We start from the raw sequence: 243,793 nt of genomic DNA on the forward strand, positions 1-243,793 counted from the left end.
AAAAAGAACGTGATACCTTAACAAAATGAAATTCCGGTTTTATCGAAATGCTCGGGTATACTGAATGACAGGTCGTCAAACATGAGAATCGAATTCTGTGATCTGAATATAACAGCCTCTATTACTGCTCGATTAATACACAAAACTCTTTTAAAACAGGTACGTCCCTTCATCGGCAATATGCCGTTAATCGGACAACACTATCCTTATTGCAATTTCCTGAGAACTAGGCAATAATTAAGTATCAGATGGTAGACTTACTTATCTGATAACTTTTTGTCTCCAGATATAAGGTACTCTCGTCCTTGACTCCGGAGAGAAAATAGTACGCGTAAGACAATTTGTAATTGGATGTCAAATGACATGACTAGCTGCATTTGGCATGAGACTGCGATTTCACATGAATCAACGTCATTGTTCTGAACAAAAAAAAAAAAAAAACATAAATTGTTTTGTGAATCAATTTATATTCTGAAATGAGAATTTAATTTTTCATTGATATATACGATGATATGCATCAAAAAGGGATGAAAGAACCTTTGCAGAAAGGATACAATATGTAATTATTAAGCACATTGTTACGTAGCTGATTTTTTTTTTTTTCATTCCTGTTTTATATCATCCAATTTTTTTTCCTGATTTGATAAAGCTTATTTTCATCATTTAAATAGTATCCTTTCATAATATTTCAGATTTAATAATATATGATTTAATGCTTGATAAATTTTAAAAAACGATATTTTCTTAAATTTATCTGCATTTTTTCAATCAGTATTCATCAAAATTCTTACTCTTTGCTTTGCAGTTAAAATTGATGTATTGATTTTGTTCTTCGAATAAATTTGTTTCTAAATAAAAGCATAAAAAATTGTCGAAATTTTATATGAAACTAATGAATTTAACTGGCAAATAATTGACTTGATTTTTAAACATATTTGTAAAATGATCTGAATATTTTGCATTTTGTTTAAAAGTTGTGTAAAAAACTGACAAAAAAAAAAGCCGCATCAATCAGTTTAATCGAATTGAATTTTCTATGTAAATCTGCTTCATGATATTTTGATTCTTTGCAGTTTTTACATTTTTCAATATATAGAACTTAAGGAAGGATTATTAATAAACCAATGCAGGACGAATTGTTTTTTTATGCATGCCATAATAACTTTATTCCCTTTTTATATCAAGATATGTGAGATATATTGTGTAAACAAGAATATAATAAATTTTGAACCACTTTAGAACCCTAAAATCAAGAATGCTTGTGGCATGCTATATCAGCAACCTAATTTTTACATTGAACAATCCTACAAGTAGGCGACTTTGGTCCCCATAAAGATAAAAGCAAAGGTGCCGCCATATTTCATATTTGCATTATTATGCTGCCTTTTTATAGCTAGATTAATGTATTTCTGCTTTGGCTCTTGCTAAAGTGCATATTCAAAGCAGCAGTGATTATCATGCAGTGAAAAGGCTATATCAGTATTTCAGTCAAAGGACCATTGAAATTTGCATTACCTTGTTTTGCATAATAGTATGCAATGTTTATTCTGTCGTGACCACGTGGCACTAAAGCTATTCTCCTCAAAGTCGGAAACGGGGGAAAAAAAACTGTTCTTCCTTTACTCTTGGATGTCGTCGTAAAAAACATAAATTACTACAAGCGTGATTAGTTCTTCGTAGTCCGTGGCAACCGAAAATGAAACGACCCGCTCTAACGATGAGAATACATTTAGATTTCCACGACTTTGAAGATTTGCTTTCTTGACTTTTATTTTATTTGTCCTTTCCCGGACCTAATCGATTGGAGCACTTCTGCTTTGGATCTTTTTAGTGCTGAAGTTTATCACCAGACGGCGTTATTTACGTTCCTTAAATGGCCTATAGTGCCGAAGGATTGAGGACTACTGAAGAATTCGATTTCGTCGTTCGCCTGACAGTTGCTGGCATACTTTTCACTTTCAGTGAGAAATTAATAATCAGCTAAGTGCGCTTTTTCAATTTTTTACTGAAATAAGGTATTGAGCGATAAGTGCACCAAAAAGAATGCTTTCGTTGGCGTTAATAGAGACATGGTATAGATTGGAAATTTACTTCAAGAATAGAATGCAAGTATGCAAGTCATAAATTGTATGAGATTTTTGAAGTCACAGTTAGCTTAGAATTAAAGAGGGGAAAAACAAAAATAAAATTCCTTTATTTCAAAAGGGAATTTAAGCTATAAGTCCGGGCTGATTATGCATTATTTTAATGGCTTTTATTTTTTATTATATTAACAAATCAAAGATTTAAAAAAAAGCAACAAAAAAAATTTTGTTGATTTGCATGGCATTCAGGAATTATTTTAATTCTTTGTCAAAATGACATGTAAATACAATTTAACAAGCTATATAAATTTCGAATTATAAATACATTTCAAACTACGAAAATTTTCTTCTGATAATTAAAAAATGGATTTATTATTTTATGAAATTTTTTCGGATAAAAATTCAAATAATTAAATGTTTCTCATTGGTCTTTACGGGTAGAAACCGAAGGCACATAGTTCAATACATTTCAAATGTAATGGAGAAAAATGTTTTTTTTTTTTTTCCCCTTCGCATTTGAAAATGAAAACTTAGAATAGTCATTTTGAAGAAAAAGTTCAGAAAGAATGATATAACGAAAAACAATGTTTTATTCTCAAAGTTAGGAGAAATTTGCCTGTTCGAACATTAAAAATCTCTTTAGTTGAAGTTTTTAAATAAATGTTTAGTATCCAACAAAAAAGTCTCAGTTTAATTATATATTTTGTGAACAAATAGTATTGAATAATTTGTTTCATTAAACTTGTTAACACTGAAATGCAAAGATTTATTATTTAGGCATATATAAAAAATTAATGATAAAATATTGGTGGATTTCTATGCTTTTAAATTCTTGAGAGTATTTGTCGAAGAGATAATTTTGTCATGCAGTACTTGCTTCTCATATTATGTACTATAATTATTATTAGACCTCAAAAGTAAAAAAAAAAAAAAAAAAAAAAAAAAACTCTAACTATTTTCTTTTAACCAATATGGCAGTTGTTTAATTTTCAATACAACGCTTTTGAAGCAGCGTTATATTTGTGACGTATAGCTACGAAATTCCTATCACAACGTTAGTTTCAAAAGAAAAAGAAAAACCCTTGTTGAAATACATTTCGATCAAAAATCATCAATCTAGTAACTGACAAAAAAAAAAAAAAACGATTATAAAATATCATTTTTTACCATCGACATCCAATACAAACATATTATGTTTTAGCTGGTTGAGGATGAACACTGCAAAATTAGCTTAATATAAAACTTAAAAAAATTATTTATATATCTGCTAAAATTTTAGGGGGGATTGATCTTGTATATTTAAAACAATAGATTGATTTTATTGTGTCTTGTTCAATTTGTGAATGAACAAAGGGTGATCTTAATAGTCGGTGCAAAATGGTGCATAATTAGTGCATATTTTTAATATTTCGTAATTAAATGAATAACCACTCTAATAAATTACGAAAGATTACAATATCATAAAACTAATTAATAGAATTCTCAGAATAATTTCAAAATTAGTGAAAAAATTCATCTAATTCATGGCACAAAAGGCTAATCTTTAAAAAAGTACAGTTTTTGATTTCAGTGTGAAGCTTTGTTTAAGTAAAACTGAAAAAAATTACTATTGGAAAAAATATTATTATTTTGATAAAAGAGTAACAAATACACTATATTATTCTTTCCTAGGGCCAAAATGGTAGGGTTTGAAGAAGAGTAATTCAAATTTAAAAAGGAAGGCATCTGGTATTTTACATTTACGAAAACCATATACAGTTTATACCATAAGGGGAAAAAATGATCGAACATCATATGCATGCTTAATAGAGATAAAGAAGTCGTTTTCGTAACTCCCTTTCTCTACTTTCAGTTGAATAAATTCATGGGATGAAAATTAAATCTTTGAGTTAGAACTGGGGTCTGGAATGACTGACTGATTGTTATTGCGGGAATGTTGATAATGTTGCTTTATTCAAATGATGATATTCTCTTTCACTCGGAGGAGGTAAAATTGAGCGTTTTTGTGCGATTTCAAAACCTACACACATTTATACATCAGTATAACTTAAAATCGATTCCTATAATAACAACGGCTAAAATTGACCATCCTCATTTTTGTCGGAGTAAAATACCTATACAGGTACTCACCCAATACTTTTATCTTGTTCTAACGTTAAAAAATTGCAAATGTACGAGATTCTTATTGGAATTTGTATTGTTCTCGTGCAATAAATACATTGCAATTTTGAAAAGCATGCGAGATGAAAATAATTATAGCTTTTTTCTGATAATTACCAGACAGATGTAATTTACAGTTTAATGAAACACTATTAGTGTCTATTTTGAAAAGACTAAATATTTTTATAGATTTTCAAGTACGTATGATAAAAATAATTGTAGTCCCCCCCCTGATAAATACAGGGAGGATAGGGAAAATTTACTATTTAATGAAATACTATTATTGTCCAATTTGGTGAGTCAAAATATTTTTGGAGACACTTTCAGGCATTTATGAAATCTGTTTCTGAATACTGGAAAATAAATCAGTTATTTGAAATTATGCAAGAACTTACGAAAATTCCTTAATTACAAATATGAATTATATGTCCTTGTGGAAAGTCTGCGTAACTATATAAATATAATATAAGTAACATTGTCATCTCAAAATTTCAAACGAATGTATTTCTCATTATATGGTTTATTATATTTATAAATTCCTGTTGTAATAAATGAAAATCGAATATATACTCAAATTAATATATCATTAATTGATTCATTCATTTGAACTGAAAATGCCAAAGAAATATTACTTGTCATGATCTTCTAAATTAAATAACTCTTGATTGTCAGATAACATTTTATGCAATTGCATTGTTTTTAAATTGCCATATATCTAAGTAAATTCTGTTACAAATCATCTTCTTTTTCCTGATTAAAATGATGAAATAACAACGATTGAAATAAAAATGAAATTTCAAAAGTGTAGCATTATTTTTGGTAGGGCTAAGAAGTAAAATATATTCAGATATTAGTGTTCTATGTTTGAAATGGAAAATTTCTCTCATTTTATGTAAGGATAATCATGATTTGTCATTTCACCCAAATGAATAAAAGATATTCGGTCTATTTTTTTAAAGTATAAAGTGAAAAATATAAGGCGGACAAAGGCTTAAGACGTTTGCGTGTTGTACTGTGATATTTTCTCCCCCTCATAACAGCCACCTCCAAAAATTTCTCGTTTGCAAAGAAACTGAAGTTAAAAATGATTTCTCGGCCTTATAATTTTAAAGAGGGATCAATTTAAAGATTTTACTTTCCACTGAGAATTTATTTTAATTGCTCTTTAGGATAACCCACTGAGGATACATCTGTAATTTCTCCACTTAATTATCATCCATATTGTAACGATTATTTAATAATTATTATGAAAAAAAATGAATGACCAGAAAATAAGGTTAAAAGAGTGGCAGCATCTTTGTAAAAATTTTAAAGCTCACACATGGATAATTAGAGCTTTATTTTTATGTATTCTTTTATAATTTCCAAGCTTTTTTCGTAGAAAATTGTATTAATAATATATGCTCCAATTTAATTAAAATTGTTTATATTTCCATATTTTAAAAAGAGAGAAATCGTTGCATGTCTAAGTATTCTTCGTTTCTTTTGTATTTGCATTATTATTCTGAATCCGAAACTCGCTTAGTGCTATGAAGTAATTTCTGCTTAAATTACCTTTATATATTATAATTAATTCTGAGTTAATCTTTAATAGAGGTCGAAATTAGCTCTATTAATTTCTCAGCTTTCTTTCGCTATTACATGAGCTAAATAAAATAAATAGTATTAATAAAAGAAATATTATAATAATATTAATATGCTTTCAGAATTATAACTACAGATAATTTTTTTCCCTTCTTCTTTGAATCATCTGTAGTCGGGACACATTTCAATGAAAGGAAACGATAGATCTTTGCTTCCAGTAATAAGACAAAGAAAAACTCCCGTTTCCTTCGGTAGAGGGCGGTAGCAGTCCAAATATTTCCGCGGAAGATTTTGCAAGGCGTTATCTCATGGCTGTACATTCCATACTCTTTTAGCAACCCATCAAAGAGATTAATATCGCTCCATAATTCAGTAAGTCTCAGAAAAAAAAAGATTTTCTTTTTATTTGTTTTGAATATAAGGTTGTTTTATCCGTTCTCGCAGATACGGAAAATGGAAATCCATTTAAAAGAATAATATTTATAGAAGATGATATCTAGAAACGAATGTATGATTGTTGTTACACATGCTTTGAAATGCGCCATAATGAAATATTTCTTACAAATTTCTTTATTCAAAAATTTCTGATGGATGTAATGATAAACTTACTTTTTTGAGAATTGAATAATAATTTGTGATAAATGTCACCCACATTAAAACAGTTATGAAAGAAAATATATGTCCAAAAAGTAAGGCAATAAGAGTAAGAGTATCTAAAATAAATTTTATTTCATAGTATAAAATATAATATGCACATCTTATAACATTGTTTTAGAAAGGAAATAATAATACAAATACAAGTGTGTTGTTTTAAGTAAAATATTTTTTCGAAAGCAATTGATTTTTTTCAAAAAACAATTAAAGTAAATTTTTGTTATTAGTATAGACAGAAATCTTACTCTTAAAATAAAGAATTGTGTTTCCAGAAAAATCGGCTGGAAACACAATTTTTTATGTGCTAAAATGAAAATTTGACTAAAAATTCCAGCTACTTTTGTAAGGGGAAAAAATATATTAACAATAGTTGTTTTATTAATTCAATACCTGAAAAAATATTTCAGCATATGTAGTATAGTATTAAGTAGAAGGGCTTGAAATAAAACTGTTTTGAAGTCAATCGTATTTTCAATGAATTATTTGAGATTTAAAAAATTTATTTTTTTGAGAAGAAAATAGTTTTATATTAAAGTGAGCATTGAGGATTGGGACTTGAAAATTGAATAACCATTTACGTACGTTCTTTTGAAAAGTTATCTATGTTAAATGTGCTGTAAATAGAGGTATTTGACAAAGTATAATTCAAATAGCTGAAAGTGTTCTAATGAACGTTTTTGATCATTCCTAGATCCATGCATCAGAATTCCTAAAATATGCTATATGCTTCCGTATGCTTGGAGCTGCATAGTCAAATTTGGCTTTTGCGTTACCTACCTACATACACTAAAATATGATATTTCATTCTTATGCCATAATTATATTGCCATGGGTTAATAAGAGTTTAAATATTTTTTGTACGGAATATGTTTACATATGCACTTTTTTGAGGTTATATACTGGATATTGTATAATATAATGCCATCTACATCTAAGTATATTTTAGATATAAATAGTTTTGTTAATTGTAAAACAAGGTGTGTGTGTGTGTGTGTGTGTCTGTGTGTGAATCGCAAACACTTCTTTTTTACGACTCATTAATAAAAAATATAAAATCTTAAAAGAAGTTTATAAAGAAGAAAATTTTAAAAAATATATCGTGAATACAATCGGTAGATATTACAGAAATTAAATTTTAATAGCATAGAATAATTAGAAGTCAGACTGAAAAATGGAAAAATAGTTTATCGTTATATATTTGCTGCTGAGTTATAAAACATTTAAATTTAGATTTTTGAGAAAGTTACTGGCAAAAAAAAAAAAAAAAAAAAATGCAAGTTTTCAGTTTTTCTTAGGGACAATATTTACTACAAATGCAGATTAATTAAAGCGACGAAAAATGTTATGAAATAAAATTAAAGGTTTCAACTAGGATAAGAATTTTTTAGGGAATGTCATGGATAGGTAAGGTTTCCTTTCTTTTTGCTTGCAAAACATTTTTTTATAAATATAGCAATTATCAAAGCAAATATAATTTTCTCAAGCATCTAAAATATTTGCTTATAATCACATATGAATAAATTTACCATCTATTATTAATTATAATTTTTATTGTAATCAATGATTGCATATCTGCATATGTTCACGAAGCATTAGGGATGTCAAAGTCTTAAAAATCATCATTTACTAATGATTCAGTGTTATTCTCAAACATCAAGAAAAGGTATTTATGTATAACACTATATTGCATGGTCAAATTCTCCAAAGGAATGCCAATGAGTTTCTGAAAATATCCTCATTTCTAATTATTAGTGATATCTCTTACTTGCTTACTTTCAATGCAACTGATTGAAAGTAAGTAAATGGTGGAATTATTTTGCATGTGGGAAATGAAAAAGGAATGAAATATTCCGCCGCCTCCTGTGATATCGCTACTGAAACTTATTTAAGTGGCTATTGTTTCCCTGTGAGAGCGTTTTAAGAGCACTTTGACAACCGATTGTCCACCTAAACTTGACAACTCAGATGGGGGTATGGCACATGACTGTCGTGTTTTATAGTGTCGCCAGCGCCGCGTTCAATCACGCAACACCAATTTAAAAGATTCTTATCTGCGTCGGGTGACAGTGGTTTCATATTAAGCTGGAATTAGCACGGATTTTTAAAGAAGTGCTGATTATTCAATGGAACGAGGGTGGACTACAAATGAAATAAAAGTAATCTATTCGTGAAATGCTTAAAAGCATCTAATAGCTGATGTATAGATTGCATTTATTCTCTGTTTAATGTATATATCATTTAAACATTTCCTGTCACTTATAAAAATTGATTTAAACAGAAATAACTGAATAAAACTAAATAAAAAAAATTCTTTACTAATAAAATATAAATGCATTCAATCGGTGTTATTAGACATTCAGTATTAAAAATGCACGTCTTATTTTGTGAACAATTGCTGTTATAGGCTATGTATTCATGGAATATTTAAAAGGAACTAAAGGAACATGGAATATTTAAATGGAACTAATTTAAAAGGAACTACATACTTTTTATATAGAGCACTTTCATATTTGAACTGTGAAATGCAGAAGATATTATAAATTTAAGCAATCTTAATTTAAAATCATTCATAAAAATATCGAATGTCAGAATTAGTGAAATGGAAAACCATGCAGAAGCATTGTTTCTTTTCTTTATTTCTACGTCACTTTTACTCTGTTTCTTGAAGTGAACGTTTTTCCAAAATATATATATATATATATATATATATATATATATATATATATTAAAAAATATTAATATATAAAAAATATAAATATATATAATTTTTTTTAAGAAATATCTTACCTTCGCTATGAAAGAATCTTATTTGTATAATCGTATTGTTTGTGAGCTCATGAAATATTTTCTTGCTTTTCCGCCTTCCCTTTATGATTAAAAAAGGAGCTCAAAATCTTTAGAAAAAAAATCGCTTGGTTAATTTGTTTTGCCACAATTTACTAATCCATTATTTTTCTAAATTATCTCAAAACATTTTTTTTGTCTTATTTCTGTGATTGAAAAACATGATATTTAAATACATATAATAACATAAATTGATCTTCAATAAGTTATAACAGTCTCAAAACAAGTAAATAAATAAAACAAACAGCAATATTTGGTAATCAACCTTTATTCAGCAAATAAAAACATACAAAATATTTTTTAAAAATCTCATTAAAAAGAATTGGAAGCACATGAAACAGGTTTTAGGAAATAAAAACCTTATAACTATGCTTATTTAGATTTCTAGGAAACATAGTTCGTAATAAAAATGACAATACATTTCCCATTGTAAAATTACAAAAGCCAGTGAAAAATAAATATATTACTTTGTTTAAGTAGAAGACATATACAGCATCATAATGTCATGTTTAACAGCTCGAAATTCGTTTAGTACATAAATCAGACAATGAATAAAAAATGTTGTTAAAAATAATAGGAAAACATTAAAAAAATTAATAATAATGCAGCATTGTAGATGAATAATAAACTATTTCTAGAACAGCTTGTAAATTTCTAGAGCCAAAACATTTTTCTTTTTCACGAAGCAGTATTTTTTACTTCCTCATAGAATTTAAACACACAGAAACTGAATTTAATTCGAGTTGCAGTTCTGAGGGGGAAAAAAATGCTCCCCTCTTTCCACATTTGCTGTTATATTTTCAATAGCAATTTCTATAATACATAAAATTCACAATATTTCTTTATTAAATCTTCAAAACTTATAAAAAATAAATTGTATTTAAAGGAAAACAATTCAAGGACGTACTATTACTTTTGATTAAATTTTTAAACTTAAATCAAACCCCCTTAAATAATTATCTTTTCATCCTTAGTTCACTGACGCGCAATCATTTTTTCAGCTGGCTGGCACTGCACATTATTTTTCACATTCGTACAAATATTATCCTAAGCAGACCACCTCTTTGGTTTTTAAGTGCTTAAAATTGATTGAAAAATAAATAGTAGCACTACGTGGGAAGCAATCAAGGGCTCACAGTTGATTCAGTACGCACGCATGGGTGAACTTAAACCAACTTTAATTCCACAGTCAAACTTCAATGAAACCCACACGAATCCCGCGTAATTATCTTTCCGTGCATGGTTTGCTCGTACGTGTTCATTTCTTAGCCTGCATTCATTTTTCCTCATTTAAAATAATTCCAAATTTGAAGAGGCCATTTGTCGAATTTCTTGGTGGGATCGGATTGCATCGGCTGCAGAGGTCCATAAGACATTATTAGCTGCCTTTAATAAGCCTCGAAGGCAGCATAATTATGGGCCCGAGATCATTACCGCTTGGCAAGCATAGCCTCTTTCATTTGATGGACGTGCTGCTCTATCCGGGACTACTGGTCCCCGGGGGACCGTTGCCTAGGATTAAGTGCCGAAAGGGTGTGCAACGGACAGTCTGTTTACATGTATATTACAAGACATGGCTTGAAATAGCACATAGAGGGATATCGAAATTCCGTGTAGTTGGGTTGTTTACGTTGACTATCCATACGTAGGGTTCCATGTTAAAGGCGACACTAATGTCAACTGGAAAGGAAGCGGGACTTTATGAGCCCCAATAGATGCTTCGGCTTTCTAAGTTTATTGAAAACGAATGCAATGTTGGTTGAAAATGCATTTTTTATGAAAAAGTAGTATGACCACAAAATTTATGGAATCTTATGAAAAATGAGTGAATCTTTCATCAGGTCATTGAATCAATAAGTAATAATTTGGGCTTGAGGTGTTAGTGGAAATTTCGATAAAGCAGTAATGTTTATGTTGAAATAAATGTTGGCATAAAGACGTTTCTAAAATGCAAAATAAATGCATATATTTATAATATACGCGCATATAAATATGAATTATAATTTAACACTGAAAAGGCATCATACTCTTAAAGGTATTTAGAATTTATTAAAAGATGTGGTATAAGTAAGTTATGAATTATTTTGGCTTTCTGTATATAAATATTTGTAACAGGTATTCGAAAAGTATTTTCCTAAGTTGTTCCTTTCTTTGCATTCTTTTATTCACGAATATATTTCAATTCATACTATGAGAGAAATTTTACAAAAATAATTTTAAGAGTCTGAAATATATATAGATACATATGTCTTAAACAAAATAAAATAAAATAAATACTGCTATAATTTTCAATTTTATTGATTGATACAAGTTTAGATTATATTTACAAATAAAAAAAAAGAATAATAATAAAGAAATCAATAAATATTCATTTTTTAAAATGTTTTTTGAAGAAAATTCTTAAAATAAAGTTCTTATCCATATGTATAAGAAGTTTGCATAGATACAGAGAATATTTAGATGCAAAAAATACTAAAACTTTCAAAACTTCCAAAAAAGATTTTTTTTTTTTTTCAAATGATACAATTTTTGAGACATGAAAAAAAAAATTACAGAAAAGCTGATAAAATGTTTTTAATATTGGGAATACCGGAGTAAGTAAAAATGGAAAAGTTTCAGGAAAAGTTTCTACTCCTTTTATTCACACTTCTGAACATCATGATTATTTCTAACACTTTACATTGAATTTAATACATTTGAATTATAATAATTCACAACGTTTTAAGTACAATGCCCTTTTATAATATAATATTTAAAGAAAAATGTACTTAACAATATTTAGTTAATTAGTGCATTGTCTTATGGAACAAAAATGTATTCAACTTTTATCCGGTTTGTCATCTTGTCCTTAAATGAAAATTATCTTCTTAATATTGGCGCAAGATGTCATTTTTGCGGAATCTTTTTAAAATAGCAAAATAATATTGGCTAAATTAAAGTAAAAATGTACTCTATTATGTGCAATATAATATTGCATTTTAATATTTGCTCTCATATACGCAACTCATTTTCTTACCAAAAATTCATCGAATAAAATGAATATTTAGGCATTTCTTTAAAAATCAAATGCCTAAAATACAGAATAAAAAAATACATTGTATATTATTAAATGTAAAAGGTCCTTTTACTTAGGATCTTTAACCAGATCCTCCGAAGTGGACAGACATAAAACCATATCTAATCCATGTAAGGGATTGGAACCGTTTTCACTCCTGCCATAGTTTAATAAATATCTGTGTGTCGTCGTTCCTGTTATTTATGCCCGTTATTGTTCGATCGTAGCTTTTGATCTCCCAGGATTGATCTGAAAAACGTCCCCTCCCTCGCCATTGCAAATCTAATCTCATTTAATACGCTTGCTATCTACTTGTTCGTAATGTTCGAATTTTGTTTTGGCGATCAATCAGGCAGCAAGCGCGGGGTTCTTTATGGGACCAGTAGAGCGCTATCCAAACTTTGTTGCCGGCATTATGATTTATCTTAGGCTGTAGAAATGGCTCGAGCAACATATCAAGTACCGGTCCCATCTCAGCTGGACGTTTCTCTCATAACGTACAGCCATCATACTTTGTTCGTGACATGGAGTGACTGGCTGCTTTATACTGGATACCAATCACTTGGACGATAAAGGCTTCACATAGAACACTTGAGGGTTGCCGATTTTCAAAATCTCTTTGCCAGGCGCCAAAAGCATAGGACTCAAGAGAGGATGTTGAAAATTCAGTACAATAGTACCATGAATGGTAAATCAAAAAACAGTTTCTTGAAGTTATTCTTACAACAATGAAATAATGATTGTAGTGGTTGAATTTCTTAATTTTTAATCTAATGCAGATTAATACATTTCAGACTGAAAGCTCTTACATTATAAAAGATACAAATATGAGATGGAAAAATATTTTAATAGAAATAGGAAATTCAATTTTTAATTTTTAAAACGTAGTTTAGATAAAGTATTGAGATCGTCAAAACATTCGAAATTTGCAATTTTGACTGATCTCCTCGTTTTAGTTCCCTGAGTTCGAAAAACAAATTTAGTGATAACTCAAAAATGCTTTAAGCTAGATAGATAAAATGTGGTAAATGGGTTTCAGACCAAATTTGCAGAGTTCTGTCAAATTTTGAATGAAATCCATTCAGAGAAAGTCTGATTATTTGGATGCTCGAATGCAAATGAACTCGATAACTAATAAACCTAAAAAAGTTATATAACTAAATTTGGTACACATGTGTAACAACTAAAATGGACATGTGTACCAAATTTTGAATCAAATCTGTTAAAGGGTTGACAATCTGTTCGCTTGCACTTTCGCATACATGTAAACGCAATTATTTAAATTAATGAAATTTGACATGTGATCTTGTGATTACAACTGTAGTGCTGTGTCAATCGTCCAGAAAAAAAGGTGTCCAACATATTCTCACAATAGATTAGGTAAAAATGCTGGATTCATGCCAAAGATTTATATTTCGTGATTAAAGTTTGCCAATTCTATGTAGGGCATCCATGGCCTTACAATAGGTCCATAATTTTATGCAGTGGAGGCTGATAAGACCCTTATTGGAGAGTATGAGAGAGTTTCAGTGAAATCATATCCATTAATTTATTACGCATTTTTAGGAGAATGGAGATGTCTTTAAAAAGCTAAAGAATCCGCAGGTGGATTAAAAAATTATTATTTATTTTAAATTATCTGCCGACTGAATTTACGAAATAAAACATTTCAAATTTTTCTTTGTCATTTCTTACCTAAGTTTAAAAGAACAATAAAAGCCACTATGGTTGGGCGATCGTAGGTTTTCAAGTTTCAAAACCGTTACTATAAAAATTCTGCCCATAGGTGGGCCTAGTGCGCGTTGAATCTAATATCGATCGTCTGAATCTAAACGTCCTTCCTCTGATGTGGTGTAAAATTTTAAAATGGGAATATTACTTCAGATGCCGTATACATTATCTGATCACATTTAAAGATCACACAATTCATCCCGCTTTGTTTCAAAATGGAATGCTAATATAACTAAAGTAATCAATAAGCATGGTATATTAAATTGTTTATTAGTAATTTATTACAACAAGGGAGTGAATGATTATGATATATAAAAAAATTTAACATTGAAAATATTAAAATATATAAATTAAAATTTAATTAATTTATTTTTATATAAATCTGCATTTTCTACAGATTTTTTTAACAAAATCAGTTTGAATTTATTATCTAAAACCAGAGGTAAAACTGACAATCGAATTTTTGATACAGTGTATAGAATGTGCAAAATTATTATTTACATAAATTTCATTTACAGAATGCAAATCATTAGCACAACTGTGAGTTATGAGCAATTACAAATTCAGATTTAAAAGAAAGTGATAATACTTAACTATACCTGGGTATTAAAATATAATGTAAAATGATTCCTACTTTCTGTTAATTTTCTCCTGTTTTGTTGCACACATAATAAATTTGAATTTATTAAATTTACTGTTATTTCTTTAATTTAAAATTTCCTGGTATATAATTAACAGCAGAGTATTTATTCAGCAGTTAATATTATTATTACAGCAGAGTATTTGATATATATATTTTTTTAGTTATTAGTGAAATATTTACTAAGTGAAATATTATATATGCTGAAGGAAGCATAATCTTTAAAAAAATTTTAGCAAATGTAGAAAACCAAAAACTATGGTTTTATTAACAAATGTTGTGTAAAAAAATTTTTAAGGTGTTCGTAATATTATGAAATGTTAACTTTTAATATATCTAGAAAAAAAGAAAAAACACAGACATTTTAAAAGTTAACATTTCATAATGTTATGAATACCTGAAAAAAATTTTTAGACAACATTTGTTAATAATAACAGTAAAAAAAAATGACTTTGTTTATAAGAAAAATACAGCAGTATTATTAGGACATAATATATTTTAAAGTTGTATCAAAATATTTAACAAAACACGAGACATACCTGCACAGTTCAATTATTCGTATTTATAATGAAGTTGCAATGCTAAAAAATGCCCGAAAGCGACTGAATAATTTTTCAAAAATTATTATTATTCAATTTTTATGGTTTATTTAAGAACTGGAGCAATAATGATGATTGTCAGTATAAATATCTGAATGATTGACGGCTTCAAGATTAACGATTAAACGGCTTGTTAAATTAATTAATCAATCATAAAGGAGATTGGTCAGAATAGATTTTAGATACATTAAGCAGCACTAATTAGCTATTCAGTATATAATTAATCCAATTCTATAAAATATTGCACTTTTTGGTATATCGTTATTGTAGCGTTCAGCCTATATTTCCTTAATCTGCATTTGATCAAAATCTCTATTTTATCATAATGTATTTAAAGCTGAGGCAACTTTCCAATTCTTTAATACCGTATTATTACAAGGAAATCTTATATAGTACAGTCACTGAAATATATGGCGAAATTCATCATATATTGAATAATTCAATAGTATGTGCTGCCTTATGTAATACAAAGATGTGTCTTTCAAATTCCATTAAGGTTATTTCTTATTTTTGTAATATGCATGACAAAAACATTTATCAAAATATTCTTCCTAGACTAAGTTGCTGAATAATTTTTTTCTTACTTCATTTCATATAAAATGATGTACTCGACAAAAATTTTCGAGAGCTTTAACAAACTTATGATTATAACTAAAATCATCAAAAATATTAATAATAATATCAATTATAAGTTCCAAAATACTTTTTCTCTTCGATTTTAACTTTTTATAACTGGATATTATCATCAAAGATGAGAGATTCACTTTGAATATCGCCAAACTGCGATGCGTAAGCCACGCTGGCAACCCAACAAAGGGAGGTTTGTTGAGACGAGGCCATAATTTAGCGAGCAGCCGGCATTTTCTTTGAAAAATGATTGCTCCGATGACACTGAACTCGGCCATTTAGCCAGCTTATTGTGGCTATTGTTGTGATACGCGAGCTCGAAGCATAATGTTTTTTCAAGCAACAATGAATCTAAATCAGACAAGATTCCTATTCAAATACATTCGTTTCATTAAACCCTTAAAGCGATTGTATGTCCTATATAAGACAGTATAAAAATTCAGATAAACTTTATGAATGAAAGCTATAAAAAATATATAATTAATTAAATAACGAAAATCAATAAGTTTGATTTTATGAAATGCATGTTATAGAAATAAGAAGTCAAAAATTACTCCTATCACAATAAAATGAAAAATTGTATAACAGTGCTTGAATATACTTGAATCCTAACTTTCCATATCAGATTTAGGAGAAGCGATCTCTCCTGTTGGTCTACAGTTTTGTTACTTATTAATAAATTATGGAATTTTTAAACAGTTATTATATAAAAATATATTTTAAGTGTTTTAAAAACATTTACTTATTCTTTTATTAATAAATGACATTTCATTTATGAATGGAAATATATATACATTTTTATTTAAAAAATCAGTTTTTCCGGTTTTTTAAAATTCATGTCGTTGCATTTTAAATATCCAGCATCACTGATTTCACAAATGAAGTGGAATCTAACTTTTACTTTCGAAATTTCAGTCTGAATATTTTTAATTAAACCTCTTACTTTTCAGAATATATCTTAGGTTGCAGCAACTTTTTTTAAATTAAAAAAAAAAAAAAAAAACGGATAAAAAAAACGTCGTTCTAGAATTTACCATTCTGCAGTCGCTGTGGTATAATTTCATTTCATGATTACTTCAAGTAGAGTAAAACTTCGAGAATTCGGGGGAGATGAGAAAAGAAAAATGATCGTCTAACTTTTTAATTTTCTCATTCTCCCCAAAACTACCCATTTCCCAGTCGAAAGTAATTCTAAGAAACATTCTTTCCATCTGAATTTCCAATTTTTATGACTACTTAATCCGATCTTCTTGGAAATAAGAAAAGAAAAAAAAAATTAAGAATAAGTAAAGCCTATCCGAAAAAGAAAAAAACAACAAAAAACACGAGTTTTCGAATGGAATAAATCCTTAGTTTTCGAAATTAGGGGGGAAAAAAAAAAGTATCTTTTTTTTTATATAGAATTTTAAAAATAGAAATAAAAGGATCGGGTTGAAAGTTTAGTTGGGGAAAAGAAAAAGAGAGAGAGAGAGAGAGAGAATGAAAGAACAGGAGGCCCGAGGCGTAAAAAATGAATATCAAAATCTCTCCACCACAAATGGGGGAGCACAATTAGACGGTAGGCGAAGTCCAGCTTTTATAATTACGCAGACAACACTCGACTGGATTACCCTGAGGGTAAGAATAGAGAGAAGGCAAGGCAAGCATCCCATTTAGAAGTGGGGGCACGTACTAGAAGCTAGGGCCCTGCGCCCATTCGCCAGCAACCCAATGGACACATAAATACTTAGAAGCGGCCCCATCTCCATTGCTTGGAGTGCGAAGAAGCAGTTAAGAGTCTCATCTAACGGTGTGGGCGCCATTTGCAAATCGACTTGCAAATTACATTTCCAGAGTGTCCGTGGGATTGGGGGGAGGAGAAGGAAAAGGGATATAAATTCTCCGGCTGAATCTCTAGATGCCTTCTTTCCCTCCCCACTCAAAAATGCAGAAAGGGGAGGGAGATATTAGAAGTGAAATTCCTCTCCAAATTCTTTTTCACAATATTCGAGGGGAGATGCTGAGTTGCATTAAGTCTTTTACCATACCAACCGAGAGCGGGAGAATTATTTCTTTTGTGGCCGATCTCATTTCACTCAGTAATGGCATTTCTAACGTCCCTATGGGGATGCAGAGGGATATACTAGTTTCCGTCGCATTTAATATTTTTCAATACGCAGAAACTGGACAGTTAAAATATTCTGGAATGGTCTCTCATTTTAGACATAACTACCAACTGCAGCATACATTATAAAAAAAATTTTTAATACAAAATTCTATTTAGAAAATATTGTGGATTAAATTTATCTGTGTTAGTGATCTAAATTAATGATTAATTGAAAGTTCTGTTATTCTTTATTTAACTAATTTCTCAATTACTGAATTATTAATAGGTGTTAAATCGACATTTTTTTGAAAACTTTATACGCTTCATTTCATTGGAATCAAAATTAAATAAAAATAAATTTGAAATAAAAAATTATTAAATTTGCTACGTTTTTAATGAATTCTTTAAAGTAAGCAAGATCACTACGCTATTAAATAGGTGCTCATATTTTTCTCTATATTTTCTAGAATCCGAACTTCCTTTATCAATTTTTTGCAAGCAATGATAAAATTGACATATTTGCTTGCTTCAGTCATGCTTGCATATGTCGATATATGCAGGAGTCAGTTTTCAATTTTTCAAGTTCTTTTTCATTGTTTCATTTCTTTATCGTATCGGGCTCTGATACTTAAACATAAAAATTCAGAACGAATATTCATTTCTATTAAATATACTTACTTTAAACTACCTAAATCGTTTTCTTTTATGTGTGTTTGTTTCATTTTGAGATATTTCATATGTCCTCTTAATAATGTAAAATTCCCTTTTTTTAATTGCACCTAAGATAAAATTTTAAAAAGAATTTGGATTTTGTTCCCCAAGCAATAAGAAATTCTTACATTTGTGTTTTTATTAAAGTTGAATTATTCAATTCCTTTAGAATTTAAAAGCAGCAATTATTATTTATTTCGATCCAACTTCCAGAGTCATTCATTTTGTAAAACAGGGCAGGACCATCTCACTTGATATTAGTGCAATAAGAGATTAAATATATTGAATTATCATAAATAGTTATATATGAAAATTTATGAGTTTTAAAGTAAAAATTGTCATTCTTGAATTTTAAAATGTGAGGTTGGAGGAAAAAAAGAAAAATTCGTTTCAATTTTATTTATTTAATTCTTAATATGATGCACAGTTACAGAAAAAAAAATCATGCAATCAGTAATCAGAATGCACTGAAATACATATTAGATTGAAAAAATATGTAATAAACTTTAGAAAAAATAAAGAGTCTAGAACTTTTCAGTTCAATTTTGAATTTATTAAATTACGAATAACTAAACATAGTCGGTGAGAAATAATTTTTTTTGAAACCAAATGGTTTGAAGTGCTTTCATTATAATTTATATAAAACTCTCAATTGCAATGTCTATCTACCTCCGAATGAGCTTTTAGTCAGTGAACTTAATTTTGAAAAATTACTTTTGTTAAAAAAAAACATTTTTGATAATGTAATTTATTTATTTATTTTTTGATGGTGTTAATATTCCTGAAATCAATGTTGAAGATTAAGAATAGCCGTCGCAATTTTAATTATTTCCAAATCTCAAATATTTAATATAATTATTTAACTTTCCACAAATCCGCGGCTACAGATTTAAACATAAAATGGCTATAATTCAGAGTTATAAGATATAAAGATTTTTATTAAGGGAAATATGCGAGAAAATTGTTATAAAAGTGGAGATTAAATGTATATATATGTTTTAATTATTGGAAACAATATTTTAATACATCCCTAGATATTTCCATTTCCTTTTTATAAAACCCCTAAGAACTGTAACATCTAGAATGCTAGAACTAAGAGAACAGTATGTTTAAGTTGCTTATTAATGAAATGTCAAAACCACTAATGATTTACCATTTTTCTATCTACATTTACCATTTTCTATTATAACAACATCACATCTTGCAGCAGTTTAAAAAATATTCTGACTATACAGCTTAATTTACCGCTTTCCCCTGATGAAATATTTCTTTTAAATTAGCCACAAAGTATCAAAAATCATTTAATACCTAATTTTTAAGGATTTTTTTATTGGTGATTATTGATTATGATCAGTAGCATTTTTCGTACTACTTCTAATTATGATAAAACCATTTTTTATTAACTGTAATAGTTAAAAATGCTCCAATTTACAAAAAATAAGTCATTAATCTTATGTTCCTAGTTCCAGACTAGTTTCAATTTTTATTTCTTCCTTGAAAGCATTTGAAATTATCAATCGGAAAAAAAAAACCTTTTTTTATACAATTAAAGCAATGCATTTCTGATGTTTTGTTTCGTACTCATTTGTAAAAAAATGCTTTCAATGATCGGATAGAACTGAGAAATAAAGCACTGACTGTTCTTTCAAGTCGAAGCATTTTTTTCATGTACTTTATCTGTTATTAAACGCTCCTTTACATAGAATGTTATTTACTTAGAGATAAATAAGAAATCAGAAATTTATAACATTCTTCTTCTGACACGATTGAAAGAGATATCAAATCAACAATTTTTAAGGAATTAAATATAATTATACAGAGCTTATAAATGAAATCAAGTGGAAGTCAATTCACATTATGTATATAGCAGTCAATATTAACTTCTATTTTATGATTATTTCCCATTTAATTTTAACTTCATTTACAATAAAATTAATCCCATTTCGTGCCATTTTGAAACTTATTTTTTTAATTTTGTCTTACTATTGTTTATGTTTAATTTTCCACATACATTTTCCTATATGAAATTTATATTTAACGTCCTGTTGCATCTAGATTTACCTTTCTGTGATAATAAGATTTATTTATCTTTTACAAAATTTATTCTTATAATTAAAATAAAATTATAGCTTAAAGCCTAGTTTAATCACAGCTCATCATAATAAAATTAAATCACAGCTTACAAGATTTATTTCTCATAATTAAATGGATTATTTATCTCAGTTCATACATTTGTGTTGTGCATTTCAGTTTGTATCCATTAAAATTGTTACAGAATGCAAAAGAATAGCTAAGATAAGATTAGAAGATAAAATTGAGAGCGCAAAAACGTATTTTATGAAATAAAAATGAATTAAATTCAAATTAATAAATAAGTGATATATTTTCTGCATTGATTATTTTCATTGGTAACATCAGAAATCCAAAATACCATCAATGTATTTTCGTTATTTAACGAAAAAATTTCTAAATGTTCTGGTTTTTTTTAAAATTTTTTTTATCAATAACTAAAAACGTTTTTGTTCGATAAGTTTCAATTCTCTTCAATTTTTTTCAATTCTCGGCATTCTTTTAATATCTTATGGATAAGATTTCTTTCGTTATCATATTATCAACCAGACAACATATCTCTTATTGTTCTGAACACAGAGAAAGAAACAATGGGATTAATAATGCAAACAAAAACTTTTTTTATTTGCTTTTCTATTTCTTTTAACGATTAAAAAAATCCCTTTAACTACGATCCAAATACGTATACTTAAAAATGTAACTGACATATTATAACATATATCTCGTGTGCATCGTATCTCATTTTCATTCCAAGACAAGACAACGTTTAATTTAAAATTGTATACGGAGAATTTTACAATATTTTTTTCAATAAGTAATTGATGTTTTTTATAACTAACATAAAGTTTACGTAACTGAAACAGCACTTAAACCTTTTGCAATAATTTAAATTTAAAACGATTTATTTACTTCTATTAAGATATCTTTCATTGAATAATAATTTAAATATTCATAGCTGCTTACAAACGAATTTCATGCAATTAAAAATTCAAATTGTACCAAAAACGGAGATAAGAGTAGTAGATTTTAGCAAGAATTTCAGATCTATTTCTATGTATAAAATATAATTTCAAGTAAGTTTATTTTATAGTATTGATTTCATATTCATACCAATTATTTCGTAATAATTGCACATTTTATGAAATTTCTAATTTAATATGGATGACATTGTGTTTAATTTTTATGTAGTTCATTATTAAAACTTCGATTTAACATAACAGAATGTGTATTCTCATAATTTGAAAGGACTTCATGTGCCCACTGAACAAAACAATTATTTTAAATAACAGAGATTTTTTAATTGAATATCATGCAGGTATAAAAAGTCAAACATTTTAACTGGCATTATAAATAAAACAGCTATTACTGTTACAAATATCTTCTCTAATGAAAGAATTTAAGTCATCAAAAACAGCTACTGCCATAACAGTTTCAGACCTTTCTCACAGATGGCGCAACGCGAGTATTCTAATAAGATGTTTGTAGAAAGAAACAGAGTGCAAAAAAATAAAACGAACGGAGGAGAGACTTCGGGGTCTTTCTTCTGTAAAGAGGATTGGTGACATAAATCAATCAGTTTTTCCTTTAGATGTCTCTGAAAGAAAATGTCTACCAAGACCCCCTGTTTCCCTTGTTATTTTGGGGGTCTTAGGATCAGATCACAGATGTGGGGTTCCCTGATTCGCTACATCACTCATACTTTCCCTGCACTACTTCCGGTGCCATCCTGTCGCTAGAAAGGGCTGTAAGGGGCTGTATAACATCCGTTTCAGCTTTTATGATGATAACAGCAGTTGTATTTCGATTTTAAATTGTCTTTATGCGCATAGAATCACCCCTGAATACCGAATTTCCAAGTTATTTTCTATCTTTATAGGTTTCAAATGCCATCAAAATACCCATATTTGTGATAAATTATTGCAAGTTAAAAACAAAATATTCTTGAAATATTTGTAGATTCAATAATGCGGGTGGGTAGGATCTCGTATTCGAAGAAATTTGAGCTGGCAAATTTCTGTTGTTACTATTGTTTCACTTCTTAATGAAGTTCTTAATCCAATTTTTTTAATTAAGTGAAATAATGAAATTTTCAATTCTAGGATGACAAAGTTGTTTTTCGTAATTAAAACTAAACACTTTCCGCTGTATTTTTTTTCCTACTCGATTCCGTCAAAAAATATTTATGCACGTCCATGCATTTTCCAATTATTTGTCATTGCTTTTAAACTACACGTTATATGTAGACGACGTGCATGTTAATGCTATAAACGAAGTGGAAAAAAAAAATTTTTTTTTTCAGAACGCCTAGAGAAATGTGAATTTTCAAGTCTAAGGTGGAAGTTCCATGTCCAGGCATAATTATTGTTAAAATTATACAAACTGAGCAATCCTTTTCGTAAGCATTTCAGCATTTATTCGCTACGGAAAAACCATATTAGTAAAATCTTTGATGATTTTGATCGAAAAATTCATCAAATGGCAGTACTAAATTAAAGCGTTATGAATGATTTATTAATACTTAATTTGCATCTTAGGTTTTTCTTTATATAAGTTAATGATACTGTTTCTTCTTAGAACCAAATGCGTATTAATATGTCTTGAAATATTTTTAGATGTGGAAAAATTAATATTTTTAAACCCCGGTTTCTTAAACTTCTCATTTACCATATTTTTTTTTTTTTTTTTTTTGAACAAACGCAAAACACAGATTTATCATAGCTGAAATTAAATTTGTTTATTTAAATTATATTCAATTGATATTGAATTGAAATGTAGACCTAAATACTAAGTGTAAGAACAATGTTATAACAGCCTCTCTTAATTGATTCCAGGAATATTTTAAATTTGAATGAGTATCGAAGAACAGTGCAGAACTAGTACTGTTCTTCGTCTCACTGTTTCAATTAAAAATAAGTAATAGAAAATTTTATTTAATCTTTTTCAATCAAGATGGTTTTCATCACTGTTTTTCCTTACAGATTATGAATTTGAAAGGAGAAGGATTTGTAAATGTTTTCAAACCCCCATTTAAGGTCATGAACAATTTCTATTTTAAATAAAAGCACAAAAAATTAAAAATAAATCATTTTCGTGTCATAATTATTTTAATACATACAAAATGCAATGAGATTTTCTAACGATCTTGCATTTTTATTTTAAGTATTAAGGATAGGATAATTATGCATTTATTTTTAGATTCGTAAATTCAGTGCTTGAATACAGATATTCACTAGTTTATATTTTTTTTAAAGAAAAAAAATCTGAAAATGGAAAAATGTACTTATGATATTTTTTATCTAAAATCCTTATTTGGTTATTTATTTTTTGCTTAACTGATGGTTTTACATTACTTGCAGTATATTGAAGAGTTTGCAATGTTTCTAAATTTATATGTTTACCAACAGAAAAGAAATACCGGTACAGTAAATGCCTTCCCATTTCATTCGTTTTGTCTCCAAAATTCAGCCCATTCTGATAATTAGTTCTTTCAATCTCCAACAAGTTATTGAGAAGTGCCTATTTTTGCTCACGTACCGAGGCAACAACGTCGAAAAAATGATTTCTGAGATAACCGAGGCAAACATTTCTGCATCATACGAAAACGCATCCACATTTGCTCAAGTTTCCGGATGTTTCCTATCATCGTACGTGGAGCCATTTTCCACTCTGCTCATTTCTGCAGCCGACTGTGGAAATGGGAAAATGCAAAGAATCATTCCGAAAGCGCGCCACCACTATTTTTATTGGATCAAAAATCGAGTCGCAATAGCTGAAAGAAAAAAAAAAGAATGAAAAATGCCACTCAGTGTTTTGAAGCATGGATTCGTTTCGAAACGACTGATATGCCAAAAGTGGATGGCCAGTACGGTGAGCGGAAAAAGACTTGGAGGCTCTTGCTCAATTTTTATGCACGGAACACATATTCAATATATTCCAGAAATGGAAGATACATTATTAATATAGCGTAGTTGTGTATTAGAATTGAGGATACGCTTTTCTCTTTGAGTACGATTCATTCAAATGTGAAATTTCAAAAATTCACGTTTGAAGGTATTAAATATTGAATTTCCAGGGAAGGGAGAAAAAAAAAATGAGCTCCCGTATCAAAAAGCACATCTAATCTGTCTCTGTCTCTCACTTTTTCTTTCCTCCCTTTTTTAGGTAGAAAAAAAAATTATATGAAAATAAATTTGAAGCAAGTGGTGATTAAATAAGGAAAAATATACTACAATTTATTTCAGAGCCGAAACTAGTAAAAATTTTCAATATTCAACTTCTACTTGAAAAAAAAACAAAAAAAAAAAAAAAAACTGATTGTTCCGCAGCATATAGTAGGAAATGTTTTTTTAAAGCATTAATTTCATGACATTTTCTATGTATATTGGCAAATTATTGCATTTTCTTCAAACAAACAAACACACAAAAAAAAAGAGTTTCATTAAAGACAGTAAAGAATATTCATTAACTCAAAATCATTAGAATTTCTTAAAAAATCGGATTACTTTAGTTCAACGCCTGTTGTTTACAATTTCTTAAGGAGTTAATAAAAACCTCGAATAGAATATTTCTTCATATTTATCCTCGAATATCAAATTATTCTATCCTGTCGAAAATGCTTTTAGAATCCGAACGGTCTTTATAATTACTTTGTTAACTAAAACATTTAATAAAAACATTCTTTTTGACATAAAAATTTGCATGTAGGTCTCGTTTAATCTCATCTCTTTTTTAAAAAAATTAAGATTATTTACTTTAAAAACTATTTTAGAAATTAGATTATTTTATTTTCATTTCTCTTTTATGGTTACAGACGATTATTCTTCTACAGAAGCAACTGTTTTTATCGAATCTATATTAATTTATGCAATGCTCATAAAAGAATTACTCGTACAAAGAAATGCTCAACATTATGGCAGTAGAGAACGAAATTTTCTTGTCTTTCAAAACAAATTATATTCGGATCTTGAAAATTAATGATTTAATGCTAAAAATTCCGTTATAGAAAGAAATTAATTTTAGCTAGGCTATTTGTTTGTTATGTACATTATATGAGTGAACATAATAGACATAATAGATATAGTGAAACGTAAAATTAACTGAAATCTAACAGCTCTAGAAATTCAAATATTCAATTTTCGAATTCCAAAATAAATATAATATTTTCATTTCAACAAATGTCAAGAAATAAAATAATCATTGTGAGCTTTCTTAACTTGTAAATAAGATAATTATGAAAAAAGTAAGTGAAAATAAATGATAATAATAAGTTCATCTAAGTATTAAAAAATATTCAAAAATATTCAAAAACTAAAATTATTCAAATTCGTGCAAAAAAGAATTCGAAGGTTCAATATTTAAATGAAGCATTATAATAAAAGTGATTTTTCAGACAAAATTTAATTATTATGTAATATTATGTTTACATACCAAATCGAAAAAATACTGAAAAAAATCACACGCACACACATATATATTGGAGCACAATATTACAGCAGATTTATTTATCCGGGTTTTTTTAGTGCCATTTTTTTTTTTAATATCCCATTTACCGAACACCACATATAAAAAAAATTTAAGAATTCAGAAAAAATTCGAGAAATTGAATTAAACAAAATTCAAAGGAATCAGATTGCTCATTTTCTATTATAACATCTATTTATTTATTTCATTTTTCTTCAACATCAGGAATAAATTAATTTTTACATGCATGAATTTATTTTATTAATTTTTATTTATTCAATTTCTTAAACCAAAATCCAATAAAGAGCTTTAATATCGACTTGTTTTAATATTACTCTTTACTATTATTATTAATAATAACAAATCTTATCCGGAAGTGATGAAAAATGACAAAGGAATTAAATTCTACAAGCAAAGAAAAAAAAATCATCTTGAAATATTGCTCATATAAAAATGATTGAACCAATGCAAATATGTACATTTTTATATTCCTGAAATTTTGTTGATGATATAAAATTTAAACAGCCATCGCAACATATTCCAGCGTAAGAAAAATAATCTTGTTAAAAGTCAGCAAGTTTTCCGAAGTCATTCTAAATATCTTCATTTTTATCAGTTTTAATCGATGGGACCAGGTGCCTCTTAAATAGTCTCCATGAAATTTATCTGAAAAGTTTCAAGTTGATAAAATAAGAGTAGATTGTTAAGAGATAAAAAGAATAAATCAATCCTAAACGACTACGGAATCTATAATTAAACAGTTCCAGAGATTAAGTTGCCCATTGAATGAAGCCATTCTGAATCAACTTGGAGAGGATATTTATTCTATTTGGCTTTATTTTTACTTTCATTCTCTCTATTTTCATTCAACTCCAGTTCTCCCGCAGATCTGCGAAGTTATGCATACATCAAACATTTAATACACGTGGCTCCCTCTGTCGCCTATTCCACCACTTACGATTGCAAAAATATGCGCATAAATTTGCATTCGATCTTTTTTATTATTTCCTTCTCCTCCTCGATTTGAATAATTAGTTGAGTGTATAATTTTCTCTAGAGCTTTGATTAAATAAAATAATAGCGCAGAAAACTACTTTTCAAATGAAAGGAAACTGTCCATGAAGTTCATTAAAAGTTTATTTAGATTTATATTGTTCGAACGAGGCAATTTTCTTTTAAGCTTTTTTTTTATATATATTTTTGTTCATTGCATGTGTCTCAGACTACGAAGTTCCCATACATCTTTTAATTAACATTCTTATGAATTGTTTTGCTTTTAGCCATTATATTTTTTTCCTATTCTTTTTAACAAGAAAATATTCACAAAAGAAATCTCGGAATAGAATTTTTTTTCGGCTTTCTAATAGTTTATTAATTTTGTACATAATTTAATGACTATTAGTATTTTGCAAATACATTATGTCTTACTATGGAAAATTGATAAAAGGAAAACTTTATTACGTCCCCCCCCCATACACACGCACACACACACTCAAAAAGGATATTTATGCAATGATTAATTAATCTGTCTTTTAAAGGCCCTGGAAGCATTAGATTTATTTAAAATGACAACTCATGATGATCAAAACTGCCGATTGAGCGATCAAATTCTAATAGGAAATAGTATAAAGAAATAACTTGATAATAAACTAGAATATATTTTGTGTCACTTTTATAAATAAATAAAATCTAATTAATGCTAATGCACTTACTTGCACTGGACCTTTAAACAATGTTTTACATCATAAAAAAAAACAGTAAAAAATATATGTACCCTTTTATTTTACATTCATTTTGAACGTTCACTTAAATTTTCTTTATATAATACATAATATTACTGTACCACAAAAATGATATGTACCATTAGTGTTTACCTTCAGTGTACCTTCAGATGTTTATTTTCTGTCCTATATTAATGGTTAATCCTTAATACGGTCATTTATCTTCACTATATCCCATTTCACCGAAGATTATTTTACCGCTTACATTGAAATAACGAAAGACGATAGTAAATTTAGGCTACATTAAACTAGCTTCCACTATTTATACATGAAGAAAAATCTATACATTTCTTTCAGGATACATTTGTGTTTTGAAAAAGAATGAATAATTTAACTTTCCGGAATTCTCTTTTCCAACGTTATCAACACAGTAAGTATATTTCATTGCCTTTTCTTTCAAAATACAAAATTAATTCCAACCAGAATATTTTGAGATCAATCCAGAAAAATGTAATCATTCAATCTTAAATCTTTTTTTACAGGAATCTTGATTATATAATTCTTGATTTTCTATCTTCAGAGTAATTCAGCTATGAGTATAATCATAGCTGAATTACTATAATTATAATCATAGCTGAATTACTATAATTATAATCATAGCTGAATCAGCTTTTTGATGACATTGATCTAAATAAAATATTATGTTCTACTTTTTATCCTATTAACAGAGGATTCAAATTTATTATACATAAAGAAAATAAAAATCATCTTTTTATACGTATTTTGAAACGAAATTAGGCTATGTGGAATACGATTTTTGAATTTTACGACTCGCACTATAATGGTTATTTTAAGTGGTTTATTTTAATAAATATATGTGTATACATTTTGATAGGTATGTTTTTCTATTTATTTTAACAAAAGGATTTCATTTTTCTGATCATGACACTTAATTCCTGAATTTATTTTTGATCTATGTCCATTTACTTAAATAACTTTATCAACTTTCAAGGAAATTATTTCTATAATTCAATTTTTTTAATTAGTCTTTATGTCTGTTGACAACAAATAATTTGTTATTGAAAAAATAAGCGTGCGTGCTATTTAGAATAAACAAGAGTCTTTTCTATTTTATAACCACTGAATTATACAGGCACACTTAATCAATATTTCATATATATCCCAATTTGTTCATATTTTTAATTTTAGCTTGAACCAGCACAAATGAAGAGATTTCATTTTCTGTTAAATCTAATAAAAGAATTGCATCTTCCGTATATTTTATCGTATAAATAATTGTTTTACATATCATAACACATACACACACACACGTGGCATTAAATACACACACACACACACACACACAGAGAGAGAGAGAGTTAGATATAGTTAGATAACATTAACATTTTAAGAAAATAATTTTTAATAAATTTTTTTTTTCATTTATTGAACTATTCAGTCTTAAGATTTGTAATTTACTTTAACATTTTTTCTCTATTCTTATTTAAACTGCTGACCTTATTGCCATTGTAGATCGAATAAAGAATAAGTCAGAGTGAGGTTTCGTGGCATTAAATAAAATGTTGCATATAAAATTTGTTATTTATTTCCAGATAGACTAATTTAAAAAAGTGAGCATTGGCAACTTAAAAAAGGAGAAAAATTCTGCGAAATAAAATGCTGCATGCATGTTGATCACTCAAAATACTTTGGATTTACAGAAAACAAATTTCTGTAATTTTAATATCTATAACTGATATAGTAACACACATTTAAATTTTATTTCCATTTTAATTCAACATAGCTTGTTTGAATCTTTTGTCAAGAAATTAAAACTAAGCAAATCTAAAATTATATTTCCATGTAAGACTAATATGGTACTACAAGAATAAATTAATTAAGTGCACTACAACTAATTCCACCTAACAAAACAAAACAAATACATTTGAATTTCATTTTAAAATGCTTTTCAAATTTCTATTATGATACAAAATTACGCAAAAAAATTATCTGTATTAACCAGAAGATTACTTTCGAATAGGTACGTTTGCATAAACTGGAAAAATTTTACGTCTCATATAAATATCAACTTATTGCAAGAAGCACGCCAGTTGAATACGACCCGATAATCTTGTAATTTATCCAAAGCGTTTTCCTATGATCATTAAACCAAAAGATAAGAACCGGAACGCCGATATAAAGAGTCATATAACTACTAACGCGCCCGAAGTACAAGTAGGCGCTGAAAGCTTCAGTCCGGGTATAAAAGCCTATGTTGGTATTGTTAAAAGACTAACAAAAACACTTTTATTTGCAATTTACGGACATGAGACTGACGGTTATAGCGACACCAGCATAACCAGTCGATTCCTTTTTGTTTTTATTTTATTCGTTTAGTAAACGCGAAATCACGGTCCGGGTCATAAAATTGTCCAGCCCCAGGCAGACTAAAGCACGCTCGCAACAAATTTGCTGGATTGAATACTTAAATGATAGGGTTACTTTGTCCCACTTGCTGTAGTTCGCCAAACATTAAGCGAATAATTGAAACCGTTAATTTAAATTAATTGATTTCGGACTTCCGAAGATTTTTGATTCTTATTTACCAACTGAAAATTCGGAAAACATTCGCTGCATTAAGTTTTCTTTAAATACTTAAAAACTGCCATTTCTTTTCCATCGAGAAATTTTTCGAGTCCTTATTTTCAATTAAATATAATTTTTTTCCCCATCTGAAAGCGAAGCAAGAAAGAGAAGTTTTAATTAATGTTATGCTTGGGAGAAATTAAGTTACCACAATTTATTTGACTCATTTTAATAGTAGATTTTAACTTAAATGACTTTCCTTGTTGCTTTTTAAAATGAAAGTATTTGTTGAAGTCCAGGGCAATCAAAAATTTTCCAACGGCAAAAATTATTTATTAAGTGACTGCATGTGTTAATTTTAGACTCTTTATTTACTTATAGTTGGAATATTTCTGCAGTTAATTTTTTATTATTTTGAAAACTGCTCTTCTTTTTATGCAATAAATTCATTGCTTCTTAAAAAGACATCATAATTAAAGATGCATGATCGGTATAATGATTAGCATTCTAAATGACAAGCGAAACAAAGGAATCGTTTTCAACCTGCGATTTTCAATTTTTCTCCCCCCCCCCCCTTTTTTTTCTCAGTAATTCGCCTACAAACAATTAGTTTCTTAATTTTTAAGGTAATTTTCTCAAATTAGCATGAAGAAATTTAATTAGCATTTTCATAGCATTGTGGAAACATGTAATGTGAGAGGATTGACTTTTCTGTGATCATTCTTTTAAAATATTTCTTTAATCTTCAGTTAGTATTTTTATTCTAACCAATTTTTATCGGCATAATGTCACATATTGCTATGTCATAACCATATATTATTACTTTTAAATGCCGTATTCTGCTGTAAAAGCTTCCAAAAAAAGTTTAAATTAGATGCGGATTTAGTAAAAATATTTAAATAAAGCTCATGTGCCAAACATGTTTATTTGGAATACATATTGATAAATAAAATATGAACGATTAAATCCTATTTAAGAACTAGAAAACTTTTTATAAATCCTCAGCAATAAAAGAATGGACGATTATCTATTCATTTCCCTTTGCCAATAATGATACTAATCTATAAAAAGATAAAAAAAATCAATAACAAAGAATATTAGAAACAGAAGTTAAATATCAAAACTATGATATTTAATCAATTACTGAAGAATTAATGATATAAAAAAATAAATGGCGCGAAAGAATTTTGTAACGTTTATTGCAATGGATAGGTCGCCAAAAGATCGCTTACAGCCAATTCTTTCATTCTCCTCAGCTATCTGCCGGTAACCTAGAAGCAAATTTAGAGGTTCTTTTCCTATTGGCCCCACTAAGAAAGCCTTTTCCCAAGACCTATCTCAACATCTTTTTTTTTTCCCCCTTCGCCAAACACTTATTTTTAAAATCTAACCCAGGATAAAATTTATGGTTATCCGAATTTCGGACAGCTGCTGTAGATCAAAGATGGCTCCTGATAAATAATGTATGACCTCAAGTAGCTTTTTCAGCTTTTGGCATATTCAGCATACTGCAGGTTGAAATGTCATGAATGTGTAATTTATCAAGCTTCGCGCTAGTTTCCCTTGGTTAAAGGTTGGTCCTCTTGGATTCACATAAATTACTGTTCTGCTAGCTGAAGAAATTTCTAACTGTGCAATAATTTCGGATCAATTCGAGAAGAAATGAATTCTAATATTATTTTTGAGCTACATCATTGCTTCTTACTGATAGAACTTCATTCTTTAAGTAGTACATCCGTGTTATGTATTCAGTGGTCGTACTGCAAGCTGAAATACTTATGCTGTTGGTAGAGTTGCGATGATGTTGAAATCAGCAGTGCAGTTTTTGTTCCGACTTGTTTTCGAAAATTTAAAAGGAAGAAAGAAACTGAAAGGAGAAATAGAAAAGTGATTTAATTTTTTTAAATTTCTATTAAAATTTAATTTTGCTGTATATGACCGCTTTCTTTTTAAAGCCTAGAATCAATTTCCCAAAACTAAAGGATGAAATAGAACGTGAGGAAATTAAATACGCAAAATTTTTTAAGGTATGATAAAGAAGCGAGGTAATGCTACATTTATTAAATTAAATGTTAGTACTAAAGAAATTACATTAAAGCCGACCGATTCATGAAAAGTACTTCTTTATCGAAATGAATAATTATTTTTGTGCCATTGAGGGTTAAATCTCATCAGAAATTGCTAATCATAATTTGCTAGCAATAAGTAATGAATATACAGATAAAATTAAATACATAGATATTTAGAAATTTCCTCATATGTAACATAGGAATATTATTTGACCGTCAGACTGACTGAATCTTTATTGTAGCTGCAATTCTATTAAATGTTTGGGATTGAAAGTAGGCAACTTATATTGCAACGACGTGAATGTAGTTTGCGGTAATTTCTTCATAGAAAACACTCGTGGTTACAGTTAGTGAAGAAATGTTTTCATTTACATATCCCGAATTAAATATTTTACCAAAAGATTTATTTATACAATATATAATACATCACTTATTAAAATAAATAGGAAAATATGTTGTTAGGTTATTTAAAAAGAAACTTGGCTCGGCTGCAATCTGATACAAATTTATTAAAATTTTAAGCCTTTTTTTTTTTTTTTTTTTTGATAAGATTGGGTAACTAATGATGGCTTTATTTGGAGTGTTTAAATCAATAGGATTATTATATAGAAATAGAGGAATAGCCCAATAGCATTTGTAATTGGCATTCATCATCATGATATCGCAATCACTTAAGTTGGCAATTCAACAAATCGAAGCGAAAAAATATTAAAAAACAAATTTATAGTTTAAAAAAAATCGGAAATAAAGGGCATGCGCTTTTATATTATATCTGAAGAAGGAATTACAGAGCGCATAAAAGTCACCTTTGGTTTCATATATTGAGTCCTTGCTGTTGTGCGTCTGAGAATTAAAAAAAAAAAAAAAAATCTTTTGTTTTAACTATATTTAAAGAAACTGGTGCTCCAGTTTGAAAAATAAATTTATTTAATTTTAATTACTGTACAATTTTAAGATGTTAATTTTTTCAATACTTTAAAGTGTATTTATTAAAAAATTACTTATATTATTATGAAACAAATTAAATAAAAAATACACTACTTTTTATTAAAATTATTTTCCATCATTGTACAGTATGAAAAAATTTGGTTGTCTTTTAATCATATGTTGTTTTTTTAAGCGATATGCAAAGGGTTAACCACTTAATTGTTTTATTTTCTTTACTATCTATTAAGATGACACCTTCTATTTTTTGAATATTTTCTTATTTTGATTCAAATGAAAATCCATTGAATACTTGGATTATCTATGTATTCGAAGTAATTTTAATATTGCATTATAATCGTTATGAATTGTTTGTTTTTTGCTTACAGCTATCAAAATTCGATAAATCGATGCAAGTATGGCATACGGTCAAAAAAGTTAAACGGTTAACGTTATCCCAATTATTGAATTCTTAAAAAAAATTTTAATTAAAATGTATAAAAACTGCTTTACGATATGAAATTGTTTTGTTTTGCGCAAAAATATGAGCTTTGGAAGTCTTAAATACAACTAAAACATTTCATACCATAAATTTCATTTTCTTTAGTAGTTTACCAAAGCCCCATCAGTAAAATTATTCTGTTACAATCTATACCTGGACTCTGTACGAAAGGCGCCATCATTTCTTATTTTCTACTACCTGGCATTTTGCGACTAAATATCTCTCTTAAAATATTATTACTCGACCACATATGGCCTTTCTCAAATGAATGGCAGCAATACTTTCAGATTCCGGACGTCAAAAGTGAATATAAAACTGATAATAAAAGCCGTATCCAACTAATTTTGCCGTAAACGATCAAATTAATCAATAGCTTATGATCGCCTGGAATGAAAATAATGTCTATGATATAAAAAGAAAAATTCATTTAAGCATTATTTATTCAACCATGTATGGTACTACAGGGTTTGGATAAAATAGGTTCCTTCTTATTATAGTTATATCAGCACATGTTTCTTTGTTTAACTGAGATACTTCACAAATTATATACTTTCTATATCTTAAAGTGATTAGTCTTTCCTATAAGATGCACATTAAATTATTTTTGTTTTGGGATCATCAGAAATACAAAAAAAAAAAAAAGTTTTTAAAGTAATATCTGAATAGTATTGGATTTCTTTCCCTAAATAAAAAAAGATTTTTCAAAAATTAGCTGAATTCTCCTTGTTTTCAAATGATTTTTTAATTTTAGTTTAATCTAAGTATATTTATTTTCATCCCGAAGCGATGTTAGAGTTATTTTTCAAACGAAGTATTTTGTTATGGGAGTTATTTCTTATATATCAGACGATGCTACATTCACATTCAATGAGTGCAGTTACTTCAAATTTACTTTTTAAATCATTTAAATCATCATAAATATCATTTTACAACTTGATTCAAGTAAATAAGTAACAAAAACAGTGTGCAAATTTGTCTATGCATTTATGTTTTTATGTTAAACAATTTCAAGCAAGATAATATTTTAAACGAAATAAAAGTTTGAACTGCTTTCTTACAAGAACTCTCCAAAAGCTTTTGAGTGTATGGTATTTCTGATAATTTTTCAGAGACTTTGCAGAACACTACAAGATTTCTTTAAATTCATTTTTGAGAAATATTGCACATAGAAATTTTTTTAACTTTTAGACTATAACAAATAATTCGATTGAAACGCACCGCCCGAACATAAGAACTTTTTAAATTTATTGAAACAGTAGCAGTAAATAAAAATGGAGGAGGGGGATATGACTCTTTTTGTATTTAAACTGAAAAGTATGAAAAACAATGCCTAGGACAAATATGTATTCAAGAGTATGTATGCTTTGTTTATTTATCTCATAGGAGACAAACTTTCATTGTAAAATTAAAATAATCGTTTTGTATATAGGTATCTGTTTTCATTGATAAATATTTTTATAAATACAAATTAAATAATTTATATAAAGTTTTTTCAGTTTTATTAATACCAAACAGAATTCAACATATTCTTCATATCGTATCACAAATACATGAATTCATCACTGTAAATATATACATTTCAAAAAAGTATGCATATAAACACGAGAATTTATTGGCACAAAAAAGTTAAAAATTTAAAAATCAATATGATTTATTCAGTGCAATCTCACAGGTGTCGTCCTCGTCATCCGACCGCGGTTCAAAATTACGAGGTCCGTCCCAAAATACCCCTAGTGTTGCTTTACAACGGGACGTTAATATAACTAAACTAAAACTCAGTGCAATCTGATTTAATGTTAGAGAATTTGAAAGAAATCAAATAGAACTAAGAGTTTTATGACAAGCAAGTAATATACAATATATATATATATATATATATATATATATATATATATATATATATATATATATATATATATATATATATATATAACCTAAATGTTAAGCCATATGCATAGTATAAAACGAATAGCAAAAAAAAAAAGAGAAATAACAGCCCATTGAATAGGTGTTCGACTGCAAAATAGCAGCTTTAATTATCATCTTAAGTTTAAAAATGTCAAAATATTTTTATGAAGTGTATTCTAGGCTTTATTTTTTCTTTCATAGCCCACAGCCTTTTGAAACATTTCTAGTAAATAATGCCTCCCTAAACTTTTAATTTACTCCGCGGAGCTACTGACCGTTACATACTTGTCCGTTAATTTATGCGTTTTCTCGACAGCTGCAACAGTTAGGAAAATAACGCTATCGAAAAAGTCTATCTTGTGGAAATTACGAGCTCTTTCGGACACTATCTAAAGCGATAAGTGGCACCGAGCGAGAGAGGAGACTTTTCTTTAGTTATGAATCGCTGTAATGCAGTCCCCCCCACTGATTCCGCGTGATTCGCATGTAGATGAAGACACTCCCAAAAACTCACGATTACATGGAGTAATGGAAGACTAACATTGCGTCACTTTAAAGCTAAGTCTCATGTTTTATGCGCATTTTCTTTTTAAGTGGTTAATATTCAGATTAATTAAAGCCATTGAAAACTGAGAAGCCAGTTTATTCTTTATGAATATAATATGAGATACGTCGTATCATCTCGAAGTATGCTTACACAAGCTCTTCGTTGACTAGGAATAGATAAAGTCGTCTTTTGAAGTTGTTGAATATTCATAATTCATTCCAAGAGTTTTCGATAAAAAAAAACCCATATGTATTAATATATGGATATGATATATATGTCGTAGGCAAAATCAAAAATATGGCGTTTTACAGTCATTTCGGAATAAGGAGTGGGCTGACTTGCCATGTTCATTGCAGAATGAGGCACTCCTTTTCGCTCGACTGTCAATTAACCAAATAAAAATTTTAAAGGCACTCTTCTTTAGTATCATGAACTTAGACTCCTGATAATTTAGTATTATCAATCGCTTTAGCGACTTGGGACTAGCTTATTATTGGAATTCATAAAATTTATTCAATGACTTAAGCTTTTTGTTCTTCATGCTGAATTTGTTATTGTCCTTTTCATTACTTTTCAACCATAATTCAATTATGTGGTTTTAAAAACCGGATTGAGATATTTACTATACATTTCCTATGTTAATTATAAAATGGAAAAACCAATTCTAAGAAATAGAAAGGAGAGCAAGTTATTTTCTTATTGCTCTCGTTTGAGATTTTCTGTGAACGTTTCCAATAAGAAGAGTGGAATATTTTGTTGTGCAGCGGCGTCTTTCGGCTTTAAATGTATCGTCTAAATGACGCCTTTGGACAAGTGCTAGTTCGCAATAACCGTCCAATCCAAAACGAAGAGGAAGAGAAAAAATGTAATTATAGAGACGGCCAAGAAAACCTTTTCCCTATTTACTCACATCATACACTTTAACAAACTAAGTTTGGGTCACGTTCGGCTCGGTTACATTTACCGGATTAAAGAACACAATAGAGTAAATAGATATCGACTCTTTGGGTTCTGGAAATGGCAAAGACTGGGGCTCAGATGCAATTGAATGCTATCAGGATGGAACTCTAGAACACTTTCCACGTTCCTCTCGTAAAAACCGTACAATGGAGGAGGAGAGAGTAAAAGGAGGAGAAAAAAAAATCAATCGATTTCGCAAAGAAAGTGCCGGAATATTTCGCCGTCTTGGCTTCTGCAGGATTATGCAAATACTTGGCATATTTTTTCCAATTATGTCTCGAAACTTTATCCAATCATTTGAATGACTGCCAGCGTGATAAGCCCAGTGAATACGTAATAAGGGACGATTCCCCAGTTTTTTAAGGCTTAAAATGTGTTACATCTCACTTTTTCTGCTTCAATCGACTCCTTTTTTCGAAAAAAGGGTAACTTTTTTATATTTTGGAAATAGATAATGAAAAATTTTTTATTTTCGATGTATGAAATGAGATGAACCACAAGTAATTTATATTGGCCCAGTAAAATATGCAATATTGAATTTTCCAAAATACGAAAAGGTCGGAAATATATTCAATCTCTTGGCTATTAAACGTGTTACTTTTTCATTGTTTTCGCTCCATACGAATATAAAGAGTCTATAAATTATGCACACATGCACACACTGCATAATTACTGAAACAGATTATTTTATTCTAAAACAAAAAGCTTTCTAACGTCACTTAGAATTAAGATTGAGAAAATAAGGTTATTTTGACACATAATAAAAGGAAGTTTATTTTTAAATGTAGTTATATATGACCGTTAAATGAAGATAAGAAAATATTCAAAAAAGTTCGTTAAAGAATATCATAGCTATTTGCTTTTTAGTGCAAAAATTTACATTATTTAATTAAATGAGCATACGTAACTAAAACTAGAATTATTAAAGATAAAGGTTCGTCTTTGAAAATGAAAAGTGTTTTAAGTAGTCTCTAATGCTTCTGAGCATGAATAAAATTAGGAAGCAAACACTTGTGCGCTTCGAAAATTTATTTTGATCACATACAAGTTTAATAATATGGCTCACAAATTTTTGTTGTCAATTTTTCCTTCATTTTCGGAGTTAAAAATCATTGTTTTAAATTGGTAAATGTTTAATATCTCACAATGAACTTAAAGCGAATTTAGCATTCTTTCTTGGAATAATTGTTGAAGTAACACGGAGAACGAGTGATAGTGATCTTTCTTATATTTTGAAAATTTTACTGACTTAAGTATGCGCGATCGATTAATGACAATAATTCATGCGTGTTTAAACTATGCTCGAAAAAAAAATTTCACTCTCATTTTAAAGGTCAACATTAGGTTAATATAAATGCTGCAGAACAGGCTATTTAAATACAATATAGTTTATAACGATTTCGTTAACTCTTTGGATTAAGCCTTTTCTTTTCTCTTACTACTTAATAATCTTTTAAAAAAAATTTGAATCAGAAAATCTATAACGTAATCGCAGCTGTTGTTTGTATTTATGTTTCTCCTGATTATCAAACAAAACGTGTAGGAAAAAAAATGGCTTGTTTTTTGCTGCGCAAGCAATTCTAAGTTGATGGCTTGAACTCAACGATTCTCAATCTCCAGCTATTACTATGACCGAATAAGAACCGAATCATGACCGAACTTAATAAACGCAGTTAAATGCAAGCTCTCAAATAAGAAAAACTGTGCATTTCCTTTTATTTATTTAGTTCAAATTAATTTCTGAAAGTGTATTGCAACACAGAAATGCGTATAATAAATTGTTACAAAAATGTTATCAAAATAATTTTATTATTATCTTGAATATTTTTTATTATTTGCAATCACGATGAAAATTTCTGCTGTTTGTTTTCAAATTGCTGAATATTATTATTACAGGAAGTTATGCTACGCTTAAAAGCTTTAAATAACCTCCTATTTATTGAGCCTTTGCCTTGAGAAGAAAATTAAAACGAACATTAGTAGATAATTTTGACTATCAATTTGTATACGTTTCTGAAGGAATTATTTTACTAGCAAAAAATTGCTTTCCTAAAAAATGTCTTGTTTTCTCAGTTAAATTCAGCCCCTCATCTAACAACAATAAGCCAATTCATACATACATGAAAATATCAAATGTGCCTTTTCAATGTGATTTTGAACAACTGTATATTTTACCGGAAGGAAATTGACATGACTTTGAAACCTTGCATAAGACAACGTGCTGGTACATCTTTAATAAGACTAGCAATGATGTATCATCTGATAGGGGTAACACATGCATTGATTCCATTACACGACTTCTTTATTGCTGCATGAAAGTGTATTTTTTGCTGTCTTACTTAAATAACTCTTATAATTCTGATTATACATTTTAATCATTGAATTTTATTGTTATTAATATTAGGATACTTGTGTTTTTGAATTCTTCTTTGAAATTGTCGATATTCATGCTTCACTGCTCTCATAGCTTACAACAGTACTTAGAGCAACACCGGACACAGCTTAAAGCATCGAGTAAAAAGAAAGTGTTCAACTTCATATAAAAAAAATGTAATTTTGCTAGAATAATACCAGCATATTATGATAATAACCTTTTTATTCATTTAAATTTATGTAATTAAAATTTTATTATAACTTTGTTTAACAACTGTTAAAAAATTGATATTTTAAATTGTTATTTATTTTCATTAAATAAAATATGAGCCCAGATGTTTATTTATTTAATTCATTAAACAAAAGAATAGGGGGTATCTAATATTGTTTTATGCCTTATGTTTCAGCGGGAAAACGGAAGAAATACGAAAATTTATTTCCAACTTTGATGGCGGAAGTTAATCGAAAGAGTGCAAGAACCCTTTAAAAAACATGAAAAGGTCAACCAATAAAATGAAAAGAAAAACGTTTCTATGTATGGGCCAGGCAGCCATCCCAGCGTAATGTGTATTCTAGCCCCCGAGTGAAAACAGAAGAATAAAATAAGCAAGAAAAGCTAAGGAATGGGAAATTCTGCGTAGCTCTTAAGACCAACTTCAATATCGAGTCGACAGCTTTCGTGTGCCATAAGTGTGCTATGTCAACAGCGTCTAGTAGCCTATAAAGAAACATCGTGCCTGGTTCCCCTCCTTCAAAACTCCTCCGGAAAACCTGAAGACCTTAATTTAGAAGTCTCCCCATACTTGCCTCGATGGCCACTGAGAAAGGACTTGTACTTTTAAACGAATTTAAAGCACCCGATCTTAATTAACTTGAGACATCGAAATGTTTGAGGAACGGCATCTTTAATGAGATCGGGGTCGATTAATCTCCGTTGCTATGGCAATAGCGGGGGGGTCGACAATCGATCCAATGAAAGAGAACAATGATGGGGAAGAGGGAGGAGAATAAAAACAAAAGAAAAGAAATACACAGTTAGAAGCTGGATAAAAAGAACTTCAACAAAAGTGGTTCCAATGCTGCAAAGTCCAGGTTGGGATTTTTTCCCCCCTTTTTCTTTTCTTCTCTAGCTCTCCCTTTCTTTTCTTTTGTGATGTTTCTTTTCTTTTCTTTTTTGGGCTTGGAAGGAATTATGGGAATTGGCTGTGTGCACGTGCTGCAAGTGCCCGCTTGTATCACCCTTTGGTGCGCCTTTGGGGAGCAATGAGAAAGTTTTATGGCTGGAAGGAAATGCGGGTTTTCGATGTTTGGGACCAGGCGATAGGGCCCAGCACAATGTAGCAGCTGGGGCTAATCTTTCACTTCCAATGCTGACATTCCGTTCGTCCCACAGCTGTACAGCTTTTCTTTCGTCCTCTCTACAAGGGATGCCGTACAAAATGGAGCGCTCCAAATCGTGTTCCCGTCCCCCTCACGCCTAATTAAAATCAAAGAATATTTCATTTCACGATCCATGGCCTTTTAGGAAGACTACTCTATAAAAAATGGGAAGGGTGGGGATGGGGAGTTTTTAAATTCTAAATATAAAAAAAGCTAGCAACCGATAAATTTATTTTTGTTTTAACACTATAACAATAATAATAAAAAAAGGGGGCTATTCGGTATTTCAAGCAGTAATTTTATGCGCTTTTGCTAGATTTATTTTTTAGGAGTTGGTGATGAAATATAATAATTATGAAATATTTTCCTATGAAATATTTTCATTACAGAAATTAGTGCATTTCTAATCAACTTAGTGCATCAGTTCTTTTATATATGTTTTGAAATCGTTCGCGTTTTCAAAAATCTGAGTGAATAAATTAAATGCCTGATTAGAAGAGCTAGAGCTCATATTTGATATTATTTTAATCAATTCAGATGTTTGGAAAAAAATTATAATATATATATATTGATTGATACCAATTATCCGGTTCATTGAAATGGTATATTTACTTTTCTATAATTGAAACCACCTTTTATTTTTTCAGAGTAAGTACAAGGTCAAATTAATGACCTTTATACAGGAAGCAAATGAAATTGTACATTAAATGTTTAACTCAAATAAATTTTCTCCCTATACCTGACCATAAAGCAATAAATCTCTTTTGTATTTGTACTTTTTTTCTCTTTTGTACTGCCAAAATTTTCGATAAATTACAGGTAATAAATAATTATATGTTTTGCATAAAATGTCAAAATCAGTTTCCTAAAAGAATGGCTCATTAATTAAGCTTTTCGAACTGTATAAAATCAAATTGCTATTATTATTTTTATATCAATGAATAAAAAAATATAATCTATCAATATAAAAAAATCATTTTACATTTAAAAAATTTGGTGGTATCCTAAGAGGAAATGAATTAGTTTTTCATGATAATAATAAATTATTCGAAATTATTTCTGAAAATATTTGAAATAATGATGCAGAATTTTCAGTGGCAACCAGTTCTTTTAAAGTCAGTTAATTAAATCAACAAATTTTAGATAAAAAATATGATCATTTCTATCCGCGCATACTGATTGCAGAATGGATCACGATGTGAAAATTAATTACAGCCGTTAAATAATAAATTAAAATGATTAACATGTTATTCTTCTTTCAACGATTATTTATGAAACCAGGGAATAATGAAATATACGGAATTTAGTGTTAAAAAATGTAATTTAAACGGCATGATAAACATTCTTGTGATTCGCATTCGTCTTGAAATTTGCAAAAGCTCACGTACTTTCTATACTTCCCCTCCCTGAATGTGAATTCAACTCCATTGAGATGGAGCCTCCTCCTAGTAATCCAACACTGCACGTTAAAGCCAGCCGACATGAATCCACAACTGTTACGGCCCTTAACTTGAAATATTACCGCATAACTTGTCACTTGCGTAAAACGTAGAGATGGCTTTAATTATCTCTCTTGAAGGTGATTTGGTGTCGTCCGTGCTATGCTGCGACAGCAGCTTATCTTTTTTCTTCTTTCTACGCTGCTTTCGCTACTATTGACTTTAGTCATACATTTTTCATCCAGAAAACTTCTTGCTGGTCATGATTTTTAATAATTCACACAATGAAAGGCCCTGTTTACTTTATAATTTGGAGATGATTAACTCTAAACGTGCCCATTACAAAGCACATGCTCAGAGTTAATGTAAGGATATTTGCTTAAAAATAGGCCTTTCAAATGATCAACAGAGGATATTTTGAAGAAATGTGCAGGCACGAACATCCATTTTGTAAGAAAAATTTTACTTCATGGGTAGGAAATAGGGTTCTTAAAGGTATTTTTCCTGCCAAGTTTATGGAATATTTTTATCACATAATCGACCATCTTAGTAATATTTAAAAGGATATTCTATCTTGGAAGTGTAATAGCAACACAATCCTTTTGATGTGATTAGAAAATAAAATAAAAAAAACCCGCACACAATTTGAGATTTAAAGTTGCTCTGAACTTTTTTATATATTATAGATTTCAAAATTTCATTGATTAGGCTACTAGAAATCATATTCAGATTTATTTTTTTTAAGTCCTCCTTCTTTTTATAAATTTCAGCGGTCCTCTCTCAATAAAATTTTTTCAGTCGGGCAATAATTGGGGTTGAAGGGGGTTTGCATTCAAAAATTTTGCTTAATAAAGATTAACATACACAAAATTTTAAATTACAAAGTACACTGCATTAAAAAGCTTTAAAGAAAAATCACAGCTTTTTTATTAATTTCCCCTTATTTGAAATTCAAAACAAATTAAAGAGTGCAGAAAATTTTTTCCAGATTTTCAAAACAATGAAAGTTTTTGGTGAAATTAAAATTGTTTTTTTTTTCTTTCAGTTAAATTTTTTTAAAGGCAGTAGGGCAGAACTTCTGAAAAAACTTTAAAGCAAAAATTTTTTACTTGATAATTTATTTTTAATTAAAATTTAATTAATTTATTAAATTTTTTTCTTTGGCAATAAAGAATAAACTTCAGATTTAAATTATTTATCAACAGTTTCTTTATCACTAATTATTATTTATTACGTTGTACCATTTTTCAACTAATACAATATTTCGAGCTAGATTTCAAAATTTCCGAGCAAAAATCCACAACAAAAAATAGATTAGATTCGCAACACATGGAGAATGCCAATTAAATTTTGAAATCAGCCGACCTTCTTGGAGAGGAAAAAAGTATGTCATGCCACAATACACCTTAATAAAAAGTGGAATTATTAATTAAATGACATACGCAATCAGTTTGACAAATGACTTTGAGATTACAAGAATTTGCTCCAATAAAGATCACTCAACGATAATTTCTTATATGAAATATAAAAAATTATTGTTGGGCGATCTTGATTTGAATTACATCATTTGCTATTCTTTTCAAATTATTTATTTAGTTATCAGTAGCAAAGAAACAGAGTAAGAGGAATTATTAAAAGCCAGTTATAAATGCCAGTAGCTTATAAAAAGTTTTTTAATATTTTAAATATATATAATATCACTCATTAAATTATTATTACTTAAGTTAATAATTAATATTTTTAAGTTTACATTTAATTAATACTTTTTATCGTATAAGCCCATCAGCCGATCATCTTGGAAAGGAAAATAGTATGCCTTATCAAAACGCACCTTAATAAAAAGGGGAAGTAAGAATTAAACGACACACTTAATGTATTCGAAACATGATTTTGACATCATAAGAATTTGTTCCAATCAAGATCATTCAATAATAATTTCTTACATGAAAAGTAAAATTTATTGTTAAGCAATCTTAATGTGAATTACACCATTTGCTATTCCTTTCAAATTATTTATTCGTTTATCAGTAGCAAAAAAACAGAATAACAGGAATTATTAATAACCAGCTGTAAATGCAAGTAAGTTTTAAAAAGTGTAGTTTTTAAATATTTATAATATCACTCATTAAATTATTAATACTTAATAATAAGTTTCATTCATACTTTTAAGTTTACGTTTAATGAATATTTTTTAGCATATAACCTCATTATGTGAAAAAAAACTCGAAATTATAAATATGCTACAGAATATAATGCATACATGCATCATGTGGCATTTTTTTTTTTTTTTTTTTTTTCATTTCTACCCTCCATTATTTACTTTTGCACGTTCATTGGATTATATCTTCAAATAAAATACTCAAGCTGCTAGGTTTCACTAAGTAGCACATGAAACAAAAATAATGCTATCGTATTGAATAATTCTTCATCACTACACTAAGTATAAATATCCCACTCACCTTAGTTCTCTGCTCATTTTTATCTTTGTTCGGTACGTGAAAATTTTTACCTCGCTACCAAATGGTAATAAATAACGGGAGAGTGTCTCGAAACGGGTCGTAACAGGGAAAGAGGCTTTAGTTGCCGGGGAAATGCCCCGCTGAGCCGCCCTGCTATTTATTATCGCATTTATTCATATTTATTCGATCAATCCTGACATTTCTTTTGGACAGTGTGGCGGTTGCAGGGGGACGGTTCATTTTGCACCAATTATGTACAATCACAAATGAATGCGTTTCTGTTTGTCAGCATCCAGTAGGAGGGGGGGGGGCAAGAACGTTAAATAAGTTCGTTCGCTAGTTACATTTTTGTGTTTCAGAGATCCATAATTCCTTTTAATGATAAAACTGAATCCCATTCGAGATTAAATACTTTCATATTTACCAAATGTTAACGCTTTTAATCGTTGCGAACGTTTATAGTGTATTTTATCTATACTTTAATGTTTTTATTAATATGGGCGAAAAAATATTTTATGGCGACCAGATTGGAATAGGATTTGCAGATGAAATTTCAAAATATCTTTACTCCTATTTTCTTAATAGTTTTTTTTTCCCTGAACATGAGAAAAATAATTTTAAAAAAAATTGAAGTATGGAGTTTAAACTTGAATAACTGTTAATAAAGAAAAAAGAAAAAATGCTTTTCAAGTTATCTTTAAAAAATACACTTCTGATAATGTTTCTACTCCGAAAATAAAATAACAAATTGAATAATCATAAAATGTAAGTTCATGTTCATAAAACATTGCTAAACTTATTATATGCTAAGAGAAAGAACTTAGGACTTAGAAGCAGCCGTTTACAAGTAGAAAAACGTACAAACAATTAAAATAAACAAATTATCTCAAAATCCTGATAATTTTTTTGCTATACTATCGAAATAAAATAAATCATAACCGATGAATTTTTATTGGTTAATTTATTTTTGATAAGCGTTTTGCGGCAAGAGACAGTGCATATTCATTTTCATGATAAATTTATCGCCCTTGATTTAAAATAATTTTAAGCCCAATTATCAATTTTAAAAATGCCCTTTTCATTCAAAAATTCTTTATAATGATATATAAAATACTCTACAGTGTCGTATTAGCGTTATGGGTTTTATATTTGAAAATACCAAATCAAAAGTATACCAGAGAATGCCAATAGGCAGCGGGAGAAATATGAGAAACAATAATATTTCTAAGGCAATGAGCATTATTACGGTTATGATGCGCAAGACTCATGACCAAAGAATTTAATTAAATTAATGTTGTTTTCATTAAAAGAGCTTGTAGATTACAGAATCGAGAAACTCATATTCTAATTACCAGCAAAAGATAACAGAGAAAATTAGCATGTTACTAGCTCCATCTTCGGTTTTAATATAAAAGATGAATACATTCTGATTTTTAATTACTCTGCAACTCTGAAAGGAAATATCTTTCGAACCGTTGCAGATAGTGGTAGAAGGGTTTTTTTTTTTAAATTATTATTGAAAAGAGCGTGGAAAAAGAATTTAATGGATAATACCTGCAAAATTATAACCTTTCGAAGAAACAAAATAGTGCACCAATGTCCAGTCAAAAAGTTGACAAATACATATTCAGGCATTTCTTTTCTTTTTTTTTAAGTTCAAAAATAAATTAGTTTTGGCTTTTGTGAGGCTAGTAAGGTTTTTCGGCTTTTTCTTGTAAAATAAGTCTTTCAAGTTAAAGTTAAAAATGACAAGGATTATTTTCTGGTGTAAACGGTGGTCAATGCAATGCACCAAAATAATGATTTTAATAATGAAAGAAGATAATCGTGTTCCATATTCACCGTTAATGGTTTAGATCGGTTTTGAAATGCTGGGGAGCATTTTCATTGACCTAGTTTTACATTTTCACAATATAAATACTAATTTTAACTATAATGATACGATCCTCGATTGAATATGACAATTGAAAGGTACTTGAAAAATAGAGCAAAACTAACCTTAAATAATTTCTTTTTCTACCCTCTCTGATTGTATATTTCCGTAGCGACATCTAGAGGGATTTAGAGAAGTTATTTCTGTTAAAAATTATAGGTTAAGAAACTCTCACCTTTGCATATTTTACGAGTGATAGATGATACCATGATATTGCATCATTCATTAAAACAGTAATAATGTTAACCATTATTATCCTTTTTTTAAATTTCTCTTAGTAAAGAAATTAAATATTACAGAACCATTTGTAGTTTCTCTTAGTAAAGAAATTAAATAATACAGAACCATTTTTAATTTCTCTTAATAAAGAATCATCAATTTCTTTTAATAGAGATTTTTTTAAATAATTTATATACTACACTACGATAAAATAGATATTCAGTAAAAAATCTTCTTATCGTAATATTTGAAAGTTACAAGTTAAATGAATACAATATAATATTAACTGTAAATTGGTATGTGGAAAAAAAAGATTTGTTATATCAATCACTTTTCATGGAAAAGAATATTATTACCAAAAGGAGGATATCAATATTGCAAAAAGTGTCTATGCATCTGCTATATAAAACATACTTCGTGCTCTATTTAAATAGATATTACCTTTTTTTGTTTTTGTTTATGATTGAACTGATAGACAGCGTGGTTAGAAAAAAAAGGAGAGAAAATTTAATCGAATCAAAACGATTTATTCACTTTTCGAGTTCATTCAGTTTAAAACCAAAATAAAATAATATCGCAGTTTTCACTTAAAGCAAATGTTTAAAAAGTTATATGACGTTTCAATAAATGAAATGATTCACTCCTTCGCTTATTAAAATCTTAAATTAATGTAAAATAAAGCTATGTTTTCCAAAATACGAGTCATACGAATCAAAGAAAATAATAAACATCAATTTTAAGCGGAGCTTATGCAAGTATTATTTAAGATACTAATTCCTCTTGAAACATCACTCAGCAAACTGAGAATAAATTTATAACAAAAGAAACCACCTTTCCATATGAAGAGAAAAATCACGAGATGATTATGAATCACAATATTTAATTAAGAAAAAAATTATATTGAAGAAATTCAAACCTGCTCTGAGAAATTGTGGACATATTGCATGTTTTAATCTGCCATGTACATTTTTTTAACGATTCTTTGTGAAAGCTAAAAGTGCTTGCCATTTATCTTCAGTGAATTTTTTTAAAGGTATATTCCTCCTACTAAAAAAAGCTAACTTAGAAGTTGAAAAAATATCTCAACAATGAGCAGATTAAAATATTTTTTTAATAGAATGTTTTCAAATATGAAATTGCATGATATTAGAAGATAGGATTAGTAATTATATTTCAAAAAAATGTGATGTACATTCTTCTGTGTTGTACAGTTCCTGAACAATTTGTTTCGGATTTAATTTCAAAATAATAAAAAGAAAGATAAATAAAGTGAATTTGAACCAATATACGAAAATGATTGAAGTGAAATTGAAATGAATACTTAGATCACAATAAAATCTCAGATGAATATCTAGATCAATTATCATTCCCTAATATATTGTTAAGGTTAAAAATTAAAGCTTATTGCAAATTTGAATTGAATAGAACAACTGAAAAAAGAAACCAAATGAATATGCATTTCATTTCAGATCGAATCGCGGCTACACTAAAGTGAATTGCTGAAACATTTTTTTATTGATTGTTAGAATAATTTTCACGTATTTTTAACGGAAACTTGAGTTGTAGTTGTATAACAATTAAATTCCATTCAAAGAATTTAAATGGAATTTTTTTGTAATTATTGTTTAGTAATTCAAAAATAGTTTAGCAAAAGAGGTATTCACATGCTTGAACTGACACTGCTGGTAAATAACTGATCTGAACACTGAGAAAGAAAAGAAAATCATTATTAAAAAAATACACATATCATCAAAAATTGAATAATATTGAGGTATCCTGAATGAAATCTTAACAAGCAATTCAAATCATTTGGGACTAACCGCAAATTTCTGAAAGTAATTGGGTCAAAAGTAATTTAAGAGCAACAATTCTGCGTTCTCTTCTGCGAAAGTTTCATTCGAATCATTTTACTTTCTTAAGTATGAATGAGATGAATTCCAAAACTAAGAACTTGGATTTTTCAGATCAGTTCAACTTCTCAGATTTAACAGAATATTGGTACCATGAGACGGTTTCGAAATTCTAGATTCCATTTCATTGCAGTGCTAGGAAGCCAAATGTGGATTCCAAGAATTCTGATTCCGAGAACTCTGCGAATCGTGAAGGGCTCGAATAAAGGAAAAAAAGGCAAAAAAGAGAAGAAAGGGAAAAGAAAGTAAAGCCCTGCTTCTTATGGCCCAACCTGGCAACGTTATAGCCACTTTCATTCGATAAATTCCGAAAGAGTCCGCCCTTAGCACCTTAAAGAGTCATTTCACTCTTGGGAGTCTCGGTATAAGCTGCTCCCGCATGAGTAACTTTGGGTCATCTTTTTTCGTTCGAAGTTACAAGAATCCATCGTTTTCACGCCTTGACCACTGTCTTAGTCACATCTTAATTCCTGCTCATAAAGACAGCAAATTAAAGTCATTGCCACCATGTCCGATATTGCAAGTGATAATTCAATGATTTCGAAAATTCACCCTTATCCGACCCTTCGCGATAGCGCAATGTTCCAAGTGGAATGGTTAGAGTCGTGTCTTCTTAAATTCCAGTGAAATTGAATGGTTTCACATTGTTTTATCTCCTCCCCCTAACATGGCCCTTTTTGAGAAGGGGAGTGAGAGGAAATATATTCAGAGATGTAATTTCTAGCCTTCCCAATAAAACGAATTGGTGTTTGTGGGGCACGAGGGAGATGAAATGGGATTATTATCTTATGAGAGGGGGGTGGGGTGGATGGCGATGGTAGATAACAAATTAAAGAGCCTGAAGTATTTTATTTCTCTACACAGTGACAAAAATTCGAGTTAGTTTATTTTTGTCAAGAACATTTAAGCGTAAGAGATTTGTTAAAGAGAGATTAAAATATCATTATATTTATTTAGAAAGTAATTAATTTTAAAATTAATTATTAATTCATTAATTTTAAAAATTCCTTTACTCATTTATAATTGATAAGTTATTTTTTAACCTTAATATCTGGACACGAGCAACTTATTTATTTTTCGTTTATTTTTGTTCTTATGTAATACAAAAGAATTTTTTTTTAAACATCATCATGCTGTTGAATTACTGAATATAATGAAAATGAAGACGAATGTTGAAGAAATAAATATTTTCTTATGAGATTTGTTGAAAATAGAGAGCATCACATATAATTTAAGAGTCGAAAAGCTGATTTGTTGAAATGAAATAAATGGAGCAGAACTATTGCAAAATTTCTAAAATAATATTATTAAATTTTATTGCTCTATAATTTTGGATTTGTTGTTATGAAATTTTTAAATCGTCATTATTGTAAAAAATTAATGAGATCAAATATGTATTAGTAAAAAAAAATGTGTTTAAATATTGTAATCTTGATGGCTACGCCTAAGTTCAAAGAATAAATTATAGACTACAAAATTATCAAAATAAATAAATAAACTAAGAATTCTAAATAAATATCTGGTGAATTTTTTCTGTAAATATATTATATAAAATTTTTAAAAAAAGCGTCCTATTCCGCTTATCTATTCTCTTATTTTTAATTACCGAATTTTGAACTCATTTCTTTCTGAGAAAGAAAAATTTGATATAAAAATGTCAACAATTCACTGGAAGGTTAAAATATTAATCACATATTTTTATGTAGAGGAAGTAAACAATATTATTACTTTATTATGGGAGAGTAGTTAAAGTTTTCTGTAATATCAATAACTGACAATATAACTGTACAAAACAAAATGTGTTAAATCAATAAAAAGAAGGCGAAAAAAAAAAAAGAAAAAAAGAACGATTTAAAAAAAAGAGCATTAAAAACTCATATATAATTATTATTCTTTGTATTCTTGAAAATATTTATTATTTTCTGCGTGACTGATCTGAGAAAATGGGAAGTTACTACAAATATCCAGATTTTTTTTTTAAATTAGTCTACAAAAATTATATATTAATGTAGTTTTTACTTGAAATTTTAGTGCAGTATTTACACTCCAGTGGTTCAGAAAATAAAACAACGCGATATTGCCATAAACCATGTAGGAGAGTTCAACCTTAAAATTGTTTTAAACGAACAGCTTCACCCAAGCAATAAAAATAATCTGAAATAAGTTTATTTGATTCTTCAGTTAAAAGGTCGTTGTTGTTTCTTCAATGGAAATTGTTCAATTGTTTGGAACGCCATTAAAGATAGGTAATGCTTTTTAAGTTTTCTTTTCTGGTTTTAAAACCTGGACCATACAAAAATTCATGAGCAAGATTCTGAGATTTCAGAATAATCTTAAAAGTCTTAATTTTGATTTGAAATAAAGGGAAGGAAAATTAGTTAAATCTTAATTGTGTTAAAATAGCGTTTAGCATTCTCCATTTGTATCGTATTATTCAATAAGTTCGTTTTTAATTAGCTAATACAAATTAGTTTTAATTCTAATAGTCATTTTTTATCGCATGCCTTTTATTATTTGGAAACTGAATCGTTTTTTTCTATTTCAGATCTGAAAGTAAGTAAAATTCTCCAAGACTATACGGAAAGATGTTGGACAAACACGAATAAATTTCTATGCAGGTATTTGCAGTTGAACAAGATATATAGTGTCAAACAAAATAACACAGTTGTAATAAAATTATCCCAATGGATTGCCATTTTTGAAGCAAATAAGTTCTTTTCTATTTCATTTTGACGAATTATGAATGAACTTATAAGTATCTTTTTCCTCCAATTAGTGTCCTAATAAAAAGCTTAATTCGTTTGTTTTGAATATATTTCAGAGAAAGCATAGAGGATTTTCAATTATTTTATTTATTTATATTCCACTAGACTTTTCCCATTAATGACTTCAAAATTTTAAATCTCATAAAACTATAACTGTGTTCAAACATGATTTTTTTTTTTTTGTTTCCTTTAAAACAATACTTAAAAAGCAAGGGAAAAAAATGATTATTAATTCACATGTTCATTTTTTTCATACCTTTTTTCCTTGAAGTATCAATTGATTGAAAGATTTTAGAATTCAGACAAAATTCATATTTTTAGTTTCAGGTTTTAGAAATGAATTTGCAACATATCCTACAGTAAATACTTAATTTTTTAAAAAATAAATTAAAAACTACGGTATAATATAATGAGATTATGCTATTCTTTTAGACTAACATGATTTGAAGCGCATTTCTTAAAATTACAAAGAAAACAGAAAGGATTCATGTATCATATGCTTACTTATTTGAAATAAAATGTATTTATATAAATTGGGTGGTTAGTATTTATTATTGTAAAAATTATATATTATTTCTCTTAAATTATAAAAGTGTGTGTCGTTCCTTAAAAATTCGATTAAAAGGAAATAATAAAAAGAGGAGAAAAGAATAATTATCGAATCTCATGTTCCCAAGGAAACACACATGATTTTATAAATGCACAAGTTAATAAATAAATAAATTACTATCATTCTGGACAATTGAAATAAAAATTCAAAATATATGAGACCACAGTAAGTTAATTGTAACAACAGTGGATTATTGTCGATAAAAATGACATAAATGTTAAATTTTATTTTCATGCTACTTAGCAAGTTTTATAAATGCACAAGTTAAAAAATAAATAAGTTTTATGCAAATTCGAATACGGAAACTTTTGAACGACACGCAGGGACCATTCACAATTTTAATGCTTTAGAAGGAACTTAATAAATATTTCTATATATATCTACATAGAATTTAACAAATATAATAATCTGCTTAAAATTCGAAAGTCATTTATAAATAAACTTCCAAAGAAAATATAAAATTCTATAGATTGGTACATATTATCAGTTTAGTGCCTCAAAAATAAAATACTTGCTAAATAGTATATCGAAAATAATCATCCCGTTGAAATATGAATATATTGCATCAAAAACTAAATATAGACATAAGTACAGTTAAATATTTTTAAAAAAACTATTTTTATTTTAAAAACTATTTAAAAATAAAAACAAAGAAACATATAGTTAAGAGTTAAAATTTTATAAATAAATCGAGGACATAATTGTTACTATAAATCACAAAACAGAAATTTATTACATTAGAAGTAGGATTTTCAATAGAGAACCATGATTTTATTTATGAAATTTCTTATAATTACTTACTAGAAAACTTTGATTATTTGTAAATAAGGTATTATTTATATGTATACATATATTAAAATTATATAAGACTATTACTGTTGCGAGAAATAAATAATGAATAATTATAAATTAAAATACGCTCCAGAATAAGTTTTTTTCTTTTGTATGTAATAAAACTCTCCCAAACATCAAGCATCAAACAATCGATATGTTAAAAATTATTTGCATATTTATGGGAGTTTGTATTGTAAAATAAATATGTGGAATATTTATTCGAATTTTAAAGTAGTTATTAATGAATAAGCTACTTTAATAATATTAATATTGCAAGAATATGTAAATATGAGTATCAATAGAGATAGCCTCTATTAAAAAGCAATAAATAAATAAAAATTATGACTTTTTTTCCTCTAATTTACTTTTCGAATTTTTTACAAAAGGAAGCAAAATTAAATTAAGAATAAATGCAATGTATTTTGTTGCATTGCTATTCATGCTGAAGAAGAAATACTCAATGTCTGCAGAATAATAAACAGAAGCTTTAACTATTAGTATAACTATATTGACATTCTTGCATATATACTTTTATAAAGTCGAAATAACTACTTGAATGCATAGCCAGTCAACTCAAGAGATAGAATGTTAGGACAGAATAGATAATTTTAAAAAAAATGGCGGAAGTCTGTATCTCAAGATATTAGTTATAATGGCACATTTATTGTGAATTCAGTAAAATGCACTAAAATATTCGTATTAATATACCGATACATACAGGTTAGCGTTATCTCTGGGATGTATAGTTGACGATGTAAAAGATGTAAACTATTAAAAGTAAAAGATACTTATTACACTCAAAATTGGATGAGATCATCGATATATAATGCTACCAAAGTAGACCCCTATCATTTATTGATTTTTAGCTATCTAGTCAAAAAGACACACGATTGGTCAATATTACAAATATAGTGAGTCAGGATAACTACGCTTAAAAAAGAATCGTTGGAGAAATAGTTCAGATGGAAGCAAAACATTGCGGAATATAGATATGTACAACAAAATTGAAAAATAGATATGCACAACAAAATTGAAAAGTAGATATGTACAACAAAATTGAAAAATAGATATGTAAAATAAAATTGAAAAATAGATATGTACAACAAAACAAATTGAAAAAAAAAAATACTTAATCATAAAATGAACTGTAAAATAATTAAAAGGAATAAAGATAAAACATAAGTACTAAATAATAATTTTTAAATGGTAATATGTTAAATGACACAGAGTGAAAGAAGAGCAAAATGCTCATGTTCGACAAATACTTTAAATGACATAGAAACGAAAGTCAAATATAAAGGCTTCGTAAGAAATTGAGAGGCAAAAAGTAGTAAACGTAAGCTTTTGAGTTTCCTTTAAATAAATCAAATGATAAACTTTATAAGACAATTATAATACTTTAGTACAAACACTTCCTGCAGTCAATACTACGGTTTATACAACAGACTTCTTTCACATTGCTTAGAAACAAAAGAGTAAATTTAGAAAATATTGACAAGAAATGGACATTATTAGTATTATTGCATTTATTAAATTAAAAGATAAAAATTTATTTAATTAAAATTTGGGATTCTGATTTTTTTAAAAATAAAGGATACACGAGAAGAGACGAGAAACTTCTGAGAAATGTTTTCAATTTAGGAAAAAATAACCGCTATTTTTGCAATTAACACTTTTAGAGTAAATAGTGCCAGCTTAATTATTTATAAATAATCATAGTAACAAATCGGTTACGGTCAGATCGAATAAGAAAAAAATGTTAATAGAATTTTATACTCTTCCAGAAAATTAGGATGCTCTGAATTATTGCATTAATAATACTGAAACCATTAATGGCTGTACTGAAAATTGTAACTAAATACTCAAACCAACCACATATTTACATCACTGTTATCATATAATAACATACAGCTGGCGACAAAAGAAAAAAACTTATAATATTTATATTCTAACTTAGTAAATATTCCATCATTATTTCATATTTGATTTATTAAATAACAATTTATAAATTTCCATATTGTCATTAACAAATATTCTATCAAAAATGTTGAAGTTAAGTAAAATAATTTAATAATCCTAAAAAGGGATGTTGCTTATTCCTTTTAAAAGTGCAGGCAATGGAAGATACATTTATTTAAAAACGCTTTTGAGTAGCGTGAAATAATCACTCATGTAGTTAGCAACAATATACTAACAAATAGAATAATATAAACTGTAAAAGTATTTGTAATTCATCTATGTTTGACATGTATTTTTCAATAATCTATTGGTTTCAATTCATAAATAAAAAAGAATAAGTGAACATACATATTTCATAATCACATATTTAAAAAAAAAATTTTGGGGATAACATATATAAACATCTCTTGCGGAAAAAATGGAAACAAATAACTGAATAATATCCAGAAAATTTAGATAATTATTACTTACCTAAACAAATTATGATGCTGATATGGAGGAATATAAAATATAAACCATCTTTAACTATTTTAATCTTGCATTATGGTTTGCACTTTGAAAATATTCCAATACAAATACCTTGGAAGCGAGTTTACGCTTCGAAAACAGGATGGTGACTTGGAAATGAGTAACAAGTATTTTAATTAATACAACAAGTAAATCTCATGACACTTCGATGACCTCCAAAATATTTGGGGGGAAAGGGGAAGAAAAAGAATCATGATGTGTTTGTCCACAGACCCCCTATCATTGGCCACAGTTTGTGGCAGTGGAAGGCGTGGAAAGTAGACCCCTTCAATGGGGGGCGACTGCTTTTCCAATTCTATTAGTTATCCTGTTTACCCTTGACATCACACTTGTGACGTCAGCTTTGGTGATATATTTGTCTGTCAAAATAATGCTTAGCAACTATAACATTAGAATCATCGTTAATGGTATCCTAAAACGGCAATAAAATTTATTGAGTTGCAAGGTTTAAAATGCCATTTTCTTACAAGAAATGAAATAAATTTTATTTCAGAATGGTTCTTCCCTATACAATTGCACATTTTTTGTGAATTCTGTGGGTTTTAACAAAAGTTCTAAGCAAAGAAAGAATATAACTTTAATTTTTCTTTTTTTCGAAAAAATATTTTTAAGTAACAAAAAGTTTATTAGAAATGAGAATTTAGTTAACAATTATGATTGGAACAGCTTTTTCCTTTTGTGGATAAACATTATACTGCTTTTAACATTCTGAAATCAATCTTCCTACGATTAACATTAAATTAACTTTCTTAAAAATTATTAATGTCCATAATTTTGTGAAAAAATCTCTAAGGATGAGTTACCATACACGAAAAATCGTTCCGCTATAGAATGTGAAAGTGTTTTCGAAAGAGAGAAAAGTTTTTATTTCATTTCTGAGTAACCAGATTCTTTGGATGTCTTTTATTTAGTGAAGGAAGAAAAACTACTTTTTTATGATGAAATATTAAGCAAATGAGCGTTTTTTTCCCTTTCTATTTTCTTTAAACTTCTGCAAAATTTTTATCTTAATCTGACACCATTTTCGCTTGGAATGTTAGCTCATCACAAATTTTAATAAAAATATTCTCATTCTACTTTGTAAGCGAAATTCCAAGGAAAAAAATGTTTCCGGGTGCTTTACATTACATTACATTCAGAATTTAACATTGGGAAACTTGATTATCACTTTTAATTTTATTTCAAAATCATCGTTGGCTTATAATTTTCGCTTTAGAAAATTGTCGTTTCCGTTCTTTTTGTTTTCAGTGTAAATTAATGCTTATTCTACTCGTTTCTTGTCTTTAACTCATAATCATTTTACGATAAAATGTAAATAGTTATGGCCATTCAGTTTCTATTAAAAAAGATGAACCAGTTTCGTCAAATCTGGATATTTCACAATTAAACTTCAAGCAACTTTTAAAAAATTACGTCTAAACTTTTGTTTATGTATTTTTTTAAGATGGGGGGGGGACTCAAAATGATAGATTTGTATAACATCGAATAACAACATGACGTGGAATTTTAAATACATATTTTGCTTTAAAGAATGTATATGTTACTGGAATGTACGAAACTCCGGCATTCTATCGAATGCCTCAGCATTTTTAGGCAGTTTCTGAAATATGAGAATTGTTTGAAAATATTACATATTTTCTTTAGGTATTATATGCAATAAGTAGGTATTTTATAAAATGACGAATGCTATTTAGACAAACTGTGAAAAGAAGATCACGAGAAGGGTTTTATTAAAAGACAATATTACAAATAATATTTAGAAAATGTAATAAAAGAATATAATTAAAAAACTATCATTCAAAATACGTAACAGAAAATTGAAGTTATACAAAACGAAGTCTAGGCCTTTTTTTTAAAGAAAACAAAATAAAAATTGTACCTACTATTCGTAAAGAAAATAATTTATTTTATTTCTTATAAAAAGAAATCTGCGATGTATTTAATACTTTGTTGGTTTGTCATTTGACATCGTATAGAGTGCCTAGAAATGTGTAAAATATTAATTGTTTATCTAAAAATGCCCAAACATTCTCTAAAATACCGCATTTCAGTCTTATAGTAACATCTATACGGAAGATTGAAATGAGTTTAAATTAATTATAACAATATTTCCCCTTTTAACAAATTATTATGAAATTCCTTGAAAGCATTACAATGAAACGTCAAGTTTCTTGTGTAATTCGCGCCTATGTATTTCTAATAATTTTCTTATTTTAACAAGTTAAACAAACTTATTATGCATAGAGCATATCGAAAGTAAAGAAAATGAAACGCATTCTCATCTTTTCATCATATTTTTTTCATATGTTTGCAGTGCATGAAAACGATTATAGCATTTCGTTCAAAAAATTACTCAGCGGTTAGTTAGTTTCAATAGTATTTGTTTATAATTTATTAAATAATATTTGTGCATTTGTACACAAAAAGAATCAACGACGAATGAAAGAAACATTTCTTCCGAATTTGTAATTATTAACGATTCTACTAAAGCACAAGCATAAAATATTGACTTCATTGAATGATAAAATAAATAAATAAAATTAAAAAAAACTCGACATTTATTTAAAAATTAAGTAAAAAAAAAGTATGTCTAATATTTCAAAAACTCTTTTCCTTGAAGAAAGGTGGTTCTATAAGAAAGAGAAAAATCCGTTATCTATATACTTGCTAGAATCAAATAACGAATCAATCAGAGCATTAATGTAAATCAAGATATATTTTAATTCTTAATCCAAATCTATTTTTTAGCTCAATTTAGCCTAATTAGGTCAATCTACATTTTATTTTGGGAAAAAAAAAAAAGAAACCTGTTTCAGTACGGACATTGTTAATTTAACCATGATCAGTCGACAAGAGCGACATCTGAGCCGACAGTTTCTTCAACAAAATTGCACACCATACCAACGATATGACATTTAACTCTTGCCTGTTGCTTTAACTCAAATAAGATTCAAATACACAGCGAGTCTTTTTGGTGGAATCAAGTATCAAATCTGTAATCCTTCGGCCCAGAAGTCGAGCCCTTACTGACAGTATTCTTAAAAGTGTTTAAATATTTTTAAATAAATAATGAGATGTAAAACTTGCAAAATTTAAGTAATAACAAAGTGAGAGTCTTTTTTTAAGCAAAGGCATGGATAAAAGGTCTAGTTTTTTGTCATATGCTTTTCTTCTTCTTTTTTTTTCATAGTTTGTATGCTAAAAACAAATTACATTTTTTTTAGAAATGAGAAAAATTACGGGGAGGAAAGGTTATATTATCATGACCAGAAATTCTTTTATTTTGCGTTTTATTTATTTTTTGATCAACATAAAGTTGAATTTTCATCATAAAAAAAAAATTCAAACGGAAAAGAAATTATTTCTACTCTAACAAATAAAGAAAAAAAAAACAAATCAAAAGATTGGTAACTAGAACAAATCAAGATACAGAAAATTTCTACGAATCAAAATGAAAGGAAAAACTGGTGGGTGGGACCGAAAAAGGAAGTAATACAGAACGCTTGAATGTGCATTTTAGATTACGAACTAAAAAAAGAAAAAAAAAAAAAAGATCGAGAAGAGAGAGAGAAATGTATGTATGCTTCAAGCGACAAACTACAACAAAACAAAAAAATAAGTAAATAAATAAACTCGACAAGTTATTAAAAAAAAGTTCCCATGCGCTATGAAAAGCATTGAAAATGTTGCTCAAAAAAGAGGCAAAGTCGATATAACAACAGCTCGAAAGTTTCGGCAGAAAAGCAAGAAAGAGAGAAAAAAAGCACCTTACGCGACTGTTATATGCCCTAACCAGGCGCAAAAATAACCTTTTACTACAAGAAATGAGCAGGCTCGAGACTTTGCGATAAGGAAAGCGAAATCCTAGTTATCACGAATGTTTGGGCCCTGCGAGAAAATGGAATGAAATATCTCGTATCAGATTCCTTAGTGGAGAGCTGGTTGCTTAGATACTTCCAGTGCATTGTGAAGTGAGCCGGACCGTCCGGCACAGTCCATATTTTTTCCAGTGCTGTCAGGGCGTAAGAACGATGGACAAAAAAACATCAAAAGCGTCGATGGAGAGAAAGTCGGAGCAATACCGGAAGAAGTGACGAAGAAGCAGCCGATGCATATTCTTTTTATTCATGAGTTGATTTTTTTATCAACTCTGAAATATTTTCAGAAAAGACAAATTCGCCGAATGCGCCCGTATCCGTGTTTTTCAATAAGCGTCATAAGTCATTTAAAATGGAAAATTAAAGCAAATTTACTTAAGAGAAAACAGAATAAAGTTCAACGTTCATGCCGGAATAAATCGTTCTTTGGAATGTAAAATGATGGCCAATTCTGTTAGTCATTGTTTAAAAAAATAGATGTAAATCTAAATTATCACTGTTTTGCTTGATTTTAGGTTCATAGCGTTTCAATATAGTAGATATTAAAAAATCCTTTTCTCTTCTGTTTACTAATTGGATAAGCATATTAAGTAATTGCAATTCAAAACGCAATAACAAAATAAAAAATTATTTGGAAAATTGCCAGATAATCCTTTCATTAATTAATTGCCATTTTGAAACATACCAAATAAAATAATATTAGATATAAGAACACTTCGAGATTAATGTTCTTAATAAATTTGCTTTATGAACATAGATGCATGCACTTTAAAATATGTCTAATAAAATAAATTTTTGGATGAATATTTTCAGCCAGAGAAATAAAAATTATTTTTAATTGATCAAGATAAGTCTAATTTTTTTTTCATTTACTTAAATTTCACTTTATACATGTTTTTTTTATAGTTTTGCATTAAAGTATTTTGATTTTGCGTATATATCACAGAAGAGCAAATTATGGAAAAAATTAAATTTTAACAAACTTTAAATAAATCCCGTAGCTACTAAAATTAATTTCATAAGATTAAAAGCAAATTCACAAGACATAACTGTTTAAGATCTTTTATTGTTATAGAAATAAGCATATATTTATGTATCATTTTAAGGTTATATCTAAGACTCATGACTTAAGATTAATCTTGAAATCGAGTAAAAACATGTAGTAAAATTTACGTCGAAGTTTTGGTTGATAAATATCAATCTCTCTTCCTTAATCAAATTAAAAGACAAGGCAGGCGTTGCAAAACCATGCACCTTATTTGTTGGAGATTCAAGACAAGGTAGATAATGAAAATAAAAATTCAAGCCATCGCAATACTTTTGGGGCACTAATTACCGTAATGGATTGTGACGAATGAATGTCACTTGTATCGTATGATCACAAAAGTGCAGCGATACCATCAAATGGTAGGAAATGGAGTCCCGAATGCACCGACTCATGTTGGAAGCGACAGATATGTTGAGATTTGGTGAATTTATTGAAGGTATAGAAAAAAGCCATCTCCACAATTCAAGGGAAACCGTACAGCTCTCAAAAGACTGGAGAAATTATTGCCCATTTGAACTTCCCTCGATCAGGCTGAAGGAATGGAAGCGGCCTTAGTTATCTTTCTTCTCTTAGTTTTCGTATTATTTTTTTCTATGTCTCTTTTTGTCTCAGTTTCTGCGGCGACATCGTATTTCAATTCTGGTCAGGATTTCGATTTCAAAGTTTCTTTCTTATCGGATCGAAACAAAACAAGAGAAAAAAAAAATGGAACCGAAGAAAGCCTCCATCTATCCAGGGTTGCCAGAACCAATGGTCATTTTATCGCCAATCATACAGTAAAATATCGAAGACATCAGATTTACTGGATGAGGCCGATTTCTTTGTGAAGAACTAGTGGGGTAGCTAGATTTCGGTTTCTTGGAATTACAGAAAAATAGGTCTTAAATCCTACAGAATCGTTGCTGGCTGAGCAGAGGAAATGGAATCTCATTTTACAAATGAGATTTCATGGACTTTGGGAAATGACAGAGGAACATAAGAAGTAATAAAGCAGATGCATTGGTTGGTTGAGATTTGTTGGAGGAAAAAAAAGAGCTAAGAATAAAAACTAAAATTAATTCTTTAATAATAAGTTAATATAATCTCTTCCTTAATTTAAAAATTAACCCAATACATTGCATAATTACGTATACAATTTTGCCATTTATGTACATTTATACATATTTCAATTTAGAGAAAAAGTTGAACTTAATACAAATGATCTATAAAACGTTTTTTCTTGAAAAAATAAACTAAAACTAGAAAATAAAGGAGAATCGTTTTGTCCCAAAATATAAAAGAAGAAAAAAATTACTTCTAACCCACTCTCCTAGGTAATTTTGTACCTCTAATTTCTTAAAGGTTTGAGTTAAGAGAATTAAAATGAGTGTAAGACAATACAACTGATGAGATCTTTTCAATGGCGTTTACAATCTTAGGCTAAAGAGCAGACTCACTTAGGAGTTGAAAATAACATTTTAATAACTAACTCCTAAAAGATTTCAGCTAAAAAACTTTTATATTTAAAAAGTTTCATATTATGATGAAACAATAATTCGTCTAATTTAAATTATTTTTCAATTTTCAATAGTAAGGGAGTTATGGGGAAATGAAAATTTCATTCTTTCATTGTTTCTATTATCTTTGAGCTAGATGCCACCTTTCCAATCTCGGACGGCACAACTTCCATGTTCTTTTCAACATATCCCTCATAAGTGCAATTCCAACCAAAATTATTTTAGTTATCCAGACTTTTTGAAAAAGGGGAAGTTTTAATATCCAGGAACAAACTAATGTGCAAATATTTGCCCAAAGCTAGATGCTAAATGAGAATTAATGTAATAAATAGCATTGTTATAAAGAATCTACTGAAATTTCATTCAAACTATAAATATATGTTCAACTACTACAAACACGAAAATAATATTTTTATCATTTTACAGGAAAATCAGCATTGCCTCGGTAATCTCCTTTTCATTTCATAAAATGTTTTCTATTGTTTTATATAATATACTCTCCGAGTGAAAATCTTTTACTGTCAGCCTTCAATTGAAGTACAAAATCTTCAATTTATTTTCCTTCTTTAGATTCTTAGTTGGGGGAATAATTCAGTTATAATTACTGTATCATCTATGCAGATGTATTGTCTTTTCCACATTCCGAGTATATGTCATCAGTAACAGACATAAATAAAGTAACTTTTAACCTTTAACGTCGTGATTATTCCCGAATGGTCAGTTCGATTTTAACAGGAATTTCCGTATGCTTCCAGCAAGCGATTTAAATTTTGTGATGAAATAAAACGGATACTTTAATGGATAAAATGGATACTGCAATTTAACTCGAATTACAGAGTAATTTTATTATTTGTGAGAGAGTTTAACAATAAAATTACCACAAGTGACAAGTTAACGACGTAATTAAATCTTTAAATTATTTATGAACAAGGGAAGGAAAATGAAGAGGAAAATCGAATAATTTAGTTACTAAACAAAATATGTTGAAACAATACAGCATATATTTTACACTTATTGAGATATATATCCAATTTTCCTTGAAAGAATGTGTTTTATTGAAAATTAAGATAAGGAAAATTGATTTCTCGAGATAATTTTGATAATAGGAATTATGAAACAATCCTATATATAAATCAGCAACGTCAAGTTGATGTGATAATGCAGTTTTTAAAAAAACATCTTTCATTTATCCTTTTAGCGTTTACGTAAGGATGCATTGTTAATGCGCCCAACAATTTATAATGAACTTCCTACGTCTTTATCTTCCTATTTTAACCTTTTTGCGTGTCAGAATCATATGATTTTGTTAAATTTTTCTGCGAAAAAATCAATTTCAAAAGTTTTTAACTTTGTCATATTCTAAATCTTGAATCTAATCTGTGTTTTCGCCTTTTAATTCATTATCATGATTTAATTTTTTAGCCAAGTATTACAGAAAATAAAATTTCCCTTTGATTATGTAAAGAGTTTATTGCGATGGCAACGAACAGTGATATAGAATTCCATTTGTTGCAAGAATCGTGCACAATCTCGATGTTTCATTATTTCTTATTTATTTATTCTGATAACAATGGTGGCTATTTTAAAAGAATATAACAACTCATCATTATTTATTATTTCCCATTTATTTATTTCAATGGTAGTGGGAGAAGAGGCAGAATTTCGCTTGATTACGAAAATGTCGTGATCAAAATTAAGACTAATTTAAATGGATGTTTTATTATATTACAGAGCAAAAAACTTTAACTAATTGACGCTATGAAAGACTTAATCTAAATGTACGTTTATAAAGCCTAGGAGAAGCAAAAAGTTGTAACAATAAAAAAATTTGTTTCGAATATTCACATTTTTTTAAACCGCAACATAACACATTGGTTCTAATTCATAAGTTAAACATGTGACATTTTCGTTTAAAGCGAATTTAGATTACACTAAGTACTATCAGAAGTTTGACTGTGTTTCAGTATATAGGGGGTAGGTTGTTTTCAATTGAACTTTCTGGAAAAACTGTCCCTCATTTGCTTTTTGCAAATGAGAGACAGTGGGAAAAAAAAAAAAAAAAAAGGAAAAAACCCTTCTGCAGCGAGCATTTCTAGTAACAAAGATAATCATTTTTAACTACATTATGAAGGTATTAATAACAACTAATGCAGATTATTTTAGTGTTATACTTTAAAAAAAAAAGAATTTACTTCTGCTCTAATTTTAAAGATTTAACTCTAAAAGAATTGAAATTCTTTTACAAATAGGAGTGTGTTTTAGATTCTTTGCTTAAAAAACTTGTCAAATTGATTAAATAAGCATATCAATAATGGGCTGAAAACAAGTAGTTTTTAATGAGATTTTAATAAGATGTTCTTCGAAATACCTTTTCATGAAATCTAAAAATAAATGTGATAAGTAGCCAAAGGTAGCAACCCAGAAGCGAGGAGCTGCTATTGCATCAACGTAGCAGCAAAAAAAGATACTGAAAACGGGCAACCTGATCAATTATTCTGAATCCTATTTGTTCGAATGTCTAGTAGAAACAGATATACAATTCATGACGTTGATCTATAGCATGCAAGAGGATTTCCATTGCTTGCATTCAGTTCCAAAGAAGTAAGAACAAAGAAAACCTATCAACATTTCATATTTTATTCAGGGTATTGTGGTATGATTTTAATGAAGCTATAGTAGGTTAATAAACGCAAATAAAAATTCTTTACTATAGTTTGAATGATTCCGAAATCGCCAAATTTTTTAGTAGATGATATTTAGGAAATAATACTCTCTTCGATTTCTTTCAAATTAATTTACCGTATCTTCAAAACAAAAAGAAAAAGTAGAATTGATTTTGAATGTTTCATCAAACGAATGGAAAAGTTTAGAATTATTTATAGAAACAGCTTCAATTAAAATGATTAACCATTTTAATCATCGATTTTAAATGCAGCATACGGAGACAGATAAATATATTTAAAATGCTTGTTTTAATATGATTATTTTACAATGAAATATGTTATTGAAAGTTAAGTTTAACAATTATTTGTTATAAAGTTATAAAGTCACCGTGAAAAAAGTTTAATTTGATTTTGAAACTATATAGGGTGTTCATCAATTATTGTCGGGGTTTCCGTACCTCATAACTTTCGAATAAAAAATATTACGCAAAAACCGATTACGTATTCGTAAATTACAACTCAAAGAATTTTATTAATGATATTAAAGTGTAAAGCTTACACAATTTGCACTTTGTAGGCATTCAGCTGAAGGCGATTATGTATTCTTAAATTACAGCTCAAAGAATTATGAATACGTAAATTACAACTCAAAGAATTATGTATTCGTAAAGTACAACTCAAAGAATCGCCTTCAGCTGAATGCCTACAAAATGCAAATTGTTCAAGCTTTACACTTTAATATCATTGATAAAATTCTTTGAATTGTACATTACGAATACGTAATCGGTTTTTGCGTAATATTTTTTATTCGAAAGTTATGAGGTACGGAAACTCCAACAATAATTAATGAACACCCTGTATTTTTCTTCCCCTACTCCCCGAAATCAAATGAGACATAAAATAAAGAATTTTTTTTTTAACTTTTTACAAAGTATTCAAAACAAGTGAATCATTAAGAAAGTGGCGCGTAATTGTGTTCAGCAATCTTAGAAATACTAAAGTAAAGAGAATATTAACAGAATAAATAAAATGAAGAATTTAAAAATTATCAGAAATTAATGAAATCGTCTACTTTTAAAAAAACTTCCATAAATATTGAATAAGTTATTATTAATGAATTTGCGTTGGTATAGACAACATGTGGTAGGTAAAATTTAAACGCTATATTAAAACCTTAAACACAAATATATCAATCAGTTTAAAATTTATAAAATATTTACGTAATTTTGAATATAAAATCCCCTATGTTTACAATTTCTTAGTTTTTTCAGTTTTGCTTAATTAACCCTTACTGGCTTCATTTATCTACCCAGTATAGTGTACGTCATTATCTTTTCTAGCAATAATCAGCATTTCAGTGTAGCGTAGCGATTTTCAGCTTCATAAAATTATTGAGACAACTAAAGAGGCGTACTTGCATAAAATAGCACCCAGGGCAAATGTCCAAACAACGGCCTATCCCAATTTTTTAAATTACTACAACCCACATATCATCTCTCCCTCTCCAAAAAAAAAAAAAAAAAAAAAAAAATTAGGAGTTGAAGTTAAGCCTAAATTCTACATACTGTAAATTCTACATACTTAAATTTTCATAACCCACCAACTGATGGATTCATCCTAATAACTAAATAGATTAATTAGACTATTTATAAAAATTAAATAATACATATAGAAGTAATAAAGCTAATAGAAAATATAAATGGAAAATATAGCTAAAATGTGTAAACACATTTAAAATCCTATTTCACAACATTCGAAATGCACATTATATGGGATCATTTTAGAGAGGAGCTTTACAAGAATATATTCTGTCTGCCCGTTGAAGCCTCAGGCCAAACTCATGGAATTAATATTTCGAAACTAAACACAAATATATACTTTCAAGTGTGGAAATTTGTACCTTAAAGCAATTTTTCGCCACTTAAAGTAGTTTTAATTCATCAAAAATGAAGTGAAATTTCGATAGTCCCACTGATAAGTTTTGAAATATTATCTCAAACAAACGCATTTACCAACTATATCTCGTTAATATTTCAAAAACAATGACAACAACATAAAATTTAAACACTCATCTTTTTCAATGATATTTTTCCCTCAATTTCAATAAATTGTTAAAAAATTTGCGCAACAGTAGTTTGATTTTTTGAACTCTAAAACACACCTATTTTCTGGCTTTATCAAATCTTTTTTTCTATAGGAAAATATTGTTATATCTTAGATAACATTTTAAATCAAATATTTTATTTTACTCTTAAGCAATAAAAAATAACAAGATATTTCATATCTCACAGCATCTTAAATTCACAGCATTCACTCGATATCAAATTTTTTTCCCACATAATTTTTCTTGCAATTTTTAAATAATTTTTTTAAAAATTTTAATTGCATTTTTCCAACAGTATATTTCATTGTTGAAGTGAAACTCACACCTTTCGCATTATTGCTACAAATATTTCATCCATTCCTACTCATTTTTTTTCCTTGTTGTGATCAAGATATGAAGATTCTTCATATTTTTCCAGGCTGAGCAGGTTTCAATATAAGGCATGCTTTTAATACATTTTATATACTTTGTTGTACTTGAAATTAAGGTTTAAGATCAATATCCAGCAATGGTGAAAATTTTTTAAATGCTTCCATTTTAAAATAGTGCTACTTTTTCCTGCAATATAATCGGAAAAGATGTAGATAGGGAAATAGTAAGCAGAATGAAAAGAATTGTGAAAGCTTTCGAAATAACGTAAGTTTCATGTCTATAATAATTTGAAGTTTTAAAATATTTTGCTGAAGAAACAATTGAAATTTTTAGAAACCTTAAATCCCAGCAAACCAAATGGTCGCCAAAGACGGCTGTTAATTTATAAATCCCTGATAAAAGTTTAATGATTCATTCTTTAAAAAGTTCTTATGCCATGAAACATATTTTTAGGAGCTTACAAAGAGAAATGTCTGATTTTAAAGCTAGAAATTGAAAATTAAATAAAGAAATATTTATCGCAAACTGAAATTGAGTTCATCTTTCTTATAAAACATTAATGATAACTTTGATTTTAATTTAAAAAATGTTTGTATGTGGAACTGAAAAATATTAAAATCCAATTCAAGAGTATAATTTTCAAAACAATGCAAATTTTTATCAAATTAAAATTAGAAAATTATGATCAAAGTCAAAGATATAAAATTACAATTAAAACTTATAATTGGTATAAATTTCTTTTTATTTTTATGTTAAGTTGAAGATTTGACATGGGCAACTTTCAAAAAAGCTTTTGTAATGCGCTGTTTTGAACGAAAAAAAAAATTAATTTGGTAGCATTTTTTTTTATCGAATTAAACTGAAGAAAATAACTCAGTTATCGATGACCTAGTCACTGAAAATATTTTTAAAAGATAGATTAAAATCTTTACATTTATAAGAAATTAACAGAAAAACATTTTTTTTTAATTTCGAAAATCTTATTTTGAAATCAAATTAAGACAGTGAATGAATATACTGCTTGTAAGAAAATAAATAAAATTAAGAATTCGGCACTTTAATAATTTAATATATTTTAAACTCTTATGCAATGTATACCTGTTCTGGAGTTTAATGAAATTATTTAACTGTGGGGGAATTGTTTGACTAATTATTAAATGTCAAATATTGGGCAGCATTCAAATGGTCATTTGCTGTAAGAATTTCCCAAATTGAACCAATTTGTTAAATAGAGCTTGCCTCCAACGAAGAATTGATTTACAAACGCGACACTGATATTTTGGTGAAAACAATCAAACTTTCTTTCTTGGTCATTTTGATTCGAATTTATAATAGAATAAATTCATTCCAGACTCAAAAAGAAACAAAAATATTCAATTAATAGCTCTTTACTCTGTCCATCACACGAAAGCGTTTCTTTAATTTGCTTAAAATTTCTATACAAAAAAATTTTATTATTAAGGAAATGTACTCTCGGTTCTTCCAGTTCCATTTAGTTTACAGTAATGATAAGCAATTCATTAGTTCTTTCAAAACAATTTTTTTTTTTTTTTTTGCTGATTGAAAAGAAATATGACCTTCGGAGTTTATTTGTATCAAATCCAATAATTTCACGTTAAGTCTAGGTTATCAATTACCACTTCTATGATTCGCTTCCGCTTTGAAGGTATATTTGTCTTTACTTATTAATAAAAAAAATATTTTCAAGCATTCATGACTCGCTTTTCTAAATTAGAAACAATGCTTGTGTTAAGAATTTACAGATTTGAATTTGTAATTTAATCGAGATAACTGACATATATAAAAATATTTAAATGAGAGAAAGATATTTATTTTAGCTTTCAAGAATTTCTTTTAGTTCTGTGTAATAAAAGCAAAAAAAGGTGCTTTTTATTTATTTCAGCTAATTTATTCCATAATGTAGCCCCCCCCCGGTAATGGCGCCCAGGGCACATGCCCTGCTTGCTTCATTCTACTTACGCCACTGTAAAGCTATCATGAAATATTCTTTGTACAATTTAATTATTCATATTCTTTGGTTAAACGATCAAATCTTATTTAAAACTATAATTACTACTTACAACTTTTTTAGGGGTATCGCGGTAAACTGATGTTAATTCCTCAATTTCAAAGAAAAAAAATCGAAAAATCAAGGTCTTTGAAAAGCTCATTCAACCAGAGGTTCCGCGTGTATGTACACCAAGCTCGTGGGCGCCCAAAGTCTACATATAAGTCAAAGTTTAGCAAAGTCATGGTCTTATGATGAGACAGCACGTAAATTAAAGATATCATTTTCGTCATCTGAGCACGGTTCAGATTTACACGGTATGTCGCAGAACAACCCAATTTAGATTCTTAGAAACTAAACAGCAGAAAGAGAAAAAAAGTTAATTTTTTATTTACTTTTTTTTTTTTTTTTTTTTTTTTGTAAACCACAAGGAAGGAACAAATACCATAATTCATACCATATAAATACCATTATAAACACATGATACAACTATTACAAATTTTTATTATAAATTCTCAATTGTAACTTGAGCTACGACATTCTCAGCTTTTGTTATGCATTTATATATATTTTTTATACCTTTAAGTTATTAATTTTTGATATTCGAATAGATATTCGAATAGATATTCGATAGATATTCGAATAGATATTCGAATTCTGGTGTGAGATCTTCTAAGTGAATAATTGTGCCTATTTCTGAAATATCAGTTTAAAAATAAGGAAAAAATTTTTTTCTTCATAGTTGTTTGGTCAGTAATAAAAAAAAATTGCTCTTTTTCATTATTCCTGAAAGTTTTTCATTAAAAAAAAATTCTAGAAAATTACGATGCGGACATTTTTTTTTTTTTTTTTTACTCAATAAATATTTTCTCGTTTTTGAAATCAGATTTCACACATTTTCCGCAGTTATAGATTTCTTAAAAAATGTGCTCATCACTGAAGTAAAAATAAATAAATAAAATAATAAAATAAAGCATCCAACATAAAAAAATACTAACTGAATTAATGACTGTGTTAATAATTCTAGATATATTTATTTCTAAATAAAAGAATCATTTGGTTAAAAGCAATATAAATTGTAATTTTCAAATGTAGTTTTTTTTACGGTTATAATGAAAAGTGTATTTTCTTATTCTTAAGTTCAATTAGTCATATTCTTGATTTTATAATCAGCCTGTTAATTGGATTTTTACAAAGTCAGAAATTATTAATGAATACGAGTTAGAAATTCGTCATGATGATTTAAGTCACATTTTTGTGACAAGGACAGTATTCCATTCTGCAAACTTTTACACCGCACTCAAAATAATTGTGGATTTCGTTCCTAAATGAGTCTAAAAAAAGGAATTTAAAAATAGTTCTATTCAAATTTTATCTTTCTGTTGGAACTCTTGTTTCTCAAAAAAAAAAAAAAAAAAAAGAATAAAGAAGGGTAGCAAATAATACTACGCTATTCAAAATTCATATTTGATACCATACATGGCAGGAACTTTTACATATCACCCATTTTCTTTTCATGTATCGAATAATTTCGAAATATGTATGAAAAAAACTATGTATGAAGTCGATCAGTTCTACAAAGAATAAACTTTCGGGTCTGTTGAACAAAACACTAAAAATTTCACTGGCACAAACACACACACAAATTCTAAATGTCTTCAACGGAATAAGGAAAACGTATGGTAATCAAAATAAAAACAGTGCTTTAAAAATCCTATTGCTCAATAAGTATAAGAATTAAAAATAAAATCGATCGTATTTCAACACGTTGGACCTTCGGCAACTTTATGAGACAAATCATAAAAAGAACCTAATTTAAATTGAAACAAATTTATTTTTTAAATGACCTTATATTAATATTTTGTTTTATTTTTACTTTAATCTTGTTACATTTTATTGCGCATACATGCTTATTATTTATTTGAGAATCTAGTATGGGCGCTCCATAGTTTTACTTTTTGTACTAAGCTTTAATAAAGATTTAATGAATGTGATACTAAATTAATTTAGTCTAGATGATAGTTAAAGTTTCACCAAGAAAATTATATCGGAGGTGTTTAAAATATTATTAAACTTATATTAAAATATTGTGGATAGTTAAAAAGATTTTACATATTCGATGGAATAATTTAATATTAAAGATGTTGGAAGATGTCTTCTACAAAACAATAGAATTGCACTAGACTATACTCCAATATACTAAATTACACTAGACTTTCGATTTTTAATGCAGGACAAATTAGGATTAGCGAAAGATTGTATAGAATACTTAGCAGGTAAAATAGTCGCATATTATCATTAACTTTATATTCGAATAATTACCACGCAAAAAAGATAAGTGTTTTATATAGCACATGAATTAAAACAAATATTTTGAATAGAATGGAACAGGAATGTTGAAAAAGAAAAGAATTACTAAAAGAAGCCAGTCCTTGTCTAATAGATATTAAACTTAGAAAAACAAATTTTTTTAAACAAATTTACGCATCACAGAATAAAACGAGTCAGAAAAGTAGTGAATTTATAAAATTCGCTTATTCTTACACAAATAAATGAATTTTACAACTACGCTCCAAGCGCAATATCTCAAACATTTATTAAGTGCTATTGAATTACAAATATTAAGAGGAAATTTCCTAAAATATAAAGAGCTCCTGATTTCATTCATACTAAATGGACCACCGCAATAAAATGTCTGAAATTTCAATTTAATATTAAGGAAGCAAATTAATTAAACATGATTTTAAAACGATAAACCCATTATATTAAACTCGAGATAAGAAATGAGTTGAAATTATTTAACAAATTTTTAAACGAATTTGTTAATCAATGTAATCAGTCCATTTTATTATTTTTTTTGTTTACAATTTTTTTCAATGATGTTAAGCTTTATTTGCGTTTGTATAGTATCAGTTTCTAACGTTATTAATTAGCAACCCGCATTTATTTTAATTATTTGCAACATTTATTTAATTATTGAAGAAATTAGCTGAAACATGGGAGCAAAATTTGTAAAGACTTTCCAGTTTTTTTCGTGATTTCAGCATTTATACACTCAAACTATTTTAAAGTAATTAATCATAATTGAAAATGCTTTTCTTAAAATAAACTTATAAGGTGAAAGGCTCTAAATGGTAAAGGATGGAGACTAATGGATTGTAAATGGTAAAAGGGCGCAATTAATTGGTGTATCAGTCTGAATTTCTTCCGAATTTCATTCGATATCTTTTATAACAGGCTTTTCTTTATTTTAAACTAAATTTCCTCTTGCTAAACTTTTCTCCTCTTTCGACTTGCTTGCTGAAAAATACTTGCATACATTTTTAATGATAATTTTTTTAAACTATATTTTTTGTGCTTTTTTGTGATAGTTTTTTTTTTTTTTTTGAAAAGGAACAATTTTTTAATAAGTGAAACAACACATTCCTTTATTATGGATTACTTTCGTTCAGTTTATACTCACATTAATCGTTATAACACATAAGAATCAAATGATTAAGATATACACGTGATGACTGTGATAATTTAAAAAATAAAAAATAACCAATTTAATATATAACTGATACAAAGAACATTTTTGAGTCTTGGTATTAATTATTAATATTATTATTTTAAAGAATAAATATAATTTCTGAAATACTTTTAAAAAAAACTGAATACAAAGTTTTTTAAATATTAAGAAAATGAACGATTTTGTTTTAAACAATTTTTTATGAGAAAAGAAACAAATTATTTACAACAAAAAAATAATAATTTAGAATTACTTTTATTCTGTCAGAAAACAGTAACATTTTTCGTTAAATTTTATGGATATCGTATCATTTAGTAAGATTATTATAGTATTAAAATAGAAACATAATCTAAAATATTGTATAATTTCAATTTAAATCTCCTGGATGAATTCAAATCAATTCTAAGGTATCTTCAAAACACTATACGCACAGTATTTACCATCCTAAAATAATAAAAATGTTAAAATGTTAAAACTTGGCAGTAAATTCTTGGTTATATAACTGATGGGTTTCAACTTCGAAATCCGACTCAGCAAAAGATCCACTATTTATATGAGCCTAGTACATGTTAAATCTAACATAGAAAACTTCAACATGCTGGAGTGGCTTGGTATTATGAAGATAGGAGTGAGGATCAAGTGTCATCGTAGTCACCGAGTTTGTTCAAAATTGCGAAGTACGTTCAAAAGTAGCAGCCAGTTACTTTAAAACGAGCATAAATATAAACAAACCAAAATTTTTTTGAAGTGATGTTGTCTTTAAGACATAAAAGAAGGATGCTACGGTTATTAAGCAATAAAATTTCATAACTGTAAGTTCGCTTATATTATAACGAATGGCTCTATCTATTTATAAAATTTTAAATTTTATTTTTCGAAAAATTCAATTTAAACCCAATTTTTTAAATTTGATCTTTTTAAAAAATTTCATTTTTCAAACACGATTATTAAAATACTCTTAAAAATATAAATTTAGCATACATTTAGGTTATTCGCTACTTAGTAAATGAACCAAGATGCAATTATGAACTAGTGTAAAGTCATTTACCTTTTAAGCTTTGAAAAAAAGATCAAAATTTCTCAAAAATCTAAAATTTTTAACCAAAATTCCTATCGCTTCAAAAATCTTAACTTTTGTTTCACTACCCATTCAATACATCAAGATTATAATTACCGAAGTATATAACATTCCGGTCATGTTTCTTGAGGGTGTTTGAAAAAATTCAAAATTTGGGACAAGAAATTCCAAGTTTTCCCAAATATTTAAAAAACAATTACATTATTAAAAAGTTTTGTGCGATATATTAAATTTTTTTATAAATATTATTTGAAAATAGAAAAAAAAGGCTTCAAATATTATTATTTAAATTACGACCTGCGAACGTAGTCGAGTACTTAATATCGCAAATCAAACTATTATCTATAGATATATCAATAGATATAATATATCTTATATAACCTGCAGATATATAATAAGCGGAAACACGTGAAAGAAAAATCATTTAAGGCAAATAAAGAAAAAAATTACTGCAGTTAAAATTCAAATTATACCATTATTTTTCGATGCATTTTCCAAATACAACATGCTTATTTGCGTCGCTTCCAATTTTTCCTTCCTTAAACTAATTTTGAACAATTTAATAAAATTTAATGTTAATTTCACTCTTACTCCTGAAACTTCCAATATGGAAGTTTTCAAATTAATTAATTGTAATTAAAAAATTAAATTTCATAATCAGTTTTCGAAATTATTCTTCTAGTGTACTTTTCACATTCACACTTGTAGATGAATAAATAAATATTTTTTTTTAATGGAAGGTTAAATAATTGTTTCTAAAAATGAACGCAATTTTCTTGTCTATGACATCCTTCTCTTCGCAGATGAATTTCTGGTTCAGCAATTTGTACTATCTTGCATAACAATTCAAGTTCACAGAAGCTAAAAGATAAACAAGCCATTACCGAAATTTAATGCGTCCCGCGAGCATTCATCAGTTTCGTTTCATTGCATGAAGACAGAAAAAAAAATGTTAATTATAGAGAAAGAATTGCGTGAGAGACAAGACATTGAAACGATCATCTTATCACATATCACTGTGTCCATTTCCGGCTTTGGACAAATCTCGTATTCGCATTGTGATGACGCAAATACAGGCATATAATAATCATCAAAGCATTGTTATATGACTTTGTTATCTTTCTAAGCGAAACTTAATACTACTTTAATCTGATGAGCAGTTCACTAGTTCATATAATCATAATTGTATTTACATCAATGAAACGTTTCAGAAAGATAATTACGTTTTCTTCTGCATTAAAAAAATAGAATATGGTAAATAAAATGAATCTTTTAAAGCTGAGCACACATGTTCAGATAGAACTAGGAAATTCATTCAAGTAGCCAGAAAAGAACCAAACAGTTCTAATATGGGAAAAAAACACACACACACACTTATTTTTAAAATACGAAGAATGCTATAAAAGGTTATCAAAATAGGAGATTTTTATGAAAAATGACTAGCTATTACAGTATGTTAACATTCAGGTTCGAATTCAAGCATTTCAATTACTTGAAAATCAATTTTTTTTTATTTTTAATATTTCAAAATAAATTTTAAAATAAATATTAAATTTTCGTATGTCAGAAGGGGGAAAAGTTCCTTTTCCAATAATCAAACACTTTGGTATGAATATTTTTATGAACTAAATTATGAACTAAAATTTAAATCTTCTTTTTTAACATACAATATTATTATTAGAACAGAATATTTATTTACATGCAAATACCACAGAGGTAAAGTAGCTCGAAGCTGTCATAAATTAGTTTCCACCAATAGCAAAGACTTAATTTTCCCGGAGAGGAGGGCGGTTACATAAATGAATGCTTTTCTGGCATAATGTTAGTGTGCCTCATTTCTGAAGCATTATATATGCTTGACATATTCTATGAGAATAATTGCACTTTTAGGAATTCAAATGTTTTATTGCTTAAAGAGAAAATAATGACAGAGCTTTCCATTTCTTTTCTTCGGTTTGTTGTTCTTTTTGATTTTGTGACTATATGCGGCAAAGGAAGTCATGCATCTGTGCTAATGGAATAAAATATTTACGTAACGTAAACGTAAAAAAATATTTACGTTTATTTTACTTTTTACTTTTCTTAAATTAACTAAATAATTTTTTCAAAATAACTGAAATATCAAATTAATAGCTTTCACTCTCAATGAACTTATAGCTAAAAATATTTCAAAAAACTTCTCCCCCACTTCTAAATAATAACAAAAGCGAGTTCATAATTCACTGGTTATTGCAAATTCATCTGCCATTGGACACGATGTATTTCTCATAAAATGAAAAAAATTTCACTTCCATTTATATATTTAATTAGGCTAGATTCTACAACCTGAGTAGTTAAATCATAATAATAGTGTGCATATATTTCCTTAGATACCATTTGGTAAAAAACATAAAATTGTTTTAATTAAGTTTAAAAGCTTACTTAATTAAAATTTAATAAAACCGAATTTTTTTGTCTTGGAAACTAATAAAACCTTCACCGGATCTCAATATTTTTAGATATTTTGTTACTTTTTAATTATGTTGTTACTTATGGATTAAAAAAAGCTAATATTTAGTAACAATATTCGAACTTTATAAACCGCTTTATAATGTCTTCTAAATCAATTAAAAAATTAGTAATAAAAATGGTTAGAAAACAGATAAATTTCTCTCAGTATGAATGTCAAAATTATTTAATGATATATATATAATTGACAACTGACTGTTACAATGTAGTTGGGATTTATAAAAAAACATGCATGTAAGACAGTTTTGCAACCTATGTCCCATTATACAACCTAATTAGTTTTATACAGTAAAGAAACCATATAGCTTTTTATCAGAGAGTTTTTGATTGAAATTCTGGAATAATAAATGTTTAAGTAAGGCAATCTTGAAAGCATTGCATCCTCTAGTCACAACGAATTAAAAAAAAATTATGTCGACCGACAATATTTATCGCAGCTATCATTATGTTGCGTTCTTACTAATTATATTAATTCAACTGACAGACAGAAAAACAGTCTGCTGATAACAAGTTCCTATCCAAAAGGAGCATTTAGTCTAAGGAAATTTTCTGCAAAACATTGGCTTTTGGCTACTTTCCAAGTTGAAAATAAATCTTCCCAACATGAAAAACCATTTCCATGCTAAGCACTTTCTACTATTGAGAATGCTTTTATTCATCAGTTCATAATTCTCTTTTTCGTTGACAATTAATAATCTTGTATTAGTTCTTCATCATCAAGAAAATTGTAGCCGCAAAGTGACATAAGAGAATATCATCTAATAAAGTAAAACATTTAGCATGAAAGTTCTGCGAAAAATGTCTTCTAAAAAGTTTATAAAAATTATAAAGGTCAAAATAATATAAGAAAAAATATGAAAGTTTATATGGTATACGGAATGAGAATCACATGATACAATGAAATGCTCAGTAAAAAATAAATAAATTAACAATTGACACCAAAGGCAAAAATACTAGCTAGTTCGCCTTTCTTAATAAAATTATTCTGTTAAACGAGAAATTCTAATTCTATTTCTGTATAAAATTGTTCAAAATGAATTTAGTATGCAGTCAATTTTTGTATAAAGTAGTCAAAAATCTGACTTAACGAAAGAGTTTTCACTTTATTTCAGTTATATAGGCTATTATCTAAAAGAAAATGTTTTATATAAGGTTTGTTTCGAAAAGACAAATTTTATTTCATTATCATACTATTTCAAAAATACTACAAATTATTTTAAATCAAAAATATATATTTACAGAAATTTGTTAACGACAGAATTTACTTGGTTTATTCTTTGGATTTTTATCAAATAAAATTTTGTTTTGGGATTAGATAATAAGTCACGATGGAAGAAATCACGATTGGAGATAAGAAACTATTTCGCTGCTCATTTTTGTCACGATAAGAATATATTAGCATATACTAGTTACAAAACAAATTGACAAAAAGGAAATGAAAATCGGATATTCAAAACGTTTCTTACATCAACTACTGTGTTAATATAAATTGATATTGATCAAAATTATCTTGACAATCCAAACCTTATTAAATTCACTAAACAAAAATGTTACTATATCTCTTGAAGAGCTTCCATCGGCACTCCTCAGTCTTCAGTATGCATCAGAATTTTCCCAAAAGTAACCTTTGCTAGATTTAATAGAATGCCAGATTTTATAACTGCACAAACTTCATCACAGTAGATTTTCTTATCTTTAATCCACGCGAACAAGTATGAAAGTGAAAGAATTATCGAATTGGAGATAAGTGTTCTCATCTCATACACTCACTGAATAAATCACAACCTCATAACTCTCCAGGAACTGTGAAAGAAAGCATTAAGTGCTGGAAAAATGCCAAAGTTTTTCCAAGCACGCGCATCTAAAAATAGCGAAAATTGCCAACGCAAAATTGTTACAGCAGGACATCCACCTTATTTTTAAAAGCACTGGTTTCTTTCAGTTCAAAGTAGTAACAAGCTTTTTAGAAAGGACGCATTTAACTCAATACTAAATGTCAAATGCTTTCGTAGATTCGGGCTAACATTTGCTGTGAAATAAATAAAAATACATAAAAAAACACCGTCTATATTTTAAACCACATTTCTCTATTTCATTCCGGAGCTAGTTGTATTACAAAATATTAAAACAAGGGAATTTCATTATATGATCCCGAAGAGTTTCTCTTTGTCTGCGTTAAGGAACATGGATTAAAAAAGAAAGAAAAAATTGAAATTTATTTTAATTTTGAATTTTTACTGGAAAATTTGATAATTTGCATTTTAAAATTTGCTATATAAAAGTATGTCAAAGCATTCTTTTTAAGCAAAAAAGGTCTTTTGTAGAAAATTTTAAAGAAAAAAATTATAGTTAAAAATAATTGAAGAGTTTCTTACTATTTTTGACTACAGCTTGAAATGGTGATCAAAATGAAAAATACTCAATAAGATACATACTATTTATTGAATACTTTAAAAAAAATTATGTGTTTGCATATTACTTATCACGCTCGGGTGTTTCCAAATTTGTAAGCTTTTGTTGACGTATTCTGCGATAATTTTCACCATTATTTTGGAATAAAACATTGCAGAAATCTGTGCATTTATGCTATACAGATGTGCTCGTGCAAAATTTGTGATTTCACCAATTATTGGAATTTTTTTTTTAAGTTCTTTAAAATAAATGGATTTTAGCAGCGAAGGAAGCCCCAGTTTAATTGTAGTGCTAAAACATTCCAGTTTATTGGTTCATCCTATTCCATATGTTTCCTAAACTCACATTATGTAATATTTAAAGCACGCATGTCTGTTTCATCCTTAGAAAAAGAATAGGTACAAGTGGTTTAATTTCAACACTGAAGTTAATTTAAAATAAATTTTTTAAGTAGTTTAAGCATTGTTTCCTGAAGAAAATAGGTTACCAGTATTATACCAATTTAAAGTATTACATAAGTTTTAAATAAGAAATTATCCACAATTGCGATTTTAAATCCAGCAAGCATTGGAAGAAAAAGAAAATCTTTTACATCTTTACCGTACAGATTAAAAATCGAAACTCTATCGATTTCAAAAACTAAATTTTATATTATTAAATTAGTTTTTTCCCTTAAATAAGCATTTTGAATCGATCTTATTTTAACTTTTAAATATATGCATCCGAAAAAAGCTCGTAATAGCATTATACGAAAATTGTAACAGCAAAAATCTTTTTAAGAGAGTGGTGAAGTTTACAAAGTCAAGTTTATTAATAAAGGTAAGTCGTTCTTAATTAGTTATATTCTCATTATGCACAACGATCAAGAGTGCTTCCTATTCTGCAAGAAATCATATTTTATTATACAATTAACTTTCTCTTCAATCGAGTTCAATTTAAATAAAATATTTCGGATATAAAGCAAGCCTATAAAAATTCTAAGAAAAAGCAAAGTTTTCTCCAACAAATTTTTTGAAAAACGATATCAGTTTTTTTCGCAAACTGATATCGTTTTTCAAAAAAAAAAAAAAAAACGATAAATCGGAAAAATTTGCAACAAGGAAAATTTTCGAAACACATCTAAAAAAATAAATAAATAAATATGAATATTTAAACAAAACTATTATATCTAAAAAATGTTACATTAATCAAAAGTCATTTCATTAATAGTTAAATAATGCTTCATTTACGGTATTTTTCTATTTTTTAGTAAGTACATTTATGATCGGAGGAGGAAAGAGGGAAAAAAAAGCATAAAAAAACTTCAATATTTGAAAGCAGAAAAATATTTTGATTACAATTTTAAAAAGCATGTTTGAAATTCGCAACTTATGAACAGAAATCTCTTTCAGAATAGACACTTGAAATATCCAGAATTTTTTAAATTCTATAACAATGAAGTTAAATGTGTTTTGCTGAGAAATTTGTTTTCGGATTTGTTAATAATTAAATTTTTCTTTCAAATTTCCGAATTATAGAGATTCTTTCACCAATTGCTTGTGGACTCTAGTTTGAAATGAAATATGGGTTAATAGTAGTGAAATATTAAATAATATGAAAAGGAAAGAGACTTAGTATCATATTCGATTTCCTTTGATATATATATTTGCATTCAGAACTTAAGTATGGAAAAAATGATAACTGAACTGTCAGCTTCAAATTTTACGATGTTAGTGAAGTGGTTATTCGCTAATTATTTAAAGTTAAATAAATATTTTTCTTAATTAGAATCACTGATACACATGCTAGCTTAATTGAGAATCGTTACCATGCAGCGTTCAGGCATGGTAAATATAAAAGAATATAAAAAAACAATTAAAAAAAAGGATTGCAAGTAACATTTACGTTACAAGTTATTTACCAAACTAGGTCCGTTAAAAAGCATACCAAAAAATGTATTAGTTATACACCATATGAAAAATATGGTGTATAACTGTAGAAACGCATTTTTGTTAACTCTTTAAAATATATATGCGGTTGCATAAAATGTTGGACTTTGTAAACTGCCATGCAATCATACAAGGTAACATTAAAATATAACAAATAGTAAGGTAGATGTAGGAATTTTATTTAAAAATGCAACCAAAAAGGTAACAGTAACTGACAAAAAGAAGTATTAAAATAATTTTAATGCTTTAAAATTTTCAGCCATCTTTCTTCAGTTCAAAAACGTATAGAATGATTTAACAATTATTTATTAAATTCTTATTTTATAACATTACAAAGGCTCTTCTAGTATAATTAGGAAGAAAATGTAATCGTTGAATTATCATAAAAATTTTGTTAACTGAATCAGTAGTCAAAGAAATTCTAATTCTATAAAATTATTTTTTTTTTCTTTCTATGAAATTAAAAAATAAATGTTACTATGTTACTACAAAATAAGAACAAAAAAAAGTTTAGTTGTTTATGATATCCCACGATAAGAAATATAAAATTAAAAAAAAAAAACTTTTCCGGTAAAGTTAGTGATGATTTTATCGGAGCTTTCGATCAAAACACATGCGGAAAGGGTGCGCCTAGACCCCCGCTTAAAGTAAGACAGCGTTTCGGGTATCTCCTTCCGCAGTTTTCAAAATTGGAAAAATTATGCAGGAATATTTGTTTAATTAAACAGAGAGTTTAGCTAGATAGCCAGCATATATGCAGAAACTGAAAGAATCATTCATAAGAATGTTATAGGATTCGATAATGATACGCAATAATAATAAACGTCTTATGATAACGCATGCTATTACTGAAAATGTTATCCTTGTCCTGTCTTTTGTTTTGCATCATCGGTCGTTATTTTTGTGATAGTTAACTACAATATTACTCATTTTGTTCATTCTAACTAGCAGAATATTGTTACTGCAACTCCGTAGACATTACGCATGTTTCAGTTTTTTACAGCACTATTTTAATGCTGTCGTAGTGTCAGTTTCACCATCATTTTACGAATTTATTATTTCTGCAATAACAATGCTTCATTTTTTAGTGTATTATAGAAAAGAGGGCTACATTCTATATGTTTTTCGGTCATAATTTATTCTTGCGCTAATTCTAAGCTCTTACTTCTTTTAGTTAGATTTATGCTTACTGTTGTGTTTAGGTGAATGTCAGACGACTTGCTTATTTAAAACAGAAAAACGCGATTAGTTTGGTATTTCATAAAATATTACACTCATGATGCATTGGAAGAGAAAATATGAATTGATAGCGGAATTATCTTAAACATATTTTTTTTGAAGCAAGCAAAGATAGAAATATACATATGAATTTATGATTAGCGTATTAAATTTTGTACAGTTTCTTATAGCCAGCAGAGTTTTAATTGTCATAACAATCGTGGATAACACAACTAAAACAACGGCTTATTGTGCATTTAAGCAAATGATGCCTATTAGATAGAATAAAAGAATATAATGTAGTTTTTTTTTATCAAATGAAATCATTTAAATATGAGTATTTAAATGGAGGAAGCTTAATTTTTGTATGTTTATTTTCATTTTAATTTATTCTTATATTTGCAGAAGTCACAAATTTCTTCTCCGGTTTAAAAAATGGGAAAAAAAAGTATTCTAGCATATAATCTATTTCCATTTCTATGAAATAAGCTTTAGTATGTATATTTTCCATTTTGACACATACAACTCAATTACATATATCGCAAGCTTTTATTTACGTTTATGCACTATTAAAAAACTGGCATCTCAGAATGTTTACTTTGAACTCTTATCTTTCTCACTTTGATACTTGCATCAATGCATTAAAAGATGTAGCACTAAAAAAACGTAGGTCGTAAAAGCTACCTGTATACCGATATCAACGCATTAAAAGGTTTAGCATTCAAAGAGTTCAGGTCATAAAAGTTAGCACTGGTTGAACTAAAGAAATATCTCATTTTCTTCTTCTTTTCTTTATAGGGAGAAAAACGTTATTTCTAAAATTCTTTTTATATTGTTAAATGGCTAATATAAATGCTTTGTTACATCCGCTACTGCAAGAAAATGCTGGAATTTCAGAATTTATTTTAAATTAATTCTCAGATACCTTCATTCCAAATACCGATTTACAGGCAAAATTAAAAAAAAAGAAAAAGATACAAAATTTGGAAAAAACGCCCCCCCCCCGCTCCCAAAAAAAAAACAGTTTTATACGCATGAAATTATTGCTTGTAAACAAATTTTCTGAGAAAACGACCGAATGTAGGCAAGGATGATACATCAGCGAAAAATGTACCAGGTACCAAGGAAAGTAAATTAATCGCCACTTAAAGAAATTCATTATTAAATGTATATCTTGGGAAACCGAGAAATTTTGAGCAAGTATTGAAGTTTGGAAATTTAAATAATTATCATATGCCGTTAAACCGAGTTACTTCTGAATCTCTCAAAAAGTACAGAAGCAAGATTATGCTCAAGGTTATATAAGGCACTTATTATTTAGAAAATGAGTAAATCCTAAGGAAGTAAACAAGAATAATTTGCTAACGAAAAAATACCGAACCGTGTACCACGAAAGGAAAGTAAATAATTCATCATTACATAATATTTACAATCAAATGCAGGCTTGCTGTTATGAGAATTAATGGATTTTGTAAGTGAAATTCGGACATTCTTATAAGTTAAGTTCTCAATAAATACTGCAGACTAAACGCACAGAATTCTGGATTATAACTATAACATTTCCGTTTTTTAATGCGTCTCAAATTAACCAGAAAAAGAGTCAAAACCAAAAGAAAGTGGATTAAGATCTTTTAAAATGTCTGATGTAAATGATTATTTGGACACATTTTTACTTTCATCTCACTAGAAAATGTCTTTAAATATACATTTTAGGGTTGCATTTTAAAATAATGTTTCTCTGTCACTAGTTCTTAAAAGCAATAGTTGCACCTGATGATAAGAAATAATAAAACACAATACAGGTCGGTAGCTCTATTTAAGCTATTGCTAAAACCCGATCACATGCTTTGGAATGTACTTCACCCAATGGCTGGTAAATACTACCAAAAGTGTTTCACAGTTTGAAAAGTATGCTATGAATACAGTTCTCAAGTTAATTTCCGAGTCATGCCGAAGTGTGGATTTAAGCTTTAGAAAGAAGAAAACCGACGAAATTGTCTGTGTGCAAAGTAAACAGCCTGAAATAACAGATGGGAAAATGAAATGAATTCATATTAGATCACCTGTTACCTCTTAGCAAATGTTTCAAATATGTTTGTTCAGGAAGAAAAGGTTGTCTCCTTAACTTGTTTTTTATGTCTCCGAAAAAAAAGACGAAAAAAATTCGAACGATCTTTGAATTGATACATTCAACTAATTGGAATTCATGAATGTGTGTACCAAAAAATGTTTGTATGAAAAAGCTGTTAAGATTTTATTGTAAATCCATCTCAATGTATACTCAATTTCTTGATCTTTTCATTTTTAGTTTCCCAAGCTGACAATAATTTAATAGTGGACATTAACATTTGACACTTTTGATACTATTTGGTATTCAGGAGCATATTCAGACGCATTGCTTTTATAATTGAAAATAATTTACATTGGTAGGTTTTGAAAAGTTTCTTGCAAAGGTTGTGAAAATAATCTACAATCCTTTATGGCAAAAATTGGAAGCAAACATTCAAGATGTTTGATGGAAATTTTTAATTTTATTCTTAAGAAATAATAAGAATATGAATATATTTGACTGGTAAGAAAATAGAAAAGAGCAAAAACTAATAAGCAAATTGTGTTTATCACTCACGAAAGATTTCAATAAAACAGGCATTCTTGGATAATCTTCCACTTGAAAATCTTTTAGATTGTTCATCAGTGTTGCGATAAAATTCATAATGGCACTATATCTGTTTCGAAATAAGATCACAACAATAGAAATGAGTTCATATAATGTTTCTACTGTTTAAAACATTGAAAATCTAATGAACGGAGCACAGTGCAGATTTTTCTCTTTTTATTAAATCATAATTTTTTATTTCTAACTATATTCTAAGAGTTTTGAATTAATATTCAGAGCATAATATTCGTATTATTACTAAAGAATAATTGGTAACGCTTTGACAGCACAAAATAATTCTTTTACCGGGTAGTCGGTCTCATCTAGAAGCAGGGACAACAAATACTTGCTAAACATACAAAAATAAATGAATGCATTTTGGCAGACTCTTTAGAATGAAGTAAAATTACAAAAATCATAGCATTTTTACTAGCAATTGGTCATAAAACATGTCTGCAAAAGCAATTAAAAGGCATTTACAAGAAAAATCCATCAAAACCTGCCTCTAAAAGAATTATTTCGACCTTCAATTTCGGTGGTAAAACGGAAGATGTATTACAAAACAACAAAATAACTAATGAATGCAACAAATAGAAGTCCAATGAACGTGTAAGTTATGTTGAAAGTTTTTTACTGTTGTGGAAAGGCGGCGACACTGTTCAGGCCCTTTGCCGGAAGTGGACTTCCCTTGTGACACCCATGTTAACAATTCAAGATGGCTGCTGGTATGCGACCGCCCACTTTAATATCCATCTCATTACCTATATGTGCATCCCCCTGTCAATCAAAACTTATACCGAAGAATGTTTCACAAAATCTAGACTTCTGCCGTCAATCAGAACTGCTTTTGTTTTTTAAATTAAGATAAACCAATGAATTATCCGATAATTTAAAAAATGTATTCGTTTAATTATTGGAAAAATTTTATTTTCTAACTGTTAATAAGTAATTTTCAATCCGTCAGACCCTACTTTTTATTTGTGTATGAACTACTTTCATTGGTCCAAACCAACAAGATGGCGGACAGCATTGCTCACTCTGAGCAAACCTGGACCAATCAGAGTGAAGATACAAGCATTTTATGACTGTAATCAACAACTTTATGTCTTGATAACACTAGAGAAAGTAAGTTTTTATTTGATGAGATGTTGGACTAAGTCTTGGCTTATTTTCTTTAAAGCTAGAATAGGACAAGCCTCCTGGTATTCTACCTCAGAGTCTACAGAAAAGGCAAAGAAAGAGAACCACATCATAAGATCTAAGACAGTTTTTATCCAAACAGACCGGAAGAATATCTGTAAATTGCATTAATTTTTTAAAAATGGAAGCTAGAATGTTCGGCAGTTTGTCTGTACCAAATTTCTTATACCAGGTATGTATACATTCCGCATTTTTAACTTGATAAAGTTGTGTCTGTTTGGGACTCACTAAGCCTAAACTCTTTCATAATCTTTTACTCTTTGAATGTAATAAAAATATTTAGTTTTCGATTAAACCTTTTTGTATTTATGCTCAAATATTTCAGCTTTCAAATGTGAAAATGTTTTTACAATGATTTTTTAAAATTTCTGATGAAAATATTGCTTCAGCAATGAATTTAAATTTTTCGTGGCTTGTTTAACGCAAGATCGCAAGAAGTTATTTTAAAATATGCAGTTGATAAAAAGATTTATCTCTCAAGAGAAAGTACCAAGTACTTCAAACCATAAAACGAGAGTTTATTAATCTTAATAACATCGTAATTAATGTTATCGAATCATAAAAACTGAATTAGTATTTGGAGTTAATTATTTGGAAATAATCATGCAAATGGTATGGGCTAAAAGAAAAAGAAATTCCGATGTTTTTATATATATTCCAAGTATTTTCCCCTCAAAAATTTATTCGCGCGAGAAAAAATTAACAAATAAGTTATTGGTGTAAATTTCAGAAACGTTACGAATTTTCCATTCATCGACATCTGAAAAACTTTTTCACTAGCTTATGTAAAAATTAAGAAGATAAAATATGATTTGAAATCTACTTTTAACTATCGATTTATAACTACAAAATCTAGATTTAAATCTGATAGAAGTCATTGAAAGAAACTAAAAAACTTGCTCGTCTTTAAATTACTGTACTTATTTCGCATTCTCCAGCCTATCCTTTTTTTTTTTTTTTTGCTTTATTTTATGAAAAAAAAAATTTTAACGGATATTTTGGTTTAAACTTACATTGTTGAAATAATAATAAACAAAAGCAAATACAGTGTAATTTTTTCAATACAAATCGGTATTGAAATTAGGAAGGTTTTTCAGTTTTTAATCTTTTGTGAATTTCTTAGCATTCTGAGCAAAATTTAAATGCAGCTTATTAAAGCATTTGCTTTCATATTAATAACAGAATTCATCATTACATAATAATTATTTTATCCCTCTTTTCAAAGGGCAATTTTAGTTGTTTTTAAGAATATATTCCTGTAAAAACCATTAATAAAATGAATAATTTCACAGCAAGAGCATGTTGAACGATGTCTACAGCAGTTAATATGTTGCGCATATTTTTTATTTTTGATACAATAATTTTAACTGATCCAAATTCGTAGTAATTATTAGGATTTTTTTTTTTAGCCGAATTCTTAACTTATCAACAAAAATTCATAATACAGTTCTACAGATATAGGAGAAAAATATGTTCGTTTCATGATTTGTAAATAAGAATGATATATATTTTAAATTTCATGAAATTTATCTAAAAATCTAATATTGAAAGCTTCTCAAATGATAATACCATTACTATTAAAATTAGTTCATTAGCTTCTTATGTAAACAGTTATGTTATTCAAAAGATTTAACATTGTTATATTTGAATTTTTGATCATAAAATGCAATATATACATGACAACAATGCAATATTTTAAATTTCAAAAAAGAGTAACTATGTGAATACTTCCAAAATTAGATATTCTTGAAAATATGAATAAAATATTTTAGTGTCATCTTAAGTCGGAATGAGAAATTTTTATAAAACGAAATGTTTGTAATCTTAAAAAGAAAATTAGGAAATATGGTATTTATTGATACAAACAAAGCAGATGAGTAGCAGTAAACAAAATATTTTTCGAAAATATTTCATACAAGCAATTTCTTTCCTTTCATTTTTTTCAAATTGAAATATAATCTGTAAATTTCGAAATCGTATATATGGGTAAGTTAATCGGGATTAGTTAATACTAAATATATCGAAGAGTTTAATTTGCAATAAAAATGAAATAGTTTAGTTAGTAGTTGCTCATTAAACTGATTGAATAATACTATTTTCAGATGGCTAAATAAAATAAATCGTAATTATACGAAAATTCAGAGGAAATTTTCAATGAAATACATGAAAATCCTGATGATTCACAAATGTAAAATGAATTTTAAAGAGCTTGGAACTTTTATGTTTGCTGTGCTTGTTATACATTCTTGTAATGACATCGCTACAAAATTTCTTTTACATAACTATGTTGCTAAGTCTTTTAAAAATTACCTTCCATCAGTATAGAAGAAATAACCTTCAAATGCAGCTTATTTTTCAACAATACTTCATTTCACATGACTTTGATGAACTTCTCGTTCTTTGAATTCTTTGATGACTATTCATCGTTCTGTAGAATTCCACTAAAATAAAAATAAAAAAAAAATTATAAAAAAAATTGTATTGAAAAGTCAAAAGTATTTTTTAACAAAGAATCAAAACATCCAATTAATTTTTTGCTTTCGTCTGCGATACTAATTAGCTAGAATAAACCATTCTTACACTTTTTTCTCGGTAGTCAAAAATACGAAACTTAAAAAAATGTGAAGAAAACACATTCAACCCATTTTGGGAACAAATGTTCAGTTTCCCCGAAAGTGCCAAATTTTTTTAATAAGATTTTTTGCACTTGATTAATACAGTTAGATAAAAAAATTAGAATTAATTAAAAAAATATATATTTCATAAATGAAATGTCACTAGGTCACATTAATGTAATCGAATCTCAGATCTGAAGATCTGCATCTTCTGTTACACAAGCAATAACTTTATGATGAAGATAAGGAATTGTTATTTATATACTTAATTCACTATGTACAGACTATATTTTTGATATTAATTTCTTCTTTCTTAATTTTCTTATCAGAGATCTTTAAAACGGTAACCGGACTAGATTATAGTTCAAAGTGTTTACCTATAATTCTTCAATCGCGTATTAATAAAGTAAATGAAAATTCAAGTTTTGTTCGTTTTATTTTAGTTTTCACATTTTCCTGTCTTAAATGGCAGATGCAGATGTAACAAATGTCAGTTAAAAGATGTTCGCGAGCTCTGCCTTCATCCTGCAAAGATTGCAAACTGAAAACCTTGTCGATTTGCTAAATAATTTCATACTCAAACACGGAGGTAAAATGCAGACCTATAGACATAACAAATCGTCAAGTTTTAAAATGTTTACTTTTTCTTTGTAAACGTTTATTTAACCTTGGAAAATTTCAGTGGGTTTTAACAAACATAGAAAGGAATAATTCTTTCTTGACTTTGCTGCTACTAATCATGATACATAATATTATCAGACTGATTGTTTGTATTTTTGGCCATTTATTCAGCTTCTAATGTTTTATAAACAATTTGAGTTCCAGCCGATACACTTCTCAAAATAATGTGATATAAACTCAGAATAAGAATCATCAATGAAAGAAGGAACTATAGATATAATTCGTTTTTAAGTTAATGGAAAAATAAATTTTATAAAACCCCCAAACTAATGAAAAAGGAATTAAGATTGAAGGAAGTTAAATTCTAATACATTTTATGGTGTTACGCTTTGTAATAAGTCAGTTACTAAAGATATCTGAATTTACAGTTTGGTCAGGAGAGCCCAATTTGTTGTGGTATATGTTTATCTCTGTGTATTATGGTGAATTATGGGCTAAAAAAAATGCTGATTTGTTAGTTTAACATACCAAGAAAATGAGTTTTCGGCTTGTGATTTCCATTAGTGCTATTTTCAGATTGAAAACCACTCAAGCATTAATTTGGGAAAATTGTTTTTATCATGAAATCTGAAGTGCCAATGTTTCTAAGGGACATTTGAGTAATAATACTTATTTCACTCAGTTGAGTTCATTTACATTATTATTTTGCGAAGATTTTTTTTTTTATCCAATGAACTATTTACCTACAGTTTATTTACCTTCAACTATTGTTCCAGTCCAAAAGGCAATGAATGAGACACAGTAAATCCATCCCAATGTTACTGCATGACTATACGTTACTTCCATAAAATGAGATTTTCAAAAAATATTGCAACCTGAAACCAAACAAAATTCTACATTTTTGCTTTCAATTACTGTAAGATCTTAAGTATCTTTATATGTTTATTGTGGGCATAATTTAATCAGCAAAACTTCCGATCAAGACGAATTCCTTGTAGAAATCTGGTTTGCCGGACGTTCTTATTGTAATAGTTTCTCTATTTACCGGTGATGGAAAGCTTTCAGCTGAAGTCAACGGATAAAATATAAGATGATAAAATATAAGATGAATTATGATACATTCAGTTGCTTATGTCAGAATGAAATGAATAAAAAAAAGCATAAAAATTACAGTCAGTCCGGGTACTCACGAATATTTTACATACCTTGTGAATCTTATTAAAGCAGCATTCAATTTGAACTAAAGTTTACATCTGAAAGTGCTTATACAACTGGAAGTTTAAAACTCAAAAACCATTATTAGTTAAGACATAAAGGCAACGAAAATTCAATGAGTGAAGAAAAAGCATCGGAATAAATGAATGATAGCACTCCAATTATGAAACTGTGACTTAACAAAATTAAATGTACATTTTAATAGAAAAATTTCGCTTATTGCAAATAGATATTTAAGTCGTTGGCGATATGGATCTCACGGGTCACTCCTATGCGCTGCCAACTCGCCGGTGATTTTCGGCGGTAGTGCTTTTCTGAGGAAACCGCAGACATCATTATTATCAAATAATAGGATGCAACTTTGCATCCAGACATAATATATATTTAACTGTAATATATATTATATCAACATATATTAAATCTAATAAAACATATTTTGCACCGTATGGATCACACTAGTATCTAACGTGTTAATTATCAATTTTTGATGACACGAAAAGAATATCTCATCTGATATTTTTTAGATAGTTGCAGAAATCTTCTTCTATATACTTCTTCTATTCTTGCTTCATAAAATAAGATTCATTTCCTTTTATTATCCTTTTTAATTTTCTGTTTTCTATTGAACTCAAATCATTCTTGCCAGTATAGGAATTTAAGTAAATCTTTTTACTTGACTGCAGAATAAGAAAAATCAAGAGATAAAATTATATAGATATTCAAAATAAAGGAGGTCTCATACGTGTTTGGTAAATTAAATCATATTATTAGGTAATGAATCAAACAATGTAATCTAAAGCAGCATAAACAATTTTGTAATAGTATAATCTGATCATCACTAAACATGTTTATTAGTTTTCGGCCTTTCAGTAATGTAATGATATCAGATATGATATACTGGTAGTAATATAAAAAAGAAAATTAATATATTTAAATAGTATACGATATTTTCTTGAATATTGCTGCATCTACAAATCATGTACTTTTTAAAAGAAACTTGAGCTTCCATTGTCCATAAGTATTAGCTTAAACAATTTAAAATGTGTTCATCAGCAATCAAATGTAACTCGATGTTTGACCGCTTAACTGTTTTGCCCGAGTGCCTTACGATTTTCCGAATTTTGATAGTTGTAAGCAAAATTCATAACGATTATAATTCAATTATAAAATTACTTCGAATACATAGATAAGTCAAGTATTCATTGGATTTCCATTTGAATATAAATAAGAAAATATTCCCAAAATAGAAGGTAACATCTTATTAGATAGTAAAGAAAATAAAACAGTTAAGGGGTTCAATTAAATTTCATTATTGAGTAATCATAAAAAAATGATACTACTTTATATTTTAGATCGTAATTAAATCAAATTTCTCGAATATTTAGCTTATATTTGGAGTTAATGACAGTTCATGTACAGTAGAATCCTATTTTCTTTACTAAAGTACTATTAAATGAAAGCAATTCCCTGATAAAAATGTAATAATAAAAGTACAATACTTAAAATTCAGTAATACATCATACATTATTTCATAGTATTATTCCAATATTACCTTCCAGCCTCTCATCCTATATAGAAGTAAAGTGGCAGTAAGTTATGCTGCATCTAAAAATTCTTTTCTCTGAAATATCAAAAGCATTAAAAACTGGAAATAAAAAGATACATCTGAGAGCTGTGTAATATTTAGTATAAGAAAATTCTAAGTATTTAAAAAATTATTACATAATTTTTCAAGGATATGGAATTTTTTTTTCTTAGTCCTCTTAATATATGTTGAAATCTTGAATATCAAAAGCATTAAAAACTGGAAATAAAAAGATACATCTGAGAGCTGTGTAATATTTAGTATAAGAAAATTCTAAGTATTTAAAAAATTATTACATAATTTTTCCAGGATATGGAATTTTTTTTTCTTAGTCCTCTTAATATACGTTGAAATCTTGAATATCAAAAGCATTAAAAACTGGAAATAAAAAGATACATCTGAGAGCTGTGTAATATTTAGTATAAGAAAATTCTAAGTATTTAAAAAATTATTACATAATTTTTCCAGGATATGGAATTTTTTTTTCTTAGTCCTCTTAATATACGTTGAAATCTTGAATATCAAAAGCATTAAAAACTGGAAATAAAAAGATACATCTGAGAGCTGTGTAATATTTAGTATAAGAAAATTCTAAGTATTTAAAAAATTATTACATAATTTTTCAAGGATATGGAATTTTTTTTTTCTTAGTCCTCTTAATATATGTTGAAATCTTGAATATCAAAAGCATTAAAAACTGGAAATAAAAAGATACATCTGAGAGCTGTGTAATATTTAGTATAAGAAAATTCTAAGTATTTAAAAAATTATTACATAATTTTTCAAGGATATGGAATTTTTTTTCTTAGTCCTCTTAATATACGTTGAAATCTTGAATATCAAAAGCATTAAAAACTGGAAATAAAAAGATACATCTGAGAGCTGTGTAATATTTAGTATAAGAAAATTCTAAGTATTTAAAAAATTATTACATAATTTTTCAAGGATATGGAATTTTTTTTCTTAGTCCTCTTAATATACGTTGAAATCTTGAATATCAAAAGCATTAAAAACTGGAAATAAAAAGATACATCTGAGAGCTGTGTAATATTTAGTATAAGAAAATTCTAAGTATTTAAAAAATTATTACATAATTTTTCAAGGATATGGAATTTTTTTTTTCTTAGTCCTCTTAATATATGTTGAAATCTTGAAGTTACTTCAGCTGAAAAACTTAGAAAAGAAATATATATTTAAGTGAGCAAATTTAAAATGATTTTTAACTTGGGAAAGAATTTCCGAATCAATTGATTACGCATTTAATTAACAAAAAAGTCCTTACTAATGTTTTTATATAAAATTCTTCAGCAATTTAAATTGAGAATGTCATTTGTGAATACTTGTACTGATGCTGGTAATATGTGTAAATAGATAGAATAATAAAAGGAAATATTACACATGACATTATATGATGTGTTTCTATCAAATGTCTTAATTTCACAACTTTTGTAGCGTATCCGTAAGTCAGAATTTTTTTTTCGCTTTAAATATAATTCTATACTTTATAAACAAAATATAACAATAAATTCAAAATTAACAGTTGAAGAATTTACAATTAAATAATTATTTTTGAAAATGGTTTAAACATGAATAAAATCCTTTGTCACTTTCCAGATATTTATTTCTTTGTTTATAAATATGGTTTGTTTAAATAAAACGTGTAAGTATTGATATATTTAGATATGGAATTTAACTCTAAATTAAAAACTGCTAAATTATTTCAAGTTCTCTTTTTACTGTTTTTCCAAAGGCTAATTTAATTCACTTTTTTTTTCTTCTGTAAATAGGTTATTATACTTACTTATTACAAAAAAAAAAAAAAAAAAAAAAAAACCTTCATATTAAATTATTACAAATCTAAATTAGTTATTTTAATTTAAGACACCCATTTTTTTATTCATTTAAGTAATTTTACAATTATATTTAGCCACAATTATACGGTTGTTTTCTATTCCGTGATTCGTTTTCTACATAAAAAAACTCACGTCATTATAGTAATATTTACTATATATATATATATAAATATATATGCATGAGAAAATAAGGTTACAAAGAAAGCATTGTTTGATAAATAATGAATAAAAAGCAGCTGATATCACTGCTAGTAATAAAAGTGAATTTATATGTAAAAGTGAATGAGTATGTAAGCTTTACAAGGCAGACCTAAGAAACATTGAACAAGAAATAGAAAATTTGGCTCAAATTTATAAGGTGGGATTGTGTAACATGGAGCGATTTATTCGAAATTTTAATTAGAATTATCATTATTTACAAATGAAGCGAAATTTTGGCGTTTTTTCACAAAAACCTCTCAAACTGGTTCCGCGCTGTGATAAATTTCACAAAATTTTAAAATTAAAAAATATATATCCTTGAAATCATACCAATCTAACTGTCACAAAATTTTCCCTTATTTCAAAAATTTCATTTAACAAAATATTTTTGATTTCAGCACATACAGAGTGCAGCAATTCTTATTATTCTTTACTTATGTATCGAAAATAAACTTGATTTCATTCTTTCACCATATTGCTAAATATACATTATTTTTACGATTGTTGAAGCTATAATCACGAGGTTTGTCCTTTTTTTTTTCTTTCTTCACTTTCCTGCAGTTTTATATTGTACAAATTTAAAATTTGATTTTCAACTTCAGTTCAAAAAGATCGAAGAAAGGCTGAAATTAAAATTATTTGATTATATTATTTTAATTTCAGTTGGTAAGCTTTGTTCAGCAAGATTTTTTTTCCCCGCTAACTTCAAATTCATGCTTTTTTGGTACAATTGAATACATACAGTTGAATTTTATTTTGGTATCTAATTAAACTTCTTTGTTTTATCTTAACGTCAAGGTTATTATAATAAATATTTCCAATTCTTTTAGACATCATAACTAAGAAACTGGGAAAAAAATTTATATATAGATATATTCACACAACTATAATTTATGCAATTTATATGCAGTTTCAGGTAATTTGTAGTTTATCTAAATTGCTGATTTTCTTCTTTCCTTTTGCTATTAATTTCGCCATCCTCAGATTTTTAACTCAAAATATTTAAAAGTCATGCTGATTCATGTTATGGGTGAGCAATTTTTGTATAAATTTCAGATTTCTTTTAATTGATACTTTTCGATCTTTCTAAGTAAAAGAGAAATTTTTAATAGCCATAAATTCACTTATTATTACTTAGACAGTAACTGCAATATTCCGGAGAACCAATTAGTTAATTGACAATGGCGGTTAGGTATCTCGGCTTTAATTTTAAAGCACCTCGGAGAGACACTATTTTAATTGAATTAAAAACTAAGTAAAATTTAATTATTCACATTTTGAAATTTTTATTATTTACATTTAATTTTAAATGAAAATTTAGTAAATAATGCCATTTTCCGCTATAAATTTCAAAAGTTTTATACTTTATATAATATTTTCGAAAATGATTTTTTTTTATCATTTTAAAATTCAAAATATTACTCTTTTTCTTACCTCAAGTTAGAGAACATTTTTTTCTCTATTTTTAATATACTTCTAATTAAATTTTAAAATACAGTTTACAACAGTTTTAATTGCTGTAATAAAATGCATATCATTTTCAATTTTTGCCACAAATATTTTAGCCTGGAATTTTTCTCCATTTGCTGTAAGCCAAGGTATAAAGATGCGGCTTATTTTTTTTTTTTATTTATTTATTTTTTTTTTTTTTTTTTTTTTGCATTCTGAATAATTTTTTAAATAGTTTTTCATTTTTTGGAGGGGGTTGAGGGATTATTGGGTTAGTAGCATTTAAAGGCTAAGTTCAGACGTAAACAATAATTTTTTGCTGTTTCCATTTTTAAATACTATTGCTCTTCATTATAATATAATTGAATACATAAAAATATATCCCCGTTCTTTAAGCTTAAGTATCGCTTTCGTATTGTATTGCATTAAATCAAAAGAAATCTTTTAAGGGATTTATTACATTAATTACAACACATATCCTGTTATATACATAAAACTACGATGATTAATGATTCTATTTACCAACCTTACATTTTTAATATAAATATATTTGGAATATGGAAATAAGATCATGGATTAAATGAAGTATAATAATTTCAGATTGAAGCTAAAGTATTAGGTGAAATAACAAAGACTCAGATCCACAAAGCACAACGGACAGAACTAGTGTAAATTTTCTGAAAAAGTACGAATGTAAATGACGACAAAAATTTCAACTGCTTTAATTGGGGAACAATTTAGAGTATCTAAGTATAAATAAATGATTTGAAATTATTTCCAGCAAGAAATTCAGCAAGTCGCCCAAGTCGGTAAATATCTTGAGAAAGAACTTTATTGTTTATGTATTTACTTAGTTATCTCGCTTATATTAACGAATAATGAACAAAAGCACGAGTTATCAAAATTTTCGTTCTTTATCCCATTTGGTTAGGGATCCACAATATAAAAAGTCAGTATTTACAACAGAAAGAGGCAGGATAATTTCTTCTCTGTCGTACTATAATATTTTTTCATTGTTCCAGGTCGTGCAGACGCCCCGCCACGAGATTCTACTTCTAGTGATTTACCATATTGTACAATAGAAACGCTGTCTCGGGAAAATTGTATATTATAAGAATCATATATTACTTATGATAAGAATCCTTTTATTTTATTTTTGAGCGATATGATCTTGTTTTCTAAATTTAAACTATTTGTGATAAGTTTGGTAGTCTACATTTTTCTCCCTTCATATCGTCACTTCAGACGGACGCATATCACGATTCGTATTTTTCGTGGTATAAAGCGTAGTCAACCGCACAAATGATTGCTTTTTCCATTTTTAGAAAAGAAATAATATTTTACTATTGTTAGTTTATTTACGTAAGCCAGAGAAGCTTGTTAAAATTAGTAATGAAGTTACAACAATTAGTTATTTTGTAATTTGTGTTTCGCATGTTTAAAAAGATTAAACTACAAATAGCAATATCATTTGATTATAGAAAATTTATTTTTCACTTATTTCAATTTATGGTGCCAGACTCGCCTATTATTTTAAAAATTATTATCGAGAGACGGTTAATACGTTTTAATAGATAAAACTTATTTGGTCAATACATTTACTGTTATAAACAAGATTCAAGTGCTGATTCAGTACTACATTTTCATTTTTAAATGTAAATCTTATTAAACAGCTAAAATTGTAAAAAAAAAAAAAAAAAAAAAAAAAAAAAAAAAAATCTGTCTCACCTTATTCTAGCACAGAATATTAAATTACAGCAATTGTAAGTGTTTAATTGCAGCAATTGTTTTCAGAAGTGTTTGGTCACTTCTGTTAAATTTTTTTAAAGTGATGTCACTAGCTATTGAACAATCTATTTACCTTATAATAATATAAAGTTTTTATGACAGAGCGTATGCCCTTTTATAATACTGAAATATAAGGCGCAAAAATACTACTTAAGTAAAAGATACATTTTGTACTGATTTATTTAAAACTTCACAACAAATAATATCATTGTATTTTTCTTCCAGGTTCTCAGATTCTCCATTGAGTGTCTGGTTTGGAAAAATTATCCTTTACAAAAATATTTGAAATTTTTCAAATATATTTCGCAGCTAAAGTGTCGGTAACTATGAATGATTTTTTTCTTTTTTTACTTCTACTAGCGCTTAATTTCCATAATTAGTACTGCTACAGAATATTCTGCGTAATTGTGGTTATTGGAAATTGTTTATTTTCGATGTATATGTATCAATTAAAATTAAAAGTTAAGCATAAATAATATTAAATTCTCTTCACTGTATCAGATGGAATTTTTACTATTTGAATCTCTCGTTACAGAATCTTTTCAGATTTTTTAGACAAATTAAAATGTTATAGAATATCTTATACATATTGCATATTTTAAGTATGGAGAAAATACTGAAAAACTAATGTTTAAAAAAATAATTCAAAAACTGCTGAATAACAGCGTCTGAGTAAGTTAAGAAACAATAGCACGGAATTTTTGCGCAAATTTAAAAATATGCAGTATTTTTTTTTTTTTTTTTTACATGAAATGCTCTTTTAAACGAAAGAAAATCTCACTTTGAAGCAAACAATAAAAATATTCAAATTCCAAAATGAAATTTTTATTCAGTCAGTTTGAGTCCACAGCAAAAAAAAAAAAAACATCTACCATTCTACCAAAAAAAATTCTACCAATATTTATTTCTGTTTAAAGCACAAAGCAAAAAATTCTAAAAAGTATGATTCTATAAATAATGTTTATGAAACTAGCGAATGCCTGAATAACTTAATTTGGGAATTACAATTACCATCTACTTGCAAGAAACGTGAAATAGTTACTTACATTTAAACAGCAAGAAATTTTCAAAAGTTTTAAACTTTTCTGTAAATTTAGGTGAATTGCGGAAATTAAATTTCATCCTATCATTAAAAGTGAAATAAGTATGATTATATTATATATAAGTTACTATTATATATAAGTTAAACTTATATATAATAGTAATGCACAGCTATTTACTGAAAAGAAAAATTCTTCGTATTCATTGCCAAATAGAAAAATTTAATCGGATATTTTTTATCAATGTGAGGGAGGATATAGAATAAGTTAGTAATTGTTTGGCTGCTTAAAAAATTTATCTTTTAGTTTAATACAATGTTAGTATTTTAATGTAAAATGTTTTGCAATTTTTTGAAAAAAGAGGCTAAAAATAAAAATTGGTTAGCAAATTCACTTCCAAACGATTGTTTGTTTCCAAATTTATTTAAAAAATACAAGCTGATTAATTATTAAAACCACAACGCTATTCACTTTTACAGGTTGAATTGAACAAGTTAACAGTAAAATCACTGGTTTCTTTAAAAATTAGTCAACTAATAATTTTAAAGTTAACGGGAGTAAACTAATTGAAATACGTCGGAACAAAATTAACCGTGTATTACTTCCACATTAATTTCATATAAATTTATGCAAGTTTCAAAATTACGATTACCTTTTTAAATTGTAACAAACTGGCGACGAATATATAATTACTTTAAATCATATGTTAGATTTCTAATACAAATTTAAAATAAACACTCGGATTATTATTTATAATTTTATTAAGAGAAACACTTCTAAGAAAAAATACATTTAAAATTAATTAACCCTTAACTATTTTCTCTACTTTCTAGTTAGATGCTGTTTCGGAAATGAGCTGTATTGCTGATTCAATTAAAAATCCACGGAATGCTTAAGATATTTATATATAATGTGTAATTTTTTCATCAAATTATAGCATCGTTGAAGGATTTGATTTTTGCTGATAAGTTTGAGAAGCCACAATTATGAAGCAGGAGCACAATAGTTAGGCGTAAAATAACTTTTAATTTAGAATCTTTACAGCAAAAAAAAATCACAAAATGGCTCTTTCATATTTAAAAGTTTCCAAATTTAATTTTTGCGATGTTGTATTGAGATATAAGTTCTGCTAGAAATTCTATGATCTCTGCGAAATATTGCCTGCCACAATATCGTTAGTGTAAAAGAAGAAAAAAAAAGGGGGGGGGGGAGAGCAAGAGAAGTCTGCACACAAATGAAGTCTCTGAATTACAGAAACATTCAAGAAACTAAAAAAAATGGCTTGAAAGAGACTCTAAAAGAAGCATACTAAACAACTATATTTTTATTTTTATTCTATTAATATGCATTTCAAACATAAACCTTATACGTAAAATCGTTTATTAGTCTTTTGGATCTCTAAGCTAAATGTGTGCTTGGTTTCTGTGACAGCCATTTAATTAATGTGTTGAAAAATTATTAAATATGTATATAGACGCTTCGTATGACTTTTTAATTTTGTTTCTGTTATTAGGTATTGTACAATCCCGATTATCTGCGGATTAACGGGCTGCAACCGCGGATAAACGAATTCACCAAAATGATCAATAACAAAAATTGACATGAAAATGTTTTTGAATAATTCTTATCTTCGATAGAAGCCTACATGTATATTATGGTTTAATAAACGGTATATTCCAGTATTTACAAATTATTGGTTAACTTTTTTTTATAAAAATATCAGTCATTTCTTTTGGATTTTTTTTCTAACACTTCTTTTTATTTTTTATTTACGATTAAGGCATTTTTAACAGCAATTTGGGATTAAGAACCTTGAATAATCTACAAGAGTAAATTCAGATGTTTACTCTACGACTTTCAAAAAAAGGTTGAAGCATTTCATCATCCAACGCCTTACGATCAAGATAGAACTCTTGAAGTTATCATTACGTTTTACAAAAAAAAGGCTTTGATGTCAAAAAAAAAAAATTATTGAACGTAAGGCATTTATGGATAGTTTAATAATTCTTTAAAATCACGAAAATCTTACTACATTCTCAAATAACGAAATTTGAAATGCGTAATTGCATGCCTGCCTATCCTCTGAGGCAATATGTATAAAATCATAAGCACAACATACAATTGGCAGATGGCGTTGGAAACTAATAAAAATATTTTTCACTGTGAAAGAAAGCTCTCATGGAGGTTAAGATCTCATTTCGAAACTCATAAGCTAAGGAATGACTCCTTTCTTTCGCTTGAGTTAGTTTTCGAAGCTTAAGCGCGAGCTTTTGTTGCAAGAGCATTGCCGTAATATGTAGAGATTTTTCATTGATAAAAGAATTTCACAAAAAAAGTATTATGAAAGAAATATTCATAAAAAATAAAAATTTCAATTAAATTCGCAAAATGAAATTTCAATAAGTGCGCAAGAATTTTGCAGAAATAGCTCAGATAAAGGGAAAGAATTAACTTATTTTAATCTAAATTCAGTAAAAAAAACTAATAAATCTAACCTGAATAACATTCCACAGAAATTAATAAGTTACTAATTCATCTTTTTTTTCTTTCTACTTTTGTCTATTTTATTAAATTTGGCATCTTAAATTCTTTTCTTTTTCTCGATACTCCAATTCTTATAAACGATTCTACACTCCAAAATTAAATGTGTGCAAAATGGAAATTATGTATTGATAAATAAATGCAATTCAAAAGAATTACATGGCAACTGTTTTCATGAGTTATTTAATTTAAAAATACTTTTATTTTTGTTTAAAAATATAAAGAAATAGGGGAAACGAAAGTTCTGTGAAACCATGCAGGATTCTACAATTTAAGAAACTCCAAATGAAACGAGTATGTATTTCACATATAATCCGCACTTAAAATGATAACTGAAGTACATATGATTAAATTTAACGTGCTCGGTAACATGTATAAATTATAAAACGAAAAAAAAAGGATTTACAATTCAGCTTGTTAATAAGAATTGTTGTCTTCACGATAAAATTGCATTATTTTAATTTAATAGATAAGAAATGCATTTTCCAGGTTAGAACTTCTTAAATCATATAAAAAGAATTTTTGGGAGTTTTTATTTTTCTAATACCTCTGTTTGTTATTAAATATTTAAAACTAATTTTTTAAAATCATTATTAATTCTTACAGATAAAAAATTCTCAAATGGTTATTCGCAGCTAGCAAAAAATTGCTTGCATTTATAATTAACTTTGCTTTTTAACTCTAACCGACACTTTTTAATGGCCAATCCTTTAAAAACGAATTCTCTAGAAAAAGTGGGGTAAAGGGATGGGAGTGGTCATTTTCTTCATCCTTATTGGATCAAAATAGTTTGTGGTCCGTATATAGCATAATGTATGATAATGTAAGGAATGATACTCTTTTCGTATTCCTTGATCCAGTATCACAACCAATCACATGCTCTATAGTGTTCACTATAATGCTGTTTATGTGACCCAGGGGTTACAGAGAAACGCCCCATTTTTTAAAACTTGGTACATCACTTGAAAGCTTGACTGGATAGACTTGTGCCATAGACCTGAGAATCAAAGGAAACAATGTTTGATCTGATATCCAGAAATCCATTCTTCGGATAATAGGCAAGATTTTTTTAATAATATTTCATTAAGATCAATTTTTAAAAAGTGTAATATTATCCTAAAAATTAATTTTTTGAATTCTTTACCAGCTAATATTTGTTGAAAAGAAACTTAATTTTCTATTCCATGTTGTCAGTAGAAAATGTACACGAAAACTCACTGCCGAGATTTTGTTATTTATTTATTTATTTATTTATTTATTATTATTATTATTCGCATTGATGACTCATAATACTTAAATGATCAAGGCCAGTCATCCTAAAAATTGCAAAAATCATGCATTTGTTTAAACTGTTCTGCTTTGTTGCTTGATATGAATCATTTTAGCAACATTTTTAGTCGCATTTGCATCTGAATTACTTTATCATTTATATTCTGCCAAAGTTTAAAAATTTAAAACACGAGATCATTTTATGTATATTAATCGCTTTTTGACAGTGTTTCATATTATTTAATCAATGTATTTTATTTTATTTTATTGCAGTAGGGACTCATTAATGTATTCATGTAGAAACTAATCAATATTATTTTTTTCTCTGAAGTTGATCTAAACAATTGCAGATCGAAAGTATTTTGTTTATTTTTATATAACTGTTAAAATGTTTTAAAGAATATGAATGAACAATGATAGTATCTAAATTTTACTACTTGCGTAATTTTATTTAATATTGAAGGGTTGTTTTTTTTTTAATTTATGATATCCTAGCGATTCGATCGATTGTTTTAAGTTAAACTTTTCCCATCAGCAGTCAAAATTTACAGTGAATTACAGTATATTTATATGAAATGAATTACTTAAAGTCTTGTAGTTTTTAACTTTTGTTCCAAGAAAATCTAAATATGAAATTTTTATAAATAATTTATTATATAAATAATTTTTACATTAATATTGGAAAAGAATGGGTAAATTTTAAATAGTGGAATGGAATAGTAATTTATTATAATATTTTTTTTGTCTATGTAAAAAAACGATTAGTTTATATTATAGAATGTGTCGGGGACGATATATTTATTTGATTAGAGTTATTTTTTGAAAGAAATAATTATCTGTCTTTCATGTAACATTTATCCAAATTCGTAACATTTTTTTGTTAATATCAATAACTTTAATCTGCTAGTTGTTGGACGAAATGACACATTTTTGAAATTCAGTAGCATAGTAAAACAATTTTATTGACGATTAGCCTACTTTTTAAAATGAATTGTGCATTATTTTGCTCTAAAGGCATTATTATTTCATCAACTGGCCTATTAGCAACGGCAAAAAAAAAAAAAAAAAAAAATTGATGCATCTCTATTCTAAGGCATCTTGACATTTTTTAGTCAGCCTTTAGCAAATACTGCTATCTGTACAATGAATTTTAAATCATTCAAAAAGAGGAAAAGGTTTATATTATGCTATTCTTGAATGATTTTTTGAAATTATAATAAGTCTCATCAAATTCTTCACAAAAGTTTAGAAAACAAATTTTAGCATGTAAGCAAAACAGTAGAAAATTGGATAAGTGTTTTAGTCATTGTGCTCAATCATTAATCAAACATTCTTTTATTTTTTGACATAAAGATAATTAGCTCCAAAACTTAAAATGATTTAGCTTAACGACATTAACATTTTTAACGGCATGTTTATTTTACCACATGATTATTATGATCTAATTTTTAATAACAGAAAATTATTTAGTTTGATATTAATCTTTTGCATAATTTCAACAGCAAAAGAATGTGTTCCTTAAGAGAAAACATTTCATTTCATGCAAATTTATTGGAAGACTATTTAATTAGTCTCATAGTATTGTTGATTGTTTTAAGTGAAATATGTACTGAATATATTGACTACCGTTAAACGAAAGATGCAATTCTACTTCGATTATATTATTAAACACTATCATATAGCAATTTTTTTTACATTATACATTCATTGATGCAGCTGAGTGGGGTTCTGGCAGGAATAACAGGATGCCATAAATAACGGCAAAGGTTTTTAGTATGTCTATATATCTGGGAAACATAATTAAAAATGTATTCATCAGTTAATACTTTCTTTTTCAATTATGTCTAAAAAATAATCGGAAAAATCTTTTATAGATGTAAATAACATAAAACTAAAATGTATTCAGTTATATAAAAAATTTTAAGTATACTTCAGTAATTCTCACTTTTTCATAGTCTTAATTTGTTCAATTTGCTTAGACTAACCTCATATTTTGAAGCTTCTCGAGAGTTATTTTAGAGCGAAATTTGTCATAATGAAAGTAAAGATGACGAAGATACTAGAATTTCAGCTGGTCTCTCACTGCCACTATAACATAAGTCACAGTTACTGCCTGTAAGGAATGTTAATTGACCCTTAAGTGCATAGCGACGTAGATCTGCATCGTGTACTTAAAACCTCTTATCTCTTTATGTAGCAACCTTTGTATAGTATTTTTTTTTATTTTAATTTTACCAAAACTTTTTTATTGCTTCCGAACGCAACTAGAATCATTGCCAATTTATTTCCTTATCTGTGACAATTTTCATTGTTGGCGCGCTATTTGAATGCAATTTCGTTTTTGCGGGTGTTCCGAATTACAATTATTTTATATAAAAGTAATACAAGAAATTTTTTTGATAGATACAAGGTAAGAGTAACGAATAACGTATATATTTTTGCATATATTGATAAATGTATACAAGAAAAATATAGCTTTTTTGTGATGTAAATTTGCATAGATATGCAAAATCGGTTCTACATAAGTTCACTAAATATAGAAAGTCATCTCATCCTTTGCCGTCTGTAGATGTACGAAAAGATGACGTTTGTCACTGGCCTAATCAACAGATTGAGGTTTAAAATCCCACTATGTACACAGTAGTCATGCAGCAAATGCAATATCCCTTTATGTTTAGGTGCTGAAAATAATTGTTTCTGAATTTCCATGTTTTGTAATGTAATAAGAGGTACTTTTTGTACTTTAAAGATTGTATTATTATAGTCAGCAGATTTGTAGAACTCAAGGTGTGATTGATCAAATACATCAATGTTTTTTTTAATACAAAAAAAATCTTATTATTATTATTATTTGTATTTTTCCCATTAACACCCATTTCCCAGCTGATTTCAAATTTTATTTATTAAAAATAAAAATTCATGCATTTAAGGGTTAAATTAAAAAATTTTCAACCATCGTTGTCACTTTGCACGTATGAAGTTATATTTTAATGTAGGCAATGACATTACAGTTGATAAATGTTTTAGAGGTTTATCAGCCCTATGTGCTTTCTCTTTGTTTAAAGTGCTAATTATCTACTCACCTGTATGCACATTGAAACGTTAGTTGCAACTCGACATTTCTTTATTTTCTTGCAGGGTGTAGGAAAAAGCTCTTAGTGACAAACTAAACTAAAATAAAATTAATGAAAGAAATAAGAATAAAAAATTATAAATGAAATGACGAAAGTAAGGAGCGAAAAATAGAATAAATAATTGATATTTGATAACTTGATTAAGAAATTTCGAGTCCCCTTTTATGAAAAAAAATGCTTTGTCTGTTATTTTAAACTTGTCAAAGAATTTTATACTCTTCGACAACTAAAAATAGTCTTTAAAAATGTATAAGAAAAATGTGGAAAAAAAAGTGCCTTGTCTGAAGAAATTCATTGCTTCATGCAAATTTCACAAATCGAATAAATTTTTTTAAACTTTAGTGGTATTATTTATTTACAAGATATTAAAATAAAAATCATTCATTCGCTCTAATGTCACTGTTGAAAATAAAAGTTTATTTGAAACAAGATTAAGTGCTGAGGACATGGAAAGTTAAATTATGATATCTGTAGCAATAAATAATTCCCTTTTTACTTCATGTGTCTGAACCTCGTTTCCATTAAAAGGGACATATTTTGCTTTCTTCTATATGAACTCCTTCTTTTCATCTAGAAAAGGAGACAAAAAACAACCTCCGAACGTCCTTGGGAGAAATCAATGTATATTCGCTGCAAAGCCCCCAAAAGTTCTCATGCGCCGTTATATACCAAAGGGGCCGTTTAATTTTTTCCCCAGTTCTCTGGCTGCCGATTTATGTGCAAAGAAATCTATCCCCTTTTATTTCTACGGAGGGGAAAATATTGTAGGATCTGTTGGAAAGCGGTCGTAACTTACAGCAACGTAAAACATTTAAGGTATTTTTTCTTCTTAACGTTTCTCCATGCCACTTCCCGGTATGAAAATGCAAAAAGGGGGAAATATACAAATTGGAAAATCGCTTCTTTTCCCCCACTATATTTTGTTATTTTTTAATTCCCAGTTGAATCAAAAGAAATTTTTGTACTCGTTTGGAAACATTTTTGAAAGTTTATGATTGGTTTCAATTTAGCTACTTTCTGAAAGAAACAAAACTCGTTGTTTATTAAATAACTTTTCATTTATTGTTAATAACATTGACTATTATAAAGTTCATAAATTATTGTTCAAAAATAACCCCGAAGCAAAAATTTTGAAATCAGCTCTAACTAAATTTTATTTTGGATCTAAAAATTATCTACTTTCAATTACTCATTTCGTTCTGAATAAAAAAGTTTAGCATAATCTAAAAAATGTACGAAACATGGAAACTATTTGTCTATCATTTTATATAATTTGTTTTCTTTCACGTTCTTGTTTTCGATGTCAGAAAATAACTTTCAAATCTTGATAGTTATCATTTTACAGCATTAATGTCAAAAATTTTTCTTCTTTCAAAATATTTTAAGAGGAATAAGAAGAATATATAATATTAAAATTCTTGAATGTTCCAGTAACAGGAAACTTAAGTTCATAAAATTTCATCTGTTCATTTATTTATAACAGAACTATTTTGCTTCCTAGTCGTTCTTGTTTTGCGAAGAAATTCAATCAAAGATTCAGCTTACTATCTCGCCATCGTGTTACACTGGAACAAAATCTAGACATTTTCTTTCATATATATAAAATAGATAATGCTTGAAAAATAAATCATATTCACATTTTTTCTTCTTTTCTTGACTTATACTATAAGATATGTAAGTAAATCGGCCGCAAATCAGTAGGAATATTTAAATTCCTTTAAAAGCTATTTAAATTATTTTTAATAGTTATAACTTGTTCCATAAGGTAGATCTCCTAAGCTAATATCTTGCAGCGTTACTAAACGTTGTTTAAAACAATTGAATTAACAGATGATACGCTTTCGCGTACATTTCTAAAGAAGTTAACAATCTGAGTATTATTATCTGCATGATCTGAGTATAGACTCAAATCATGTCTGACTTAATTGTCATAGCATTATTTGGAACTTTATTACGATTACCAAAAAGCCATTACGATTAAAAAATATCCATGTGATCTATAACATTTGATAGAGTATTTTGAAAGAGCAGGGAAAAAAAGAGGAGGGGGGAGTAATTTCGGCATTAAACAAGCAATTTCCTGATGTGTAGAAATTTTCAAAAAACCGAAATACTTTGTCTATGCATTTGCTTTATGAATTTTTGAAGTCAATGTACATTGCTATAGTAATCATTAATAAGCAACATTATACACGATTAAATTTAACAAATGTTTAATATTTAATATTAAACATTTTGAAATTGTATTTTGCTTTGAGCAGATATACTTACGATTAATCATTTCATTAACATAAAGAAAAGTTTATAAAGTGGGTGTTTACTTTTGAATTTTAATTTACTGTTACTTTTTAAGTAATCCTTTATATCCGATCTCATTCTTGAAGCTAATTTTCTATTTTCGACAGTTTTGTCGTTTTGTACTGTAATATCTAGATGCATACTCATGCTCCTTGTAAATGCGAACCAATAATGATTTCCGAAAGGAAATTTTAAACTAAAAAAAAAAAACTAAGTTTCGATATAGCTTTCAGAATCAACGACTGTTAAGTTATTTCCACTTATTTTTCAGAACATTGTATAAAGTTTTTAGCATTTCTGAAGAAATAATGGAGATGTTCTTAATTTAAAGAAGCATATTCATGTTAATATTTCTAACTCGGTTATGAGGAAATTTCGAAATACTTCCAAAAAATGCAAATTCGAAAAGAAAAAAAAAAAAATGTGTTATATTGTTTCTAAAAATCCAGTCAACATATATATTTCCCTTTATCACTGAAAAGTTTTTTTATTTTTTAGGTATAAAGAATATTATGAATCATTAAATTACAGATGAAACTATATACCGGAAATACGGCGATTTGACTAAAAGAATTTCTTCACTCTACAATTGAATACGGCTCCCTGATTTTGGCATCCATGAAAGGTGATTTCTGGTAGAAATAGAACAAGTTGTTGGTATTTATGAATGATCTGGTTTATTTCTTTTAATATTTTTTATCAATCCTACTCTAATTTTTAATTAACAACTATATTTCTTTTACTATGTTTAAAAAATTTTTTTACTGTTTTCTTTGTTTCGCTTTATTGTGTTTATTTTTCAAAGCTCTTTTTCATTTTGGAACAACAGGACTTTTTTTATTAAATGCTGATGAATTTTTGATGAAATGATGTATTAAGGGGAAGAGAATTTTGTTCATATGTATTATCAATGTTTGTAGGAAAATTTAGTAATTCGAAAATAAGGAAAGAAATTAATTTCATTAATTAATTTAATAATAAAATATTTTTTTAAATTGAAAAAAAATATTTTATATTAAAAAGAGTATGTAAATAGTTTTTGCTCTCTAATTTTGAAATTATATAGCCAAATCTTTTCAAATAAATTTTTTCCCTTTATTTTAGTGTGAAGTCTGTCATATTAAAAAATGATTCATGTTTCTATTTTAAAAAAATAGATAAAAAGCACTTTATCGTTGCAAAAATGCTGAGTGCGTTCAAAATATTCTGCTGACTTCCTTTTATCCCTCAAATCTTTCTTTTATTCAATCGAAAATTATTAAAATGTAACCAAGAGCGCGTGATCCTAACGGAAAAGTTGAATGTAGTTTAAGAGAAGGAAAATAAGGCTCAAAGAAATACCACCATAAAAATTTTCCAAGAGCCCATACTGCAGCAATATCGATTCCCTTCACTGCTGACGTCACTGCCCTTGCGCCCATTGGCCGAGCTTCTCCTCCTGCATCTAAGAATCTTTCATCTCCATCCTCTCGGAGACACAATCTGCAATGGCCGCACACCTTTCTTCAGAATTTCATCTTTAGAGCTGCAAGATTATTCTCATATCATCAGTAAAGCCTTTTGAAAATAAAAGGAAAAAAAAAAGTAGCCTTCATAGTTTACGATTTTGTTGAATAGGAAAGAAAATAATGAACAAAAGGAAAGAAACAAGAAAAAAATTAATAAAGAAGTATTCAATACATAGGTGGGGGTGTATATGGAAACATTTCTGAAACTAATTGGAGATTTGTATTACTTATAATGTATTTTGAATTATATCCACCAAAAAAATGTTTCAGTGTGATTAAATATTTTTATTAAGTCTTCTCGTAAAAACGTTTTAACCTGTTAATTGTTTTGACCTCTTCGGAAAATGCCTAGCTAAATTGTCTTTTAATTATAAATATAATATTTGAACATTTAATATATAAATATAGTAATTGTCATTGAATAAACTCTCACAACGCAAAAGGTACTTTTTCTATGACGAGTATACTCGTCAAAAACAGGTAACTGGTTAATTCCATGGTTCAAGTATAATTGTAATATTATTTAATAAATATGGTCAAACAATTATGTTTGATAAATGTAAAGAAGGGTATTCTTAAAAAAAAATCATTAAGTTTCTATTACTTTTGACTTGAAATTTACAGCAGCATTTCTCTACTTAGTTACAAGGGAATTTTTGTAATTTGAACAAATTTGCTGTTTGAAACAGTTTTGAAATGTGACGAATTTGTTATTCATTACTTTATTAACGTTCAGTGTTTCATCGAAGCCTCATTAGAATTATTTCGTTAATGTTTGTTTCAAAACTGTTTTGTATATATTTTGGTATATTTTTGTTATTTACAAGAATGTGTGCTTTCAAGTGTATTTCATAAAAACGAATTCATTTTATGGATGAATAAGACTTTTCCTAAACATAGATTTTGTTCCGTTCAATTTATTTTAACAGAATATTCAATTCGGATTTAAAATTTCTACCATAAATGATTGCATCATCAAAATTATTCAAATATAGCGGTGTTCTTATAATTAATTCTTAAGTTCTTTTTAACTAACAAATTCTTTTAAATAATAAAAGTGCACTTATTCATAAGAAAGTAAGAAATTATAATCGGTGACTGTCTTATTTTTTGGACAGTCGCAGTGAAAGAATATCATTGATTTGTGAAAATAATAATCTAAGAAATAATATTGTACGGCTCATGAGATGTAGACTTAATTCTGCGTATTAATTTTTTGTTATTTCTGCAGGTGCAGTACTTATATAATAAATGCAACCTCTGTTAAGAAAAACCGGATTGCGAATAGTGATACCTTCACTGATATTAATATTTTTTTTTCTTAAATGTGAAACGTTTTTTTAATTTTCAAAATTAGCTATTCAAAGCTAAAATTTTAAACTATTTTTATTCGTTATCTGCTTGATATAAATATTAATGTAGTTACATTCGACATTTCAAATTTTCGAAACTGTCGCTATCTTTGAAGGTTAGAATTAATTATTATCATGATCACTTTATGAATTTGCAATTTTTTCCACTTGCGTGCTCTCAGTCAGTCAAGTGATTAAAATACTTGGTGACTTACGTTGTATAAATTCAGCGTTTTTAAATGAAATAATTCTTATATAAAACTAAAAAGGACATTTCTTTCCTTTCTTACTCTACTAAAATTAATTAATTAATGCAAGATCATTCAAAATTTGCAATGCTTTCGTATTTAACAATTTCCACTCATCATGCTTTAAATAATGACATAAATAATGCGAAACGATGTGGTTTATCGTTATTTTGCGCTCATTAGGCGCATAAATTCAAGGCGGGAATAATTACTGCAATCTAAAACGCAAAATTAGAACCTGCCGACAACAATAGGAAACATGTCGGGTAATTAGGGTTTGGTAACCCTAAAGAGTTGTGATTTACTGTTAATTACGTCTCCAACTCATGTTATAGATTGTAAGTCCTTTCTGAACGCAATGAATACCTGCCTTCTAAATTATTAAAAGCGTTGCGGCCGGTATCTGCAGTTTATCGAGCAATAACATGCATTGTCACGCCTTTGCGCCAAAATGTGACGTCATTGCAGGAAATCGATACCGTTTCGGGTTACTGCTCAAGAAACTGCCCATTTCCAGCCAAGGGGCATGTCGATACTCGCCAAACTCCTTCCAAATTGATCTCATTTCTGAACACCATGGATGAAATCTTTTAAAAAAATTTATTTCGATCATTCATTTTTATCTTTTAACTAACTCTCTTTTCTTAAAATACTAAATTTAGAACAAGAATTAGCTTGGATTACAAACTAATTTTAAAGGATTTTGAATAGAGCTATGAACACCGTAAATATGTAATTAATATTATTTTCACTCCTTTGTACAGAGGGAATGGATTTCTTATTTTCATCTTCACATTTAATATTTAAATGCTTTTTGGCGTTGGCTCATTATTTGAGAGGTAACGTTAGAACGGTAATTACTAATCCGTTTATGAAATTATATATCTATATATATTTAGCGACTATGCGATTTTTTCACGATTTCATCTTTTATAGTTTTGATCTATAGAATACCGGATTCTATAGATTACAATTCGTTAAGAAATTTATTTTTAAGTTCTTTCTGTTATTAATATTTTTAAACTGCCCAAAGAAAATCCTTGAATATTTACGCAAGATTTTCTGTACAATGAATGACATTTTACATCACTTTTTTTATGTAGGAAACACAACTTAAAAAAACTATTGCAAAGACGGTCATATTTATCAATGGATAATCATTGCTTAGACAGATAATCAATCATATACGAAAATTAAGTTTACGGCTTCCATAAATCAGATTTTCCAATCGCCAAAAAAATGTATAAATAGCCAAAGATGGAGTTCAGAAATGATAGTCACAATCTTGTACTGCACTATATCCTTATTATCGATCAACTGTACTCTTTTTTCTTTTATTTTTGTTTTATGTGCACTTTTACTGATAAGACCGGCTTCCTTCCTTTTCACCTATTGCCTTTTATGCCGCCATGTTTCTCTCCTTTTTATCTCTTTCAACTCTTATCTAAGAAAGAGACAATGTTACACAGCCCAGTAGCTTGTGCAGTAATACTTCTCCAGAAACGCTCATAATAACTACATTTAGACCACTTTTTCATTTTGTGTTTTCTTTTATCAATTCCTACTTTTTTCTTTTCTTTGCTTTCTGCGCTGTAAAACTTACTCTTTCGGAAAGAGTGATATTTTTTATACAAGAGGAGAAAAGTTCGAACTATGGCAATTTATTTTTTAAGAATGGAGATACTATTTATTCATTCATTTAAAATTAACTAAGCGAGAATAACATATATTCAATTTTAATGGTGGGTTAAGTTCTGATACCGAAAGATGTTCCGATATTTTTTTTAATAAAAATATTCGTTATTAATTTTTTTTCAGATTATTTTCTTGACCTTTATTTTTAAAAATTGTGCTTTTACGTAAAAAATAATATCATATTTCTTTTTCTAGCTTCATACATGAGAAAATAATACCCAACTAGGAAAGAATTCAAGACATCAGTTTACATGTTTCAATGGTATGTAAGGGGAAAAAATCTGATAATGAACATTATCTTGCTTATTCCAAAAGCAATCTATTCAATGCTCGGTATTCTTTCTTGATTATTTTTCTTTTAGATGTAAAACATCTTTTTTTTTATCACTTTTATTATATTTTTGCTCACATAAAATTAAACTGTGTTGTAATTATTTTATAAAAGTGTCCAATACATATAAGCATATTATTTTTGAATTAACAAAATATAAAGGAATTTTTTAATCGAATTAAAACTTAATTATTTTAAAAATGAGGTTTAATATTTTTCTCTTAAAAGCAATATAAAATTAATGTATAGGAATTGGAAATTCATTATTCCTTCTATGTAATCTCTTCTGGATTTTTAATGGGTATTTCATAATTATCTTTCTCCCATCTTTCTTCTAATTTTATGTTTAAGAAATATATATATGATCGAAGTACACGTTATCCGATTTTTTTTTTTTTTCGAATTATAATTTCTTAATTCATCCCTTCTTCTCAAATGGCATAAATTTCCATGAGATATTATGTTTATTATATCATATCTATTGTCTTCCCGGCTACTTTTATTCCTTTAGATACCTTTCAATTCTCTAATACTGAAATTTATTGTAATAGCATTATCTGCTAACAGTAATTTTCGTAAAACTCAAACCTTGACACTTTCTTCAATTTCAATATTCGCAGTATTTATTATTTAGCTGCTAATACATGCTATGGAATCAGAAATAATATGAGCATCAAATATAAGAGAAGATTCAAAGTAATCTTCATATCATTTTTATGTATATTTGCTTAGCTTAAAAAAAGGATGATAAAAAGATTACATTCCAATTTTTCTATGAATGTAATAAATTATTTCTATTTTCATTATGTTTCCAATGTTCTTACTGGTTTTATTGATAATTAGACTCGGATTATTATTTTAATAGAAAGCAAAAAGGACTACTTTCTAATTTCAAGTGTAAGTTTTTAGTTATAACACAAAGGAACAAGATCCATGATATTTTATTCGTGTTCTTGATAGTTGCTACGGATTTGTAGTAGATTTGTGTGCTTTTAAGCTCTAATAAGCGTAAAATATTGTAAATTTCTTGTAAGAGGTGCTTGAATGAAAAAATTATTTAAATTATAAATGCTAAATAAACTTCTTATTTTTTACCAAGCATTCATTATTTATACATAAAATGCATTACTTCCCTCCTTAGCACGTCATTTCTATATTTTATATCTAATCCACTTCCTTATTTCTTGTGGTGTGAATAATTTCTTCTAAAAGATTCGATATGAGTTCAGAATTCTCAATGAATACGAAATGGTTTCCTCCTTTTCGTATTCTGGAATTTATATGATATTCATACCATTGCTTTTTTTAAAATAAGTAAAATGATTTTCCCACCATTACTTTCGCGCTTGGAAACAGCATGAAAGTTTAAATTTCGTATATTCACCAATTTTCATTTATAAGCATTTATTCCAGTTTATTGAGTATTTTAGTTTAAAGTATTTTAGTTTAAAGACATTCAATCCAGTTTACATACATAATTTAAAAAGCAAGCGTTTCATAAACATTTCATCCAACTCATATAGACATATTTATTATCAGTATATTTTATATGTTATGTATTTGCTTAAATTTAATGTTAGTAATATGCTCATTTTGAAAATAAATAAAACAGGTTATGTATTGTTGTTTAACAAGCAATAATGCCTATATCAATTATCCAAATATTACTATAGAAATTAAAAATTGAATTTTTCTTTACGAATAACGACTTCTTTCACATCTGATATGAAAAAAGTCAGAAATATTCGTTATTGGCTGGAAAAAAATAATCGGTTTCTTCTTCCTTTTATGGAATTTCGAAAAGTGTGATAAAAGTTGTTATAAATTAAGCAAAGATGTTTAACATCATGTTAAAAATTATTAAGTAATTAAGAAAAGAAAAGCGCATTTTCTCTTCATATTTATTTTTCTTAATGCTGCATTATGACTGTTATATTTCTATGAACTTGCCTTTTTCAGCATTTATATCCAGTGAGTATATCTGTCTTCAAATATAAAAGGAAACAGTTTATATATTTTTATACTTATTTTTGTCTTTAAAAAAAACACAGTAGTTCACAGTTACAGCTCCCATAACACAGTTAGCAGTTCAATATATAGCATATTGTAATAATTTTAATTACCTATATATTAATATATTTTTTAATTAAACTAGAAACTAAAGAAAACAAATTAACTGTATGAAACCTATCAGCATTGCCAAAGAATGTAATTTTGAGATTATTTTATTTGGTTAAATATTAGTGCCGCTTAAGTTTTCAGATCAGAAAAATTTCACAGCTAATGAGAAATATGGATTTATAACGTAAAATGTATAGATCACCTTTATTATCTATTTTATGTTTTTATCGTTTCCCTGATGTGTATGATAATGGTGATGATGCTCTCTCGGCTCATCGCTGATGATGGATTTGGGCTCTATATGAGGGATTGGCTCTTGTGCTCCTTATAATGAGGGCTATTATACATGACCACAAACCCGAAATATACTTTTCGTGGTAATTCTTTTACTCATTTCATCCGATATGCTAAGGCAGAGCTGAGGTAATTTTGTATAGGTATGACCTTTTTTTTTTAATTCTACAGATTAGAAGTAATAATAATAACAAGTAAGCAGTAATAATAATAATAAATAAGGAAAAATTTTACATGCTACACTACAAAAGAGTTCAGAACTCTGTCCTTCATTTTAACAGAGATAAATTTTAATATTCTTATGTTCAAACGGATTTTTAAAAAAAATTCTTTTCACTATTCGTTTGTATTGATTTGTTTAATGTATAAATCACGTCTGAACGGTTTCTCTAAATGTGTGGTGCAATAGTGCAAACGAATTTCTCTTTGCATGTAGACCATGATATCTTATTTATCTCTCTTTGTATTTCATCACCAATTGAGTAATTTGACAAAAAGGATGTCCAGCAGTAGCGTTGGAATTTAAGGCAGTCGCACATTCAAAGTCGATTTCAAAACTGTCGCTTGTGTTATATTTGTTTATATTATCTTATATTTTATCTTTCTTCCCTTTCCAAAAAATGCACCTTTTCCTTGTTTAATGATGAATATCAATATCCAAAATTGTTACAAATGCATGTTTTATTGCTTGAATCAATGTTGGGATGGATAAAAAAAAAATTCAGTGTTTATGCATTTTGTGAAACGCTGCATATTTAAATTTAAAAAATGACTTGGCATCATTACTAATTTCTTTTTATTATCCCTTTCTTTTAGGTTTCAAGCATTGAAAAATATTAGAAAAATATGCAGAAAATGGAATTGATGGTTATGCATTTTAGAAATGTCGTTAACAGAAAGGGATCTGGAAAAAGTGGCTTTAGAAATATTAAAGAATCTGTTACCTAGCTGGTAAGTTTCACTTATTAATAACTTATTATCAAAATAATACATGTTTATATAAAATATTTTAATCCATTTCATGGGAAATTACATGACATTTGCATACAGTATCACGTCTTATAAATTTTGTTATCTCATTGCCACATCAATTCTTAACTCATCTTATGCTTGGAGGTCAAGAGCCTTGAGTTCCAGAACTCCATGACACTCCCTTCAAATCGTCAATTATACATAAAATACCTTCTTATAATGGGTATCATACAATGATGTAAATTCTGTGTCTCTGAAAATTTATTCTCTGCAAGTTTTACATTCAATGGCATTTTCTTGCTTTTTTAAAATAAATCAAGTGACCCTATAATTGTCTTCAAATTTAGCTTTTTCAATTTTTGGCCTGTTACTTTTAAGAATTCGAATAATTTTCATTCCTTTCATTAAATATTCAAAAGCTTTAACATAATCATCATATGTAGAAAATGGGGAAGAGTTTTTTGTAGAGCATTTGTAAAGAAACCAACACCTAGATGAGAAAAATAGGCACCTAGATTTTTAAGATAAACAATGGGAACTGTGCTGAAATAAAAAAAAATGTAGTTTATGAGCATAAGGACGTTTATTTTTTTAAGTGTTTAGTGCTCATTTTTTATTGTTCGTAATGAATTCGGCAATTCAAATATTATTCGTATTATATTCGTTTAGTAGTATGTTCTTGTATCATTTTAACAAAAATAAGCTTTTCAGAAAATGAAAAGTGTCTGCATGTTTCAATTTCCTGTTAGAGAGGAAAAACTTGTATCAATGAGAAAAAGTATATCATTACCTTTAAATTCGTAAGGCAATCGGAACGATTTTCACCGATGCATAAAGTACAATTTTTATCCCCATTTTCTTTGCTCTTTCACTGAAAATATAAAATTACATCCAGTTAAAAAAAATAAGCAATAAATTGCCATAAACTCAAAGTAAAATTTAATAATAGTTTTTATAGTTTCACTAATTGTATGTTTGAATGCATAACTTGCTAACTAAATACATATTTTATCATAGTAAATTATTTTGTTTTTAAAAATAAAACACAGTTTCATAGAAATGAATACACAGAAATCCTTATTAAAAACCAAGTGCATCAGTTTTGAATTAAAAAAAAATAAGAGCTTTCATGAAAAAGTGTTTGAAAACAGTATTTAAGAATCATGCAACTTGATCAAACAAGAAAAAATAAAGCACAGTTCCTAACTTCATGTCTACTACATTGTTTAAATGAAGAGTTCAAAATGTTTCTTAAAACCTGCCTGGTGTCCAAAAGAAATATTTATTTACCTAAATGTTACAACTACACATACTTCCAAATTCAGTGTTTCATTAAATAAGGTGGGAAATTGTGTGAAAACGCTCTTGCTTCTGTTGTGATTAAATATAACAAAGCTTTAAAAAATAAATATTTATATGGTCCCCATCGTGTAAAATTATCATTTAGTAAAATGTTTACCTTACATTATATTATGTGAATACATATTTTTAAGATTTGACTGAGTTATGTATTTTAAATTTAGAGGAGTTTATCACATATTTAATTGGAAACACTTATTTTAGAAATGTAGATTTATTCAATACATAGAAACAGTCACATGCAAAATTTGTCTAAGTATACATTGTTCTATCATCATAATTTGAAAGAAATTTGTTAATCACATACAATATTGTTCGTTTTCATTTTACTACTGTTGCAGTTTCGACAGAAGGGAAGAGGAACTTCAGAAATTGAAAATCTAGGACATCTCAGAAAAGTAGTGCAATTTCGAACAAGAAAATAAAATTATTTGCTTGCAATTGAGTGTATGATATTAAGCTTTCCTAAAACAATGACGTATTTCAGCAACGAGAAAAATTTTAAAATTCTGATGATTTAAGCTATATATAATCATAATGTGGCTACACGTATGTGCAAGTATTGTTAGAAAAATGCAACTTAATATAGGTATCCAAAATGTTCATTTAGAACAGGTTTTGTAAACCTTTCACTTATTGTATTATTCGACCATTTCTTAAAATGTAATTAGAATTAATAATAGCAATAATATTTTTATATGTATATTATCCCTGAAAGATTCGTTCAAACACCAGTCACAGGTATGAAAAGGGTCTAAATCAGTAATTTTTCTTTTTAATATCGTTGGAAATTTTGTAGATAGAAACATGAATCTTTACGCTTTCATAGAAGAATTTATAATAAAAATTCTACTAATTGACACTTTTAGACTATGGGGGACGTATAAAAACGTACTTTTTTTAAAAAAATTGTTTACTATCAGTCTTTAGAGAAATCAAAATGCTTTCATACATTTCGCTACCTTATTTAAGGAAATTTTGAAATTGGATATTCTTCTAGGTGTAATATTTAAGGAAATAAAACTTTGCTGGACATCCTGTATATAGACAATCATAAAGCCTTTAGTTTCATGAAAATAATGTAATATATAAGTCATCCATTTCATCATCATTTTCATTTTGAATTAATTGAAGTAAATTTCTTTTAAAATTATATAACTTGGAAGTAAAAGTATTTGTAGCTGGTTACATAAATCTGAAAATTATTTCTGAATCTGACAATCTGAAAATTATTTTTTCTATTATTCTATTACAATTATTCTACAATCTGAAAATTATTTTGCAACTTAAGATCTTGTACGATTCAAAATTTGTACAAATATCTCGTACATTTGTTTCATCAATCTAATAAAGTTGAAAACTTTATGATATGATTCAGATTGCTATTTTAAGAAATTTTGAATTTATATAGCTTGAAATATCTTTCTTATTACCTTTGAACATATAGTTAGTTGAACATCCGCGAAACTCACAAATCCTGAATCATCAATTGAACGAGAGCACTGAACTTGATAGGAGAAAGCATTCTGTAAAAAACAGAAAAAAAAAAATAAATCTTTATTTTACAAATGTAGATGAAAATATACAAGACATTTATAATAAGAATTAAACATCCATAATTTTACACCAGATTCAAAAAAAGAGGCATTTTCAAATTAAAAAAAAATAGAATTTCTCTATTACATTTCCGTTTATTTAAATGGAGCATGATTGATTATTTAGGCTGAAATGCTTCCTTTAGAGAATTAATTAAAAAAAAATATTCATAAAATGTCAAAAATTAGTGCATGATCTGAAATTTAGGCTGAAGTTAGAGGACAACTTCATCTACCTATTTGCAGTATCTACTTCTTGCATTTACGCAAAAAATAATACACATTCATGTAATTTCAGGAATTAAACGTGAAACAAATGAAATTGGAAAAAGAAATCTATGAGAATCCTTACAAGAAGAGTTTTTCATTTCACTGTTTTATTTGCGCACAATAGAAAACGAAATGAATTAGAGCCAGTAATGTTTTATTAAATGTAAAAAATGATTTCGACACGAACCTCTTCATATAAGAATCATTAAAGTAAGAGTTTATGATACCTGTATGAGCATCTCTCTTTTTCTTTTCAAATACTGTTGTGAGCTGAATTAATCGCTTTGAAAATGAGAATAACGTTAATATTTTAGCAGAAACCAGGTAGTAATAAAAAGCATTCCAACACATTTTTGGTGTTATATAAATTACCATTTTAAAAACCTTTGGTATCTATCAAAAGTAATTATTTCTGTATTTCTTATGATATTTCTGTATTGGTATAACTACCTTTAATCAATTTATTAAATTTTTTGAAGCCGTTTTAAATCACATTTCAAGAAGAGGAATATATTCCTCTCCTTTCCTTTAAAAACTTGTATTTTTCAGAAAAAATAAGCATAAACATAAAATTTTTATCATTACGCAAAGAAATATAAATTTGATGCTAATAAAAAAGGCCTTTAAACGCAACATTTAGGAGAAGCACTACTTTTATATAAAAATACAATTTTACATGATAAAAATATTAAATATAATAAGCAAACATAAAATACAAGTCTCTTAAAATTAAAGTGGAGTTTTATTTATTAAAATTCTGCAAAAACATTTTCACAGTTTGCACAACATTTATATCTTCTGTAGGAACTGCCACGAAACGGAAAATGTTGAGAAAAAAATATCCAGTCAAATACAGGAGCAGTTTCTCAGACATAACAGATATACGGTTTCCTGTTTACATTATACGCCGCACTCTGTCACAGATGCTGAAAACAAGCATTTCTTACCTACTGACAAATTTCTCATAAATAGATTCTCTCCCTTGGTAGCCTCAGTGAGTCAGCTAGAAAACAAACATCATTTCTTTCTGTTTTTCATTCTAGTCAATAAAATTGTGTTTCCAATCCTCCCCCTCCCTTCAAATTGTAAAAGAATCAGTAAATAAATTTTTAAATAAAAGTCATAGTTTTCTGAGATTTAAATCAGGCAATTTCTTGATGTGTAAAAGACAATTGTTTTAAATTATACTTTCTCGCAATTCTAGTATTGAAAGCATTAAGAAATCTAAAATGGAAATTTTTATATAATGCGTATTTAACATAGTTAGTAGAATAATTTTTTTTTAAATTGATAAAATTAACGTGAAAAAGTGTAAAAGAAAGAACATTTTTGGAAATTGTAACCTGAATGACAAGTTTTACTATTATTTAACATGAAACTTCTGTTATCATTGAATAGTATTTAACATATTAAGTGTACGACGAATTCTTAATACAAAGTTTTGACTTTTTTCATACATGTAGAATATTCTTTCAGTCACATTGAGTTAAGAAGTACGATCTCATACTATTAAAGAAGAAATATTTAACAGCATGTAAGAATTAAATTGCTATACAATACGCTTATCCATCTGTTAGTAGTTTTATATAAGCAGTTCCTTTTCAAATGTGTGCTAAAAAAATGTAGCTTTTATCGCAATTCTAATATTATGCATGCATACATTAATGCATCTTCAACCATATTTTGTCTAATTCTTATATAATCAGCTGTCAGTCGTCATCGGCGACCTTGCTTTCAGAATAGAAGTATTTTCATACACACTGTTTCATAATTAATGAATAATTAATCTTATTTAATGAGTTGAGGATTTTCTAAATCTGCGTACCTACAGAAAAGCTAGCTTAGGAGCATGAAATATATTATTCCGTTTCACCAACGCTATGCAGTAAACTATTTGATTAATAATGATTTATTACTATAGTAATAAATTATTTGATTTCCCGCTTGTAAGTTTGCAATGTAGTCTAGAAAAGCTTAATACATTTCCAGTGTAAGTGATCGGAGAAGCTTCAAAAGTGTATATGTTACCGTATATAATGCAGTTATTTCATAGAATACCTAGTTATTCCATGAAATAACTGATCGTGTCCGTTAAAGTGTGTAATATGTTTTTAATGTGATACTTTAACTAGTTATTCTATGAAATAACTAGGTATTCTATAAATTAACTAATGAGAGAGAGTTAAAGTGTAAAATAAACAATTTATCTAAAATGAAATTAAACTAATGATAGACAACTAAAATGAAAAAGAAGCAATTTATCTAATTTATGCAGAGTATAAATGGTATTTATGGAAACGTATCATAAAATCATTTGTTACAACAAGGATTACTAAAATGACACTTGGAATTACAAATAGCATTATTTCTAAAACAAAAACATTTTTTATTTCTAAAACAAACAAACAAAAACATAAATGCAGTAGGGGTGGAAGGTAAATGTATTTGTCGTGCGAGATATATGATATAGATTATTTTACACTTTAACGGGCTGCAGATCATTATTCTATGAAATAACTAGTTAAACCATGAAATACAAGAGAGTTTTACACTTTAACGGACACGATCAGTTATTTCATGGAATAACTAGGTATTCTATAAAATAACGGATTTCATACTTTAACGGTAACATATACATATCATTCCATTTGCCATTCAAATCTTTGATTAATTTATTTATGCAATAAAATATTTTTTATCTAGAGTTATAAATTTATATGTTCTTTTTAACATCATTTAACTCAAGTAAAATTAAACTTCTAAAATTAGTAGCAAAATAGTTTTTTTTTTTAATATTTATCTCAGTTTCTAAAATGAATCCAGTGCTGTGGATGAGTACTTTTCTGTGGCGGAGTACTTGTTGGGTTGGAGAGGAACGACAAGAAATATGGATATCTTCGGGGTATAAAGGAGACAATATGTTAGTGCTAAATATGATGAGCAGAAGAAAGAATAATTCCATTGAAGGCATTTGATCTTGATAAATCACTGATGACGACTGAGGGCCAAATAATCATATACTCCAAACACCACTTACCCTTTCTACGCCACTGTTACAGTTTGCTTAGCTAAAATTACAAAAATAAAATATTCTTTGAAAATTAGAGAGGATGTACTGCTTAGAAATAAATGAAAGTCCTTCAGTTTTATATCGAATCTATAACATCAGAGAAAGCTTAAACTGAAAATATTGTTATATAAATATCTAAAAATGGTTGAAGTTTTAAGATCAACGAAAGTATCTGTTGTTTATTTTTGACACTCAGGTAATCTGATGATCGGAAAATTTAAGAAGATTACTTAATCTAAAATCACTGAAACTCATTTCAAGCTATATATTTTTATTCAGAAAGATTTTCTTCGTTTTCTTTTTTACTGTGCAAATGTAAAATAAAAAGGACAATTACTTAGTAAGAATATACATACAGAGAGTCACAAAAAACAATGGAACAAGTCTTATTTCCTTAAGTATTGTCCGCGAACGTATATTTCTAATCATAAAGTTTCATTAAATAAGGTAGGCATATCTATTAATATACTTTGAGCTCTGCAAAGTTAAAAGTCTACAAATAATTTTTATATAGCCCTCACAGTGTATCTATGTAGTAAAATACTTTTAATTTATGTACACACCAAATTTCGCACTTTCACCAACACAATTTGCAAAGATATTAAAAAGCAACTTTCTTGACTTAGATCACTCTTCATACTTCTGACTGGTGTGCGAACAAGTCTTTCGCTGTGCATTTTTGAGATAGTACAAGAATTACAATAGGATATTAAAAGGTCGGAATCAGCAAGTAAAACTGCCTTTATTAACATTTGTTATATTTTAAATAACAATGATGGTCACATGCAGCTGCATTACGATTACATTCAGTCTAAATCATCAGAATTTCTAAATGTTTCTTGTTGCTGAAACTACATGTTTTAGTTACTAGTTGTATTTTTGAAGAAATCACGTCCAGAATTGAGATCAAAGATTTTTTTTTTATTTCTTGTTTGGAATTGCATTACATCTTTGAGACACTCTAAATATTGAATTTCTTATGTTTCTTTGCTTTAAAAGATTGAGGCTGTAATTGTTAACCAGTCTACAGTGAAAAACTGGATGGGTGTGATTAGCAAATTTCTTACAATTTATGATGATTGAATAATATACTACTAGACAAATATTAGCTTATTTCAGTTGTTATGCATTAAAAAATCTGTAAAAAAAAATTCATGTTTCTAAAATAAATGCCATTAAATTTACTCATTTAAATTTTTGATAAGCTCCTCTAAATTTAGAAACGAACGGATGTCTGCTAATTTTGTTGATAGAAGTGAAAAACTTTGAGCGTGATAGATGAATATGAAATAAATATATTGATCATTGACATTTTTACATTATAGGGACCGTATAAAAATGTAATTTTTAAACTTTTTGTTACCAATTTCCTCAGAGGCCAAAAAAAGATTTTTTAATTCAATTGTTGCATATTTCCAAATGCAATATTTAGGTAAATAAAAGCTTGTTATACTTTTTTGGGATTCACACACACACTGCGCCAGATGAAAAAAAAATTACGTTTGTTATTTTCTATGTTGATAGCTTTAATAAATTTTTATTTTATAATGGTATAGTGATAGATTTTGCATAAGGATGTTACAAGAAATGACCAACAAAACACATATAGAAAAAAGTACTTTTTATTTCAAATTTTTCATTATTTTTGTACATATAAATAAATAACTACATGTTGTACTGCTTACTTTTTACCTATTATAAGAAACATTGCTCTACATGAATTAAAAAAATTTTACAATCCCAATTTTCGGGTTAAAAATACGAAAAAAAAAAACTTATATGATGGAAAAATATTAAAATTGCAAACATGTTAATGCAATATCTTAATTAAGGGTAGTTAAATTTTTCATTAATAAAATGAATAATGGTTTCATTTTAACAATACAAATTCTTGTTTCATTTTATTTTACATAATAAGATAATAAATAATGCAGTTTTTGTTCAAACATTGTATATTATTTTGAAATATTTCAGATTAGGTGAATTTCACATAACGCATAGATATGCTGATTGTCTCTTCCACTACTCTTCTTACATCAACTTTATTTGAGAGTGGACTAATATTTTTTCATGAACAGAAATACAATAATAAGGTGAACAAAAACATGAAAATTTATTAACTTTCTGGTTAAATTCACAACTATCCGTTTGATTCTAATATTGATGCTTACCTAACATGATAGTGAACAAGAACTGATGAAGTCAGTAGCATGTTGTTTCCCGATCCTCCATTTTATAAATTAATTCTCGTAAGCGATCATAGATGGCGCTTCCCGGCGTAATCGGATTTTATCGGGTGTCAAGCTTTTTTTAAGAACCTTTATTTTATGCGGTAAATATAATTTCTTCTACTAAAGTTTAGACAAATAACTAATATGAAGATACAGGAAAAAGAATTTTGAAGCTTTAAGACTACTCAAATGTTATTTAAACAGCAAATTTCAGAGTGCTTTTCTATATTCTTCAATCGATACCTAATTAATGGTCTTAATCGTATTTTTAATCTAGGAAATTTAAATCTCAAGCTTCCGAAATATGTAATGCATTTGTTATGAAAATTACAATAAATTACATAAACTTAATACTGAACATAATTCACTGAAGTAAATACAAAAATTTCCTCAAATTAATCAATTTTTAAAACATAACTTTATTTATCACTAAATTTTTAAATTTTAAAAGATATTTTTAAAAATTTAATTATAAATTAAATGTTTATAAATTCACAAAACTCGATGATATAAAGATTTTGATGAATAAAACAGGAATATTTAAAAATTGCCTTCTTGAAAGTTTTCACCAATTTGTTTCAGTGTTATCATACATTTTCTATATAATTATTAATTAAAAAATATAATTATTGTTAAAGAAAATAATAATTTAGTTCATTTGTTCGTTTGTCTCTTTGAATGTAAAAAAACAAAGGATATAAAAAATTAAATTTTAATTAAGGAATTAACATGATGAATAAATTTTTCGTTAGGGAACAATTTTTTAGCAATATAATTTGTCTTGCCTAAAATGTAAACTTTTTTTCCAAAAAAACAATGTATTTTTCTAATATTTTTTTGCTTAATCAGTTTAGAACAGTATTTTTTTGTCTATAAACGGATATTTTCTTTTAAAGGGAAGTTTATGAGGATATCTTAATCAAACAATTCTTACTTGAAATTAATTTCCTGAAATTTTGATAGGTGTCTTTAGTACTTACGGTTGTTTTAATGAAATGATTATAAAAGAATTTTTAATAGAAATTTTGAAATTTGTTTCCGAATATTAAGGGAAAATAACATTTCAATTTTTCCTGTAAAAATTATTGAAATATTTATAGTTTTCATATTTTTAAAAATGAGCAATAAAACAATCTTTGAAATAGGGTATTCTCAATATTTCATTAAGTAGGTGATATATTGCTTTGCATAAACCTTTTTTTACTTGCAGTAAAATAATTTTCCAACTCATTTTTTTAAGCCTTGCTTGAATGATAAAGTTTGAAAGTTTAATATTTTTGGAGAGAAAAATGAAAATGTTTTTCATTATGTGCTAAATATTTTTATTTTTGAATTCTGGTAAATTTGTTAAATACCATGAATATTGGAAAAAACTTTAGAGAAAAATGTCGATAATTGAAAAATTAAAAACACGTTTAAAAAATGGTAGAAAATTAGTTCATTTTGTTTCTTATAATTCACTGGAAGTTTATGAAATATTTTAATAAATAAAAGGTGGATCTAATGATATTTTTGGTAAAATTTTTTCTTCAATTTTAATCTTTTATTGTTTTACAGTCACATATTAATTAATTATTTCCTTCTATTATTAAAAAGAAATTTATTAATGTAATAGTGTTATACTATGATGGTATTATTCTTTTCGAAAAATTTTCGTATTTTCGCTAGCGAAATCATGAAATATGCAACAGTTTCATCTTGTAGAGGAAGATAAATCTGTCAGAGAGGATCTTGGGAAGAGGAAGACACCCCCATCCATTTCAGTTAATGTCCCTAAACAAAATACTCTTTGTAATATTATTGTTATATATACATACAATTTCCACATTCTAGAGCGGGCATAAAAACTGGAAAACAACCCAAACGAAGCAAAAATTCCCTGCACTGGGGAAAGCGAAACGTGTTCCCCCGAAAAACTGAAGTGTTTGCCTCTTTTCAAGAAAAGCTTGCTATACTTCTTCATTAGCCGTTTCCTTTGCAGGCTCGTAGGGGAAGGATATCAATTTTCTTCACAGCCCATAGACGCCGCAGTGAAATTTTAATTAGAGTAAAGCTTTTGAGGGAAAGAAGGCGACTGAAACTACAACCATAAGGAAAACCATGAAACGGCAACTGACTTAGGAAAACGTCTTCAGGAAACGGCCATCTAAGCACTCGTTATCTGAAAAGAATGCGGACTCCGAACGAGAATGTTATGGTCAGGCAAATTAGGCTTAATGGGCCCAACGAAATTAAGTAGCGGCAAATATTTTGGCTGAATATAATTAGCAAACCTCTTCTTTGCTCTCAGCCACAAAACTTGATGTTTCAAGCTCGAAATGGCGGCTGTAATCAGATCGTCCAATTGGTGCTCAACTTTTATTAGGTCTAGTTTTCGCTTCTCTTATTTTTTTTCCAAAAGTAAGGCGCTGGAGCTCGTAATGTTCTACTTCATATCAAAGGATGATCTTTTAACGATCAAGAACATTAGATTTTTGTGGAGTTTAAATGTTGTAAATGCTGATTTTTAAATAATACTTTTGGATTATAAAGTCCAATTCCAAGCCAGTTTTTATTGGAATGTGTGAATGAGAAAATAAAGGGTGTAAATGAATACTTAGTGCTGCTTTCCAAGGCGGTTGTTTACTTGCGATTACTTTATGAAACTATTATCTTATAATCACAATTTATTATATAATGTGTTGATACTAAAAATGGAATATTTTTGAAATTTAATATATTTTTATAATTTTAGATTAGCTTTTTAGTATCTTCTGACATACACGCCCGTAGAATTAAAAAAAGGAAAAATAGAAAAATGAAATCTGAAATAACATTAATAAATCAGGGTTTCCTAATAAGAGATCTCGCAATTTTATTTTTATTCTTTCCTTTATTTTTATTCTATTTACTTTTTATTATTCTCTTCCATTTAATTAATTAATTAATTTATTTATTCAATACTTTCCAATTGCATTTCTCTGGAAGTTGCCTATAGATATTAGTTATTTATTTTCATTTCTACAATTACTATTTTGAATTGATTATTACAAATTTCTTCTGATTTTGTGTGAATATAAATATTGAATTTAAAATTTAAAGACATATCTTTTATGTTCTTTTCCTGCTTGGTTAATTTTAAAAAAATGATATTGCTGTACTTTTATAAAAACAACATTAGTCCAACAACTATTTATCATACGAAAGATAAAAACTGCATATTATGAAATACTAAACTAATAATTTTAAAAATAGATACAACTTTATGGTGTGCTTTATTTATTTCTAAAATAACCAATCGCATGTTTTTTTTCCTTCTAATTATATACTTTCTTCTTGATAACATCTATTTCAGTATAGATTCAGCTGTTATTAGATAAAAGTAAAAATCTGTTATAGTTATCGCTGTGACATCGTGATACAAACAGATTTCTTCTGATGGTATCGGTATATAAATAACAAAAATATTTTTTATACCAGCCTATACTTGAAAAAGGGGAAGAAAAAAGTAGTAAAAGCTGGAATAAAATCTAATTGTAACATCAGGTGTAATAAGCCATGCTATTCAAATTGTAATGCTTGTTATTTCAACATTGCCCAAAACGATATTTCAAAAATTTATTTGAAAACGATACTTTAAAAATTTATTATAATAATGCATTTATTTTCCTTTATTGCATATTCAGAGGTATTGTATTAAATCATTGCGCACTTTCCTAACAAAAACGAAACTCTTAAACTGGTTGCAACATTTTTTAATCTTATTTACAGGAAAATTCTGTCTAAGTAAATATATTTGGTTAGGAATAAATGAAAAATTTAATTTTTTAGAAAAATAGCATTTAGAGCTGCTTTCAAGAGAAGTAATTCTTTTACCAGATAGAAACTGTATTGCATGCATAAAAATTACTGATAAAACAGAATTTCAGTTGTCATGTATATTAATTAATGATAAGCCAAAAGTTTAAAGCATTATTTTCAAATAATCCTATTTAAATGTCCTTATATGATGTTTTTTTATTAATAATATGTAAGTAGGTGATTTTATTTCCAGCATATAAAAAGAATTTGGCTTGGTTGGAAGCATGCATTTATTTATTTATTTTGGAATCTATTTTGAACCAGCCTGTAAATGAAAATTGCTTAAGAATTGCAATGATAGTTTTATAACTTTAACACCATAAAAGTACTAAAGCATAAAGAAATATTGTTGTTGTATTATGATACAAGAATACTACAGTTCAAACATGTATTTCAGTCTGTTTAGACGCAACTGTGTAAATTGAATCATAATCTTAATAGATCCTCTTAATTAAGCCATATCTCAGGTAATTATATATTTAAATAATAATACTTCCTTTTTGGTTATAAAGCAAGTGAATGATTTAAATAAGTTAATGAACCATATACATTAATAAAAAAGAAATAGAAGTTTACTTGCATAAGTTTATTTCGAATATTTTAATTAACTAATTCTATTCTAAGTGAATCTCTAACTTAGCTGATTGGAATGCTTTATCTGTCATAATCATGCTCTGTAAGTGTTCTTGCTATCTTGCAGATTCATATGCGTGTCTCTTCTGAATTTGACCCATGTTATAATAGTTAAATTCCATTTGGAACTGCTTTATCACTGCATCTTTTCTGCTTCAACCCAAGTAATATTTTGTATGTATCTGAACAAAGTAAAAGGACGTGACATTTTATAATGATTGGATCACTACAGAATGAACGTCTGTTGATAAGAAAACTCATTAAAAAAAACTAAAACTTCAGATGCAGATTGCTCTTGCTTTGAAACTAAGGGTGGGGATATTATGACGAAAAAGAAAAATTCTCTCGAGGTCTCCAAAGCAAAAAGCCGCATTCTATCAACGAAACTGATGAAAAACATTGATATATATGACAACAATCAACTTATTTATTATCTATACGAAAATAAACGAGCTCGTTTAAAGATTATCTGTTCAAAAGGAACTGGGCGAGGGAGAAAGGTAACAGTGGGAGCCTTGTAAGAGTAGATCTTCCTTTGCCACGAAATGTATGTGTTGATAAAAAAAAAAAAAAAAAAAAAACAGCTTCTGTAACAGTTGCTTCTTGTCCCCTGCTTAATGCAAAAACCGGTTTCAGAGACAACTCATTTAGTATAGTAGTGACAGCAGAATTTACCCTGACCCCTTTGTATAAACTAAAATTTGATCATGCAACGTTCTGTAACATACACATACAAGACCCATGGGATATTCTGATCATGAGACTCATCTCTGGAACACATTTTCATAACATTTGGTTACCTATCGCAGGTCTCTCAAAAGATCATAAGCCAAACATTTTCTTAACATTTGGTTCCCTATCATAGGTTTCATAAATGATAAGCAAAAACTTTTCTTAACATTTGTTTACTTATCACGGGTATCTTCATTGGTGATGAGCCAAAAGATGTCGAGTTAAGCAACTCACAACCTCTATTCAAATAGTGGAGAGTATAGTTAAAAATAAAAACTATGCCATACTACAGTTTACTTCAGTACAATGATTAATAATTTATAGATGAAAACAGTCAACACTGTTTATGAACAGATGTAGTTACATTACTTGTTATTTCGTTTAAATTTAAATTACGCTAAATCTAATGTGTGACAAAAATATGCAAAAAAAATTTCTAATTTATGTTGTCAGCGAATTTTAATCTAGCATTATAATTTAGCAATAATCCAGGACCTTAATTATCTAATGTTGGTCAAATAAAATAAAATAATGGTATTTATCTTGGTAAATAAGGTTGCCTTGTTATTTATTATAATATTACTAACCGTCATTAAAATACGGTTATTGCTTTTTATCTGGTTGGATAATAATTTTAGACAGAAGTTATATAAACGTCTCCTTTTTTTTAAAGAAATGTTAAAACTAGTTTTAAAAAATCAAAACATTCAGAACAATAATTCTGAAAGTGCTGCATTATGGATCGTAATATGGACATAGTTAAAAATTACTAAATTCGTCTTAATTTTTTTTTTTTTTTTTTTTTGTCTTCAAAACTGTCATTTATCTTGCTAAACTAAGCTAAAATTATGTTACGGGGGGTGAGGGTGGAGGAAAAAGAACATCTAATGAAAAAGACAAAATAAAAATTAAAAAAAACAAACATGCAATCTAATAATAAAATAAAAATATTCCCTACAAAAGTCGGCAAAAACGTATATCTAATACAAGTACTGTTTCGTTGTCATTTAAAATGTTCGAATTCATGGAAATGTGTACGACTAAAATTCAATTCAAATCGTAGGAAGAGAGGACACAATTAAAACTAGTATGGAAAACTTAAATCCCTAACTAATATGGAAACTTAGATCCTAAGCAAAACTTCGATCGCTTGTTTAAGGATCTATTTAGTCAGTCGAGAGTGTGGAGTCATCCCCTTTCTACAGTAACGTGGTTAGAAACTGTTACATCCAATAAAAAGTGCTGAGGTGGGGGGGGGGGGATTTTACGCGTTTCTGTTAAGCTGAGACTGCATACTGAGCTAGTTATACAAAACAGCTGGTGTTCCGTGATCTTACATGTAAGCATATGTGACCAAAGAAAATTGGTGAAGTATGGTTTGAATTGAGTCAAATAAATTTGCCAATATGTGACATCCAGCTGAGCTCAGAAAATTTTACTTTTTTTAGAGCAATATGCATCAGAATGGCAATTTTAAACTGATAAATTCTATAATGTTATTTTTTTGAAATACAAGAAAAATTTGAATCTGTCTCTTTGTTTGGAAAATAAAAGAGAAAATAATTAGTGTAATTAGTAAAGAAAATTGTCTCTTTGACAGGAAATTAAGATAGAAAATTATTGATGTAACTAATAAAAAAAATTTAGTAGTCATCCGAAGGCATCAGTTAACAACAACAACAACAAAATCTGAATTTTTGTGATGTCTTAAAAAGTACTGGAATTATTGTTAAAATTAACATCCTTTCGCAAGAGGCAAATAACATCGCATTTGTCAATTATGATAGTTGTGTTGTAATAATACAGTCGTATTATTTTTATTATATGTACTTTAAGATTATCATTAAATGATGTGCTAAAAAAAGTAATTTATGAAAGTTACTTATTCTGGCATTCATAAGTGTAGAAAATATTTTTTAAGATTCTTTCTCTTTATGTTTATTACATTAAAATTGCTTACAATGAAAAGTAATTATGTGTATTTTAAACCAAGTTGGAATTTAAATTATAGCATATAAGATGAATTATTAAACGATATTAAAAACTCAAGAAAATATCACAGTCACAAAATATAACTAAAGAAAATATCAAAAATTTTATATAAGGAAGAAATTATCATTAGAATTCATAATTTGTGAAGAAGAACATGTTACACAACATTCATAGAATTAGGAACTGTATGCTATAATTTTTTTCATAACAGTTATATTTTCGTGCTTTCAGTAAATAGCTGAATACAATTCATTAATCAAAAAAAGTTATATATATATTGAAATGTTATTCATTACACACACACACATACATGTTGTGAAAACTACTGAATACAAGAACCAATAAATGTAGATAGAAATTATACAAATTTCAGGATTTATTTACTGCAGTTTATTTAATCAAGTTTAAATTTTTAAAAATAAGGATTGTATTTTAAAATTTTTAACAAATGTTAGGACTTTCAATTACCATTAGGACATTAATGTTAGGACTTTCAATTACCATTAGGACATTAATGTTAGGACTTTCAATTATTTATATACTAGAATCTTTGAAATATAAAAACAGTTCTAGTTATCAATGATTACCGAAAATGGATATCAGATATGTTAAAGGATATCAAGCTGAATTTAGAGTGAAGAAAAACCTAAACAATGTAGCATTTCTTATTGATCATTCAGTTTCTGATTTCAAATGCTGTAGAAGTTAGTTATCATGTGTAGTTAAATGTTTCATATCCTCTTCTGAATATCGTGGTCTGTATATCGTTTAGTTCTATGTATCATATTTCATTTCTTTTCATTTGTTTGAGTTTATTTCAGACTTTTCCTAATTTATTTGTTCCATTTTACTTGATCAGCTTTAAATAAGTGAAAAATTACATTTGATTTCTAAATATGCATTTATACAATTTATATATATTTATAGTATATATCCATGCATTTTTTTATACAAATTTTCTGTCTTAAGTTGATTTTCAAAGAAATATTTATGAGTTGAAATCCATTAAAATTCAATATGTAACATACACACTGCTGAATTGCATATCTAATATGTATATATATACATGCTAAAAGTTTTGCTATATTTATTACACATTACCATATATTATTACTTTAATGAGAATATCAATCCATTAGAAAAAGCTTTGCTGCCAAACATTTTTTGATTTGTTTTCTGAATGGAGATATTTACACCTTATAATTTAGCACTTGTTATTTGTCACTCATTTTTTGATTTCAGGCAGTTTTGCTGACATGTGTGTCCTGTGTGGTTAAATTTTTGATAGTTAGTTGTTTGTATGCTCTAATTATATTATGAATTATATCTGTTTTGAATTATCTAATTATAGTATGAATAATTATATTTATTTTTGCAATACATATTTATACAATTTATAGGCATTTATACATATTTACCCATTCATTTTTAAAACCAATTTTTTATTATCAGTTCTTTTAAAAAACTGTGCGAATTAAATCCATTACAACTTTATATACAATATAAATATTTTTGAAATTGCATAACCACAATATATACATAGGTAACATATTTTCCTATATTTATTACACATTACCATCTATTACCGTTTTAAAAAGAGTACTCTGAACATTAAATATTCATTAGAAAAAAAACTATGCTTATTTGTTTTCTGAATGGAGATATTTACACTTTGTAATTTAGAACTTCTTATTGATAACTCATTTTTTGATTTCAAGCAGTTTTGCTGACATATGTGTCTTATGTAGTTAAATTTTTGATAGTTAGTTCTTTGTATTTCGTTTTCTTTTCATTGGGTTGAGACCATTTCTACATTTTCCTAATTTATTTAATATATGGTACATGACTGATTAACTTTAAATAGTGAATAATTATGTTTATTTTTACAATATACATTTATACAATTTAAATGCATTTATATTTATATATATATATATCCCCATTCATTTTTGTACCAATTTTTTGTTATCAATTCTTTTAAAAAGATTTATGAATTAAATCCATTGCAACTTTATTTATAATATAAATATTACTGAAATTGCATTACCACAATATATAAACATGCTAAAAATTTCCTATATTTATTACACATTACTATCTATTACTAATTTAAAGAGAACATCAATATACATTAAATATCCTTTAGAAAAAAAAAACTATATTATCAAACTTTTTTTACTTTCTGGAAGGAGGGACTTAGAATATTTTATGCAGCAAACATCATTATCGAAATTCACTACAAATAGGCCAAAATGAAACCATTATTGCTAAATTTTCTTTTCAAGAAATTGAATCTCTTCATGGAGAATTTCACTGTTTGAAAATAATCGATGAAGAATCTTTCTTCCTGGCCTTGTGAATTCGAGCTCTCGCTTATCACGAAAGCTTGTTCCCGCCTACTTTTATTCTCTAAGCCTATTACGTTGAGTTTGCTTCGCATTGGTCTGCCTTTCCCCCTACTGGTTCCAGCTCTCTATAATTGAAGGAAAGGAAGAGGATGTCAAAATGGCCGCCGTTCGGTGTTTGTTAGATGGAATTTACAAAATTCGGCTATTTTACTTCAATGGAAATACTTAGGAACATGGTTTTGACATTTAAAAGAGTGTTCTGCAGTTATCTCTATGAATAAAAACGATAGTCCAAAAGATGATGAATTTAACTACATGGATGTGAAGTTACAGACAACTAAATTGATTTTTATCGATCTGTTCAATACAAATAATAAAAATCACTAATTTTTTGTTTTTTATAAATGACATGAGACTCACTGTAGCTCTTTCTAAAATTTTGTAAAAAGTAGTTTACTTTTGTTTGAGATAGTAATGAATTTTGGAATGATAATTTTTGCATGGATGTAGAATTGCTTGATTTGCAATAAACAGTTGCTTAATTCTAAATACTACTTAAACAACTGTTAATATAGATTTTTTTTGTAGTGCAAAACTGTGAATGAACTCTTTAAAGGTTTTGGTAAGGATACGTAATAAAAATTAAGAAACATTAAAAAACTATTATTATATTCATGAGAAACACGTTCTTACTTTCTCTTATTGCAATAACAGTCGATTCTAATAAATGGAGCACTGAGTTACTACTGTGATCTGTAACACTTATAATATATTTTTCAGTGTTATATGGAATCCCAGATTCACAGTATTCTCTCAGAAAAACCCTTTTTTTTCTAATCTTTTAGTTTCTGTGTAATTATTACAACTTTGAAAATTAGCTTAACTGAGATATAGAGTTCACCATTAGATTTAATCCATTAGATTAATCCATTAGTTCACCATTAGATTTATCTGTTACTTCATTTATTGCTGTCTGAAATGATCCTTCTGTTTTAAAAGAATACGAAATTTGAATATAAGTTCATATATCTAATTTATGTAAAGCCATCATTTACTGTATCTCCTCATGCTTTTAAAACAATATGGCATATCAATACATGAATCTCACTTTTTGCTTTTAAACAAACGGAAGTTTCTAATTATTGTCATTTTTAAACAAGGATCATCTAAGATTTAAAAAACGGTACAAAATTTTACATTCTAAGATCATCTTTTTGCATTGTTTTCCGGTCGTTTTTTTGTTTTTTTTACATTTTAAAAATTATAATTTGTTGTTAAAATTAATGCTTTTTTAATATTCGATTTTAATGTATCTCAAAGCCTATTGACAGATTCGTATTAAGAACTAAAACTATAAGTATGACATTTAACTAGAAGAAATCCTTTAAGCAAATGTTATGTGTTTAATTGTATCTTATATCTGGCTTCCTGATTATAATTTGAATTCTCTAAGAGGAAAAGATCGAAAATTAGCTTCCTGGAGATAAACTTAAGAGCTTATGCATATTTATGATCACAATTTTGAACCATTTTTGGAGAAAAATTCTTTGGGATAACAATGAACCAAATTCTTGTCATAGAAAGAGGGCAGGTTTTCAGATATTTGGAACCGTGGAGTTTCTGATAATAATAAAATGGAATGAAAACTATTTATGCAAGGATACTAAAATTAAGTATGAACTTGCATGTTGTTATAATGATAAAAGATTATTAAATTTATAATAAGTCATAATGCATCATAACAAAAATCCTTATATTCAGAATAAATAAATACGGTAATTTGTGTTTTGTAATAAACAGTTAAAATTATTCCTTTAGAGAAAATATTCTACACAGGCGTATGCGTAATGTCAACCGCAACAATTTTAAAAATCAATGTTGACAAAATGAAAACTTTTTTATTCGTATAGACTCAGCTCTCTTTCTCTATCTCTCCCTTACCTCACAGCATTCACAGTAATAATTTTTATCATAAAAATGCATTGGTTTTAACTAAAATATCTCACTGCAGTGCCTTCTCTATGGATAAATTAATTTGAGAGGAACTTTCCATTTGTACCTCTTTTAAAGATTTATTTAGCCCGTAAATATATGAAAGTAGCCGGCGTCCTGGCATAGGGGTAGCGCGTTTTCCCCGTGATCTGGGCGTCCTGGGTTCGAGTCCCGGTTTGGGCATGGTTGTTCTTCTATCTGTGAGATGTGTGAATGTGCCCTCCTGTAAAAAGGGGCTGTGCAAGCGAATGAGTGATGCGTGAGTAGCTAAGTCGTACTCTTGGCCCTAGTTGGCGCTACTAAAAAAGCAAGAGACGCTCCCCCACCGGTTTAAAATCGATGTCTTTGTAACAGCGGGCTTGTCCATGGCAAGTGCCATAAGAAACAACTACATATATGAAAATGCTTTGGAATAGTTATATACAATAATATTACGTATAATAAACACACACAAAATGTATTAATTTATGATATAAGTACTGAACTGGAGCGGTTAAATACGTTTCAAAACCAAATTTGCTATAAAGAACAGTGCTTGAAAACAATTTTTATTTAACAACAAAATGAATTTCCCTGTATTTCGTAAATTTCCCTATAATTAAGCAACATATATTTCCAACTGAATGAATATGATTTTTTCATTTAGTAAAAGAGAAATCGTCGACATTTAAGAAAGCTAAAGAAATTGCGCTGATATTAGACTTTCCTTTTAGGATGATTCGGTTTTTGTTTTGTCCATACATCATTTAAGTGATAAAATGTAAATTCTTACCGAAATAGGTATATGATGAACTTCCTAGCACATTAAAACTAACTCACTGACTTTTGCTGAAATCGCTATTAACATTTCAAGGAAAGAAAGATATTTTTCATGAAATTATTTCTTTCAATGAAAGAAATCAGATAGTAGAAATGGTATTTAGATATTGTTGAATAAGTTGCAAGCGTAAGAGAATATTAAAAATATAAAAATCAAATCAAATCAACCTTTTTGATCTTGATTTGAAGCACGGAGAACATTAATTGCTAACTAACAGAAATATACTGTTCGTTTCATGAAATTTTGCTAGTTTAGGACTCAGTGACAACCATCAGTTCTAATATTTATTTTGAATTTTTTCAAAATTTATTTTGAAAATACCTATGGAAATGATAGAAATTATTATTCTTAAATACTTAGAATAACACCTTTAAATCATACAAACAAAATAAATGTTCAAAATTGTAATGATGAGGATTGCGAATGAATGTTTATGAAATTGTGAGGATAAATCAAGAGAATAAGTAAATTAGCTTACATTCCAGAACCTGAGAATGTTGATTTACTTATCATGGTCAGAGGATATTCTTTATTTTGTTTTCTGAGGTGAATTTCTATAAAAAGTGACTATTAATGAGAAATCATTTTAAAAATTATGATTTTAAAAATTTTCAACGTCAAAAAAATTTTTTGCTGTCTTAAAAAATGTAAGCAGAAAAAAAGAAGAAAAAGAAAGAAACTGGAAATTAATCCTTAACTCAAAAATACAAGGAAAAAATCAAATCTTCCCCAGGGAATTATTTTTATTATTATATCGGAGTCAAAAGCAGAAAAGTCATTTTAAAACATATGTAAATTCTTTGTTCAGAAATATGCCGAGTTTCTATTAGTTTAAATTCCTACATTAATCTATCTATTCAATCTATTCAATCTTTTCTCAGCTTATTTCGTGCTAATTTTTTGTTACCCATAAATAATGTATTTATTAAGTTATTTATGGGCAATGAAGCATAGTAAAATTTTCAAAGTTAAACATGATAATATTCATTGTTTATAATTTTAAAAAAGGCCATTATTGCCCAAATCGCAAAAGGATGCGCAAAACTCCTTTGTAAAATGGAAAAATTTAAACTAAATGTTTATATTCTTGAATATGTGATATTTAAGCTTTGAGAAAGCGAGTTTCAGCATTTCAACTTTTTATTGATACATGATTGCAGGTAATTCCAAAGCAAAATTTTGTCTTGCCCGCATTTACATCATCCTTTTTCAAGTATAGCCAAATCAAAGAAAGCAAGAAATGAAGTCGCCTTGGCATTTATTTGCTAGTGCATTTATATATACATGTGTTTTAGAAATATAAATAATTTAACAAAATATGAATGAACATAAACAAGAATTAAAAGAGTGCGTTTAATATATAACACAGCGAAAAAGAAGACAAATTTGAAATTCAATTTATTTTTCCATGGGAGGGCACAGTGGGGACGAAAAACGGAACATGTCTGTTCGTAACAGAACATAATAGCAAATTGTGAGAAATTTTTCCGTTAGGGCTTTTACTATGAGATTCTTTGACACAACTTGGTTTAGGATAGGGAATCTTAAATATCTTTAAAATAGTACCATGTGCGTTAGGTATTTTTATCACTTTGCTAGAAACATGTGAATTGCAATAGTCATCAACTTTTTTAGAGCGCGTGTAAGAAATAATTATATAAAAAAGTTGATCTTGGATCAGGAAAATTTTAGAATAAAGTAATATGGCTTTCTTTTAAAAAATCGGAAATTAATTAATATTTAAATATGTTAAGAGATATAATTGTGTGTGTGTGTGTTAGAATTCATTTTACCGTCGCATGATTTTGAAATAAGTAAGAATATTTTTATTTCAACTGAAGCACTTTAATTTATGAGCCGTTAAGTTTCTTTCAAAAGGTATTTCTTATAATTTTTACTTTTTGAGTTCAAACTTCCATACTGCCAACATCGAGAACCCATGAAGATTTCTGGATAAACTATTTTTTTCAGGAATTTTTCAGTTTCGAAATTATAAAATGTTAATGCGTTTCTAATTTATTCTTACTTCTCCATCATCTGTATTACTTTGTGTGCAAGGTTTCAACATTGGATCTTTCTGAAACATTTCTTAAGGATTTGAAAATCATCTTTCATTCATTAAATAAATGCATTATGAAGACAATAATAAACTAAATTTTGGAGTTTAACAAAAATATTTTTAAAACATGTAACATTTATGCAGAAGGTTCAAGTTAGAGATATGCAAAAGTGGTAATGAGAAAACGACAGTTAATTAGTAGCAAATTATAATTGCATTAAAGAGTGCAATTCCTCAAGTTTCTTTGCAGATTGATGAATACGAGAGTAAATAGTGAGATCTACTCGTTTAATCCAAAAATTGATAAGTCTAATGCAATTTGGTTCTACTGAAGTTCCTTCATGTTCGATCGGGCTCCACTTCCTGATCTTACAATCTGCTGCTGCTCTATCCCTATCGCTTTTTCTGCTTAGAGTTTCATTAAAATGAATATGTAACCACATAAAGAAAGCATTATTTGAATCTGTGCAAGCAATTAATCGATAACACCAATAAGAACTGTCCTTTAGAAACGAGCATGAATATAACCAAATACCTTTGAATCAAAATGCTTTTACCTAAACTGTAATTAGATAAATAAATCTAACCAAATACTTTTGAATCAAATGCTTTTACCTAAATGGTAATTGGATAAACATTCAAAAAAATCCTGTCAACAAAGTAATAGATGAAGTAAATTTTAACTATTTGATGAAATAGAAGGTTATGATATCTATAATTGTATCTACTAATTTTCATATTTTTCGCATTTTTGTTTCAATACTTTAAATTCTTTTTACCAAAAGAAAAAGAGAGCTTTTATGAAAAGTGAAACATCCAAAGCTCTTGTTTGCTTTTGCGGAACATAAGCGAAATTAATTAATTTGGCTTTAATCTTCATTCATGTATGATCTACTGAAAGTAATCCTCAACATCCAAACAAATCAAATACCGACTTCATTACCTTTCACTGTTTTTAAGAAATAGAGAATAATCGAAAAATCCCCCCCCCTTTTATTATTCCATCATAAAAACTAAAATTTATAGATTACATTTCCTGAATCTTTTGAAAGTTTACTTTTTTTCTGTTGTTTTATGGAATGCTTCGCTGCGAAAACACATGACGATAAATTTTCACATGATAGTCATATGCGTCAGCATTTTTCTATAAAATAAGTTTGATAATAAACAGAATTTCACATTCATACTTCAAAAAGAACATTTTATTGCGATTCAGAATGTATATATTATATCAAAATAATAGGATGAAGGAACGTTATGATGTAAAATTTTGCATTAATAAAAACAATCGATTTTGACTGTTATTTATGTAACACGTATAATTAAAACACATCCATAGCCTCTTTCACTTCTTACTTTAATGAAATAATACTAAATGATAGGATTTAATTTAATTAAATAAACTGTACAAAAATATTTGCATTCTTGTCGCATGTTTTTGACTCTTCGAGACTCACATATTTAAGTGCAATACATGTAGATTAATAAGGAATGAGAGTAATTAAAAAAAAAGAATAGTAAATATTTAATCTTTTTATAAAGATACATTTACTTTCTTAAATAGTGATATAAGCTGCAGCTTATTTTTTAAAAATCATTACGCTTTTCACAATATAGAATTTAAATGAAATGCTATTTTGTGTTAAAATCTATATCGGATTGTTGGTCTTTTGTAAATGCATGTTCTTAATGACACTTTCGAAAAAATATAAATGCAGTACTTTTAATTGGATTGAACAATCACTTTGTAAGTAACAAGTAACTTACTAAGTTCATGATCATCCTACTTCTTTGAAAATTCAGGGAATGCTTTCTGGTTTGGTGTTTGCACAAAAACTGAACTCAATAAAATCAATATTTGAAGACAAATGTTTACGGGTGTGCACATTATAAATATAAACAGAATAGACAATTAAATAGCAAGAAATTTCAATTGTCATGAGGATAAAGTTTCTTAAATTCCAAATAAAAGTATGCTATGCATTTTTTTTTTTAAAGCTAAACTTTTTTCAGAAACTGATTAAAAATTTAACGTACCCAGAAAGATAATGAAAACTTTTTAAATTCTCCTTTCTAGAATTTAAAAATTCCAGGCAAGTTAACTTACCTACATTTTTTCCTCTATGCCACTGAAAAAGATTTTGTATCTTAAAAACCTTGGACCCAAGATACGAATTCTTTACTTTCTATCTAACCTAGCTTAGCTAATGAACTGAAACTAATCAGCTAGCGATAAAACCTATCGGAACTAATATTTCATATGAAAATTACTTTGAAGAACCGCCAAACTTGTGTGATTACGTGTCAAGAATGCTCATTATTTCCCGACTGATGCTGTCAAATTTATTTCTAGGACTGCATTGACTGCTTTGTTTGAAAGCCATATATCTTCACTGCATGATCGTAACACGTATCCAGTTTCCCTGTGTATTTGTTTCCCTGTTTCCATCCCACTTCCCTCCCCTATCCAGTTCCCCCACAGAAGCGCAAAGCACTCTTGAACATTTCCTTAGCAATAACAGTGATTTTTATTGCAGAGGGAATGCTTCTAAGCCCTGATTAGTGTCTCCTTTTTTCGCGAATAATGGCATTTGCTGTATCACGGAGCGCACCAATGGCATTTCAAGAAACGGAATTCTACAGACGTTAATGGTTCCGAGATAAGCGACTACAGATTCCAGCTTCTAGCTATGTCTGGGGATTGTCAGAAACTTTGCTTGGCTGATGCTCGTTTTCATCGGCGGCCAATGCTGTATTTGAGAGGAGATCTTATTTTTATCTTTTTGACAATATTCTTCCCTTCAAAGCTAACTAACTTTCTTTGAAAAGCATTCCAAAACTCTAATGGCTTACTTAAGTGCATAGATTTCGAAAGATTTTTCTCAGTACAGCTTTTCGATATTTAGAAATAACTTTCTGGCTTTCCTTCAATCTTAATTACTTGTTTCTTTCTTTAGCATCTCAGCCTGCATCCAAGATGCGCTGTAACAGTTTCTACTTCAGAGATATACCCAGAAAATCTTTCATTTCATTTCTAAACATTGTATTACTTTTTTTTTTCACTACATGAAACTTCCATCACTAAACCTATGATTTTTTTTAAAAAAAAATTGATGATGGAAAAATTTTTATTTTCAATTTAAAAAGCCTTTATCAATACAAGCTATATCTGTGATGTGGATTTTACATGAAGATTAACTTTTCAAACGTTATGTTGTTAGAAGAATTCGATGTTTGCTTCTACAGGAAGTTATTAGGATTCCGAGAAATTCAAACAATCTATATGAATCACCTGCTTTTATATGAAAGAAATCGCATGCTATTTTTACAACGAGCCTTATTTTTCTCTACATGATAATTTAGAACAAGTGAGGGAAAAAATAAAATTCGGAAAAATTTGATTTGAGAGTTAGTGTCAAAAGGAAATCAGAAAAATCATCGTTAAAAAAATGAATTTTTCATTTTTTTTCTTCAAAAAATGAATTTGTATAAATTGCTTATAACTGCAGCTCATTCAAAGTTACCAAAATTCCTTAATGAAAATAAAAATGTGACTAAATTAATTCAGAAATTACACAAGTAAATCGTACTGATACTTTGCTATTAAATAAATTAATCGAAGAGCTTTCCTATTTTAACAAAATGAAATAACCGATTTTTATGAATCACTAATGTCACTCACCCTAACCATGTAATCAAACACTGAAATTTTTCTAACAAATTTGTAATAAACATAGTCACTCCAAAGTGCAAAATGTAGTATATCCAACTTTATGATTTTCTAAATTTGCAATGTGAGAGACAGTGTGCAACAACAAACGAAAAGTTATCATCATCTCGTAAAAGTTCCTTTTGTTACCTTTCATTCTTAATTTTTCAAATGAAATGCATTTAAAACTTATATTTTTTTTTATCATAAAGCATCAAACATTCCTTTTTAAGAACAAAAATTAAATAATAAGGATCTTAATTAACTACAGATTAAATCTTGTTACGGATACTTGTTAAGTATTCATTGAATTCAAATGAAACGTTGAACTATCAATTAGCATATTCGTTCATTTCGTACATTAAAAGCAAATTAAGATTTACAGTAGACCGCGTAACTGTATGCGTAGCAAATTTTTAATTTTTTTAAAAATACAAAGAGCAATTTTATTTAGGTTTTAATTTTATTTAATAATTTGCGTTTTACAATTCTAAGTCATATAATGTCTTTGGAAGTTGACCCTAAATTACTGCACGGTCAAATTAGATGCAAGATAAGAATTTAAACTTCGAAAAAATTAAAGCATGCCAGAAATATAAGAAAAGAATAAGGAATGTTAAGAGACTAAAATATATCCTGTTTATTGTGCAAATTGTCATTTCAATCGTATGTAATTTTTTCGATGGATTTCTTAACATTTATAAATTTATAAAGTTGATATAAGAAATTTTTTTCTTAAAAAACATATCTTCTAGTATAAAGGTGTATTTTTCACCATTCTTCTGATGCAGCAGAAGTTCTAATTCTACTCGATTTTGCATCAATGTTTGTGTCTGTTTATTTGTATTGAATTTAATTTTTCTTGCATGGAATTCTGTAGGTAGAAAGATGGAAAGCGTTAGATGACAGTGCTTTGAGCATATTATAATTAACTTTTTTTCTACATTAAATAGATATTGAGTGTTTAACTTAATTCTTAGTACTTGTTGCAGCATATGGGAGAAAGACGTAAAAGTCCTTTTAATAGAAAAAGGAATGCTTATACTTTATTATCTGTAGAATATGGTAGCCTTACTGTAAAGGATTGAGAATGGGAAAATTGAATGGATCCAACTACAGAGAAACCCATTTAAGAATAATTTCACCCTTGGTGGCTATTAAGTTATAATAGCTAGCAGGAGTTCAGGTTGACAGTGCAGAAAAAGATACTCTACATATTATTATGTATAGTTAAACAATCACGAATATAATTAATATATTTAAAAGTAAAAAATATAAATGCCATGATGTATTTAAATGTCGCTGTGTAAACAAAAAGGTTCATTTACAGATAAAAAAGAAAAAAAATTAATTGATCTAAAAAGTGATTTTGATTGAAATGAAGCAAAATTTGTTTGATTTGGTACAGTTCTATAGAGCATATAAACTATAGATAACTATAGAGCATAATATACCATTTGTGATTGCATTTCCTATGGACCTTAACTTTGTATGTACTGTTAATTTGAATTATTCCTGATTATAACTCATAGATGAAAAAGATATTGGACTCTTCACTGGAAAATTTTATCCTTTCTTCAGGAGCAATGTGCTTGAAATTTCTGTTTAGTATGGACTGAAGAATTATTGCCACGGAAAAGATAAACATTAATCAGTGAAATGCATAAGCTTAGAATGACTACAGAAAAGCTTTAAGATATAAAGCAGGACTGTAATATAATAGAGAATGCTTTAATTTTTTTCTGATTGAGATGGCATGTGTTTTAACCGTTATGATCTTTTTTCATTCCAAGAAAGTAAATATAAAGATAAATAGGTTACAATTTATATCAGGTAATTTTGTTGGTGTTATTGGTTGTAAAAACTTCTGTTTTGGGGTTAAGAAACAGTCTAGAATAATATTGTTGCTATCACTCGGCATCATTTTTAATCACTTTCATCACAATACAAGCACTTTAATATTAATCCCTTTTAATGGAAAAGTGACAATTCAAATGTCTTTAGGAGTTAGATGAGTGAATATCTAGTTTAATTTACTTAGGGACAAATTAAAAAAAAATTATATCAAAATGTTAAATGACAAGCAGTTAATGAAAGTAGCAAATTTTATGCATTTATGGGCTCTGATATATAACTCGAGAGTGCAAATAAATAGATTTAGCTGATAATAAAACAATTTAAAATGAATAGATCCATCGCTTTTGTTAATCTGGCAATCTGGTATCTGCCGCATATCAGACAGTCTACGGTGTATTCAGTTAAAAAATTCATTAATACGTAGTTCTGTTTAAAATATGACATTTTCACTTTAAAATTCTAGGTATGCATGTCGTCAGTTTAATATTTTTCAAAAAACAAATAATTGCTGCCATAAATATCGTCTTTCGTAAAGCCGTAAATGAATAGCCATAGTTTTATTTTTGTATGAGCTTAATAAATTCTTGGTTTCTTAATAGCCGTTGGTATATGCATTTATTGGTTATTCTGCTGAATTATGTTTTGTATTTAAACCACCAACAGTAGAATATAAAAGCACCAGAGTCAAAAACAGTAGGAAAGTTAACTAAATAAAATATATTTCATTTAGCAATACAGGTCTAAGAAAAACAGTTTTTTCTTCCTAAAAACATAAATACAAATAAAGATGTGATATAGATTTATATTTCTTTGTAAATTCTTTTTTTTAGATGCTCTTAAGACGTTTGTTGATTAATTGATTTTGAAATAAAATGGCCGAAGATATGGATTTTTATAAAGAAATATGGCTCTTCTTCATAGAAATATCACTCTATTAAAATGAAGACGAACTATGTTTTTGAACAGTATAGCCTTTTTTACAATCTCAAGATTAGATTTTTTTTATCTGTACATTCGTTTTGACGAAAAATTTTTATGCATGAAGAGATAGATGATGGAATGAAAAATTTCCTGATTTTAATCAAAATTGAAATTATGAAATAGATATATTACAAAAAAATTAATTATATCATGTTCATGTAATAGAGGATAATACGCCAATTTGTTACTTCAGCATGAACTATAAACTGTCTCTAGTATTATTATCTCTGATGGGAATCAGCATTGTTTCTGGATAAACAAAGTTGATAAAAATAATAAATTATAACTGCTTTATTGAATATCTTTCTTCTTTCAATTTACAAGTTCTTGTTTTGTGGTAAATTATTTCAACAGTGTTTTGTATTTATTTGAAACAAATGTATCAATTGTTTAGTTCATAATATTAAAATAATTTTATAATAACGGTGAAATGGATGTATTAATAAAACTGATTTAAAAAATGTGTCGCATTTTTGGAAATAGAGTAAATGCTTATTGTTGGAAGTTCGTTTCTTATAATTTCTTACAGACAATAAATGATTTAGGAAACGAAAGAATGGATGTTACATTTGAACATGTTTAGGAGGGTTACTAATATAGATTTCATACTTCTTCAATTTCAGGTAGTACTTTCCACTTTTATTGTGTGATTTACAGAAAGAAGGCCTAGTCACAAAAACTTAATAAGAAGATCAATATTGATTATTAGTTTATAGATCTCTTATAGCATCAATTGATTTACCGGTATTTTTTTAAACAAAAAAACTAGTCAGAAAATGAATTGTTATTTTTAAAATTGATCTGAATGCGTAGCATTTTAAATTAAATCTTAATGAGTTAATGCAAACCGAAAAGAAGTGATTTATATTATAAACTGTATTATTTCTGACAGGATTTGAAAGACTATTAATGCTTAGCACAGCACAGGAGGGAAAGAAAAAAAAAAAAAAAAAAAACGCCGGTCTTTTTTTGTCACATGAGGGTTTTTTTTTAAATCCTTCTAGTGCAAGTTATGTCTTTTTTTTTTCTTTATCAATTCATTTTATGAATCACTTGATTTTTAATCTTTTCCCGCGCACCACTACTCTTAAATGAAAACTCTCCACAACAATATTAGTAATTTAGTCGAGTTTCTCTTACATTACATAAGAATATAATGATCTCCATCCTTTTTTAATAATTTTCAAACGATAACATTGTTTGATATTAAATATAAGTTAAGTTTGAAGACATTTTTGTTCCTACAGTTTCCCATGAAATTTTAATCTCGCTGAGACTGCTATATAGAATTTATTAAAGTAAGTATATTGTGTTGAATTTAAGTTGATTTGAGTTCAGTTCAATTCTTATTGTATTGAAGTTTGCATTTTAGAAATATTTAGTTTTATGAAACATGGCTTTCACATTCTTTTTATCGCCTCTGCCTTCATAAAATAATTGTAAGATACTTTTGTTAGAATATATCTATTTCGTATTTTTAAAGGTTGTGCATTTAAAAAGATGGAAGATAGCGTAAAAATGGAATTCTTTTCGCCCTCTTTTATTCATATTCATTAGCTGAAAATCCATTAACAAAATATTTTATCTAAAGTGACGCCCTTCGATAGCCCAGTGATATACTTTCCTTACTTCTTCACTATGTTTCTGGCTTACGTTTCATCAAGATATTTCGTTATAAATTACCTTTTCATGCTTGGACTTTGGAATCGGGATCTCCTATTTTAGTGGAACATTTGAATTAATATATAAAACACAAAAGTTTTTCGTATCAGGTAGCGATGGATTTGAGTACTTTGCATTCCTAGCGGAATGCATGCACATTATGAGGCTCTTCTTTCAATAATTGATATGTTTAGTTTTACAATTCAAGATATTTTTACTTTAATATGGGAACGATTTATTATAGATCAATATATTTTTATAATTTTGCGAAATAACATTATAACAAATATAACGTTAAAATTTCAATCTTACAGGACTTGTCAAGTGAAATAAAACATAAGCAAGAAGTGAAAATTAATTTCCAATGTATTTTTAAAAAGTAGCTATTTAAATTTATTTGGTAATGTTTTAGATAATCCAATCTAAACATGGAATTCCGGTGTTAATACTTTAAAATTCATAGATGATGTATTTTTTACAAATTTATTTACCTGGCAACATGGTGGTCGGAAAAATCACAAATTCCTGCGTGTTTCAGAGGGGTGAGGGAATGCAAGAATATGAAGGAAAAGACATGTCTTTTACATGAAATACTTTATTTGACGATATTTTATATTATGTGCTTACGTTCGTATTGCAGAATACCTCATATATTGGTTTCGAAGCAAATTTTTTTCGGAAAAAGAAACCTTGATGTGGTATACATTTTTTCAGATATCTTTCCATATGCATTATTGTTGCAATATTATCAATGCCGTCAAATGCTTTATACACAAGGTGTTCAGAATTAATGAAATGTAGCTTACTCACTGTACTGAGTTGGAATTTTAATCGGTTAGAGTGATTTTGTCTCGACTTCGGGCTTCCTATCCTAAAAATTTGTATCTTGAGTTTTGAATCGCCCTGAATATTAATAGGGATAATATTTGACTATTTACAAGGTGATTATATTAGCAATTTGAATCTCTTACTCAGAAATTAACTGGCAGTATTTGTTAAATTTCTGATAAACTTAAGTTTATATTTTTAGTATTATTTACCTTATGTTAAAACGATTCTAGTTTCGTTATATATTCAATTTCCTTTTCCCTGTATACGTTTCATTACTAACAATTCTCTAGAAATAAAATCATTAAACAATATTTTTCTGAATATAACTTTCGTAAAACCCTATATTTTCTGAAATATATTTTTCACAAGATGAAAAGTGCAGAGGTTGTCTTATGTGCATTTCTCCTCTACAGAGTGTTTCCTGTACAGTGATACAGAGTTGTCTTATATTCATTTTCTTGGAAAGAAATTCATTCGAGTGTCTTGCATGACGTAATCATCTTATATTTAATACAAATGCATTTTAAATCTGCCAAATCACTCTTTTTAACCTTTTGATGAGTTGTTAATTTTCATGAGGCGTTTGAAGGAAGAGCAAACTAAATGCGCATTACATTCAGCAGATTTGAGATTACATTCAGCATTTACCTATCTGATTTCTTCAAATATATACGAGATTGCATTTAGAGACATTGTTTACAACAATGATTTTTAATCCAAGAATTACCAAGATTTCGAATAAGATAATGTATACCACCCAATGAAGATTATTAAAAAAATAGGATAAAGTATTTTATGAGGTATCCAATTAATAATTCTTAATTTATTCGCTTCATGGCGCAGTAAGCAAGGATTGGTTCAGTTTTAATTGTTACGTCAGTTTGTTGCTAGGACAGTACCTGTCAAGACACCGTTATTGTGTAACTAGTTTCGAGTTTCTGTAACATTGTGTTTGTGTGATAAGCATGTCTAGTTTCAAACGATATAAAGAGCGTGTACTGTACGAACTCCCCTTTATGTTCAATTAAAAGAGAAGCGCGAGTACAAGCCATCATATCTTTATTCCACCTACCGTACTTGCCAGACTTGGTCTCTCCGGACTTTCATTTGTTTAATTCGATGTACTTTTCGATCGAACTATTTCCCAGCAACACTTGAACAATTACTTTCTGTATATTTCATTGCTATCTTTTTCATTGCCTGAAAGCTAAAATAAGTGAGAAAGTCATACTAATATGAATATAAAATTTTCCAAAGGAGAGTGCTGAACTAAATGTTTTTTTGTTGAAATGGTAATAAGCGATAATAATCAACGGTAATAAGAGGATGACAAATTTATTTAGTAACAAAGAGATAATTAAAAAATTCGAGTGCCTCAAACTTGAGTCATTTGGAGATTCATAAAAAACATTACTGGAAATTTGAATGCTTATGGTTCAATGCAAATACCTACTTAGTAAAGCATTTAAGGTACAAAAATAAAAACATCAGCAAGTTCTCTTTCAACGCCTTACTATATTGCATATCAATTCCCTTCCAAGTTAGCTTTAGTTACCCATAGTCATCTCGTATACATAAATAATTACAATGGTTACGTTATAAAAAAAGTGTTTTTTTAATTCTATTTTACGTATTTATATAATACGAAAAACACACTTATATGCTTGGCATTTGAATTAATATAATAAAATATATTTAAAGATTCTGTATTTTTTTGATATTTTAAAAATCATTTATTTACTTTATATAAAAATTTGTAAGTTAGAAAGCGCCAAAATGCGTAGTCTAATCGCATAAGAACTTAGGTAACTTCTACCAATAGTAAAGCTTAGTATTTTTTTATTTTTTTTTACTGATTGCTCCTGTATGAATGTTTTCTAATAGTTTAAATACTTGGATTAAATACTTGTAATATTAATTAAATATTTGTTTATGTATTATTACAAAATGAATAATAACCCTTGGATCAATAAAGTCTTGTCCTATAGCTTAATGGATAAGACGCTAATAAACAAAAAAGAAAAAGGCCCTACTAATCTTTGACCAAAACTGATGAGTTATGGAGCTTTGATTTTTGTTATTATTGAACAATCAACGGCCGCTTTGAAGCAATGCATTGGTTGGTGGATCTTCCTAAAGGCTATTATTATTGAAATGAATGTCGTTGAATTAATTGTTTAAAATTCAAGGCTTCGTAACTCGATCAGTTTTAGTCATAGAAATGCGGTACCTTTTTTTAAAAAAATAATGCATCAGGATTCTTTTGCAAAATGTGTATAAAACCCGAGAAATTATATAAAAATGTAGACTTTGCAATTTTTTCAGAAATGCGTTTATTGATTCAAACAATATTAAATTAAAATTCTTTGCATCATTTTGAGTTTTTCCTACTGGAAATATATGCCCATCTTTAACTTTTCAAAAATTAGTTATTTGTTCAAGAGCACAGTACACATCTTGTATACTTGAGGCTGCTGAATAATTTGCCGACGATAGTATGAATGCACAAGTGGAAAATGTTTCTGATGCTCAGCAACAGGAGATGGAAAATATCCTCTTGGCCGCTACGTACGGAGGTCTTGTCCTCAAAATCCCTTTAAAACCGGAGTGGGGGGATTTTGCTCAAAATTAATTTTCAAGGGCCAAAGTTAACATATTCGCACACACACACAAAAGAAAATAATATTCCTGAATAAAAAGAAATTTCATCTAATTCAATTATTTGATAAATACTAATGAAATGTTTTGTTGCCCAAACTGTTTCTTTGCTATGTATTTTACATTCGAAATTTTGATCGAAGCACTTCATTTCTAAGCTAACAATCATCAGAGTTTTATAAGACCCTATTTGGGGTCGCGACCCACAATTTCAGAATCTCTATTGTTGGTAGCAAGCTGTAGTGTGTTGTTACCCCAATCCATCAGAAACGGCTTAGTGGCTCTCACTTAACGGTGTGACGAAAAGGCGCTCATCATAAAACCGATAAGAGATGCTTGAACTTTTAAGGCCAGTGGCGCCGTAAACCGATAACGAAACTGTGGACTACAATCTTTTTTGGTGAAAGAAAAGTTGTTTAAACTGCATTTAAAAATGTCAGCCTAAAACTTTATGAAGATTTATTGCTATGCGAACATATCTGAAGTTTATTTGAAGTATAAATTATTATTCAGAGGCGGTATTTTATATTTAGCATATTCATATGTTTATACTTATCACGCAAGCCTTTTGATTATAAATAAGGATTTAGCGCCACTCCTAACTTGGAATGTTTTTTTTCCCACCCAATTGAGCCAGTGAAGCAAACTAAAAAGTAAGTGAATTTGTTTTTATGTCTGTTCTGTGACCTATTAAATATGCACTTAATTGCAACATAAGTGTTTCAAACCCTTTCCATATTTTTTCTTATCTTATTTATGTAATCGACATTTTTTATGAATAATTTTTTCCAGATGACCTATTAAAACTCGCAATAAATTATTACGATTTAAATGCTCAGTTTTCCGCCTATCTTTTCAAACCCCTATATCGCGCAATCAGACATTCCCTTAAAAAGGAACTTAATAATTCTTAGTTTTTTAGAATTTTAAAAAAATTAATTTACTTAATTTTGCTTTATTTAATATTGATAATTTTTTATTAATTTTATTTGACATAGATGTACTATCGCATATACGAAGGCAACGCATTGTAATCGCCCCCCCAAAAAAAAAAAAAAAATTGGAGCTTGAGATTTTGACAAAACTTCAAAACTTTTAACAAAGTGTCAGATCTCCCTGAGTCCGAAAAGCACATTTTTGGAATTACGTTTGTCTCTCTATCGGTGAACATTATAGCTCAAAAATGTTCTGAGCTAGACACATGAAATTTGGTAATAAGAACTTTACATTAAATTTGTAAGTTTCGATCAAATTTTGAACAAAATCCTTTTCCAAGAAGTCCCGGCTGTTCTAATACAAGTGAACTTAATAACTACAAACCTTAAAGATCCAGATAGATGGAATTTGTTATATAGATTTAGCATGTGCAGCATAGATCCCTATCAAATTTTAAACGAAATCTGACCAATCGTAGACCGTCTTAGCCCTAATATGGCATTACTAAATTTGGCACATATATTCGATGGAGGGTGAAAATGCGCATCTTGGAGGGAATTTTTTCGAAATTTTAATTAATTAAACATGAAGCTAAATGTTGGTGTTTTTCCACGGGAACTTCTCAAAATATTATCGTACAAATATAAATTTTGCAATATTTCGAAACTTCAAAAAATTGTCTTTAAGCATCAATTTAATACTCGTAGAAAATTTCTTGAATTTTTGCAATTTTTAAAAAAATAATTTTTGCCTAATGTCTAACCATAAATTACTTTGCTGCCAGGAAATTTAAATTGTTTACATTGTTTCATTAATGTATTTAATCGCATGATTTTTTTCTATTGTAAAAGGTAAAAAAATATTCTGCTTATTTTCTGCGCAATTTGCAAGATGAATTTAAAGAATGATGTTACAATAACGCGAAATTTAGAAGATAGATAATCCGCACATTTATGTTCTTCATAGCATTGAAACGTCATGGGACTTATCTTCATTAGAAAGGTTCATATGCTCAATAAACAGAACATATGAAAAGCAATCAAATAACACATTTTTCGATCCTGGTAATTTGATGATATCATGGACGTGAAGTTATATCTAAATGATTTAACTGGAATTAGTTATAACCAAAATACTCGATGAACCAGCTGATCGGCTAATGCGACTAGTAGTCAGTAAACAAAAAAGAATTCACAAATTTGTGTTTATTAAAAAAAAAAGGTTTTCAAAAGATATGTTAAATATTTCACATTACTGAAATATACTAGGATGATGACAAAAAATTATCTCTTTATGCTTTCAGGTTCTTTAGTAGTTGCTAATATGATTATGGTTTTTGACAATTTTAAGAAACTTCATCAGTATCTGACACATTATCAGACAGAAAGTACTAATGTGTAATAAATATATATAAAAGCTTTTATCAGTGATGCAATATTAAGGAAGATAGGACCCATTATCATAATTTTAGTTAGCTACTATTAACAAACACTGGTCTATTTTTTTTTTTTGTTACTTTCTTGTAAGGATCATAAAAACAGAATATCTTTATGGCGAAATATATTTAACTTAGTTTTCTTCTACATAATGCTTATGTAGAAATATATTTAACTTAGTTTATAATGTTATTGTAGAGCATTAAGATCTAAAGCAAATTTGAGCAAGAATTAAGCAATAAAGTAGGAAAAAGACCACTGTTTTGAGGTTGTAAGCTAATGCATCGACAATCACTACAAACATACTTAGTCCTGTTTACAATATTTGTTCTGACAATAGTTAACTTACAGTTGCTTCTTTTCCTATGCTCATAAATATTTTTATAATGATTACATTCCCATCACATTAATAACATGAAGCAAAAAGTTACTTGGTGTCATACATTTCCGAAATTTCGAAAAATGCTTTCGAAATCTCTTAAAAAATAAAACCATCTCGTAATTAATTATCTATAAGAAATAACTTATGTGCTATTCGTGCATTATCACGATTTTATTTAGATAACAGTTATTCATCGAACGCAGTTCTCATTTGCTAATGAGAGTGTTTTAAAATTCATCGCATTAACAGTGCATTGCTAAGGAAGTTCTTTGAAATTTCCAAACAAAGAGTCCGAGTATCTTTTTTACATAGGATCTCTATATATTTGAGTGCCAAGAAGGACTTTCCAAAATACATTAAATTAATTTTAGTAGTTAAAATATTATTTTCCTGTGTCTTATTATCGCAGTTAAACAGGAGCACTTCCCGGCATTCAGGTTAAAATGGAAATCTAAATAGGAGGCAATAATATACCGATTTTTTTTTTTGACGAAGTTAAACGTCATTCATGAAACTTTGTTTAATATTGTTTATATGATTAATTACTATTCTATAAGATTCTCATTACGCTATTCTGAACTTCTCACGGTTTCTAAAATCGGAAAATCAATTTTCAGAACTAGTTTATCATTATCTGACATCATGTTTTTAAATTGGTTTCCAACGGGGAAAAAAATAATAAAAAAACAGAGTTTATTATAACCAATGAGAATGAAATGGCATTCTTAATCGTGTGACAAAAACAAATGTGTTTTTCATTATTATGTAACATGATAAGCATTGATAAAGCCAACTTCTCCTTGAAGGATCTAATACGTATACCTTTTCTCAGAGCTGCAATCGTTTCCACTGACAGGTTGAGGAATTTCTGGTATTATCAAGCATTTCACAGAAAAATTAGCAGATTATTATACATATATATAATCAAATTATTAGCTTGATTAATTAATTATTAGCATACTGCTTTACTGAATACATGATTGAAAGCGAAGCCTCATGTCATATACACATTAGCAACACAAAACAGGAGAAATAGTCATAATGTCGTGGATATTTGTTGCAGTGGCGTAGCAAGGGTATCTGGCTCCAGGAGAAAATATGATTTTTTCGCTCCCAATCATAATCAGTGGTTTGGCAAGTATAGCTGGTAGGCACAGCGTGGCTTTATTTTTTCGCCCCTTCATAATATTTCGTTTTGAAAGCTTTATCCTTGCAGGCAGTACCCCTGAGACTAATGATTGCGGCAACTTTCCTCTATTTTCTTCCTGGTCACTGCAGTAATTGCTGAAACTAGGAATTGCAATCTAGAATCCATGCTGCATAGTAACGGCAATTTAGTTTAGTTATATTTAAGCGTTGAAACAGCACGAGGAATATTTTGGAACAGACCTCGTATTTTTGAACCGTGGCCAGGTAAGGAATTTCGACTTAGTACCCATCCTTCCTCCTAGTTTCCACTCCGCACCAGTGAGGGGATATTTAGCCACCTATGGGTTTTATGTACATGAGACCCGTTTATACTTTGAAATTTAATTTTATGTAATATAATTTCAAGGGGGAAAAAGAAATATGTTATGTTGTAGATTATATTTTTATAATTGTTTTCTTTGATGGAGGCTATTAGCAATCAGACGAATTAAAAGAGATTTTTATTTTGGTGAGAGAGGGTTAAAGAAGTTCAGTTACTGTAAAATCCAAAAGATAGCGTTTCGCCGCCCCCCCCCCCAGAAAATCTAAATCCTTCCTGATGCTATTATCTGTTTTTATAAATGTTTCCCTATTTATTTATTTATTTGCTAAATTGCTCTAAAAATTATAATCTTTTTAAAACAGTTAGCGTTATTTTATTTCTTTAATTAAATGCGTACTTCAGATAATGGCTAACTTAAATTTTCAAAAAAGGTGTTTCTTTACATGGCATTTTTTTCATTGTTGTCTTAAAGCTGACAACGGCTGTGTGTTCTTCGTAAAATATAGGCGCTTTGTGTTTCGATCTAGTTAGACAGCGAATAACAGTAGCCAGAAATGATTTTTGAAAGGCTTCCTCAGTTCAACAGAAGTTTAAGAGGCCATCAACTTCCCGATAAGTGAGCGTGTCCCGATGCTTACATCACAGCTACCGTGATGAAGGATGTGGAGAGACACTGTTTTATAGTGATCTAAAATGAGCTAAGTCGTTTGTTTTACTTCAGACTAGTGTCTTAAATTAGTCTGATAGCTTGTTGCAGGTATGTGAGTGGAAGTATTTAGATTTAAAAAAAAGAAGTGTTTCTAAATCGAAAATTAAGACTCTTATACGTATTCAGCAATAAAATAGTTGGATTACTCCCAGTTCTTTTTGGAATGCCTTTGTTAGAAAGATTCTTTCTACACTAAACGTATGTATTAAGTTTTATTTTATATATGAGACAGTTTTTCGTCATGAAAATGTTTAGGATATATTAAATCTCGAGAAAAGATACTTAATGTCATTGCTGAATCTTTTTTCTTTTCCGTTTCTTTAAACGCAAAAGTAATTTTGATATTTAGTACACTAAATATAATATTTCAAAATAATAGTATACCAGATTGATAGTTCTTATAAGATGAAGACTGATTAATTCCCCCTTTTTTCTGTCGCTATTAGAGATATGCAAATGAATTATTTATATTAGAAATAATTATTTGTTTATGCATGTTGGTCTGATTCCAAATTTGGTTTTTAAAAGAATTTTTTTAAAATTTGCTTTTATCGATATGTATGCTGTGAGATGTTATATAAAATTCCTATATAAAGTATTTTATTTTTTGTTTTTACTTTCTCGACCCTTTTATGCCCCCCCCCCTCACGAAAAAAAAGAAAGAAAGAAAATCAATCAAGTATAATTCAGAAGTTTGAAAAGTAGATTAAATCAAACTTTTTTAATGAAGTTATTAATAACAGCAATTTTCTATATTATTTTTATTACATATAAAGAAAAATATGAAAAAATGGCACTTCAGCTCATAATTACTTAAGTACTGCGATTGCACGGCTTGAATGATGTTGAAATTATGTATTTAATATTTTCTACTTTCTGTATAAAATATTAAATGTACGAAAATCCACTCGTTAAGAAAAACTTGTGAATTAAAGAAAATTATTTATTTACCCTCTTTCGTTCTGGTTCCGAAATAGTTTTTTTCCAGCGTTTGCTTGCTTTGAAAGCTTCTTGGTCTAAGATTTTTATTTCCATAAATGACACGAGAAAATAAAAGATGAAAAATTGTAGTTTGTGTAGACATGCAAGTGATTTGTGGAATGCTAAAAAAATATTGAATTGATACTTAAAATCTTATATTTTAGGCTTCAAAATTAATAGAATTAACTAATCAATATCATTTGTTTATCGTCTCAAGCTCTGGTTTCGAAATAGTTTTTTCCCCAGTGTTTGTTTGCTTGAAAGCTTCTTGATTTAAGATTTTTATTTTCATAAATGACACGAGAAAGTAAAGGATGAAAGTTTGTAGTTAGTGTAGACATACAAGTGATTTGTGGAAGGCTAAAAAAAAATGTTGAAAAGATACTTAAAATCTTATATTTTAGCCTTGAAAATTAAAAGAATTAACTAACCAATATTACTTGTTTGATTCTGTTTCCGAAATACCTTCTTTTCCCGGTGTTTGTTTGTTTGAAAGCTTCGTGATTTAAGATTTTTATTTTCATAAATGACACGAGAAAGTAAAGGATGAAAGTTTGTAGTTAGTGTAGACATGCAAGTGATTTGTAGAAAGCAAAAAAATTGTTGAACAGATACTTAAGATGTTAAATTTTAGTCTTGAAAATTAGAAGAATTAACTAATCAATATTATTTGTTTATCCTCTCAGATTCTGGTTCCGAAATAGTTTTTTTCCCAGTGTTTGTTTGCTTGAAAGCTTCTTGATTTAAGATTTTTATTTTCATAAATGACACGAGAAAGTAAAGGATGAAAGTTTGCAGTTAGTGTAGACATACAAGTGATTTGTGGAATGCTAAAAAAACACCCTGCCTGTCATTCTGCGACAACCGATGTTACGGCCTTCGCATCTGTCGTGTCCTCTCACATCGAAAAGAAAGCATTCCGAGAATAGAGAAAGGGGAGGGAGAAATGGGAGACAGATAAGACGTGGGAAAAGTAAAGGGTAAAAAATTATTACAATATTTTATGTCAGACTTCCAATGGGTCAGATCGTGAAAGATTTAAAACTTTTCAAAGCACCGCACTTCGAATACATTCATGCTGAGAATTAGATCTCTGAGGATAATGGGAAATGAAGCTTTTACACTAGTGTTGCTTTTTGTAAGGTTTTTTTTTTTTTTTTTTTTTTTCGTTCTTGTTTTCTAGATATTTCCAAAAAAGCCGAGTCAATACCATGTATTATATATAAGACTTGTTATCACAAGCATTACCACGAAAAAATGACGATAAAATCCACTTATTTATGCCATCTTATTTTGCCGGTTTAATTCTTTCTTACCAGAAACAGTTCACGTACAGGTTCAGTTTTCATTTTGTCCGTTTTGTGTACTAAAAAGAATAATTAGAAGTTAACAGTACTTTGGATTAATATTCAGTGCAAAAGCCCATCATGTAAATTTTACAGTGAAAATATGATTATTTTTATCTTTGGCATGCCTTTGAAGTTTTTATTCAAAGAAGCATGGGTGTAATATTTCAAATTAACTTAGACATAAATAGGCTATTCAAATAAGTTGTAAAGATTTTAAAGCGTATCTGTCTTCATTACTTAAGCGGCAGGAACCATCAAAACAGAAATTTTCCGTTAATTTATCAGTTTCAAGATTTTTTTTAGTATCAGTACTTCAGCATAATTTAGTCAAAGTTGGTATACAACTTTAAGTTTATTATATTACTATTTATTGATTAATATCAATATTGCAGCAGTATGTATCACAGTTACAAGTATTGACTTTCCATTTGTCCACCTTTGAGTGGAAATATGCAAACATGCATCGTAAAATATGCATCTTAAATGAAGTGGATGTTTCATGCATCTTTTTAACAAAAGAATTAAAAAAATTATTTAAAGAATAGTGATAAAATATTAGTATTCCAATACAGGGTAGGCTTTTTTTAGTCATCCCAGATAATTATGAATAAAATGCCTAAATCGTCCCATTTCTTTTTTTTTCTTTCAAAACAAAACTTTAAACTCATTTTAAAACAAAAAAAGTAATTTTTTTGTACTTAGTAATTTGTAACTTACTTTCCGACTTCCGATTACTTTTGTAATTAGCTTCTGAAGAATTTTATTTCTCTGTTTTAACTAACAGTACAGTATATAATCATCATAGTTTAAAGAATAATTCGACATATGAAAGTACATTTGTCAGTTGACGTTGTCTTTAGAGAAAGTGATTTTGAGCCTAGGTTTAGGTAGGACAGTCATGATTTTTAATAATTGAATCTGGAACCCCTGCCCCCCCCCCAAAAAAAAACTTTCAGCAGTTGATGTTGAAAAAGTCTTCTAGTATAATTTTTTAACGCCTTTTCCACGTTATGATCCCTTAACTTATGACAAACTGTTTCAACTGTCTTATAAACAGAAAAATTGAATAAGTTATGTTGCATTGATTAAAGCAAATGAAAAGAAAGTTAGGAAAAAATTCACTCTCTTAATTTTTTAAATTAAATCTTTCAAATTAATATTTTTTTGTTATTTCTATTGTGTCTTCACGATTTCCCAACTGATGTTTGAACGCAATGTTTAAGATGCATCCTTCTATTATAAAAGAAGATGAAAGCTTCCTAGTCTTTTTATCCACAGACAAGTCCAACTTTCATACCAAATTGTTTTGTTGATTCATGACTTCGAAAATCAAAAGAATTCATAAATATTTGGAATCTTATTTTAGGAATCTAACCCAAAGACCAGTCATGCAGTATTTGTTGTACAATAAATCTTCATTGATGGACTCTCCAGTGAGTCTTGATCTCCAAAGATATGAAAGCAATGGTAGAGTCTCTTGTCTAACGGGTCCATTGAAAAAAAAAAAAAAATTCCCTCCATATGAGCCTTTAGTTATGAAATGTTCGTAACTAAATATGATATAAATCCAAAGCTGCACCGACAGAATGAGTAGATTGACCCCTATCAAAGATGCAAGCTGAAGGAAGGAAGGGGGGCAAATATGATAATGAAAAAAGTTCAGTACGATTTGGTATGATCTGCTATAAAAATAAAAAAATAAAAAAATTCGAGGATAAGACTTCGCTGACTGGTTAAAAATCAATAATTATTTTTTGAAAATATGTAGAATTATTAACTCAAGAATAGATTGGCAGAATAAATGTATTATTGCTTTGATACATTCAGTTTATTGTTTGCAGGGTTTTATGTTAATTTAATGAATAAAAGTATTTTCTTCCCAAGGATGTATAATTTTTATTAAATCTGCGTACAAATCTACAACTTATTACGTATGGAAAAAATTATAGGAAGATAGTTTCCGAGGAAGAACATATAGGGGGTGGAAAAAAAAAAAAAAAATAGCACATAGGGCAGGAGGTGCAAATTTGGCAGTTTTGCCAGGATCACCTCGGAAAGATGTTGTATGCTGTCATTTAATGCTTGTTGTTTAAGATATAAATAGTTGACAAAATTGTTACTTATTGTGCAGAAAAATACTTATTGGTCAATAAGAACGGAGAAAAGTAGGTGAAGACGCTTGGGGAACAACATTAGTCAAGTGATAGAATCATGAAGGAATGGACTGCGAAGACAAAATAATAATGCATTTATTAAAAGTCAGACATGGCGGAGGGTGCGAGAAAATTTTTTTTCTCCCGGACTCATTTTCCCTTCAAATTATCTACTATTGCCAAAATCATGGCTTGGGAGCATTATCTATTCCATAAACAGCATTATCTGTTCCATAGATAATGCTTCCAGTAGCTAATTTTCTTGACAAATTTATAGATTTGTTGCTCTTTACCAATCCATGGATCTGTATATAGGTATTGTTGAATCAGTTGAATAAAACAGAAGAAAAAGAATGTTTATCAATTCATTTTAATAAAATGTCAAGTCCCTTAAATCTGTTAAAATTTTTCCTTGTTTTGCTGCTTTCTCTTGAAATTTTAATGTAGTTAAAAATACTAAAATTCAGATTTATTAAATTTAATATAGCTTATTAAAAAAAATTCCAATGATTAAGAAAGTATGGAGTTATTACTAATATTTGTGAATTATTAAATTTATCTTTCAAATTACATTCTTTACAAGATATGTTTAAATTCTGTTAATTATTGAAGATTTTTTTTATTGTTTATACAAGAAGTGAGAAAATAATTATTTATAATTATTAATTGTTGATAATTATGATACTAATTAACTACTTAATTAGTAAAAATGAAACTGATTAATTATGAAATTAATTTAATTTGAAAAAAACTTTATTGATTATTTAGTTTATATGTCAAAATGCATTTTCTGGAATATCTAAACAATGAAGGCATTTTTCATGCATGTACTTTCTTTTAATTTTTACATTTTAAATTGGTTTTCTTAGTATTAACATAAAAAGTTTTCAGAAATAATCGATAAAAAGTTGATTCAAGACTGTTACATCATGATTGATGAAAAATGAAAAATCATCTCCATGATGAAAAATAAATTAAAAATTTATTATGAGTGCATTAGCTACGAAATATACTTTTTTAGTAAATATTCAAAACTAAAATTGCAATTATTTTGAGATGTAGACAGAAATATTCTGTGTAAATGAAATTGTATTCACATTTAGAATGTATTTTAATTTTTATCAAATGAATGCTTGTGATTTTTTGCTCCTTATATTATTAGCCGTGGCACTCTTCCTTTTTAATACCTTGATAAGAGCGTATTATTATTTTCTAATTTTTAGTCATTATTTCTTACTTTTCATTACGTCTTAAGAAAAGGTGTAAAACCCTGGGGCGTGGCCTTATCGTCAAATTGTTCAATAGCTACTTTGGGGCTATAACGCCGAATGTAAACTTCTATACTAAAACGGTTAGTTTTCTTTAAATTTGCATCCATATTCAAAAGAGTTATATCAAATATTTTAATGTAGAAATTATCTGCTTTAATAATTTTGGGATTTTCCAAATAATTATCCAAATTCAAACGCAGTTTATACAATTAATATTTTACTAAAATAGTAATATTTAATAAGTTAGTAAAGCAAATTTCTTATATTAATTAATTATTTTGTCAAAAATATCATACCAAAAACAGAGATACAAAAGCTGAAGATTCTGGTAGAAATACTCTTTGAAGATTCAAACTCATTGGAGAAAATTTATTATAAATATTATTAAAATTGCAATTTACTTAGGGAACTTTAGATAGAAAACTTTATTGTAATGGATATATAAGAATTCTTTTCTAATGATTACATCCTGTCTTAATTTTTAAGATTTTATTTTTATTATTTTTAGTCTATATTTCATAATTTATGAAAGCAGATATTGTGGAATCTGAAAATTAGTATTTCTCAAATTAATTTCTAGACTGCCGCAACTCTGTGACATTAGATTTAATTAAAAATTAACTGATAATTAAAAGTCTATAAAGTTATTTAAATATTCTATTGTGAGTGAGAAATCAATTACAGAATTCCATTCTGCAAGCGAGAAACAAGCGAAATAAATAAAAACTTTTAAAAATTGACTTAGTCTAGGGAAAAGAAACCCATGTGTAATGTAAAATTAAAATTCTTTCACTTCTCTTGCATCTTTCTCTATCAAATAATTTTAATTGCATGGGAAAAGAATTCTTTTATTCAAGATAATGCTATTAATTCTTTTTTAATGAGCATGGTACATAATAAAGAAAAGGAGACAAATTTGGATTGCCATTTGCTTTCGACAAAAAGTTTTTGATTAGAAATGTGGATTTAAAAAAAAATTGGTGTGAAGTTTCTTAGTGATTTGTTAATTAAACGTGCACTAACTATTTTCATTGTAATGCTGGAAAAAATAAAGTATTTAAAAAAAAAAAAAATTCTTTTAGAACGAAACTTGTATATCTATCTAAATGAATACTTGAAAAGTGTCAATAGAATTGAGGAGAAAAATGGAAAAATATGTAAAAAATTCTATATTAATGCATTATTAAAACTAATATGATACAATATTTTTATTTGAAGGAACATTTATGATGAAAAAAAATCAGACTTTAATAGACCTCTATATCAGATTTTTTTATATAAAATGCTGCTTAACTTTTTTTACAAAAATTGCCCAAATTCATTAATGTAACCAACGTATTCTTCTCATAATAAACATTGGGTCCACTTTTATGCTCTGGTATCTTCAAAAAGGTGAGCAAAATGTTTTATCGGAGACGGGGGGTTTTGTTTCAGGGATTCTAAATGTGTCAGATTCATCTTCAACACGGTTTAAACTATAAGTATACTAGGTTGATTCTTCTTGAAACTGTTTTTTCCTCGATTGTTTTCCAGTGTTTATGTTAGAGTTCAAGAAATTGTTTCAGAGTGACTGATAAGTAATTTTATTCTTTATTTACCACCTTTCTAGTACATCATATACCTAGCCTACTGAAATTTTGTTTTGAAAGATTATAAATAAGAATCCTGAATTCGAAATTTTGAATGATTATGGCCAAAACATGAAACTCGAAAAAGATTATTTTTTGATGTTAAATTAGTCTGATACTTCGTATCGGGTAAACAATACTGGTACGCACTAAGAATATCAGATACTCGGTATCAGTTCTTGAATTAAATTGATACTGATTGACTCCTCCTCGGCCAGGCTATGAGCATGCGTGATTATTATTATTATTATTGCTGTATATATTTTATTCCCAGCCATTACTGTCCTTTATCCCAAATAACGGGACATATACCACTGCAGAATCTTCCCCTTCTGTTATACTAAGTATATCAGCAAATCCTTTTCTTTCCTCCTCTCACCCTCATTGTCAAAAGAGAGGCATCCAGCACAGTCATCAATATCTCTTCTGAAGAAGAGAAATCTCAATTTAGAATTATATTGGTATCAGTATCAGTTACTAATCCCGGCATAGGTGCGAGGACCAATACCTATAAAGTATCCGGTTTCATTTCAACGGGAAAAAGAATCAGTTACCGGCTGTAACAAGTACAATAGAATATCAGTATCAACCTGCACTTGATCATGTAAAACCAGGCATCAATTCAATTCCGCCTTAAAATGTGCTCTATTATCTACACTTAAATATCACAAACAGCGGAACAATAGTTAAATGTGAAAATAATTGAGAGATGATGGCTAAATATTTTTCTCTCCAAAAAAAATAAATAAATAAAGTGTCAGACACTGCCGCACAGACAACGTTAAGGTAATGGTTGCTTAAAAGGGATACTAAAAGGTTTCCACTAAAATAAACCAAGTTATTCCATATTTATATATCTATTCCATTTTTGTCATCATGCCTGCAAAAATGAAGGCATAGATTGTGTTTATAAGCACTGAAATGCAATTTCTATCAGTTGTTTTTACAATATGCCCCCTGACTCCAAAAATTTTTTTTAACATTCTTTGGAACCAAAAAAAAAAAGAAAAAAAGTCGCGCAGTCTCATTGACTCTTGAATACAGACCGTAGAATCAGTGTATTTGTTATATCCTGTAAGGAAGAAAATATCAAAATATTGGCTAACAGGTGCTTAGCTTCCAAATGATAAATCAGTTTATCAGTCGAAAGCTAAATCAAGTAGAAAATATGGCGAACGAATTAAGATTATTCAGTTCGCTAACATGAATTATTATGCGTGTTATGTGAAGCAGAATGCAGTTTTAATATTTAGGAAGACTTTTGGAAGATAAATGCATTAACAATTTTCAGATAAATGTTTCATCTGCAGTGATAGCTTAAAATATATTTGAATGCTTATCTTAACGGTTAATTTGTATTCCATCATCATCTCAAATTCCTTCTATGTAAACAGTGGAAGCTGTATTCTCGTGCCTGGAGAAAATAAAGCGCAAATGAAAAGCAAAAAATTATATGCATTAGTTCTAAACCTCCGGAGAAAGCTGGAGGAGGGAGAAGACGGGAAAAAATACATTCCTAACGGCAGCAAAAAGCTCCGTGTCATCTTCTTCTAGATTTACAACGGGCATTATACTTCCATAAAATGCACTCCGTGAAACAGGTAAAAATAAACACAGTCTAAGCGAGTAACGCCACATTTAAAAGGCAGCGTTTCAGAAACCCACTGACTTGCTCATTACACTTTATATGTAGGACCACAAATGCTTCCTTTTTACAATCTGTATCCCGCAGTTTTAAGCTGCCTTTAATTGACGAAATAGCGCATTAGGAAGGCTTAATGCTTATTGATATGAAGCTCCTGAGTGACTCGGTGACACAGGGCAGTTTTGCTGACAGCATCGAAAGGGTTCTCAAATTGATATAACGGCGGTTTCGGGGCTGCATACCGTAAAAATGGTTCGGCCTTTATTGTTTAGGGTTCATTCAAAAAAAGAGGGGTAAGCACTGACAGGGGTTGTCTCTCTATTGAGAAACGTATAAAGTGGATCTTTTTATGTAATCGAGTACATTTCTAGCTCTTCATAAACCAAGGAATTTTCATCTATCGTAGAAAAGTATATGGGATTTATAATTTAATCATTAAATTTTTTTTTTTAAGAGAAGAGTGCATTTCATGAGTTTTACAGATCAAAGAATTAAAGTTCATATATTTAAACAATTCAATTATAACAGATAAGCCAATCTGGCTTAAGCTACAAAAATATATAGCGCGCGTTTCTAATTAAAGATTTTATTAATATAATTTAATTAAAATTAATGTTAATTTTAATAAAAGATTACATTTTTTTATTAAAATTTATCGGAATTTCTTGTGATATTGGATTTATCACTTAATCTTTAAAAAAATTTTAAAGAGAAGAGTACATTTCGTGCATTTTACAGATCAAAGAATTAAAGTTAATAAATTTAAACAATTCAATTCTAACAGATAAGCTAATTTGTCTTAAGTTACAAAAAATTTTTAAAACGCGTTTTTAATGAAACTTTTTATTTATATAATTTCATTAAAATTAAGATTAATTTCTAATAAAAGATTGTATTTTTTCAGGGAATCTTAGAGGAGTTTCTTGTGGAAGAAAATATGTGCGTTTTAATGTTGATTTCTAACTTGAATGATTTATAATTGTATTACTACAGTTAATTATTTTTCCGCTTTATATAATTAAACATTTTTGTGGATCATGTAAAATAATAAAGATTCACTAATAATGGGTAATATTAATGAAATATCATTCTTATGCAAAAGACAGTACCAAACGTCGATCAAAAAAAAAAATCAGTATAGCGTTTCTATATGTTACGTAATTCATATAAAATCTTTTATTTCTGTAATTATTTATTCGCAAAGAGCGGATAGTTTTATTATCGATTTGTTCAATAATTTTTTGTTTTATTCTTTTTAAGTAACAATTAATAAGAATAAATTACTCTTTTGAGGTTGTAGTCTTATGAAGCAGATTTTAAAATTTTCAGATATGTTCTATTATTTTATTTTTATTATGAATTTCAAATGAATTGTTCTTTATTTTCTAACAGATTTATTATAAATAAACCAACCATCTGGAATATTTGCCTCAAGTCGTCACATCTGGTTCTCTACAACGCATGATTTTTTTAAATCGCTCTTAAAATTAAATGCATGTAAAATGCCTGCATTCAAGATGCTTCGAAAATTTGCCGAAGATTTCAAAGAATACATTTTTATGCAAACAAAAGAATTTCATAATTTTATGCTAAGAAATTTTACGCGTAATTAATAAAAAAATTTAGAATATAAAGAATTGCTCAATGGCTCTCGAATATCTCCAAAAGAATTTTTATGACAAATTTATTTTATAGAATTTTTATGACAATGTCATTAAAAAAAACAACCTGTTTAAATATTTGCAATAATATCAATCCTATGAAAGACAAATTTTTGATTCTAAAAATATTTGCAAGAAGTGATATTTTTCTTAAAAACTTTAAGCAAAAATCTTTAAATTTCTGTAAATCGTCAATCTGATAGCTGAAATCAATGTTGATCAGAAATAGTTAAGCATTTTTAACCTTAATTACGGAAATTTAACATTAAAGAAATTAAACAGTTACATTTCAATAATAATTTGTTCCTAAAATTAAGAATTTACTTCTACTCGCATGACATGACAGTGTTAAAAAATGACACTGTTAAAAAGTGACATCTTTCTGAAATTTTATCTCTTAAATTATTTTTGAAAAGAGGCAGAATTCTTAAATATTGTCTTGGGAAAGTTTCAAAAAAAATTTAGATCAATATTCTCTTTCTTTTAATTCCCAAACAATTTTTTTCCATACAACTTTTGATAGCTCATAACTTTCTATTTACGTTGTTTAAGCATCAGTTGTGTAATAAAATATTGCTGAAGCTTTCTTAATTTCGTAAGTAATTTGTTTAAAAAAATTTCTTACTTTCTTTTGAAATAGTTTAGTGCTCCTATAATCAAAAATTTTTTTCACTAACCTTTCAGAAATGTTCATTAGTTCAATAATAATTTTACATGAGAATGCATTAAAGAAAAACAACGAAAAGATTTGAAATGTATCATTATCATGAAAATATATTTCTCTTGAATGTAAAATTCATTTCGTGATCCCATTTCATGTAGAACGGGAATTGAATCATTGTCGAAAGTCGTAAATTTGTGTCTGTTCCCCTAACGTGTCTTACTCTCGCTGCTCCATCTCACTTGAGATCACTCTTTTGCAGAATAACGGTTTTGAAAGTGGGTGTTCTGTTTATTTAACTTGTTTGGAGTATCCTAGAAGCATAAGAGAAATTCACTGTCTTCTTCCTCCTCTTTAAAGACAGATTTTAACAGCGAACTACATTTACTAGCAGCAAACTTGGCGGATGTATACGTTATGAGATGTGCTTCGGTCAGGCAGGAGGTGAAGGCGATTCTGGGGAGAGTCAATTGTTTTAAATCTGATGGCGCCATCTCATATTACGCCGATTCTTTTTTACCTTTTTTCATCCTTAATGTTGGTTAAGTTTCCAATTTGTAGAAATTTCGAACGTTATATCAGACTTCGCTTTGGTTATATTACATCTGATTATAGTACGCTAATTTTTTTTATTCATACTATACATTTTATTATTTTGGTGCGAAAATATCTTTTCTATTAAAATTTACGACTTCGTTATACATATTTTAAGGAAAATTATATGTTCTGATTTTAGATAAAATTTATTTTGTTTTGAAACTCTATTTACATATTAGAACTTATATAATCCCTAACAACACAATTAACTTTGGTGGTATTAGATATATATTTTCGAAAGTTTCAATTTTCGTTTGCAAAATCAGACTTGATCACGACATATAAACTTGAAAAATTGAAGAGTTTCTTAAGAATGTTTTATTTGCTATTAACGTTGAATATCGCTTGAAGAATTTAAAAGATTTTCAGAATGAAAATTTTTAGAGTAAAAATTTAACGCAGTTCTTCATGAAAATTCTTGGTTGATAATCAAATTTTCTGCATTTACAATTAATGTACCAATTTGTTGATTTTTTATTAAAAGTTGAACAGCTTAGGAAAAGTAGATTTTTTAAAAAACAAGTTACTTCCGTTGATTATTTGATTTAGTAATAAAAAAAGAACATTGCAGATCAGCCGAATTAAAAAAAAAAAAAACATACTAAATGAATTTTAATGCAGTTCTGCATGCGAATTCTTGGGTGATAATATTTTATGCACTTGCAATTAATGCAGCTGTTTGTCGATTTTATAATTAAAAATCGAATAGTTTAGAAAAAGTAGATTTAAAAAAAAGGTCTTACTTCCGCTGATGATTTAACTTAGTACTAAAGAGAAAATATTCCGAAATAGCTGAATTATTTCTTTCAAAAAGAGATTAAAAGAATTTTTAAGCACTTCTGCATGAGAATTCCTGGGTGGTAATGAAATTTTCTGCATTTATAATTAATACAGCAGTTTGTTGATTTTTCATTAAAAGTTGAACAGCTTAGAAAAAGTAGATTTTAGAAAAATGAGTTACTTCCTCTGATAATTTAACTTAGTAGTACAAAAATAACATCCCGGAACAACTAAATTATTTCTTTCAAAAAGAGACAAAAAGAATTTAAGGATTATTTAAAAAACATGATGAATTCAAAATATCCTCTTTAAGATTTAACACTTCGAATATGCATTGGATTGGATGAATTTGTTGTATATAAATTGGATAATTTTTGGATAAATTTTGTTTTATATTGCTGTTTGATATGTTTAAAGTTTAGCAAAAAAATATCATTTTTTAAATTCTTGTTAAATTTTGCATAAAGCTGAGTGAAATGCACAGCATTATTGATATTGGGAGTTGAAGTAATCGGTAAATATATACGTGCATTACAAAGTATATTTGAAGTGTTTTAAATAAAAGGTTATTAACTTTTTAAATCATAACAGCAACGTAAATGATCGAAAGTATTTGTAGTACTCTTGATCTGTTAAAATCAGATACTCAATGCTTTAACTAGTAGTTAATTACTGTCATAGTTATTAATTAATTAAAGAACTTGTTATCAAAACTCGTAAAAAGGATTCAAATTTAAAACTCTAAAATACTCCTGCCTTTTCATCTGGAATATAAGCTTGCAACTAAAAGTAACCAATCCTAGCAAATTTCATTTTCATATTGAAATAACTTTCGTTTCCCAGAAATCAATCTCCGATAAAAAATTAAAAAAAAAAAAGAATTGAGATTTTTGCTTATTATAAATTATGTTATTACTTCTTTTTCGATATATTTATTTGAGTCCATTCTTTTTTATTTCAACCAAAGCTTTGCTGTTCATTTTATAATAACTTCTATACTGTTTAATTATACTATTATAACGGAAGTCTGCAACGATGAAGATATGTCAGTTGTTAACCATAAATCGTAGCATATAATTAGTTTTAAAATGAAGAAATATTTTTGAATAGAGGGAATGCGATTTTCATTTAGTATTATTTTATCCTTTTTTCGTTGATTGAAGGTACGTTTTTAATACATTTAAATTACCTGTTGGGAAAGTTTTACAGACATCTCAAAGCTGAGAAATTATTTATTTTTGTTTAAAAAGATCCGAAAAAACATACCTTTAATTTTCTGATTCATAGAAAAAAATTTTTTTTTTTTTTAATTCAGAGAAAAAATTTCTTCTTAACTAAACGTATTGCTTACTTTTATTTCTACATATTTTTCTAATTTGGAGAAATAAGTATGGATACTTTCCGACACTTACAAATAATAATAGACAAGACAAGCTTTCTTCAAACTTCATTTCTTTGGTTTTATATGCTATTCATTCAACTAAACCGTAAATATGTTATTCATTCAAGTTCAAATTATGATTTTACCAATAAAAAGAAAGAGTGAAGTAGAATTTTTAAAAATAATCTGTATCTCTAATTGATATGCTTGATGGAAGTATATTTTATCTTCATTTGAATCTCTTAATGTACCTTTACTTATTACAGTTATATCTTTATAACTTAATTAAAAATTTCATTTATAGTGTATTATAAGATAACTAGTGATAATAAGTACAATTGCTTTATAATGATTTTTTATAGTTTTTGTATTCTTTTATTTAACTAAAAATATGTTTATTTTAATTTCATATAATTAATTTATAAAATGGAAATTTCTGAGGTAATACGCTGATGAATTTTGTTAAAAAAAAATATTTTGCGTTAAGATTGAAAAGAAGTCAAGCGTCTCAATTTGTAATTGCATTTATATATATTCTGTGTAAAATATTTCAGTTTCTTTGTTTCTATAGAATGTTTCAGTTGCTTCTCACAAAATTTTATTTTATTAATAAATTCGTGGAAACATATTTATTGAGACTTACTATTTCTTTGTAGATTTAGTTTGGCAATGTAAAGAGAATAATGAAGGGAGTGCGTGTGTGCTTCCCGTGGTGCCGGGAAGAGGAAGAGGAATGGATGCAGAGGTGTGTGCTGATGAGGAGGCGACGGAATCTTATCTCCTGTTGTTGGAAAGGAACACCGCGTGCCTTTTCGGCGGCAGAATACAGCGAGCAGTGCTTCGGAGCCGCTGATTGGCTGACGACAGCCTCCCCAGAACCACCCTTTGCGAATGTGTATCCATGGCAGCCGAAGGCCCCCAAAATGAATCCAACACACCGTTCTCGTAGAGTAAAAAACATACCCAAATTCCAAGTCTGATGTTGAAGAGTGAGGAGCACTGTGCACATCATCATCTCGTTGCATGATGAACTCATACTTTGAGCAGAGCGGCTTCTACAACGGACAGTCGGCCGCTGAACAGTCGTATCGTTTCCCACAGGGACTCCTCGTACCACCTTACCCACCGCAACCCAGCTCGGCTCGGTCTAACCCGGCACATGAGAATTCAGCGGCGTCGTACGCGGCAGTGGACGCCACCAATAACGGCAATTCGTCGGTGGCGTCCACGGCAGCCACTGCAGCCGCCGCCGCGGCATGCAAACTCTACTCGAACTCGGTGAGCGAAGGTGGCTCGACGATTTTCAAGCCAGAATGTTTGGCCAAAGATCAGAATGGCTTCAACCAGGCGGTCAAGGAAATGACTTCTTGGCCCTCGAGCTCAGTCACAGGCCTCCGACCGACGAGTATGAGCGGAGACTCCATGCGGCCTTTCCCGACCGACAATTCTGCGGCCCCGCGAGTCACGGATGCGTGGTCGACCTGCTGTCAAAGCACACCTCCTATGGCTCAAGCACCTGCCAATGCTTTCTACCCCTGGATGGCCATAGCAGGTTGGTGTAAGTTACCACTTTCGTTATTCTCCTTTTTCACTTCTTCAATCAGTATGACAGTACCGAAAACAATCTCTGAATTCCCACATCCATTCCAAAATAAAGTTCAAAATGCTGATAATAAGTAACATTTGCTATTTAAATATAGGCAATCTTGGTGCCGAATTAAACTGTATAAGCCGGTAAAATTTCACAACGCTTTTAAGTTCATAATTCGAATTGACCGCACATTATACATACAAATTATTAAATGGATTGTTTATCACAAAATAAAAACACCTGATAATTTTACTGTTTTGTACAGAATTTTCTAAAAATAAAATTGTATTTATTGTTACTTAGAAATAAGGGTAAAAGAAAAAATAAATAAAGTGAGAACTTGACACACACGTGTGTGCTTAAGCAAAACATCTAACTCTCAACTAGAAACCACTTTGCAGTAGTTGCGTTTTGGAAATGAAGTAAAGTAGATCCGAAATCAGTTTTTCATAGCTCCATACTTGTTTTATGGAGTCTAAAAGTAGTCATAAAATTATTTTACGACCACTTTCAAAGCAGTGCATCATACATCACTTTTCAAATACCTCACAGTAGGGAGAAGTCACAAAACCGCTGTTTACTGGCCATCAAATCCTGAACAGACCCTATCCACTCCCCTGGACTTTCCAATTAGCCAATGGAAGTTCCCTTCAAGGGTTTTGTGTTGTGGCCCTCTCTTGCTGTTAGGGGAGTTGAAGCATCCATAGGAGGCATTTCCCCCCTCCGTTCTTAGATTGCTCTGTTTACTTTTTTATTTTCTTTCTTCACTTTCTGTTGTGAAAGTACTTTGAAAAGCTTTCACAACAATTTGCAAGTGCAATTTTCGACAATGAATAGCTCGTAAATCAAATTTATTTCATAATGCATGTATCTTTTTTCACCTTCATTTATTGTTAATCATGTGTTAACAAACAAAAAAAATGATAAATTGCATTGTTATTTTTAAAAAAATTATTGGTTTTTATTATGCATATGTGAATCTAAGCAGTAAATTTCATATTTTTGAATTTCATTTACTATATTTAAGTCAGAAATAAATAATGATAATTTAATAATGTATATATATGTTTTCTTACGTATGATTGGATTAACAGTTAACAGTAACTTAAAAATACATGGAAAAAATGGTTCTCTAAGGGAATTGAATTCAATTCTATTATAAATAACTAGTAACGTTGTAAATATTTATATTTTATGTTATTAAGAAAAGGTATTTGAATGTATTTATCTAATTAAGGGAGGAATGTAACTGTCATTAATTCTTTTTTATAACATCAATCTTTGTTGTTTGTGTTTACTAATTCTTTTGTGTAGCAAATTATTTGTTAGCGCAAAGTCTTTGATTTGCGCTAACAAATTATTTTACAGTTGCTCAGTTAGTTAGCAGCTTTTTTGTAAGAATGTAAAGATTTTTAGACAACTTGTAAGATATAAAAACATTAAATAACAAGCAAAAATGTTTTACATTAAGTGCAATTTTAAAAGTAAAATTAGAATGAAATTTATATTTTAAAACTTTGTTGAACAATGCTGCACAATCATTATTATTAGTTTAGGCTTATATAAATACATTACAATAGCTTGAAAATAAACTTTCATCATATTGGTTTTAAGAAACACATTAATTTTTCTTTGTTTACAAAGGATATATAAGTTGCTTGAATTTGTCGATAAAATTCAGTTTCGTACATTTTTAATGATTAATTTAACTTATCTTCATGCTGTTTTATTTTTTTATCCACACCTATTTTTGTATGAAATCGGTATTTTTTTTATGTATGATAACAAAAGAGAATGAATGACCTAGCGGAAAGAGATTTTTATTTAGTGTATGTTAGTTAGTTCATAGTATTATTTATTTTGTAGACAAAGATACTTGTTTTCATTTATAAAAAAAGTTGTTTTATATAAGTAACTTGTCGTAATTTAACAAGTATATAAAAATCTTCATCTAACTTATGATATGCGTGGAAATACATATATTTTGTTTTTATTGTGCATTATTTTCATGTATAATCCATGCAAGCATAATAATAATAATAATAAATTTGAAAAGTTATAAGCACTGCCCTTTCCTGTGTATTTTACTGGTTACTATAATTATTTAAGGTACAATATTTATTTTTTCGTTAGAAATAAAACGCTTTACGAATTTTTGTGCCTTCAGCTAGATAGCAGCAAAATATACCGTACCTTCTATTTCATGCTATCCGGGAAAAATATATCACCTGGTTCTGCCATTGAAGAACGTGACTCAACCCTAAATGTTTCTCTTCTCGTAAAACAGATAGAAAGAGTAAATAAAAAGAAACAAAATGTATCGATAACAGCCAAAAAACGCTGCGGAAAAGTCTCTCTCTTAGAAATAGATTGAAATAAAAAGGAAATAAGGTGCTCTAACGCATTTGTGTATCTTGACATGATTTGCAATTAGCTTTTAAGACATTATGTCTAGAAAATATATCTACTCACTATTTTTTTTATGCTTATTTACAAGTAATTTCACTATCTGAAAGTTCCTAATGTTAAGAGTCATAAATGCTTTCGCTGGCTTTGACTACTGAAATTAAATATTTCTTGGCGTTTCTTTAACGAGACTGTAATTGTAGACAATTAATGTTTTTATGTTTCATAAGGCGGGCGGACACATAAGAATTATTTATTCTCGATTCAAAATTTATTTTGAATCGTTTTAAGAGAAAGGAAAACATTATTAAAGTCAATTTTTCCTTTTTGAGTAATGCGACGAATACTTTAATGAAAAATAAAGAATCATGTAACGAAAAAATAAAGAATCATGTAACGAATACAAAGTTAGCTCAGCAAGGTGCATATGGGATCCCACGTAGAGCTTATCTTCTGCCTACATTATTAAATGAGTAATACGATACATTTTGCCTGCTGATGAGCGTTTGGGTTGAATGAGAATTGCGGTTTAACAGGAGACAAGTAAAATTAATCCAATGTCAGGTAAGATGGAAGTCATAATTGCACCAAGAAAAAACAAGTAAGTGGTTTTTGAATTATTATACATTAAGTAAGTTCGAATTTCGGCGTCAGTTATTCGAAGAAAGAAATGGGAAAAAATTCCTTCGATGCCAATAATCACTGTATGAATTAGGTAAGTAGGAATTTTGTTATCTTTTGTATGCAAATCAGGCTTGCAATGTTTTTTCGTATCGTGATCGATGGCTTTATAAGGTCATTCAAGCATGATTTGTTTGACTTTCAGGTGGGAGAACTACTTTGTAAGTGTGCAATACATATCAAAAACTTCTATTCGTTTTTTTAAAAAATCAAATCTTCAAGTCACCTTCCGTTTTTTTTTTTATCATTTCCGGCAATTATTATGAATGGATCTATTATCAATGGTTAGAATGATAAAACAATCAAATAAAAGTTGCTTTCAGATGAAGAAATAAAGTAGTTAAGAAGAAAATAAAGAAATTTCAATATCAAACCAACTCAGAAAATACTCAGAATATTTGTATAAATGTTAAATAAGTGTTATCTTGAGAAATAATCAATTTTTTTTTTCATTATTGTTCAATTTTCTGTTTAAGTATTATTTTTTTTCTTTTAAATTTTATTCCAGAGTTATGAAAGATAGTAAGCATTTTTAAAAGTAATAAAAATATTTTTAGCTTGAAAGACAGATATGAGTAAAACTAGATAAAATATTTTGAAAATTCCTGAATTTCTCAAAATGTTTGAATCGTGCGTGTAGCATTGATTTTATTCATGCGTAAAAGTAAAGTAATACGACGTAAATGAAGTAACACGAAAGACGAAAACTATTAATAAAAATTTCACGAATATTCTTTCTAAAAATTTGGAATGAAATGGTTTAAGATCTTTCATAATCATTCCTCCAAATTTAAATATTTTGCACAGGCAAACCGTGCTTTAATTCAAAGTATGAGACAAATATTCTAATAAAGTCTGCCGGAGAGTTCCCTCGCTTTCTCCGCTGAACTTTGTCCAACGAAATTAAAGCATTTGCAGATGACACTGAATAAAATAAATAAAATTTGCATATTCGTGAGAGAGAATCGTTTTCGCTCCAAATTTCATGCACGAGCTTTATTAAATCGGGAATTTCAAATATTGTATCATCGTAATTTGAAAGAAGAATAACAAATGAGCTTGAACGCTTCGCTGATCTTTTATTTAAACTGAATAAGTTAAGTTCTCAGATATATTGAACAGATTCAGCTTCATCAAATCTTGAACGAATCTTAAGATTTAAGAAAAAATTCGCTTAATAATTTCTGGATTATTATTCTTCAATAAATTTTCTTCCTTCCTTTCTTTTCTTTCCCCTTTTTTTATATTTTGATTTTAAAATTAGTGTGGAATTAGATTTTATCCATGAAAATAGATGCATCATTATATTAAAAAAAATGCATATTTCGAGAATTTACATTTAAAAAAATGTAGCGACTAATCGAAAATAAATTTATTTTTAAGCCTTTGTTATAATTTTCTTATACTGATTTAAGTGTTTCGTTAAGCATAAAAATATTTATGACTTTCTAAATAAAAGAAAAATCAAGCAACAAAATTGCTAACAATTTTAAAGTACGTCATGTATTATATCGTATACACAATAAGAAAGAAATTTTTAAGGGCCATAAAAAAGTTTCTAAATGTAATCGACTTATTTCCTTGCATGCATATATCCTTTTAAAGAGCATTGTAACGCGTAGATATAGCAGATTGTTGATGTGGAAATATAATACAACAACGAATATGGAGAACAGTCAAACATAAACTTGTCTCTTGCAAATAACAAAAAGCGTTCGTTATTCGTTTGAAGAGAAACTCTGAACAGAATGTGTATTTTTTATTCTATGTTACAAAAGACCATGATGGGGGTTTTCAGAATGATGGACTGGGCTTTTGTTTTCTTATACGAAAAGGTGGTCGTAAATGTAAAATTATACGCTTATATTTGACCGGGTTTATTGTAATTGTTTGCGAGTATCCAGCCTGTACCTACTAGACTAGTGACCCTTTTTCGAAAGCTGGAGTTCAATATAATTAGTATATTAATTGTTTCATTAATATGAGAATATTCGAAGCGAAGTTTTCTCACGCATTTAGTGTTTATGAAATTGAATTTCCTGAATAGTAAATAGATTCGATTGAATATAAAAATTATACTATTAAAAGGATACAGTAATTTCCCACTGTGTGTATTTAAATAGAATAAAGAATAATACAATTGGATAGATTAAGGTGGGGGGGGGGAAGTGCGTAGACCTAATGCTTAATAAATTAGATTCTTATTTCACATTGTATTGCAGGTGAAAAGAAAATAAGTGTTATTACATAAGAGGTGTACTAAACGAAAAGAAATCTCAAAAAAATTATTTCCAGTAATCAAAATTGAAAAAGAAGGAAAAAAAAAAAAAAAAGTATTCTCTTGAAAGTGTTTTTCTCCTCATTATGGAGGTTTATGCTTGTTTTTGGTATTACATCATAGTTTTGAACAATGCAATATTTCTAACCAATCGTCTTTTTTTTTTTTTTTTTTTTACAATGCAAGAGGAATAATGTCATTTAATATGTTTAACTGCATTTTAAGAAAAAAGAGAAAATAGTTTTTATGCCTTGAATGAGTTATTTGTTATTTGCATAAAGTTTTACTTTAATAAATCAAATCACGCATATTACATTTTTAAAGCATTTCTCCTACACTTGTACTAATGCTACAATCTAGAATATAACAGCAAAAAAGGATGTCATAGAAATAAGCCATTACAAAATTTATTTTTATAATTTTAACCCTCTAGCAGCTTATATCGCGTTTTTCGCAGTTTAGAGTGTTTATTTTTACGATTACAGATTTTTATTATATCATATTATTATCGTGTAACATATAGTATCAGTTCACCTTGTTTCATAAATATTTGAACTTATTTGCAAACATTGCATCTAAATAGTGATTTTAAAAAATTACGCAGTCAGAGGGTTAATATATGATTGTTGTTTAGATTATTTAAAAAACGCTACGCATAATAAATAATTACACTAATATCATTTTTATATTATTTTGAGATTTTCTTCTACCTTTCTTGCTGTAGGTAACAATTAATCTACGATATCTTATTGAATTATTCTTTTCAAGAAAACTTGTGAGTTTTACTTCTACTATTTATCATAAATGTTTCTTTTGTTGATAACATAAAGATGCAGTTCCTCGAATTAAAGAAAACTATTTATCGGTCATTAAATATAGCTTATGATTATTAAAAAACTTTTCTTCGTTCATTTTAAAAGATAAGTGCGTTCAGCTGTTTCAAATTTGAACCAGCTGACCAGTTTAGAAAACGCGAGACAGTTCCCATTCCCATAGTGAGATAAATGTTTAAAAGAAAAGAGGAGCAGGTGCAAAAATAATTTCCGATGTAATCTGGGTTTCAAGATCTTAGAACCCTACAGGATGGCAATTGAGGCGTTGGATGATAGGGGCTGCTACTTCTGCATAGGAGGACGGGGGAGTTGTGAAATAGTCTATTGTGGTCGTAATCCTTCCCCCCTCCTACTCCTTAGACACACACTTATTTCGGGGGCACTGGGTTTCTGCTTGGAAATCAATATATCTACCAAATCCCACATTTCGCTCGCTTGCTTTTCCTATAAGAATCAGCTGGTGTAACAGAAGAGGGACCAGACAAAAAGAAAGTAAAAACCGTAGAATTAGTCTTGATATCCTAATTCAATGCATTTTCACCAACTCTTATAAGCTTTTATTTTTATATGCAGATAAGTATGCTTGTAAAATGAAATTACATTTAAAATATTGCGAAATTACATTAAAATACATTACATGTTTAAATTGGTAAATTTGTTGAATCACGGAATAAATAGGATGAAATAACTAAAAATTGGTTTTAAATTTAGTCAAATAATCTAAATTCCTTACAATGAATTCGAATTAATATTTAAGAAAAAATAATAGAAGACAATTAATAAAAAGTCGAAATAATAGAACTGTACTATAAAAAAATCGCACAATAATAGATTAAGTTCATCTCAATTACTCTCATTTTTCCATCCTAAGTTTCGACTGAAAAACAAGTTAAATCATCAAAAGTGATTAATTCACTTATTAAAACGCATTAACGCTTCTGATTATTTAGTTTTTCACTGAAAATTCAGTAAGACAGATGACTAACTGTTAGTAAGTGAAAAATTTAGGAAATAAAAACTAACGTTGCTTTAAATAAAGGAGTACAGCTTCTACACGGAAGTCTCATTGCTTTTATGAAATTTTGGCTGTTGAAAGGCAAAAGCTAATGACAATTATGAAGGACAAGAATTTTAAAGTATAAAACTATTATCTTTAATATATGCTGGGTTTATGATGAAATAATCTTTTATGTCTTACATATTACGCTGCTAGTCTTTTATGCCTTATTAAAAAGTTTTTAAAAAATTTTGTGAAGTTTAAAATCTGCTAAATTGCTACTAAAATCTGCAAGAAAATGGCAATGTGATATTATTTAAATTTTGATTTTAGTTTTTATTACATGGAATAAATATTAATGTAATGTAATGCATAGTTATACAATTGCTTGTTATAATCATAGAAATTTATGTTATGTTGTGATTTTATTTTTCATTACATGGAATAAATATTAATTTAATGTAATGTATAGTTATACAATTACTTGTTATAATCATATAAATTTATGTTCACCTTGAAATCAAAGTAATGAGTTTTCCTTCGGTTTCCTTTTGATTTGCTACTGGAATTTTTTGTTTTATTTTTAAAAAATAGAATTGCAATTTGCATTTAAAAGAATAATTATGCAGTCAGGAATTGAGATCTAGAAAAAAAATATCATTACTTTATGCACTATCTCATACTTTATTTCAATATTATAATTAATATTATTAATGGGTCTTTTAAATCAACAAATTTAATGACTTTAACCAATTAAAAACTGAATAGAGCAGTTTTTATAAATATAAAACTCTAGAAATCATAAAAGTTACTGAGATTGTTGAACACTTAATTTAGCATTTTGTAATTGGGATTATTTTTATTTTAAAACACTGCTATAAAAATGTATCTCTTTTTAAATCTCAGATAATTGGGCATACTACAGGTTAATAATTAATTCTTGTTATTGCTATTGCTTCAGAAAATTATAGAGTATGTTTTAGAAATTTGTAAAATTTTTGCGGTTATCCATTCAAATGAAGTTAATGAAACTACAGTTTAGATAAATATTTGATAATTACTCAAAATTGTTATAGAAAAATGCATTGATTAGTACTTAACACACAAATGTTCCAATACAAAATAAACAGAAATAGAGTTTTAAACACGATTTATATTTATTAAAATAGAAAAATCAAATGGCCGAACTAGTCGCAGATTTTTTTGTAAACAATCCCTAGAACACTTATTTTTCGGTGTCTGTTTCGGCGGTAACTGTCTTATAGTCCTGAGCTGAAAATAGATAGCAGGGGCAACGATCAGTGGAATTGGAGGGCTTTTCGATTCGCAAACACATCATAGCCCCTTCCAAAACGATTGGGAACACTTTCCCTCCTCAAAATGCCCCTGCAAATGAGGACTCATTCCATTTCTTTTCCTGTCTCTTTGGCCCTTTATTTCGGGAATACGGATTACTTTTCAAAAAAGATTAGTCTCCAAAAGCTTGTTTTTTTTTTAATGAAATAGATTATTTTATGAAATTAATTCCATGTTTTACATTCATTATTTTAATGTTTGCGTTAAAAAATTGTTTTAAATAAAATACCGAAAACACAACTTAAATCATCCACAAAAAGGTACGAATGAAAAAAAAAATATTTAATCATATTTAATTCATTTCTTATCGACAGTATTTAGAGAATTAGAAAAAAAATAGTTTGCTAATTTTTTTTATATGATGAATATTTTTTTTTTCATTTAAAATACGTTTTAATTTTCTAAATATCCTCTAATACACAAAAAACATCATTTTATTTTGAAAATTGACCTTCCATATATATTTGAAAGCCCTTCCCAAGATTAATTGATGAGAGGATTATATGCGATGAAACAGAAAAAAATAATATTTATAACTTATAAAAGATGGTAAAAATGGAGTCCTTCGTTGTTACAACTTGGATAGTTTATTTTTTTACATTAAAAATTCAACTTACTAGTGAATAATTCATAATATCCATTAGTGTTCGAAAAGATTTTTATAGATACAGAAACAACTTAAAGTATTTCAACACATTTTATAAGGTTTAGTTTACAATTTTACTTTTTTAATGGATATAAGTACATGCATGTTAATTGGCAGGATATGTTAATTCGGAAATAACTAATTAAATTCAGTTCAGGAAAGTTAAAATATAATGAGATTTTAAATTCAAAACGTGATTAAAAGAATTAACATGTTTTATAAATATTTATAACTTTTATGCTATTTTTTTCGCCTATTTGTAGGTCGGCTAAATATTTTACCGCATGAAAAGTTAAATCTTAAATAAATATTAAAAAAAAAAAAAGCAAAAGCTTGTAAAAAATAAGGTTTATAAAATTATCAATTCAACGAATCTTAAATTGTCTTATTTTATTTTTCATTTAATAATTTTGCCCCATGTTTATATATTTGTGTAACGATTCAGATGCTAAATATGGAATAACAATGAATAAGCTTCTGTTATTTTCGTCGTCGGTGAAATGTGTAAATATTTCATATATTGAATTTTCAAATACATTAATATACCTAAATTGAAATAAACACGGATGTAAAAAATCCTAACAAAGTATTTAACTAAATCTTTAAAACTAGGATTTTAAGATGTTTCCAAATAGAATATTCCATTCGATACTTCATATAATAGAAATAACATGTGTCAAGAACTGATAAAATACAAGAATCTGACAATCTACTGTTACGAATACTTTCTTTGAATATCAGCACATTATAAATAATCCAAAATTAATTTGTAAGTAAACAGGAAGAATTTTAAAAGGTAAAACAAGAAAACTAAGAACATTAACAAATGCATATAAACAAAACGAAAAATACATCATGTCATATATGTAAACAAACAAATTTTAAATTCAATATGAAATGCATCCCTTAAAAACGATTGGCATACAAATGTAATGAATGTGATTGGTAATAATTAATACAAATACAATAACATGATAAAAAATCGAATAAATATAAGAATAAAATATAACTACTTTAACTAAATATTCTGGGTGAAATTTAACTATCATTAAAAAATATAATTGCATTATTACAATAATTTTTTTTTTCATATATTTTACACTAATTGCAAAAACGGAAAATGTTGCTATTTTTTTCTGACAAACTGACTCATTATGTTTCTGTCTGCCAAATGCAAATGCTGTACGTGAGGATAATATGCATGCTTTCTTGTCAATTTTAATCTTTCCTACGACCCACAAATCACAAATTATAATGTGTGAGCGTGTCCTTGAGCCGCTTTTAGCTTTATTAGCTTGTTAACTTAAGAGCTTAAGATTAAGCTTTGTTAAGCTGCACATTTCCAAGCGAAATTTCTGATGCAGGAAATACTAAAGTAACAGCTGAATTTTCCATATCACGATCAAAATAATATTTGAAGTTAATTTTGTATTGCACTGCATTTCACCTTCAAGACATTTATTAGAGTATTATAATTTTAACAGCATTTCCAATTCAATTTGTAATTCATATTCCCGCAAGACATAATTCGAAAAAATCTTCATTTCTTGTTATTCGAATAGGATGTAGTCAGTTGTTATTTTTCCTCATGGAAAGCAGTCTTAACGATGTTATAATTTTTTAGGAATCAAAAACACATAATGCATTCATGATGCTTATGCTTTTACGATTTTGTATTGTTTAAAATTTGGGTTAGAAATTTTTTGTTCAAAATAACAGCATTTCTAAATCAATGCAAAATACTACATTGTTTATTTCGATTGAAATGATTTTCGGAAAGTTTTTTTTTCTCAGAAAGTGACACGCATTGTGTCTGAAATGTGATATTTTTACTACATTACAAGTTATAATTGGCGGATATAATTTGTGCAGTCAATTATGCTACTTATGATGAATCATCACTTTAGTTTTAAAAAAAAATCCTACCTCCTACTTTGACGAAAATTAGTATATCCAAGATCACAACTGTATTCCTTCTGAAGCACAGACAGAGCATGTTAATCCAATAAATTCTTCCTGAACATTGCATATAAACAACTCAGAAGCACTCACAAACTACTCCTTTAAACACACTACCAATTAACTTCTTACTCAGATTTGAAAAGTATGGAGTGTAATTTTTTTTTTTTCACTTAGAGACATTTATTTTTGAATCAGGGCCATGAACTTCGGATATGATAATGAGATACTCTTGACGTCACCAGTCATTGTCACATTTTCATGTCACAAAGGGGGAGAGAGGGTTTGGTAGTCACCCTTTCAAGGTTAGAGCCATACAGAATGCGATAGGGAATGTTGGATTGCTCTCAGCTCCCAATCCTATGACAGGAGACTGGCGAATGTTAGAGTAGCAATAAAACGATTTATTACAGCTTTCAATTGCCAATAATGTCTGTTGACAAAGACAACCTTTTTCAAATTGGAATCTCTTCAGTGTTCTTTAATGCATTCAGCTTCTATTTTAAATTCAGATTTCAGGAGTTGATATGGAATTTAGCTATTTTAAAAATAACACTGCATTCGAAAAATAGGAGTTTAAATTTTTAACTTTTGAAATGTAAATGCCTTCCCACTTTGTTTCTTGTATACAATTTAATAAAATTTACTACCTCTATTTAGGTTATAAAGATTTTAAAATAAATATTGGTAGCAGTAAGAATTTCAACTAAATTAATTTAAATTAAAGCAAAAAAAAAAAATTCCTTTCATTGTCATTGAAAATGTATTACTTATCTGACTTTCTTTGCTGAATTTCCTCAAGCCTAAAATTTATTTCAGTATTTCATTTATAGTTCCTTTAACAAAACAGTAATTACTTTCTCATAAAATAAAATTCGATGCAAGTGGTACAGTTACCTGGAACACAGAAAATACAGATGATAGAGAAAAACATCATTTCGATTGCAATGACTATGAATGAACTTGAACTGAGAGAACGAATTGTTAAAAAAAATTTCAAATAATTTTTAGATGGTTGTGTCTTTAAAAAGGTTTTATTCTAACAAATAAACTGAGCAATACAGACTAATTACTTATGCCTTTTAATCAAAGAATTTAAAAATCTATTTTTCATCAATAAACAAGTGATTAAAGAATTTAGTTACCTAGCTATTGATTATTTCAGATTCTACCGCAAAATGTATAAAGGAAATATAATTTTATTTTCATCTATCAAAAAATTTAGCATAAATACGACATCTTTTCTAGAAAATTGTGTTCTAAAAATCAGTAAAGAATAATTTAATATTTTAACTATATAATTTCTTGTTACGAATTGGATATTTTTTATATAAATTTGTCGTACCAAATTATGGAAATAAAACAGCAATTTATTTGACTTCTTTCTTTTGAAGAGCTTTCAATAACTTGAATTTATATCATATTTTGTTGTCCATCTGTATACAAATACTTGCTATAACACGTTCTTAATAAATAAAAAAAAAAATCAGGCTAAAAATTCATATCATCAACCGTCGCTTTCCCAAGTTTCAAAGGGGGGTAAAAGTTGTTTCCAAGGGCGTTGCCTTGAATGTTTCATTTCCCTAATGAGAGTCGACACTAATTTAGAAAATAATTGTTAAACGCGGCAGATTTTGAGGAAAATAATATGCAAATATATTCTCATTGTTTTCACGTATTCATAATTATAAGCGGAATTCTTTTTGTTGATATTCTGTTTCTTTATGAATATTATTCGATGATATATAAATTTGCTCTGCGACCATACATATTGAAGAAAGTTACCAAAATAAGCCCCCTGACGATAACATATAAAAAAGTGATTGCATTTTCATTTGAATAATAAGTTAAAACAGCTCAGCTTTAATTTTTTTTAACTTTTGGAGTTGTACTCTAACATAAAAATTCTTCAAGTAATAAATTTAGCATTTATGTAACTACCATTGAAGGTTGTTTTCATTGAATCAAAGATTTAAATTCAATTTAATTATATCTAACAATCAGTATAAAAGTTGTATTAATTAATTACTTTACAGTTCAAAAAGTGAAAATGAATAAAACATACTTTCAGAAACTTGGTTGATACTAAATCAAAGATTGCTGCAAAATATTAAGAGAAGTTATTTTTATTTTGAGAAAATCGGTGAGGAGTAAAACAAGTTTGTGGTTACTTTTTGATCCAGACAAAGAATGCTTCTTTTTAACAAGCCAATTATACGAACTAAATAATTGAACTCTGGTGACATTTGAATTGACCTACGTTGACTGAATATGAAAGAAGCCGTTTTCAAAAAATCAGCAATGACCTGGAAAGATAAGTTTGTACAATTATTATTTGTATTTAATAACGTATAAAAGAATAATAGGTAATTATTCGTAGATATTATTTTTCGCACTTCATTCAGCATATTAAACAGGAATGTTAATTTAGTAGAAAGGAAAAGGAGAAAAGAAAAAAAGTTTCCCTTCCTTTACAGTACGTGTGCTGACTTCTGCATTTTACTCCTGTGAGCGTTTCTTATGCCACTAAGAAAAGATTTTATTTTGAAACATTTACTTATAAGAATGTTTCAATTACCATTAAAAATAAAAGAAACTTCCTTTGATTAATTTAGATCTTTTATTTCTTAAATATTTCTACATATTTGATAAAAAAAAGCTACTTATTTTAATATAAACACTTATCTGAATTACTTCTGTTAATCAAACGAATAAAAGTTTGCTTTCTAATATCTTCTTCTTTTCTTTTTTTTTTTTAATATAATATAATCCATAGAACCTTGCGAATTTTAATTTCCAAATGTTACAGAACCAATATGTAGTCAAGGGAGAATTTATTTATTTTTCCAAAATTCAATGAATATTTTTATTATCTTAAAATCTTTGATTTTATTACAAATGCGTTTAATAGAGCAAAAAGTATTGCGTGATTTCTTCATTTAAAGTATTTGAAGGTGGTTTAATAAAAAAGAAAAATATTAGTAATTTAGAGAAAATATAAGATAATTGAAAATGTTTCTTAAATATTATTACAAATAATATTATAAACTAATAATTGAATTTCTTTTAATTGGTAATAATTAATGTAATAAATTTTCTTGGAAGAATTTTGTATCTGAAATCATTCTTTTTTCTATACTTTATGAAAAACGAAGGGTCTTATATTGATTGTTTCTACAATGGAAAAGTTATATCCGATCATTTCATAAAAAATTCTGTTCTTGAAGGTGTTTAAATGAGCATATTTAGTTGTATATCTTGTCTTACAATTTTAAATTCAGCTATTCGATTGGAGTCTTCTTTTGTAGACGTAGATTTAAAAAAAAAAAAAAAAAATTCAGAGCAGATATTTTATTAAAAATTTCTTTGCTTGCATTGATTTGTTATAATTATTAAAGACTCGGACCTATAATAAATGGTCCTTGACACAATTAAATGAATAGTCCTTTATCATAAGAATTAATTATTTAAGTTATCATTTAAATCTGCCTTATTTTTTTATATATAAAAAGAAATATTAAAGGTATTTCGATTGGCCCTTCAAACAGATTTCAATCTGCTTCTGAAAACATTATTCCATTGATTTAACACGAATTAAAGAAAATAATTCCGGCATAATTTCTGAATGTCTTTGTAAGTTTTCAGCATGTTATTTTCAAATTTCCTATCTGTATTTTTAATTAATTGGAGTTTAAAATTTATTGTTAAATATTTAGATCGTGCAAAGAATATATATATATTTTTTGGGTTCGAAATGGATGGGATAGAGATTATTGTTTTCAATATTTTTTATGAGAAACATGTCAACAAATTGAATTAAAAAGTAAAACAAGAACAATAATAAATGTGGAATTTAATGGCAAAAATATGATACTTAATAAATAAATGATACTTAAAATTAAGATACTTAATAAATATGGAAGCTCCATCTAAACATTTAACCTTAATATGTTATAAGGATGGTAAGTTGAATCCTTTTAAATTAGGAATGGATTATGAAGTTATAATTCTATAAACTTAATATATATTGATTATTCTATGCATACTCGTATTTATTTTAGTAAATAACTGAACTCAACTGCAAGCCTCAAATGAACTCAAAGCTCAAATGCTTTTAAAGAGTTATGAGGTGCAATTCCTATTCAAAATTATTTCACGTAAACTTTGATAACACAAAATGTCTTCTAAGATAATTACGCTGCTCATACTTCTTACTGGTCCTTTTGCGGCTGAAAAGGTTCGATGAAGATTAACTTAAGCGTGAAATCTAAATTTCGGTTATTATCTATTTTTATTACTATTATCTATTTTTATTACTATTTTTTCACCTTGAAATTTTCGCTTTCACATATAATTCCAAAGTGTTCATGCAATTCCATACAATTTATGTGCTTGTTCACTAAAGATTAAGGAATTAAACTTTATCATTGATTTATTTGGCATATTTATTTCTATGTGTTAACATAGTTATTCCTAAAAAGTTTTTTTTTTCACGTTTTTTATCGTGTGCATTATCGATGCGAAAGAAAAAAGGAATAATGAATCTCGTAAATAAGTTGCTATATATTTTTGTCTTTTTAATGGAGTGTCCATTATTTATACGTTTGTAAGTGTGAAGAACGAAAGTAAGATTTGCTAATGAAATGATTAAAATACATATAATTTTATCGATCTGTCCAGATAGTAGAAAGTATTATTATTTTCTTAAAAGAGTTTCATATTATTATTTAGAAGAAATGTAGTAGTCCTATGTACTTTCGTAGTATATTAAACAATTTATTGATAAATACTAATCTTGCTTGTTTACAATTTTTAATCACAAAATGATTTTGAATACAAATTGATATTGGTGCAATTTAGCGTAGAGATTTTGTAAAGACTGTAATTTTGTGGATGCAAAATTACGAGATAGAATTATTAAACTATAATAATGAAATTTATAATATCTTTTTGACTATAAACTTACGTTTGTTGTAAATATAATTAACAGAACTACATTCGTCCATTCATGCACCGATGACAAGCTGTTCTTCTTTATCCTGTGTTGTTCAATTTGAAGCAACCTATGAAAAAAAGATTGACATTAATTAGCTTTTATTCAGATTAGTACAGAACCTGATATGTTTAAATATCCGTCCTCATATAATTAATTCCTAATAAGACTAAATGATCCCGCAGAAAATTTTAGTACATTGGTTTGTGCATAAATGTAATTTTTAAATCATTGTGTTGGCTATAATGCAGTGTAATATTCTTTCTCTTCAGCACACGTTCAATTCATTACATGAGTTAAGATTTTTTTTAAAAATTGTTATTGAAGCTATTTACATTCATTTTGTCATTAGCTATTGGTATTCAATGTTTTCTATTTAACTACATGGAGGAAAAACTGTTACTAGACATATCTATAATTTTCATTTAGCAATATCATAAAAATGCCGTCTAAAAATGAAGCAGCATTTAGTTTTTTAAGTAAGAAATGTCAGGGAAAATTTCGCGACTTTAGTTTTTTGTTCAAAAGTTGCGAAATCTTTATTGAACACCTAAAAAGCGTTTTGTTAAATTTGTTATTCCTTGAATTCATTAAACCCTTGAATTGCAGGTCATAAGCGCTTTACCATACATAATTGCTTTATTCAGAAATAATATTAACAATACTAATAATAAAATATTTATCCAGAATTCGATTGAATCTTAAAAGCATACATACCCTTAATTAATACTTTGTTTCAGAATGTTGTAAGTACACATTCTTCTTTCTTTATATGGATATATGAAAAAGAAATTTAAATGCCCGTCTAAATTTATACTCTGTTAAAAAAAAATGATACAAAAGCGTTAAAAACTAGCAAAATTGATACAAAAGTGTTAGAAACTAATAAAAATCAATTCAAAAGCGTTAGAAATGAAGAGATTTATTATTTGCTTTGATATCTACCATTTCATCGATTTATTTAAATGAAGATTTATCTTAGTTTATATTCCTAGAACTGCCGCGGCCGAATTATTGACTCCTCATTAAATTAGCAAGATGTCTTTGATAAAGCTATAACTGATCAATATATGGCTTAACTGTTTACCATTTTACGTAAATTATCATATGCAATGCTGGTGAATTGCTCTATTCATAAGATGAAAGCAGAATCGAAATTTGAAATTCAGTACAACAGCTCGCAATAGATGTAGTAAGATTAGAAGAATCTTTGCGAAAAGCGGGTAGATAAAGTCAGTCTGGTTTTTCTCAAGTCATTAGCGCATTGTCAATACGTACTCTAAATCACTTCCAGCTTTGTAATATGGGAATTGGACTACTCTTTCTTAGATGTTTCAAAATTTTATGATTCGAGAGATGAATTCTTAGACATATTTTGCTATTGATCCTATTTTCAAAAATGATGACAGCAACTTCCGTTATGCTTGGTAAAATAAACTAAACTAAGAATTCAATCGACTTAAAAATTCTACTTCGCCCTTTTAGGGGCAAAAATAATTTTTCTAATTACATTTCCAACAGAAAATTCTGACCGTGACCTTAAAAAATTATTTGGAAAATAACGCATTAGTTAATGAAGATGATAAAAAATTGCGACCCCGCTCATTCCTTGCAGTAACATTTTGAGACGTAACTCAGAGTTTACGAAGTCTTGCTTTTAAATGAATAATATTTGTATTTGTTTAATTAGCATTCAACTTAAATAAAACGATCTTTGTTCATTAAAATTTAATTATGTTTTGTTCAAGAAGAAAATAATGTGTTCCAATCAAAGGATTAAATAATTCGAAGACTAAAATAAAACCAGATCTACGAAAGGAATGTATATCTTTTATATTTTCCAAAATTTGTGCAATCAGTTGTTTAAATATAGGTATATCATTCGTCAGAAAGGTAATTGAATTTCCTTTATCCGTTCTACTAAAGAAATCGCAAATATTGATTAGATCATTAAAGTGTCACGAAAAAGTAAAATATAATACCTCTATCACCAGCATGTCGGTTTATTACAATTTGATTGCTTCCGTACTTATGCATTAAAAAAGAGGAGAAAAATCAGCTGCGCAACGTTAAAGAAATGTTACGCGTACATTATTGTCCATTCGATAGCATTAATGATTTATGGTTGAATTTCATTGCTGAAATTTCGATGTTTTAATGAAAAGGATTTTTGTGTAAGCTTACTCGAAGATTTTTGAAATAAGATGCTTTCATTTAATAGTTTGTCGAATTACTATTATTGTATTGCAAATAAAAATGATTCTTCCGTTGCATATAATGTTCCTGAATAGTTATCAAATTGCACTTAAATGCGGATAAATACTGTAGGAAGTTATATGCAAGTTGAAGTGTTACTAAATGAATCACATTAAAAATTTTAATTCGTCTATTTGTTTTTTGGAACTTCAACTCCATTACCATGGGAACTGTTATTTATCGATTAAATGAAAAAATTCTGTTATTCATTTTTTCATTATAATAATAATAATAAATAAAGCCTTAATTCGCATGACAGCTTGAATAAAATATAAAAGGAAACTTTGTTTAAAAAATAATTTTAACGCAAAATTAGTTCATTAATATCTCTTAGGATTATATTTTCTTTTGTTTTTATTGAATTTTATAGCAGTCAGCTCGATATTTTGATGCAATAAACAAAAGTAAATATTTCACTGCTCAGTCAGAGGCAAAGAAATAAATAAAACAAGGACCCCGAAAACTTGAAAATGGATTAAAATAGTTTCGAAATCTAATTGCTGAAAACAGTACCTCTCTTCATAGTTTAGTTTTTTACCACATCATAAATCAGAAAGCATATTTTGAAGCTAAATTTTCTTTATACAGATTATACAGTTATTCTATTTATAATATTAGTCTGGATGAAAAAAATTCATAGATTTTTTTATGTTAATGTAATTTCAGAAGTAAATTCATTTTACTAAATTTATTTAAATGGGATTAAAATAGTTGTTTTCGAGATAGAATTTGATGTAAAACATTGATACAAAATATTAAGTCTTTTTTTTTTTTTTTCCGATAGGCAATATTTCATCTTTTAACAATATATTTTAAAACGTTACTAAGCGGGAGTTTAAAGTTGTTTACGATAAGGAATATCTTTATTATGAAACGAAGACTTTAATACATAATTTTATTTCTGGAAATTCAAATACTAGCAATGATATCCCCCTCCCTTTTTATGTAATAAATTAAAATAGTATTTTGAATTTGTGCTGAAATGTAACAAAATTAGAAACTTTAAAAATAAGAATATGAATTCCAGTATTTTAATTAATTTTAAAACTAAATATGCATTTCTTTCTAAAATTTTAAAACTATGAAATCGATGGGTTTAACGTCTAAAAACCTAAAATGCTTCTAATCTGATAAATATAACTTCAGTCCTTTGATAATATTACAAAATAAAATTCTACTTCATAGTCACAAAAAGAATTGGTTGAGTCAATGTTAAAGAAGGAATAAAATTATTTTTAAAATTTCCCAATGTGTGGAGTTGCACTCCTCCAATCTTTGAAGAACGTTGAGAATTTAGATACCTGAATAGCATCTGCAACATATAATACTACCTTTTCTTAGAAAAGCTTATAAATAGCACAGCTCTTTTATTCAACATTATAAAAGAAGTATCTATTAGGCTATAACTCAGATGTCTCAGAAAGCGGCTATTTTTTGTTCAACCTCTTCTACCTGACCTTTGCACTTTCCTGTTTCTTTTGGTTTTCTGGGGATTCTCAGCCAAGGTGTGCGATTTGCTGAGCAAATCGCCTAGTATTTCCATATCTAAGTTGTAAATTGCATGTGTCGGTGCAGTGTGCCAAAGAACGGTAGAAAGAATAAAAAAGGAAATTTCTAAATAACAGGTTGTCACACCTACGGCCGAAGAAAAAATGAATAAAACCTGTTATTTCGTTTATTTATTTTAGTCTGTGTAATTGTTGAATTATTTTCATTCAGTTTGCTTACTTCATCCGTATTGATTTGCACGGTATTTTGAGGTTTCAATTTTGAATTTTATATATTCAGGCTTAATATAAAAAATGCATTTTAAATGACATCTTCACTATATTGTCATCTACATGTTAATATAAATGCTAACTGTTACATACATGTATAAATAGTGAGTTCTGACACTTTCAATATATTTTATCTTTATTTGAAAGATAATAATTGAGTATTCAACCATTCTTTTTATAAAAAAAAAGTTATAAATAAAACGAAATACTAAATATAGTTTCATAATGAAAGCTACTAAAATTAATAATGAGAAAATTATAATTCAGTGATATATAGCATGTGAATAAATGAAAATAAAGAAATAAAAAGTATTGCAATGGGAGAACTTTTGAAAAGTTCATTTTTGTGCCTGTTTCGATGTGAAATATTTTATTAAATAATGAAAGAGTTAGAATTTAAATAACTAATACCAAAAATAATTAAAGATTGTTCATCTGCTACTTATATTTTAAGAAAGAAAACTAAATGCTGTGATGCTAAGGCTAACACTATAAAATTCATGATACCTAAATTTTTTTAATCTACTGTAAAAACAAGTTATGCCAGAAAAAGTAGTATTCCATTCAACATGAGCGAATCTATGTCACACTTCTTCACTTATTAGTACTTCCATTTTAATTCTGAAGTAGCCAATTTGTAAATATAAATTATTGCATTTCTTTTGAAGTTACTCATTGTTTGTAACGATCCTTAAAATCTATAGCAAAATTTAATTAAAATAATTCATGTATTTGTTTAGGAATTTTTCTACCAGATTTTCTCTTAAAATATTGCTTTGTTTTGATCGAAATATGAAATAACATTAGCTTTTAAATATTTACATGCTATTGTGCAAGCAACGAAAAAATCTAATGATTTTTTTTTTTTTTTTATATAGAAACTGTATGAATCTGAAATTATATCTGAAAAAAAAAATACTTTTTCCAGTTTTCTCATAAATAACAGTAAGGGTTTTCTTGCAGATATATGGTTTCCAGTAGCAAATTAATTTATTTATCGTGTTCGCAATTATATTTGCATGTGTCTTTTCTAGTTAATTCAGTTTTTTTTTACCGTAAAATTAAGAGACAATTTATGCGTTAAGATATGTTTTATGTACTTGTTAAGGAATCATGTCACTGCAGCAGTATTGTTTAATATATTCCGCTTATATTTGTTTTTCAGTTCTTGGAATATTCATATTCATAACAGAAACTGGAAATAATTTGATTTGAATTTCAATGTGACTGTAATGCATTCTTAATTTTTAAATTAAAGCCATAGCGGGAAAATATATAAAATTTACCAGCATAATAGCTTGAACATACAGTGTTGCTTTTTTTTTTTTTTTTTTAGTTCTTTCTAATCTCTTTGTGAATTTTTACTCGATTTTCAGAATTCTAAAGTAAAATTTGGTTGTCATTTTTTTAGAGAAGATATTATGAAAAAAAGTGGTCATGTGGTTTGCCTTACTTTTTAATCAATAACAAATTGTTTTAATAAAAGTGTGAAATATTTTTCTAAAAGAAAACTTTAGTGAATTTTTTTCAGTTTTAATTTAGTCAGCTTAAGGAAATGCTAGTTTAATATTTATATACTATCGATTTATATTTTTGCATACATTATCGAATAGCAACATATTCTGTGAAGATGTTTTTTTTAAAAGAAATATTAATTTGCGTATTTAGTGTATATGAGAATTCACTTAAATTTCAAATAGAACTTTAAGTGAATTATTCTTTATCTATTATATTTTTTATTATCAGATTTATTAAATATAAATCATTATTATTTTTTAAATCTTTTAATGCTGGAATTCCATTAAAAAATAGTTCTACAAGCATTTTCAAAATCATATTCTGAATAGAAAACTACTTTTATTCAAAGTAACGGTGATTTAAGCACATTTGGGTCGATAGGGATTCAAAATCTCCTGAAAAGCATTTTTGTATCAAGGTTAATCAGATACAAAGTGTTAAGAATGAAACTATCCATGAATTGGCAATTCTTCAAGGAAGCTTAGAAAGAAACCACAATTGAAAATACTTAAAATTTACTTACCGTCCACGAATTGATAGTTTTGTTATCATCGTTCATGTATATGTTTCTGAAGGAAAGAAAACAGTACATGAAACGAACTCAGTAATTTGATGAGCTCTCTTTGCTTTTCGTTGATCATTAATTACATACACGCATTATTGAGATAAGAAATGGTTCAATGAACGTCTGGAATAACATATTCAGATAAACTTGTTCTCAGTCTCTATTATTTCTTTTGTAGCTTTTATATCTGTATAAAAACCAAGATGTTTTTAAATGCGTATGTTAAAACAGAAAAAAAAGTTCCTAATATGTGAGAAATCAAATAGAAAATCTCATTATATTCAGTACTATATATGGAGTATGAAAATTATTGGATTTTGCAATATTCTGTATTTTTTTCACATTTGTAATTAATAAATGGAATCAACTTTGTTTAAACCTATTGGTCAGAATGGCTGAAGAATTCATGGATTATATATGGAATTTATTCCAGTGCTTATGTAATTTTACTCCAGTGCAATATATGAATAAAAACCGAAATTGATATTTTTGTATTTTTAAATTTCTGTATAACCACCATCAGTTTGCATAATATAATATTATTAATAAACAAGCACTTCCACTAAAAACAAGAATAAATTTGTGTAATTTAAAATTGATTTGAAATGCTATTTATTTCATTTTTCTTTATTTTTTCAAGTAGAAGTTTTTAAAATTATTTTTTAACAAATAAATGAAATGAAAGAACATTTAAGGAAACTATGTGCTTACCTTATGTAAAAGGAACTAGAAGTTACAGACGGGGTATCTGTCTCTCAGAATTATGAAGTCATAAACTGAAAACAAAGCATCTTGATCTTCAAGCACTCTATAGCATGACATCATCGGTCGCTTACAGCAACCACCTTCATCTAACCAGTCAGCTGAAAAGAAGGAGATAAATTGTGATTTTTTGTGGACGCAATTTTTGTGTAAAATGGTGATTCCATAATTTTATTGTTGGTTTGTGCGTAGCAGTTATTAAATAATTTGAGAGTCATCTTCCATTCTTATTTCGATTCATTTGTGCAGTTAAATTCAAAAATTAAAATTTTATCATAGAATTCGGTACAGGAAAGGATTGTCCTTATTATTCCATTTCAGACGCGATTGAAATTAAATTCTGAAAGCAATACAAATGAATTTAAAAAGCAATTTTTGAATAAAATTTGTGAAGGGGAAAAATAATTCTCTGTGCTGCGGGGGGGAGGGGGGGGGGGAAGACGGATAATTATTTTTTTAGACTAATAAATTCTTGTACTGTCAAAAGTTTTTTTTTAAATTCTATTTTGTTGAATTCCGTAATTATTACGAGACATGTCATGCTTTTGATTCGAATTAATTGATTTAAAATTCTTTTGTTAAAATTCAAACTGTTCATACAAAACTTTAAGTCTCTTAGACGGCATCTAATTTATTATGCTAAGAAAGATGACAAAATTGTTTACACCATCTTTGTATCGATACCACGTCATTAAGCATTAATAGCCAATAGATCTTAATTGTCGTGTTTTATTTTTTCAACAATCCAACACCCATACCTTTTTTGTAAATGGAATAAATCGACTTGTTTGCGAATATGCATTGAAAATAAGCAGTTGTTTTAGAATTTCCATAAGGATGTTGCATCTTTTCAATTAAAATTGCAAATTAAACCTTTTTTTTTTTTTAACGCATAGAAGTGTGGAAAATCAGTTTTTCTTTAATCGATATGAATATTATTTTACCCTTATGCTGACACACATAAATGATAGAAATTAAGAAATGCTGTACGATTAGTTATGTTTTTTTTTAAATCATAAAAATAAATTTTAAGTAATGTTTTTGATATTCCAAATCCAAACAAAACGTTAATAACCATTTTGAAATGCACTAGTGAAAATAACAGTTCTGCGTATTATGGCTTTTTCTGGTAATCAAGAAATTTCCCGATTCTTAAGAAAGATTTTCATATTTAATGAACATAAAATAGCTTTTAATTGTAAACTTAACATTTGAAAACACAAAAAGTTAAATCCATTATTAAGTTTTAAAAGTTTTACATTAATCACCTGATTATTCCAATAATATTTGGAAAGAAAATAAAAATACGCTTAAGTACCATAAAAATAATGCAAAAAAAAAAAAAAACCCAAACCCCCCGAATAATTTAAAATTTCAACTTGTTATAATTCGTATTTAAATATCATGAATGCTAATTATTTATATAATATGTATCTTTAAATAATACCTATAAATATGTATCTTTGCTGGTATCTTATAAATATGTATCTTTATCTATACTGTAAGCTGATTTTTTTAAAAATAATTTTTCCGATAGCATTTCCTTGTAATTATCCTTTATAAGAGTATTTTGTTAAGAGTTTGTGAACTTTTAACTATTCATATCTTAAGTAGCAGAATATCTATCGTGTGCCCTTCACAAAATTTATTAATTGTGGAAATTTCATTTTAATTTGAAGCGTATTTCCTTATTATGACATGTATCCTGTGTCGTAGTTAAAAATGGATAACTACCCTACTAATATACAAGGTAGACATGTCTGAAATCAGAGTTGACTACATTTAAAAACTTTAAAAACCGGTTAGAATTTCCGCTTAGCTTTCTAAAGTGATTTCAGAAAACGACGCATTTTGTTTTTAGCTTTTGGATATATCAATGTAGAGAATCGAGTGTGCTTTTTGGATATACTCCCGTTGACCAATTGAATGAAAGAAAAATTTTTAAAAAATCTGGAATTGTGGTATTAAGGTGGTACAAAATTTCATTAATCTGGCTTGTATTTTTGAATAAAAATGTTGACAAAAAAAATCCGACTATGTATCCATTGACGGATTCAGCTCAAATTCGATACGTATCTACAGTTTTGGTAAAAAAATCATATACAAAAAAAAAAAAAAAAAAAAAAAAAACTGTATACGCACGAAAAGATAGATTGATAGACAGTCAACCTGTGAATGAATTTGGTCCAAAATTTGATACAAATCTATTGTATCTATCGTTAAGAGATAAAACTAAGCCCTAAATTTGATTTATTTGGCGCGTTGAGTTATTGTTATATCGTATTCACTGGTGCATAGAGAGGTATACTTTGAAAATTTAGTCTGAAATTTGCTAGAAATATATAATCTTGATAAAAAGGGTGTTAACAAGTTTTATTTATCTAACGTTGTTTTTTTTAATTACGTGCACAGACATATTTTATTCCAAGAATATTTTTTTTTTCGGATCTGAGTTAGCTAAAAATGTAGAATTTCATCAAAATCGAATAAAAGATTTTTATTTTTTTGACGATTTCATATATACTTTATATGCGAGAAAACAAAAACTTTTTTTTTTCTTTTTAATATAAACAAACTTTAAAGCTTCAATTATTTTTCAGTAATTTTAAAGGACGAAATGGTTTGAAAGTTCCATTTTACTTTGAAGAATATCAATCCGTTCATTTCAGGTGGTTTGTGTTCCCCCTTCCTACCTTTGAAGAAATCTATAAGGCCGCAAAATCCAGTTTAAGTCGCGGAGCTGAAAAATTGTGAAGGCGGGTTTCCTTGATTAAGATGCACGACGAGATGCAAACTTGCAAAGTAGCAATTCCATCTCGCCAAGCTTTAATATCCGACATCGTATACAGAATTGTAACTTAAACCATATTTCTGGCACGCCTGGGAGAGCGAACTTCCACTTTGCATGACGAAACTTTTGGAAACGCTCAATGAACATGATTTATTGCGCCACCGAAGAAGTTTCGTCACGAGGCTTGGGGACTCACTGCATTAAGTTTCGCAGTCAATACTTCCTTCTTACTTCTTCCTTAGTTTGCATAAATGTATATGCATAGGGCTGCATATAATTGCTGATTGGACCTTATAACTTTTTTCCCTGTGCTGCCTTCCTCCGCATATGAGTTATGTATTTTCATTTGTCGTGTTGAGGGTGGATTGCTTTCTACTCTGAGGTTTTGGGTTTAATCAGAAATGATATCTTATGAATTCAAATGATTCGGCTTCTTGAGGGTATTCAGTTTTAAATTCTATGCAGTTGTAAACTGGTTTTAATGAAAAATAAAAAGGTTCTTAATTGAAATGCGTAATATTAACTCAGTTCTATAAACCTATAAAATAAAGTTATTTTAGTTGATTGCGTTATATTTGTGATTACTTGCTTCAGAAATTACAGAGTTTCTCTCTCTCTCTCTCTCCCCCCTCTCTCTTTATATATATATATATATATATATATATATATATATATATATATATATATATATATATATTGTATTTCGTTTTTTATAACAATTGTGATTGAAATTATTTCTGTATAAAAGAATATTATTAAAATTCGAGAAGATTCAAGAGAATTTCAATAAAAATACCTAATGGATTTTGTATTAAAATATTTTGATAATATGTTCGAAATACTTAATGTTGAAACTGATTGTACAATTATATTCTTACTTCGAAAGGATGTTTTTAATTTGAATGATGTAAATAAAAACATTTGCTTCAAAAATTAGTTTTAAAGCTGTAAATTAAAAAAAATAAAAAGTGTGGGTAAGATGGCTCTACTATCAGTACTGGAAAAAAAAAACAAGATGTTACCAGTAATAAAAATAAGGATTTTTTCCCATCCTTAAAAACGTTTTTATAGGAAATCGTTCGTCGAAAACGCTTAAATGGCTCATAAACATTTATTTACTAATATAGTTAAATAATTAATATATGTTCTTTATACATTTATCTACTTAATTTTTCAAGACATTGATTTCTTGACTTAAAATTAATCTAAATAAAGATTTTCTTTAAATCCTATATTGAAATTGCCATTCGCTGAAAATTTTGAACTTTTTTTATTCAAAAGTATTTTAGTCAAAATAAATAAAATATAACGATATTATTCAGTCGATATTTTTAGCAAGAATTTTGTAAAAATAATCTATTACAATTATTTCGTGGGTTATTTTTAAAATTATTTAGCTCCTAATTCTAATTTGTTGCTGATTTTGTACGCACTATTTTTAAGGAAATATTCAAACATATATTTAATTGTACCGGATAATTATACTAGCTTGGGACTCATGTTATAAGATCTATATCTGAACAGGTCATGGAAGCAGTTTTCATATCATTATGTAATAACGGTGTTGAAATAATAATCTGAAAGAGTCGGTATTTTCAAAATATCGAAATTCCTAGTATTTTTGGAAAATAATACTATTTGCGCACTTTTTGAGATTAATGTCAAATATTAATTGAACGATTTCTAAGAGTATGTTTTCGCCTGAACAACAGTACATAATTTTTTATGCATTGATTTTAAGTATATATTGTGAGTTTTATATAGAAAATAATGTTTGATAAGAAACATTAAGATCTTTTTTATAATAATCGTCTAAAAATAAAGTGATGGAAAATGAAGGGATAAGATAATGAATGTTACCCTTATTAATTTTTTAGAAGAATTAATGCCATGGTTTTATTGTTTAAATTATAAACCTAAATATAGCTAAATTAGTGTGGTGTTTCTGAAATAATATAAGGAAGGAAATAATAAAAATAATTATGTAATGCACGATAAATAATCATTCTAAACTTTAAAAACGTTTTAAAGGAAAGCATTGCCTATTTAAGAACGCCAACATTTCGCCTAAAAATGCCGATTTAGATTAAAAGAATTTTAACGTTTTCTTTTTGTCGGGGATAACTAGGATGCATAATTATTTTGTTTGATGTACTCTAAACATTTGCGGCATATTCTAACACTCTATTTGAATTCGATTATGTTTTTCTAATGATTTTACCGGAAAATGACATTTTTTGTTAAATGGCATAAGCTATCGAAAAATTTATATGAAGATGTAATTTAGTTTTACTTTCTAATTCCTCAGAAATTTGCATGATGATTGATCTATTTAAAAAACGTTGATAAAGTGTGCAACCTTTTTCTGAAAGAACGAAGAAGCGATGCTTTCTTAGTGTCAATCATTTATGCGCTGTTAGTTATGTCGAAAATAACCTGACGGTTTGTAGATAAAATTTAAAAACATAATATGAAGTAAAAAAATTTAATGATTGAAAATTTCCAATTTGAATAGGAATTGTTGGGTATGGCATTGTAAATTGATTAACTTATTTATTGGTGCTTTTTTTTTTTTTGTTAATCATTTTATAGCAGTTGCTTTAACTTAACTTACGTATTTATTAATCTTTTTTGGACAATTGGCCCTTTTTTAAGACCCTTTTTTAAAGACGCTAAATAATCCCTTAATTTGTAAAGTGAAATTTTTATGTCATGTTTTTTTTTCTTTTATTTGAATTTCCATAAGGCTTGAATCCTAAAGGGTGGATTCAATTAAATTCTTTTTTTCTACATAAAATAATTCGTATCCATATGTATTGGAATATAATATAAATGTTTATAATATAATATAAATATAAAAATAATTAAATATTTTTTTAAATTTCCATATAACCGAATTTAATTTTTTTTACTTAATTTCTCATTATCAACACTTAAATATATATTTTAAACAAATCTGGGCACACTTTTATTATTTCTCTTTAAGTTCGCTTCCAAGATATTTTCTGAAAAGCAAAATTGAATTTTCATTAAAATTTCGTGTTCACTAAATTAAACATAATAACTATCAAAACAAAATTGAAACCTAAAATAAGATATACAGATAAATTTCTATTCAGACAAATAAAGTAACTCAGAATCATGTAAATCTGAAAGAAGGGAAAAAAAATCGTGTTGAGCAAAAATTCATTAAAAATTTGATGCGTTTTTGAAACCACTAACTGTTGATTTAAAAAACTGCTATTTTAATTACACATCAATAAACATATAGAAATAAAGTGTTAAAATTTCTTTCTTTATTTATTTATTGTTTGAAAGCCAGCTATCTCCTTTAAAATGCAAAAAGTTTTCTATAATTTCGCTGTGCTGGTATTTTACTTTATCGTTACTGGATCAAAGTATTTTAAACTTACTTTCCGAACATAATTCTTCTATCAGAAGATTTTCTACTGTTTCAACTGATTATATTCAAATGTATTGCTTGTTTACTGCAGGAAAAATTTAACTATTAATTTATGGACTCATTTTAAAGTAAAAGGAACCGGCTTACTTGGTTATTTAATCCATTTCATTAAAATTATCTGCCACTAGCTGGGGAAAGAGAGAGATAAAAAAAAATGTAAATTTATGGTTGTTTTTATACATTTGTCTTGCAAAGTCATATAAATCTATTGATTTAGTGTTATCATTATCTTTAAATGGAATTTTTAGATCCGCAAAATCCGCAAAGATTAAAGAATGTATTTATAATTAGTTAGTATATGTAGTCTTTATTCAAAATGTACCTTTATCCATATTAAAGGCAATCCGTATTTTGCATTTTCGAAAATATTTTAATCCGAAGGCAATTGCAAAGATTAAATGTTAAAAACTGAACTGAACTGAGTTAGATTGAATTTCTAAAATAGTAAGACAAAATATTACCTAAAAGTAGGCCGAATTAATATTAAAACTTTGAATATTAACCGGACATATTTGTCCTACATGTAATAAAGAATCTGTAATCAAAGGCTTAAACTAATTTCGGACAGAATATATATGAGTTCTTTACGTTAGTTTCAAGTAGGGTTCCAAGTCCGATACCATCCAACATTTCTTCCTAATCAGTCCATCATGGTATTTAAGTCCACATTCACTCCAGAAGCATCGAATATTGAGACTATAAGCATATCATTGCCCTGCAATATTTTTCAGAATGTAAGATCAGATTTTAAATTATGCATATTAACACTTTTTAAAAACATATAAAACTGTAGAAAAAACTAAGTTTGGTAATCAAGTAAATGTTTTTAGTGTTTTAATAAGAGAAGTAATTCTTGAAGAAAAATAAAATGTCATGTACAACAAAAACTCAAAGCATTTCCTCAGGCGGACAGTATCAGTCAACTATACCTGCGGCAATAACACAAACGCATGCGTTAAGTTAATTCCAAGCACGTATTCCTTTTGTTTCACCGTTTTATTCAAATAAGACGTAAGTGATAAGATAAACTTGAAACTGGCGCCATTTTTTGACTTCTCCATCTATATGTCATCATAGACCCAAGATTCATTCATACATACCAGTATTATTTTATTTTCGAATTAAAAATGATTCGTTTTTTCTGATATTACTAATTTTAATAATTAAAATTCTTAAGGAAGTCAAATAACCATTTTACGGCAGGCTTCTAAATATTTAATTATTTAAAAATTATTAAGCTTTTGTTAAACTGCTAGATCTAATTATTGTTTAGTTAGAGATAACTAAAACCTTCTTTTAAAATTTTAATTGCTTTGTAAGAAAATTGAAATTGTTAGTTGTTTCAATAATTATATCAAGTTCTTATACTTTTTTTGCTTCTTTCTTGCTAAACCATGAATAGCAATGAAAAGTTACTGTCAAGTTATTGTGTTTATTAGAATATCACATAAATTTGAGTGTGATTAGATAAACTGTTCATTGCGTATCTGTTGATAAAAAGAAATCATTTTTACCAAATTCTATATTTTGTTCTGTACTTAAATTTCTACGCTTGATTCTTTTACAGACATTTCTTCTTTCAATTATCGACTTAGCTTTTCAAAAATGTCTGTAAATTGAATATCAGCACCTCCTATTATTAAAAATAACATTGCTTTGTTACAGAAATAGAAATCTGAATGATAAAAGGATGAATTTTGAAACACGTTACTTTCAAAACATTTTGATTTTTAGGACTTTAATGTTATTTATTTCACATTTGTTAGATTATTTGTTTAATTATCAAGCTTAAACAATTTAGCCTCGAATATATTTTTGTTAACTTCTTTAAATATGATAAGAGAAATGAAATTTCTGTTTAAGTATTTGATAACTGTAATTTAGAAGCTTAGATAGGTCGATCTAAAAAATGTTATTAGTCTAGTTGAGAAATAAATTTGTAAACAATACAAATTCTATGAATTATGAAATATTAGTATAACATTAGCATTTTATCCAGTATAGGTGGTTAGGAATTTACCTTTTTCATTAAATTTACTTTGTTATTGCAGTAATTATAAACGCCAAACATCTACTTAAATAATTTTGTTTAGAAATTTGGATGCCGCACAATCACGAATCATAATAAAGGGAGTGGGGATATACATTTACTAATCTAATACATAAATTTAAAACATGTAAATTTACTAAGCTAAAAATTGATTTAAAATCAGTCATTTACTTGATTAAGAAAAAAAGAGTCTTGAAATATGAAATTAAATTGGCGATTGCATTAAAAAAAAAAGGATATCATAATGCGCATTACCTAGAACCACGGAATGCCTAAATTCGTCGCTTCGGCCAGTGCAATCATAATAACATTTAAAACAAGAGGCCTTCTGAGAAATAAGTATCAACAAAATAGTTTTAAATTATCGAAATTAATCAGTATCGTATTTATTTCTATACAAATATGGAAACTAAATATTGTGCACTTAAGTATTAAAAGTGTACTCAGGTTTTAAACAGAATTATTTATTGACAGCTAGATCAATATGATCGTATTTCAACATCAATGAACCTCATTAAAATTTGAATATTGCTATTTACTCGAAATGTTTTGAATTCATTCATTTAGTTAAAGAATAAAACATGCATCAAACACATTATCAAAAGGGATCTTGACTTCCATTGGAGCAATTTCAATGTAAGAGTATCTATCAAACAGGTGTAAAATTGCTGATGAAGCAAATAGTATAACGTACTTATCTTTTCAAATCAGTAACGTCATTGCTACAAATAAGTTGTAAAGTACTCAGTGTTAGCAAGTAGGGGGGGAAAAAAGTCTTTTTATTTATTTGATATAGACTATGCATACAACTGCAATCTGCTAGGCATAACTGTTAGCGGAAAAGCTTACTGGTACAATGAATATCTGAATATAAATTCGCAAATACATTATAAGCTGATCGTGATTATCGCATTTCTTCTTTTCTTTTTTTCATTCGAAAAAAGGGCGTTCACACTGTTATTTATTGTAAGAGAAAGATCACTTATGGAAGTAAATATTGGAAAATTATTTTTATTCATGAATCCTTTGACATTTATGGAAATATTCTTATTTTATAGAGCTAGTACTGAAAAATGATGTTATTTTCTATAGTTTTCTCTAAATATTTATCTTCTATATAAAATTATTATTTTTATTATTTTAAATATTTTTCGTTGTTAAAATATCTAAATAGAATTTTAAGTTTTCCGCATACTTATTAGGAAAAATTATAAAACTTAATTTCACACTTAAGTTGAATTGGGATGTTTTCGTCAAGAAAAGTCATCAAAATTGGAATTGTAAATGAAAGGGATATTTTTTCGAATAAATGTTACATCTAATATAAAATTTATTACACATAAAAACGTATTAAATATGTAAAATTTAGTATGTATAAAATTTAGTAACATAAAAAATATTTCGTTTTTAATAACAAGTTGAAGATGCGCTGTGATTCTATAATCTTCAAGTTCGTAACAAGAAATCGGTGCACTGTAAAAAAAAATTCCAATAAAATCCTTTAAAAATTAGCATAATTTGTGAGCACAGGCAATTGCGAAAAGAGTATACTTGCAACTGAATGAAATTTAGGATTTGTCCATTTTCTATATTTAATCCACATGCTAATGATTTATTTTAGTTATTTTTTAATTTAGTAACTTTGCAAAATGTATAAGCTGTTATATATTTGTTATGGATCATGTTTGCTCGGCATCTGCATTTGTTCATAATACTACTGAAACAGACATTCGGTGTTTATAGATAAGGTAATAACAAAATAACCGTATTGAAACAGATAGAAATCTGACGAATTGTATTTGCAAAGCGTTAATGTTATCCCAATTCTATTTATTTCGTAGGCTGTGTATTTTTTTACTAATTTTTATTTATCTGGAAACAGGTTAGTAACATTTTTTAATCGAAATGCTTTCTGTCCCTTCCTCCCAGCTCAGAGGCCTTAGGCAATTATCTAGTCAGCCTAGTTAGAAATTTATCATTGAGTATAGGCTCAATAATGTGAAATTAAAAAATATATATATTTGAATGTCATAAATTTAAAAATCAGAGAAACATATTTTTCATTATAAATAGACTTTATTATAATAATTTTTCATTATAAATAGACTTCATTACAATAGACTTTTTATTATAAATAGACTTCATTAAAAATAGGCATCATTATAAATAGATTTCATTATAAATAGACTTCATTTTAATAGACTTTTCATTATAAATATTACTGTCTAGAAACCAATAAAAAAATTTAACTGATGCAAAATGCTTGTAAATATTATAAGATATTTCATACGAATGCAATAAAATGAATTTTTCATATGCATTTCGATTATTAAAATCATATTTTGTGAAACGATAGAAAAAAAATCTGATTTTCATCATTTTTCTTACCAATTATATTCTAAAAGTTGTGCATTTCCGTCGAGGATAAAATCTTCTCCAATTTATGAGACTAAACTAAAAAAAAAACAACGATTTTTTGAGACCAGGAATCGTCCTAATTCTCTCAAAAATTATATATTTCAAAAGTGCGGAAAATCTTAAAAGGTGTTGAAAAAAAACTAATAAATTTACTTCTCAATGCCTTTCAAATGGAGTTTATTTTACAAAGTAAATACAAAACGTGATTCTTTCTTCACGGTTAACTCACCTGGAAATACTCGAAACAAATTCAAAACATCCATTCATTATACGCATTCTTTTATTTGGGTTTGCGTTCAACAAAACCCGTAATTTTATTCTTGTTTTCCTAAAGCAACTTTTTTCACCTAGTTAATGAGCTAATTAAAAATAAATTCTACGTCCGAAGAAAGAAATGTGTGTTGAGTGAAAATCTTCTGTCGTCCGGTAAGGCACTTTAAATTGGTTGATTGGGATCTAGTATACGGCATGTCCAAACATTCCCGAAGGATTCACTAATTAGGTAGCAATCCACTTATTAGTATGTTTCCAATGAGCTTACTAGCTTTAGAAAAACAGAGTATACTTCATGTGTTACCCGAAATACATGTCTAGTTTTTAGTATTACAAGACTTGGCATAAACGATCATTGACTGCATGTTTATGAAGTAAAAAAAATAATAATGATGATGCTTTTAAAGATTGCAATCGAAAAATATTTCTGTAATTTAATGTCGTTTCAGCTTTCAAGATTACTGCAGATTTGTTAGTATTACAACAAATCTTCCCCTTTAAACTTTCCCTATATTGCTGTTCTAATGAAATAACGTATTGATAGTGAAATTGTGTCAACTAAAAAATTAAAAGAAAAGAAAAGGAAAAGTCTGTAACTTATTTCCTCCTATTATTTTTCTGCATTTAATTAATTTAAGGAAAAGGTAATTTCAGCAAATATCTGCTTTTATTCTTTGGCGTTCAGTTGAATAATTAAGTGGCTTTCATGTTAAAAACGAGCCATGAAATCAAGCCCAGATGGAGCAAATCACTGAGTTTTGATTAGATTTTGAAATTTGTGAATGTGTTTTCTTTATGATAAGAAATATCCAGAAATATAAAAAAAAATCATGTTGAAATAAATCATATTAATTAATATAAGTGCTAAAATTTCGTTTTGGAGTCTAATTTTATAAAATAAACTGTCCGTTAATTGTTTTTGAATTACGGGTAATACGCCGTCTTCTACTTTGATAATTCATAAAATTTAATATTTTATAGTTTATTTTTCTTAAATTAATATTAAAACTTTATACACTTCTCCATTAATAAAAGTAGACAAAAAAATCAGAGGAAATAAGATAAATACTTAAAATAATGCCAATTTTCAAAATAGGTGACATGCATTTTCGGAAACGATTATCACGGATTATGTGCTGGGCATTTTATCCAACGGACAAATTGTAAAAATATACTACGATGGTTTTATTTTAATTTGGAGCAAAATTATACTTAATTTTAATTTTGAATGTGTTAAAAGTAAAGCTATGATTGGGTTTGTAACTAGATAACCATCAATTTTATAATGTTATATAAATAAGTATTACTTATCAGCACATAAAATGTAATCAGTTCATAAAATATACATACCGAGAACAGTCAGGGAGAAAAATCTTAACTTATGCGTATTAGAGAAATTAAGTACATTATAAATTATAAAATTGATAGCTGTCAGTTTATATTTAATATTATTGGGATTTTTTAAGATGATTATTTTGAAAAATGTTATATGTGCTATTACAGATTGCAAAATATAGTGTTGCTTTTTGTTTCTTTTTACTCCTGAATTATTTTATTATATAGGTGTTTTTGTTGGGACAGGAATGCTCAAATTCCTGATTAAGACTTTGATGTTGCGTCAAATTAATCTGGGCCTGAGACTCAAATTTGCTAAACAACTCTTATTCAGTGCTGTAAATAAAGAATAAAATATGTTTAAAATGCATCGCGATTCTTTAAAAAATTTACAAATAAATTTCTCAATCGGCATGAAGTATATGCACTTCAGAAAATAATACCTGATGTTAAATATTTACAGGATTAATAGTAAATTCCGCATTGACAGCTTTTTAATAAGGATTTTTAAGAAATGTTGTAGTTGAAACTGTTAATTTCAATCTGATGCGGATGAAATGAATAATGAATATGCAGAAAACAAAGAAAATCGATAAAACAAAGGTTTTCGACCGCTAATGAATGTTTTAATTTGAAAAAATCATTCCGTTCTTTTTTTACATTTTCTGGCTAATTAAAAGTACTAATAAAGTATTAAAGTTCTAATGATAAATTATAACTGTAAAAATTAAAATATATAAATCGATGCTTCAAAATCTTTTTTGTTAAATGCGCACGCAAATTTATTCATTCTCTTAAATGACGTTTTATTTTCATTTACTTTCTGTCGGAAACTTTAAAAGAAATCAAATAAGTAAATAAACATGAAGGGAAAAAGAAGCTAATCATCCAATTAACAATTCTACAGTTTGTATCTGTTTACGTGAGCAGGGTAAAAAATCAAAAATATTATTCACTATCTTTATTCATTTCTACTTCATAAATCACTATGATGGAGCTTGAAAATAAATGCGTCATTCATGGATGTTTTAATCTCAGTGGACTTCACAGACAGTGCGCAAACAGACAATAAAGATCTATATCGCATTATATTGTGGAACTAATCATGTCTTTTTTATATAAAGAACCATGTAGAAGAATATTAAACTTGAATTTGCGCAACAAAAGGCTGGTTTCGGTAAATCGATACAACTGATATAATGTGTTGGCATCAGTTCGCATATAAATTTTTTTGTAGCTTTCATTTGCACATACTAAGGAAATTATTTGTACTTTTTTATAGCTCATTGTGTAATTGTTGTAGTTCTTGTAATTTGCAACTATATAATTATTATTAAAGTTCAGAATAAATGTAGATATAATTTAAATTAACGAAAAAGTGAGTCTATTCAAAATGCCAATGTTTTTAAAAAGTATTACTTATTTATGAAAACACTCTGTTTTAGTGACCCGTGAGAAAGAGTTCAGAAGTATTTTAACGCTTTGAATTTTTTTATTTAACTTATTTATTGATTAAGGTGACAAGAGACACTCTGTATTCAATGTTTTAATATCATTTATCCCAATCGTAGAGATAAATAAAGAACATTTTGAATAAAGAACATTTTTTTTTTCTACTGAGAACCTATTCAAATTATGGTATAACGTTCGAAAATTTAGAAATTTAGAATATTTATAAATTAGAAGAGTAACAGAAAGACAGCAGATTTTGAAGAGTGAGAAAACACCTTCCAGTATAAAAAAGAAATTTTTTGCACGTATGGATGAAATTTATTAATTATATGAATTTTTACTTCGGGGTGGATTGTTATTGAAATTATTTCTTTTAAGCTTCTTAATCAATATCCTTTACAATGGGTGTAAATGGGAAATATATGAAATTTAAAATTTTCATACCGTTTTTTAGAATAGTTATACGTCTGATTAGGAAAAACAAAATTTATTCCGGTTTTGTAAAAAACTATGAAATTTACTCTATATAATATCTTATTCGAATACTCTTTTTTATTCAACTACTTTTCAACGGATATGTTTATTGATATGGTAGAGAGTATTTATTTTAGTTCAGAATATTAAAAATTTCTCAAATGGTTTGAAATTTTTTCCATGATTCCCGTACAAGAGTGTTATCTAAATAATAAAATAAATCAAGAAGACGTATTATAAACACATGAAGATATAATGCTATCAGCGATTTACACGGTTCATTCGCTTAAATGAATATGTATTACACGGTTTGAATGCGTTATTAAATTCAGAATTCAAAGTGCTACTTTACATGCTTTCTTGACAAGAGTTTTATCATAAAGAAATCATATCACAAAAATCTAATTCAAATGATATATAATTTTTACAGCAAAACTGAACTACAGTGCTTCGTAAACGCGTGCTTTCTGTCTGTCGAGTCAGACATGAGAGACTTTATAAATTATTGTCTGAATTTTAAGACCTTTCTGTTACAATTACCTTCATCCAGATAAGCTTGACATTGTTTAATGGTAACATATAATACGTTTCGCCTGTTACGCTTGCTCTAGCGTAGAATGTGTTAATAAATTCTAAACCAGGTAACAATCATTATAAAACAATTTGTTCGTAAAAAATCTCAGAACTAAATACCCTTTATTTATACAGCTTTCTTAAATATATTTATTACTTTTCGGTTGCATATTTTTTAAAGTAAGAGCCGAAAATCAATAACTAATATAGTTTTTTTATTCTTAAAATTTCTCAAAGATTGCGAAACAAAAAGATTTTAGTCTTTTATTTAATTTATATCAATTTATATTGTATCTGAAAAAAATATCCAGTTATTAAATCTTTAGAGTTTGTTTAAAGAATTTTTTAATCCAAATTTGGATTTTTCTGGTTCAGAGTTTTAAATTTGAAATTCATATTTGAAAAAATTGGCTTGTTGTATTATTATCAACCTTGCCGCAAAAGTACACAGTTGTTTTCGATTACATTTTTTGAAAAAATCTTGCTTTCTAAATTTTTTCAGTTCGATAATGCCGTACCGAACGCTGATGCAAATATAAAAATATCCAAACGAATTTAGCGTAATTTAATATTTATGATTTTTATAAAAATAATAATTTGTTTGTAATGTATTTTTATTCAAATATGGTGCTATATATTCTGTTTAAGACAAAAACTTATTTTCTATAGCACTACTTGAAAAAAAAATATTTAATTGAATTCTTCTATCAATCTCGGTCGCAAATCGCGAACTTAGAGTAGTTTCTTTATTTTTAATTTCTCTCTTTTTTCCTTTTTTTTTTTTAATTGTTCCGTCTCTCTTTCCCCTCAGTAAATTGAAATATTAATTTTCTTTCCAATCACTAAAAAATCAATTCTAAAAGAATCAATAGCATTGAAAATAACTATTGAATTATTCGCCTTTCTCTCCTCACGATAATCTTTTATCTTAACTCAGCTATTTTCATTGGGGACAAAACTTTAATTTTGAATCTCTTTTTTAAAAATCATATTTTTGAAATTTGTTTCATTACTTGTCAGAGAGTTTTACTACAATTTATGTCAATTTTAAATAAAGTGAGTCAGTTATATTCGCTCCTTACAGATATTTTTTTAACGACTTACATTCCCCCCCCCCTTTTTTTCTTTTCTCTCTCTCTCTCTCTCTCTCTTTTTCTTTCTTATAAAGGAAATTTTTAATTTTTTGCTGTCTAAAAATTCATTAAAATGAATAAATCTGTTAATATAGCCGCTTGAATTGAAAGAACTTTTTATGTTTTACATTCAAAATGAAGCGAAGAATAATTGTAAGAAATAGTTATAAGGCAATTAAAATATACTACAAAAGCATATTCATTTTTTAAATTTATTATGCTGACATAACTATTGATTAGAAACTTATTGTGTTATGACATAGCAATTTTCAACTAGAAATAAATTTAGTTCTATATATACTTTAATGGTCAATTTTTTAATATGCAAATACTAATGTACAGTGACTTTTGGGATTGCAGAAGATTTATAATCAATTGTATTAATTTGGAGTAAATCAAGACCCTAACAAAATTTCTTATTGCAATTTGAAACTATGGTTAAATATTTTTTCATTAGAATTTCATGTGATTTTGAAATCCGATGAAGCTAATTGCTTCCATGATTAAGACTGTTGCATAATAGCCATCCTCTAATTATATTATGTTTTAATCCAAGTTCGAAATTTCCTGTATCTATTTCTGCCTGACTGCTATTTTTATTTATGAATCGGTCATTGAAATTTTTCCTCTATCAATACATAAAAAAGCTGCCCTAAAAAATATGAAAATAAAAGTAATTGAAAAATAATTTTTTTATTCATTAAGGCATTTATTATCTCACTTCTTTTGCCATGATTTTTAAAATAACACCGCATTGAAAAGCATTTTGTCAGAGCAAGCCATTTGTAGAAGATTTCTGCATTGATAAAATAAAGCTTTGTCGTTATTATTTAAGTTATTGTTTAGAGCAGAATATTGATAAGTTATTGTTTAGAGCAATTCTTTATCAACTACGACAATTTCAATGTTTATAAAAAAAATAAAGGAATTTATCTATAAATAGAATAATAGCATTTAAAATTTCAGTTTTTAAATATTGCAACTCTATAATTGTGGTTCTGTGGTCTATCGTGTAGGGAAGCTTCAGGGGAGGTCGAGGTGTTAATTTATCAAACAAATCAAACTCGCAAGATTTTTAAAATTAGATTTACGTGCTACAGCGGAAATTTCTGAACTCTGATTTTGATATCAAATGTAGAGTCTCTGAGCAGAATATTGATGTCTCAAAATTTTAATTAATTCTGTTAGATGGTATTAATATAGCATTTTTTGCATTTACTGTATACTTTATGGCATTGCTGCATATGATTAAATGCTATAAAATTTTTATAATGATATTGATTGCAGAATTATAACCTTGATTTATTTTTAAGTAAACAATTTTGTTATAAAATCCTACAGGTTCGTTTGGAAAAAACTTTAAAAACAAATTAATTCAATTGATGTAAATCCTAGTGCGCGTGTGATATCGTACTTAATAAAAAAAGAAATTGATCTATGATTTGATTTAAATGCATAATTCATTCTAATTAAAAATTTAGCAAAAACTGTAACTCTAAGTAAAACATTAGCAAAAATTTTAATATTTTTCACTTAATCTTTCTTTTAACGCTATCTTTATTTTAACGCTCCTATAATTTCTATTAATCAATAATTTGTATGTATTATCACGTTATTATATATTCACGCAGTTAAAGGTAGTTTTCATGAAGTATGGCCAGAGAATAAGACTTCAGAAACATTTTACACTCGCATCTGAATCATCGTTCCTCAAATTTTTTTTAATAATTCTAAAGCTACATTTATAGAGTTCAATAAAGTGCACAAATGAAGTATTATAATGTAATAATTTAGTACAATAATTTTTTAAGTTTATCTGAAATATTTAAAAATAAATTGCTTATTTTATAGTCTAAATTTTTAATGTATATTTAATTCTAATTAATATTAAATTTAATGACTGAGGCTCTGTTTTCCTGTTTCTCTGCCCATGACTTTGAAACTCAACAATGCCATTGTATACTGTTTTCAATTCTCACACAGCACATGAGACCATACTACCATACTTTGGATGATATCATACATGTTAGTGATCGAAATTCAAGTTTTAAACATATTTATAGAAATTTAAATAAAACTTGATTGCGTACAAAATGGTAAAATTTAGTTTTAGAATTTAATTAAATGGCGTGATATTCAAATGAATCGGAAACTGTCATATTTTGAACTCTTTAGACAGCTGTGAAATAAAGTTTACAAACTGTATTCTCAAACTATCACAAAACCACCTATGTTTTCAAAATTAAGTAATATTTAAAAATATTCAAACTGTTTTTAATCCATGTAGAAAATTCAGACTCTGCAGACTTTTAAAAACAGAATTTTTAAATATGCTCAGAATTTTAAATAAATGTAAAACTTAAACATGATTTGAATTCATTTTCTGGTTATGTTTGAAATGAAAAGGAATGTAGTTTTGCTAAAACCAGTTTTATGATTCAAAGGTTACATTTCTTCTTTCAGAGATAGAAACCCTTTTCCAGACGTTCTTATAAATTTGGAATGAAGTTTTAAAAAATTTCAGACATACAGTTAGAAATTTGTTTTCAGCGGATTCATAATCTTCGCAATTTCTAAAGCGCCTCTGTAAAAATTTCCTTCTTCAAAAGACTACTAATTTGTGATACGAGTAATTTGAGCTACTTGTTTAAGTTAGTTAGAAATCTAAATTACATTTTGATTCAGAGATTGTTTATTTGTGCTGTTATATTTTTATTAGTGTTTTTAGACATTGATTTTAACTTTATTCCTCATTATTTATTTTATCAATTTTTATAATCATGTTATGATCTTTTTCAGCTTATTAATTTCAAACATCTTTGTACTTTTAATTTAAGCAAGAAGTAATATAAAAAAGTCAGCTGGTATTATATAGATATTATATTTTATTACAAACTTATTGATTTTTTAACTTCTTATAGATACATTAACGCCAATCTATTTTTTTTTCAATATTTTTTTCATTTCTACAGGAAATGGAATTTCCAGGTAGATCGCCTTTTGAATTTTAGAGACGCTTAAAAAGATTATTAATTAGATTATTGACATTCTGCCATTAAATAAAAAAAAGAGAGAAAAACTTAAGATTAAGTGAAAGCAGAATAATTAATAAACAATTTGAAAAATGATTTAAAAAGGTAGAGTTTTCGCGGTTAATAGTTTCATACTACTTTCCGAAATTGGCTAGTCTACATTTATAATATAAACGATGTTCCAAGCTTGATCTGTTGAGAAGATGCCCTATGTAGCTAGTCATAAATTTACATATATGGAACTGAGTTACCTAATTTTAAGGAATAGAATAACAACAATTTTTTTCCCCCAGTTTAATGAATACGTTACTAAACAAAACAGAAGGTATTGACACTGCCTCTTCACAATCGGGAGGTGTAACCGCCGCATTCATTCTACAATCACCCATAAAGCTCCCCGTACCGTTTCGCTTAGTGAAATCTATAAAAAGCCAGCGCCGCAGCTGTGTAGCGAGATAAGGAGGGTTGAAGCTCTGTATCAACTTGATACTCGTCTAGACTCTTTCATACTGCAGCAGAGTGTTTATATTTGCAGGCGCCAATGGATTGCGCAGACGGGGTCGTCAGACCTACACACGCTACCAGACTCTGGAGCTGGAGAAAGAGTTCCATACCAACCATTACCTAACCCGACGGCGACGCATTGAGATGGCACATGCTCTTTGCCTCACCGAACGCCAGATCAAAATCTGGTTCCAGAACCGGCGCATGAAGCTCAAGAAAGAGATTCAAGCCATCAAGGAACTGAACGAACAAGAGCGACAAGCACAAGCTGCCAAACTGGCAGTGCACCAGAAGTCTTCTGCTTCGAGTGGAGGTAACAATGCCAACAACAATGATTCCACTGCATCGGCAACAAAAACGTAAGGTCGTTCCTCCTCTACTTTTCTTTCACATTGTTTTTATTTTTACCCCTTCCCCCCATTCTTTTAGCAGCAGTGAGTGTCGTATATCTTCCGTTCTTTCCGTGGAGAGGAAGATTTCAAGGACTTCCTTCCAAACATCCATGATTAGTCAACGCAAATTATTATTCTCGGCTTCCTTAATTTATTACATTAGCAATCAAAGTACTTAACGGTTGAGCATCACATCTCAGAACTACTCTTAGGGTCACCTAAAGACTTGGAATTAAGAAGGACTGAATTATTGCTCTTCTTTTTAATCAGATCTTAGGCTGATTTAAAATTTCGCCTTTTGAGGTTATTAAGCGCCTTCTAATATTTTTACTTTCTCACTGTAGAAAATGATTCTAATATTTATTTTTTTTACTTACTCACCATCAAATTAAATTGCGCAATTTCAGCTACATGACTAATTAAAATTATCTAATTATTTCAACATTTACATGATAAATAAAAAATAATTTCCCTTTTCGTTTAAAATGGTTAAGAAGCTGGTACTAAGAGGTCAAATGATTAGCTAGCATGTGTTTTTTAAATGCATAAGCACCTCATTTGGAAAAGAAAAATATTAATAAGTATTTATTGCTTTATATGATTTTTACAAATGAAAATTAATATTAAATCTAATTTTTAATTCTGAAATAAAAAAAATCGAAGTTTAACGATATAAAGGACAGGTATACACTCAATGCGACTGTAATTGCATTTATTTTACTTACATTTACAAAATGAAATAAAATTGAGATAAATGTGTTTTTTCTCTAATTAGTATTCCTTTATTTATAATTATTTTTAATATTTTTCTGTACCAATTTTTTTCAAGGATATGGATTTAATCAGGTTTCAAGTGTTTTCATATTTTGCAGTGTCAGAATGAAAGACTGATATAACATATCAATTTTGTATACTGGAGACGATAAAAAAAATCCTGAACTAATTTCAAACTTGATTATATTCTTTCAATGCTTTAGTAGTATAGATTTATTTCCCCCTTACTGCAGCTCTCGCTAGCCTTAAATGTTAAAATTCTTTTGCCATAAACAAGCAGTTCCGCTTTTCATTCCATCATCTTCATTCTTGCGTTAAAATTACATAGCCATTCTAAATTAAATTTAAAAGTAAAAATAATTTAAAGAATTTCTTATTAAAAAAGTTATTTTCTAAATGACTTAAAACAGTAGATATTCGATATTAATTTTGATATTGACTGAATTCATAAAATGTATGCTTAATTCACCGCAATTTTATATTATTCATGTTCATAGGTATATCCGTTTTAATTTTAGAATTAAACAAATTGGTTCGAATGTCAGATTAAGTTAAGCTTTAAAAACTATCATTATTTGCTTTATTTTTTTTAATTTGTCCTAAATTTAATATTTTTTTAAGTTATGGATATGAGAGTAATGGAAAGAAATTCAATCATTTAATTGAGTAACTGAAATGCGCCATTATTTAAATGAAAACCAGTAATTCATCGTGAACATATGTTTTAAAATTGACAAACTTTCTTCTTCGGTCTAATTATTAAAATGCAATATGACAAATTTAAAATTTGTGTTAAATATAAAAAAAAGTTAATTTTTTCCTTTTTGATAAAAATAAAGTGAAAAAGGAACTCCTTTTTTATGCCTAAAGGTCATTAGCATTAACTATAATTCTGCCCATTTAAATTTATGATACTCTCAAATGCACCTTCTATACTATACAAGCTTTATCCAATCCCCCACGCAGCGCGCTTTATAGCTCCAGGCTAACATCTGCATGTCATTATACTACTATTAACATAACATTATCAGTCAAGTACTGCATTCACCCTCTGGTTTTCGCTGAGGTGGGGTTAGGATGTGTATCACTTTATTCCTTAGTTACTTGTGAATTTCGAGAGCGAATGGTAAAAAGTTCCTCAATTCTGCAATGAATTCATTTCACTCAAAGTGAATTCTATCAAGAATTTGAAACGCGCATCTCTTAATCTAGCGATATTCATGTTACCTAACTGCAAGAGGTAAGTTAGCTTTAAGGCTATTTAATTAGTGATTCTTTAAAAGTTTCTTTAAATATTGCGAAAAAAAAATGCTTTACCTACATTTAATAATGTGAAAAAGAGCAAAAAACAAAAAACAAAAAATGAATTGAAATACCCGTAACACCTATCGATGTTTGAAAATATACTTCCCGAAAGTACTTCTGAGGTCATCAACTTTTCCTTTGTCTTGATTAATTGTCCAGGTAAAAGATCTTCTCAGCTATATCTGAAAAATGATAACACCATTAGACATTAATGTTTGATGAAACAAAATTTATTGATTCGTGCCATTAAAAAAAATTGTGCATCCTAACAGGGATAGGATATATAATCAAGACTGATTTGCTAATGTTTGTAAAAAAAATTATGAATAATAATTTCCGTTGACTAATCGCCAACCACAATGCAATATGTAATAAAAGCATATACGCATGATCTGATTGCAGGAGAGAACTATTACATTATGTGCCACAATGAGAAGTTGAGAACCGGCACATGTGCATGCTTTTTGCTAAACTGGAATCTTTAATGTCTACGCCACTCATCGTATTTGAGGACTGATCTTCTGTAATGACTAGTAAGTAGTAAAACATTAGGACTGCAAATTGCGTCAGTGTCATTTCTTGGGAAAAGGAGAGAGCCACTAGAGATGTTCCTTCAGTGCTATGAACTGACATTATTTTGAAGTGGTAAACCGAGAACTCTTGCTCTCTCAACTGAAGCCCATTCTTCCCTTAAATCTTATAGTTAGACAAAGCTTTGGTACGATGGGATTATTGTGTCTTGTTCTGTGAATTTCTTGTTCTTTGTGCTCAAGATTATTGTGTCGCATCTTTTGTACAGATGACTTGGCGCGTAATGGCTAACTCGGCAGTCTCATTTCATACTGCGCACCACCATCGAATTGTAACTAATTATTATAAGCATGCAGATATCAAATACTTAATGACCTTTCAACTCATTTGTTTAAAAATAACTTGAATGTATGTTCCTAAAGTAACCTGAGGTGAAATCTATACGTAAGATAGCATGAGGTTTTCTCATTGTAGTAGGCATGGCATGCATGGAAAGAGTAATCTTTAAGTAACCGAAGGTGAAATATATACGTAAAATATGAGTTTCATCGTGATAAATATTTTTAGCCAAAATACTGCAGATATCAAGCATGCATTCCTTGTATATTATTTGGCCAATAAGAATTTGATATCTGCTTCCTTCCTTTTAAATTCTTGCATAAAAAAAATCTTTTCACCTACATCATTATTGTTAATAATTTTATTTATTTATTTATTTATTGTTTCTTTGTTAGTGTAGTAGCACATGCCCTAAAATATAACTACTTTTAATGAGTGTCAGTCATATTTGTGGATGATTTTTTTTTCCCTTCGCAAAGACTGCCGTGTTGCCAGACATATAAGTGTTTCGCATAAAGTTTGATGTTTCCATCTTTGGCAAGTACAAAAGAATCTTCTTTGTAGAACTTTGATATTAAAAAAAAAATGTATATGTTTGAGAAACTGCAAGAATTTACTGCAGTTAATACTATATTTGAACTACTTAATAGACGACAAACCTGAAAGTATGGAATTTTTTTGAAGAATAAATTAATTTTTGATCCACTTAAATTATTTCATAATAGATGTTAAACGTGAAATAACTGCTGCTGATAAATTACAGTTGGCTAGGTTATTTCATATTACAATCTAGCAATTTTTAGAGAAAAATTTTTTATTCATCATATTTTAAATATTCTTATCTCTTACGCGAACATAAGCAATAAACGTGTTGCTAATAATAACTTGCATCAAGTAAATCGTCAAGTTGTCATTCTAGGTATTAATTTCAGCATTCGTTCAGATGGGAATTAAAAAAAAAATAAACACTTGGACAGTGATGATTTATAAAATACTAGTCAACATTTCAGAGCAGTTTCCAAACTTTATGCGGAACTCTTTTAGTGACATTCGAGTAAGTCATGTTAGAAAAATGTGATTATGTAGAATATTTCATATTATAGTGCATCAGTAAAATAACATAAAAATATTTACCTCAGAGAGGACTGTGCGCTATATATTTACACCCTAAAATGTGCAGACCAGGAAAATAATATTTAATTCATTCATTTTCTTATAATTTCCTTCAAAATAATATTTAATTCATTTATTCATTCACTTAATTTTTCAAATAGTTTACTAATCATATACCTCTTTATTTTTATCAGAAAACAAAGAATGCTTTCAGTTCCTTGAAATTTCAACATTTCAAGTCTTAGAATATTTTAAGTATTCTAAAGTAGAATTCTATATAGAATTTCTAAAATTATTTGAAATCAGCAAGCTTGCGAAGAAATTTCATTTTTTGAAATTTTTTACCGCTCTCTACTTAATAGAATAGGCAAAAATCTACTTAAAATGTTAAGCAAAAATCATTTTCCTCATTTTTTTTTTTTTTTAATTGAAGGAAAAAATCTCAAATGCCTTTTATTGTTTGTTTACTTAAATATTATTTGATTATTATGTGAGAGAAATATAAACGAAAGAAATAACTGTAGCATACTTGTGTGAACATTATCTTCCTGCTCTGCCAGTATTTATGAATTCGTATAAATTTTGTGAATTCATCAGTCATTGAACAAAACATCATTCTTTGTACGTAAAATTATTGTCCGCAGCGCGATCTCAAAAGTAGCCGTTATGGTGAAAAAGTATACGTAATTTCAGTGTATTGATTGTTTGTTTCAACTGTTCACAATTGTTGGTTTTAACTGTGTAGTCTGCATAATTATATATATACAGTGCCATTCAAAGTTGCCAATGAGGTAAGATATATATATTATTTTTCATCGTGTTGCATTTGTTCAGTTTTATGTGCATAAGTTACAGGTTTGTAAAAGTTAAATACAAAATTTTCCTTTTCATTGTTGAAATTAGCGTTTTCTTTTGTTTATATATAGATATATAGATTAACATTACTTGTTCATATGCAATGTAAAAAAAAAAATGCTAAAAATACGTGAATTAGCTGTTTGAAGATTTTTAAAAAGGCAAGTGCAATTTTGTTACTATTAAAAATATGTGTTCCAATTAATTGATACAGTTGTGGAAGTTGCATTTAAACGTTTAATGAGGTTTTACTACATTCTAGGTTGAAATGTTGTCGATTTATTTACCGATTTATTGTCGATTTAATGTTGTCGATTTAAAAATTCTGAAGGGCTTCCTTAATGAGTGGATATAATGCTATCGTATTCTAATTAAAATTTTAACAAATTTTAAAAAGACAAAATGAAGTATTTGAAACTGCTTGTTTATAGTTTAAAAATAATTATAACTTCGGATGCCATTTTTTTTATTTCATTATATGTATCGACTTCCATAATTTCTCTCTGCATGGAAAATATTTTGTGAAAAGCTTATTTCATGATTTTTCTGTTTATAAAATTGTTTTGTAAATTGGCATTGTCAATTGTTTCTGAAAAGAATGAGTTTCGCTTCTACTACCAAGTCCTCTGCAAATTTAATTGTTTTAAATTGTACTCTAAAATAAAATTCAATTATTGTCTCTCTAAATTATTGTGTCAGTCGTTTAAAAGTAGAATGGCGCATTACATTTGTGAGCTAAAAAGTGCATTTCATGTTCAGTTAAAAACACCAATAAATAAATATGCGTTAGCCTGCCATCTTAATTAAATAATTTAAAATAATAACGCAATTGCTTGTATTTAGTTATATTAAAAAACATTAAAAAAAGGATGATTAGTTTTTATCCTACAAATTTTGCTGGATAAATAAATATTGTAAGTAAATAAAACCAACGAACATTTGTGATGGATGTGGTGATAACTATAAAAAATATATAATCATGGAATTAATTTTTTTTATTTTTAAAAATATTATGTGTATTTTATTTTTAAGAATCATTTAATATGATGTATTTTTTTCCAGTTTGGTAAAAGAAAAAAAATTCATTTCAGGACAGTGTAAAAAGATAATGAGAAGTATCTCAATGAGATAAATTAAACATTAAAAATACAAGTTAAATTATCGAAATATATTACAATTTTTTTCCCCCTTTTCATCCGTTCCTTATGGCGTTACTGCTTTGATGCCTTGAATCACTTAGAAAAAGAATGAAGGCTTCTGATCTTAAACTTTAAAACCAATTCATTATTACTGGCGTGTGTATTCAATTTATTTATTCTTTCAAAATGAGATATTCATCCTTTTTTTAAGTAATACTCAGTTCAGATCCAAAGCACTTGTCGAAAATGATCTGCATGTTTAAACCTTACCTTATTTTTCTATAAAATTTGATTTTTTTCTTTTGTTATGTATGAATTTTAATATTTATTTCTAAATTTTTTAATGATATATACAGAGAAAATCCGACCATAGAGGCAATTTACTTTTTGATCATTAAGGATTTTTATTTTTGGAAATTGCTAGGAAACATGGAGCTAGGAAATATTGCATTAAGAAAATTTCATAGCTGTTTTTTATATATATAATTTTTATTTCAGATTCACTGCCCTCTGAATATATTAAAAACGTTGTAAAACCTCATTAAACATCTAAACTGCAGACTCACAACATAGTTATTCCTTTATAATTATCAAAATAATTTCGGTTAACTTTTTAACACAACCGAAATGATGTTATACGTAACTTCAATACTTTTTGAGAAATTGCATGTTTTACATATTTTTATTTGTATATTACCATATTATACGTAATACCTTGCCATCAGAAGTAGTTCAGTTCTGTATTATCAAAGCTGTTCTTTCTTCTACCTATTGGAGAGAAGAATGTTTATAGTTTTAATATGTCAGAAGTCTCTCCAATAATTTTTCAATATCGTTATATATATATATATATAATAGCTGTTACCTGTCTCATTATTCGTAACCATTTTTCTTCTAAATGTATAAAAAGCTACGAGGACTGAAATTGAGTTGTTTTTGATTCCTTATTGTGAGTTTTAATGTTACTACGAAAATTGGCTTTTCAAAAATACTGTTCTTAAATTTTTGCATCTGTCATGAGATGTACAGTGTAAATGTTGACGTACGTATTTGTGACGTGAAAGAAAAATATAGACTTTACTTAACTACAAACCTGTCAGTGTGATTTTCTTCTGCCTGATTTTACTGAAAATTAGTAGATATGTGTCATGATTGGAACTAACAATGCAGTAGGTTATGGAACAAGAATGATATGTCATCAGACACATTTACGGCATAATATCCATTTAAACATACATCCTTTCATCATTTACATAGAAGATAAACCTAAAATCTGCAGTTTTAAAATGACATTACCTTCCAGAAATAATGGTTACTGCAAGCATGTCTAAAGAGTGCTGTTTCAGTTAACTGTTTTGTTAAATGCAAATAATAGTTAATTTATTATTATTATTTTTCTTTCTGTTGGAAACATTAGAATGACGTTAGTAAATTTATTACTAACTATTTCTTTTCTCTTTCTATTGGAAACATTATCACGCTAAATTGCTTCCTCTTTATCTACAAGATTTGTGGATTTTTTTAAAAATCTTGTTTCAAACTGCTATTAAGGTAATCATTATGCCATTCGTGCTACGATAATAATTATGCTAATCTTGACAATCACAAAAGCAATTTTTCAATTCTAGATATTTAAATTAGATTTAGTTATCGCTGTTGCGTGACGTTCTAAGGCTCCTACAAAAATATATTCATAAGATCTTTTGCTGTGTTAGTTAGATTATCATATCTGTCTGAAGTTACGTCACAGAATACTTCAATTTATGGATTGTCCTATGCGTTGAACGTTAAAGACTCTTTGAAAACGTTTTAATTACAGCACTATATTTCGCACATCTGCAGATCAGAAAATGCAAAAACGATTGTTTTCTTTCCTCTTCAATAATTAATGTCAGATAAAAACTGATTTTGAATGTCTGGTGATTGTTGCTTTAACTGTTGCTGTGACTGATATGTGGATGAATGAGTCAAATAGTTGATTAACCCTTTGGAATCTGAGGGGTCTCTTGGAAATTTTCCTCAGCAGATGAGCTTTTTATTCTGAGTGACACTTCCTATCCAAGTAATTCTCGTAATCGCAACTCGTTCTTGTGAGCAAGCGAAAATTAAAGGGGAAAGTTATATGAATCTATCGCTCTCTGTGTGTACGGGGGGAGGAGGGAGTCTGATGGCGTCCGAGTTTGAACGTAATTATGTTGAGAGCAGGAAATGGCTGTCATTTTATCAGCACAGACGTGGAACTTTGCAGTTCTACACGACACAGTCAGTTTTAATTACCCCGTTAGGCATTTATCTATGATTGGTATAGCCATTTTAATTAACGATATGAGGCCGTTAAGAAGATGAAACGAAAACTTTGGGCTAGGAGTTGCCTTATCGGCAAAAGTTGTTTTAAGGATATAACTATAAAAATAAATTTTTGCCGCATTGTTTCTGCTTGATGATCAATCTGGGCAATGGCAAAATAGATAGCATACTGCTAATTTACTACAATAAGTTATAGCTTAATAATACGAGTTGCCCTAATGTGAACGCCCGCGTATCTTTCAAGTTGGGAGAGATTTTTTTCCCACGGATTTCGTTTGTATTTTGAGTGGAATCTTCGGTTGTTTGTGTTTTTCTTAAGTTTCTTTCCTATCATCTCGGAATTTTTGACAAGCCCGTTTTTTAATACTTTTTTAAATTATCTTAAATTATTTAAAATTGTAATGAAATATAAAAAAATGATTAAAGTTTGCATATTGTGGATATTAAATTACATTACATTAATAAATAACTTTAAGTGAAAATTATATTTTTTTCATAAAAAGAAGTCGAAATCCATTTTTTCGAAATCGAATTTCTATAATCTGAATCTCATAATAAATAAGTAACAATGCTTATTTATGGTAATGTTATTGTTATTATTTTTAAGAGTCATAAAGTTTTTGAATTATTACCAATAAGAAATTCGCACTTCGTTGTTGTTAATGAAAAATAGCCTTCCCTTGATGGAAATATAAATCTAAAAAATTCTAAATACTGATTGATAAATTTTTTAATAATACTCAGCTCTAAAAGTTGAAATATTGAAATTTCAAATTACTGTAAGTTAACTTTATTAAAGTATTAGTAGTATATTGGCGATGAATGAAATGTATCACATTCGTTGGTTTGTACCAGGATTTTTGAAATTCTAATTTGTTTTTATAAATATGCAAGTATTACTTAAAAATATTTGATAACAATATCTAAATAACATGAAATGTTTTTGTTGTGCGTTTTTCTACAGAAAAGTGTCAGAAAGTTTTAATGAAAAACAATGTGAATGACTAACTAAAAGATGAAATTTCGAATGAGTAGCAGTGCAAAAAACATTACCTTTATTATTGTTTCTTTAACGCTTTTTTTTCTATCATCTTTCTTCCTTCATGGCAAAAGATTCATCACTTGACTTTTGTTTTGATACATCCGTTGTTTATTTTCACTCAAATAGACTTTCATACAATATAATATCTTCCTCCACCAAAACCAAAGTTTCTGAAAAGCAATTAGAAACAAAGTTAGGAAGGTAAAGTATCTTTTCTGTATAATATGTGACTAATCTTTTCTTATAAAGCATTATACTATCTGACGGAATTATATAACAGCATTGAATAGAAGTCTTATTTACTGAATTATTCTCCAGGAACAAAAATATTCGCGTAATTCTCTTCCCCTCTTGCCCATACCCGTACCACCAGCAATGAATGGATGAAAAAATATAAATAATAAATGTGCGAAAGTTAATTTCTCTGAAAGCATCTTTAATAAGCATGCCTTTGTCACTATTAATATTAGCAGAAGCAATTTATTACCCTTTATTGGTGACAAGCTGGCTATAAATCAGCAAAAGCGCGTGCATTTAATAAGCCCTTCTATCTTAAGCTAGAGAGAAATTAAAATTCCGCGCTTTTAGGGCACTAAATTGGAGTATAAATTGAGTCAATCTTTATAACTTAGACGAAGAAAAATCGGGAGCATTTAATTCTTTAATAAATGTCTATCGTCCAATGTAGAAGGGACATTCTGAAAGTCACATTCCGATTCATAGCCTTTTTATATTTATTTCAACTCCCTAAGTTTTTATCTATTCTTTTTTCTTCGTTTGTACTACTTGTGAAACTGCCTGTGATATCCAGATCATTGGATCGATCACTTTTCTTTGTAACAATATCTTTTTGTGTTATTCTGATGTATTTTAGCTGTCTATTCTAGATGTATCACTGGTCAAATAAAACCTTTCCCTTTCTTCAACAAAGGAGGGCATTTGTTTGGACCGAAACAGTAGTTCACCAGAAAAATTATATTACAGTCATTTAGTTCATAATTTTCAGTACATTTCTTCGAAATCTCAGATATGAGAAGTAAGTTTATTGGGAAAATTAAATTAAGCTATCATGGTTGAGCTTTCAGTTTAGTAACATAGCATATTCTATTCTTTTTCAACCCCCCCCCCCTTCTTTGCTTCTCAAGGGGGAAAAAAAGAGAGTGAATCTTTTCTAGACTTGTCTAGAATTGTCTTAGATATCGCGATGAATCGAATATGCAGTAAGAATTTTTTTTGGAAACTATACTGCTCGAAGAATAAAAGAAATCAGGTTATTCTTAGCGATTCAGAATTTGAGCTATAACTAACCCTCAAATACTATATAACTTAATCAATTTAATTTATTAGATCGTAACATTTCAACCGTTCTTTTGATTGTTTTTCATGTCAAGAATGTTAATAAATATATAAGAAAAGTAAAAATAAATTCATTTCAAAGAAATTCTTTCAATATACATCAAGCATTTACCAGATGTGTGTGACCATAAGTAAAATACCTTACGCAGAAGTGGCAACAATGATGAAATGCCCTTATACTTGAATTTCAGGAAAAACGTTCTTTCCTGAAAATCTCTTAATTTAAAGAGGATGTCGATATCGAAATAACTCTAGTTTCCGAACTCCCCAGTTGCCTTTATTTACTAACCATTTCGTTGTTTCGAAATGAAGCTTTGTATATTGTGGAGGTTCGGAGAATCGTGCATCACTTAATAGATAATATCTTGTTTCTCTTCTCTTTATTTCTCGTATATCTTATTTATAATGCTATTAAATATTCTACTTCGAACCTTATGGTTGATAATTCTTGCAAAATACTTAGGTGAAAAAAATCTACGCCTAATGGAGGTAATGTAGGTGATTAAAAACATTATGTGAAAATGCGGATTGCTGCTATGTGTTGAAAATAGGCTGTGATTGTACTAAAAGGATTTGGATTTTTTTTTTTTTTAATGAATTGATTTCCTCGTTGTTGTTTTTAATTCGGTATTTTCCAGTTAATAAACTTTGATCAAATAGAAAAAAATGATATAAAATGAAATTCACGAGAAATGGTGAATCCGGAATGAAAGGTTGTACAAATATGACTTAGGGAATTACTTAAAAAAAGAAAAAAATGCCAATTTTATGGGGAGATGAAAGAGATTGAAAAAGTAATATTTAATAAACTGTTTCTTTTGTATAAAATCATTTGCTAGTACAGTGTTTTTTTATGACAGTGTTTGAGAATAAGAGCAAATATGAGTGAATCTCATTCCCGACGAATTGCATGGAATATTAACACGTGATTTTTGCGTTGCTCGAGCCAGGAGAATTGATAAAAATGTCAGTATTAAAAATGTATTAAATTGCATTTCAATGAAATGTATTATTTAATTTTTTTAATTCATGGAATGATAAAGATATTATCCATTATCTTTAAAGCAGATCCTTTTCACAAAAAGTATTGTTTTTAAAACAGTACTTAAAAGAATAATATACAGTGTCTATAATCGATATGTGCCTTATATATTGTGGTATTCTTTTTTTTTTTTTTGTAAAAGATTTTACAGCCTTTTTAGAAATGTCGTTTCGATGATCAAATGATGAACATGGAAGCATTAATAATACTATGTTATTTATCCTCCTTTTTACATTTTTGTGAAACAATTTTTGAACAAAGTATTCATAATTTTTCAATGGCATCATCGTTTTAAATCGCGTAAATTTCGCCAAAGTGGAGGTTATTTTAATATTTGCGTGAACCAACAATTCTTTCCGAAGCGGCATTTAATTGAAAATGGGAAATTGCGACTGTACCGAATTGTAACATAAGCATAGTGGTATAACGCTATGTTTTATGTATTAACTTGAAAGCACTGTCAACTGCGTTTTTGGTATGCGAGGGAGGTTATCTTTATTTATGAAGCTGAACAATGGAGGCATATGTTGCTGTAGATAAGCTTGCTGGATATTCGGGGTCGGAATGACTGAAACGGATTCGGTGGGCTTCGCTGGTCCATTTCAACCCCGAATAATACCAGCCGTCGATAATTGGATCAGAACCACCCTTGCAATCTATCCATCGTACCACGTGTGCCTCTGGATTAGCTACCTCTCATTTGCTGAAATTGTGATGACGTCAGCGAAAGCGGCTCAGCTGGACCCTTCCCTATACACTAATACCTCTAATGGGGGCTCTGTTCGTTTATTGCCATGGGGAGCCTATCAGCTTAGAATTAATTTAAACTAATGTCCGATTCGAAACTTATAAAGACGTTGGCTAAAAATTTCTACTTGCATCTCCCGAGATGAGATTTTCATACCATTTTACGAACTACTTTCTTTCAAAACACTTTTTATGTGGAAGTAAATGCTAAAACCTGCCATTTTGCTACGGCTTAACGGAGAGTAGCAATTAAGGAGCCTTTCCGCTGACATCATCTGATACTGTTCCTGAGTTGATGAGCTTTAAAGAACTTGACACAATTTCTTAAACGCTACAGCTGAGTATATATTTTTACAATATGAATGATTGTTTAACAAACCGCCGTAGAATTATTTTAAAATTATTTATATATGCCTTAGCTTCTTTTTAGATATATCTTTGAATTTTAATTTAAAAAATATTACACACTACCTTTTTGCTGAGGTTAAATAACAGACGAAGAATCATTTTCAATTTCTGTGGTCACGCGATTTTTTTTAAGAATCCTTATTATCGTAGGAATAGATTCATTACTATATTAATCGTAAACTATTAAACGCAAGCATCTTTTCATGATGATTTTATTTTGAATAATTTTAAATTATTTTCTTCGGAATATTGAATAATTGATTCTGATTCAGATCTCTCTCTATGTATATATGTGGTGCAGTATGGCCAATAATGGCTCTTGCGCCATTAAACCTAACAACAACTATGTATGTGCATATATATTGAGTAGTTATTTACGTGTTTATTTTAACTCGGCCGTCTAAGTGCGCGTCATCAGAGGTGTAAAACTATACAAAAAATGCCATTTGGATTTTCTCTCACGTAATAAATATTGAATTGCAATATTCATTGATTTTAAATGTAATTAAATATGTTCATGAATTATTTATGGTGAGGTCAGTTAATGTAAATTATTGATGTTTGTTTCTGCGTGCAATGTTTATTTTATTTCTTTAATTAAAAAAAAGCTATAATTTCTTATATTGGATTTACTTGCTAGGCATGTAAATATGTAAGTACGAATTAATAAGTGACAAATGATGGTGTTTTTTTTTTTTTTTAACTTACTTGAAGGATCTAGTTATTTGACACGGCCATAATATATATATATATATATATATATATATATATATATATTGCTGAAAATCAAAACAAATTCTTAATTAATAAAATATTCATTCTATCTAAAACGTACTTCCCATTATCTTCAATCGCCTGTTTAATTCTGCTATTAGGTATTTAAAACGCAAGCAGTTCATATTTTTAAAAATTTGCTTTACTTTTTAAAATGAATAGTAGTTTTAGATGGAATATGAACTTTTATAGCCTCAGATTCTTTGTTATATCTTTCGATTCAATTTACATTTTTTTTTTTTTAATTTCGATGTGTTTTAGTGATGTTAGAAATTTAATAGTACTGTCTCATCTAAAATCAAAATGTGTTTCCCCGTGTAAGCAGAATCTTTGTTGACTGTTTCACCAAATGAACTTGAAAAAGAAAAGTGTTTTCAGTTTTGAATGCTTGTCTGTTATTCAAACGTGATAATAATTTGATTCCAAACGTGATATCAATTTGATACACTTTGGAATGTGAGAACCTGCGTTATTTGTTATTATTAAAGTAAGAGTTTTTTCTTTTTAATACTTTCAAAGAATTTGTTTCGTTTTTTTTTTTTAATATCTGTTTAATCTTTAAAAATTATCTTGTGGCTAATCTGAATGCCCTGTTGTCTTTCAAGGCAAGTATCAAATTACAAGCATAATACTTAATTTATTATTATTATTATTATTTTGCTAGATACCTTCTAAATTCAAAAAGGTAAGTTTTGGGTTAGATAAGGGGCATCTCAATTTTTTAAAAAAATATTGCTATGTTATTAGTAAGCAAAACAAAGCAAAAACTAATGCAGAAAATATGCTAGACATTTTTTTTTTAATTTCTTAAATCTTTTTTTTTTTAATCTTTTGATTATAACGACCTTTGCGCTTTCTGGGTAGCATTTAAATGTGATTCTTAATGGCGTTTATTTTCATCAAAAATACTTAAAAATAGTAAAAAGAGTCATTCCATAACTGATTGTGTAGATCCTGCTCAAGAACACATTGAAGACAACATCATTTCACATTGAAGATAACATTGCATTGGACAAAATTGAAATTACTATGTATACAATCTCTTATATTTTTTTGCTTGTAAGCATAGAAACCGAATATAATTATTCAGTAATTTTATTCTATTTCCATTTATGCTTCATTCCACTTTTTCCTACATCTATTTCACTCCAGTTTTTAGAAGCACACTTTATGTGAATTGTGTATTATTCATCTGTGCTTTCAAGAATCATTTCATTATTGTAATCGGAGAAAGTAATTATCACTCAGCGGTTAATTTTTTTTTTTTTTTTTTTTATGCTTACAGATTTTTTCTTTTATATAAAAATAAGGTTCCTTTGAAAAAAAAAGTATTGAATATTCGTAAGGTTTTATTTTCCCCCCTTTTAAAACTTGTGAAACCTCTCAAAAACCGGAATCGGCTGCACTGTAAGCAAGCACAATAAAGTAAAATAAATAAAAGACAATGAGCTAGAAAGGTCGTTCATTATATAAGCTGGATGACACATGAAATCTAATTCGTAAAACCACAAAAATGTATGCTTGCAATGCTGTTAAATTGGTAAGAAAGAATAGTTTGTTTAATATTCAGATTTTTTACTTTTGTCCAAAATCTCTAGTAACCTGTATTTCTATTTAATTATGAGTCGAGAGCTCATTTTTAAATTGAAAAGCTGATATTGTAAACATTAAAAATTCTGTAAATTAATTAACTTCCCCCGTAAAAGAAATTTTAAAATGCCCCATTCATATTAGTGACTTAAATTTAGACATATTTTTTCAAGTTCGTATTTTCTTTAACTGAGAACCGTAAAATTAGATTCCAGTTCAACTCTTATCTATTTACATTCACTAAATGAGCTTCACTCTTTCAACACTGAGCGTTTAATTTCGTTAAAGAAAGCCGTAAACCTTATCAGTACTACATTTATGACTATTTATCTCTAATAGCCTCTAAATTTTCGACATGCGTAAAGCGCCTGCAAAAAGTGTGAATGTAATTGATAGTAAGAAGGTTACGTGCGCTCTCTTGTATTTTACTGCAGTCACTTCGAATTCGAGTACAGAATCGCGTGTCAGCTGACTGAAATCTGGTCAACGTTATCTTGAGCTATCCAAAGGTCATGTTTAACAGCTTTCCGCTTGAATAATACGCGTGGGAGTTATTCCCAGATCTTGATGGTGATGGTTAATACTCGTAGTCACGCTAGAGTAAGTCATCCCCTACCAGGTGGAGCTTTCTGAGAAATGTTCAGATTAGAGGTTTTGAGCATTCACACGCGGCATCCAATCGAGTAAATAGGGCACTTACGCCCTACAGGTTCTGCGATCGTGACAGCAGTTTTTCTTTTGCAGTGATGTTGAATGACTTTAAAAAAAATTTGGTTTTATTTTAAAATTAAGTTGCATTCAAGTGGAAGCAATAATGATTCATCTCGTGCATTATTAGTTATATTGCTGCGTTTATATTTATTGAGCAAACGGAACTTTATGTGAGTATTTAAATAATGAATTATTTTAATGGCTTGGAGAATGCAGTTTAATATTCATAATTTGGAAATATATTAAATACTTTTAGATACTTTTTAAAATTTCATTTTATTTGCACCACAATTTAAAAGTTATAATTTTTGTAGCTAGACTAGAAAGAAAAATATATTTTCTAATGAAATTTTATTATTAAGAAACTATTTAGTGATTCTTTTAATAATCCCTCCCAAAATGTTTACAATGCCGTTAAAATCAATTTTTAAGATTCCCAATTGAAAAATTTAATTATTTAAACAAAGATATAAGAATAAGTTGCTTGAATTCTGTTTTTATTCCTCTTGTGATGAAATTCTAATAAATTATTAAGTAGAATGTGTAGTGCCAGAATAATTCCTTTCTTGTCCTGCCGTAAAAATTGATTTTTGAATCTTATGTTGACCTATGCCAGAAATAACTTAAGTTTAGTTTAGAATTTTTACGTCTCTTTTAAAGTTATGTGAGAATTATTTGGGGACAGGCTTATTAATTTTGGAACAGCGGTCAGATTATGAGGATGACATCGGAACCACCATCCTGTTGCCTATTCTTTATTAGAATACTTTCATTCCTTACCAGGGGAAGTTTGACCCTTGACAGATTTAGCGCATACTGTTGAGTTGGATTACGAACTCAAGACTTTGGCATTAGACTTCAGTTATCCAAATGAGATGGAGAGATATCCGTGATAAAAATATAATAATGTAGAAATAGGAAAAAGTAACCAATAATTAGCTGCAAAATATATTTATAATATATTTATATTAAATATATTAAAATATATTTATTATGCAAAATATATAATTATCTGTTTTGACCTCAAAAGTGATAATAGAAAGTTGTTTTTTTTTAATTATTCTGCGGGGCAATATTTAGGAATATACTGACTTGGAGTATGCACTATACGAGGTCAGCCGGGGTGGGGAGATATATAACCCCTTCCCTTTTTTTATTCATATTGTTCAGTTTTGGATTATTGATTAGTGTACAAACTGTCTTGTGGTTACAAAGCAAGAATCGTGGCAATACTCATTATCTTTCCATTGTTCCTTCACGATTTTTATAGTATTATTTTTTATTCAAAGATATCACTCAAAATTTGCTCTAAAAAACAGACAATAGATTTTTGTAGTTTTCTGCTTGAAAATAAGATGATAATTTGTAGAGGATGTTCCTTTCATCTGCGTTTCATGCTTATTCTGGTGTATAAGTTGAAAAGGAAATAACAGTGGGTCTAAAGAGCAAGCACCCGTGAATATGATTTAAAGAGATCGTAAGTAGTAAGCCAGCGCCGTAAGATTCTCCCCTGAATGCATGGTAGGAGAAGAGTTTAACAAGTCATCTCCATAAAACTTAGAGTTGGCACTTAGTGTCTTCAGAATGAGCACTTAGCGCTAGATAGAGGAACATTACCTCTCGAAGCTCGCTTATGTCCGCGATATTTGTTTAGTAGTTTCTCAGTCCCAAAACGCACGTGACTGGAAATGAAGGGGGAGATTCTACAAATTTAACCAGGAGTCTCCGAAATGACGAAATTACTGTTGCTATTTTCGATTAAGAAATATTTGACTAGATGATAATTTAAAATGATTTCAATCATCACCTCATTGGTGGTGTGATATTTGAGAATACTGGCATAAGTTATTTATTAATAATTTTGTAATTAAATGACTTGGGGATTTTTTTTTAAGATAACGATAATAAAGAGTCGAATATACTTTTAGCAATTTTTAATTTGAATATTCTTGTGATTGGGATTTTTTTAAGATACGGTAGTAAAGAATTGAATATACTTTTAGTTATTTTTAATTTGAATATTCTTAAGACTATTTTCTTCTTCTTTTTCTTTAATCTTAAGGATTTGTGAAAATGATTACGTGTTTCTTTGTTGTTTATTATCATAGATGTTTATTATCATCTTTTAATATATTTTTGTGTTTTTTTTATTAACTATTAAAATTAATTTCTTCTAAATAAAGCTACTATGATATTTGAAATTGAACTTTAGTTTATTTCAGTTTATTTTTGGAATGTGTAAAATTGTGTTTTAATTTGTATTACAATCACATTTATTTTTTATTTTCTGAAGCTGACTTTATTATCGTGGCCTAATCTTAAAGAATTTAACTGGAAATATAGTCAATCGGAATTCAGGCAATTTTATGAATAAAATACACAAGGAAAAATTATGAAATAAGAAACTCTAACTTGAAATATATAATATCTGGTTATAATACAATAACATGACCTATATAAAAACTAATAGCGTATTAAATTTCACTTTAGATTGAGCTATTATGTGGCAGAAGATGAATTACATTTTCTTGCAGTCATAAAGGCCAAGGTAAATTATAATTATCAGTTGCAAAAAGATAATCAATTAAGTGAATGGAAACTGATCCTATCATTTTTTTTTTAATTTTCAAAGTTAATGGCATGAATTTCTTCAGAGTGGATATAAAAAAAGTTTTTTTTTTCCAATTTTATTTTAATACTTTACCTTTGCGTAAACATTTTATATTTGTGAGAACTTATATCTTCTATTCTCGAAAAAATTTTTATCATCGATTTTGTAGTAAGTCCTTTCCTTATGATGCTTTTTCAATGCAAACTTTGGATCTTAACAGTTGAGTTTTCTGGCTTAATAAATGGGGTTTAAAGAAATAAATGAAGAAAACAAGCGTGTAGAATTCTTATGTTTGTAATATAAATCTGTTTGTGTATATTGCGAAATGTGTAGTGAATTTGATGTATAATTATCTTATTATGACAGCAGTAGATACTAAATAATATGCGTAATATATATCTATTTACATATTTGAATAGTGTTAGTTTTTAAATAAATTATTCTTCCTTTTTTTATATGCATTTATGGCAGCAGGATGAGAAAAATTAATTGATCTGCGTATGATCGAGTGCCCATCTATCCTACGTAGAGTTATAAGAAAAATGCATGGGGTCTTCTCAAAATTAAAACGTCTCAAAATGAAGGGGAATGGTGTTAAAATAGATTCCCGAAAGTGGTAATCACAAAACAGTAACACCACAAGTAAAGTAATGCTACTTAGGAGTCTTTGCAAATCCCTAAATGCAATCTTGAATCTTCTGTCGTTCCCTTAAAGTAGGAAATTTGCGACAGCTCCCGAAATGGAGAGTGTTTTGCTGAAGCAGGATTAAAGGGACACGGAATGTACGTTGCAACTACCCCGTAAAGCTTAATCCACACGGGAATAATTCTAGTGTTTGGTCTCCAGTCGAGGTAATTCCTTTAATAGCAACCTAACAGCGCAGGAGAAAGTCTCGGTCCAAATAGCGCTATGCAGGAGACCTATGGAGATACTTTAATATGCCCATTTAGTTATTTATTTACAATAGACGTGGGGAGAAATTTTGTATTGGAAAAATTCTTCTTATTTATTCATTCAATTACTCGCGATCGCTGTAATTCATAGGTACTCTACGGGAAAGAAACTAGAAGAAGAATGCCAGAATTTATTATAGGATGAGGGTAAAATGCGAGAATGGGTGAGGTTTTATGTGAATTAAGATGTGCGTGAAGGCCAGACAAAGTTTAAGTTGAGAACATACATTACAGGAAAGCGAAACATATTCCTTTTCAAATTAGAAGCAAATTCCATTTAATGAGACGATATGTTTTTATACTTAAAAACAGTTTATAGTTAGACTTAATTACCGTCTTTTAAAGTTATTTTACACTGGTGTATTTGATATTTTAGTGATTTATTTAGAAAGATTGGATTCAAATTTCATCTTAAGGAGCAGTTTTATTCATAATGATTCTTTTCTATTCAGTTAGATAACAATTGTTTACTTCAATTCATGAAGAAAGGTTTTTCCATTCTATTAGTATTTCCTATTACACAATTATCAAAAGCATTGCATCTTAATTTTAAAAATTTGGGGTACGAAATTTATTTTTAGCATTACATTACTTGGTTTTGGGTTGAATGTCTTATTCCTCAAATCTCCGAAAATTTTAAACATCAATTGAAACCCCATGCATCAATTCTTTTCTATAAAAAAAAAAGCTATATTAATAAAGAGGTTTATAGTTTAAGGTTGTCAATATCACAGAACAGTGCTTTAGAATTGTCTGAATATACAGATGAATTCCCACCTCCCTTCTTTGATGTTGGAAAAAATAAGCAGAAATATAAATTTTAATTAAAACTCCCAAGTTAAAGATAGTCGAGCTAATATTGGATTTAAAAAAATTTAATTCAGCATTGACATAAAAAAAATTGGTTAATGTCATAAATAGAAATAAATTCTTCGTATAATGTGGAAAAGTTTGGCTTCAGTTACTTAAATCCGAGTGAGTCTTTTCAGTCATATCTTTTGTGTTAAATTTAAATATGTGTTGATCACAGATTATGTTATACATTCACATTTTTGTGCTGTTAGTAAAAGTTCCCTATAGATAATTTAAAATTATTTTCGTAGGTAAAAGTGAATAATTGAAAAGTAGGATTAAATTGAATGGTATTTTCGGAATGAATTTGTATTTATTTTGTAGGATATAAATGCTTTAAAACTGATTTTCTAAAAAAATTTGATTTGAATATAATCGAATCTCCGTCAGTCTTGAAAGAGCTAAGATTTTGAAAGAAGTTTTTGTCTCATAGACTTCAGAAAGTCTGAAATGTATTTTTTTCTTCTTTATTTTTGTTATTTCCCATATAAGTGAGAAATGATAGAAAACGTTTATGAACAAAATATTGAACATAAAACTTATTACGATTAAGATTTTCGAAAATGTTTGAAATTCTCACTAGTTGTGAGAAGAGTGATTGTGGAAGACCAGTCTTTTAAATATTGCATAATTATTATTTTTTGTCTTTACTTTTTTATGATTGCATTGGTGAGCTTCATAAATTATTTTTACTTATTCATTTATTATTTTTTCTTTTCAATTTCCATCCAAAAGTTTTATGGCAATTTCAATGTATTGATTAATTAATGCGATAAAAGTAATACAGTATTAATTAACGATGGATAAGAATTTGATTTCTTACAAAGGCAAGTGCTTTTTTTTAAAAATTCCGTTAAATTATACGTAGTGTGAATGGTGTGTATTTCCTTTATTTATAGACTATCATCGGGGCTTCGGGCATCAACTAAAAAGTTGATGTTCTTAAATTAATTTTCTTTTTGTCAAGAAAAGGACATCACAGTGAAAACTGAGGCTCAAATCACACTATTTTAATGTAAATTCATAAAGCAACCCTTTTTAAATCTTTAGTTTTGGTAATTATTTTCTAAGCTAGCAATAAAGTAAAACTACACCTAGCAATAAACGAGCAATAATGCTATCTTTGCAAAAAGATGTGGAGGTCTTTCGATACCAAAGGTCATTTCAGAGTGAGGAAAATCATAAGACTTCTGTAATTAAAGCAAATAAGCTCATTTCTTTATTCCTTTTTCAGCGTCTGGGCTTTATTTTTTTTTCCTGCTAATGCTTATACGATGAACTGAATAAAAACTGTAGATTAAATTAGTACCTAGTTTGAGGAAACTACTTTCGTCTAAAAGGATTTTTAAAAGAATTTATGATCCCACTCTTCATTCTCAATCTGCTTTCAAGCATCGTCGTAAAAATGTCGGTAGCGATTTTGAAAATGCTTATAGTAAATAATTTTGCAGAACTCCCACCACTTCAAACTGATAAACCTGCATGTTAAAATCCGAAGTTGAGCTCAGCATATTATCACCTACTCGACCCTGTTTGTTTATTTTTTATTCGATAACAAGTAGATTGTTCTTCGATAACATGTTCCATTTATCAGTTGATGGGTTAACTGAAAGGTTCTCGAATAAAACATCAAATATAACAGCTCGATAGTTCCTCCTTTTTTTTCAAAATTTTTTTATTTTTATTTTTTATTCTTTAGTCCTTTACAGAATTTCAGTTAGGGAATGCTTCTGTAACGTCATCAGAACCCGCATGCAAATACAATAAAGGGGTAAGGTCACGTTTTAGCATTTTTAACAACTCATGTATTACTATTAAATCACGAATTTTCAAATCATAATAAAAATAATATGATTATTTATGCTTAATTAGTATTATGTTTTAACGCAATAATTATGAATTATTATTCAAAAATTCCTAGTTTTTTGTAAAAAAATTATCAAATGGAAAGTTAGAAATCTTAATAATTTTTGAAATTAAATATAATAGATGAATGATTAAATATGATTGAAAACTTATGACTAATTAATATTACTATAATAATTTCATTGCAGTCGTAATAATAAATTATTATTACAACTTTCTTCTTTCCATTATGCAAACTAATATTTATAACTGAATATGAATAATGATAACTGATTTATGGCTAATTAGCTATGACTGATTGCTAATGACTTTAAATAATCATGACTGATTATTTACTATTGACAAATGCTGTGAATTCTTTTTTTGTTATAATTATGAATTACTATTAAAACATTCCTAGTTTATCATTAAATAAAAAATAAATTATTTTATTTATGTCAAAGGATTTAATAATTCCTTAGTATTATAACTCATGACGAGTTTTTGAAAATTGGGAGTATGAGTTGGACCGAATTATATTATAATATACTTTATATGTGTCAGATTATTCTGCAGTTTTTTCATACATTTGTGAACATTTTTTTTGAGTTAGTGGAATAAAATAAAGTATAAAAAGTAAAATATACTCGGTATAAATGTTTGCGTATGATCTATATATTTGTAACGTAATGTTATATTTTTTTCAATGATGCATGACGAGAGGAAGGTGGTTGCAACCCACCTCAACGCTCATTGGTCGGAAACTGCACATTATATTACAATTTATGTTGTTTACTACACACCTACCGGCTGAACTATGAACTAACATTGTATTACTCATTTAAACTCATAAAGCAACATAGAATAAAACTTCCCCTTGTTGCAATAAGTTATAAAATGAAAAAAACATAGATTGAATAAATTTCCTTTGTTCTTATTCTTTTCTACCAACGTTTTTCAATAAAGAACGCCTAATAATCGATGGTATGGATTATTGAAACTGAAATTATCTGTTCTTGTAACAATCTGTGTAAATGAAACAAGTACTAATTGCAGGATTCGGATTAATACACAGAATCTATTATGTCTGCGCTTATATGTCAATAATTCGAAAATTAAAATGCATATTAAAGGACAATTCTACTAAATATTGTTACAAATATTTACTGAAGAATAAAAATTAATGAACGAAATAAAAATGTGGATTTGAATGAGTGAATTTGTTGCCACTTATCTGGAGTATGTATAAGATGGTGTAGATAAGATAAGATTTTAAAAAAGTTTAAAGTTTGTGATTTACAGATTATTATCTCTATTCTTTGAGGCTGATTAGATATTTTAAATAATTCGGTATAAATATTAATACATTTTATATATAGCGAAAGGGGTTTTTTTAGGTTAAATTAGAAAAAAATGTCATTCCAAGATGAAAGCAAATTTAGGAAAAATTTCTAATCGAAAATAATTAATTTATATTGGCCTTATAGTTTTAAATTATATGTAATTGCAAAACAATCTTTTTTTACTATTTTAGTTTTTATAGAAACCCAACATTTGAAATTAATTATTTAAAATAGTTAATTATAAAATAATATCAAAATAACTTAATATATATTATTTTAAGCGATTTTAATCAGCTCCGTTAAGAAAGGAAAATGAAGATATATAAAGTGAAGCATTATGAAAAAGTAAAAATGTGACTTCAACATATATAACTTGCTTGAAGAAATTTGCATTTATTTATTGAGTGACGCATAATTATTCACTTCATGTCCTAGAAGTCATTTACGAATTTTTTACTTTCTGGAGCCATAAAATTCATCCATGAGCAACTTTCCAAGATTAGATTTCTAAACTGAGATAAGTTATTTTCATTATTTCTGATTTGTTTAAATACTGTATAATAAATCTTTTCTGATGGTGCTCTGGCACATTTTGAACGCTATTTCAGCTTGTAGCTACTGGTATATAATGGCCTGACATTATCATAAGAAGATACTTTAGCCCGAACTGGTAATTCATTTTGTTGACAACTCGACAACCCATAATTCTGCTACCCTATCCGTCTTGGAGATTTCCCCCACAATCCCACCTTCTTGGGTGGAAACATTCTCTTTGGGAGCCAATCAAGACAAAATGCTCACTGTGAGAATAATTCGGGGAACGGAGAAGAATCATTCGTTATCCCATAGGGGTTCTGCCAGATAAAGACGGCCCCTTCTCTTTCCAGGGCCATCCGTCATGATGTTGTTGCCATAATGTCTGAAAAAGAGACACCATTTCGGACTAGTGCACGTGATACCCGCCATGTTTGTTTACTTTCCGTTCTCGCCATCTAGCGGAATCTTACGAAATCTGGTTTCAAACACAGATTTAAACTTTAGTTTTACCTAAATCCACGAAATCGCTAACGTGCATTTATTGGTCGGTTAAGTAAATTATTTCATAAATCCCTAATTTTGTTGTTACTTCCCAAAATTAGTTTATTACTGGATGGATAGTAAATTATTGATAGGTAATTTACTGTTATGATTATATATATATATTTTAATTATTTCTTTTGCATTTGCCTTATCTTATCATCTGTCGATCTCTGTCTAAATATTCGAACGTATTAATAATCTGAGTTTCTTATCAGTATTAAAGATTCATCTCTTCATGTACAGTTTCTTTATATGATTATTTTCTTGAAAAGAAGGTTATTTTTATTTTTTTTGTAACAAATTTTTCAGCTATATGGAAAAAAAATTTCTGGAATGATTTTGATTCATCAAAAATTACATCAAGACGTTAATGTTCATAATAGTGATATTTAAATAAAAGAAAGGACTATATATATTAATACTGTTTATAGACTCACTTCTTAAAAGTAATAGGCAGTTTTCAGCAAAAGAAATTATCTAAGATTTTTCAATAGAATTGTTTATTGATGTTGTTAAATAAAATAATTTAGTATGAATTTTCAATTCTCTAAATCTTGTAGATAACAAAGAAAGACATTTTTTTTTCGGGACTCTTTTAAGAAAATGACATTTTATGTGACAGAAGGTTATGAATTTAATTTATTTTATTAATCTATGTTTATAGAAACAAAAATATAGTTGATATTCGGAGAAATCAAACAAAAAATTTATGTTGATTTTTTAAAATTTATTTAATTATTTTCATTTTTTTTTTTCTCTAATCGCTTCCATGAACGCCTGAAATTCTTATTTTATAGCTGAAACACTAAAAAAAAAGAGACATTCTGCATCAAATTTACGGCAAGTTTTCCTTCTTTCCCCTAGATGGCGCAGTTGAATTAATTTATGTGTGTATGCATGCCATACATATATATGCACCGTACTTTAATTTATAACTACAGTCGTAGTTAAAAATGTAAATTGAACAGTCATTTTAACAGTAATATTATACTTATGTCATTAGTAATATACTGTTTACTAGTGTTCCGTATATTGAGCCTCACAAGAATAATTTGTATCACAACATTACATACTGCCGTTATGTCCTTTCTTTCCACAGATTTCATTTAGCTTTCTGTGTGCTTGTAATGTATTAATTTTTTAAAAGTTTCATTCATAATGAGCTTTTATCTTCTGTGAGAATGAATCGTTATGTTAAGTCAGGAAATTCGGATTTAAAGACAATGAATGTTTTTAAATACTTTTTATGTACGCATTGGTTTTGTGTTTTTGTATTCACATATTACCTACGAATAAATAATATACTATTTACTAGTTTTCCGGAAATCGGGTCTCACACGAGTCATCTGTATTTAAATATTTATTACATGCTGCAATTATATATATATATTTTTTATGCAGATTTCATTTACTTTTCTGCATGCTTATACTGTATTAATTTTTTAAAAAGTTTCATTCTTAATGAGCTTTTATGTTCTTTTGTAAAGTTATTAAATTTCGGTTTAAAAGCGAGGAATCCTTTTAAGCGAACTTAACCAGATTTTTATGTCTATTGCGTTCGCATTAGTTTTATACTCACATATGGCCAACGAATAATAAATTAAAGTAACCGAATGTCAGTGTATAAATTTTTTTTTCTGATGTCATTAAATATTAGTTTTTTTAAATGTGGTATATATTTTATTGAAGATAATACAGAATATCTGTTGATCAATAAACCAGAAGATTTTCCATTTAAGATTATAACTTTCCTGTTACTCATTAATTTAATGCAATTCCAATATCAAAAAGTGATCGATTAACAAAATGATTAAGTGTTGACAATTTTTTTTTTTTTTTTTTTTTTTTTTTTTTTGTCTTCATTTGAAAATATACTCTTTATGTTTTCGGTTATTTCTTTTAAACGTATTCCCATCAGTAGTAAACATTAAGTTTAAGGGTTTTTTTAAATATATTTTTCTCTACACCGTAACAAATTAAAAGTATGCGCATTTTACAGTTATAAAAAAAAATACTGGTAAAAATAAGCAGAAATTACTGAATGTCCAATGCTTGCTTGCCATTTGCCAACACCAGAAATTTTAATCAATAATATTCTGTAATCGTATATGCTTTGAAAGGTGTTTCATTTAATTAAATCTAAAAGTGGTGATTTCTTTGAAATTATAGCGATATTTTCGAAATAATTTAATTTCAAAGCCGAATGCGATTAGAAAAAATAATAATAATAAGGCAATGGCAAATTTTATGAGTTAACTTTTGTTTTCTTCTTTTACATAAAAATTGTCCTTCTGAATCTTATATTATAAAAAATAATAATAGCATATAAATTCATAACGTTTACTGTGTTACTATTGTAATAAAGAAAAAGAAAATCCCTAATAAAAGAAAAGGAATGATAAAAAAAATAATAATAAGGATCTTTGATTTACAGTAGTGGAAGAAAAAAACTTGAATTGTCTTGATAGCAAGCAGATTTAAGGGTTATTGGCATCCCAACGCGATCTATGTAGTTCTGTTTTCTTTCTTTTTCCTCTCCCGGGAATAAATGAAGGAAATAAGATTAAAGAGAACGAATGATTGTTAAGGAAGGTCTAAGTGGTCGCTTCGTGATTCTAGATCTATCTTTTCTTGTTCTGTGTTTCTTGGGGGGGGGGAGAGAAAGAAAGAAAAAATGCGCTGAGCTGAGTGCTGTTGGTGGTCTGGAGTCTTTGGGGAATAAGGATTTCTGGAGCTATTGCCGTTTTTAGGGCCTGTTATTTTACCTTATGTCTTGTCCGAAACCTGAATGCTTGACATCTCATTTAAGTCAATTGGGAACACTTTTTGCTGGCTAAAATACGGAAAAAATACTTTTATGAAACCGTTTGATAATGGAGACTTCGTGAAAGAAAGGTCTATTTCTAAAATGTTCAAGTTATCTCAGCAGCTGTTATAATTTTAATACAAAAACGGATAGTTTCTGAATCTTAATATATTTAAACTTCTTCTAATTAACACTTCTAAAAATTAAGAAAAAAATTAATAACAAAATAATTTATAAATTTGTAAAATCAATTATTTATATAAAAAACTTGCCAAATATTTATCTAATCGTAAGTTGACAGTAATGAAATATAACATTATGAAAATCTGTCCATATATAGGAAATTAAATGACGCCTATTTGTATCGTATATAGTAGGATATTTTAAATTAGTTTCAAATTATCTTTAAATACATAAAATGTATTAAAGCATACTAATGTATCTTTATGTATCTTATAAGTAATGTATCTTTATGTATTTTCCTTTATACTCGTATTTATCAAACTCATAAAAGTCAGTTAAAAATATAGAGCAATTGCGGTTTTGTCATAAGATTTTGTTTAAAATTTTGGTGAATACAAAAATATATTATTATATTATGAATTAATTTTTATTAAAAAAAATATAATTAGATTTTTTAAATATGTATTTAAAAGCTGATATGAATAAAAACCCTCGGAATGAACTGCAAAAGTAATATGAAGCTCCTTATAAATGAATTTATGGTTGTTTTTAGATTCTCTTATTTCATAGGTCATTTTTTTTTCTTCAGGTGTCTAGTATATGTAAAATGCAAAATAATAATAAATAAGAATAAAACGCATATATTCATAAATAAATAAATAAAAACAAAAAGTGCATGCTTGCACTGTAAAGTCCCAAAATATTTTTCTAGTATGTATTGTGCTGTATTCATCACCAGTTTCGCAAAAAATAACGCTTTACATGCTTCACATTATGAAAGTATGAATTACAAAGCTGCGATTTTGTGAGTTCTAAATTTTTCTTTAATTACGTCCAATATGAAAGTATGGAATAGTGGCTAGTTCCCATTTTTTAGGAGAATAGTTATCAAAACATTTATTTAGAAACTATTAATGTATCCATAAAACCTTCTAGTCTTGCATTTATAAATTACGTTTGCTATCTTAAAACTTAATAATAATTTTTATTCTTCAGTACTAAGCTTTCCAGAATGATGAGAAAAAAAGTGACAAATAAAAGTCAGGAATATACATTTTCAAAAGTAAAATATAATACATTTTACCTCCTTACATTTTTCATTCTATTCGTTCGAGGAAATATATGTTTAAATTATGAACATTTTAAATGCAATGTTCTGCGATCTTATGTATTGTAAACTTTGATGTAATGAAGTTCAACAAGACAAGACACGATCTGTAACATTATCTGAAAGAAAACAGTTTTTTAAAGAATTTATTTGGAAACAATTAATGAATCTATAGAATATTTTCTCTTATTTATTTGGATTTAGAATTATGGCTATCATCTCGAATGTTAAGTAAGGATTTTTATTCTTCAATTTTCAGCTTTTTAGGAAAAAGATTTAAAAAAAAAAACGGCATATAAAAGCAAAAATATACTTTTTTAGAAGGAGATATAATGAATTTACCTCTTTAAATGTTTCGTTTCACTCGACCGGCGGAATAAATCCCCAAAAGCGGCTATAAAACTAAGCATCTCCGGTACCGAATTCATATCTAAAAGCCTGCCGACTCCAAAGTATTGTAGACCATTTAAAACAGTTTGATACAACTCACACAGCCCAAGTCTGCCAGAAACTTATAACCGACAATAATTTCATACCAATATCCGGAAATACACCATCTGGGTTCCATTTTTACGCTATGCTATACAAACACAGTACAGAGGTTTTTTCCTACCCATTTATTTATGTGTTTTGTATACCCGAAGACCC

General features: G+C 27.9%; 1 protein-coding gene across 1 annotated transcript; it reads left to right on the forward strand.

Moving 5' to 3' along the window:
* Positions 1–85,959: 85,959 nt before the first annotated feature.
* On the forward strand, positions 85,960–221,464 carry LOC129958307 (homeotic protein ultrabithorax-like). The gene is made up of 7 exons (XM_056070700.1): positions 85,960–86,183; positions 97,564–97,658; positions 108,119–108,245; positions 112,619–112,685; positions 115,986–116,120; positions 170,478–171,379; positions 213,970–221,464. Exons 6-7 carry the CDS (start codon positions 170,845–170,847, stop codon positions 214,299–214,301), a joined length of 867 nt encoding a protein of 288 aa, XP_055926675.1. The 5' UTR covers positions 85,960–86,183; positions 97,564–97,658; positions 108,119–108,245; positions 112,619–112,685; positions 115,986–116,120; positions 170,478–170,844; the 3' UTR covers positions 214,302–221,464.
* Positions 221,465–243,793: the final 22,329 nt, after the last annotated feature.

Source organism: Argiope bruennichi, chromosome X1, assembly GCF_947563725.1.
Source record: "Argiope bruennichi chromosome X1, qqArgBrue1.1, whole genome shotgun sequence".
In the NCBI taxonomy this organism is placed as follows: domain Eukaryota; kingdom Metazoa; phylum Arthropoda; class Arachnida; order Araneae; family Araneidae; genus Argiope; species Argiope bruennichi.

What these genes read in the sequence shown, in the direction of transcription:
- LOC129958307 (XM_056070700.1), top strand. Translation starts at nt 170,845, where the DNA reads ATGATGAACTCATACTTTGAGCAGAGCGGCTTCTACAACGGACAGTCG. An exon ending in GATGGCCATAGCAGGTTGGT is followed by an intron (nt 171,380 to 213,969) that starts GTAAGTTACCAC and finishes TTATATTTGCAG; the next exon opens with GCGCCAATGGATTGCGCAGA.